The following is a 282,131-nucleotide window of genomic DNA, read 5'->3' as shown; positions in this document are numbered from 1 at the left end:
TGGTGGCTCTGCCTGATTAACAGGTGTCAGATGGGAGATGATATGGCGGCTGGATTAGGGGCTTTCCAGCCAATCTCCAAGTAAAATGATATTCTTGACTTTTCGATGTTGCAGTCGGTTGTCGTGGCTCCGTGGCAGGGTCTGTGTCTGGTACCTATGTGTGTGAAGTTGATGCATGCTTTCCCCAGCCCTCCATTTTTTCTGGCCTGGCCAAAACCTAGTGACCAAAGGAATTTCCAACCACTGCCTACATTCCTATGCTGTGGTGTAAGAGTGTTCTCTGGGACTGCGGGAGGTGTGTGTGTGTAAGTGATGTAAATGCCACTCGGCTGTTTCCTTCCCTAGTTCTGTCTTGAGTTATTCAGGTGTGAACATTTCCTGTAGGGCAGTCGATTGCTTGCTGAGTGCAGTGTCCTGTGTGCAACACACCCATGGGAGCTTAGCAGAGGGAAAGCGAGCTTGTTAATTAAAATGAGCTGAGCAGCAATTACTTGAGATAACATACCAGTAATGTGGGCCTGGGCTTGTCTTTTAACACAGCTATGTAACAACAATCCCACAGTGATGTGCACACATGGTGCAATTCTTTGCTGACTTGTCTCCCTGCACTGGTCTCTTTCCAGTCCCTGCTGGAGTCATGCCCCAGAAAGTTGTGTAGTCTAATGATTAGTGTGTGTTTAGGGGGGGAGGATCAGGACTCTTGCATTCCAGCCCCAGCTGTGTTACTGACCAAAGCGGGAGGAGGGTGGCAGTCAACCAGAAACCACTGTCTACAGGGCCCTACACACATTGTATGTGCCAATCTTCCCTGTTCAGCAGTGACTCTCATTTCCTGGCCAATCAGCTGTCTTTAAAACATTTCATTTTGTTTTGGCATGTCATGACGTCGTCCCCATGCCGAGTCGCGTTGCAATGTAGCGCTAACACCAAAATGTCTCCAGACATAGTTGGCAGCTAGAAATTCATATTAGGGCCCCTAGCGTGTGGGCCAGGAGCATGAAGATTGCTGCCCAGAGGAAGGGTATAACTGTAAAAGACCAACAGATCCTTGGGACGGCTCCCAGAACCTGTTTGGCCAAGCGCTGGGATGTAAAGATCCAAAGAACACACTTAGATTCCAGCCAAGTAGGTGCTATTTTACAAAAACTATTCAAGTGTTCAGTCATTGCAACACGTGCTTTTGAATTGCTATTGAATCCCACAGACAGATCCAGCAGTAACACCAAGAAACAAATCCCTGCCTGGCCTGCAGATAACAGCTCCTTTACCCCTTCACGGCACAGCAACAGATTGAGATTTGTGAGCAGGGCCCCGATCCTCTCACTGGATCTGTGCAGGCAGACCTGTACAACTGAGCACGTCTAGCTGCAGAATTGGAGGCCCTAATGATCACTAGCCATAAGGTGCCAATGAAATTCTGCCGCAGCCCTTTCAATGGGTCTTTTTCGCTTCAGTGGAGGTTCCTGACAACAATAAATTCTCCCCTAGAAAGTCCAGTTTTCATTACTGAAACCTTCAGAAGAGTGGCCCTGCTTCAGAGGGGGAGATTACCAGGGTTGACAAAGGCATTGTGGATTTAATGTCCCAGTCCTTGAACTAATGAGCAGAAATAGCTAGGGATATTTTCACTGGTGTCGTTAGCTGGATAAAGTCATGCACTCTATCCCAATCGATAATTATTGCTAGATTATATTTGCACATTTTACATTTTCTTTCACCAGGATATACTCCCTCCTCCCCCACCCAAACATTCCTCGCTTCACACTCACACACACCCAGACTTTGCCAGTTCTGTTAATTTAAAAATTGAAATCCAGATCCTTGGGTGAGAGGCAGAGGCAGAGTGGATGCTGGCTGTCATCCGTGTGTCATACATTCCTTCCCCCCCCCCCCCCCCCCCCGAAGACGCTACTTGCCTTTCTGCTACCTGCACGGCTTTTTAGTTCAGAGAATAAACTACGTGGGTTGGATTTTTTTTAAAACTTGTTTGCAAGTGATCTAAATGTGAGAACGTAGTGGAATAAATAAAGAAACCAATCCTAGGGATGTAAGTAAAAAAATTAATTTTGCTTTCTGGTCGCTTATGAGCCTATCTACTATGTCAGTTTCCCTCTATCCTTAATAAAATAAAAAGTACCATCATATTCTACCAGCGTGGCCCCAAACACTGTACTAAGGGTGGGCTGAGGAGTAGTGGTTTACTAGAGAATGCTGTGGGACTTTTATTAAAAAGTGGACTGTAAAGTTTTAATGTGCCCTTGGTTTCTATTGTGATTTTTAAAGGGGGACCTGAAAAGGAAAGAAAACAGTGGGGGTTTTTTTGCTGCTTCTTGCTTCTTTATGATGTAAATGGAAGGCCTGAAAGATTGCTGGTTTGGATTGCTTTGATATTTATTTAATTTATTTGGCTGTTCTTTGTTTACATTATAAATTCAGGTCTTGTCCAGCCTGTTTCTCCTAAGCAACTCTGTGGAAGACTAGAGAGTTTACGGGATTATGTAAGAAATTATGTAGATGTAACTTGTTTAAGAGGGGAAATTATTTCTAATGAGACTGTTTAAAATTGGTTTCATTTAACTCCCCATAACAAACAATTGGAAGAAAAGCTCTTTTATTAAAATTCCCCCTCTCTCTCTCGTACACGTTCTACCAGTCCTTTAACTAAGGGCTCAGAAAGTTCCCGATCCACAGGTCTGAATCCTCCAAGGAAGACCATTAGAAAATAAGCAGAGACCAGGTTTGACATTCCTTGTATTTAAGGTAAAAAGCAAGCAGGTAAATAACCTTTTTGAAGAGTTTAAAAACACGCATCCACACACACCCTTCCTTCCTGGGAAGAAAGTGCTCAAACCCATGTTTTCCCTCTAGGTCACTTTTAAAAGTAACTGGGCCTGCATGGAAATGGATACTTGCAAAACCCTACAAATTCCTAGGCTTGCCACCAACCCAGGTGGAAAACTAGTTCACAGCTTCATCCTGTAATTAGTTAATGTTTGTAAAGCACTTTAGAGATGAAGAAGCCTCACAGAAGTGCTGAGCAATAATAATGACAGGCTCATCTGGTCCCTCTCTTCCCCTTAATCAAGGGTAAATAAATACGGATTGTAGTGTTCAAGCTCCGAGGAAAACCTATGTCTGCAAGCTTAGGAGGAACCAACTGATTGGTACTAGCCCGAGGCCTTGTCTATACTAGCAACTTCCACAGGTATAGTTCATCCCCTGTGCAGCCCCCCCAGAGGAGTTGGCAGTGGAAACCATAATGTAGACAGGGTGTGACAAAGGTAATCTTAGGGGTGGATGATAGCAAAGTACTGATGAGACTCGGGCTTCGTTCACTCTGTAGCACCATAGGTCCAGGGATGGACATTGCTCTGAGAAGCCATGTAAAAGTGGAGTAACGCCACTGAAGTGAAGTGATTCTGGATTTACACCAGTGTGAAGGGGGAGTGTGTAATCCTGTGGGTGTGTCTGTATGTCTCTGGCCATCTGGCTACCAGTGCCCTGGCTTTAAAAGAATAAAACCAACGTGGCTCAAGCCTCCAACGCATGTTCTCCATTTGGGACTCAGAAGAAAGGTCCAGGCTTTTAAAAGCACAGTCGTCTCTGCTCTGGAAGCCGTGTTCTGCTGGCCTGGGTTGGGGCTGGTCAATGCTAGTTGTCTGGTTTGTGGAAGATCGCTCCAGGTCTCTGCCACCAACCAGGCCACCCTATTCAAAGATTTGAGTGGTAGAGACAGTGGTTGTACATCTTGTCTGAATGATGGTGCCTTTAGTTCCATGCCTGGGGTTTGGTATTGATTCAGGGGGGAGAACTTCAAGGACATTACTCTGCCTGACCTCACTCCCACTGGGATGGTGTCCACCCCTGTCCCCAGCTGCCCTGGCATAAGATGAGCGGATGGCACTGGTTCTGTTCTTCAGCAGCATTTCCGAGCCAGACTCAAACACCTCAGAATCTTTAACATACACCGTGATCAAATGGCAACAATGCCATGCATGGATGAAAGCAGGGGCAGTGCCTACTAAATGACTTCAATAGCAGCACTGGGGTTCTCCAGGCTGCTGTGGCCTGTAACTCCGGTCACTGACACATGAATAGCTTTAGGCTATATGACTGCCACAGCTTTCCATCTGGGGAGGAACTAACTCACTCTAATAGTTTGAAGCTGGGTACTTCTTGGTGCCCACCAATCGCTGTTTCTTCTGCTTGGTTAGACTGAACTTTAGAGAAGCCACTATTCCCCCCCCCCCCATTAAAAAAGAGGGGGGGGAATCATGTAACTGAGTCTCAGAGAACATGTATCCTGACTTACCACCAATTTTAGATTGGAGCGACTCTAGTGATGTCAGAGGAGTTACTCCTGATTTATGGTAATGAGACAAGAATCAGACACTGCAGATCCTAATTCATTCTTTAACGAATATGAAGCACTTTTTAAAATGTTGTTTAAAAAAGACCTCCCAACTCCTTCCAACAGAGGAAAGCAACTTTGTCATTTTAAAAAATTATCCCAAAAAACCCCTTAAGGAATGAATTTGTATTTTGATTTGGCTAGAAAACCATTTTCTCCTGATTGATCCTACTTAAAGTTGACTTCATATGAAGTTTTGAAAAAATTTCATCAGTAGTTTTCACCTGCTTAGGGAAAATGGAGCGAATGCATTGAAAGATGGAAAATGGATCAATTTTGCATTTAACAGCTCTAATTTACAACGAGGCATTTAGAGAGCATTTTTCTCTTAAAATAAATGCTATTTTCACCAGTGAGACTCGTTTTGAATATTTTTCTTGCATTTAAAATGAGGCATATTTCTTCAGCTGCTTGACTACTATTGCTTTCTGCTGTTATAGTATCGGCTTTATTCAATATTTAATTATCCTGTTTGTTGTAAATAAAGTCATTTAAAGATTGGTTTGCTGGTTGCAGGCTGCTTATTCTGTTCCTTACAAGGGCCACCAGATCTATCACTGAACTGAAATTAAATGGGAAACCCCAGAGGAGGTGTCAACGGGATACAAGGGAGAAATGGAATGAAAATGCCATCCACCAGGAGGAGAGAACTCGGCCAAGCCCATCTTTCCTGGGGCTCCCTCTTCTCTTCTCTTCTGGGGGAGAGACAAGCGTGCTTCGAACCAGGATGAAAATAACAAATATGGCCTTGTGCCTCCACCACTAGTCAACGGGAAGAGCATTTAGCCCTAGATGTTGTAAGGGAGACGGGTTTGGCAAGAGGATGAGGCTCAGGGACACTTTGACTTCTACTCCCAACTCCTCCACTGACTTGCTGGAAGTCCTTGAGTGATTCACTCCATCTCTCTGCCCCCATTTTACAATGGGGATGTTACCTCACAAGAGCATTGTGTCTCAATCCTTTAATGGCTGCCCCCTGCTTTGAGGTCCTTGGCTGAAAGTCACGCCACAAGGGTTGTTATTTGACTCGGGAGTTTCCCCCAGCTGCAATGTCACTGCTGAGATCATTTAAGGGAACTCATTTATTTGCTGTTCAGCCCACAAGGTGCCAGCCCCTTATGAAAAAGCCCTGCACAGTCCTGTGCAAATCTGACTGCACGATTTAGGCTGGTGGCGTTGCAGGCTTTAGCCCATTTGTGTAGAATACTGCAGTAGTTTTTCCTCACCCTGCATAACTTTATTATATGGAGGTAGTTATGCTAAAGAGCAGTTTGACTTTTGTGGGGCAACATTACTTGTGCTGCCTCTCAGGGGTTCTCTACCTGTTCAGTAATATGTTAGTAGAGGTCTTATTAAACCTGGTGACTCTCCCGGGGTCCAGCAGCATTTCCTTCCCCTTGAGAGATTTCGCTTCTGCAGCTGTGGTGGGGTGGAGGATTACCCCAGCAGGCCATGGATGCGAGTGCATTTCAGACGGCTAGCTACAGCTATGCTTTGTTCCCAGGGCTTGAGTTGTATTTGAAAAGCCAAAGGCACCACACATGAGCACCTATTCCACTCGCTCATGATCACTGGCAGCAGACACCTTGTCAGGACTAGCACCTGCTGTGATCTGTAGGTAGGGGTTTGGATCCTGCAACCCCATGGGGCAGAACTCACAGCCATCCCCTAGGCAATGACATGGTTGGTTTGCAGGCTCGGGGGGAGGGGACAGACTACTGCACAGGAGACATCTCCTCCCACTGCCATAGCAAATGCAGGGGCCTGCATTTCTGAGTCCTAGCGGGAAGAGGATGGGAGGTTTGAAATGGTGATCCCGTGGCAGACGTGCTCTGGCTTTCAAGGGTAGATGCAGCACCCACTGTTCTTGCATGTTTGGGAACTATAACCCCCCAAACCAGATCAAAGGGGCCTCTTATTAACAGAGCTCAGCATGCAAGCCCCATCAGCTGAAACCAGAGAACATGAGACTGGTAAAAGAAAACAATGTTTATTTTCAACCCTGTGCCATTGAAATAGGAACTGCCAATTCACAGCCACCTGTGAGCAAATGAGACTTACCTGCATAAAGAACTAGCCTGGTTTATGAAAACAAAGTCAAGCCTTCTCCACTGGGAACCACAACTGCACGGGGTGGCATATGGAGAGGGCTTGCTGGAGTGGGGCTCTCTCTCACCAGGACTGTTAGCTTTTTTTTTTTTTTTTTTTTTTTTTTTTTTGCATTTCCTTGGACAGTGCTTTTATATCTGTTTCACTTTCTAGGGGCCTGTACACACTATCACTTATGTCAGGATAACATATGTCACTCAGGGATGTGAATAAGCCACACCCCTGAGCAAGGTAAGTTACACCAACCTAAGTGCCAGTGTGGACAGCACTATGTCGGTGGAAGAGTGTCTCCTGCTGACATAGCTACCCGCCTCTCACAGAGGTGGTTTTATTACGCTGCCGGGAGAGCTCTCTCCTGTCGGCATAGAGCATCTTCACCAGATTCACTACATCAGTGCAGCTATAGCGATTCTAGTATAGACTAGCCCTCGCTTTGCGCCATTAGCCCAGTGCTGCTGGCTTTGTAACAACACCTGGGGAATCTAAACCCTAACCAAAAAATAGTTTCACTAATCACCTCTTTGAAGAGCATCATTAACTATTTCTAGCCATATCGTATGAACCCCTTGGGGTGACACAAGCTAAATGCTTGGCTTAAACCAAGACACCTGTTTTGTTTTTTTTTAAACTCCCCATTAGACCTTATGGCTATGTGGCATCAGAAACTGCCAACAAGGAGGCCTAATGCAAAATGCATTAACACTTAACCCTGGGAGCTTTGAACAGTTGCCCCAGAGGGAAAAGCTGTAACAGCCCTCCTTCCCTCCAGCCACCACGTGTATTTACTCACTGTGACACTGAGCCAGAAAGGCTTAAGCAACTTGCAGGCTACATGACCCAAATTCAATCTTTAAAGACATATTAGAAAAGTATATACATGGTATTGAGGGCCATTCCCTATAAATAGCTAACACAGCACCTTAGACAGACTAGAGCTGTGAAATGTAGACTTGTATTGTTAGAGAATTGGAAGAAGATAGCCCTTGTATTTGCTTGTGTTTAGCTGTATCTTGTTAGCAGTTTACAATGTAACCAGATGGTTCCTCTCTGTTACTATATGCTATTGATTCAGAGATCAAAAGGGGATATTAACATTTAGCTGAAACTTGGGTGTAATAATATTGTCTATATTTCTCTTTGAAGTTTGTAGTAAACGGTCTATGAATTGCTTAATGGATCATTACCTTATGCTGATGAATGCAACCAATTACCTGTGTATACATAGGAAATAGGCGGTTTTACTTCAAAGCCACAGTGTATTACCTATTCTTCACTCCCGGAATACCTGCTGTCAAGAGGCTATTGATAGCCTCCCAGAGATCTGTAAAAGAATTCTAGGGCCCTGAGCCGGTCATCTCAGATCTGCTGAAGCCTGAGTTGCAAGACCGAGGTCTCCAGCTCCAGTCTGCATTACCCTGCTAATTCTCATGGAAGAATTTGAACAAACTCTATATATGTATTGCTTATAACTTATGGAACTGACTCAAAGGACTTTTTGCAACTCGGCAGCTCACTATCTCTACTATGACACTGACCTAAGAACTTTATTCATGTCTGTATCTATAATGATCTTTTAACCAATTCTCTCATCTTAGTTTAGTTAATAAGAATTGGCTGAAAGCACGTATTTGGGTAAGATCTGAAATACACATTGACCTTGTGGGTAATGTGTCCAATCTCTTGGGACTGGTAGAACTATATATATGGTGAATAAGACGTTAAATAATGCTCACCATAGTGGAGATGGCTGTCTGGGTGGGAGCCCAAGGCTGGATTGCTTTAAATGAGCTGTGTTTTTGGCTTCTGGGTAATAAGCTATTGTAGAAGATGTATTGTTACTGGCTTGGAATCTAATTAATAGAATAACCACCAATTCTGGGGATCATCTGCCCCATTCTTTGCAGTTTGCCCTGATTGAGCAATCTCAGTATGGACATCATCATCATCATCCCCTCCCCCCTTCCCCCCCGGGTCACACTCATTTCTTATGTTTAAAAGAACTGATTTTTAAAGCTTTCCCTTGTCTTTTGCTTGGGGGAAAAACAGCATCAGAGCTCATGCTGGGTGCAGAGCTGCAGCAGTTAAAACAAAGGTAAAAGGAGTGAATTTGAGGGAAGAATCTGACTGACAGTACGGTTATTAGGTGCAAAAGAGCAGGGATGCGACTCCCAGCAGAGAGGCAGTGTGGAGATGAATCAAAGGGAAACAAGCTGATAGTGCCCACTGTATGTAGAAAGAAGCTGAGGTAAGCTACCAAGGCTGAGCGGCAGAGCTGGCAGTGTCACAGAGGGCAGAGTTATGATCCCTCATAGAGAAGTCAGAGATGGAAGAGATCAATTAGCTCCCCCACTCCATCTCCTGGCAACTGATGCAGGAACGCTCCGTCTAGCAGATGCTAGGTAGATATTAAGTCAGCAGGGCTTCCACAGCTCCATGGATGCTTTCTCTTTTATTCAACCTACATTTTACCCTTTCTTGATTTCATACCGACGCCTCCTTTCTTACCATTTGCTCATTTCAAGTCCTAGTAAGTAGTGATGTCCTCTCCCCTCTTAGATAGCATCTAGCCAACTATATTACGGGGATGCAAGGGAACAGATGGCAGTGACGTATCTGGTGATGGGTGTCAGGCTGCTGGATCTTATGTCAGGGCCCACATTATAGCTTGTGGCAAGTTATTTAATGCTGCCCTGTAGCACTTAAGAGCTGCTCCCCACAAACAAACTCTGGCTAACTGGCAAACAGCTGTGGACAATTCCCCTGCTTCACACAGAGGCAATGGAAGGGAGAAACCCAGGCAGCAGTAGCGTTGAGACCTACAGTACAATAGGGCTGAGCAGATAAGTCTGCAATTACACACAGGTTTGCCCTGTGATACAGCAGCTATGATTCTGGGCTGCATATGCAGAAGAATCACCCTAGCTGTCACAGGGCAGACCGCACATGGGTGCCTCGTTATTTGAAAGACGCAGACAAACAGTAGGGAGCTCAGAGGAGCAACAAGGAGGATGGGAGGCCTGAAGAAGCTGACTTAAGGGAAGACAGAACTAAACCAGCTAAAGCAAGACTGAAGCACAAACTAAAGGACGTCTCACTATCTATTCTCAATAGGCCATGGCAGGAGAGGAATTTAGCATGAGAGATAGGAGTGATGGTGAAGTTTAGGCTGAATGTCAGAGAAAACGTCTGCCCCAGGAAGCAAGATCTATTAGACTAAGGAATAATTTCCCCCTGAAGATATCTAAAAGTGACTGACAACCTAGTGAGTTTGCTGTAGGGAAAGAGCCCGCTCTGCCTGGGACACAGACCACATGTGTCGCATTAGATCTTTTCCATCTTTGTTCCCCGCTCAATGGTGATCCAGTAAATATTTATACTGGAATAGGCTTGCATTCATATATTCCACCAAAATCCCTTTCCATGGAAGTAAGAGACATGAATGTTTAATCATCTCCACTGAAGAGCACTGGCTTTAACAACTTATAATTGTTAGCAACAAGCAGTAGGAAGATTATACGTTCTTCAGAAGATGCATCTTAAAATGATGCTTCCAGGACACATGCAGCTTTATTGTTTCCATGTATATCTGTACCATTTTTACAGCCATGCACATCCAGGAAGGCTGCATATTTTGGTTAAGTCTGTATGACACGATGAAGGTGAGAGACCTATAATGGGAAGACAGTATGAAGGTCATTTGAGCAATTTGAATGTCTTCAGATGTTGGTGCACTTCTTCCTTGGGGTAGGGTCTGAGTGCAATGCAAGTAGCTATGTTCTCTGGCTGCTCTATCCACACTTTGTGATCGATGTTGTGTTGCTTCAGAGTGTCTGCTAGCGTTGTCAAGGCACCCTCATCCAGGGCCTAGAGAACAGGAGGGTGAAAAATTCACTGTGAGTGCAAAGTGAGATTCCCACAGGAAGCCAGCAGTAAAGACAGCCCTCATGCTGACTGATCAAAGCGTCCACCTCCATACTGCTCCTCCCCACACACGTAGACAATACTAACACTCCTTTCTAGTTACACACTATCCAAAGCATCTCAGAGCACTTCAGCTGTGTGTGCAAAATACATAGAGAAGAATTACCCACATGCAACTGAAATGCAGCCAGTTCTGGGATGGAATGTGGCAATCGTTGCTGGTACAGAATATTTCACAGCTTTTTAGGAATAGAAAAATAACTCTGCCACGGAAACTTCAAAGGGACACACACAAAGATAACCAGGATATAGTGGTAATCTGTAGATACCTAGAGATCATTAATGGAGGCAAGGCCTCCCATTTTATATATTGTCCAAAAAAAGTCCAATTCTTGAGGATAATTCAAGTCTGCAATTCTGTCTATTGGAAAGAAATCCTGTCACCAAAAAAATACCAGGAGTGATTGGCAGAATCCACTTTACTGTGATTCAAGGGGCAGCTCTGGACAATTACTGGAAAATGTCACCACAGGGCATGCAGTGATTAGTAATATGCCATGCTGGGGAGTGCATAGTAATTTACAGATCTCTGTCTGTGCCCTGACACGCTCAGAGTCTAAGGTGTGATCTATACTACAAAATAATCATGCAGTCCTAGCTGACATAGCTATGCTAGCAAATCCTGGGTGCTTCAGATGGTATAGCTAATATTGTTCAGGGCAGTCATTTAGCTATGCAGTAGAAAAACCTCCTCCAGTAAGCTTACACTGCATCGACACTAGGGGGTGCTGCCGGTACAGCTATTCCAAGAAAAAGATTAGTAGCATATGCAAGCCCTAAGTATGGCCTTTATATAGAATCAGATACTTAAATGGAGATGAATTTTGATCATATGCAGGGTTCCACCTAATGTCTAAGCTGGAGTGGGGAAGGAGCTCTCCCCATAAGCATGGACTCTGATGGAAGGTTTATTAGACAATCCAATCAACATGATTGGATTATCACACTAGATATCACACTATTGGCACAATATAAGCAGAGATGATTATTCAAGTGTCCAACATATTCAGAAGCGGGAAGTGATGAGTTGAAGTGGGCATCCGGGCCCTACAAGCGCCACACTCTGAGGGCCACCACAACTCCTATGCATAGCTGCTCACTAAACCCCTCAGACACTTTGCCCACAACCATTGTTCAGGGGTGCTACTTTTCTTCCCCACCACCACCACCTTCTTCAATCTGCTGAACTAGAAGCAAACACCAGGTACGTTCTGTTCATGCAGGGGAACGTTCAGCTGCTGCATGCGATGGACAGGGAAGCAGATTCCTTCCTGGGCGCTCACTCCACATATAGGATGGTAAGAAAAGGAAGCTGCTACCACACAGCACCACGCTGATCCATTTATTTCATGGAAGTGATGACTCAACCCAACAGACACAAACCCAGAGTCCTTCAGTTCTCTTCCCTCTAAATGGCCTCTGGCTTTTTCAAGTTTGGGAGCCATTTTTCCATCTGCATTTGTCTTTCTGCGAAAGGAACCTATGGCTACACACTCAGATGTTACTGGTAATGGCATTGCAAAGGAGCAGTTTAACACCACTCACATCTGTGCGCGGTAACTCCTTGGAAGCTGAATACAAATCTGTTTCATGGGCGATTCCTCCCATGCCCTCGCCCCCTGCCCATCTCATTGCCTTTGCAGCATCACCACCCAGATGTCACAGTGCTCTGTCAAACTTGAGCCACCATTCTTCCCTTGCAGCCCTCTTTCCCCCATCTCACTCTGTGGTGAGTATTCAGTCCTCTTCCATGTCACCCAGATTTGCATTAATACCTCTCTCCATCCATCTAGGCTCTTGCCAAACCTTTCTGCTTCTTCCTTTATAGCATGTCTCTTGGTTTCCCTCCTTCCCCTTTCTTTGATTTGTAGCCTCTTCCTTGCATTAGCCATCTAGTTTACAGCGGAAGTTTTGGGGCTAAGTTTCATTTTCCTGAATGTTTGCAAAGCATATATGGTACTGGATAATAAGCCTGTCATTGTAGGATAGCTCTCAAGGGTTGGTTTGTCATTCTAGGATGGCTGCAGAGTGCTGGGCTGACATTTTCTCTAGAACACTGAAAAACGTCCTACTGTGACATCAAATCATCTCATAACTCACGACTAACAAAATATTAGCGTGATCCTTCAGCAGTGGGTGTGAAAACCAAGACTTGAAGCCAGACAGGTACTAAGAGGAGCAATTTCACACAGATGTCTCACACACAACTGCAGATTGAACAATGAGCTTCCCCCATGTACTGCTGTGGTTGGGCCATACTAGAATACAGACAGAACTGCAGAAATGAAACCAATTCACTACACAGACAGCTCCCAAATAAGTGTCTCAAAGCTGCGATGTTAGTTTTGAGAAGTGCTATTGCCACCTACTGATCTTTCACTGCCAGTACCAAACCAAAACTCAGTTTTGGAAGCAAATGCAGCTGCTGAAATAGACATGAGAGGAGGAAGAGATGATGACTTATTACAACAGCCTGTAGGAACAATAGGGAAGGATACTTTTTAATAGTTATGGCTCAGACTCACAACTATGTTTTTCTTCTATATGAGGCTAGTTTATACGGAATGAGAGACTGATAGCACTAGCTAACACCAAGAATAACATAGACATGTATTCCACTTCTACTGCTAGGCTAACAATAAAACCGTGCCATCATACAGCACTTATTATGCCCATTTTACAGATGGAGAAATGAAGTAGAGAAAGGTCATAGAGGAAGTCTGTGGTCGAGCTGGGGGAACAGATCCCAGATTTCCTGACTCTCAGTCCCATGTTATAGTTACTGACCACACTGCCTTTGGTAGTGGCAACGATTGCTAAAAAAATGGATACTTTTTCCCTGAAGTATTCATGTTATGCTCATGCAGATGAACAGGTCAAGAGCTGGGAAGAGAGCATTAAGTAGGACCACTTGGATTTGAGAGAGAACATGGCATTGTGGGACTCATCCTATCTACACTGCAAGGCCATTCATGTGCAAGGCGTTTGAGAAATGTGTAGTGTCCCTGCCAGCTAGTCCACATAAACAACAGCCTCCTTCTATTGCCAAACAACAAAGCTATTTCATTACCTCAAGCAAGGTGCTAATGACTTGTGGCAGGGATTGTTACACATGTGAGCTAGCTGTTCAGACCCAGGAAAAGCATTATGCAGAAGTGTTGGATAGACACAGCTCTCTAATGTGATACCCTTACCCCCCAGTTTAGAAGTGAACAACACGTACCATCCTAGGGACAGATGGCATAGAAAGTCTGGTAGTGCAACGCCCCACTGGACAGCTACCTGACTATCAGATTTAACTGTCCTGACAATTGCTTCTCTCTTATGCCAATGGAGTTTCTTTAATCCAGCTGACAGCTAGGACTCAGACTCCACAAGTCATTTGAATTCCAGAGCGTCGTGGTCTGGAATCCGTAGTCTCCACGAGCACCTGAGAATTTGGACCAAGAACCTGCAGGATGCCCAGACGGTCTGGTTTTGCTCTGCTTGGCCTACTTTTCTGCAGCCCTACCAGCTTTTTGCCTTCCCCGAAGCACAAGCTGCCAAATGTCCCACTCCTTGAGAGTGCTGCAAATAAAGCCTGATGCTCTGCAGAGCCAACATCCACGCCAGGATGCTCTGCAGGACGTTCTCCGGGTTCACCCACATGAGGCGACTCAGGCTGCTTCGCACCTCCTCCTGGCAGGACACCCTTTTGGGGCTTGAAATACTCACCAGAGGAGCAGCACGTGCCCCCTCCCAGGGCTTTGCCCTCACCGGGAGGCATAAAGGTTCCTACAGGAAAACGCAGCCCCGACCTGCTGCCCGATGAAGCCCAGCCAGCAGCGCCCCAGGGTCTATCCCCTCCCCTCGCCTGCACACGAGTGCCCCAGCTCCGACAGCCTGCACAGACCGAGACCAGCCCCCCAGGGCTCCCACACCCTGGGCCTCCTGCTCCAGCCCCACCACGGGCCTCCTGCCACCTCACTCTCCACAGGCCTGGGCCTCCCCTACCTTGGGCCTCAGGGGGCCCCAGCCCCGCGCCCCACCACAGGGCGCCCCTCCCCCTCAGGGCGCCCCTCCCCCTCAGGGCGCTCCTGGCACCCCGCTCTCCCCAGCCCCCGCTCAGCTCCCTCGGCCCCCCCCCACATAGGCCCTCAGCGCCCCCCCGCCAGGCCGGGCCACGCTCACCTCCAGCACCACCGTTCTCATACTGCCCGCCTCGGCCAGGTAGGCCCCGGTGTCCGCGTGCCCGTAGTGCGCGTGCGTCGCCGCCAGGGCCGCGTGGCAGGCCTGAGCCACCAGGGCCCCCAGCGGCCAGAAGAGCGGCTCGCGCTGCAGGTCCCCCCGCAGCACCACGTACTGCACCAACCGCCGCCGGGCCGAGCCGCTGCCGGGCGCCGCCATCTTCGCGTACGGAAACCCGCCCTCTCCCGTCTTCCGCCGGGGAGAGCCGCGGAGCATGCCGGGAAAGGGGCACGGTGAGCGCCATCTTCCATCCTCGTGTACGGCATGCTGGGAAAAGGACGAAGGGCGCCGCCATCTTAGCGTACGGAAAAAAAAAACAATCCCTCCCTTCCTCCGGGGAGAGCCGCGGGGCATGCCGGGAAAGAGGCACGGTGAGCGCCATTTTCGGTCTCAACCTGTACGGCATGCTGGGAAAAGAAAGACAGGGCGCCGCCATCTTGTCGTACGAGTACCGGGGAACGAGAACCGCGGGGCATTGTGGGAAGAAACCCTGGGCTGGCCGGGCATCCTCTGACAGGAGGCGCCGCGGGGTATGCCGGGAAAGGCTGTAAAAGAACGTTGGCGTGACGTATATCGGCGGGGCGGGATTGGTGGGCTGGCTGGCGCGCGGGAGGTTTGACGTTTGAACGCGCCGGGACGGAGTCGGACCCGTTCCTGGTTTCCATGGTGCCCGCGGGTGAGCCAGTGTCCCCAGAGCGGCCCGGCCGCAGCCTCCCCCTCCCCGCAGGGAACGGAACCCAGGAGTCCTGCCCCTCCCCCTCCGCAGCCGGGAACAGAACCCAGGAGTCCTGCCCCTCCCCCTCCCCGTCCGGGAACGGAACCCAGGAGTCCTGCCCCTCCCCAGCCGGGAACAGAACCCAGGAGTGCTGCCCCTCCCCCTCCGCAGCCGGGAACAGAACCCAGGAGTCCTGCCCCTCCCCCTCCCCAGCCGGGAACGGACCCCAGGAGTGCTGCCCCTCCCCCTCCCCAGCCGGGAACAGAACCCAGGAGTGCTGCCCCTCCCCCTCCCCAGCCGGGAACGGAACCCAGGAGTCCTGCCCCTCCCCAGCCGGGAACAGAACCCAGGAGTGCTGCCCCTCCTCCTCCCCAGCCGGGAACAGAACCCAGGAGGCCTGCCCCTCCGCCGCCCCAGCCGGGAACGGAACCCAGGAGTCCTGCCCCTCCCCAGCCGGGAACAGAACCCAGGAGTGCTGCCCCTCCTCCTCCCCAGCCGGGAACGGAACCCAGGAGTCCTGCCCCTCCCCCTCCCCAGCCGGGAACGGAGCCCAGGGAGCCCAGCACCCCCCAGGGCAGCGCAGCGCTCAGGGGCCCGGCGCCCCGACAGCCCCTGGTTCTCCCAAGGTCACCCCCGTGGGGGCTGCCGGGCTGGGAGCTGTTTCCCTGCCCCGGGGGTTGGTGCAAGTGGCTGCTCTGCCTGTGCCCCTCCCCCCCCCCGCGCCCCTTCTCTGCCTGGGGCGCAGGAGGAGTCAATGGGCCGCCTCACGGACACGGACGGACATTGGTTGAGACCCGTGTGCACCTTCAGACATCAACTGGGTGTCTGTGCGCCTGCTAGTGCCCTGCACGCAGTGCCCATGGGGGGGCGTTAGTAGGAGCCGTGATCCCGGCCCCGGGTGCGGGGGTTTTCATGGCCGGGAAGCACTGCACCCTTTAGTAGACTACTCTGGATTGTAACCGAGCGATCTCTGCTTTTCAGCACCTGAACTCGGCCTGGCAAACCCCTCGTGCCTTGGCGGTGTAATTCCATGGCAATTCTGCCTGCCCCGAAGATCCTCCATCCCACACCGCACACTCTTGCTATTGCCTAAGAACTAGAGGTGGCAATGGAAGAGGCCATGGCTTACCTGAGAGGGGGTAAGTTGCTAGGGAACACAGTGCAGTTGCCTTCACCTTTTTTGTGGAGCCATGGCCTGCAGAAACTATGGACCTTAAATGTAAAGGGCTCTCCAGCTTGGTGAAAGTGATACTCTCCTCATTCAAAATCATTCCTTATGATCCATTTCTGCCATAATAGTAATATCTAGCTCTTGTGTAGCACTCTTCATCTGGAGATCTCCAAGTATGTTGCAAAGGAGATAAAGATCATTATCCTTATTTTACAGGAGGAGAATTGAGGCAGAGGTGTGATGTAATTAGCACAAAGTCTCCCAGTAGGTCTGGGAGCCTGTGTTTCCTGAGGTTCAGTTCAGGAACTTATAGGTTACAGGACTATCTACACCACATCACTGACTCAATGAGGGACAATCCACTATTATGGACATATCTACTCCCCATTAACCACATCCTATGTAACCTCTGCAATAATTGATGTTCCCAAATTACTGATCGCTCCCCCGCCCCCACAAATCAAATCCTTGACCCCTGTATCCAGGTCATTGCAGGTTATGTATTCCTTGCACTTGTTAAAACTTCTGACCAAACTCTGCCTCCTTCAATAATTTGTACGCTATACCTGGATGTCGAGCAACTCTGAATTGTTTGTACTTTTAAACATTACCTTTAATAAAAGTTATTAAATCCACTAGCCTACACTGCTCAAGAAATTAGCCAGCTAGCAATGGCTACATCCAGGAGCAATTCGGACTCAGTTGTGTATATATAATAAGACCAAAAAGCCTCTTAACTGTAGGTTATTTCTCTTTCCCCTATCCTTTGTAAGTATATCATGGTCAAGGTCTCTCTTCATGTATCTGTACTGTGCCTAGCACGGTCTATGTGCTTCTGTAATATAAATAGGCTTGACAGAATTCAATTTTATTTTTTCCAATTTCGACAATTAATATAGGTTTTTTATTATCAATTAGTATCACTTTTTATCTTTTGTTATGTAAACATTTACTGGAAATTAAGGGGGGTGGGGTAGGGCAGCACTGACAGGCGGGCTACCAAGGGGCCCAAGACACTGGGGTGCAAGAGAGGTTGTGGTCCTGGCCCAGAGGAACAGAGGATGGAGGAGGACTGCAAGGAGGATGATGAGCCTTGGGCCAAGGGGTGCTGCTGAACAGTTCCTGCCCGGGGATGGTTCCCACACTCCTGGCTAATGAGTGAGGCTGTGACAGCCGGGCTGCAGAAGATTCCCTGCATCAGCAACACCTGATCCCTACAGGTGCAAGGTGTGCAGAAGACTGCAGTCCTGGCAGGGCCGTGAAGAGGAGGATGAGCCCCCCAGCCATGGGGGAGACCACCCTGCTGCTGAATGCCGCTGGGCCTGGACCACAGCCTTGCCTTCCCTGCACCGTGTCCCTGCAAGGATTTGATGTCATCGGCCCTGAGGCTATGCTGGGAGCACTCTGCAGTCCCACTATCGGGAGTGAAGGAGCTGGGCTGGTGACACCTGATCCCTGCAGGCGCACAAGGGGAGGGAGGTGGGGAAAGGCTGCACTCCCTCTGACAATTACTGATTACTTTTTTCATTGATTTCAGTGTGTCAGCTGAAATAACTGACATCTATAGATTTTAAATCCTGCCCATGCTCAATATAAATAACTAATTGCAGACTGGGTTTATCTGTTTGTTCCTTTCCTGGAGGAGTCCTATCCCATCTGGAAAAGCTGGAAGCTGGTGCACAGAAACTAGCACTGAAGCAAGAAGAAACTCAACGGCAGCAGGAGAACTTGGCCCGGCTGAGAGCAAGAATCCAGGAGCTGAGACTCCAAAGAGATGAACTCAGGACCAAAGTGAACCTGCAGCAAGTTGGGGTAAGAATGAGGTGCTCATCACGTACAAGTGGCAGAAGGTCCCAGACCAGCTTCTGTCCTTCCAGATTGTGTGTTTGATGTATTTGTATTATTTTTGTAATGCAGCTAGCTGCTATTCTTTCCCTTCACTTTTTTAAAAAATAATTTCGTAATGCTGGCTTGCGAAAACCCAAGACTGAAGTCCTGTTTGCAGAGGAGGTGCAGCCCAGCCAGCACTGCCATGCCCTGCTACTTACAAAAAAGCTGTTGTGCCCTATCTTAGGATTTTTTTTCTTCTCCTGTCACAAAATAGTATTCCAAGCAGTCTGTCTTGTCCTGCTCTGAGCAGAGCAAATCCCCAGCCAGCCTTTATTCCGCGAATACTTGCTGTTTTGCTGATTTCTGAGCTTTCTCTCTTTCATCTCTTGTTTTTTGTAGCTCATCAGGCAGGAAGGAGCCACTGGCAGCAATGTAGAGCCCATCCAAGCAGCAGAGAGCAGATGGCAAGCTCTTTTAGAATGGAAAGTGGAAAATGCCAAGGCCATACTGCAAGCCTTTCATTTGACAGGTAAAGCCCTGAGATCAGTGCAAGCTCTGACTTGTGCCCTGCAGTCCATTGTCAGTCCCTGTATGTGGGGCTAGTAGGTCATTGATCCCAGCCACTGGTTTTATAGTGTTCTCATTTTGGAGGATGAACTTGATATGTAGCTGATTCTTTTCTATTAACAGTGCTTTTATTGTGTTTTGAAGTAACAGTCATTAAGAGTCTGGTGGTGCTATAAAAGACTAGAAAAATAACAACTGAGTTTGAAAGGGATTAATTCATCTGGGGTTAGTCTTCCTGGATTCTCCATCCACCACTAGAGGCCTCCAGGATACTTAGTTAACACACTGTCTTCTGAACAAATTCTCATTTGCTGAGCCTTCCCTAAGGGCAAGATATGTTTCTGGCTGTCTCTGTGACTTTCACCACAATTTCCAGTTTCTCTAGTTGGAAAGAGTGAAGTGTAATTAAACCAGTCTTGCGCCAATGCAGAAGAACTGATGAGGGGAGCAGTTCCCAACCTTTTCGGATGACTATGTATCTGTTTAATGAGTCTTGGACCTTGGCTATGCCAGCCAGAGCATCCTTGTTTCCTCCACTCAATTGTGCATTCTCTAACTCAACATTGAGCTCAAGCTACTCATGATTATAACGCTGATCCTGGGGTAGTCCAACCTCCATGGTATGCAGCTGTGTGGAAGGTGAGCAAAAACATACCAGGATCCAGCACCAAGGCTCAGTGGGAGAAGTTGGGAACCTAGAGTTCTGGTCACAAAATCCTGAACCCATTAGAAGGTTGAAGGGAGGGTTATAAAAAATGATTTCGGGGTTCATGCCTCTTAACTCTTCCAAATCCTTAATCCTCTGAGAAGCCCCATCCATTGACTGAATGTATGTAGTGTTTTCCATACGTAGATGGAACACAAATTTAGCAATCCATACCTCCTCAGCAAAGCTTCCTTATAATAGTGTTCTAGAATAGTGCTGAATAAAGACCCCTTTTTGTATCCAAGGGATTAGTGGGAAATTGACCAAACAAGGAGCTTGTTTCTGTATCAGCACTGCTTATGGAAGCACCTACCTGGATTCCTACTACTTGGACCTCCTCATACAGCAGCCCGTCCAGATTCGTCACCACTCTGTCCCCATCTTCATCCCCTTGGAGCAGATAGCCAAGAAGTACTTACAGACAGACATCAAACGCTTCCTGGCTATGTTGTCTGATCATCTGAATGCTTATGCTGGAAGGAAATACCAGGCAGATCAGTTACAGGTACTGATGCCCCCAACAACCACATTAATCTCTTTTTTACCCTTGTATGTACCAAAAGGGAGTTAAATGATATGGGAGGGTTCTCCACCCACTCCCCTAAATATGTGTGGGTAAAGTTACAGTAAATACGGGGTGGGAAGGACACAAGATTCTGTTGCTTGAGAACCAAGGATTTGTGAATTCTAATCCCATTTGTGACAGAAATACTAGCTATGCCCTTGAGTGGGCCATTTAAACATTGTACCTTGGTTTCTCCATCTGCAAAATGCGGAGTATTACAGGGTGGTAAAAGGGCTAATAAGTTAACATTGAAGCTCTTTGAAGACATGTGTTAAGCAAGTATTGCATTCCAGATACCTGTGGTGGGGAGAGGGAGAAAACACACAAACAATCATATATTTTGGTTAAACCTCAGAAACTGTGTTAGCCTGTAAATTTTCTAAAAGCCTGAGAGCATCAGAGTCTGCATGGTATTTTTATGCAACTGTGCAGAGAATTGTTTGTATTAGAATCTGCACAGGAAGCTGTTAAGCAGTAGATCCTACAAAGGTGCATTCAAAGTTCCAGTTTTAGATATTGCATTGCTAATTACAGCATGAAATATGAACTCACGTGATGATTGATTGAAATATGTCTTAAATATGTTGTCATGCTTCACTAAAATGTATACATTTGTTTTTAGAGTAAGGAAATTCCCAAAGCAAAAAACTTCATTAAAATGGAGTTCAGTTTTGAAATTAACACCTTAAAAAAAAAACCCAACTCATTTGAATATGGCTTTAGAAAAATAAACATCTGCAAGCCAGGAAACATGGAGTTAAGATTCCACAAACAACTTTAACTCTGTTCCACCCCCTATTCAACACACAGTCCATTTATATCCCTGAGGCTCTCAAACTTGTACCTCTTTTAGATTTCCAGTGTAAGCCCAGTATCCCCTGACTCTATAATATTTTCCCTTGTACCTTATGTCTTTGTTCTGTGTACAAGTTCCTCTCCGCATCCCACCTGCCTTCTATACTCAGCATTGCAACATTTTCATATTTTTTTGTCCACAAATGCTCTCCGCTATTAGCCATTCATTTGTAATTCTCAAAATCCAATCTGTCTTGTCCATGCTCTCTACTGACTACAAATGCCACAATCCTCATCTGTTACAGGGATGATATTCCACATGTCTTAAGATGTTTTGTGTAGTCTAAACTTCAGCTTTCCTGACTTCAAATAAAAATGTGTGCCAGCTCTGATGTTTTACAATATATTTCCAACCTTAAACGTATCAAACCTAAGTGTTTTTAAGATTTAGCCAAATGACATCTTCTTTGGAAAAATCTCAGGCCCACTCTCTGAGTTCAGTCCCTTTCATAGCTTAGTGTTTCTGTTTGTCTTCATCCCTACAGGATCATTTTTCAGCCTTTCTTGAAGGAACCTTGCAGAGAAACTCCTTGCATAATGTACTGGTCTTTAATTATGATGTGGAAACAGAAAGCAAGACCTTTCCATTCAGTGCAAAGCTGATTTATGGAGATCTCACCCGTAGTCTTCCAACTGAGGCCATTATTACGTGTAAAGGTAAAAGAAGGACTTCAGTGCTCATTCAGAGAGCATTTGTATGGGAGCAAGACCGGAGCAAAACAATCTGCATTGGGGATTTCGTAGTCTGTTTGGGGTCATATTATGATTGTTCACTATTTGAACTTCAGAACAAGAAAGAAACGAGCAGCTTAACTTGTTTCTTGAGCCCTGTGGAAAAGCAGATCATGTGACTCCTGCGTATCTGGGACTTTGCTCTGAAGAGGTGGTGGCCTCATGCTATAAACAGTTTACAGACTTGCTACAGCTCCCATTTTAGCAGTGCTGTCAGATTGTTCTGGATCTTTTAGGGGCATTGCTGGGTCTCAGGAATATGGGAAACCAGGACTGGAATGAGAGTGTGTGTGTGCAGGAGTGCACATACAAATAATCTCAGAAAGATACACGTTAATTTGTTACCTTGAAGAAATTGAAATAGCAAAAAAAATGTTAATGTTCATAGATTGTAAGGCCAGAAAGAACCATTGTGATCCTGTAATCTGATCTCCTGTGTAACACAGGCCATGGGATTTTCCTGAATTAATTCCTGCTTGAACTAGAGCAGATCTTTTTAGGAAAACATCCTATCTTGATTTATGAATTGCCCATGATGGAGAATCTGCCCCCATTTTGCTCTGGTCCCCACAGAACTATAAAAAGCTCTGTGCCAACCACATGGGCAAGATCAGCCTGTATTCTAACAGTTGGGGTACCTGCCACGTTACAACTCAGTCCCCTAAAACAGGAGATTTGGAGTGTAGAGTGGCTCAAAATGAATTCAGAAGGGTGTGCACTCTCAGCCATAGTTACAACTTGCTTGGGTCTCTCACTTATAGTCCACTGTGGTGAAGCCTTGGGATTGGGAAACTCTTCTCTCTGTGTGAGGAAGGAGGAAGAGCTTTCATTGTGAATAAGGTTTGATACAGTATGGTTTGATGGCATTGGCCTGTACGTTATACTAGAAAGTAGGTGGTGGCACAGGAAGAGACAGGCAGTGTAGTTATGATTCTCACCTGAAACATGAAGAGATAATATGAACTATAGTGACAGAAAGCTTTGTGCCTGGAGCCGTCTGCCTGTCCTCCCCCACCTTTTCAGGAAATCTGTCCTCCCTGCTCTGTACCATTATTGTTTGTTTATTTCTATTATCATAGTCTTGGACCAGGACCCTGCTGTGCTAGGGTCTGTAAAGACACAGCACAAAGAGACAGTCCCTGCCCCCAAAGAGCTTACAATCAAAGTACATGACAAGAAAACATGGATACAGACAGACCAATGGGAAAATGCAAGGAAATAATGAGACAATGTTGGTCAGCAGGCCACCATCTCCTGATATTGTAAAGCCTTTGAGATAGGGACCATGTCTTATCCAAATTTGCAATCGTATATATATTTTATAGTCCTGACCGTCATAATATGACCGTGCGTATCGTATTAGTCTCCCCATCAGTTTGCAATTGGCTGCCATGAATGTTAAGGGCTGGTCTCAGAAATTATCTAGCAGTTCATCTTCATCCAACCGGCTGTGAGGTTTGCAGTGTCCACCCGCCTGTTGGCTCTGACTCTGTTCTCTGTGGACTCTTTCCCAGTGCTCTTGTGCTGCAGACATACGTACAAGGAATAAGCAGAAGGCTTTATGTTTAAAAAGCAGCCAGTTTGTGAGCCCCCTGCTCCCTGTTTGTGCTTTGTAACAACATTTACCTCCTGTGGGTGCAGCGTGGGGCTAGTGGGTTAATGTGAGGCTTTGTGCAGCTTTCATATTGCCCCAGCAATCGTCTTGCAGAAGGGCCCTGCAACTGGGCTGACTGAATGGGGGGGCTCTGGCTCTAGATGGGGAGAGGAGCAACTGGAGTTAATCTTTGCCAGTTGCTGGGTGTCTGGAGGCCCGTCTGCCAAACAGCAGAGCTGGTGTGGAACCGAGGGCCCACGCTGCAGGCTGAACCCACCTTCAGTCTCCCTCAGGTTCTGCAGGCGGTAGAGGGGAAGCAGGAGTCTGATGGTCCTGAAGCCGTTTCTTCCCTTCCTCTCCCCCCACATCCAGCCCTCTGCAGATGAAGCTGTGGCTTTGCTCAGTAAGTTCAGCTACTCCAGCGCTGGGCTCTGGAATCAGAAAGAGACTCCTTCCTGGGCACTTCCCTGAGCCATGGCTATATCAATGCCAGGAAAAAGTGGGGCCTGGGGAGCCATTTCTACCCCTCCAGTGCTGAGAGAGTCACCCACTCAGAGCAGCTGCCTGTCAGGGGAGACGGAGTGAGGAAGGTGGGACAAAAGGGGAAGAGAGAGTAAAATGGAAGGGTGACCAATGAAACCAGAGAGGGCTTCAACACTTTCAGGGGCGGAGAGGTGGAGGAGAGAGAAATCAGAAGCAAGTAGCTTTATGGTAGGGACTATATCAAATTCCTTTGAGTTGCATTGATTTGCTGGTTTCTCTTTGGAGCAGGGGATGTTTCTGCCTCTCTGGTGGAGAAGACAGCAGCTCATTCAAACTTGTTCCGCCACACGGCTCTGCACAACGCCTTCGATTCCTTCAAAAGAGCAGCAGAAAGTCTGGATCAAATGGCATAAGCAGACAATACCTGTCCCCAGATCAAAGACACTTACTGTGCCTTCTGAACACGGCAAAGCTCCCTAGGAGGTTGCTACTGTGTAAATGCTTTTTAGATTGGACTGCAGGAAAACGCCCGGGGAACAACTAAACCGGTTCATAGTATTGAGAATAGCGGCCTTGATATGCTGCGAAAAGGCATCTACTTCTAGAGCTCCTCTTGCATATTGCTGAAGGGTAGCTGACAGACTAACAACATAGTTGCTACCATGGCTCCATGATACTTCACCAGACTGAACGGAAGACAGATGCAGGAAATCTCTCCCCACTGGAATGGGAAACCAGAGACTTTCAGAGCCATCAGGTAAACTTTATAAAAGTGTGACAAAACTTAGCCCTAGGGAAAGCTCAGGGAAGCAGTCCCAGGGCCTTGCCGTCTTTCCTGTATGCATGCAGCAGGTACCAAATGGTGTAGAATAGATCTAAGCTTCCTCTAGGTTACCTTGCAAATGGCATGTTTAGTTTTAGGCCTCATGCTGGGATTGCCAACGAGGTCTCCAATTCTGCAACCGGATTCATGCAGGACGACCGACCTTCGTGACTTCCGTAGGGCTGTGCACAGGTGCAGTGGGTCCTCCTTCATCGATCAGGGCTTCTGTTAGTAGTTAGTGCCAGTTGTGGAGTGGATTTTTGACATGAGCCTTGGGAGCTGGTCTAAAAGCTTGTCTGCACTGTACCATCGGTATGCACTAGAGTCAACTTTAAAGTGCACTAGAACTTAACCCCTTAAACCACTGCTTAGACAAGCCTGAAGATCCTCCAAGAAGGCCACTGAACCACCATCATGTAACAGCATTTGATTGCTTCCAATATCAGCTAAATGTAAATCAAGCGTGCATGCGCTGGTGTTAATATAACTGCAGTTAAATCATCAATGCATTAATAACAAAAACCCTTCAGAAAAAAATTAAACCTGACAACAGCTGTGAAAACTTGGCTTTTTCCTGCATTTACATATTGAGCTACCTTCTTTCTATCCTGGTGTAGATGAGACTTTTGGCTTCCTTTTTGCAAGTTCATTATTAATGGTACTTTCACTTTTTAACTTGCTACTAAATATGCCTCATGATTAAAACTGTAATAATCTTAAAAGGCTAATTTACTCTTCAATTCTGGTGGTGGGTGGTTATTTCACTCAAGCCTGATGAGTGATATTTGACTAGTACGTTTTTCTTCCCACATCTCACGCAACAGCCCAGTGCTGCAATGTTTGAGTTGCAAATGCTGCAGAGAAATGTTTGATTTCTTTTATTCTAGCAGAATTTTTAAAATGTTATAATAAAATCTAATTCTTGAAAATAGTTTAGGAGACCAAATTTAACCTGACCACCCCTTTAAATTGCAACCTGAAGTTCTGTGACTTGAGATTTATTTATTTTAACATAACTGCAGCATTTCTATGCGCCTGATGGACAGTTAATTTGTGGGGGTGCTAGTGAAGATTTATGAAAGAACTGAGCAAATTGTTGCAGAAATTCCCGCAAGTCGCTGTTGCATAATGTATAGCCTCTAACTATATCCTGGTATAAAAATGTCTTTGTTCATAACAGCCAGCATCCTCCATCGTTTTTAGAATGGTGAAAGGCATTTTCTTTCTTTGCCTGTTGCCATGCCATTCCTGTTCCCTCTGCTGCTACAGCGGCATTGGCATTTGCCTCTGCCCAGGTGTGCAGATTGTGTGTAGAGCTTTGACACAAGCGAATGCCATTTTATTTCTGCAGATCATACAGGAGCATATCTGTAGCGAGGAGGTAGGTAGGGGATATCCCTTCCTCTTGTGAGAATGAAATGACCTAACAATGTGTTATAAGGAAGACTAGCCCTCAAATCTACATTTGTAACCCTCAGCAGCTTCTTGTCTCAGGACACAGATAACATTGATCCTGTACAGATATTACAAATAATTATTTCCAAAGGATTTTTAGTTTTAGCTTCATGAAAACCTTCAATAGCGTGGGAGTAACAATTATTAAACTGAACCGTGTAATGTGTTAATTACAGAGAACGGAGGGACTGGGTTCCTGCTAAAGCCTGGTTGATTAACAGTGATCGCAGATAATTACTACGTGTGGCAAGATTCATCAAAAAAAGGAATTTACTGACCTTCTGTTGCAGAGAAATTAATGTTCAGAAACTGTGCCGGTATAAGAGCTGCATCTAAAGTCCTCTAGTCCATTGCTTAAAAATCCTTAGCCAGCGTGAGAGTGTTTCCTGTAGCCTATTTTCTGTTTTGTCTAATTGTAAATGACTCAAACAAAGCTTCACCCATTTCACACAGACCCATGGATCTCAGTGAGTTAATGGATCTCAGTGTTAACAAGCGTGCCTGAGAGCCTTAATTTCTTCCTGTTTCTCTTTATGTGACACTACAGAATCCTGGTGTTTATATTCAGTGTATAAATAATGAAAGGTATTATGGGCCGAGGAGTCCAGGAACATCCATACATGAGGTGGGAGTGACACTACAGAAACAAGAAGCCATTTGTCTTGCATGTGCATTTTTCTGTGACGCCGTCAGTTTGCACAGTTCTTGAGATAGCAACAGGCAGGAGAAGCAGCCAGTCAAACGCACCCCTCTCCCCCACTTAGTCTACAGGGCTCTCTGACCTATTAGCAGGAAGCCAGGGCTATCACTTAGAGGAAAGTGCAGAAAGCCTGATCTTGCAGGATCTCAGACAACCATCAGAGAACAGCAAGCAGCTGTAGAGAATGTAGGTCCTTGGGACCAGCAGGAAGGGTGCAGTGTAAGAGCCTGGATGGAGCACAAAGATGAGCCCCCCTCTCATGAGAAAAATACTGCTGGTGTCTCTTTGTGTATGTCTGCTGCATTAGACGCCCGTGGCTGGCCCGAGCGAGCTGACTGGGGCCTGAGCTAAGGGGCTGTTTAATTGCAGTGTAGACAGTTCGCAACCCGTGCTCGGGGACCCTCCCACCTCGCAAGGTCCTAGAGCCCAGACCCAAATGTCTACGCGGCAATTAAGTAGCCCAAGCCTGGAGAGCCTGAGTCAGCTGCCATGCGGGTCTTTGACTGCACTGTAGACATACCATAGGCGGCAGGGGTTACAGAGGCTGTTTGCATTGTTTCTAGCACTGAAGAGTGGACAGCAAGGGCCCTTCACCAGCACCGAGGAAGCCCTATAAAGTCAGTCTGCTCCTGAGCGTATTTGATTTGCATAGCACAGGGGCTTTCAAACTTCCCCTGGGGTGGGGGGGACTAAAGCTAAGAAACACTCCCATTGCCGTCACACCCCTCTGGCCTCCACGCAGATTACTTTGCCCTGTAAAGTCTCTGACTCGTCTAACAGGCTCCACAGCAATGAGTGTTTTCCCCCCTTGAAACATTAATTGCTCTTCCTTGTTTTGTTCCTCTCCCTCCCCTGCTCATGCTTCTGTGGGGCCTGTTCCCCTGCTCATCCTTGCCCCCTGTACAGATGTCCTTGCTCGGTGGTGCCCTTCTCCCAACATCCACTGCCCAGCCGCATGGTCCTCTGCTCCCCTTACGCCCTGGATCATGTTACTATGTTCCCTTTTCCCCTAGAGGTTCCTTGGGGGTAGCTGATTTCTGGTTTGTCTTCTTCGCAGTAGCCCCTTTGAGAGGGAGCTACACTCGTCCTGCCTTGTTCCAGTTGCTTTTACAGGCTCTTTTCAGTGGAGATGGCTGTAGAAGCTTCTGAGACCACAAAGGTGGTAGGACTGGGGCTATGTGACCAAGGCTCGCCAAGGCCTCTGCGATTTGGGCATCAGAGCAGGAACAATGGTCTTGAGCAGCTTTTTCCAACCTTTGTGAGTCACCCTCCTGCTTCAGTGTGGGGTGCAAACCTCAGTCCCAGAGGAAATCAATGTTTGCTTCTTCCCAAACGTGAATGGCTGATGGCTGGCTGGGGGGAGAGAAAGAGCAACGGTGGGCAAAGCCAAGTCTCTGCAAAGTTTGCTGGGCCTGTTTGATGTAAAGAGGGGAAAATAAAGTGGTGGGAGCCTGAAGAAGTGATCTGAGTGGGGGTGGGGGGGGGCTTGCTCTACCTATTTACACCTCTGCAAAGCATATGTAATCCCATGTTAGGCACTATCTAGCCCCCCATTACCAGAGTATCTAAGCACCTCACATACTTTATTTACCCTCACAGCCCCTCTTTGAGATCAGCCAGTGCTATATCCCTATTTCCCTGTTGGAGGAGGGATACCTAGTGAGACTAATGTCAATGGGAGCTGGGAGTCTAAATACCTTAGACCCAGAGCCTCTAAGTGACTTGCACAAACGCACACAAGGAGTCTGTGACAGAACAAAAACAAGGAGAGTCCTGTAACACTTTAAAGACTAACCAATTTAATTTCTGCAGGCAGAGGCTTTCGTGGGCTGCCACAGAACAGGGACTCGCACCCAGGTTTCCCAAGTCATAGGCAAGTGCTCTAACAGATAGACCGTCTGCCCTCTCCTTGCTCTGCTCTGGTAATGTATACATCCACTTTGCACAGCTGTAAGTGATGGTGCAAGGCAGTGGTTCACGAGGCCCCCCCCACTTTAATTATGACTTCATGGGCCTTGACTTCCTTAGGCCCAAAGTCAGACCTGGTGTAAATGGTCATCTCCCGCTGAGCTCAGCAAAGCTCCACCCACCTATACTAGGGTGATGAAATGTACACGTGGGTTCCACACTCCCAACAGTGGGCAAACTGTACAAGCCATGTCGCTTTTCTGCTTTTATTTAGCGTGCGATCAATGCCCCCTTCCTTTAAACTACTGCCACATTTGACCATGGGTGAGGCTGACGACAGTGAAACCCACATGGTCTCAGGTCCAGTGGATGAAGAAGAGAGATAGGAGTCGAGCCATCTGGATTTTATCTCCAGCTAAGTAAGGGTGGGGCAAGTCACTTCTGCCTGGTCTACACTACAAAATTAGGTCGGTTTATCTATGTTGCTCACCTGTGTGAATATCCACACCCCTGAGCAGGGTAGTTAAACTATTCTAGGTCCCCATGTAGCCGGTGCTAGGTCAACAAAAGAATTCTTCCAGTGACCTAGCTACCACTTCTCAGGGAGCTGGGTCACCTCCGCCCACAGGAGAATGTGCAGCTGTGCTGCTACAGCGCTTTATGTGTAGACAAGCCCTTGCACGCTCTTGAAAAGCCCAGGGCACCCAACCTGCATCTTTAGACCCCTAAATACCTTTAAAAAATAGGCCTCTTTGCCTTAGTTTCCCCATCTGGAAAAGGGATAATGATACTCCCCTCTGTGAAGTGCTCCACGATCTCCAGCTGAAAAGGTGTTACGTAAGTGCTAAGTTGTAGTACTGTCCCCTCGTAGTGCTACAGCTCAGAGAATGTGTTTACACTACAGGAGTGAAAATTCATGCTGGGACTTGTTTTCCCTTCCTTGCTGTGTTTGAGCGGAGCTCCTCACGGGGTAAGAACATGAGGTACTTGAACATCCAGCAGGACGGAACATGGAAGTGTTCAGAAAAAACTGGACACGTAATCACTGTCTTTTAAATTCAACTTGTTCTATTCAAGAAACTAGAGAAATAATGACACTGCCTTTATTTTCAAACAGCAAAGTGGATGAAGGCTTTAATAAAACAGTCTTGTTCTTTGCCAATATCTGGCAATCTCCTCCTTAAAGCGACAGCAAAGGTGACAACAGCAGAGAGCGGAGTGCAAGGCCGTATCGGAAAGAGAAATCCGCAAAGAGAATCTAACAGACACAATTAAAAATATAAATGTCAATCTGTATCTTTTTATATATATATTTATATATTTGAAATACACAACATTGGTTTTTAGTTTTTCATCTCCAAGTCAAAGGAAATATTGCACGCTCTCTGATCTCCTAGCTACGGTGGCTTAGGGCAAGGATGAGCATCGTATGAACTAACAGAAAACCCAAATGCTCCTGTTTTAACTCTCCTGGTGCACACCAGAGATTTTTCCTCTTACCACCCACCCTGAGTTTTTATCTCTTAGCAACAAGCACTAAGCGGAGGCTGGGTCTGTGGCACTAAATTAAATCCATGCCACCTGCCTCTCTCGATTACACTAACAGGGTACACAGGAGCTAACTGCAAGTGTGAGAGCTCCTGAAATGCTGCGTGAGGCTTCTGCCTTCCCAACATCCAGACCCACATCAACACGAGGCTGCCTGTGTGCATGTGTGTGAGCTGTAGGAGGATCAGATCGGTCTCTCCCCATCTCCCTTCTGCTAAGCAGTAGATGTGGAGCTGAAGTCAAGCAGACCCCTCTAAAGATAAACCTCCAGGAAAAAAGGATCAGGCCAGGGGTTGGTTTCTCTTAAATCTAGACACTGGGTTGAAAGATGTTCCTATCACTCTCGTTTCTAGCGCGCTGGGTACTCAAAGCCGCTGGCCTCGCCGGTGGGAGGCACTGGAGTCATTCGCTAGTGGGAGCCCAGCACCATCACGAGTTGTCGACCACCTGGTGCGGGAGAGTCACTGAGGAGCCGTTGATGAAAGAGCCCTGCTTCTCCCGGCCCTTCAGGAAGAAAGTCAGCAGCTCCCCTTTGCCTTTGACGTAGATGGCCCCCCGGCGCACGAAGCGGAAGCCGTACTCCTTCAGGATGAGATGGGTCTCCTCCACCACCTGCGCGGATGAGCAGATGCAGGGCAATGAGGCGCCAAGGCGGACGTGACAGCTCAGCTATGTTCACCGGGCAGTGCTGCTGCTGCTAAAGGCTGCCACTTCACTTCCTGCCCCTCAGCTTGACGGCTCCACCCCTGGGCATGAAACAACTACACAGCCCCTTTCAGAGCCAGCTGAGAGGTTCGGTGACTGTGTGGCAGAGCAGAGCCGGCGGCAGATCTCTGAGCGCCTGCCTCCTGCTCCCTCATTCCCAGCATTACACTTGGTATCTCTGCCTCTGCTTTCATGTCTCCCTATGTGCTGCTCCGCGCCACCGTGCCTTTCGCTCTGCCCAGCCTCTTCTCCCTCACTCTCCTTGTGCTCAGCTTGCTTCCTCTTTTTTGCACTGGCCCCTACACCTGGAACAGCCCCTCCCCATCAGTTAAACCAGGCTCTGTCAGTTAGCTCGCCTGTCTCCAGTGCTACATGCACTCACGCGTGCTCTGACACTTCACACCACCCTGTCTGTCAAACTTGTCTGCTGAGGGAAGGGGCAGCCCCTTCCTATGTGTCCATTGTTGCTACGGTTAAGGTTACCTAAGCGTTTCCATTCCAACCTCCTATTTTCACTAGTTCACAGCTTTCATCTTCTGGGCTGAAACTGGCTAGGCCTGGCGTTGCTGAGAGGGATGTGCTCAACCCACCTGGATGTTGCCCATCACGCCTGTTGACTCCATCCTGCTGGCCACGTTCACGGTGTTTCCCCAAATGTCGTAGTGTGGTTTGCGGGCGCCGATCACTCCCGCCAGCACCGCTCCCTTATTCATGCCTGCAAATCGTGCACGAGGACAACCTGACATTACTACGTGGGGCCTAGCACACGACCATGGTGCCAGCACAGGCTGCAACCACTTCAAGCTGATGGATTTAATTGACGGTTCTTTTTCCAAAGCAGCGTTCGGCTGAGGTGGCTGTGATGATCTCCAGCCCACATCTGCTCCCCGTCACCACGCTGCTGGCTCCCTACCCTTCGGCTGCACGCACTCAGCCCTAGCGCCACAGGGGAACTAGCAGCTCTCCCAGTACCCTTGCCCTGCTCATGGTGAGATTCCTGCCCACAACCAGCCCACCGCTGAGGGCTGCATCTTCCTGAATTCCTGCTCGCCCCTTCTAGTTAAGTGGTTTCTTTAAAAGAAATAAATTGAGTCTCACTGACAACTGCCACATGGCGTTTCCGGGGGCCGAGATCAGCTGTCAATGTTTCAGCAGCCAGATCTCGCTGTCCCCTGTACTGCACTCGGGCCATTGGGAAACGTGCTGATCGCTGCACTGCGGAACACTGTCTGCTCCTGGGAATAGCGGATTCCAAGCGGCTTTCTCCCCGTACGGCCAAGACTGGGTTTTGTATCAACTTGATATTGGAGACATGCTCTGGTGGGGCCTACACCCTGCCTGGCTCATTCCCAAGGCTGCTGCATTTCCTACTGCTAGGAATGACACCGCTTTGCGCTTTACCGCGTCACAGCTCTGTACAAACAAGTCGGCCTTACCCCACCCCCTAAACTATAGGTAAGTATGATCATCTCCCTACAGAGAAACCGCAGCTCCGAGAGGGAAAACAACTTGTCCACAGCCTCACAGCAAGTCACTCTCTGGGCTGGGATTAAAACTTGAGTGTCTCTGACTCCCAGATCCCTGCTCTAATCATGGGATAGCACGGCTGCCAGGATAACGCAGCAATCTATTCGAGGGCTGCATCGTCCAGGTCAGGACTTACGGAGACTCCGCGTGCTGACACAAGCCAGTCTGGGAGCGAGGGAGAGCCACATGGTCTGTCTATGCCCAGCAGCCACAGTAAAGCAGGGGTTCTCAAACGGGGGGTCAGGACCCCTCAAGGGGCCACAAGGTTATTATGGGGGGGGTGGCAAGCCGTCAGCCCCTGCACATGCCGTGCAGGGGTGACAGCCAGAGCCTTGCAGCTCTGGGTGGCCGGAAATTGTGGCTGCTGGCCGGGTGCTCTGGGGGCAGCGCCACCCCCGCAGCAGCAGCACAGAAGAAAGGGTGGCATGGGGGGAGGTCATCACAGCCTGAAATATTTTCAGAAGAAAAAGTTTGAAACCCCCCTGCAATAAAGCATCCTCTTTAAAGTCACTGTACCATGTCTCTGCTCCCCTGGGGGGTGGGGGGAATGGGACAAACGAAAGGCCCTGCCCTGAAGGAATGCACAGATGAAAGAAAACAAGACAGAGGTGTCAGTGACAGCCCAGTGCTCTGCAGGCAGAGATCCCTGCTCCCTGGGTGGGCTGGTCTAAGCATGCTGTGGTGCGGATACCCCCATTCAACCCTCCTCCGCACCCCCCCGCCCCCACATCCACACCCACCCACCCACAGTCAGCAGACTCCAGTCATTCCCCTGGAGCAGCACTTGCCTATTCGGAGCATGAAGTTGTTGAAGGACTGGTAGTTAATGTTCATCAGAGTCACTTTCATGGCTAAGGCGAAGTCGGCCAGATCGGCTAAGTGCTGCCAGCGCTCCTTGTCCGAGAGCTCCTCTTTCTGCAAGGGCAACACAAAGAAAAAGGGCAGAGGTTGAGAGAGAGGCTGGACAGCTGGCTGGGACCGTCCCATACCCCCCGCCTGTCCCATTCCCCGCTCTCCAGCCTGCCCCACCAAGCTCGAGGACTCCGAGGGCCCAGGTCACTTCCCTGGCATCCCTGCTGCTCGCCCGCCCTCCCTCCCTTCTGCTGCCCCTGCTGTACCTTTACGGTCGTGTTGTACCCATTGGTGTTTACATCGGGCGTCACTCCAGACGCAGCCATGTAGGTGCTGCCGATGGTTTTAATCTTGGTGATGCACCGGAACTGGGGCTCGTCCAGGAGCTGTGAGATACGGGAGACAAACCCATGAACGGGGGGGGATGGAAAACAGCTCGAAGGCAGATGGGGCCAGCCAGGTGGTGCGGCTACAGGGCCTGGTGTCAGGCCACTAGCAGCGATAGCGATTTAAAACAGAGACGTGGTGGCTGGTTAGCAGAAGCCCAGGCTCGTTTTACCGACTGATGCCCCTGGCCGCACACGTCTCTTGGAGAGGCCAAACCGCATCCTGCAGCCTGGGCGTGCTGCACTGGGCACAGTCACCCACACCTTCAATCTGGACCTGCGGCTCAACGCCACACATCCCCGCTGGGATCTGTAGTCCCCAGGGGGCTGAGACTCGGCTGGAGCTGGGCGGGGGGCAGCGAAAGGGACCGCCCAGCTGGACACAGCTGGCAATGGAAGGTTAGGCGGTGCTGGCTCAAAACTAGGGCTGCTGACAGCTGCACCCAGAGTCAGCCAAGAGCAGCGTCGGCGGGTGGGAGCTCAGCCTGGCCCGGAAGGCGCGTTGCATGCCAGCGGGTGGTCGGCGCTGCACGTCCAGGGCCCGCGTGCGACTGGCACGGGGGCTGGCGCCTGGGCTGGACTCACCGCGTCGAAGTCCGAGATGATCTCGTTGAGGAAGCGCAGGCACTCGATCCCGCCGTTGTTGATGCTCTCCTCCGTGTAGAAGTCAGCGAAGTTGGGGAGGGAGGCGAACATGACGCCGATTTCGTCGTACGACTGGCTGTACAGCTCCTGCGGGGCCGGGAGAGCAGGCCTGTTACGTGGGCCTGGAGGGCGCGCTGGCGTATTGCGCTATATTAGCTGTGCCCAGCTGAGACCACGTAGCCAACCCGCCGATTACTCCAGGGCAGCCCAAGCCTCCTCCTGGGCTCACTATTCCCGCACGATGCAAGTGCTTAAACCAGCATCCCCCGTAGCTCCAGCTCTCTCTCCACTGCAATTAAACAGCTGCGGGTGGCCCGGGCCAGCTGATTCGGGCACTTGGGCTGTTTCACTGTGGGCTGGGGTTGGAGCCTGGGCTCTGGGCCCCCCACAAGCAGGAGAGGGAGCCCAGAGCTCAAGTTGCAGCCTGAGCCGGACCAGCTACACTGCAATTAAGCAACCCCTTAGCACGCGCCCGAGTCAGCTGAGACTGGCCAGCCACGAGTGTTGAACAGTGTAGACAGACCCAAGGAGCCCTGTACAAAACTCCTCCCAGCCTGGTCACACTGTGAGACCCTCCCCTGGCTCCACTGCGCCACACACTCACCTACTCCTCGATTTCCGCCCCACCTAACCACTCATCAGCGCTTCCACAGCCCCTCTCCCAGGGGCCGGGCCGGGCGCAAGGGCTAGCGCAGCAGGTGTGATTCCCCAGGCACCCAGCCTGCCCCCAGACCATCTCTCATTGCCTGGGGGGGGGGGGGGGGGGGGGGGGCGCGTTTCACAGCTGGCTACACGGCAGCCCAGAGAAGTTCAGTTGTGCCCTTAAAAGCGACTCAGAAAATGGCATTGTCCCACTCAGCGCCGGAGGGGAGGGAGGGTTCAGCTCCGGCCCTTGGAAGCGCCTCCCCCCCCGCCAGGTCTCCTGGGGTGGGGGCTGGATTTGGTCTCATGGGGAGGAGAGCTGTAGAGAATGGGGTGGCGCTGACTTCACAGGCCAGGGCCAAGACGCCAGCCGCTCCCCTCGGTCTCCCTGTAGGATCCAGCGTTCTTCGATGGCACCTCCTCGCGCTCAGTCGTTATTGGATTTATCCTCCCAGCTCCCCAAAGCTCATCCCCGTTTTACAGACCTGAGGCACAGAGAGATTAAGGGACTTGCCCAAGGTCCCCCCCGCAACATCCGTGGCAGAGCTGGCTTTAGAACCCAGCTCTTCTGAGCTCTGGCGTTCGTCTACGCTGCGGCTGGGGGCGTGGGTGGACGCGCGCTGGACGGAGCAGGGTTAGCAGCCTGAGAACACGCCTAGGATCTCAGACGGGGCCATACTCAGGCAGGCAGCCGCCCACTCTGGCCACACTGATCTTTTTAGAGGCAGCGCGTCCATCTACCCGAACTGGGAATCGCAGCTCCTGGCTACCGGAGACATTCCCCTAGTCTGGTGCCCACTCCTTCCCCCGTCCAGAGCAGGGGCGGCTGGACAGCCGGCAGCCGTCACAGCCAGCTGCTGGGGCCGGCAGGCAGAGGTAGATGTGCAGGGGACGGGTCACAGCGTCTGGCTCTCCTGTCCTTACCTCATCCCGTTTCTTGGAGCCCAGGAAATGCCGGGCCACGTGTTCTGGCAACATATTGGTGACCAAGGCTTCATTCCAGCGCCTCATCTCGTACACCCGCTCCTTCTGGTCATGGACATCGATCTTCCACAGGAACAGCGTCCTGGCCAGCTTCTCCACCTGCAAAAAGGGGGAAGCGCCGCAGAGTCGGGCGGGGCCTGACAGCGCTTCAAACCCAGCGACCTCCCCAGCGGCTCACGGGGGCGCGAGGCTGGGGCGTGACCAGCTGTCGGTGACAGGGCCAGGAACGGAACACGCAAGATTCCCGCCACCTGGGTTTTGCCTGCTCTGACCACTCAACCCCGCTGCCTCTTGCTGCCCAGCCCCCTCTCCCCAGCGTGCGCTCTTGGCTGCGGTGATGCCGGAACTCCCGCACCAACAGGTGGGAGCTTTCCAGGTAAGCAGGTTACGGGGCTCCCTGGCTGCTGCGCAAAGACGGCCGTTCCAAGGGCCTTTCGCAGACTCCTCCGAAGACGGTCTCTGGCAGCGAGGTGCAAAACGGATGGATGTGGCTCCCCCTGGATCTTTGGGCCACGCCAGGGTCTGCACTAGAGGGCTCACTGGGCCACTCCAGGCTCCAGCAAGAAGGCAGGGGCACTGGAAGGGCATGTACCATTAGTGAAGGCCAGGAGAGGAAGGCAAGAGAGAGAGAGAACAAAGGGAGGGGGTGAGGGAAATGCAGGTACAGGGGGAACAAGGCGTGGGGGAGGGAAACCTTTGCAAACCCTTCCAGCTCAGCGCTGGGTTGCAGGGAGCTAGAGAAGGGCTGGGACCCAGTGAGGAAAGAGGAACCCCAGTGGGGAAGGGACGGCAGAGCGGGGCAGAGATGCAAGTGGCTAGGAAGGGGAAGCACGCGTGCAGGACAGATCCAGAACTGAGAGAGAGTCGGGGCTCCGCATGGGATGGGGTGCAAACACCCTCCGGAGGGGCGGTGCGCGGGAAATCGGCCCTGTGTCCCAGTGCCCTATTGGTCACTGTGCCCCGAGAACGCCAGGGATCCCCAGAGGTTGAGGATGGAAAAGCGGGAGGTGGGGGGGGAGCCAGGCACTCACGTGGCGAGAGAAGTAGTAGAAGCTGAGCATCATGATGAAGACCATCACCGTCATGGAGTATTTGGTGGGGACCAGGGAGGACCTGCCGGGGCAGAGAAGAGTGAGCCACGCTTGTCCCCACCACGGCTGGGTTGCCTCCCACGCCCGTACTAGCCAGCACCTCACCGTGCCAATGTCAGACTGCACCGGGGCTTTGAAGAACTTTTCAGGGGCTTCCCTCACTAGGTCCTGCTGGAAGGGTGCAGGAGCAGCCCCGGGAGAGGTCTGACAGGGACGACCCAAACAGCCTCGTGAGGAGAGGAGTTCTTGTCCCATTCTTGTCCCATCAGCGGGGAACAGCTGCCTTTGGACCAGCCGGGAACACCCAAGCGTTGCAGCCACCCCGCACAAAAGCAACTGAGCAGATGTGGCCGCACGTCTGCATTGGGGAGTAGGGGTTGTTTAGGGCGCGGCACGGGCAGACTAACTGGGAGAGAAGGGATGGGTCGGTGCAGAGGGGGAAAGGCTGGGCAGGAGGAAACGTCTCCCTGCCCTGAGCTGTGGAATCGTCTCCCCGGAGGAAGGGCTGGAACTGGACCCAGCCGGGAGCATAACACGGACCAGTCCTGCGCTGGTCCTGGAGAATGGCCGGTCCCTCTATGCCCTCCCCACCCCGATGCACCCAGTGCCCTTACGCGTTCGCCTTGAAGCGTCCCTGATCGTACTCGTCGAAGATCTGCCGCCAGGCGTAGATGTTGACCACTCCCACGGCCCCGGTGATCATCAGCATCAGGGTGAGCTTGACCATGTGGCTGACCTGCACCAGCATGATGGTGGCGATGAGGGCCAGCACGGCAATGTAGCTGTAATACTTGGGGTTCTGCACGCAGCCCCCCGCCAGCAGGGTCACCGCGGTCCTGTTGCTAGTGCTGGAGTAGTACTGCAGGCAGCTGAGCTGTGGGGCAGCAGAGCGGTAGGTCAGGACCGGGCAGCGGATTGCGACGCAGCAGTCGCTGGACTTGCCCAGGCAAACCCCTCTTCAAAGCCAGGGCCGAGGATCGGCGTTCAGAGCTCCCTGCCCGCATGCGATATGGACCGCAGCGGTGCAGGCGGCCCACTCTGCCCTGCCGCAAGCCCTGGGCTGGCGCGGTCAGAGACAGGAGCCGAGCTGCACGGCCCAGGCAGTCCCTCTCCTGCACGGCAGCCAGTTACCGCCAGAGGAGGCGGCTTCCCTTGCGATGTGGCTACCTGGGCCACTGTGGACTGGTCTCCTGCCTTCACAGGCCCCGGCACAGCTCTCCGAGGGGAAGGGCCTGTCGTTTTTACTGACCTGGGCTCGCTTTGAACCAGGAACCCAGAAAAGGCTCCGTTGCTGGTTACCAAATCCTGCTTAATTCAATAACCGGGGCCCAAAGGTGACAGGGACTGTCCGGGCCAGCCAGATGGTGCCACGGGAAACCCAGCCAAGCACTACAAACCCTTCCCCAGATAACCACCCCCCTGCAGACATCTGGGCATCTTCATCACCATTGGCAAGAGACAGAGGAGGACTAAGTCTCAGGCCTCAAGGCATGAGCTGAGAGGCAGCTGAAGAAAGGAAGTCGCATCGGAGATTGTGGCTAGATGCGAACTCGGGCCACTATGGAGAATCGTTAGCCCTTGGACAGCCCCGTTCCCTCCCTTTAGGACAGAGGTTCCCATGCGCTGCTCCGCTTGCTGCACCTGGGCTCTATTAAATGGAGGCATCTGAGCTGCCCTGCCCTGAAACATGCAGCTGCAGAGACAGGGACCTCGTCATGAGAGGATGCCGGGCTCTTAGGATGAAGGCAGAGCATTGCGTGCTGGGACTGTAGTCTCCATGGCTGCCCCCTTTCCAGGCAGAGGGCAGGGCTGTCTCAGGATGCAAGGTCCCTCGTGCTGAAGGACCTGAAGCCATTAGCTTTTTCAGATCACTTCAGCTGGTGTAAATGCAAACGGTTGTGCTCACAGCAGTGTAAATCAGGAGTCCCTCTGTCACACCCAATGGAGTGACACTGCCGTAGAAGGGCTGTTGGTGTCCGGCCCACTGACTTCGGGAGTCAGGACCTAAGGATTTGGTCCATTAATAACGCTGCTAAAAATATCTGGCTGCCGTCGATCTTTGCTACTTTCATTGAATGACCTGCAGGGCATGGTGCTCTGCACAATTACCGGCACACCCGCCACGGGAATGTCAGAACGGACATCCGCCGCCAGCCACGCAGAGCGGTTTATAAATAGACACGGTGGGCCAAGCCCAGCCCTGGCGTCATGCTACCCCACTGCGTGGAGATACACTGTGCAGTACTCAATAGTGCTCATGGGTATCTCGGGGCACCTTCTCCTGGAACAATCCTAGAAATGTGGGGCTGGAAGGGACCTCAACAAATCATCCAGTCCTGCCCTCTGTGCTGAGGCAGGACCAATTAAACCTAGACCACCCCTGACAGATGTTCGTCCAGCCTGGTCTTAAAAACCTCCAGTGACAGGGATTCCACATCTGCCTTGGAAACCTATTCCAGAGCTCGACTCTCCTTAGAAAGGTTTTCCGAACATCTAACCTAAATCGCCTTTGCTGCAGATTAAGTCCCTTACTTCTGGCCCTACCTCCAGTGGACATGGAGAGCTGACCACCTCCTCTTTAGAACAGCCCTTCACATAGTTGAAGACCTGTCATCATGCCCCTTTAGTCTTTTTTTTTTAAACATGCCCAGTTTTTTTAACTTTTCGTCAGAGGTCAGGTTTTCTAAACCTTCTATCAGATTTGTTGCTCTCCTCTGGACTGTCTCCAATTTGTCCACATCTTTCCTAAAGAATGGGCCACTATATACCAGCTGAAGCTCCCAAGGGTCGAGTACAGCAGGACAATTACTTCCCGCGTCTTACACACGACACTCCTGTTAACACACCCCAGAACGATATTAGCCTTTGCCTCACATTCAGCTTGTGACCCACTATAACCCCGTTCCTTTTCAGCCGTCCTACTGCCCAGCCAGCTTTCTCCGTTTTGTACCCGTGCGTTTGATTTGGGATGTCGACAGACTCTTCTTCCGAGGCGCCCGAGGGAGAGACCTCGCGTGCCGCTGTGAGGTGGCAGGGAAAATGGCGGCAGGGGGAAGGTTCTCACCATATCCACGATGTCGGCCATGGTGAGGATAAAGATGGCCGACATGGCCCACGTGTTCCGGGCCCATCGGGTCCTGTCGATCCAAGTGGAAAAGGCTACAAGCTTTTTGGGAAAGACCTATGAAGAGACGAGGTTTTTAACTATGTGAATCTCAGCCCGTCTGCCCAGATGATGGGGGGGGCCTTATAAGTACCCGGCACCAAGAATCTCAAAGTGCTTTGTCAACACCCATTTCAGTGGGAGTTCGAGGCCTACAGACCTTTGAATATGTGGGCCCAGTTGATGAACCCCCCAACACGCCATGGTGAGAGCAGTCCACGTTGCCATGAAGTATCCCCAGAACCTCATGTCTTCTGTCAGTCCCTGGGTGACACTGGGTGCCCCAGAATCTCAGCTTTCAATTCAAATAAAAAAGTGCCTTCTAAACCTCCCCTCCCCGTGAAGGAACCTTGCCAAACAGAGTGGTGCTGCCTTCCTAGTTCTGCAGCCAGCCTGAAACAACAGAGGTGTGAACTGCCTCCCCCCCCATTCACCTCAATGGGGTGTCGACCCCACAGCTGAGGGATGAGCCTTACAAGGGTGACATAGTTAACTATTTCAGCGCCGATCATGTTAGCAGAAAGGGAGCTACGCAGCGTTGTTGGATGTAGTGATGGATACTGGGCCAAAGAGAAACGGCTGGTCAAGGGGAGTAACTAAAGACACCAAACGTTTCAGTTCACCTCTGTTTTTGTAGGGACTGAGCCTTACAAATCCATGGTGACGAAGGACTTCTCAGCATATGCGGCACTAGAACTTTGACCCTCCTACTCCAAAAATTCCTCCCGCTATGACCAGAGCTAAAGGGGACTCTCCATTAGGTAGTAGCAATATGGGGCCTATGACACACAGTTGAGCAGGATTTCCACTGCTCAGCACCTCTCAGGAGCAGGTCCTCTCTCCTCTTACCCTGGGGAAAATGGCAGCCAGAGAGCAGAGAGTCAAGATGAGCAGCAGGATCTCTCCAATAACAAACGTCACATAATTGGCCACCAGCCTGCAGAGAGAGAGAGAGAGAGTCAAAAACCAGCACGGTGTGAAGTGATTCAAGTGCCGGTGCTGCCAGGCAGCCCAATGCAAAGGCCTGATTGGCAGCTTCATGCAGGACTCCCAGTGGGTTTTTCACAGCAATAGCAGATTGCGGAGCGCACACAACTCAGTTTTGCACCACGCATGAGAACTGCACCAAGAGACTGCAGCAAAACGGACACGGAGCTAGTATGTGTTGGTGGCATCCAGTAACTAGCCTGGTTACTCCTCCCGCTGACGTGGAAGAGGTCTTTGTGGTGGATGACTCTTGGGGGGACCCTCTACGACAGCAAGACAATAACAAAGCGCTAGCCCGGGGACTTGGGTTATGAGGGTTCAATTCCCAGCTCAGCCACAGGCTCGGTGTGACTTTGGGCCGGTCACGTGCTCCTCTGTGCCTCGGTTTCCCATCTGCACAATGGGGATAACAGCGCTGCCCTGCCTCACAGGGCTGTTGCACAGATATAACTACATGAAGGATTGTGAAGTGCTCAGAAGTTACAGGAACGGGGCCCGTATTAGTATCAGAGCGTGGGGAGAAGAGGGGTTGTTATTCCAACACACTTTTGAACTACGCTTCCTAAACATCCTTCCAACTCCTGTGCAAACTAGCTGGCTCTTCCGGCATCCCCACACCCAGCGGCAACCCGGATGGCAAGAAGCATTTGCAAAGCCCCAACAGTGGGCGTGGTTCTGTGCGCGAGGGGAGGCAAAAAGAAAGTCCCTGCTGGAAGGACCTTCCCGACAGTCCCAAAGATAAGATCTCCAGGGGGGCCGTAGCAAAGCCAGACGAGCCAGAGGCTTTTCACAGCAGGACGTGGTGGTTCAGCAGGGATTTCTGGACTTCAGCCCATTCGGAGAACCAGCCCTGTGCCAGCATGGCCCATGCATGTTCTAACCGGACGCTCCCATGGCAACCTGCTGGCACGGCATGGTCATTTGGGCCTGTCGATGCATTATTTGATTCCCCTTCCCCAGGGGTGTGGGCAGAGGCGATGGTCAATAGGACGTAGTAAGGACACGCCGCAGCGCTTTGCCCCCCCACCGCGCTCCGAGCTGGGGGTGGAGGGGCTCGCTCCGCGCCCAGAGCGCTGGACTCCTTCCTCCGGCGCAGGGGAGCTCAGCTCACCCAGCTGGAGGCCTGTGCTGGGGTACCCGCCCTGGCTGGCCAGCTGGACGTGCCCTGGCGGCTGCTCCCGGATCGTGTCCTGCACCCGGGCGGCTCGCGCACGGATGCCCAAGAACAGCCAGAGAGAAAAGTGGAAAACATGGGGTGGCCGAGGGCTCAGGGGACAGGGAGCTTTCCACACCCATGACATTCAAGACTGATGCCATTTGATGGCTGCTAAGTGGCCCCTGTGAAATGAGTTGGGGGGAGGTCATAGCCCAGTCCCTGAGGATCTGGGGTTCACATGGCATAGGGCCACCGCCACAGTCAGCGTCCCGGCTGGCAGCCTCAGCCCAGCGGGCAAGGATTCTGCAGGCCATGGCAGGAAACCTCCATGTATCCCAAGAACTGGTCCCTCTAGGTCAGAGCTGAGGATCTGGGGCAGCTTTGCCTGTGCTGTGCCTGCTCCATCTCCCTGCCAAGCCCACCTCCTGGGAGCCAGGCCTGCTCCCTGCCCGGCCCGCCCTTGGTTCCTGTGACCACTCAGGTGAATACGGCCACACGCAAGCAGGAGGAATCAACCAGCCCTCTGCAGGGACGCGTCTGGGAAGTGAACGCGCCTGGCCCATTCTATACCTCTGCACACGGCCCCCAGGCCAGCCCAGAGCCCCACTGGGCTAGGTGCTCCCCAGATCCGGTCCCTGCTCCTCGCCCAGATCGACCTGCTCACCAGGGGTCGATTAAGATCTCCACCAGGGCGGTGAAGAAGAGCACCACGCAGGAACAGCTGAAGGCGGCTCCGCTCTGCTTCTCCTTCTCCACGGAGTAGCGCGTCTCCATCTCCGGGTTGATGAAGCGCATGGACAGGCGGTACGTGTACTTCCCTTTCAGCCTGCCGGAGACACCACGAACCCGAGTGAGAGGCTGGAGGCCGTGGGCAACGGGGGAAAGGAGAGGGAGGGCCCCACGAAGCACTGCCATCGCCATGAGGAGAGAAACGAGGGTGTGGGAAGAGCATCCCAGGCGGGCGAGGGGGAGAGGATCCCGGGGAGGGGGTGAAGCATCCAGGAGGGAGGTAGAGGATTTGTGGGGGGGACAGAGGCTCTGGGGTTGAAGGGTACAGCCCCCACAGGGGGGAGGTAGAGGAACAGCACCTGCCATCAGTGGCACGCTTGCCTGGTGCTGCTTGAAGCAGACACCGCATGAGCCGGCCGCTGTTCCCAGGGCTCTGCTGGCCCAGCAGATACGCAGCATGCGTGCAGGGAGAGCGGGTCCTGTGCAGCTCAGTTCTCCTCCAGGCCGGGGAGGACACCACGGCAGGTTCGAGGTGGCTGGGCAGGTCCCAGCAGGGCTTTGCGGGGGTAAGCACCACGGGAGTCTCTGGAGGTTATTGGGGGGCAGGGTGATTTGCACCTATCTGCTCTCTGTCTCCAGCTGGGAGGGGCCGGGGCTGGGTCCCTCTAGCAGGGTTGCACGGGGGCGGGGGGCACCCCAGGACACGGAGGGGCTGGGGCCACTCACGCCTGCACAGTCTCCCTCTCCAGCAGGGCTTCGTTGAGCAGGTTGTTGAGCTCCTGCTCGTTCTGCGAGGCGTCGACGACTCTCTCGGCCAGGTCGCGCAGGCGCAGGCGCCGCCGGGGGTTGGGGAAGGAGGGGTTCACCACCTGGGGAGGAGGGGCGAGAGTCAGACGAAAGCACATCCCAGAAACGCAGCCCCAGAAGCCGGCCGTCTCCTCTTGAACGCAGCCGGGGAACTGAGGCCAGAACTTGGGCTGGTGTAAATGAGCCCTGCTCCACTGACTGCCATGTAGCTGTGCCCATTTCCACCCGCCAGGGAGCTGGCCCTTCCCTCCGGGTGTGCGAGGGTCACTGTGGCCCGTTCTGTTCAGACCCTGGTACAGAAGCACAAGCCTAATTACTCGCCCCTCTTCTCCTTGCACCCCAGAACGGGGGATGCCCCCAGCGCCTTCCAGGGCAGGACAGAATTCTACTGGGAGATCAAACCCCAGGGCAACAAATACCCGCCCGGCATGTTCCTCCTCCAAACTGCTGCTGCTCTAAATGACCGGGGGCGGCCCCGGGTTCCCCGAAGCACCCCTCCCCGCCCTTCCCTCGCCGCAGGGCGGCGCTCACCCTGGCGTCCAGCTCCTCCGCCTCGTCGGGCGTGGTGCAGGTGGTGTTTATGCTGCCGTTACACTCCTTGGTGTTGATCAGCAGCGGGGAGTTCCCGTGGGAGGAGGTCAGGGACAGCTTCTAAAACACAAAGGAGCAGACGGGAATTCAGCCACCGGGATCGGGGGCCGTAAGACAGGCAGCGACTCAGGCTCCAGCACTCTGCTTCCCGGCTTTGCAGCCCTGGCCTCACGCTAGCCCGCTGCCGGGGTGAAATGCACCCCCCAGGGGGATACGAGCAGGCTACCCATATGGGAATGAGGGAGAGGAAACAGGAAGGGTGGCCCAGGAACGGAGGGGGAAGGGGCGTCTCGGAGAGAAGAGGGTGAATGGAGCAGCGGGAGATGTTGGATGGTCATCAGGCAGTGGTAGGAGTTACGGACGAAGGGGACGGATTACGTCTCTTTAGGAAAGGGGCAGACGCCAGGTTGCGCTGGCTGCTCTCGGTCCTGCCATCTGGGAGCCACGCCACTTTCAAAGTCCGCCGAAGGTTTCAGAACCAGAGGCTCCAATGACTGGGGAGCCCAGAGGACCGAGGATGGAGTGAAGCAGGTGGGAGAAGGGCTGAAATGGAAACAGGCCCTGCACAAGTCGGAGACCTGAGAGCAGGGCAGGCCCCGGGAACGGGGGGTGGCCGTGGGTGAGAGGAAAGGCGCCAACGGAGGAGGAGGCTACTCACCACCCCATTGATCCCGTTCTTGAGGGGCTGCTTGGGCACCAGGATGAGGTACGTCACGATCCCCTTCGCCTTCAGGTAGTCGCACCTGGTCCCCCCCTCTCCTGGCTCCACCTCGAACTCCCCTTTCAAGCAGTCCATGGTGCACTGGGAGATGTGCACCCGCCTGCGGGCCGGGCGGAAGGAAGGAAGGAGGACATCGTTAAGGCCCCTGCTGCCTTCATGCCAGCCCCGGGCAGCGCTCAGCAGGTTTCGCAGAGGGTTTCCCCTGACCCCTTTTTGGTCGAGGAGTGACCTAGAGACGTCAGAGGCCCGGCTGGGAGAGCAGCGTCTGGGTAATTCCCCATCGGACCAGAGCCAAGCAATGGAGAGGAACAAAATATTTAAAACACCCCAGCGCAGCGACCCAGGAGAGCTCAGAGGTTCCTGCTGAGGTAGAAATCCTAGTCACAGAAGGGTTTTGCTTAGCAGTGTTACCAGGACCCCCGGGCAAAGCCCCGGCTGCTGGTCTCCGCCAAGGACCTCGCTTTTGAGGACCACTGATTCTGCCCCAGTAGCAGCTGGAGGGATCCACACAAAGACCCTCACCCTCTTCATCCACCGGGGAAGGAGGCAGGATTGAGTAACCCAAGAGAAGCCTGGGTGAGTCCCAGCAGGGACTGGGTTGAGCCGATCAAAGGCCCATGTCTTGGGGGGTGGAAGCGCAGCGGCCGATGCAGCTGAGCCGTCGGTGGCCGGGGCAGCGGAAGCGGACAGGGAGCCGGCGGAGGGGTCGGAGCACGGGGCTGGTGAGCTCACAGCATGTCCAGCGAAGGAGCCACGGCACTGCTTCCAACTCCCGCCCCGGGGTTGGTGGGGCGCAATCAGCAGGAACAAGGGCACGGAACATCCCCACCCCCTCACACCAGGGCGCCTATGTCAGCCCACCCCACCCTGCAGCCGACATCCCGATTTCCCCGGGACCCTCCCCAGTTATTTGCGACGAGGCCCACTTTTGCTCCAGCCACCAGGCCAGGAATCCAAATCCGGAGCCCGCGCAGGAGGGCGTTTCAAGCTGAGGTTTTCTCTGAGTCCCATCCAAGGCGTCTGACTGTCTGCGACGATTTCCCAGCGCCTTGGGGCGTTGGCTCCTTCTAAAAAGGCGATTCTGGTTATTAATAATCAATCCCCGGTATCTCCACCCAGGCAGATCCAGGGAGCGGCGGCTGACCCCAGCCGGAGCAGGCGGATTTGTTACCCTCGTGGCTTCCCAGCCGGCTGCACTTGGCTGCTCCCGGCCCCGAGGCCGTCATTTCTTAGCGGTGACAAGACCACGTGTGCTGCGCTGTATTTGCACTTCGCTAGGGTGCCCGGCAACAGAGGAAATGCTTCCGAAACAGGGTCACCATCCTTCGGGAGACCTCCCTGCCCTGCCGACCCCCCTGCTCCCTCCAGGCCCTTCTGTTACCACGAACCACCCCCAGCCACTCTGCTAGGAACAAACTCAGTGTGTGTGACTCCAATTGGCCCTGGGATGTCTGCCACATGGGAGCCTGGCTAGGTTATAAAGGTCACTTCTGGCTGCTCGGGGCTAGGCAGGCTGGGATTTCTGGCAGGTGTCTTGCTTCCCCGGCCTGTCCTCTTGACGGGATCCACCTTTCTGTCTCTGCCAGCTCCTGGCCCCACCCTCAGACCACACTGGAAGGCCAGGCACAGAGGGGGGAAGAACGTCCCCTGGGATATTTAACACTTAGAATCATAGAATCATAGAATATTAGAGTTGGCAGGGACCTCAGGAGGTCATCTAGTCCAACCCCCTGCTCAAAGCAGGACCAACCTCAGCTATATCATCCCAGCCAGGGCTTTGTCAAGCCTCAGCTTAAAAACCTCTAAAGATGGGGATTCCACCACCTCTCTAGGTAACCCATTCCAGTGCTTCACCACCCTCCTAGGGAAAAACTTTTTCCTAATGTCCAACCTAGACCTGCCTCACTGCAACTTGAGACCGTTGCTCCTAGTTCTGTCATCTGTCACCACTGAGAACAGCCTAGCTCCATCCTCCCTGGAACCCCCTTTCAGGTAGTTAAAGGCTGCTATCAAATCCCCCCTCACTCTTCTCTTCTGCAGACTAAACCAGCCCAGTTCCCTTAGCCTCTCCTCATAAGTCTTGTGCTCCAGCCCCCTAATCATTTTTGTTGCCCTCTGCTGGACTCTCTCCAACTTGTCCACATCCTTCCTGTAGTGGGGGTCCCAAAACTGGACACAACACTCCAAATGCGGCCTCACCAATGTCGAATAGAGGGGAATAATCACTTCCCGCGTCCTGCTGGCAATGCTCCTACTAATGCAGCCCAATATGCTATTAGCCTTCTTGGCAACCAGAGCACACTGCTGACTTATATCCAGCTTCTTGTTCACTGTAACCCCCAGGTCCTTTTCTGCAGAAAAGGACTTGACTGCACCAAAACCTTGCTAAGGTGTCATGGGAACCAATCCCGCGTTGGGCGGGAGATGGACTTCCTGGGACCCAAAAAGGCGAGGCCTGGCCAGATCCTAGACCCGGGGGAGCTGAGAGGATCAGGATTCTGCTCTTCTTGGCCGGGGTCCTGTTCCCACAGCATCCAGCGGGTTTGTTGTCACGGAGTTGAATGGGAGCAGGGTGAAGCCCGACCTCTGGGCAGCGCTAGGTGGGGTTATGAACCAAGAACAAGGGGAGGGGAGTGCAGCAGGTCCGAGACAGACGGTGCCCTTAGGGGCCTCACACACTTGCCCTCCCTCGGGGAAGCATCGGGGAAGCCAGGCGCCACAGGATGGCACCGGCATAACCTCGGCAGGAGGAGGGGTCCGCAAAGCGCTGCCCCCTCAGACAGCGCGGTTAGCAAGAGGGAAGCCACCACGCCAGAACCAGCCACATCACGGGGCCGGAGAAAGGGGAGACAAAGGACACGTTGAAGGCGAGTGTCGGGGTTAGCGGACGGAGATGGATGGACGCTCCTTCGATCTAACCACTGCCAAGTCTCAGCCTGGGCTGTACGTCTCTCAGGAGATACTCACCCGGGGATGCCACCGGCCTCCATCTTGTTAGCCACCGTGACGTCCGTGGACCACACGTCGTACTGCCAACGCTTCTGGCCCAGCACCCCGCCCAGCACCGTGCCGGTGTGCACGCCCACGCGCATGTCCACGTCCGTTTTGGTCTTCTCTCGCACGTAGCTTCAGGAGAGGCAGAGCAGGGGGGTCACACAGACAGGTCACTGAATCCACCTCTCAGCAGGCACTTCCCCGGCTGGCTGAGCCTCCCACCCACACCCAGTAGCATTCAGAGATACTGGGCCAGATCCAATCGGGAGAGACCCCCACCAAAGACACGAGAGTTACTCTGGATTGACGCCGGTCTAATGGAGCCTGGCCGCTGCTGTCAGGTTTACACATTCATGCGCAGACACGCTAGGGGCCAGATACTCCTCTGGTGTAAAGTTGCAGACCTCCCGTGACGCTAGTGGAGTTCCACCAGTTTGGCCGTGCTGCTTTTGCAGCAAGAAAGCTCCATTGATAGTTTGTCCTTCCTGGGTACCCTTCGCCCAGGGATCTCAAAGCGCTTTATGCACATTAATGAGCTACGCCTCACAACCCACCTTCCCTGGGAGGCGGGTATCGGGCAACGTGGTGAAAAACACCCACTTGACTTGAACGTCAAAGGAACATCGGCTCCAAGTCACTTCAGATGCTTTCGAACATGTTACCTGCCATTAATCCCATTTTACAGATGGGCACTTCCCCAGTGTCATGCAATGAGTTGGCAGGAGCGTCTGGACCGGAACCCAGCACTCCTGTCGTGTAGTCCTCTGCTCTAACCACTAGGCAAGATGCCCCTGGTGATCCTCATTCCTACTGCTGAAGTTGCAAGCCAGCTTTCATTACAACTCCCGCAATTAACTCTTGTTGAAAGCTGTCAACAAATCTCTCTTTTGGCTGAAATTTTCCATCCCTGCTCCCAGCTCACAGGTGAGTTTTGGAGGAAAAAAAATCTCTTCAGATGTTTTTTCAGTTATAGGATGGGGTAAAAAAATACAGCTTTTCCCACTTTAGGTATATATCTGGCCCCCATCCTGTCTGGGCCCTCCACTATCCTGTCTGGGCACCCAGCAATTTTCAATGTCTTTGTCCTCACAATACCCTTGTAAGGCAAGGCAGGGCTATTAACCCCATTGAACAGATGAGAAACTGAGGCACACAAAGGCTAAGTAACTTGCCCAAGGTCACACAGAGATGCTGTGGCAGAGCAGAGAACTGAATTCAGATCTCCCAAATCCAAGGCTAGCGCCCTAATCACTAGTTAGGTGGTCCTGAAGTGTCTGTACTGGGATTTTCAGCGGGTTTGGCCACCTACATCTAGGTGCCTTTGAAAATCCCATCTCGCAGTTACAGCAGTGTAAATGGCAGCTCTGTATAGTGCTACCGCTAGTTTCTTTGTGTATGTGCACATTCAAATTCAAAGCCGAGGTTGCTGCGCACTTGTCCAACGTCACAATACGAAAGCAAGGGGATTTTTAAAAATTAATTCTCGTTCCCCCCTCCCCTTCTTCCATCGTTTAAAAAACCAAACAGGGAAACCACATGCAACAAACTTTGTTGGTGCAAAATGAAGGCCGCACATCCCCACGCGCAGATGCGTACACTTCCAACGTCTGCTGTCGACACAGAGCAATGACAGCAGACAGCGCCACACACAGGCAGAGAAGAGGCGTGGTGGGCGGACACAAAGTCATGGCACAGAACAGGCTACAGAGGGCAGCCACGTGAGCGCTGGTCCTCTACCGAGAAGTGACAAGGCTGGGGAAGAGCTCCCGTGTCCTGAGAACAAAGAGCAAGGAATGAAGTGAGCGGCACTTACGATATGGCTTCCACCATGGCCAGTCCCATCATGATGGAGCAGACGGCGTGGTCCTCGCGGTAGTCGGGCAGCCCGCAGATACAGTAATAGCAATCGCCGAGGATCTTGATGCGCAGCTGGTGATATTTCTGAAAGAGGAAAGCACAACATGTCACCTCCACATGGTAGTGGTTGGGAGAGAGGCTCCAGTACGTAGATGACCCCCCACGAGGGCAGGATCCGAGCCCCTCCTCACAGCGGAGGGCCAGACGCCAGGTTGTGCTGGCTGCGCTCGGTCCTGCCTCGGACCAGAGCTCACTGGAACTCCGAGAAGGAGGGCAGGACTCGCTGTACTAGATATCAGCCCATGCAGGGTGGTACCTTGTCTCCAGCTGTGATCAGTACATAGCACCTCAGAGGAAGGAATAAACTCCCGCAACCCACCTGGCCAGAGAGAAAGCAGCAAACCCACCCAGCGGGCTGAGAGCAGGTGAGTCCCTGCCTACATCTCCGCGCTACCACCTTCTATGGTCTGCCAGCCTTTGGGTCTGCCAGCACTCCTGGGCCCCCTCCCCATCGCCACCACATCCCCTCTCCACGCCTTCTTCCACGCTGCCCCTGGGGCTGAGTTCTCTCCGCTCACGTACACCCAACTCCTTCCGTCTCCACCCTGATGGAAACGCCCCCGCCCCACCCTCTCCGCCTGGCAGTCCAGCTCCGTTCTGTGAATCTCCTGCCCTGTCTGCAATGTTGGTCTTGGCCTGCCCTTCTCCACCGTTTGGGAAAGGCACTGACCTGCCCCCATGCTGCGCTATGCACAGGCTGTGGGGGCAGATGTGCCCCCGGCCCGCACGGCTCTGACTCGATTCAGCTCATCACAGGGTTATGGTGGGCTGGCTTTAGTATGTTATGAAATAGCAGGGGCTGGGTGCTCACCATCTGTGGTGCTCTGGGCAACCTGCAGGAGAACTTCTGCTCCCAGTTAGAACCATAGAAGATGGAAGGGACCTCAGGAGGTATCTAGTCCCACCGCTTGCTCAAAGCAGAACCAACCCCAGCTAAATCATCCCACCCAGGGCTGTGTCAAACTGGACCTTAAAAACCTCTAAGGATGGCGATTCCACCACCTCCCTAGATTCCAGTGCTTCACCACCCGCCTAGGGAAAAACTTTTTCCTAATATCCAACCTAGACCTCCCCCCCTGCAACTTGAGACCATTGCTCCTTGTTCTGTCATCTGCCACCACCGAGAACAGCCTAGCTCCATCCTCCCTGGAACCCCCTTTCAGGTAGTTGAAGGCTGCTATCAAATCCCCCCTCACTCTTCTCTTCTGCAGACTAAACAAGACCAGTTCCCTCAGCCTCTCCTCATAAGTCTTGTGCTCCAGCCCCTTCATCATTTTTGTTGCCCTCTGCTGGACTCTCTCCAACTTCTCCACATCCTTTTTGTAGTTGGGGGGCCCAAAACTGGACACAATACTCCAGATGCGGCCTCACCAGTGCCGAATAGAGGGGAATAATCACTTCCCGTGACCTGCTGGCAATGCTGCTACTAATGCAGCCCAATATGCTATTAGCCTTCTTGGCAACCAGGGCACACTGCTGACTCATATCCAGCTTCTCATCCACTGTTACCCCCAGGTCCTTTTCTGCAGAACTGCTGCCTAGCCAGTTGCTCCCCAGTCTGCAGCTGTGCATGGGATTCTTCCGTCCTAGGTGCAGGACTCCACACTCGTCCTTGCTGACCACAGTTACCCCAGTGTAAATGGAAGTGTCACGCTGGATTCACAAAGGGAAGGGTGAAATTGGGTCTTTGTTTTTTCTCTCCCCAATGTCGCCCTCTCCCCCTTCCACCCTTCTTTCAGCCCTGCTTTCCTCCCTCTGCATTCCTCACTCTTCCTTTGTTACTGACTTCACCAGCTTTCCCTCCTCCTCTGTCTCTCTCATGTTCCCCCTTTCGCTCCCCTTCCCGGTAACTGACTCAGCATTCAGGCTGGGTTTGTCAGATAATCAAAACCTCTCTCCCTTTATGGTTAACGTGCCTTCCCCCTTCTCTCCTCCCCATTCTGCTGCTTGACATTCTTCACACCCACAGCGCTTTCCCATGCCGCAGCTAGCGCAGGGCTTGACCTGTGTCCAAAGACTCTCATCTCCAGGCCAGGCCAAAATTAACTCATTTTCCATTCACCTCCCTCTCCGGAGGAGAAGGGCAGCAGGCAGTTTTCCAGGCAGCCAGGCACAGCTCAGTGTTGCTGGGAAAACAGCCCCAGGGGGCCAGGAGCTCTAGGGGGCAGGTTCTCAGTTACACTCGGGGGTGCAGGAATGGAGGGACTCAGGTAGTTTTTAGCCAGCTCTGTATTCCCTGTGTTCTGGGGCCAGGAAGGGACCTGCCCAGCCCCTGGTGTAACTTAGAACAGCCTCAGGGCTGGCAGTCAGCTTCCCTGACCTCTAGGGAAGAGGGAACAGCCATGGAATCGTAGACGTGTACGACTGGAAGAGACCTTGAGAGGTCTCCTCGTCCAGCCCCTGCACTCAAGGCAGGACCAGGTATTATCTAGACCATCTCTCACAGGTGTTTGTCTAACCTGCTCTTCAAAATCTCCAGTGACGGAGATTCCACAACTCCCCAGGCAATTCGTTCCAGTGCTTAGCTACCCTGACAGTTAGGAAATGTTTCCTATTGTCTAATCTAAACGGTCTTTGCTGCAATTTAAGCCCATTGCTTCTTGTCCTGTCCTTAGAGGTTAACAAGAACAATGTTTCTCTCTCTTCCTTCTAACAACCTTTTATGGACTTGAAAACTGTTATCATGTTCCCCATCAGTCTTCTCTTCACCAGACTAAACAAACCCCATTTTTTAAACCTTCTCTCATAGGTCATGTTTTCTAGACCTTTCATCATTTTTGTTGCTCTTCTCTGGACTTTCTCCAGTTTGTCCACATCTTTCCTGAAACGTGGTGCCCAGAACTGGACACAATTCTCCAGCTGAGGCCTTATCAGCACAGAGGATAGAGTGGAAAATTACATCTTGTTTGCAACACTCCTGATAATACATCCCAGAAGGATGTTTGCTTTTTTTAAAACAGCCTGGCACTGTTAACTCATATTTAACTTGTGATCCCACTGTGATCCCCAGATCGCTTTCCGCAGTCATCCTTCCTGGGCAGCCTTTGCCCACTTTCTACGTGTGCAACTGATTGTTCCTTCCTAAGTTTGCATTTTCCTTATTGAATTTCATCCTATTTACTTCAGACCAGTTCTCCAGATGGTTTTGAATTTTAATCCTTTCCTCCAAAGCACTTGCAACCCCTCCCAGCTTGGGTACCCGTCCGCAAACTTTATAAGTGCACTCTCTGTGCCATTATCTAAATCATTGATGAAAATATTGAACAGAACCGGACCTAGAACTGATTCCTATGGGACCCAACCCGATATGCCCTTCCAGCTTGACTGTGAACCACTGACAACTACCTTATAGTAGCTCCATCTAGGTTGTATTTCCCTGGTTTGTTTATGAGAAGGTCATGCGGGACAGTATCAAAAGCCTTTCTAAAATCAAGATATATCACCTCTGCTGCTTCCCCTCTATCCACAGACTTGTCCCGCTGTTAAAGTAATCTATCAGGTTGGTTTGACAGGATTTGTTCTTGACAAATCCTTGCTGACTGTTACTTATCACCTTATTATCTTGTAGGTTCTTGCAAATTAATTGCCTAATTATTTGCTCCATTATCTTTCCAGGTACATTTGAAGTTAAGCTGACTGGTCTGTAATTCCCCTTTCTATAGACAGGCACGATATTTGCCCTTTTCCAGTCCTCTGGAATCTCTCCTGTGCTCCAGGACCTCTCAAAGATCATCGCTAATGGCTCAGATACCTCCTCATCCAGCTCCTTGAGTGCTCTTGGAGGTATTTCATCAGGCCCTGGTGACTTGAAGACATCTAACTTGTCTAAGTGCATTGTAACTTGTTCTTTCTCTATGTTAGCCTCTGACATTCACTATGTTAGACGTCCAATCGCTTCTATCCTTTTCTGGTGAAAACTGAAACAAAAAAGGTAATTTAGCACTTCTGCCATTTCCTCATTTTCTGTTATTCTTTTCCCCTCACTGAGTAACAGGCCTGCCCTGTCCTTGGTCTTCCTCTTGCTTCTAATGTATTTGTAGAATGTTTTCTTGTTACCCCTTATGTCTCTAGCTAGTTTAATCTCATTTTGTGCCTTGGCTTTTCTAATTTTGTCCTTACATACTTGTGCTATTTCTTTACATTCATCCTTGGTCATTTGTTCCAGTTTTCACTTTCTGTAGGACTCCTTGTTGAGTTTCAGATCATTGAAGATCTCCTGGTTAAGCCAAGGGGGTCTCTTGCCATGCTTCCTATCTTTCCTATGCAACGGGATAGTTTGCTCTTCCGCCTTTAACAATGTCTCCTTGAAAAACTGCCACCTCTCTTGAACTGCTTTTCCCCTTAGACTTGCCTCCCACGGGATCTTACCTACCACCTCCCTGCACAAGGTACCTGGTGCATTGCAATCTGGATCTGCTGGACCTTTATGCCGGCGTTGCACTGTGGGAGGAGACTCCCTCCACTGAAAGGCTCCTCAAGGAGCTTTGCCCACTCACTTTCAGGCTCCTTTTTGCGGTCGGTGCGGCGTTACTGAGGGTGAGGCCTGAGGCGTCTGGGGCACCCCAGGGAGGCATTTCTCCGCTGTGCAGGCAGGGCAGGGCAGCTCCTTACGCTCCCCTTGCGGCTGCTCCTCCAGGGACTGACCATTTCGCTGGTCTCAGTGCCGCAGTGACAGCCCGGGGGCCCCCCTGCTTATTCCCCAGACCGACAAAGCACAGGCAGCTGCGGTATCAACTCCTCCCTCCACTCGGCAGACCTCACCCTTTGTCCTGCAGGAGTCAGAGGGGAGTTCGGTCTCCAAGGCTCATTCAGCCCTTAGCCTTTACACGGAGGTTGCCACCAAAGGGGGCTAACGGCGTCCAGGGTGACGGCAGCTTTTGCCACGCAAACCCCTGGCCAGCGGGAACTAGGCTGAGACCCATCAAACTCATTACCTGTAAGGCAGCTAACACTCACTGCCAGCGTGGGCCCGATTTCAAACCCAGTGACCAGGAGGTCAAAGGCCTAGTTCTCCCTTCAAAAGCCTTGCATTTTGGTGAACCTCACTGCCTGGGGAGGGGCAGACGTGACCCCCTCTGCAGCTCAACAGCACGGCCCCTCCCGTGGGCAGGACAGGCTCTGCCACCATCGCATTCCCAGACCTTGCTGAGCCCGGGGGAGATTCGGGTAGTGGGCAAGGTCTGACCCCCTCCCCGTGGGGCTGCGCTTGCTGTGCTGCGTTGAGCCTGCGGGCCCCTCCCCCCAGAACCTGTTGTAAACCAGAGGCCCGGCGGGGGTGTACTCACCGCTGCCAGCTTGTCGAAGCGGGCGAAGAGCTCGTTCAGCAGCTTCACCAGCTCCTGGGCGCTGCAGGAGGAGGACAGCTGGGTGAAGCCAACGATGTCGGCAAAGAGGATGCTGGGAAAAGAAGAGCCAGAAAACATGAGTGGGTTTCGCAGACTCCAAGGCCAGAAGGGACCCGTGTGATCATCTCATCTGACCTCCCGCGTGGCTCGAATCATCCAGCTGGGATTCACCAATTGCCAGTGATGGAGAATCCACCACGACCCTTGGGAGACTGCTCCGGTGGTGACAACGGGACTGCTGCCCAGAGCCGGCCTCCACGCAGGAACAATGCAGAGACCTTCCCCGCTCCTCCTCTAGCCGTCCAGCTACCCACAGGGAGACTTGCCAACCTGGCAGTGGCAGGACCACTACAGTGGCCACTCAGGGGAATGCAGAGAAAGCCAGACTCAGAGGCAGCAGAGATGCTGAAGACCTAGTCGTTTTGAGGCAGTCCAGGGTAGGACTGTTCACTGCAGTTTATTCTCCAGGGTTTTCTTGCAGTGAAACGTCCCACCCTGTTCCCCTCATGCCAAGGGGTCTGGGAGCTTTCCCAGGAACATAAGAACTGCCCTTGTTGGATCAGACCAGGTCCACCTAGTCCATTATCCTCTCTCTGACAGTGCCCCCCACCAGCTGCTTCAGAGAAAGGTGCAAGAAACCCCACAGTGGATGATAATGGAATTACCTCCTCAGCAGGGGAATTTCTTCCTGATCCTTCTCACTTGGTGGTTTGGTGCATGTCCTGAAGCATGAGGGTTTATATGCCTGTTTACAGTTTTTTTCCCATCCTATCAAATGTGAGTTTTCTCGTTATCCTCAACAGTCTGGTCTTTTCTGGAATCCTACTAAGCTCATGTTCTCAGTGATACGTTACGGCAGTGAGTTCCACTGGTTAATTATGCATTGCATAGGAGAGCTAGCATTGAAGGCCCCTTCATTCTTGCATTACGACCGAGTGCCCAGCATACCTCCTCTACCCCATGGGTTATTTCATGTATGTAACAGGGTGGGCTGCCCCTTTAACGGCCAGGAGGCTTGGGGCCAGCCAGCCCTGTTCTGAGGCAGGGCCCCATTAAAAACAGGTTGGGGCCCGGTAGTTCTGCAAGGGCGGTGAGTGCCTGATGAACACCTGATTCCTAGAAAGCTGACAGCGCTCAGGGGAGGGAGGAGCGCTACAGGCAGCCGGCGGGCTCTGACGGCAGGCCCTGGAGTAGGGGGACTCCCAGGCGAAAAGCCTCTAGAAGGACTGGAGAAGGTCTGCCTGCAGGAGCAGGACTCTGGCAAAGTGGCTGGGTCAGGAAAAAGGCCCTGGTTTAGCTGAACTGTTTATTTTGGGATTTTGCTGAAGATTGTTGATGCCACCGACAAATGGAGCCTTGAGAGAAAGGGCCTGATACAGACTCTGGGAGTGATGATATCAGGACCCCTTGGGCAGGAGAGACCAGCCAGAAACCTCCAACATATTCCTCCTTACTCATCTCCTCTCCCAACCAAACCTCCCTAATCTTTCCCCTCACTCCTCACACAAAAGTCTGCCCAGGCTTCTAATAACGCTCGTGGCCCATCTCTGAATTCCCTCTGTTTCTACTCTGTCCTTCTGCAGAGGAGGCGACTGGAACCGGATGCCGTGCAGCAGGGAAGCATATCCATCCATTTACAGAATGGCATTAAGATAGCCTCAGTCTCATTCTTCATCCCACTCTCTGTGCAGCCTGACATCTCGTGTGCTTTGTGACAATGGGCACCGGACTTTGCGGAGCCCAGGTTTTTCCCCTGCAGGGTTACAATTAATTTAACCTCCAGAAATGCACACAGGTCATTCTTACTATTCCTTCCATTGTGCATATTTCATCACTGAACTGCGCGCAGACACGGCGACCGTGATAAACGCGATGTGTCACGTGGCGATCAACCCTCTGCCCACGGAGCAAGGCGCGTCCTTTACCTGACGTTCTCGTGGCGGTACATGTACATGGTGTTAAACTGCTGCATCTCCTTCTGGCTTGGGTCCTTCTTCATGTCCTTTAGCATCTCGTCTGCCACGTGCTTGGGCAGGATGGAAAGCATCAGCCGTTCCTGGGGGTGGAGGGAAGGGGAAGAGGATAATCAGAGCTCAGGGCAGACCACAGCAAAGCCCCGGAGGCTCAGCGAGTGCCACAGGAAGGATTCATTCAGACTTGTAGGCACATCGGAAAGCCAAAGGGAAACGGTTTCAATTACACAGTTGGCAGGGTTCATGCACTCACACGTGCTGAGCCTGCTTGTGACACGGGCCAGATGTGCCAGCCTGCTGTTGTGATAAAGACCCATAATAATAATACACCTCCTAGCTCTTATCTAGCACTTTTCAGCAGCAGCTATCAACGTGCTTTACAGAGGAGGTCAGCAGCATTATCCCCATTTCACACATGGAGAAACCGAGGCCCAGAACAGAGGAATGACTTGCCCAAGGAGAGCCCACAGGCTAGTGGCAGAGTCAGGAATAGACCCGAGATCTCCTGAGCCCCAGTGCAGTGCTCTGTCCACTAGAAAGCAGACCCCCACTGATGCAGCGAAAATGAGCAACGCAGCAGGAAGAGCGTGTGTTTGGGGGAACTGGACACAAACCAGGCTTCGCTGCTTAACATACAACAGCTTTTCCGTAAACTCACCTGCACAAGGCAGCATTCCCTGTCTGTCACTCCCACGCTGCCCCGCCCCTGCTGCTTTGCCCTCATGGTCCTTGCACTATTTGCTCCCCCCTCTGCACCTTCGGGCCAAACCCTGAAGTCCTGATTCAGCAGCTAGTCTGACCCCTCCCTCCCCCACTGGCTCCCGCTGAAGTGAATGGCAAAAGCCTCTCTTGACCTCACTGGGTCCACTCACTCCAGTGGGAATTTACCCTGAAGAAGGGGCCTCGGGTTTTGGCTCTCCGTGAAGAAAGGCCGTGCAGCGCCACGACTGCCCGCTCACTCACTGATACACCTCCAGCCAAACCGCTGCAAACGGGAATTCACATGAACATGGTGCGGTGCGCTGTCCCCCTCTAGCAGCTGGTTCATCTTCGTCCGCTGCTATCCCTAGCCCAACAAACTACGCCCGTTAGCTCAGCCAGTGGAAGTTCACCCTTTCGTGCAGGACACCCTGGATTCAGGCTATTCCTGGCCCGTGGCAACCTGGAGATTTTCCTGCCCTGTAACAAACCTCAGGCCGAGCCAGCTTTCTGGCTGCTTGTGTGTTGCCACATACATGCAAAGCTGCAGAAGCCAGGATCTGACCCAAGGTCTCTGCCCCAAAATCTCACACCCCAAGGACCCCATTACGAGGTGCGGTGTGAGAGGTTGCAGTCCCACTTCAATTCACCTCCCCTGGTCTGCTGGAAGTGAATTGAAGACACAGGCTCCTTTTATTTCAGGCTCATCGCCCGGCTGGACAAAGGGCCAGTGTGTTATCTCCCGAGCTGCATGCTGGTTTGGGGCCTGTTACGCAACGCCTTGCTGATCCTAGTATAAAAAGCCTCTTGACCGTACCCTCCCGCCCAGGGACACCGGATGCAGTTTCAAAGCCAGAATTCCCCTTGTGCTCTCTCACCCCAGGGTTGGAACTGCAAAGAATGCCAGACATGTGGGCAGGTTTACGTTTCAGCCACTAAGGGAACGATCTCTGACAGAATCTCTGACCTCGGGGCAGGCTATAGAAACACAGGAATTTCCATCACTGAATCGTGGAGGAAGCCAGAGGCTGGAAGAAGCTGGGTTTAGCCTCCGTCAGGCTGGGTTACAAGACACAGAGATTTGGCACTTTGGTGGGGGGGGGGAAGGGGAACCGTCATCGGATGATGAAGAATGGATTGTTTAGAGAGTTGTGGTTGGTCGATGGGGTGTTTTATGGCTCTGGTGCTGATCTCGTTTTACAGTAGCGTCTAAAGGCACCGGTCAGGGATCAAGGCCCCCCTGTGCTGGGCACGGCACACGCGTGGAATGAAAAGACAGTCCCTGCCCCCGAACGCTTGCAGTTCAATTTAAACCCTCAGAATTAGGAAGGATGGCTTCGTGGTAAGGGCATTAGGCTCAGAGCTCTGACACAGACTGACTGGGCGACCTCAAGGAGTCCCTGAGGGTATGTCTACCCTGGCTCTGTGGACTTGGTCTTTCCAAGCCTGGGCTTGAGCATCCGCACTGCACTGTACAGCTGGGTTTACAACCGTTGGACCTGGGTCTCACAGCCCTGATAACGTGTCCACGCTGCATGACACAGACGGGCTGCAACTCGAGCTGTGTCCATACTGCAGGAGGAGAGGGTTTGGACCTGAGTCACAGCAGGACTTGTGCAAACACAGCCCCCCCCGCAGGAGCCTAGGATCTGAGTCGTGAGCGCTTGCTGAGCCAAGTTAGACTGATGTATGTGTGGATGGAAGGGGGGCTTGGGCTCAAATCTGGATCAGAGCCTGGTCCTAGTGTGCAGTGTAGACACGCCCATTCTCTCTCCGTGCTTAAGTTACTCACCTGTAAAATGAGAACACTTCATTTCTCCCATGCTTTCTGTCTGATTATGGGACCTAGCACAATAGCTCCAAGCATGTATTTCTATTGGAGACTTCCGGGTACTGAGCCAAATATAGTCTCACCTGGGACGAATGTGGCCAACGCTGCAATGCTGGGCGCTCAGTCAATCAACCAGACTGACAAGAGAGGTTAGAACTGCTTGCGGCAACAGATCAGACCAGTGGCCCCTTCAGTAGGGATGGGTGGATTGTATAACTTGCTGCATCAGGGAAGAATAGAGAGATTCCAGAGGACTGGGAAAGGGGAAATCTAGTGCCCATCTATAGAAAGGGGAATCAGGACAACCCGGGGAATTACAGATCAGTCAGCTTAACTTCAAATTTACCTGGAAAGATAAGGGAGCAAATAATTAGGCGATTAATTTGCAAACAGTAACAGTCAGCATGGATTTGTCAAGAACAAATCATGTCAAACCAACCTGATAGCTTTCTTTGACAGGGGAAAGAAGCCTGGTGGATGCGGGGAAGTGGTAGATGTGGTAGATCTTGATTTTGGTAAAGCTTTTGATACTTTCTCGCATGATCTTCTCATAAACAAACCAGGGAAATACAACCTAGATGGAGCTACTATAAGGTGGGTGCATAACTGATTGGAAAACCGTTCAGAGAGAGTAGTTATCAATGGTTCACAGTAAAGCTGGAAGGGCCTATTGAGTGGGGTCCCGCAGGGATCAGTTCTGGATCTGGTTCTGTTCAATGTTTTCATCAATGATTTAGATAATGGCATAGAGAGTACACGTATAAAGTCTGCAGACGATACCAAGCGGGGAGGGGTGGCAAGTGCTTTGGAGGAGAGGATTACAATTCAGAATGATCTGGACAAACTGGAGAACTGGTCTGAAGTAAATAAGCTGAAATTCAATGAGGACAAAAGCAAAGTATCCACTTAGGAAGGAACAATCAGTTGCACACGTACACAATGGGAAATGACTGCCCAGGAAGGAGACCTGCGGAAAGGGATCTGGGGATCACAGTGAATCACAAACTAAATATGAGCCAACAGTGTTACGTTGTTGCAAAAACAGCAAACCTCATTCTGGGGTGTGTTAGCAGGAGTGTTGTAAACAAGACACGAGAAGTCATTCCTCCACGCTGATTAGGCCTCAGCTGGAGTATTGTGTCCAGTTCTGGGCGCCACATTTAAAGAAAGAGGTGGACAAATTGGAGAAAGTCCAGAGAAGAGCAACAAAAATGATTCAAGATCTAGAAAACATGACCTGTGAGGGAAGAGTTAAAAAATTGGGTTTGTTCAGTCTGGAGAAGAGAGGACTGAGCGGGGACATGAGAACAGTTTTCAAGTACATAAAAGGTTGTTACAAGGAGGAGGGAGAAATATTGTTCTCCTTAACCTCTGAGGATAGGACAAGAGGCAATGTGCTTCAACGGCAGCAAGGGCAGTTTAGGTTGGACATTAGGAACAACTTCGTAACTCTCAGGGTAGTTAAGAGTGGAATAATGACCTAAGGGGAGGTGGTGGAATCTCTGTCACTGGAGATATTTCAGAGCAGGTTGAACAGACGCCTGTCAAGGATGGTCTAGAACAGGGGTTCTCAAACTGGGGGTTGTGACTCCTCAGGGGGTCATGAAGTTATTATGGGGAGGTCGTGATCTGTCAGCCCCCTCGCATGCTCGTAAGGGTGGCCTGGCATGGGGGGGGGGGGGGGGGGTCATCACAGTCTGAACTATTTTCAAAGGGGTCCCAGCAAAAAAGTTTGTGAACCCCTGGTCTAGAATACACTGAGTCCTGCCGTGAGTGCAGTGGACTGGACTAGAAGAGCTCTCGAAGTCCCTTCCAGTCCTGCGATTCTATGATCACATGAGTATCAGCCACATTCTGCACCCCGCACCTCTGCCTGCTGATGCCAGTAGCTCTACCCATCCCACGCAGGGCCCAAGTATCATTTTTTCGGGCCCAGTACAAACTTGTCACACGGGCCCCCTCCCACACACGTAATGGGGGATTGCACCCTGGGCCGGGCCCCGTAGGGCCTCCTGGCCCCGCTAAAGTGTATCCTTTCCCCCCCCCATGTAGGAGCTCTGATCCCACCCATAGGCCCTTCAGCCGCATCTCCCCAGCAGAACAGGCTGGAAATTCAGATGACTGAAATCCTCACTGGAACTGCTCAGACCCAGCCCTGGCCAATCCAGGGACGGCTAACAGGAACACGACTGAAACGCGTAAGACATCAGAGCCTCTGCCATGTACAACTGCTACCAGGGACTCAACAGCCAGCACACCGGACACACGCTTGACTGTCAAGGATGTCGCCAAGCCCCTGGCGGACTGCGTGGCCAAGGCAATCTCTACAGGCAGCTAGTTCTTCGTGGTGCACAGGGAAATTTTTCACTGCAGGACACCGTGGGGCATTCAGCAGTTCAAAGCTCTACCTGCAGACACACACGCAGCCCAGGTCCTCAGCATGGACAATGCCTCCAGATCAGGCAGATTCACTTCCATCGTAGATGCTTGGAAACCAGCAATGTCAAACCATTTGGTCTCTCCTAGACCATCTTGCAGGAGCAACAACACAGCTGCTCCCTACAGTCCTTTGTCCCGTCCAGTTATAAATGCCCCCAGTAAGGGGGCTTCTACTACTTTCCTTTGGAGAAGATGCCAGCCCCTCATATTATTTGCATTCCAAAAACCCCCCAAATCAGGACTCTATTGTGCTAGGTGCTGTACAAATTCTTAGTGAGAGACAGTGCCTGCTCCAAAGAGCTAACTGTCTGAAGAGACAAAAGGTGGGAGAGGAAGTGACTTGCCCGACACCAGCAGCTAAGCTGGGAATAGAATCCATATGGCTCAGTTCCCACGCTAGTGACCTTGCCACTAGACCACACAGCCCGTCTGGATCAAGTCATGTTTGAAATCAGACTGTGACTCTACTGTGCGGGTCCTCGGAGATGCTTCACTCACCTTTGAATGCTGTAAATCACCATAAAAAAAAGTGACTTACAAACAGATTTCCTTCTGCGGAGACTCACACCCTGGAGACGTCAGGGACCAGACTGGACACGTGCCTGAACGCAGCTCCCGGCATCCAGTTTTGTAAGCCGGTCCTATTTTTTTTTCCCCCTTAAGGAGCTAATTTTAGCTGGAATTAGCGAATCTATTTCCAAACCAGGTTGACATTTGGGCGCGTGACATGTTGCATTCAGCCCAGTGACCCAAATACTCCGAGCAATTATTGCAGCCACAAGATGGCACCTGGTCAGACAAAGGGAGGGGGGGGGCCCAGGTGCTGTAGAAATGGGCATAGTGCAAATCCCAAAGACAGAAGCAAGCCTCCTCCTGCCATGACGTGGAGAGACCCCCTAGGGCCGGAAGGGGTGCTAGTTCTCCACACTCATTCAATCTGCGGCTTCTCTGCTTAGACAGCTCACAAGGGGACCAGCTGTGATGAGGGCTTGCCTGTTACAGAGACCTGTGCAATAGACACTGGCTTGAAAACATCCAGCCTGTTCCACCGCCACCCGATGGTAAGATATTTGGGTCACTATTACCTCGGGCAGGATTTGAACCCGAGTCCTAGGCACGAAAGCTCAGGCGCAACAGCCAGAGCCACTTGTTTCCCCGACACGGAGGAGCCTTGCTCTGCTTAGCACCTCCCTGTTATTTCTTAACTGTGTCTGGATCGTTGAATCACGGAGAAAATCATCCTCATTAAAACCTAAGCAGCAGAGAATGATCAAATTAGCCCCACTGCATCCTCCGCTACTCACTCCCAGCGAGCCACGCGCCCTGGCAAACAGCCCCGGAGTGAGCTCCCCTCGGGTGCGCCGCTCTTAGCCGCCTGGGTCATCGCGGCTCTCCGGGCCTCATGCTGCTCGCAGTCATCGCGACGCAGGGGCGGCGCAGCCCCCGCGCAGACAGTGGAATGACACCCATGGGTGCGAGGGCAGTCCAGCCCTTCCCGATCAAACCAATACGACTTTTCACACGGCACAATGTAAAGTCAGACATCTGGGAACAAAGATTGCAGGTCACGCTGACAGGAGGGGGTGGGGGGACTCCATCCCGGGGAACTGCGACTCTGAAAAAAGATTTGGGGGTCACGGCAGATAACAAGCTGAACGTGCACGCCCAGCGCGACGCTGTGGTCAAAAGTGCTAATGCAATCTTTAGACGCAGAAGCAGGGGAATGTGAAGTGGGAGGAGAGAAGTTCTTTTCCCTCTGTATCTGGCACTGCTGGAATCCTGGGTCCCGGTCTGCTGTCCGCCCTTCACAAAGGATGTTGGTAGATTGGAGAGGGGTCAGGGAAGAGCCCTGAGAGCGATTGAAGGATTAGAAAACCTGCCTTCGAGTGACAGTTTAACAAAGAGAAGATTTAGGGGTGACCGGATTCCGGTCTCTAAATACCTAGGAACACATATTGGATAATGTGTTCTGCAGTCTAGCTGGGAAAGGGATCGCTGGAAGCTGAAGCTCGACAGGCTCAGACTGGAAACAAGGTGAATATTTTGGAGAGTGAAAGTAATTAACCATTGGCACAACTGGCCAAGAGTTCTGGGGGCTTCTCCATCACCGGCCATTTTTAAAACCAGATTGGATGTTTTCCTAAAATTATTCTGGGGCAGGTCTCTGGCCTGAGTTATCCAGGCAGTCAGACTAGATGATCACCGTGGTGCCTTCTGGCCTGGGGATCTACGGAACATCAAGGTGCTGTGATGCGGTGGTTAAGGTGATTTAGGAGCAGGTGCTCAACTCAGTGCTGAGCCAATGGGCTAGGGTGCTGTCAGGAGGCTGTAGTGTAGGATAGGATCCCTTTAAATAGTGTGTGAGTCCTCTAGTCTCCCTCACTGTCTTCTGTATTTCAGAAACCACCCGAAGCAGCCAGAACAGCAGTGTGTGTCCGTGGCTAGGCCATGGGTGCTGCTGTGTTTGTAATCACAGCTGTCTGGACCCCTCTGTGCCAGTGGGGTTCCTTCCTATTTGATTTGTTGTGTAAAAAAGAGACGTTACATCTGCAGCCCAGCAGAGCTGAGAGCACGCAAAGGGCAATCCAATCTCATGCATCGGGCCAGAAGATGGTGGACTGGGGGGGGGAGGGTGGTCAGGAAGGAATTTCCCCTCTCCACCATGTTCAGCATGGGACATTATAAAGGGAGGGAAGGGGGAAATGGAAGGGGTTGGGCATTCTCTGAAGCATCCTCAGTGCATGAGGCAGGATACAGAACCAGCTGGCCTGATCCAGAACGGCAGTTTCTATCTGACTTCCTAGCCCTTTGCCATCCCCCTGCTTGGACACCATCTCACCTGTAAGACTGTGCCGCTGCTCCCTGGGGTGAGACGTCAAACTGCAGTCCCAGCCAATTGGGGCCATTAAATAAGCCAGGGAGCTTTTTGCAAGAATAAAGGTCTTAGTCCTGGTCAAATTCCAATGGGGGGACCATGGGCTGGTGCCCTAAAATCTTCCCTCCGGCTTCTGTTGGTTCTGGTTCTCCATTGCCTGGCCCTTTGTGCACGCACATGTGCGCCCGCGGAAAGTGAGTGCAAATAGCTACCAAGCCAGAATGGACTGCGCAGACTTCACACTCCTGCTCGCGTGTGAACAGCACAAGACAGTGGAGAACGAAGGCCAATGTTCTCCTTCTCTTCCTGTCCTAAACTGTTGCACCGTCTTATACGGTTGCTGGGTTGCCCTGCCGTGGCGGAGGGCTTGCGAAACATGGTGTGATCTTTGAATAAACCCTGCTACAGAAGAGTGAAGTATGGTTATTATATATGTATGATCACTAGGCCAAGATTTAGTGATATGCCCTGGTGACTCAAAGCAGTCATACAGCTGCAGAGTATTTGGATCATCCCAATGACTCTGTTCCTTTACCTCCCTGTCTCCTTATCACCCATCTCTTCTCATCAGTACCTGTGGATAGTCAGTGGAGGTATGTTGCGTGTTGATTTACAGCACGCTCTAGCAAACAGCTGGAGTAAACAGACGAATGATGTCATGCATGGATATTGTACATATATTTCTTCCTGGAAACTAAAGCTGGCTAAAAATAATGTAGTTATCTGTAAAACCAGACCAGCCGCGAGGCCATTAATTGTGACTTCTTCAAAGTAAAATTTACCAGCTGCAGAGCTGGATTTTTTTTTTTTTTAAAAGAAGCTGGGTAATTTTATTACCACTAATAAAATCTGCAGTTATGCAGAGCTGAGAGCACGCAAAGGACAATCCAATCTCATGCTTCAGGCTAGATGATGGTGAACTGGTGGGGTCAGGAAGGAATTTCCCCTCCCCACCAGGTACAGCATGGCACAACTAGCCAGGTGCATTATGGGGGAGAGGAGGAGGGGGAAGAGGAAGGGATTGGGTTTCCTCTGAAGCTTCCTCAGTGAACGAGGCAGGACATAGGACTAGCTGGACTATGGTTGGACCTAGAATGGCAGCTCCTATCTGACTTCCTAGGTCACTGCCTCTCCTCTGCTTGGAGACCCCCTCATCCATAAGAGCCAGATATTGAGACTGAGCCACGGCATGCTTTCAAAGTAAGGCAACTGGGTGCTTCCCAGCTCTGAAGAGGCTGCACAAGGTTAAACAAACAACAGCTCTCCCACCACCACTCTGCATTCTGCCGACCGCAGCGCCACAGTGGCTCTTAACCTCCCACATTGCAGGGTGTGCAGAGATTCATGCACTCCAAGCCAGAAGGAACTATTAGTCTGAACGCCTGCATAACCGAGGGCAGCGAATTTCCCCTAAATAATTCATGTTCAAACTAGAGCGTATCATTTAGAAAAACAGCCCATTGGGATTTTAAAATAGCCAGTCATAGGGAATCCACCAGGACCCTTGGTAAGTTGTCCCATTGGTTAATCTTCCCCACTGTTAAATGTGTGCACCTTCCAGTATGAATTTGTCTAGCTTTAACTTCCAGCCATTGGATCTTTTTATACCTTTGTCTGCTAGACTGAAGAGCCCCTCTATTCCCATATCTTTGTTCTCTGTGTGGGATCAAGTCACCCCCTAACCTTCTCTTTGTTAAGACAAATGGACTGAGCTCTTGGAGTCAATCACTATGACATGTTTTCCAATCCTTTAACCATTCCAACTTATCAACAGTCTTCTTGAACTGTGGACACCAGAACTGGACACGCTATTCCAGTTACCGGTCGCACCAGTGCCAAAGTCAGAGGTAATATATCCCAGTTGTGCCCAGTTTATCTCAGATCGCTTTGTGTCCGGGACCTGTCCTCTGCATTATGTACCACTCCCCCCATCTTTGTGTCATCTGCAAACTTTATTGGTGATGATTTTATGTTTTCTTCCAGATCCCTGCTAAACACAGCTCAGGGCCAAGAACCAGTCCCGGCAGGACCTAACTAAAACCTACTCGATGATTTCCCATGACAATTACATTTTGGGATGTTGAAAGGACATAGCCAGGGGACCTACAACTATGAAGCTCAACCAGCCAAAGTCATCCAGGAAGGGGGAGTTGCAGAGGTTGCTCATACTCCTGCAGCCAATAGGATTGTGTCTCCCTGCCTCCCCATCCATGTCATCTAGCACCAAACTCGTCTACTTGGGCTTTGGGCAAGAGGTGGGGTGTGACCAGAAATCAGGAGACTGCAAATCTTGGGGAGCGAACGGGTGCAGAACGATCGGCTTGGAAACATCTGGAAATGGGGCTGTGAGCTCCAGGCTGGGATTATGGGCAGCGCAGGATGGATGGATGACGGATGAGAGAGGAGGGGATGGGAGTTTTTATTTAAATCAGTCTCCTGGGTTGTCACCAACATGTTGGCCCACTAAAAGAGCCACGACATCCTCAAAATGACACTGGAGCTGTGAAGCCGCGCGGCGCAATCTGCGATTCTCTGGAGCAGGGCTATAGGCAAGGGAGTGCAATCTGGCAGGGACAGACGGGTTTTTTTCTCTCTGTATTAACGGGAGCAGCACCTGGTGCATTTCAACCCCCCTCCGTTCATTTCCTTTGGCTTCCTGTAATTTGCCTTGTATGTCAAATTTAGTCACTATGGCAACCCGTTTCCATGACAGCAAATGACAAACTTCTCTGCTTCCAGTTGCCCCTGTTGGTTTCCTATGTCGTGCAACAGAAAACACCCAGACAAGGGAAACAAACATCCCTGCATCCCCCAGGATTCGGGGGGAGCCTGCCTTCTTTCCTTCCCCTATTCAACAGCCACGCATGTGCTCCACCACACCTGGCTAGAGTAAGAGAGAATACTGGAGAATACTGGAGCAAGTCATGTCTGCTACCCCCCACCCCTCCATCTCCTGGGACCACAGACTTTCTGCATCCTAATCCTGAGAGGTGTCCTGGACCAGATTGGGCCAGAGAGAAAGACCTGGATTACATCACCACCTCCACCAGTTCTGGATAAACCCCAACCTCCTAGGATGAAACAGGATTGGGCCTTACCAACAACAACAGCTCCAGCTCATCTCAACTAACTTCTTCTCTTTTCCCCCAAAGGACGGTTATTACCAGCTGTGACACCCTCTAAGAGACTGTCCAACAACAGGCGGGGCGGGGGGTCCTTCTAAAATCTCTCTCCAGCTCAAGGGAACTAGGGATGTTATTAAAACACAAGCCCTATTTCATACTTTACATTTCACATGCTTGAACTGTTTTTAATTCTTGTCTGTATCTTCAATAAAAAGTTGACTGGATTTTCAACGGTGTGTTTGCCATGGTGCTAAGCAGGCTGAGGTCTTTGTATTCCAAACCCCGAACCTTGTCGAACACTGTTGAATGTTGGACAATGACTGGGTTATGTTAACATCATTGGCCCATTTATGCACTCTAAATCAATTCAACGGGACAAGACGTGAAATTTGGGCCCATCTCCAGGGTGTTTGGATCCAGCGCTCTGGCCAGAACCCCCCATCTCTAGAAATTAGAGCTGGAAAAAAGCCACTGAGTCACCAGGTCCATCTGTCTCATCATTCCCAACAGCATATTCCCCAGTGCCTTGTCCCATCTAGCTCTGTCTCCAAGAGATGGCTCTGAACTACCCTAGGACAAGGGGAGCTGTCATGGAAATGGCCCTTATGGTTCAATTAACACATTTCCCCTAGTGGGACAAATACTGGGAACATCCCTATCCCGCCATCGCACGCACAAGAGGTGAAATCGTGGCCCCACCAAAGTAAATGACAAAATTCCTGTTGACTTCGGTGGGGCCAGCATTTCACCCCAGATCTCCTTAGTTTGCAGGCTCTGACGTTTACTCAGTCCACATTTGGATGCCCCTATTACCTGTGGGTATAAATGAGAACACTGGGACAAAGAAACAAGGTTTTGTCTGTCAAGACAGCTGCAACGGGCACCAGATTTGCTTTCTGTAAGGACTGTAGGAGATCAGAGCAGGAAGAGCGAAAGGGGCTAGTTGATTTTGATAAGTCATTAGCACCAAACGAGAGCAGTAACACTTGGTGAGATGATGACCGGGGATACGACAGCCTTCTCTGGGTATTCAGAGAGTACAGATCATCTCTGTCCCTCTTCTGTGTGAGAGTGACTGACACAAAGGGGCATGGCTAAGTAGTGGGATGAAAGTGAGCAAAGGGAAATTGAGGATGAATTCTCATGAGGAAATCCTTCCCCGCCGTCAGACCGACAGGCTTAGTCTGTGGGACAGCCCCTCCAGAGGAATGGCAGAAATCCCATGATTTAGGGCATTTCATACGAGGCTGAAGGACTATAGGGAACAATTCTGCATTGGCTCCAGGCAGCTGGACGAAGATCTGTGAGAGTCATTGAAGGTGCTCAGCACTTCACAAGAAGCACTCAGCACCTTGCAGGACAGGGCCTTAGATGATCTAACAGGTCTCATCTGTCTCGAACGGAAATAATGAAGAGGACGGGTCACTGGCACAGTGCAACCCGGATCGCCAGATTAACTGGGCGCGAGCAAATGTGTTTTAATCTGGCTAAATGTAAACGTAGACATCTAGGAACAAAGAATGCAGGCCATGCTTACCACTTGGGGGACTCTCTCCTGGGAAGCGATGACTCGAAAAAGATTTAGTGGCTAATCAGCTGAAGATGAGCTCCCAGCGTGACACTCTGGCCGAAAAAGCTAATGTGACCCAAGGCTGAATAAACAGGGGAATTTTGAATAGGAGGAGAGAGGTTATTTGACCTCTCTCTTTGCCACTGGTGCAATCACTGCTGGAATACTGTTTCCAGTTCTGGTGTCCGCAATTTAAGAAGGATGTTGAGAGCTTTCAGAGGAGACCCACGAAGATAATGAAAGGGCACAAGGTTGCCAATTTTTGTTGGACGTATTCGTGGAGGTTTCATCACGTGACATAATTAGTAAAGATTAATCTTTAATTCCTGGAGACTGCAGTACAATCTTGGCGGGTTGGCGACCTTAATTAGAAAACACGCCTTAGAGCGATAGACTGAAGGAGCTCAATCTATTTAGCCCAGTAAAGAGCAGGTGAAGGGGTGACTAAGTATCTACATCAGGAGCAAATAGTTAGTCATGGGATCTTCGATCTCGCAGACAAAGGTCTAACACAATCCAATGGCTGGAAGTTGAAGCTAGACACATTCAGACTGGAACTAAGGCATACATTGTTGACAGTGAGGGTAATTACCCAGTGGAACAATTTACCAAAGACTGTGGTGGATTCTCCACCCCAGCCAATTTTTAAATCAGGATTGGATTGTTTTCTAAAGGATCTGCTCTAGGAATCATTCTCTGACCCGTGTGAGGCAGGAGCTCAGACAAGATGATCACAGAGGTCCCTTTCGGCCCTGGAATCTGTTAATCTAACCGGCGACTCCTTGCCCAGCGCTAGGGGATGAGGCTGGCCGCGGTTTGAGATCTGCGTGGTTCCAAGTGGAAAACCTCCCTGCTCCGGCGGGTTTGCAATTAAGCCCAAACTTGTCGGCTTCAAGCAAAGACTGGGGTGGACCTGCCTCTGCGCTTTGAAGTTCTGCAGCAGGCCCAAGACAGGGAGCATCTGTGCAGTCGGGAAGCTCAAAACGGTGGCTCGGAAGATACGACTGTCACAGGGGCAGCGCTTTATATCCTGCCAAAAACACGCAGGAGCCAGATACACATGAGGAAGGCCCTCTGCTCCGGGGCGGCTGCAGCCACTGATAGCCACCAGCTCCTACACCTGAAGGGGATGGCTTGATGGGCTGATTCAGGAGCACAGCTACATAGCCGGACAAGGCCCACTCAGCCCTGCCCCCTTCCAGAGCAGATACATCGAGCTCAATGTGCTGGACGTTGGGGGAGGAGGGGTTGAGAAAACTGAGGTCCCAGCAGCTCTGCAGGGGCATTAAATACTCCAAGCCATTTCTGGTAAGACACAGGGTTTGCCCCTGTGTCCTCAGCTTGTTTCCCTTTCCCACTGTTGTGCTGGTTGGCTGCTCCCTCCCACCCCAGAGCTGGCTGCATTTGAGTGGTAATGAGCAGGTATTTGCTCTCTTTCAGGCCATGGTGCAGGGTCAGGGCTGTGCTTCCAAACATAAAAAAAGACAGTCAGCTCTTTGGGGTAGGGATTATCTTTTTGTTCTGTGTTTATACAACACTGAGCAGGTCGGGGCCCTGATCTGTGCCTCAGGCGCCAAGACGTTACTGCAACTTAAATAACTATTAAAACATTCCTTTGCATGGCCTGACGTTGGCTCTTTTCAGGCAGCTGCCTGGGCTGAGCAGGGGGTCGCTGAGAGCGCAGGAGAGAGTCCCCCTGCTCTTTGTTCAGGTGTCCAGACCGGGAGCGGCCTGCATCAGCACAGAACTACAACTGCGAGGAAAGCCCTTACCCTCAAGTCCGTAGAGACTGAGCGTCACCTGCCGCTTTGACTAGCCGCGGGAAGGTTGAAAACGAGATGCGGGTCCTGTGCTCAATTTCCTGCTCTGCCACAAGAATCCCTGAGAGACTTTGTACAAGTGCCGCGATCTCTCTGTGCCTCAGTTTCCCATCTGTACTATGGGGATAATAGCCCTGCCCTGCCTCACAGGAATGTTGCAAGGATAAGTCGGTGCTCACATGCGATGGTAATGGGGCCACAGAACTAACTAGATACAAAGAGCCAGGCCTCCGCACTCTTATTGTCAGAAATAAAAGATCATGGAATGGAGGTTGTAGAAAGAATCACTTACACTAGAGCAGAGGTCCCCAAACTGTGGGGCGCCCCCGAGGGACACGGAGGAACATTCAGGGGGGTGCAGCAGGTCCTGGGCCAGCCCCCACGGGGGGCAGAGAGGGAGCGCCATCCAGCCCTGCTCTGCCCAGAGCTTTGCTCCGGCCCTGCCCCCCCCTCTCCCCCCCCGAGCCTGTGGGTCAGCCTCAGCCTCCAGTTATAGCCCCTAGCCCCCGCCTGGGCCCCTGGTCGCGGCACCCAGCCGCAATTTCAATGTCCGGCCACCAGCCACGGCCTTGGCACCCAGCCTCCAGGGCCCAACCTCGGCTCCCGGGGTCCAGCCGCTGCCCCGACCTTGATCCCACTCTCAGTCCCAGCTGGGGGAACGGACATGGACAGGGGGTGGGGTGGGGTGAGATAAAAAGTTTGGGAGGAGGAGCAGTGACAAGTCAGAGCACCACTGGCAACAGAGGGAAACCTCTCTGGTTTTTCCTGAAAAGTGCAGTGGGTCAGTTGGTGAACGATGGACCTTTATGGGGTATGGGCTGATTTAGGGGGCGGCAATCAGCTTGCATGCTGCCTAGGGAAACGGCAAACTTTTCCAAAGTTAAGGAATTCCCACCAACGGATTCCTGGTCTGGTGGGTTCTCCCTCCATCACTTGTACTCTTTACATCAAGAACAGACGTCTCTCAACTAGAAGTGACGGGCTCAGGCCAGGAATCAGGGGGGGAAGCTCATTAGCCTGTCTTCTGCAGGAGGTCAGACTAGATGATCTGAATGGTCTCTTCTGGCCTTAACGTCTATGAATCTGACCTTCCCCTCCAGCTCCCCTGGGCGGACTCGTTCGGATGACACGTCCCAAGATCTCTACTTTATTAATCTTCCCATGTCCATCTCAGAGCCTGCAGTTGTGTAATTAATCACGTGTATATTGCCTTTCAGTCTGATGACCCCAAAGCAGTTCACGGTCTGGCCGAACATTCATATAGATCATTGACCATAGGCCACTGAAATGCAGCCAACTCTGGGGTGAAGCGGAGAAGTGCTGTTCCTGTCCAAATGACAGCTAGCAAAGCATGTAGCAGCAAAGTCAGGTTTGTGGTCCATAATAAATAGTCACACAGACATCCTGCAGCATTCAATTCAAAACAGGGCATTCACAATACAAATTCCCCAGCGTTAACTCAGCTTTGCCACAAATACTGGACTCCAAAATCCACTGAAATCAATAGAAAGACTCACATTCATTTTAAAAGGTTTGGATCACACCCTCGCTTACCCTGGAGGCAGATGGAACTGCACGCATGCAACTGACAAGAATTTGGCCCACTGTATTTGTTTAACAATGATTACAGGACACAGGTCTTGATTTGATGCTAAGTGAAGTCCGTGGCAAAGTTCCCATTGACTTTAATGGGGCAGGATCAAATTCAGCTAATTGGGTATAAATCTGGAGTATCTGCGCTGAAATCAATGGCTCTTCCTGTTTAAGTCAGAGCAGAATTTGGCCCATTGGAAAGGAAAGAGACCTATTAGATCATTTCGTTTACCCAGCTCAGCACAAGATTGTTTCTTACAGTCTATTTGCCAGAATTTTGTCCCATTCAGTTTTAAAATGCCCCAAGTCCTGAGTATTTTCTCCACTCCCCTGGGGACAGACCATTCCTTGTAATCCCTGTTGAGATACTTTCCCCAGATATTCAAGCTAAATTGACATTTGCTTCATCCCATCCCATGATACTCTCTACCCTGTCACAGATGTGCAGAGCGGCAGAATGTATGTTGCTGTGGGAACCTTCCCTTTCCAGTTCTCCCTGACATCTGTGCATTTAAACTCCCACCCTGAATGCTCGATTACTGCTGCCGGCGGGAGAAGCTCGCATGTATTTTTTCCAAATGCTTACAAAACAAGCCGTGCAATGGTTATATAACACCAAGAGCAACGGCTGAGCTGATTCCATTTATGACCTGCCTTTTTGCATCATGCTTAATCCATCACCAAAGATATTGTCATCAGAGATCTGCCTTTGTCCCACATACCTGTAAGGCACCAGAGGAAAAGGTGGCTCTTGCTGACTCTTGGAGGAAAAAGAAATCTAATCTACCACAACAAAGCCTCCAGCACCTAGGATATCGCCGACATCACTACCTTGTGCACCGTGACCCATTGAGAACGGAATGGCATGAGGGGCTGCCAAGACTGGGCCCTTGTGACTTGACCAAAGGCAACCCAGAACAGATGGCAGTATAGGGCCTATCACACATAGTTGAGCAGTTCTAATTCCATCCAGTAGAGGGCAGCGGTTACACATAGACAGTAGCTGCTGCTTTACAATATCTAATCTATATTTCCAAAACACACAGCACTGCGGTTTGTAGGGAGTTTAGGGCGGACCTCTGACCTCAAGACATTCACCTGAATAAAATATCCATCCCAGGGCAGAACGGATCAAGGACAGAGGAACGTGCTGGTTCCAGTACTTGTAAATGGGATGTCCAGCACCAATGTGCATCTTTCCTAATGTCTTAGGGAGCCACTTCCAGGGAGCGTGTGGTGAGGCAATTAGTGAGAAACCCTTCAAGGCAGAGAGACAATGAAAAGAAAGAGAAACACGGCTGGAGAGGGAAACCAGAGGGGAAGGAGAGACGCAGATGAAAGGAAGGAAAGGGACAACTGAAAGTGAGAGAGACCTGGAAGGAGAGTGATTCACAATAAACAGGTCTCTGCAAACACTAACCATGCTCGATGAGTGTGGCATAAAACTTCTCCTGCAGGTTGTTTGAGCCTATTTCTTTCGTAATGCAGAAGCCATGAAGGCCGGTTTGGGCCAACGGACCTCAGAGACTCTCCTTGGCTGCATATTCGGCACTGGTGAGGCAGCATTTGGAGTATTGTGTCCAGTTTTGGGCCCCCCACTACAACAAGGACGTGGAGAAGTTAGAGAGAGTCCAGCGGAGGGCAACAGAAATGATGAGGGGGCTGGAGCACAAGACTTATGAGGAGAGGCTGAGGGAACTGGGCTTGTTCAGTCTACAGAAGAGAAGAATGAGGGGGGATTTGATAGCAGCCTTTAACTACCTGAAAGGGGGTTCTAGGGAGGATGGAGCTAGGCTGTTCTCAGTGGTGGCAGATGACAGAACTAGGAGCAATGGTCTCAAGTTGCAGTGAGGCAGGTCTAGGTTGAATATTAGGAAAAACGTTTTCCCCTAGGAGGGTGGTGAAGCACTGGAATGGGTTACCTGGGGAGGTGGTGGAATCCCCATCTTTAGAGGTTTTTAAGCTGAGGCTTGACAAAACCCTGGCTGGGATGATTTAGCTGAGGTTAGTCCTGCTCTGAGCAGGGGGTTGGACTAGATACCTCCTGAGGTCCCTGCCAACTCTGATTCTACGATTCTACATGCACAGACAGACTGTCAGCAGCAGCGACTGCACCTGGGACTGCACCATTCGGTTCTCAGCTGAAATGGAGGGCGCAGAGCCATTTATGAGCCCAACCAGAGATTACCCCAGAGATTCTTCTGGCTTGACGGCCACTTTGTGCCAGAAGACGCTTCCCCCGTGCAATCACCCAGAGATTCTTCCTGGAAACATGCCACCAGATATCCAACTAGTACAGCCAGCGAACCCCTCCCGGTCCCACCACCCTCCCCCCGCCCTTGGACTAGGATAGACATGACAGCTTTGCTCAGAGTCCTTGATCAAAGAGAAGGCTACTGGCATAGTTCTGTCACCCAGCCAGGGACCTAGATGGGTGCGTGTCTCTGCTGATCTTGAGAGCAGATTGCCGGCAGCACATTGGACAGATAATAGGAGGTGGAGAGAGAGAGAGAGACAGGCTCTAGATAAGGCGCTAAAATTAGCCCAGCTCATAATTGGACGTAGACAAGAGGAAGCACGGCTTTTAAACAGGTTTCTGTCGGCGAGATACCAGCTCTCCGCTAACAGCTCTTCGGTGAATGGACACAGCCGTAATTACACGCACACGGGCTGGAGCCCACAGAGACAAGGCCAGAGTCTCCTCTCACGCCTGTTTATGTTAGTGTTACTCCACAGACGTCTAGGGAGTTGTTCCCAATTGACAGCGAAAGAAGAATCAGGCCTGAAGGTCCCCTTCCCCCACTTCTCAGCTCTGCCACTGACTTGCGACGTGACCTTGGGCAAGCCGCTTGCCTGCTCCGTGCCTCAGTTTCCCCACCTGTACGATGGGGATAACGATACCTTCCTCCCAGGGGGCTGCGGGGTTTAATTTAGTTCGTAAAGCAGTCAGTCGTGAAGTGCTGGAGAAGCGTGAGCTGTTCTAGACTGGCCAACTGCTCGGCGATGTGCGGAATGATAAACACCGGGGACTCGGAAAGGACCCGCCTCGCTCAGATGCAAACAGGAGAGCATCACAGTTTGAGCACAGGAACCACCAGACTGGATAAGAGCCAGGGTCCATCTAGTCAGTGCTTAACACGGTCTGAAAAAAGTGTGTGTGCGGGAGGAGGGGTTTATCATAACCTGAGAGCAGCGCTTGATGTGCACCCCTCAATGGCTCGGCTCCATATTTCATGATGTTTTTTTCACTGGATCTGCGACCCCTTGCAATCCTGCCCTCTTTAAGCCCTCATCTATTCCAGTGTCCTGTCTCTGTCAGGGGCCAGCACGAGCTGCTTCAGAGGAAGAGGGAAGAAACCCTGCAGTCAGTAGATACGGGATAACCTGCCCCGAGGCAAAATTTCTTCCTAAGCCCATAGTTACAGGCCAGCTCTCGGTCTGAATGCTGGTCTCTGTTGGAAATCTAGAGCCTCTTGAACTCTGGTTTGCATCTCCTGCTCCATCCTTAATCCCATTCCCCAAACCTCTGTTTCCGCTGGGAAAGGCAAGCCAGAGTCTTTCAAACGGGAACAGGACAGTGCGACCATTCAGCACGCGGCCTGGGAACCCTGCCCACCGGACATTTGCCTTCTGCATGGCTAAAGGTTTTGCAATGCGAAGGAACAAGCCGGCAGCTGTATCCTCCCAGAGCTGTTCCCAGCCACCCCTGTAATGTCACGTCCATGTGGTTTATATCACATGGCTGGCGTGTGTGATTAATAATTATCCAGGAAAGCGGAGTGGACTTATCGCTGCATCTGGTTCTCAGGGAGATGAGATTTTCTGCTCTCAGTTGATAACCAATATTGTAGTGGAGTGGGAGAGGCAGAAGGGGACCCAGTGACTCATTCGAGGTCAGGCAGAATGGAATAATCAGCCCTGCCAAATTCACTGGGATTCTAGCTACTGGAACAAACCCCGAGGGCAGACGTGATTCACTCTGGTGCAAATCGTGGCTTTGCCCTGCTGCAGCTATCTGGATGTAGCAGCTAAAATCCCAGGGGACAACAGGCCTAACAGTAATCATAAATAAATATTAACAATCATACCGCCTAGTTCTTCGATAGCACTTTTAATCAGTAGGCTTTACAAAGAATGTCAGGATCATTATCCCCATTTTAGAGATGGGGAAACTAAGGCACAGAGACTTGCTCACGGACACCCAACAGCTCAGTGGCAGATCCAGGAAGAGAACCCAGGTCTCCAAGTCCCAGCGCAGTGTTCTACCCACTAGGCAACACTGTCTCCCGAACACACTTCAGATTCTCCTGGCTGCCTGTTCTCCGCTCTCGCTGCATGAATTCAGCCCTGGGACTGGAACACAAAGAGCTGGTGCACTCAGAGGCCCGTTAGAGAAGAAGGCAGCATAAGAACACAGGGCATGAAGCCAGGTCATAGAGACACACAGGCAGAGGCCAGCTCAGTCTCATTAAAGTCATGGGCACCACGGTAGGCTACAAAGCCAGGACAGCGTCCCAGATCTCAGCTTCGTTACCCCAGCTCCCGTTAGCCACCCCCACAAAACAGTCAGATTGGCCCAGGGCCGGGGGGCCGGGGAGAACGGACGTCCTCTCCCCAGAGCGGTCAGTCTTTGAGTGGTCAGATTCCTCATCTTTTGGTTCCTGCACTGGGCTTTGCACACTATTCCGCAAATGCACCTTGCTCCATATCTGCAGCCCCTGCTGCTAATCCAGTCCCAGCCCTCCCCCGTCCTCGCTCTGCCAGCGCTGCTCCCTCCCGACCAGAGGCATCCTCTGTTCTTATTGTTGTTTACTATTTGTATTGCAGCAGCACCAGGGAGCCCCAGTCGTGCACTAGGCTCTGGACACACACCAAACAAGGAGACGGTCCCTGCCCCAAAGAGCTTACACTCCTGGCCTCCCCCACGCACACAGCTCTGCCGACACCTCTCAATCCTGTCCCCGCTGCTACTCCGGGCCTAGGCTCCCCACGCGCAACTCTGCCGATACATCTGGAAGCACTGAAAGCAGCCGGGGCCACGATGCGAAAGGCACAGCCCTTGACCGGTGTCAGAATCCATCTCTCTGTGAACACTTCCCACGGGCGCCAGCTGAGCGGGGAGGGGGATGGAGGGCTGACCGTGCCCCGCATTTTCTCTCCCGGCCGCGCGAGATGCCAGGCCAGTGACACGCCCTCCGGCAGGAAGACACGAGCATTGGGCAGCAATCAGGGGGTGGGGATCTGCTCTTACCTGCTGCTGGCTTTGCTCCTCCAGGTTGAGTTTGACCTCAAGAGACTGCCGTGCTTCCAGGAAAGCCTTGCGGTGCTTGCGATCTGCCATGTAGTAGGACATGATGCCCACAGTGATGGTGCACAGGTAGATGGCGACATTGGACAGGATCTTCGGAGATAGAGAGAGAGAAAGGGGGGACGTCATCAGCGTGGAAGGAAAAGACAAGAGGGAGCTTGGCGGGGGGAGGGGGGGAAGATGGGGATATTGCTGTCCACAGCCAGATGGGACAGCCCCGTGGTTCACTTAGCCCACAATCACAGCGCCCACAGCGGGCTGGTGCAAGTAGTTTTCAGAGAAAGGAACCACCTCCATCGCCCCCTTGATTGCCCATAGGCACATAGGAATTGCCAGCCTGGATCAGACGCGAGGTCCATCTAGCCCAGTGTCCTGTCTCCCACCAGCTGCTTCAGAGGAAAGTGCAAGAAACCCACAATAGGCTGACGGGGGATAATTTGCCTCCCATAAAGTCTCACCCTCGCCCACAATAGGTAGAGACGGATTTAAGCCCTGACACGTGAGGCTTTATATCCCTCCTTACATTCTTTTTCCTTAGTATTTACCATTGTAACTCTGGATATTCTTGTTGCTCTTTTGAATCTTGTTCAGGGCTTCAACAACTTCATGTGGCCATGAGTTCCACAGTCTAACTCCCCATTGTGTGGGAAAGTGTTTCCGTTTATCAGTTTTCAATTTGCCCCCTTTCAATGCCATTGAACAGTCTACAGATTCATTCTGTAATAAACCCAGAATGCCCCAGGACTTCCTGGCTGCCACTACGCTGCACAGCACGGTCACTCAGAACTGCTTGGTGACAGCGCGTCGAGATCTCAGCTCCTCCTGCACCGCAACCTGAATTAAGAGAGAACCTCCTTGTAACTGCTAACAGTAGAGGGCCTATGACACACAGTTGTACAGCTCTGGCTCCAACTAGCAGAGGGGAGCGAAACACATATATTAAGCAGTTCATTAGGATGATATACCATGTGGAGGGGGCAAAGGTTCAGCATGCCATAGGCTTGCTACAACACTATGCAGTGGCAGTGTTAGGTAAGCCTCTGGGAAAATCAGGGGAGCACATCTTTGCTACTCTCTAGTACCGGTTGTTTTCCCCCTCCCTGCTAAGCAAGGTTCCTATGCAACTTCATATTTTTAGTGTGTGTAGGACAAACACACCGCACTGTCAGTCTGAAACTGCGTTAACTTCTTTAGCAGGATTTAAAAGTGACAGCCCGGACATGCCCACCGGTGGTGCTATATATAGATGTTAAATAAATGATCAACAATACCAAGGGCAGTGACGTGATCTTTTTATTATGTTCACCCTTGCCCTCCCCTCACTGTGTCCTGTGTTCATTTAGATTAGTTGCCTTTGCTTAGGGAGGGATGGTGTCTTTTACTTCTCTAAAATGTCACGCACATTCACAACGCTGTGTAAACAAAACCTGAGATGATGCTGATTTGTTAGTGACGTAAGCAAGGCCTGTTGGTGCTGTGTAAACTGAAGGGGATGGGCTTATAATTTTCAACATCAGATTTGAAATTCCTAGGCTCATTGGAACCACCGGTTCAAATCCCAGCAGCCCATCTTCAGCTGCTCCAGGTAAACACGCTGAGTCGTGCATGGTGGAGTAAAGGCCATTCAAAGCAAAGCTGCAAAACCTCTATTCTGGGCAGACATGGTACTTCATGGACGAAAGGTCCAACAGTGGCTATTAGCCAAGATGGTCAGGGACAAATCCCATAGCTCTGGGTGTCCCCAAACCACTGACTGCCGGAAGCCAGGACTGGACAATGGGGGATGGGCCACTCGATAATTGCCCCGTTCTGTTCATTCCCTCTGAAGCATCTGGCAGCGGCTGTTACCTGAAGACAGGATAGTGGGCAAGACGCACCGTGGGTCTGACCCAGTGTGGCTGTTCTGACTTTCTGTCGGAGCACTGTTATTTGTAACCCTGTAGTGCCTAAGAGATCTCGCCACGAACCAGGACCCTGCTGTGCTAGGCACTGTACAAACGCAGGCTGGCTCTGGTGCCCTTCCCTGCTGTGCTGGGCCTCGCTTGGCTGGACTGCATTACTCAGATCACATTGGTCCCTTCTGGTCTTGACATCTGCCAATCTTCCACTTCTCCTCTCATCTGTCCCTCAAAGCTAGGCCCCTGACTCCATATACAAATCCTGCTGTTTCCTCCTCCACCATCAAAGACCCAGCCCTTCCTCACTGACCTCCTCAACCCCGGCATCACCCCTTCCAGTCCATTCAAAACACGCCACTAAAGTTCTCTTCCTAGTCGGAGCACATCACAAACACGCTCCCTGCTCGGCCCCCTCCTGCCCTAGAAACACGCTTCAGCCTCGGTGTATTTGGGCCAGGGTGCAGTTATTCACTCAGCCAGAGCGCCGATTTACCGTCTAAATAGATCGGCCTCCATCTCAAACCAGGGACAGTGATTTTGGGTGCCCAACGCAAGACACCTTAAAGGGACCTGATTCTCAGGAAGAGCCGAGCACTCGCCCTTTGAAAAAGTCAGATCACTATAAGGTGTCTCAAGTTGGGTACGCGAAGCCACTAGTCACCTTGATCATTACTTATATCTGGGCAGCCTCCCATTAGCGAACACAGGGCCCGAAAAAGCCACTTCTGTATTACACACCAAGCCGATGCTCGCTCTGTTCTCTGTGCCAGCCTCACAGCCCTTTGGGTTGCCCTTGGGGAGAGACGTTCCAACTTCTCTTCATTAAAACTTGTTCAGGTGTTTTGGAAAAAGTCAGCAGGTCTGTAATCTCTAGGGGAGGCCCCGGGGGAATGGAACTTCTTGAACAGTTCTGCCACAGGCCACACGTTTTGCTGCGCTGAATGCAGAGGCGAGGGCCGGATCTAAGCAGATACAACCCCCTGGAAAGGTGTTGCACCCATTTACACTAGGTCCAGATACAAACCACTTTAGGCACAAATTCAGATCATACCCACTTCTATAGAGCTGGTCAAGCCAATAGAGAACATGCAGTTTATTGCCATTTGTTTCCAGTTTATTTGCACTCGTCATAATATAAGTGTCTCAAAAAGCACAAACCACTGGTAAGGAACCTATGATCTCGCAGCTGGCTGGCTTTCCCCGATCCTGGTGATTAATAATAATCCTACCCACGCCTCCAGCACCTTCCTTCACTGGATCTCCAAGCCCCGTCCAAACACTAAAGAAGTAAAATCCCTCGGCTTCTCCATGGGGTAGGAGAAGTAGAATCATCCCCGTGTTACAGTCGAGGAAGCAGATGCAGAGAGGAATTGACTTGCCCAGATCGGACTTAAGCTCAGATTGCCCAAGTCCCAGCGCCACGCTTTAACTCCAAGAGCAGCCCTGTGTAAGCACTGTGGATGACAGACGTGTCTGTGGGAGCCCCGTGCCTGGGAAGGGAAAAGCGCTGTTGTCGGATACGACAGGCTGACCTGTCGTGAGCGCTACAGCGAATGCGGGGGCCTCTCAGTGGGGCGGCAGGAACGCGTGGCCTGTGGGCACCGTGCTAAGATCACAGGTCACCACGAGCCCCACGAGCCCCGCATGGACACGTCGCCACATTCAAAACAACACTCAGTTCATTGCCCTTGGCACGTCTCCAGAGTCAGGAGCGAACCAGGGCTAGAAGAGCAGGGAGCGGCACCTCTGGAGTGCAGTGCTAACGTAAATCCTGGTACAATTTCTCCTGTCCCCACCCCTACAGCTGCTCAGAAGAACAGAGGTGATCGTCCCACCCCTCTTTACAGCCTCCCTCACCATCGCAGCCCTGGGCTAGGGCACGTGGAAGAGACACAGATAACAAGGATGAGTCATTTCAAGCACCAGAGATGGGGAAATTTCTTGTACAGTGATGGAACCTGTCCCTGCTTCTCCCTGTAGTGCCCAGGGAAAGCAAACACTCTGTGCCGGGCAGCCATGATTCTTAGGAAACCCTGCCAGCCCCTCACACATTATCCCCCCCTCACGCGTTCCTGGCAATTACTGTCAAGCCATAGGAATTAACACAGCGAATCAAAACAATGGCCCGGGAGTCCAGTTGCCTGTCTCCAACAATGGCTAATGTCTGGCACTCTCTTGCTGCAACGCCGTCCCACATGGACAAGGGAATTCCTAGCTATCAATCCGATAACGCCCTGAGCCCTGGGGACCGGTTCCCCTCCTCATTCGTCCTTGCTAGCCTCGCTGCACCCGCCTAGTGTCGTTCAGTGACGTGCTCAGCCCTCTTTCTGAAATGCACCGAGCGTCGCCTCTGCAAGGAAGAGAGTGTTGTGAAAGCCCAGCCCTCTCCAGCTGGTCAGACCCCTGGGAAGAGGTGAAGGCCCCGGCACTTTGCCGCGTCAAAGGAAAATCCACCCACACTTGCAAAACGCAGCCTCTGTGATGGGTCACGGGGGACTGGAAGTCACAGCAAGTTCTCGACAGCAGCCTTGCAGATTCCTAGGGAGGTGGGGGAATCTGCATCCTTAGAGGTGTTTAAGGCCTGGCTTGACAAAGCCCTGGCTGGGATGATTTAGTCGGGGTTGGTCCTGCTTTGAGCAGGGGGTTGGACTAGATACCTCCTGAGGTCCCTGCCAACCCTCATCTTCTATGACTGTATTTCTTCTTCCACCCTCAAACCGTTCCCAAGGGTCTCTGTTCATGTCACAATCTAGACCTACACCTCCATTGTGAAGCAGGGTCCAGATTATGGCACCTTTAAGGCTGCCAGAAGTTAGAACAGCCATCAGAGATGCTCTGCTCTACACCCTCCCTGCCCCAGAGCAGCCCATGACCCGGGAGGCACAAAGCCACCTTTGTCAAGCTGCGCTGCGCTCCTGGAGAGATGCCGCACAGAACCCGGGCCCCAGCCCCACACGTAATGCTCCGTCCATTCATTCAGCACCAGCCTCCGTGGTGTCCCTCCGCATCACCCGCCACTGGTGCAGGGCGGCCTTCTTCTCTGCCCCTGCCTCCTGCAGCAGCCTCTCCACACCTCTCTTGCCTCCGAGAGGAGACGCTCTGCACACATTTCAAACCAGCCGCACCTCAGACTCTTGCTCTCCCTGTTATTTATTGCTGCACACCTCGGGTGTGTCACCAGCCCAGAGGCCAAAAGCTAACAGCCCATTAACGAACACCCTGGCACGGCTCACTGCTATCGGAGCAGGGCTCATTAACTCTGAAGTGTGGTTCTGCTCTGAAGGGCACGGAAAAATAGTCCCTCCTCGCTCCCCAGATCTTGTTTCACAGTGTATCCTTCAGAGCCGTTGTCTTGGGTAGGTTTTTACTGCTTTCTTCTCCATTAACCCTACAGAACCAGCCCAGCACCAGGAGAGAGTTGGCGTCCGTTCCTTCTGCTGCCGCAACACAATTGCTCACGCAGGCTATGGCTACGCTTCCACGTTTGTCGGTATAACTTACATCTCTCAGGGGTGTGAAAAAACGACCTAAGTTACACCAACAGAAGCGCCAGTGTGGACAGAGCTTCTCCCACCCACACAGCTACTGCTGCTCGTTGGGGGTGGCTTAATTGAGTTGACGGGCGAGCTCTCTCCCATCAGCGTAGAGCAGCTACACGAGAGATCTTACAGCCGCACGGCTGCATCGGTACAGCTGTGCCACTGTAAGCTCTTCACTATAGAGGTGGCTTAAGTTCCAATCAGTTACACTTGTTCAAACGCATAGATGGCACCAAGGTCCCTGCGGGTTTTATTTGAAGAAATCAGAAGTAACTGAGGCTAGACTAGGGCTTAAAGGGAGTTATGTTACTTAACACATTCTAACTAGCGCATGCCTAGCACAGACAAGGAAGGCAGCATGTATTTTAATACATACTATGTTGAAGTTCCATGTCTAGACTCTTCAAATGTAGTTGCTTACACATTCCTACACCACACCTTTTATCCCAGCCTAGGCAAAGCGAGAGGGCGTAATTTAACCTGCAGAGCCTTTCTGGTAGGTGATGATGCAGGAGAAGTAAAGAACCCAGCTTGACACTCAGATCCCAGCGGGGGTTGGGAGAACTTGACATTTGGGAATAAAACTGTCTTCTGACTTTTAAAGGGAGCCCATTTGCTCTGGAGTTGCTGACACACAATAAACACTGAGCACCCCAACCGCGTCTCTGCAGCCTCGCTTTTCAGAACAGAGCCACACTTGAATAATTTTTTTAAAAGGGCAACGAAGAGGATTAGGAATATGGAACAGCTTCCATATGAGGAGAGAGGAAAAAGACTTTTCAGCTTGGAAAAGAGGCGACTACGTGGTCCTTAGACTAAGTGGTCCATAAAATCATGACTGCTGTGGAGAAAGTGAAGAAGGAAGTGTTATTTACCCCTTCACATAACACGAGAACCAGGAGTCAGCCAGTGAAATTAACAGGCAGCAGGTTTAAAACAAATAAAAGGAAGCATTTCTTCACACAACGCACAGTCAACTTGAGGAACTCATTGCCAGGGGTTGTTGTGCAGGCCAAAAGAATACCTGGCGCAAAAAAGAACTAGCTAAGTTTGTGGAGGACAGGTCCATCCATGGCTTTTAGCTAAGCTGGGCAGGGATGCAACCCCATCCTGTGGGTGTCCTAAGCCTCTAACAGCCAGAAGCTAGGAGTGGACCACTCGATAACTGCCCTTCTCTGTTCATTCCCTCTGAAGCATCTGTCACAAGACAGGACACTGAGCTAAATAGGCCATTGTTCTGACCCAGTCTGGCCATTCTTGTTTTATGTCCTTATTCCTTAGTACTCAGTTTCAAACACTGCTTTAGACACCCCGTTTCCCCTTCAATGAGCCCAGCTGCTCTCCCAACAGCCCTTCAAGTTCTGTTATAAATGCTACCCTGGGGCCACTGAGCCGCTCCCGATATAACACAGAGTCAAAAGCGGCAGAATGAGTCACAAACTTCTGCTGATGGTGCAGCCTGGCCCTTTAAGAGGAAGGAGATGTTTAAAAATTATCTTTGCCTTCAGCTCCCCTAAAAGCCGACCCTTTATCCCCTTCACTCTGCAGCCTGCCTTAATCATTGTCCATGACCTGGTCCCTTGGGCGTAGGGATATTGTGTGTGTTGGGGTGATTAGGTCTCAGCTCCTCACCCCAGGGAGCTGGCGCACAGTTGTGACAGCGTCAAGGCCGCCAATCGAAACATGGAGTTGTACAATCGGGCGAGTAATTGCCTGAGCACAGGACTATGAGCACCCAAGTCCTTGCCCCAGCTCTGCCACAGGCTCCCTCTGCGATCTTGGTCAAGTCACTTGATCACTCCATGCCTCAGTTTCCCCAGCTAGAATAGGGGACAAGTTACCTGTCTCCTTTCCAGGGGCGTCGTGAGGAATCAGGAGTTTGTGTGTGTCAAGCCCCGTAGAAATGCTGAGTGTTACTAGGTGCCATTAGCTTTACTAGGGCAGCTCCAGAGACTCAAGCACAAGTGGCCAATTAGTCAGGACAGCAGATTTACACATGCTCCCTTCCCCCATTCCGCCATACTCTCCATGCAGCAGCCTCTCCAGGGCTGGCTTTCTGCTCCCACCCCCACACAGCTGGCGTCTTTTCCCTCCTGGAAGAGGAAAGAAGAGTCCCTTCCAGGTTGAAGAAGGAAGTGAGCAGATCACGAAACCCAAGACTCCAGGCAAGCGAGGGCTCCTGCCAGCCCCCAGGCCAAAGGGGCTGCTAACGTGAAGAGAGGTTGGGGTGCGGAAAACAGGGTGTTTAAAGCAAGCAGCTTCCCTTCTCCAGGCTGGCGGCTGTTTCTCGGCTTTCCCCCCTGGACAGGCAACCCAGTCCCATCTTTAGCTGGGGCCCAGAGACAAGTCTAATTCTTCTGATTCCCCCTTCTGCCAGGGGAGAAGAACAAATGGATGCTCCTTGGCAAACCCAGGAGCGTCCATTCCCATGGCATCAGGAACTGCTCCCAAATCCTCCCTGGGCAGGAGAGGAAAGCAAAGGGCCAGAAGCACCCAGCCCTCCCGCACCCCACTTATTACAGATGACCCTTTATCACAGCACAGGCGAAGGTTCTTTTCTCCCGGCCTGGTGGTTAACACGCAGGCTTCCAGAACTCTGCTCTCCCCCTAGAGACAGGATTTCAACCTAGCTGGGTGCAGGCTAAGACACCGTGGCCACGTACAAACAAGACACCAGCAAGGACTGAACCCATGATCTTCAGCACCAGAAATAAACGTGCAGGCTACAGGAGATCTCCTTTGGCTATAAGTTGCAGGCTGCTACCTATGGTTGCTGGTACTGGGCACTTGAGGAGGTATGACCACTTGGCAGGCCAGCGTCTGCACAGTCCCGCTGCGAGGCAAGGCATGGCCATTATTTCCATGCCCGAGATGGGGAATAAGGCACAGAGGGGCGAAGCGTCTTGCCCAGGGTCATAAGAAGTACTTGTCAGAAGAGGGAATTGATCCTGGTTCTCCCAAGTCTCAGACTAGCAGCTCCCTGACCATCCTCTCTGCATACGTGTGCACACACCCCATCACAGTCCCAAACCAGCCCTCTGGGGCTGTGCTAAACCCTGCCTGCACCTGCCGTCACATGGCATTCCCAAGCACCCAGATGCCATTAGCACGTGATTGCTCTGACAGCACTCTGAGTGCATCCACATAGAACTGGAAACCCAGGCTCTGACCGAGGTTTGAGCCCAAACTCCCGCCCCGCCCCGCATCATCCACACACAAATCGGTCTGACTCAGGTCAGCAAGCACTCATGACCAAGATCCCCCCGGGTCTGAGCCCGACTCCTGCTGTGACTCAGGTCCACACTCTGTTGTTTTGCAGTGTGGACGCAGCCTGAGCTGCAGACCTGGCTCAGAAGGTCTGTGTAACACAGTATGGACACGCCAGCATGCCTGTCAGCCCGGGGTCCAGCAACTGTAAACCCAGGTTTGACAGTGCGGTGCGGACTCTCAAGGTTGGGCATGGAAACCGCGAGTCCACAAGTGTGGCTCCCCCAGACCTGGCTGTACAATGCAGCAGAGACGTGCCCTCCGGGGCTCCAACCAGGACTGGGCTTTGCCAAGTGCTGTCCAGAGCCGAGGACGATGCGGGCGAAGGGAAGAAGTCCAGGCTGACTCCGGGTGCCGTGCTGCAGTGGGGCTGGCGGCCAGGGGGAAACCAGACCCCAGGTGTAGCGGCAGGGCCCGAAGACAGGGCTAGAGAGTCGGTTTTCCCGCCAGTACCAAGGGCTGAGCAATGCAGCCAGGCGGGCAGGAGGGGATGGGGGATTCCCACGAACGGGAAACCCCTCAACACAGAGACTCCGAAGAGAGCAAGAGAGAAAGTTCTGGGGGTGGAGAGGGAGGGAGGGAGGAACACTGGCCACTTGCTATTTTTAACCACTTCCCAATGTTGTCATGACAACTAACTGTTCGAAGGAGGCTGTGTCTGCTCAGAAGGCCGCCTGGTCTCTGCAAACAACAGAGCAGCACAAAATCCACCTCTCCAGAGGAGCGTCTCACGTGCACTTATTATTATTCAGCATCTGAACCCAGAGACGCTCAGCCCAGTAATCAGCCGGCAGGCCCACTGAGCGGCAGTGAGCAGAGAGGCAGGCCCAGGGTGGGTTTGGTTGATGGAGTCCTTTCAGGAGGGAATTTCCCCCTTCCCCCTGTCAACCTTGCCTCAGCTCTGGGTTTCCTGCTTTGTCTCATGACAATGGCGCTACAATGATTAACATCAGCTGGGATCTGGCCCTTAGACTCCTCCTGTGTTGACCCTGCCTGTAAAATCAGGCTTGCAAAAAGTCCCATGCAACCCTTGCATTTGAGAAGGCCTTGCCCATCACACGTCCAGCCTGACACCGGGGGAGAATCATAGAATATTAGAGTTGGAAGGGACCTCAGGAGGTCATCTAGTCCAACCCCTTGCTCAAAGCAGGACTAACCTCAGCTATATCATCCCAACCAGGGCTTTGTCAAGCCTCAGCTTAAAAACCTCTAAGGATGGAGATTCCACCACCTCCCTAGGTAACCCATTCCAGTGCTTCACCACCCTCCTAGTAAAAAACTTTTTCCTAATGTCCAACCTAGACCTCCCGCCCTGCAACTTGAGACCGTTGCTCCTTGTTCTGTCATCTGCCACCACCGAGAACAGCCTAGCCCCATCCTCCCTGGAACCCCCTTTCAGGTAGTTAAAGGCCGCTATCCAATCCCCCCTCACTCTTCTCTTTTGCAGACTAAACAAGCCCAGTTCCCTCAGCCTCTCCTCATAAGTCCTGTGCTCCAGCCCCCTAATCATTTTTGTTGCCCTCCGCTGGACTCTCTCCAACTTGTCCACATCCTTTTTGTAGTGGGGGCCCCAAAACTGGACACAATATTCTAAATGCGGCCTCACCAATGCCGAATAGAGGGGAATAATCACTTCCCGTGACCTGCTGGCAATGCCCCTCCTAATGCAGCCCAATATGCCATTAGCCTTCTTGACAACCAGGGCACACTGCTGACTCATATCCAGCTTTTTATCCACCGTTACCCCCAGGTCCTTTTCTGCAGAGCTGCTGCCCAGCTCGTCGGTCCCCAGTCTATAGCTGTGCATGGGATTCTTCCTTCCTAAGTGGAGGACTCTGCACTTATCTTTGTTGAACCTCATTAGATTTCTTTTGGCCCAATCCTCCATTTTGTCTAGGTCACTCTGTATCCTATCCCTACCTTCCAGGGTATCTACCACTCCCCCCAGCTTAGTGTCGTCCGCAAACTTGCTGAGGGTGCAATCTACCCCATCCTCCAGATCATTAATAAAGCTGTTGAACAAAACTGGCCCCAGGACCGACCCCTGGGGAACTCCAAGGAGCTCCCTTTCCCTGTTACAGAAATTTCTTTTAATGGACGGAAAGCCTCACCAGACACAAGCCCCCGACTCAAATGAAGGGACTGACACACAGCGAGTGTCCCAGAGGAGATCGCTGAGATAGGTTTTCTCCCTGCGTACGAAGAGTGGCATTACTGAGCCCCGCTCTCGATCACGCCAAAGAGGAACGGAAGAACAAACAGTTTAAAAGCAAGCGGCCATCCTTCCACTGGACTTCGAATCTGGTTCTGGTCCTCTAGGAACTGGACCCAGACCACCCAATGGTGATTCCTGTCACTCACCACTGACTCGGGCTGGGCCTGGATTCAAAGCCGGGTCCAAGAGGCAGAAGGCTGTGACTCCTTATTAATCCCCCACCGCACCCCAAGAAGTTTTTCTTAGGGACATCTGGAACGGGGGGAGGAGGAGGAAGAGAAAGAGAGAGAGAACAGCAGCAGCAGCACAGAGAGAGCGTCTAGGTGGATTCAATGTTCTTCTGCCAACGACCTCCTGACAGAAAGCAGGGAGCAGAAGGAGCGAATGGAGAGCAGAACAGCTACACCCAGGGGGCAAGCAGATGCGCCAGCACTAGTGCTGGAGACAGAAGTACCTGGAGAAAGAGGGACACGTTCCAAGCCGAACTGCCATGGAAGGTTTTAGGACACATTAGCTTAATCCCTGCTAACACCTTGAATTCAGCCTCAGCGGGGTTGTTGCACTGCCTGTAGCTCAGGCGGCAGGAAATTCCCTGCAGAGGCTGCCCAGGGCTTCAGTTACTTAATGCTAAATGCAAACAATTAACTAGAGCCGGCACTAAAGAGAAAGGGAGGATAGACTAACACACAAACAACTCTCCAGCTGAGAGAGACAAGCAGGCGGAGAGAAAGAAACCCGGCTTAATAACCTCCATTTCCATCACCATCATAGCGTGGTGAGGACATATCGCTGCACAGAAGACATATCACAGCGCGACAGCCGTACAGCCCCTGCCCCAAAGTGACTGCAGCCTCCAGGCATCAACAGATACCATGGGCCAAATCCTCAGATGGTGTAAGCTGACCCCCAGAAGAGCTGATTTACACCACCTGAGGAACAGGGACAGAAAGTCTGTCCCGCCTACTTGGTTACTTACAACCCCGTTCCACACATGTTGTATGAGCCATGGGATCGGAGCCATCCGATCGGGACATAGTTACCATCCCGTCTACACTGCACCCCTGAACCACTTTATAACCAGCTTCCCCCAGCACTGTTGTTGAAGAGCTTGCAGCGGGCGGAGCAGGAGGCCAGAGCAGATTTATGGAGAGCTGTGAAAGTGAGGAGACACTTGTGACTGTAGAAGAAACTGGGAGCCCAGAAGAGAGAATCAAGGAGGGAGAGGATCTTAGAAGCAGCCTTTGGATCGGCTGGAAAGGATGAGGTCATAGAATTCGAGGACACCAGGGAGGTATTTATTATTTCTATGAAGGTAGCACACAGAGGACAGGGCCCCACTGTGCTAGGTGCTGCACAAACATATAACAAATAGGGAGGTTCTGACCTAAGAGCTGACATGGAGCTGCTGGCAAGAACTGCTGCATTTTGGCAGCAGGGAGGAAAAACTCAGGCCATTATTTGCTATCTTAGTTGCTTCACAGTAAGACATCTCAATGGGGGAGGGGGGGAGAGGAAATAACAGAAAATGTGGAAATGGCAGAAATTCTAAAAGACTCTTTTTGTTTCAGTTTTCACTAAAAAAGGTTAGAAGCGCTTGGACATCTAACATCGTGAATTGCCAATGAAAATGAGGTGGGATCAAAGGCTAACATAGGGAAAGAACAAGTTAGAAATTACTTGGACAAGTTAGATGTCTTCAAGTCACCAGGGCCTGATGAAATACCTCCTGGAATACTCAAGGAGTTGGCTGAGGAGATAGCTGAGCCATTAGCGATGATCTTCGAAAAGTCATGGAAGATGGGAGAGATTCCAGAGGACTAGAAAAAGGCAAATATAGTTCCAGTCTATAAAAAGGGAAGTAAGGACAACCCGGGGAATTACAGACCAGTCAGCTTAACTTCTGTACCCGGAAAGATAATGGAGCAAATCATTAAGCAATCAGTTTGCAAACACTTAGAAGATAATAAGGTGATAAGTAGCAGTCTGCATGGATTTGTCAAGAACAAATCCTGTCAAACCAATCTGATAGCTTTCTTTGACAGGGTAACAAGCCTGGTGGATTGGGGGGGGAAGCGGTAGATGTGGTATATCTGGACTTTAGTAAGGCTTTTAATACTGTCTCGCATGATCTTCTCATGCACAAACGAAGGAAATACAATCTAGACGGAGCTACTATAAGGTGGGTGCACAACTGGTTGGAAAACCGTTCAGAGAGTAAGCCTCAGTGGTTCACAGCCAAGCTGGATGGGAATATCGAGTGGGATCCCGCAGGGATTAGTTCTGGGTCCAGATCTGTTCAATATCTTCCTCAATGATTTAGCTAATGGCACAGAGAGTACACTTATAAAGTTTGCGGATGGTACCAAGCTGGGAGGGGTTACAAGTGCTTTGGAGGAGAGGATTAAAATTCAAAACCATCTGGACAAACTGGAGAACTGGTCTGAAGTAAATAGGCTGAAATTCAATACGGACAAATGCAAAGTACTCCGCTAGGAAGGAACAATCAGTTGCACACATACAAAATGGGCAATGACTCTTTAGGAAAGAGTACTGTGGAGGGGGATCTGGGGTCACAAGCTAAATGAGAGTCAACAATGTCACGCTATTGCAAAAACAGCAAACATCATTCTGGGATGTATTAGCAGGAGTGTTGTAAACAAGACACGAGAAGTCATTCTTCCGCTCTGCTCCGCGCTGATTAGGCCTCTGCTGGAGTATTGTGTCCAGTTCTGGGCTCCACATATCAGGAAAGATGTGGATAAATTGCAGAAAGTCCAGAGAACAGTAACAAAAACGATGAAAGATCTAGAAAACATGACCTATGAGGGAACACTGGAAAAATTGGGTTTGTTTAGTTTGGAGAAGAGAAGACGGGAGTGGGGGAGGAGGAAGAACGTGATAACAGTTTTCAAGTACATAAAAGGTTGTTATAAGGAGGAGGGAGAAAAATTGTTCTGAACCTCTGAAGAAACGACAAGAGGCAGTGGGCTTAAATTGCAGCAAGGGCAGTTCAGGTTGGACGTGAAGAAAAGCTTCCTGTCAGGGTGGTTAAGCACGGGAATAAATTGCCCAGGGTGGTTGTGGAATCTCTGTTGTTGGGGATGTTTAAGAGCAGGTTAGACAAACACCTGTCAGGGATGGTCTAGATAATGCTTGGTCCTGCCGTAAGTGCAGTGGACTGGGCTAAATGACCTCGCGAGGTCCCTTCCAGTCCTATGAGTCTATCTAAAATCCATATTTAGGCACCTAATTAAGTAGCCTGGGAACTGGGAGGGCTCAGCAAGCATGAGCCAAGGCCATGCTGACGTCTTGGGTCTGTGACAACATGTTTGAGAAGGGTGAACTTCTGCCCCCCCTCCGCAATTTATCTCAATTTGGAGGTTGACTCAAAAGCCTAATGGTGGCCATTCCAAAGCCAACATTGCTCATGATATTGCTGCTGATTATTTTAACAGACCCATCCCGCTCTTCTCGGGTTGTGACTGGAGCACTGCCACTCTGCCCCCGCCTTCCGATCTGACCACTGCGCAACACTGTCTCCCTGTCCCACCCTTCAAGTCCTCTGTGCATGCACTAGTCTCTGGGCCTGCCGCTCGAGGGTGACAACGCACACGTACACACTCAAAGGAGGCAGACCGTTCCAAGCTGATAGCGAGGAATGGAAGACGGCCCAAAGCCAGGAGAGCCCTATATGTCCCTCTGTTTATATTACAGGGACCTCCCATCAGAGAGGGACCAAGCTATTTGTCTTATAGAAGAGTCTCCGCCACCCACGCCCTTCGGTGAAACTGCCTCAGCCAAAACTCAAGCTTTTGTGAAGTTTGACTCACATTTTCTTTTCTCTCCCCCATTCTGTTTCATTCCCCAGGCTGCCCCAGGGCCACCCGGCTACTCTTGGGGCTACAAGCCCCAAGATAGCACGAAAGAGGCCAGGCTTACCATGTAAGGGCCCACGCTACCAGCAAGTGGCTCCCATGACAATTCGGACCCAAGACATTTGCAGAGCTTTTGACGTTCTCCTATCTACAGGACCTACCTGGTTGTCATAACGGAAGTATCTATTTATCCTCACAACCCCCCTGTGAGGCAGGGCCGGGCTATTATCCCCATAGTACAGTTGGGAAACTGAGGTACAGAAACAGTGGTTTGCACAAAGTCATCCAGGAAATCTGCGGCAGAGCAGAGAATTGAAACCAGGTCTCCAGCTCATGCCCAAACCACTGGGTTGTCCCCGCTTCCCGCTTTCTTATTGGAATCTGAACTCTGACCCGGGTGAGGTTCATCATTCAACAACCTCATTTTCAGCTTGATCAGGAGAACTTCTCGGCTTTGCTCGTTATAGCCTTCTAGCCTGGATTAGAACTGCTCCAGGGACACCCTATTAATAGCAACACCCTCCAGGAACCATACAAATGTCTATAATAATAAAGCATATGTTTATTTCTGGACATAATGTTCCTCTTTTCCAGAGTGCAGAGACTCAGGCATGCCGTGTTGCCAAGGTTTTCCTGGCCCTGTACGCTCTGTGCCACAGAAACGATTAACTCAGCACTGAAAGGATGGTGCTGGGGCGGAGGATTTGGTTTCAGTGGATGCCCTGGAACAGATCATCTCTTTGCCCGGGATTCATAGAAACTAATGAGAAGGGGAGGCCCATCGTGAACTCTCAGGCCTTCTCTTATCCTGGGAATTTGCTCTGATTCTGCCCCGCCGTATGGCTGAACCACCACTAGCCCAGGCAGAGTTGGCCACTCTTTCCTGGGTTTTGCATCAGTGCCATGCACCAAGGGGTGAGTTACACCAGTGCAAATAGCAGCTTTGACTATCTGCACAAGGAGTTTTCACTAGACAGGTGGTCACTGCTGGTAATCAGGGGAAATCCCCAGGGAAGGACAAGACCTTAAGCCTCACTGGTTTGGCCACTTATTCAGAGAGGTTGGAAATGGGAGGAGTGGGCAACTTGGCTACACCCACACCCCATCGACAGGCCTAGAGCCCTTCGGTAGAGGCTACTCGGTTACGGTGGCTCTGCTAGGACAGCCACTTTCCACAGGACAGTCAGAATCATAGAAGATGAGGGTTGGCAGGGACCTCAGGAGGTATCTAGTCCAACCTCCTGCTCACAGCAGGACCAACCCCAAATAAACCACCCAGCCAGGGCTTTGACAAGCCGGGCCTTAAAAACCTCTGAGGATGGAGATTCCACCACCTCCCTAGGTAACCCATTCCAGTGCTTCACCACCCTCCTAGGGAAAAAGTTATTCCTAATGTCCAACCTAGATCTTCCCCACTGCAACTTGAGACCATTGCTCCTTGTTCTGTCATCTGCCACCACTGAGAACAGCCTAGCTCCGTCCTAATCATGCCCATTTGGAGACCATAGTCTTGAAATCTCCTCAGGACACCACATGCCGAGGAGGGGCGAGTGCTGTGATGCCCTGAAGGCTGCAGGAGGATCCTGCGGTTTGGAGACAGGTCCCGTACGCGCCCATCACTGGTTCTGCCGCACACGCAGAGCCACACCCACAAGAGAGAACCAGAGAGAAGGGTGGAGCACGCCACCCATCCAACACAGCACTGCGAAACCCCGTGCAGAGCACAGCCCCCTCAGCGACACACACAGAGCTCAACATCCTTAGCGCACCACAGCCACGATGTAGAAGAACCCTACTCAAAGACGAGCGGGGCTCAAGAGGCCCCGCTAAACTTGATAAAGATAACATGCTGCCTACTGGATGAAAGAGAGTAAGTAACCCATCAACGAGCTGGATTACTGCAGAACTCTTCAAAAATCCAGCGCACAATCAGATACCTTACAACCGCTGCATGTGCTCAACACCGTCCGATTCTTCCCCGACACAGAGTCTGTGGGTACAAATTGGAAATAAAAGCCAGGTGACAAAGGGCCCACAGGAAAGTTGAGGAGGAAAGAGTCGCTCACGCGCAGGAGAGAGACTGACTCTGAAAGACACATTCTGCTTTGCAAAGGAGCTCTTGGAAATAGGCCGATGGCTCCTGCTAAGAGGCAAGGAAGGGAAATGGCGTGTGACTTGGGAAGAAAGAAAAGTGCTGCAGAAACAGACTCATCGCATGTGGCAGCCGGTATCAAACGGCCGGTGATACAAAACAGACACCTTAGGTAAGGGAAGGTTCTAGGCTTTGCACCGAAGTTGAGGGGGGAAGATCTTGTGACGAAGGCAACAGACTGGGGCTCCTGAGATCTGGGTCCCCAGCTCTGCCACAGATACCTGTATACCCTGGGCAAGTCACTTAATCTCGCCGACCCTCAGTTCTCTAGTTGTAAAATGGACATAATCGTCTCTTTTGTCTGTTAAGACTGCAGGCTTTGCGGGGCATGGACTGTTCCTTACTGTGTGTCTCCAGGGCTTGCACCGATAGACCCTGAATCTCAGCCAGGGTCTATATGTGCTAATAACAAATATGTATATTTTCAAGAGGCATTTTTTTTAATTGTCTCGAGGAGACGTTTGTAGGTCTGAAACAGCACATGCTCCGTCTGGTCCCCTCTTCGTACTGCAGTTCCTGAAGCATCCCCCCACCAGAAGCCCTGATTTATTATTTTGGCTGCATACATGGCATCCCATATAAACACTGAGCTATTCTGAGTCAGTCAAGTTCCTCAAGTGCAGGCCTACCCATGTCTACTTTGAAAGCCAAGCCTGCAGACGGGCACTGGATATACTGTGAACACTTATTGCATCATTTGCCGTCATGCCGATAAAGTCATTGGCTTTGAGGAGGGGAGAGAGAACTGTTTGGTCTAGTCTGCATCAGTCACTTTATACTCACCCAGTGCAGATTTCTGTTAGGGGGATGGAATCTGGCCAGACACAGACTTTAGAGGGGTGTAGGGGATTTAGTATAAAAGCTGCCCCCATAAGCAGATCCAAGGCAGTAAGAGAAGGGTGAATGCTATTGTTCCAATTGCCTGGCATTGTGTCTAAAACGTCTTAGGCCAAATTCCCCTCCTGATGTAAAAACCCCTTTGACTTCACTTATGTTTATAGGCATCTAATGGCCTTTAACCCACCACCTCTGTGCAGATCTTTCCTGGGCAAATGCTTGATGTACTGTATTGTATCTACCTCTTGGCAGCACTTGTCTAGATTGCCAGGCCAATAAAGAATTGCCGGGTTGAACTGTTAAACAGGTAACACCCTTGCATTATGGGGTTTTTTTAAAGTGGCAGCAATCTCAGACACGCTCACACCTTCTCACACCCTGCCTCTGCTCTGCTTCCAAAACTGCAGTCCCACTCCTGGATCTCTCTCACACAGCATCTCACATACACACCCCCGGGCCTGATTGTCCCCTCGGACATCCAAAGAGAACAGCAGCGCTAAAACTTCCGCGGAAAACCTGCAGCAAGAGGAAAGAGACCAACTGAGTGTAACTCACAATCAAAAGCCCCCTGGCAAACAGCTGAGGCCATTCAAGAAGAGGCAAAGCCCCTCCAAGGGCGGATGAGAAAAGCGTCATAGACATCAGAAGCAGGGACATGACTGGGTGGTGACTAAAGAAACAATAGAGATATAGACACAGGCTGTCTGTAAAGGTGCCTGACATGAGATCACAGGCTGTCACCGTGCTTTGAACTGTGTTTCAGTGCAGAGGAAGGGTGGGTACAGCACGGGGTTCTGTTCCTTCCTCTATCATTGACTCACTGCCTGGCATTGGGCAAGTCATGCAGCTCTTATTTTCCCACCTGGAAAACAGGGGTGATGATACTTACCCACCACTGTAAAGGGGGCTGAGCTCCTCACCTGAAAGGGAAAATATTACCCTTCACTCCCACATCAGCCTATCCCGATTAGTACTGTTGCACTGGGAGCCTGATCTTGCCGAAGACAATTGGAGCAGGATCTAGCCCACAGAAATCTCTACTCCTCCAACAGCTGCTCAAAGCCCACCGTCTGCTAAAAGCCAATGCAAAGCACTACAGAAGGGAAGCCGTTTGCAGTGCACAGTAGCAACAAGTTTCACTAGGCCTACACAGCGCAGAACTGTGCTGCGAGTTCTTGAGCCCCATCTCCTGGCACCGGACCTCGTAACTACTTATTTACACATATACAGAAGTGGGGCAATCACGTCACACTGTCCTTGGCCTAAATTTCAAGTGTCTAGTGAATTTGGGGGCCTCGGTTTCCAGGGGCCCAACCTGAGACCCCTTAAAAGGAGGCTGACTTTCACACGCCGGGTGCTCGGCACTTTCTGACACTCAGATCCCTCTACGGGGTCTCAGGCTCCGAAACCACCGGAGAGCGCGAAGCAGGCAGTGGCATGGAAGTCACTGCCGATCCCACTGCAAACAGCATTAGCAGGAACTGGCTCACCCAGGAGCCGGAGACCAGCCTAGGTTGGAGCATTACAACGATCACCCTAGAACAGATTGCTTACACGAGCCTCCCCTTTACAGAAACGGGTCGGGGTCACAGCCCGCTCCCAACCAGCATTTGCGAGTTGGAATAGCGGCCGCCCACTTTCCCGATGGAAGCCCCACTCTTGCGATGGATTAGAAGACGCTACCCCCTCCCCCCCTAGTGTGTGAGCTCCAACTCCTTTTGGGAGGGAGGGGAGGAATGCTGCCTGCTCTTCTTTATGGTGCGTACAATCGTTCTAGGGTATTGGTGTTTATATTTTCTTTAAGCTGGCCTGATACCCCATGCAGCCATTTGGAGGCCAAACAGTGCGAGAGCTGGGCATCTCCTGGCACGGCTGACATGGCCATCGCAATGGTTCAGGAAGAAGTGAGAACGCAAAGAAGGCACCCGACTGGGAGCGAGAGTTCGGACCCCAACTCAGCCACCAACACACTGTGCGGCCTTGGGCGAGTCACTTCCTTGCCCTGGGCCTCTGTTCCCCCAGGTGTAGAATGGGGAGACCGATACCACCCCGCTCTGTGACGTGCTTTGAGATCTTCGGATGATACATACTGTCCGTACACACATAAACCCGTACACGCCCCAGTGCCCCGGACTATTCACTCTGTCTCCGATGGCATCCTTAAAATACACAAGACCGCGATGGGTAGTTGCCTAGAGTTTCATGCACAGGGCACAGCGGGCAGCCAGGAGGCCTGGGGGAATTGTGTGATGCTGTACAGAATGGCTTGGCTACTGTTGCCAGAGGCTATTTTTGCTCTGGCAGCCACTAGGGATCAGGAGGAGGTTTCTGATACTCTGACCAACTGCTGGGGAGCCCCTCTTGGGGGTGGCCACCCCAGGCTCAAGAACGTCTGCTCGCCCGGAAACCAGACAGCCCCAAGGACAGAAACGCTGCCCCTTACCCCAGCCCGAGATGCACAGGGCTGGGCGCGTGTATACAGTACAGCCCTAGTGTTTAAATATCCCTAGATGGACCCAGGATCTGACCCAGTATTGCTGGCAATGCCGGCGGTGGTACATCCTCTTCTAGAGAAAAGCTTCCAGTCATGGCCCTCTTCAACGTAAGTACAGGAACCTGGAATGTGGGTGAGGGAAGCCTTCATTCGCCTTTGCCCATCCCTGTTCCCCATGAAACATCTCCCCAGCACCCACCGGTTCCCCAGCATTACAGGCTCACCAACCTCCTGCCCCAAGTAGGCCCCTTCCCACCAGCCGACCCCCGCCTCAGGACCCCGGCTCCCCTTACCTGCCGCAGCAAAGCCCCGCTGTTGAGGGAGTCCTGCTGCTGCTGGGCGATGGTGACCCCCAGCACCAGGGTGTGGATGCTGCAGGAGACGGCCGTGATGAGCACGATGGGCGTGAGGCGCAGGGGCAAGGTGATGAAGAAGGAGAAGACGAAGAAGGCCTGCCAGCCCACGGTGTCGCTGGCCTCGTGGAAGTGGGCAAAGTTGAGGCCCAGGTAGCAGAATATCTGGGCGGCGATGAGAATCCAGAGGACGTAGGGCACGAACTTGCGGGAGACGCGGTCCGGCAGGAGCCCATACTTGCATAGGACGAAGAGCAAGATCTGGGCGGCCAGGCCCACGGAGGCCACCAGGATGGTGGCCAGCTTGTCTGAGGTGTAGACCACGGCGCACATGACGATGACGTAGCAGTCGAAGAGGGCCGCGAAGACCACCAGCACCAAGAGGGTCTCATGGCGCTGCCGGCGGAAGTAAGTCTGGTAGAGGTTCTCCAGGGACTCGGGGGCGAAGGTGAGCCGCATGAAGCGCGGCAGGCAGAGGCATGAGCCTGAGTTCCTCACGGTCACCTCGTGGGTCCGGCCCCCATGCTCCGGGTCAGAAGGCAGGCTGACCGAGTAGTCAGCCGAGTACTCCGCCGAGTACTCCGGCTCGGAGAAGGCCCTGTTCCCGGGCATTCTGCCTGCCCACTTCTCCCAGCCAACCCTTGGAGAACTGGCCCTGCGGTTATGCCGATGGAGCTCTGGCTCCCATTTACCTCAGGGCGACCAACAAGCGAGGGCACGGAGGCATGAACAATGGCATCTCAGTGTCTGCCCCTCGGACCCACGCCCTCCCCAACCCGGACGTTGCAATCAGAAATCTGGGCTCCGAAAGTGCAGGGGAACCTGCTGATAGCCAACCGAGCCCGTCCTCTGCCTCTCAGCTGGCTGCTCTGTCACACCCCGGCCCTCACCACTTGCACCCCGCTGCCCCTTCCAAATGTCACCAGAAATAAAATGTAAATTAAAAGAAACCTTGGCTGGGCTCCAAACCAACAGAAGCACAAGCTGCAACTAGCAACTCCAACGACCCAGTTCCATCCAGCGTTTCCCGGAGGCTACAATGAAAACAGCTTTCAGAACACAAAGGACATATAAACATCTCCCTGCCTCCTCAGCAGAGAAGCCGGAGTCGGGGGCGTCTCTCCCCACTTCCCTCCCCAATTTTTTTTTCTTGGGTCTTCTCGGGACTGTCCGTCCCCAGCAACCATTTGCAAATTGAACCCCAGGAGGATGTTCTTCAATGCACTGGGGTCTCAGGTCCCCGAATCACACCTGCTCTCCCCCCTCCATGCGGGGGCAAAGGAATAAATAGCAGTGGCCGGCCATTCCATGCACTTGCCCTCCCTGCTGGTCTTTGATTCTCATCCAGCTGTTCACAGGAAGGGAGAAAGGTTCGTTTGTATCCAGACGTCGTCAACAAACAAAGGGGGAAGGACAGTCAGCAGAAGAGGCACTGATCTGTCAACCCTGCATGCTCCAAACTGTTGCTTTCAGCTTCCCCCATCAATCCAGGTAGCCTGTTCGCCCGGCCTTTGCGCTGGAGAAGGCCAGCTCTTCCCCCTCACCATCTCAGTACTGACGGGAGGGGGTACGGGGAAAAGCCTCTCGGCTCCTTCGGTTTAGGCCTCGTTGAAATTAAAGCAGGGCTGTGGGAAATGCTCGCCTGCTACCCTGGGGGAGGGCAGGTGTGAGCAGATCCTGGACGCCCCACAACGCTGCGAGCATCCCCTGCCAGTCACCCGTTTGCTCTGGCTTCTGTTTGCTGAGACCCCGTCCAGCCTGGAGGAGAAGACGGATGGATGGCGGAGTCCAAACTTCAACAGAGGGCTCTTTCAGTGCCCAGTGCCCCTCCTAGCAGAAACCCCCCTTCAGAGCCGGTCCTCTGCTCTGGATTCTCCTCTCATCCATCTTCAGCGTTTCTCTCATTGCAGATTCCTCCTCCGCTCCTACCAGCTGGTATCTGGGGAGGCAGATGCCGTGCATGCGTGTTTTTCCATCTCTCTCTCTTCTCCTCTGCTTTGTTTTTTTGTTTTGGTTTGTTTTTTTCTTTGGTGACAGTTCCCTTCTCTCCCTCTGAGCCCAGCTGGAGTGTGTGCACAGAGGTGGGTGGGTGGGAACCCTTCAAGCACAGACGCCCAGCAGAAAAATGAGGGAGGAGGGGGAATGGGCGTAGCTTAACATGATGGAAGAGAAAATCAAATCAAACAAGTGCATGGCTAGCGAACCGAGCACACGTGTGCAGCGTGCGTGCGCGCGCAGGTACACACACACACACATACACACACAGGGGCTCAGCTCCTGCTAGGGACCCCCCCCACCCCACACACACACACAAAGCCCAGAGCTTCCAACGACGGGCAGGAGGAAAGATGGGGCTGGAAAGGAAATCAGCGCTGCTCGGCTGATGCCAACTTCGTTATGCAACCTGGGGCTGGGCTGGGGAGGAGGAATACAGCAGCGAGGGGAGAGGAGAGGAGAAGGGAGCCCCTTTCTCCTGACCCCAGAAACTGGGGCCGGGGGGGGACGGATGGACCCTGGCTGCTGGCAGGATCCCTCCTGCCCAGGGGAAGATGGTTCGTGGCTCAAGCTGGGCTCGCTGCTCCCAGCCGGGCGGCTCTGGGGGAGGGAGGAGGAGGAGGAGGACGAAGCCGCCGGCTGCAGCGGGATGGGCGGCCGAGCCGGGGGAAGGCGGGCGGCTGCAGCGGAGCCGACTCGGCCGGCGGGGAAGCCCCTGGGGCTGGAGCGGATGCTGCAGGCGGGCGGGCGGGCCCCCCCCCGGCCCGCCCCGTTTCCCCGGGCCCCTGCCCCCGCCGGCCAGCCGCAAGCGGGGCGCTCCCAGGACGGGGCGCTGCCCCCCCGGATTTGCAAAGGGCTCCGGCCGCCTGGGGGGGAGGGGGGGGCGAGCACGCGTGTGGGGCCGGGCAGGACGGGACGTGGGGCTGCACCGTGGGGAGGGGCGAAGGGGGCCTTGGGTCCAAGGGGGGGGGGGGGGAGATGGCAGCTGGTAGGTGGCTGAGCTGGGTTGGGGGGGGGGGTTAGATGGGACAAACTCAGTGGGTGGGGGACGCTGGAGGTAAAGAAGTGGGGTGGGGGGAGCTGGGTTTGTGGGGGCGTCCAGGGGGGGCTGCTGGGGGAGTGGGGCTGGGGGGAGCGGGGCTGGGGGGAGCTGGGTTTGTGGGGGTGGCAGGGGGCTGGGACGGGGGGGGGGATGCGGTGGTGCTGCTGGGTGCAGGTAGCTGGGGGGGAAGCTGGGTTTGTGGGGGGGGGTGGAAGCACGGGGTGGATGGGAGTACCTGGGGGAGGGGCAGCCTGGGGCCAGTCCCCCCCTGCGCCCTCCTTTTCTCCCCCCGCTGCATGTTGCCCTGGCTACTCTTTCTCCACCCTGGTCCATGGAGAGAGCCACTTGCTCAGCCGGCACCCCAGTGTCCCCCGGCCCAGGGGCAGGCTGTGGCTGTAGCCCAGGGGCGTGGGAGACAGTCGGGAGCGAGTGGGAGGCAGGGGCAGGGTCATCATCTGAGCTGCCTGACCCTGGGCAGGGCTGGGGCCTCTCCTGTGACTCCCTTAACCTCCCTGCCTCTTTCCCTGTCTGTACAGGGGATGGGTTGTGACTCTTGCCCTGTGTACAACAATGTGAAGGGACCACACGGGCACAGCGGGGTCCAAATACCACTGGCTACTCACTGTGTACAACAAGGTGAGGCCTACTCACATATACACACTACGGCTCTGGCTGCATTCCAAACAGAAAACACAATGAGCGCCATTAGAGGGCTCACATCCTATTTAAAGGGAAACCGCCCAATTCTTACAGTACAGGGCCTAATACCTGCCTATTTCCTGGGGCAGTGTGAGTGGTTTGCAAAGAGCTGTGAAGAGAGAAGGCCCTATATTGTCACATCCACTGGTTCTCTCAGCCTGTCTCCACATAACGGATAGGGTTTTCCAGATGCAGTGTGTATCTTTGGGAGCTAGGGAGGATATGGGAGAACATGGATGGCTGAGCTGCCAGCATCTCCTCCCCTAACAAAGAGATACGGATACCATGTCGAAGCTCTTGTATGGGGCGGGGTGTGTTTGTACGGCACTTAAAAATGATAGGAAAAAATGCCTGTGAATCAACACACCACTGAGACCAAAATCTGTGAGCCAAATTAATCTCTGGAGTAACACCAAGGATTAATCTCTGTGTTAGCAAACACAGACATTCAAGCACAAGGCAAAATCAGCCTGTGGAACTTACTGCCACTGGAGACTAAGGCCAAGAACTTAGCAGAATTTAACACTAGCCCTCTATAAAGGCTTTCTGATGTGATAGCAAATCTCCACCGAATAGAATTGTGTGCATGCCTGACACACAAATTAACCCATGTGCAGCAGGGGCGCTCTTGGGGATAGATTTAATTTTTTAATAATTGTTTAAATTCTGAATTCTGTGCTGGTGAAAGATCCCAGCTCGCCAGCCCTTGGAAACGATACGGCGGCTACAACATGGGCAGTGCCAGTGCAGGCTACATCCATTAATGGGATCCGAGTCCCCTCGAACTTTCTGAGTTCTGTATTTGTCAAGTTTTATTGCTGTTTGCAAGTGCTGCTGCTCCCCCCCCCCCCAAGAAACCTCTTTATAAACCTAACAGTGATACAGCCTTTCTTCAAAGAAGGCACACAGCAGGCAAGCTAAGAATAAGAACCTGGAAGACTGTGTAACAGCGCCATCCGGTGACTCCCATCCTAACACCATGCCCATTCTCAGCTTGCTCCATCCATCTCAGTGGAGCTCAGAGCAACTTCGCCTATCATCTGCAATGACAGCCAGAAAGGTCCAAGTCCCAAACGGAAGAGAAATAAATGAATAAAGGTTTAACTATTTACCTATGTGTCACAGTTCAGGGCAACTGCACCTGTATTTCCTCTCAGGGGTCCAGCAAAGGCACCCCTAGTCGTTGCCTCTCTTGGGTGAAGTTCTCTCTCTCTTTTGAACAGGATATCTCCAGGCTGAACAGTTCTCTGCCTTCACTGTGTTATTCCCAGCAAAAGACAGACTGCTTCTCTTCAGAGACTAATAACTACACACACAGTTAAGCTACCACATAGCTCTTTCTATGCAAGCTTATTTATTCTTAAGGCAAAAGCATTACCGAGAAAACATATTAAAAACAATAAAAGAACCTACACACATGCTCATAAGTTTATCAGAGATCACGCCAACTCCGACATGGGCTCTTCAGTCCCTATAAAAGAACCTTTTCTATGGTCACAAGTGCAAAAAAACCTCAGCTCATGAAAGGTTTAGTCCAGCCTTTCACAGATCAGGGGTCTTTGATCTGGAGAAGCAGGTAATCAGCAGACAGTGGGTTTTTCTCCCCAGCGCAGTTTCCAGAGGCCTCCCAAGTACCTCCTAGGAAACCCACTGCACAGATATTGTCCCAAACAGTTCTTTGAAGTTCCTAACATTTCCCCAAGGTTTACGTCAGTCAGTCTCCTAGAAAAGTTGCATACAATTCTACAATAACACCTTAACAATTGAATTTTTAATTCAATGGATCCCAAAGGTATTAAACTTCATTCAATCAGGTTTAACTTAATTCTGAAAGGTTTGTTCAGGGTATTTCAGAAAATTGTCCTCCATCACCCTGTGTAGCTAGCGTTCGTCCGATTAGAGCGTCCCAAGTCACCATTCCCCAAATCTGTTTTATTTCCATTCATATCTCTTTGGAGAGTTTCCTTTCTCTTTTGTGCAGCCTCTAACTGCTCCATTCTTGCAACCTTGCATCTCTTGTTCCAGCAAATGAACCAGGAATTTAATCTTCTGCCATCCACGGGGAATGAGGAGACAGCCATCTCTTTCATTCCCTCCGCTGCATGACCAATTCCTTGAAAGGACATCTGGACAAGGCAGTGGCATTTCCCTGCTTGTCCCCAGGCCTGTGTGTGTCTGTGAACTCAGAACCTTATAGTTTCCCCAACCACCTGGCCAGGGCCCCTCAGGATTCCTAACTCTAAAGATCTGTTGGAGTAACGCAGGGACTGCCCTGACCACCAGTTTTCTCCCATACAAACAGTGGTGAAATAGATTTAATCATTGCCAGCAGATCCTTCCTGGTGGCATAACAGTTTCTCTTAGCAGCACTTTGACTTTTGCTGTAATAAGCCATCACCCTCATGTTCTCAGGCCTCCGCACTGCCGCCCTCAAACCATGAGCACAGCGGTTTTGAAACACAGGAGGGTTAAGACAGGAGTTTTGAACTCTGTATGGGCACATACCAAGTCAAATTTAGGTAACCACTGAAATGGTTTCCCTTTCTCACCCATCCCATGCAACCCTTTTGCAGTATTGGCAAACCCGGGAATGAACCTTGTATTCCTATTTTGGGTACTGAGAGGGGCAGGTCTAGGCTCACCCAAAACTAAAGACCCATCCCATCCACCGAGGGGGAGGAACCACTGAGCCCAGGCCACAACTGAGTCCCGAGCACAGAACCCCAGACAGTGCTCACTGATCCTCAAAGGAGTCCCACGAATCAGCGGACGCTGCCCAGACAAATTCTGCTGGGAAACATGATACAACAAGGGACCAGAAATGCCCCAGGGTCACAGAGCACCCCCTCCCCCTCCCACTCCAATCAAGCTTCCTTCTTCTGGTCCAGTGGATGGCCTTTGTGGCCAGCGCCAAGAGGAGGTTGATCAGGAGGTCTCACGACTTTGTGGAGCCACAGATGGGGTGTGCAAATACAAGGAGGTATAGGGAAAAATACAGCCAGGACCTCAGCAGGATCCTGATGCCCTCTGTGCAGATGTGTGCTTTCAACACAGAAGAGGCAGGCGTCAGGGAACTCCATCAACTGCACCGACCACACGCCCAAGCTCCTGGCTCCATGGAGGAGCCACCAAGTGAGATCTCCAGCAGGCCATGGGGCTAGAGTGGAATACCGGCTGGCCCAGCAGGGCTCGCTGCACTCCACAGGTGGCGCACACGAGAGCGAAGACGTGGATGGTATGGAGCATGAACGTGTAATGATGTTTGCAGGGTGTGCTTTGGAGATAGACTGAGGGGATGGCATTCAGCTAACTCAGGTGGTGTATCACAGCCATCTGGAGGGCTCACAGGGCAGAGGCCTGATAATGAGCTCTGGAGAGCCAGGGGTGAGGGAGCGCACCCTCCTGCAGGACCCGCTCAGACAAACAGGGTGCAAGATTATCCTCACATCCTAGAGCACAACGGAGGCAAGCAGAGTGGGCAAGCCAATGTGCTGGGCAAGTGCCACGAGGTCCAACCAGTTCCTCCACGGTGGTCCAGAAGGTCTCGGATTCTGGTGACGCCAGCCAGGCTCATCCTCCAGCACACAGAATCATAGAATCGTAGGGCTGGAAAGGACCTCGAGAGGTCATCTAGTCCACTCCCCTGCACTCACGGCAGGGCTAAGTACTATCTAGACCATCCCTGGCAGGTGTTTGTCTGACCTGCTCTTAAAAATGTCCAATGACGGAGATTCCACAACCTCCCCAGGCAATGTATTCCAGTGATTAACCACCCTGATAGCTAGGACGTTTTTCCTAATGTCCAACCTAAACCTCCCTGGCTGCAGTTTAAGTCCGTTACTTCTTGTCCTGTCCTCAGAGGTTAAGAACAATTTTTCTCCCTCCTCCTTGTAACAACCTGTTATGTACTTGAAAGCTGTTATCATGTCCCCGCTCAGTCCTCTCTTCTCCAGGCTAAACAAACCCAGTTCTGTCAGTCTTGCCTTCTAGGTCATGTTCTCTAGACCTTGCATCATTTTTGTTGCTCTTCTCTGGACTTTCTCCAATTTGTCCACATCTTTCCTGAAATGTGGCGCGCAGAACTGGACACAATACTCCAGCTGAGACCTAATCAGCGCGGAGCAGAGCAGAAGAATTACTACTCGTGTCTTGCTTACAACACTCCTGCTAATACATCCCAGAATGATGTTTGCTTTTTTTGCAACAGCATTACACTGTTGACTCATATTTAACTTGTGATCCATTATGATCCCCAGATCCCTTTCCGCAGTTCTCCTTGCTGGGCAGTCATTGCCCATTTTGTTCGTGTGCAACTGATTGTTCCTTCCTAAGTGGATACTTTGCATTTGTCTGTATTGCATTTCAGGCTATTTACCTCAGACCAATTCTCCAGTTTGTCCAGATCATTCTGAATTGTAATCCTATCGTTCAAAACACTTGCAATCCCTCCCAGCTTGGTATCGTCGGCAAACTTACTAAGTCCACTCTCTGTGCCTTTATCTAAATCACTGATGAAAATATTGAACAGAACCAGACCCAGAACTGATCCCTGTGGAACCCCACTCATTATGCCCTTCAGCGTGACTGTGAACCATTAATAACTACTCTCTGGGAATGGTTTTCTAACCAGTTTTGCACTCACCTTATAATAGCTCCATCTAGGTTGTATTTCCCTAGTTTGTTTAAAAGAAGGTCAAAAGCCTTACTATAGTCCAGATATACCACATCTACCACCTGCCCCCTATCCACAAGGCTTGTTATCCTGTCAAAGAAAGCTATCAGGTTGGTTTGACATGATTTGTTCTTGACAAATACATGCTGACTGTTACTTATTACCTTATTATCTTCTAGATGTTTGCAAATTGCTTGCTTAATGATTTGCTGCATTATCTTTCCAGGTGCTGAAGTTAAGCTGAGTGGTCTGTAATTCCCTGGGTTGTCCTTGTTTCCCTTTTTGTAGATGGGCCTTTTTCTAGTCCTCTGGAATCTCTCCTGTCTTTCAAGACTTTTCAAAGATAATCGCCAATAGCTCAGATATCTCCTCAGTCAGCTCCTTGAGTATTTTAGGATGCATTTCATCAGGCGCTGGTGACTTGAAGACATCTGACTTGTCCAAGTCATTTCTAACTTGTTTTTTCCCTATTTTAGCTTCTGATCCTGTCTCATTTTCACTGGCAGTTCACTACGGTAGATGTCCAATTGCCACCAACCTTCTTGGTGAAAACCAAAACAAAGAAATCATTTAGCACTCCTGCCATTTCCGCATTTTCTGTTATTCCCCGCCCACATTGAGTAACAGACCTGCCCTGTCCTTGGTCTTCCTCTTGCTTCTAATGTATTTGTAGAATGTTTTTTTGTTACCTTTTATGTCTCTAGCTATTTTAATCTCGTTTTGTGCCTTGGCCTTTCTAATTTTGTCCCTCCATGCTGGTGTTGTTTGTTTATATTCATCCTTTGTAATTTGACCTAGTTTCCACTTTTTCTATGACTCTTTTTTGACCTTTAGATCATTTATGATCTCCTGGTTAAGCCAGGGTGGTCTCTTGCCAGACTTCCTATCTTTCTTACGCAACAGGATAGTTTGCTCTTGTGCCCTTAATAATGTCTCTTTGAAAAACTGCCAACTGTCTTCAATTGTTTTTTCTCTTAGACTTGCTTCCCATGGGATCTTACCTACCAGCTCCGAGTTTGCTAAAGTCTGCCTTCTTGAAATCCATTGTCTTTATTTTGCTGTTCTCCCTCCGACCATTCCTTAGAATCATGAACTCTATCATTTTGTGATCGCTTTAACTCAAGCTGCCTTCCACTTTCAAATTCTCAACCAGCTCCTCCCTGTTGGTCAAAATCAAATCCAGAACAGCCTCTCCCCCGGAAGCTTTCTCCACCTTCTGAGATAAAAAATTGTCTCCCATACATTCCAAGAACTTGCCAGATAGTCTGTGCCCTGCTGTGTTATTTTCCCAGCAGATGTCTGGGTAGTTGAAGTCCCCCATCACCACCAAGTCCTGTGCTTTGGATGATTTTGTAAGTTGTTTAAAAAAAGCCTCATCCACCTCTTCTTCCTGGTTTGGTGGTGTGCAGTAAACCCCTACCATGACATCACCCTCATCTTTTATCCCTTTTATCCTTACCCAGAGACTTTCAAAACAAGTCTGTCTCCTATTTCCATCTTAACCCCAGTCTAAGTGTATACATTTTTAATATATAAGGCAACACCCCCTCCCTTTTTTCCTTGCCTGTCTCTCCTGAGCAAGCTGTGCCCTTCTATACCAATATTCCAGTCATGCGTATTATCCCACCCACTCTCTGTGATGCCAATTGTCATAGTTGTGTTTATTTACTAGCATCTCAAGTTCTTCCTGCTTATTCCCCAAACGTCTTGCATTCGTACACAAACATCTAAGATACTGATCTGATTCCCCCCCCTCTCCCTCCTCAGTTTTGTCCTGTCTCTGCCCTACCCCTGCTGTAACAGCCCCTGCACCTCCCAAATTCCAGCCCTTCTCCAGAGGGACTCCACTGCTTGCACACATAGATGGGTGTTCTGTAGCAGGGATTCTGCCCGGAGAGCCTCCCACTCAGTGGCCACTACAGAACTGGTTTCTGAGATGGGCTTCTAGGTCCTGAGGCAATCCTGGTAGATGACTGGCAGCTCAGAGGGGTCTCGGGGCAGACTTCTGGAGTAGAGGTAAAAGAGCTGCTGGTTGTATCAGAGTCCTTGGATGTGGTGGAGGAAGACATGCGCCTGCCCGCTCCATGCCAGACTACGAGCATGGTAAAGGAGTCTCTGTGGGGCCTGAAGGCAGAATGGGTGGGCCTGGCTGTCGATATAGACCAAGCCCTGTCCACCCTTCCCCAGGGGAAGGCTCAGAACACCCATAGACACCCAGTACTCCATTGGCCAGAAGAACTCCAGGGTGTTCCTCTGGAGGCTGGCCACGGGCCCAGGTGGTGGGCTGAGAACCAATGCCGGTGCACTGACAGGACTAGCTGGTTGATGATCAGAAAGGTAAATGCCAAGATAGGGGAAGGGGGAAGGGTTTGATGCTATACTGCTGGCCCTGATGCACCCCTTGACCAAAGGTGCTAGGCTCTGTAAGGGCCCGGTTGAGCTTGACCAGACACTCCACAGAGGTGCACAGCAGCTGGAGAATCCCAGGAAGTGGGGCCTGAAGCCAAATGCCCGCAGAGTGTCTATGTGATCCACCTTGTCAAATGCCTTCTCCTGGCCAAGGGACAGGAGGATGACTGATAGATAATCCTTACCCACTGGATGGAGACGTTCCCAGGTCCAATAATGTCAAAAATGGTCCGGCCTGGGACAGTGTAGGTCTGGTTGGGGTGGATCATGTCTGCCAGCACAGACGACAGTTGCATTGGGATGGCTTTAGCTATGATCTTATAGTCTGTGCTGAGTAGTGATACTGGCCATCAATTCTTCAGGTCATGGAAGCCCCCCCTTCTTCAGCAGCAGGGCAAGCCTGGCTCATCTATGTGATGGGGGCGGGGGCACCCCACTCTTGGCCCAGAGGATGGTGAGGTCCAGGCTGAGGATGTCCCAGAATGTGCAGTAAAACTCCATGGTCAGCCTGTCGATGCCCAAAGATTTATTGGTGGGCAACAAATGGAGAGTGAGAAGAAGTTCCAGCCAGCTTCAGTCATCTCCATTGACCGTAGAGAGTTCATCCCTCGCAAGGGTTGGCATCGGTCAGACGTGGGTAGAAAAGGTTGGCGTAGAAAGCCATCACCTTTCCCTGCCTTACCGGATCCGTAAGAGGGGTGCTGTCCTCTTCCAAGAGGCAGGTGATGTGCTTTTTGGCACTCCTCCAGGGCATAGAAGACCCATGAAGGAGCCTGAGGCACAATCGAACAAAAAGGCCCCAGCTCCAGTGATCATCAAGGGCTTGGAGTTCATCCCCCTTGTCCTGACACTCCCTGCAGAGGGATGGGTCCCCCAAACCTGCAGGGCAACAGCCAGGGCTCTGCTATTGGTACATGGTCCCCATCTGAGCATCCCACAGTCTTCAATGTATTTATCATCACAACACCCCTAGCAGGACAGAGCTATTATCCTCACATTGCAGAGGAGGAACTGAGGCTCAAAGGTCCCACAAGAAGTCTGTGGCTGAGCAGAAAATTGGATCCAGGTCTCCCAAATCCCAAGCCAGCACCCTAACCATTGGGCCATCTTTCCACACACCATTGATGCAACAGATTCACAGTCAGGGTCTGTGGCAAACTGGATCCAAATTCTGCAGCAACCCCGCATTTCTCCTACCACTCAGTGCAGACAGCTGGAGATTTTTCAGCCGATTCACTGACATTTTAAAAAGGGCAGGTTTTAATGCACTGAACATGAGCATGAATAGTAGGCTCAGGAATGCAGCCCCTGGAGTTATTCTGACTTTAAAACCCATATATTTTTATGCTGGCCTTACAGTTTCTATTTTGGTGCCCTGCAGATTTCTGTATTGACAACATATAGCTGCACTGCATAAACTGCATAACCTTTTGTAGCTGGGGCTTTTAGCACCTGAAGAGGTACCTGGAAAAGCACTGGAAGCAGTTAGGGAGAGCCGGATAAGCTTATTAGCTGGAGGTTTCTGCTAAAGTGAGTGGCAGTGAAACAGTTAACAAGGTGGCCTTTTACATTATCTTTAGGTTTCAGATAAGACGAATGGGACGGTTCACAACTCTTAGAGCTATTAGAGTTTCAGGCTGTGTGTGGACTCAGGCAGGCACCACTGCACTGGTTTATAGTTGGTTTGTTTCCAAGGTTTAATGAAAGCGTAGGCCTGGTCTACCCTAGAAAACTAGGTAAGCATAACCATGTTGCTCAGGGGTGTGAAAACCTCACAACTCTGAGCTGTGTTGTTAAGCTGATTTAAGTCCCCGTGTAGACAGTGCTGCTGCCTCTCGGGGAGGTGGATTACCTACGACGATGGCAGAATCCCTCCCTTCGGCATAGGTAGCATCTACACAGAAGTGCTACAGTGGCACAGCTATGCCTGTCTAGTCTTTTAAGTGTGGACACACCTTTAGTTGCTGGGGTACTTTTCTGTGGCAAAGGGAATGTAAAGGGTGGAAGATGTGCAAATTCTCTGGCCACAGAATCACTGAATACCTGTGGGCCTGCTAATAGCACTTAGCTTCTCTATGCAATTGGCCAACCAACTTCAATCCTAACCTATAGCCCCCCCAGCTCTTCCACTTCTGGTTCCTCTGCACAGCTCTGCTGATGTCCCTCAATCCTGACCTGCAGCTCTTCCTGCTACTCCAGTCCTAAATAAAGGCCTGCAAATATGCCAAGCCATATGGTGGAGGTTTTTATTCCAGGGACAGATGACGACTAGGGACCATGCTGAGATGCCCAAACTCATTTCACTTGTAACGCTTTACAATCAGCTTTGAACGTCATATCCCAAGGACTAATCCATGTCACAGCAAGGATCTTTCTAGCAGCTGGAAGAAGGTATGAAAAGACAGACAGTGATATCATCATTTGACTTCTGTCCCCCTGCAATCTCAACACCCGGAAGAACATCTGGAAGACAAGGACTTTGAACTGGAGAAGACTGGTCCCAGGCTGGAAGGGGGTCCAGTCTGTATATTGAGGAACCCTAAGCTGCTTGTATCATCTATCTGTTAGGGTGAGAAACTGTTTGATTCAAATCTTGCTTAGTCTGGTTAAGTTAGACGTTAGACCTGCAAATTTATTTTTATTTCTTAGGTAACCAACTTTGATCTCTATGCCTGCTACTTATAATCACTTAAACTCTGTCTTTCTGTAGTTAAATCTGTTTTATTTTTGACCTAAAACAGTGTGTGTTTGGTTGAAGTGCTTAGGGAATCTCAGCTCAGACTACATAGGCTAGTGATGTTCATTCCACACTGAGGGAGTGGTGAACTAAATTATGAGCATGAACTGCCCAGGGAGTCTTGAGCAGTGTAAGGGGGAGCAAGGCTGGGAAGAATGGGCTGACGCCTCTCTATTGACGGTTCATGAGTGGCTGGGAGATCATTCATGTAACTCAGTTGCATGTGTCCCTTCCTGTGGATGGCTGTGAAAGAGCCGCTCCTGTCAGAGGCTTGTAGCTTGATATTAGCATCACAGTGTGAGGGACAGCCCAGGCTGGTGGGCTGGAGGCTCAGTGGTCCCACAGGCCAGGGACCCCAACAAACACAGTCCTTAGGAGGGATTTTCTGAAGTTTTTAGTATTAGTCAACCTCTGCTCCCACGGAAGTCAAGAGGAACTTTACCACTGACTTCAAAAGGAACAGAAATAGGCCAATGCTATGTGCTTTACATATCATCTGTCATCTGGAGTATCTTCTTTGCAGAAAGAGTCCGATCAGAGGCAACCCACTGCCCTGAAAATGATTTCTGAGCAGCTGTTATTCAGTATAGATCAATGTGTTACGCCTCCAGCCTCCCACAGGGACAATGCAATTGGGACATTCGGTGTTTAGTTTCTTAGCAAATTGCATAAGTGTGTTATATAGAAAGGGTAATGACTCCTGTTAAAAAGCAGACCCTGATGCAACCTTGACCTTTATAATACTATTGTGTTTTTCAGCAAAACAATGCAATTGGTTTTACACCCTGTGGAGGGATGCACCAGATCCACAAACCCTCCTGTTCTCAACCACACTGCACCATGGAAGCAAATGTTGTGGCAGATATAGCTATATATCTGTTTCAATCACATTGTCTGTATACTATACCTTTAAAACTCTAGAAATGTACAGAGGCGGAACTGATGCTACAAAGGAGACCCGCAAACCCCATACTTTCTCATAGGACTTTAAGGGAAACAACAACAACAAATAAAAATAAGCTAAAATTAAAATTAGACCTGGGGTAAAGGGTCACTCTTTGATGGAAAAACCTAGCAGCTATCACACAGAATGACTCGTCGGGGCAAGCTATGGGCTTAGCCACCAACAGTATGCTGCCACTGACGCTCAGCGAGGTCTCATTCTCAGCTCATGCAACCACTGCCACTACTAAAAAGTCTGAATACCTACAAGAGATCAGCTCTCGGATAAAGAGCAGATGGCTCAAGATGAACCCAGGCAAGACCAAAATGATGCCAGGTGGAAAGGAGAAGCTTCCAAGAGCTGGCCAAGTCGCTGTCTCCACCTTCCACTGAAAGCTCACAGCGCCCATTGGTCAACGAGGTGGATGCCTCACAATCCTATTTGACTCCTGGCTAAGCTTGGATAATCAGGTAGCACTGGTTTTTTTAAAAATGCCTTCTTTACCTCCAGCTTGCTAGGAAACTTCATCCCCGATGAGGACCTGGCCCCGGGGATCCAGGCATTTGCACCTCCGGGTTGGATTATGGTATTTCTTTGCATCTAAATCTGAATGTGAAGATGATGCAGAGGGTCCCAGCTTTCTCCACTGTGAGCACATCAGGCCTGGGGCAGTGCTCAAGTTCCCCCAGCGGCTCCCAGTCAGCTTCTGATATGCCAGTTTAAGGTCTGAGTCCTCATTTTCAAAACAATTCATCGATCAAGCTCTAGCTACAATCAAAGACCAAATTTCCATCTATGAACCACCTGGGCAGCTGCGTTCCTCTAGGACAATGCAGATCCCACAGCCCAGGACAAAGCATTCTTTAGCGAGGGGATCCGGCTACGGAACAGCCGTCTAGAGGTCAGCAGGCCAATTCTGAATCTAACTGACCTGCATTGCAAAGCTTTCCTCTTTAAGAAAGGAACTCCACTCTGTGATGCTCATGAATCAAATATCCCGTTTAGTCCCAAACCCCTACCAACTCCATTCCCTCCCTCAAAAAGGAAGAAAGAATCCAAAAACCTACTCCAAGCAGAATTTTGACCTCCACTAAAAAGATGTGCAGGAGAGTTCATGAAGTCCACTCAGGGTTTCACTACTGATTTATGTGGAAGGGGCCCAGACATGCCAGTGATGGGCAGCAGTATAAAACACTAGGATAATGTTTGGAGACATATTATTCCTGTAGTTTTGTCAGGAGATTCAGGCCATAGATTATTAGGTGCAGGGGATTTCTTAATTTAGCCTCTCCCTAGCATAGAGACCTGTATTCAGAGACTTCCATTGCCCATTAAGCCAAGTTCACTATTAGGTTTTATTCTAGACCTAGCATTTATCCACATTAAACCTGGCAGGGTCAGCCCACCAGTGGAGCAGAAAAGAGGGGTGTTAGAAGTGATTCAAACTGCAATCAAACACAAACTGTAAAGAACTTTCTCACTCGATAAGTTACGGTGGGTAAGAGAAATACAATGCTGCTTTTGTTTTAAACTCGGTTTTACTTTATAAAAATACACAGCTTAAAAGTACAAGTCTCTAGACAAGACATGCATGTGCAGAGTCATTTCAATATTTCCAGTCAGTTCATGTAAACAAAAAAGTAGACATAAATTCAACCAATACAGTAAAGGTTATTTTTGTAAGAATAAAACAGTGCATTCACAGTTCATATACACAACACAAGGGGTAAGTAAGTGCATCCCTGAACAGCAGTAAACGTAGGAAGTCTTTCTGAACAACTATCTGCCATTAACAAGACTCTTCCTAGAAGCTGACCTTTATGGCTTGGAATTGCACCATCCAGCAGTAGAATTATTTATCCTTCCTTACTGGAAAATACACAGAGAACTAGGTTTGAAGCCAGAATCAAGTTGTTTCCTTAGCAAGGGAGATGAGTAGACCTCCAAAGAGCTTTCGTGGATTATAAAGACTCTTCGGGGCCGATCCTCAGCTAGGGAAAACTGACATAGCTCCACAAACTCCAATCCTGATTTAACACCAGCACAGGATCTGGCCCATAATATTTTAATTTGCTTTGGGAGGGAAGAAATTTTGCTACTTTAAAAATAAAGTTAACCTTAGAGAGTAATGTCTCAAATGATTATTTATATGCCTGAAGAGTAACAGCTGCTTTTCAGCAGATTTTTTTCCCTCATCCTCCCCTACAATCTAGCAATAGAAACATGGTGTAGATCAAAATAATTTAGTCTTATGAAATTCCTGAATTTCACAGCCAAACAAACAAACAAGTCAACTTTTAAATTGTTTTTGTCAGGGATGAGGTTAGAAAAGTTGTCTTGAAAGTGAGTGAAAAGGATGTCTTGAATTGCACCCACTGCATGAAACAATGGGTTTTAAAAACTGGAAACTCTGTTGCGGGGGGTGCAATTTGTCTTTAATTTGCTTTTATTTTCCATTGTTCAATACTTTCATAGCTTCTGGCCTCTGTCCCCTCCTGATTGTCCTGTTCTATCTGGCACACGTGGAAATGCAAGGGAGAAAGCTGATTAGCTGCTGCAGACCCTATGGGGAGCTCATAGCTTTGTTTCTGTGTGGTTCCAGCAAACATCATGGCTATAGTTTCTAAGGAAGAGTGCAATGGCTAAATTCTGAGCTTAAACTACTGACAGCGGCCTCGTAAGAACTAGATCACACCGTCAGGTGAACATCGACTAAATGAGATGCCCAGAAAGCAACACAATATGCAAGACAAAGAAAACAGCATGTGAAAATACAAAGAAACTGCACACGGGTTTATGGCAATTTTATCTTGCACGATATTCGCAATGGTAGAAGACTGAACATCTAATCTAACAGTTTAAGTAAGGGGAGAGACTTATTTGAAGTGAGAGAAAATACACCCACAAGCAAAGCCTACGCTCCAAGTAAAATGTGATACAGTGTCAAAGCTTAAAGTGCACAGGTGGATCACTATACAATGGGTGGTGCTCTCTCATTTTTGGCTTGGAAGTCTCACCCTGGACGTTTCGTAAGAGCTAAAGCATTCCCTTCACACTACCAGAAAATGAGTGCAATGGTATCACTCCCCTAGGAGAAGCCTGATGAGTTGATTACTATGCATTGTCTCAGAACCCCCATTTGCTCTGGTACCCCTAAGAAGCTGCATTACTTGCATGCAGATTTGCAGTGGAGGAATTTTAAAGGGAATGAACAAAATGTGCAAGACTTGGGTGCCAAAAGAAGGGGCTTGGTTTTCAGAGGTGCACTACAAAACCTGGGTCAGTATTTTCCTGAAAGGATTCCTCACTGTGTCAGTTTCCTCATCCTCTGTGCAATGGTGGGGAGGGGGCACGCTGTTCATCTGAACAATCTCCACCCCTCGGGACAGCTTGTGCCTATCGGGACTGCGTCAACACCAACTGCTTGTGGAGGGCCAGAGACACACATGTGAGGCGTAAGCAGCTGCAGAGCCTGTGTATTCCACCCTTCCAAGGTTATTTCAGTGAGCCAGAGAAAGCCCATGGTGGGAAATTCCAGGCTGTAACTGGGAGGGTGTGTTCCTGGTACTCGAGCAGCAATGCCGGAGCAGAGGGACATGGAGGATGACAGATGTTTCCTTGCACCCTTTCCTTCCTATGCAGGTGTAAGCACCATCTAATCCTTAGTCTTTCCTCAGGCACATCTCTCCCGTTGGGATTAGTATTTCCAGGGGAGAACGAAGTTGCTGCAGGCAGGCTCAGGGACACAGCAATAACTAAATCCGACTTTCCGAGCAGAACTATCTTTGACTTCTGCAGGCTCAGGATAGATGTAACAGCTTAGCACACGAGGAAAGATAGGATTGGCTCGTCCCTATGAAATAACAGTCTCAAGGGCCTTTCACAGCAGAGCCAAACAGGAGAGGGCCTGATCCTGAGAGAAGCAGAGCACTCTGTTCCCTACGAAGCCAGTCAGGGTGCTCAGCGTTTCAGGCCCGATCTGCTGAAACAGGAACCTGGAGCAAGCTCAGGCTGCGCCCTGGGGGAATATTTGCTTAAGTCAAATCTTAGGGTCTAGGACTCCTTGCTGCACTGTGCCCAGTCCTGCCATGCAGACAAGCAGCCCACAGGGGCGCGGCACTGGGTTTTAAACACCACCGTCCCTGGCTTCATCCCCACGGTGCTGTCTTAGTGAATTTGCTGTGCTTTTGGCATAGGCACAGAGAGCAAAGGCCTCTGCACTCAAGCCATGTTCAAGAAGCTGCATTCCTCTGCTCTGCCCTCCCGCCATCAGTGACGGTGCTTTCCTGGATGATCTGAGAAGGGTTCTCTCCCACCAGGGACAGTTCACTGCCCTTCCAAGTTCCATATCAGGCCCTTACTTAAAAAGGCTGGGAAAGGGGCTGGTTTATGCCCTGTTGTGGCTCAGAAGTCAACCCCTGATCCCACGTGTCTAACACAGAGCCAAGCAGATGCTGACATTCTCTGCTAGTTCAAAGGAATCAGGGACCATAAACTGAGTTTCCTTGAATCTCAGAGGCATTTGTAATGTAAACAGCTAATTCAAGTGCAAGGCAGCCGCCTCTGCTAGCAGCCTGCCTCTGAATCTAGAGCAAATACAGAGCATTCAGGCCACGGCCCATGGGAATTGTTTATGCCGGGTTAGCCCGGATTGATCTCGCTGTTTTCAGCATGGGGCCAACCAACCACAATGATGCACTAGAAACAAGCCCCTTGTACCCCTCTCAGGAGAAGCCTCAAGGGCCAGCAATGCCTAGCAGGGGAGACTTCATTCAAGAGGTCACGTGAAACAAGACTCGGAGCCAAATCCACTGGTGGCGAGAACCGAGGCAACACCATCTTCAGGGGTGCTGCACCTGCTTACGCCAACCGTGAATCTGGGCCTCAGACTCAGCCAGGAACCTCTTCAAGGCTGGCTGCACTGGACACAGTGCAGCTCCCTTGCTCAGTTCTCAACACAGAACGAAATGGGCACGGGGTGGAAACGCAGCTCTTGTTCCTATGTCAATTAGTGTAAGCAGGAGGAGGCCTCTAGCCTCCATTACTAAGACAGTAACGAGTGCTGGGGAGGGTTGCCCGGGCTCTCCAGGAACCATGGGCGTGGTGTCTGGCAGGGGTGGGGTTTCCGATTCTGTCTTCTATTTGATGTTTTTGAGAAGCGCCGTCCGCGCATTCACGACAGCTTTGAAGGCGTCCTCGCTGCCGGGCGCCACGCACTTGTCCGGATGGAGCAGTACTGCCAGCTTCCGATAGGCTTTGTTCACCTCGTCCCTATGAGACACGAGACAATCATCAGCAAGAGGACGACATCAGGAGTCCTTCCTTTATGTACTGCTCCCAGCTGTCATGTTAGGATGTACCCATCAGCCCTCACTACCTGGTTGGGAGACAGAGCACGGGTGGGGTGGCGGGGAGGGCAGTGAAGGTGCAGAGCTGTTCCCATTCTAACCTTCCCCACTCCCAGCTCTCTGCAGTCATAAATTTCTAAACCTTTCCCCTTTCAGGCTGAAATTTTCCAGGCTTTAACTGTGCCTGAAGGTAAATGATGATGATGGGAAACTAGAGGAAAAGCGAAGGGAAGTGGAAAGAAAAAATATATACTTTCCCCATTGCGAATACATTCTTCCCAACGGTTTGCAAACAGCTCTCCAACTCTGCAAGCTAAAGTTTGGCAAGGAAATGACCCTTCTGGAGGAGCAGCACATGGCTGTGTTGAGAAGGAGCTCCGGTTTGATTTAGGAGTTATGACCATTTCAGACTACACATGCAGAATGTGCAGATGTTTTTGTGCAAGTTCAGTCACCCCAGAGTAGGGGGCCAGTGCAGGCCCTGCTATTAAGTGGTGCACAGGAGGCCTTGGATCACGCCCTGTTTGCATACTGAAGAGAAGATACTGCGCTGTGTGTGTGTTGGAGGGGCGAGCGCACTAACTCAGCTTCATAGCAAAGTGCCTAGTCCCCGCACATCACAGCGGCCAGCTGATAGGGAGGAACTAGGCTTGTGGGAAGGGCTTCTGTGAAGGAAGTGAAGTGAGCAATTCCCTTACCCTGTTTCTCCTGGCCCTTCTAAGATTGGCGTGAGCCACCACCTTCCCCAGCTGCAGAGCCACTAATTTGTGAAGGGGGCGAAGGCTCCTGGCAGGTCCTGAACTCTGCCAAAGTAGAAGCAACTTGGAGGGGTCATTTGAAGCTTGAATGCATAGCGGTGCAGCCATAACGTTCTCTTCTTGGGCACAATAAATAACCCATTTTGCATTTTGATATAGCACCTTTCATTTGAGGATCTCAGAGTACTTTACAAACATCTGCTGAGCCTCCCAGCACCCTTCTGAGGTAGATATTCTGGGAGTTTCAGATAGCAATCTGAGACACAGAGATTAGTTGACCTGGCCAGGTCAGTCAGCAGAGCCAGGAACTCCAAATTTTTCAATCCCCTGCTCTAATCACTTGCACCACTCTGTAGGATGGGTACTAATGATCACTTCCGACCAGCAGTCAGTCATCTTTAGGAAGACAGGGGAACTCTTGCAGCTTTTGGGGGGGGAAAGCAAACAGAAATCTGCACAGAAAAAAGCACTGTGATTGCAAGTCCTTGCCTGCAACGTGTGTGGAGAAAACAGCAGCACAAAAACTTCCCTATAGCCAGAGAGCAAGGGAAAGATACTGCTTCACCTGCACAAATCCTAACATCTTTCCTGGAGATATCATAAGGGTTCCTGTCAGACGAGTGGACTGGGTAAAGCAGCACTGAGAAAGGACAATAGATTGTGCAGCTGGCAAGTGTACAGAGTTAAAAGGTTTTTATTTGTTAGAATGCTTTTCTCATTCATAGATCCAAAGCACTGACAATGGAGGCCAATATAATTAACCCCATTTTAACAGATGGGAAAACCATGGTACAGGGAGGTGAAGTGATTTGCCAAAGGTCACCCAGCAGGCCAATGGCAGAGCCTAGAATAGAAATCTGGTCTTCTGAGTCCCAATCCAGTCCCCTAGCCACTGGACCACACTGCCTTCTGGTTACATCACTTTGATCTGACATGGGCAAGTCAAGTGAAGCTGTATCTTTTGTTCACTGTCTCTCACCACCGCAACTGGGCAAGTCTAACTCAGCAGCAATGGCGGGAACAGCTTTGCTGGGTTTAGTGTTATAAAATGTAGCTGGTGCTGGGGATTTATATGACTGGACTTTGCACAGGTAAATCCACAATCTAGATGACCAGCATTACATCACCCCAGAGGAAAGTATGACAACAATACTTTGCACTTCTAAGAGGACAAGATGTATTCCTGCCAAGGATCTTGACGGGATTCACAAATGTCAGTGAAGCAAGGATTTAGATCCCTGTTTTACAGACATGGAAATGGAGGCAGAGAGAGAGATACCACTTTCCTTCTCTAGCTGGAAACTCTTACCAGCTTCCTTGTTAATTAAAGGACAGTAACGTCATTAATTCCAAATCACCGTGCCTTTATGGAAAATAAGTCGTCATGTAAACTCGTTATCATTTTTGATGAGATTACAAGTTCGGTTGATATGGTAACTGTTGACATAATACACTTAGGCTTCTGTAAGGCATTTGATTTAGTCCCACGTGACACTGGGATAAAAAAAGAGAGCACTATACCCCAAAATAAATATGTAGCCCATATTAAATGTATTAAAAACTAGCTGATAGATTGCAAAAAATGATTGTAAATGGGGAGTTGTCCTTTGAGGAAGGTGCTTTGAGTGGGTCCCACAGGGATCTGTTCTTGGCCCAATGCTGTTCACTATCTTTATCATTGATTTGCAAGAAACGGAGGTGGTATGACCTCTGATCACGCCATCAGCAAGACTGTTGTTGGCATACCGTGTCTAGTTCTGGTATTCACACATCAAAAGGGGATGATGAAAAATTGAAAAGGGTTCAGAAGAGAGCTACAAGAATGATATGACGTCTGGAAAATCTGACTTATAGTGAAAGACTTAAGAAACTCAATCTATTTAGTTTATCCAAGAGAAAGTTAAGATCACTTGATCATGGTCTATAAATATCTACATGGGGAAGAGACTTCTGATTGTAGATGACTCTTTAATTTAGCAGAAAAAGGTTAAGGGTTGGATCCAGTGTTTGGAAGTTCAAACTAAACAAATTCTGACTAGACATAAGGGGCAAATTTTTAACAGAAAGAGTAATTAACCATTGGAACAAATTCCCTATGCATGGGGTGGATTCTCCATCCCTTGAAGACTTTAAATGATGGCTGAGTGTCTTTCCAAAGACCTGCTCCAGCTCAAACAAAAGTTATGAGCTTGATGCAGAAATTACTGGGTGAGGTGCTGTGTTCTGCTGGGAGTCAGACTAGGTGACTGTACCAGTCCCTTCTGGCCTTAAAAATCTGTGACTTTACTAGCAGTTAATCAAAGACAACAGGGAGAACAGGGAGCGTCCTTTACCTCGTGGCTCCAGGTTTGACTCCCAACATGTCCCAGCTGTCCTTGCTGTTACGGATCCTCCGAATGGTGTCCGCCTGCTCTTTGGTGAAACCAACGCTCATGCTGGAGGTGGGGCGTTTCCCACCATTGTCGCACAGATCAACGATTGCAGAATAGAAGGTCTGCAAACACAAAGTGGAGTTAGCTGAAAGCCTCCCCCCTTTCTGAAAGGAAGCCAGCAGATCCACTTTATGTAGCTGCGAAACTAAGGCCACTGTAAATAAATTGAAACACTGGTTGTGACAAGGGCTTGCTAATTCTTGGCTCATCCACTCAAAGCTCTAAGAGCACAGACACGAGCCGCAGAACTTGACATACAAATAGTTCCTCCACAAGCAACACTGTAATAGACGTGCTCTGTTGCCTGCCACCCTTACATATGGTACATGGCCAGTAGTATGCTATGACATCTTGCAAAAAAGCCTCTTTTCTCTGTCAGCTATGGAACTATGTGCCTGAAGTCCTCGACGTACAACCAAATCAACTCTCACTCTGGATATCGCTGTTACTAAACAGGAGTTTTCCGAATGCAGAGCCGAAAAGTGGAATTTTTACCACAGTGCAGCTCGTATTATGAACAGTCAATAGATTTGATAGATCAAGGCAATTAACAAACATTCTATTGACAAAAGAAAGCTAGATGTGGGGCCTGCATCCTTTTCACGGCAGTTTCAAGTTACCTGGAACATCTCATTGACTCCTTCTCCTGTCTGTGCTGAAGTCTCAAAGTAAAGAAACCCCCGGCTTTCTGCCCACAGTCGCCCTTCGCTCTCATCCACGCAGCGGTGCTTGGTGCAGTCAATCTGAACCGAACAAAGTAGAGAAAAGGAATCAGGTGCAAGAACGCACCCCATATATCCAGGTACAGCTGTCACAACATAGCTACCTAAGATCCAGACAACTACAGCCCTCTAACACCTGTTCTAACATCTCACTGTAGTATCAAGGATGGACTTCCCAGAACAGCCTTGTGAGAAAACCTAAATTTTCTTGAGGGGTAGGAGAGGGAACTGAAATAGGTGACGGTTCTGAAATCATGAACAGAATCTGCATACAAGACACAAATCAGGGTGCTGGGTAAACCCAGCTAATAGTCATGCCTATTAGTGTGTAGTGCACAGATTAGCCTCTTAGCAAGTTCCAACATCCTCTTTGCACACTGAACTCATTCCCAGGGGCTCACAGCAGCTGCTGCTCAACACGCTGCAGCCAGGAATTCTTGACCCTTACCTTCTTCATAGCATGGTTTACCTTATTGGCACAGACAGTGAAGACAATGTTTTCCATGTTTCCATGAGGTCCAAGCTCCTGCTTCATCTCAGCCAGCCATGTATCCAGTGCATCAAATGACTCCTTCTGTCCAACATCATACACTAGGACAACACCCTGAGTGTCCTTGTAAAACTCATTACGCACCTACACGGAACAAAAGAGAGTGAGAATGAGTGCGATGGATGCCATCTTGGCTGACACTGGCGATAGAATCAGATAGACTCGCATCCTCTGTGAATCAGGCACAAAGGGAGATGCGTAATGCACTCCGACCAGTGGCTTGCACAAACACTTAACTATCTTAGTCTGTAAGCGCCTCAGGACATGGAATTTCATCTGTGCTGTAAAGCACCATACATGCACATCTATGGCTCTGGGTAAGAAACAAACAACATCAGCAATGTTATTTATGGCAGGGAAGGAACAAGGCATGCTCCATCAGCACCATATCGGGAGCCACCGCAGATTCCTGGGATGTAGTCAGCATGGACCCTGCTCCCTTTTGTGGCCTCAGGCAAGTCACTCAGGTCAACACTTTTGGAGTCCACTTATTTTGGGTTCCCAGGCCCAACTGGCCTAGGGCCCAATTTTCAGAAGCACCAAGCACCCACAACCTCAGCTACAGTCAGTGTAAATTATGGGTGCTTGGTATCTCTGAAAATGAGGCCCTAACTGATTTGCCCAAGGTCACACAGTGAGTCAGTGGCCCCACCAAGCTTAAAATTCAGGAATTCCTGGTCCTATGCTCCGTCCACTACACCCTGCTGCCTCAATTATACCATTACAGATTGGCAAGTGCTGGGTCGGTGACAGAGTTATGGATTTATTTAGATCTCCATCCATATTCACGCGATAGGCAATTTGGAAATGTTCTTCAGCAGCAATACTTATCAGTCTGCTCCATAGGAGTGAGCTCATCCATAGCACGTCGCTTGCACAGCACAACACTTTAACATGGGATACAGGAAATACAATTATAACCTCCGAAGCAGTCATTCTCTGCTGGGGTAAGGATTGCTGCAACTGTGCTGATCTATGCTTCCTACAGATCTTCTTTGCTACTTGCATCTCATCATCACTTACCTACTACTTACGGCCCTGCTAGTCTAGCTGTATTATCAGAAGTAATCTAGAATCACACTGAGATGGAACAGACTGAGTTAAACTCCTAACCACACTGCAGAGAAGAAACCCTTTCTCCCTTACCTCATAGAAGAAGGGGTGCCCAGCCATGTCGAAGATGTTCACTTTAATCTCCCGATCTCTAATTTGCACTCTGAAATGATAGATGAGAAACATTCAGAAGGGGTATGACGCTCACACAGCATCATGAAAGAGCTAACACCCTCCCAACAAGTTCCCATTTCATGGTGCCAGTTCTTCAGAGAGAAAGGGTCAAAATGTCACCAAATCAGCAAGTCCAAGGCATTTTTACTGCCCTAATTTAGCTTGATAAAATATACTAGGGGAAGCGGGGCCAAATAACTGTCATGCAGGGTAGCCAGTCAATGAAGGGGGGGGGCAAAAGCCATCCAGATCTCTTGCTCTCTTTCTGTTATCATTAGCTGGACAGGACCCCTCTCATCTTGATTTCTGTTACACACCAGAAAGGGAGCAAAGCATTGACAAGATATGATGACTCAGCCCTAAAATGGAGATACCTAATCAATAACATAACTCAAGCCCAAAAAACCCCAGTGACGTTACTATTTAAAAATCACTCAGAAGTCAACAGATGAAGATAAGGTCTTCATGGCCACTTTGAACATTCAGAATGTTTTATGATACACACTGAAGGCAATCAATAGCCACATTAAAGTACATGTAGGAATGTGTGATCATGTTATTTTGCTGTGACTTCTCCCCTAAAATCCCTCTAATGCTTACGTTTATATTAAAGTCACTCACTTCTGCTCTTTTCAATAAGTGCCAAATGCAACACCGATTGGTGAGCCCTACCTAGCATGTGTACAGCCACCATGGTACATGGGTTTTCACTTGCAATTGTTGCCCACCCTTAAAAGTAGCTAGAAAAGGTACTTACTTTGTGACGCCATAGTCGATGCCTATCGTCGCTAGGTATTTGGGAACAAACCTCTTTTCGCAGTACCGCTTTATGATACAGCTCTAAAAAAAAATTAACAGAAGCGAGTGTGAACATGCCCGCACCATATCACAGAGAAAGTTGTTTCACATGATTATTTATCACATTATTTGTACATAGCACCATAGGGATCCATGGCACTTTGCACAAGTGAAGACACTGTCGGGGGGACCCCTAATAAACAAATCAACCAAAATAAATAACCTTATTGTGAGCAGTGTTTTTATACCTCAAGAAGGGAGAAAAACAAGCGCCTCCATAAAGCCCACTAGGCTCTTTGCTAGTGCCAATCTATTTTTTATGGAAGGCGCTCAGATGCTATGGTGACGGGCGGCAGTGCAAAACCATGAGATAGAAAGAGTTGGCAATCTATCTGACTTGATACCTGAGGTGCTGGGGGATATGACACATAAGGGAGATGGAAGAAGGAATGCATCAGCTAAGGACACTGGGTTGCTTGGGTGTCACGGTAATGTGACGGGGTGTGCAAGCTGTTTGGTGTCCCTTGCAGGGGACCACACAACCTTGAGGCATCTCATCCAGTGACACCCCTAGGAGGAGGCCTTTAATCCAACTCACAGATCAAAGAGGTGCCCAGAGAGTTCTATTTGCTCTGCTTCTTGTGCTGCACCCTCAGTGCCTTAAACATTTGAAATACTAAGATCAGGCAAGTCATGCTCTTTGGGACCAACCGTAGCTTGGGTGCAGTAGACCCGGATGTTACAACAATCTAGCTGAGAAAGCAACAACAGTGAGTGCACTGCAGTCTTAGTGGTGTCACTAATTTAAAAAGACTAGATTTTTGTATCATTTAGTCAATGAAACTGACAGATCTTCACAACAGAATAGGTGTGGGGACAAAGGGACAAGGAAGGCAAAGTCAAAGGTAACACCTGGGTCACATTCCTCAAAGGAAGGTGCTACTGAGTGTAAAAGTGAACTCTCTAGTAGAGGCTCAGCCTGCCTTCTCCCTCTCTTTCTTTGAAGAGAGAAGCCAACCCTGCACATGCCAGATGTGCTCTCAGTCTCGGTAACACTACTTGTTCCACCCAGCAAGTCCAGGAAACCTCTCAGACGGAGGAAGGCAACTGGTGGGAAGCAACATTAAAACACAAAATGCAGTCCCTCAGGGACACCCAGCAAGAAACACGTTGTGGGTAGATGGCTGCTGGCCATAGCTCTGTCTCTAGATACTTCAGTACCAAGCACTGGGATGAGGAAAGATCAGTTGGCCAGCCACTGCCATGAAGCAACTACTCTTGATGCACACTTGTCTCTAAAGTAGAACCTGCCGTTGGCTCCATATACCACAGAGGCTCTGTGCTCTAAATTATTTTAGGGGGAGGGAAGGCTAAGAAAAGCCAAAGTGTGTGTAAAGAGAGGCTAGTTTTATGTGACAGTCATTAGGCAGGGGTCAAGACACACAGGATCCACTCCCAGCAGCACTACTCACTTGCTCTGTGATCCTCAGCATTGCCAAATTCACCCCAAGCCATCAAAACCCATGAGTTCTCTGGGGAGCCTGACTCATGAGTTTGGTTTTAAAAAATAATGAGATTTTAAGAGTTCTGCTTCTGTGCTTTTAAAGCCTTTATGAGTCACGTTTTCAAGTTTTTCCCTTCAATCCCGAAGACTCATAGATTCAGACTTTAAGGCCAGAAGGGACCATCTTGACCATCTAGTCTGAGTTCCTCCACAGAACCTCATCCACTCACTCCTGTATTAGACCCGTAATCTCTGGCTGAGTTACTGAAGTTCTCAAATCATGATTTAAACACTTCAAGTTACAGACAATCCACCATTCACTAGACTTTAAACCAGTCAGTGACCAGGGCCCCACGCTGCAAAGGAAGGCAAAAAAAACCCCAACTCCTAGGTCTCTGTCAATCTGACCAGGGGACAAATTCCTTCAGTTAGACCTTGAGCATGTCAGCAAGACCCACCAGCCAGACACCGGGGAAATAATTCACTGTAGTAACCCAGGGCCTTCCCCATCCAGTGTCCCGTCTGCAGCGAAAAAAGGCTGACGCTCAGGCTTTCACGTGGCTCCAGAAGCTGGGGATTTAGGAAAGACACCAAATACCACAAGACTCGGGCTATAAAACAAACCCCTCCCCCCAATCACACCAGGCTGGATGGTCCTGGACCATTCCCTTCCCCGCTTAGCGCCTCACCACGTCCACTAGCCGGGGTGAAGGGGGGATGGTACCGCTCCTGCTGGGGACGTGATGAGGACAAGGCAGCCCGTGGGGCGGGTTCTGCGGGACTTGGTGCTGGGCACCCCAGGGACACACAGTGGGGCCAGGACACCTGTACAGGGGTGTTGGCTCCAGCAGGTGGACCCGGCTCCCGGCCCACAAGCCAGCAGTGGGGGTGGGGGGTGTCACTAGAATGTGAGTCATGGGCCCTATACTGCTATCAGCCAAGGGAGAGTCCTCCAGGCTGGGGAGGGAGGGAAGATCAGGAGGCAGTCACGGGGGGAGGGGTGTCAGCATAAAGGAACAGCCCCGGGCCTTCTGGGCCAATGAAAGGACAGAGTCAGCATCCCACCCACTTACCCAGCAAATCGCCACTCAGCTCTCTCTCCCCCACGGGTGGGGTTTCTGCCAATGCTGGGCTCTGATTGGGTAATGGATTATCAGGTACCGCCTCCACCTGCCTACGACCAATTTAGGAGGGTTTCGATAGGCTCCTGGGCACGTCAGTCCAACTTCCCAACCAACCCGCTGCCTCCCTCCTGACAGAACGGGCTGCCAGGCATCCGATTGAACGGCCCACTTGTCAATCACTTCTCCGCGGCCAATCCCCTCTCGCTTCCCCGGCTCCGAGTCCTCCTCTCTCACCTTGCCCACCTCGGCGTTGCCCATGGAGATGACTTTGATCCTCAACGACTTGCGCGTTTCCTTCCGCTTCGGCAGATTCGTCTCCATCCCCGGCAGAGACGAATCTGCCCATAAACACACGCGGGAGGGGAGAGGGCGCGAGTGACTCAGGCAGCCTCCGTTCTGCAGCTGAGACGAGGCGACAGAAGCGCCTCGAGCCCAGCCCTCCCCATGCTGCTGCGGACGGGAGAGTCCCGCCTCCACTTCTCGCGCGGGCTAAGCTAGATCGCGCGAGATTTCGCGAGAGCATCCGTTGGAGCGGGACGTTGAGTTCTCGCGAGAGGGAGCGAGAGGAAGGGTGAAGCGGCCTCCATTTTTTGTTTCAATTTCAATAACTTTATTGACACTTGGCGTGTATGGCGAACAGTTGGGGGGAGGCTGTACTATTGCGTATAGCGGGGGGAGGGGTGAGAGCAGGGGGCTGGAGCCAGGACTCTTGGGTTCTCGTCTCTGCCTCAGGGCAGTGAGGTGCAGTGGTGAGAGCAGGGGGCTGGAGCCAGGACTCCTGGGTTCTCTTTTCTGCCCCAGGGCAGTGAGGTGCAGTGGTGAGAGCAGGGGGCTGGAGCCAGGACTCCTGGGTTCTCTTTTCTGCCCCAGGGCAGTGAGGTCCAGTGGTGAGAGCAGGGGGCTGGAGCCAGGACTCCTGGGTCCTATTCTCTGCCTCAGGGCAGTGAGGTGCAGTGGTGAGAGCAGGGGGCTGGAGCCAGGACTCCTGGGTTCTCTTTTCTGCCCCAGGGCAGTGAGGTGCAGTGGTGAGAGCAGGGGGCTGGAGCCAGGACTCCTGGGTTCTCTTTTCTGCCCCAGGGCAGTGAGGTGCAGTGGTGAGAGCAGGGGGCTGGAGCCAGGACTCCTGGGTTCTCTTTTCTGCCCCAGGGCAGTGAGGTGCAGTGGTGAGAGCAGGGGGCTGGAGCCAGGACTCCTGGGTTCTCTTCTCTGCCCCAGGCAGTGAGGTGCAGTGGTGAGAGCAGGGAGCTGGAGCCAGGACTCCTGGGTTCTAGTCCCAGCTCTGACATGGACCTGCCGTGAAACCGTGGGCAAATGACTTCCCAGAGCCCTGTTTTTCCATACATAAAACAGAGTGAGGGACACTCACCTGCCTCACAGGGTGAGAAGAGGCTAAACGGATATTTATGAAGCTGAGCTCATGGCAGAATTGGAGCCTTAGAGATCCTCGGCTGCAAAGAACTGGAAACAGACAAATAATCAGCACACTTGAGTAGCATTAAGAGGGTTAGGAGCAGCACTGAGTGGTCTGGGCAATACGTGTTTCCCATGCTGGGAGCTGGAGTGCTGCTATGCTGAGACTTGAACATGGGCCCAGCTCTTTTATTCTTCAAGGATTTTTTTTCTGTACCATTGTTCTTTTGAAAGGAAAAGATTATTATTCTCCTTGTGTCACTCAGTAAATTTCACATGAACTCTTTTCTGAAGACACATATGGCTGTGGAAATAGAATAAAACTCTCCCAGTACTTAACAGAGTCTTACAGACACAAAGCGTTTAGCTTCTTCAGTATTATTTTGCTGATCGTGACTCTCCCCTTTCCTGCTTCAGTGGCTGATGTCTCTGAACTGCTCTGCTCTTTTCAAGAAAAAAGCATTTATCAAGCTGAGATCTTGCAGTATATCAGCTACCGCAGGAAGGGAGGATTTTCCAACTTGTTCCCATGCACCCAGTTTGACTTAGACAAATTCTGGATGACTATCCCCTATTTCAGGAGTTTGGGGGGTGGGGGGGGTGTGTGTGTCAGATATAGGCAGAGCTGCCAGCAGTCCCAGACTGACCCAAACTATCCCAGATTTTGGAACGCCATCCATGCAGTTTCAATCCTGCCTGATAACCTGGAGGAAGGGTGGCATGAGATGCGTGGATAGCTGAAGATCTGCTGCTCTATCAACTTCTCTTTATACCTGCTGTTCTCAGTATAACCTCCAGGCATTTGCTTCCATTGACGTGGAGATGGATGGTGCAAGCACCTACTGCGGGCTGAGGAACCCATGCTTTATGAAGATAAAGAGGTCAGACCTCTTGTGTACGGCAAGTGTATGGCAGGCTGCCACCTCCACCCAACAGAGGCAGTCTTCCAACTTGACCAGGGAGGGGAATTAAGAAAGATTGGGTGAATGTGGGTGGCAGGATGGGAGTAAACATGGTTGAAATAATTACAGGACAGTTTTTCAGATGAACTGGGAACCTAGTGACTGCCTGATCCCTGGCTTATTTGAAAAAGTGCCACTTGAGAAATTGTGCAGATCTTGGCAGCTATATTGAAAGTGTGGTTTTCTATCCAAATACACTCACTATATACATGTAGTCGGTTTCCATGGCCAATGGTTGACTAAAAAAGATACTTATCAAGTGCAGACTTGCAGAAAAGCATGTTGCAATAACAACACTGTGGGCCCACACCCATCCTTTGAATTCTCTTTAGTGAGGTCTGTTGGTAAAGCAACAGCCTCAGAAGTTAGTGATAAACCTTCTGTGGCAGCTAGATAACTCTGTAAAAGGCTTCACTTTAGCCTCCATCACAGCTTGACCTTGTCCAGTGTGATCATTGTCTGGGGTGCTATTGGATGGGAACAGTCACAGACTCATGCCTTTGGGACCCTGGGGAAGGCAGACTCAGAACAGCTTGGGTGCGCAGTCATGAATAAAGGGGATAGAATCATAGAGTTGGAAGGGACCTCAGGAGGTCATCTAGTCCAACCCCCTGCTCAAAGCAGGACTAACCTCAGCTATATCATCCCAACCAGGGCTTTGTCAAGCCTCAGCTTAAAAACCTCTAAAGATGGAGATTCCACCACCTCCCTAGGTAACCCATTCCAGTGCTTCACCACCCTCCTAGGGAAAAACTTTTTCCTAATGTCCAATCTAGATCTCCCCCACTGCAACTTGAGACCGTTGCTCCTTGTTCTGTCATTTACGACCACTGAGAACAGCCTTGCTCTATCCTCCCTGGAACCCCCTTCAGATAGTTAAAGGCTGCTATCAAATCTCTCCTCACTCTTCTCTTCTGCAGACTAAACAAGCCCTAGATCCCTCAGCCTCTCCTCATAAGTCTTGTGCTCCAGCCCCCTAATCATTTCTGTTGCTCTCCGCTGGACTCTCTCCAATTTGTCCACATCCTTTTTGTAGTGGGGGGCCCAAAACTAGACACAATACTCCAAATGCTGCCTCCCCAGTATGGAATAGAGGGGAATAATCACTTCCCTCGATCCGCTGGCAATGCTCCTACTAATGTGGTCTGTCTCTGTAAACAGTGCCTCGAAGAGCATAAGTGTGAGTTTCTGTGGGCATGAGGAGAGGTGAACAAGCAGAAGGATGCTATATGCAGTTACTTTAAGCCTAGTACTTCCACTGTCCACATTAGCAATGGGTTTTACTGAATTCTTATAGTTCCTTGAATGCAACACAGAGGCAGAGATCTCACATAGATTGCGTTTATTAACGGCTGGTCAGCAGCTCCCCGAGGCAGTGTCTCTCCAGACAACCAGTATCATCTAGCACGATGCACTGGATTCCCAATAGTTTGGCCAGGTCCTTTCAATTACAGACTGTGTTTCCAGGTGTAGGATGGTTGTGGGTAATGTCTGACTGTCTTCTTTCCTCACGAACCAAAGGGAGAATTACATGTCCCGCTTCCCATATTAAAAGGCTCTTCCTTTTTATATTTAACCACCTTCTAGAGTGGGTGGAGGGTGTGCCTGTCTCAAATAAAAAACAAATAGGAGGTAGTGCAACCTAATGGTTAGTTCAGGATACTGAGACGATTCCTGGATTCTAATCTTGGCTCTGCTACTAACTTGCTGTGTGCCCTTGTGCAGCTCAATGCCTCAGTTGTTCCGTTTCCCCACTGGCTTTAATAACTCCTGTTTTGCAGAGCTGTGGTGAGGTTGCTGTTTATAAGAAGCTTTAAGATCCTCCAGTGAAAGGCGCTGTAGAAGGGCAGAGTATTTCTGCTCAGTAGCCAAAAGGTGAACATCACAGAGACAGGCTGGTCAAAGAGGGCAGGCTGCAGGCAAACAGGCAGTGAGGGAGGTGTTCATGAGCCGCCTTCTCAGCAAGTTCAATTGCTCTGAGTGATTGGAAGCTTTCCAGTCCTGTACGGGTTCAGCGGCTTTGTCAGTGCCCTTTGGCGCCGTGCTCCTGCCTGAACGGGGTAGAGAAGCAAGAGGGCAGCAGGACTAATGAAATCTGTGCTGCCAGGGAGGAAAAAAAATAGGCTGCTAAACTGCTGAGAGCCTGGGTCGGTGTAAACTGTAATATCAATTTATACTAAGATTAAACCACAAACCGGAGTTGACATCTGTGTGCACCGCCTGGGGTCACTGTAGCTCCACGTATGGCCACAGGATTGCTGTGCATCTCCAGCAAAGTTGTGAGTGTACCTTACTCTGACAAAACTCCCATTGGCTTCAGTGTAAAGGGTGCTTAATTAGGGACCAAAGAAAGCAGTCCTGGCATCAGGTGAACAGTGAGTAGAGATCATTAGGGGGCATTTACTGAACCCCTGAGGAAGAGCTGACTCTGCGCACAGCTGTCGAATAATCCATGAGATGTCTAATAGCACAATGGTTGTTCTAAAGCGTATGGGGGGGAGAGATGCGGTAGAGAAGCAGGCAGCAAGTCAGGAGTCATGTTTCTTATTACCAGTGATTTGCCGTGTGACCTGGGGCAAGTCTTTTAACCTCCGGTATGCCTCAGACTCACCGTTTGTAGAATGAGGTCGATAACACCGACTTTGAAAAGCACTTGGAGAGCGGTGGATGACAAGCAGTGGGAAATGCTAGATGGTGTTATTAAATAAATATTATTCCCCATTGAACATGTGGAGGAACTCAGGCAGACGAGTGAAGACACTTGCCCAAAGTTGCTCATGGAAACGATAAAGCAGAAACGAATCAGGTTGTGAGCAGATGCTACTCTCTGTGACACAGATGTGCCTTGGTGTTAGAGATGGGCCCGCGCCATGGAGTTCTGCTCCAGACTTTCCTACTTCTTGATCGGGGGTTCCAGCTCAGACCCATTATAGGGATGGGTTCAGACCAGGCAGCCTGGATCTGAACTTCCCTAACGTTCAGGTGGGTTGGTTCGGAGGTTTCAGTTTGGGTCAGTATTAGGACTCATTGAATTTAGCACTAAATAAATACTCTTAAGAGAAATAGAGTCCTTGGGGGCCAGTCTATTCTACTGAAAACAGGTTTATTTTACTCTTAGGAGGGGAGATTCCTGGTGGATGATACTGGTAAATACAATAATAACTGACACCTGTGTAGCACTTTTCATCCAAAAGTTCTCAAGGCTTTACAAGTTACGGGGCTGATTTGTGTTCTCACTCTGGTTTTACACAGATTCAGCAGAGTTCCCCTGATTGACACCAGTGTAAATGAGAAGAGAGTCCCTACATACGCCAGGGATCATTTCAGAGATCACTGAAAGTCAACCACCTCCATGGGACAAAGTACGCTGTTGTTGAGTGGTAACAATTTGAAGGGCCTCATTTTAATGGAGATGTTTAAATGCGTCATCGAAACATAAGGAAATCCTTCCTCCCGTGACGGGAGAGACTTTAAAAATCCTGTCTGAAAACTAATCTCAAATGGGGTCCCTGCCACAATGAGTGAGACTTGGCAGGTCAGAAGGCAGCATCCTTTAAAGAGCTACAGGAGAGAGAATGAGGAATATCTTATCCAACTGAAACGGATGGGGGAATGTAGGGAGTTGGAACATAATGAAGCAGATTAGAAGCCGAGAAGGAGACCCTGACACGTGGTCAAAGCAGTGCCTCCATATTTATTGCCTAGGCTATTACAGCCCTATTACATGGAGAGGACACTCCATCCTTGCTGGCACCATGGACATAACACAGAAGGTGGCAATTCTGGGTTATAAGCTCTCTCTTGGCTGGCGCAGAGGAGGGCGCCACGGGTCACCTTCGATGATGGGAGGAATCTTTGCGTTCCACTGGTCAGCCACTGCCCACCACAAAGCTGGGCAGCCCCCGGACAGTCAGGTGTTGACCCGCCACGGTTTGTCTGCCCCATGAGGTGCGTGGGGCTAGATCAAAAGTTGAAAGGCAGATGGAAATCTTGCACCTGGAAAAAATAAGAAACTAAGAACATTCCAGCTTGGAAGGTGGAATGTTAGGACCATGTGCCCGGGATTGACAGACGATGATGACCCACAATACTCAAGCCGCTTACAGAAGTCAGCTTTGATAAATTGTGAGCTGTAAAAACTCAGCGTTGACATTGCAGGATTTCAGGAAACAAGATTTTCAGAAGCTGCTTCTGTCCAAGAGGCCAATTATACCTTCTTTTGGCAGGGTAAAAGCGGTGAAGTAAATCGTCTGCATGGTGTCGGTTTTGCTGTGAGAAATAAGTGGATAAAGCTCCTAGAAACACCTATTGGGAAGTCAAAATGCATTATCTCATTTAAATTGCAGCTGATTATTGGCTTTGTGAGCATCATTAGTGCTTATGCACCAACACACAAATCTAGCCCCGAGGAGAAGGATACATTATACGACTCTTTGTATCAAGTCATCAAAAGAATACTATCCACTAAGCAACTTTTCCTCCTCAGTAACTTCAGTGCAAGAGTGGGCAGAGATAACAGCTCATGGCCAGATTGCCTAGGATATTTTGGCATTGGCAAAATGAATGAGAATGGCCAAGGACTTCTTGAATTCTGCATCCAAAACCAAATGTGTATTATGAATTCGTATTTCGCAGGGAAAGATTGCCACGAAGTGTCATGGTGACATCCACGATCAGGCCACTGGCCCCGACTAAACCATGTCATCGTCAGGAGGAAAGACCTCCCCTCAGTGCAGAACACTCCCACGTTTCACAAGGCTGATAGGGACACTGACCATTCTTTGATCATTAGCAAAGTGAAGATTACAGCCAAGAAACTATATAGACCAAAACCAGAATCAACTTTACTAACATCAAAAACCAGAGGAAATGCCAGGAGTTTGCTCAGTCTGAAGAAAACGAAGGAAGCTCTTGGCCACCTGTCAATAAGGTTGCCCCTCTTAAATTGCAAAGTGGTGAAATCATTACAGATAAAAGTAAGCAGTTGTCTCATTGGGTTGACCATTATTCAGAGCTATATGCACGAGAAAGGAACATCACCAGTAAATCACTGGATCAAATGCCAACTCTACAGGTCATGCCAGAGCTAGCTGCGGTGCCCACTGTAGAAGAGCGATCAAGTAGTGAGGAAAGGATGGCATCCCAGTGAAAATTCTTAAGTGCAGGAAAGAAAGCCTATTACCATATCTCTCTGAGTTGCTACTTAAATGCTGAAAAGAGGGTGAGGAGCCACCAGAAGTGCATGACGCAAATATCATCACTCTATAAAAACAAAGGCCAAAAGGGTGACTGTAACAACTACAGGGGTATCTCGCTACTAAGTACAGCTTTCGCAAAAGTCATCTTAGGGCGCCTACAACAGCTGGCGAATCGTGTCTACCTGAATCACCGTGCAGATTCATGGCTGGAAGATCAACTATAGACTTGATATTTTCTCTGTGTCAAGCAGAGGCGTAGCTATGCGTGGGCCGTGGCCCACCCACTTTGAAAGCTGGCCCACCCAATCTGTTGCTTCTGCTGCTGACATTCTGCTGCTTTCGGCCGGTGGCTACCCAAACTTTCCTACTTCCGGTCACGTGACCAGAAGCAGGAAGTAGCCCCGGGCCTGCCAGAAAATCACTTCTGGCTACGCCCCTGGTGTCAACTTCAATAAAAGTGCAGAGAGCAAAACTGACCATTGTACATGACCTTTTATGGACCTGACCAAAGCATTTGACACGGTCAGCAAAGCGGGTCTATTTGCAGTATTAGAAAGGATAGGATGTCCATCAACCTTGTTAAGTCTTATACATACATTTCATAACAACATGAGAGCAAATGTCCAGTGGGACGGATCTACTTCGGACAGCTTTGTGATGAAAAGCGGAGTGAAGCAAGGATGTGTTCTTGCCCCTACACTCTTTGGAATCTTCTTCTCGGTACTCCTGACCTGTGCGTTTAAGGATGTGAAAGATGGAGTGTATCTCCACACGAGATCGAATAGGAAACTCCTCAATCTCTCACGAGGTAAAGCAAAGACTAAAGTAAAAAGGTGCTAATCAGGGAACTTCTATTCGCTGATGCTGCCATTCTTACAGCCCACGATGGAGATCTACTACAAGAACTCATGGACCATCTTTCAAGCGCTTGTCAGGCATTTGCTCTCACCACCAGCATTAAGAAAACGGTTGTATTACGACAGGGGGTTCCACAAGATCCTTTAATCACCTTAAATGCAAACCAGGTAGAAGTAGTCAAACATTTAGCTATTTAGGTTGTACAGTGACTACTAACCTCTCACTGGAAGAAGAACTAAATGTTCGCATTGGAAAGGCTGCCACCACCTTTCGCAGACTAACTAAAAAAGCCTGGAACAGCTCAAAGCTTATTATCAAGACCAAAATGCTCGTGTATCCAGCTTGCGTCCTCAGCACTCTCAGGTACAGCGAGGAAACATGGACAACTTACGCGCATCAGGAGAAAAGGTTAAATAGTTTCCACTTATGCTGCTCATGCCATATACTCAGCATGAAACGGCAAGATAAAGTTACCAATGCAGAGGTTCTTCAGAGGGCAAATGTACCAAGTGTGACAGCTCTGCTCAAGCAAAGATGACTGCGCTGGCTGGGCCGTCTGAGCAGGTGGGAAGATGGAGGCACACCGAAGGTCATACTATATGGGGAGGTATTAGAGGAAACAAGGACAACAGGGCGTCACAAGCTTTGCTGTAAAGGCGCAAGCAAGATAGGAAGGAATTTGGAATTGATCCTGACCGATGGGAACGCTTGGCACGTGGTCGTAAATTGTGGCACCATTGTCTCCATCAGGGCATCAAAGTCCGTGACAGGAGCTGGCTCCGACAGCTTGAAGAGAAAAGAGCTTGTAGGGATCAAGCAGCTCCCAGCCCAGACACACACATTTGCAATAACTGCCAAAGGTTATGCAAATTTCGGATCGGACTGTTTAGTCACATGAGACGTTGCAAACCATCTACATCATAGGCTGCAATTTCCACCGTCTCTTGCAGGCGAAAGGCTGCCGATCACCAGTGGCGTACGGTTGGTCTCCGGCGCCCGGGGCCCGGTGCTGGCATTTGTGCCCCTCTGCTGGTGGGGGGCTGGCCGCAGAGCCTCCAGTAGCACGTGACCCTGCAGGGGCAGAGCGCAGTGGCCTCCAGTGCCCAGGGTGGTCCGTTCTGACCGCCCCCCCAACCCTGACACACTCACAGTGGCTAGCCAGGAGCTGCTCCGGCACTGGCCCCACACCCAAGGAGCATGGAAGCCACTCCCCCCTCCTAGCCCCGCCTCTTCCCCCCCCACCCGCCTCTCTCCTACATGGGCCCAGCACTCTGGCCAGGAGCCACTCCTGCCCCAAGCAGCGTGGTGGCTGCCTCCCCTTCTCCCCAGCCTCAGCCCTCTCCCATGTGGGCCCAGCCAGCACTCCCCGGCCCCCCAAGGCCAGTGCCCCCAGGTATGTCACTGCCAGTCACTCTCCAGGACCTCAGATAATGCCAAAGGGGAGTTTAGTGGCTCTCATCAGGACTGGAGTTGGAGCGAATTCTGGCAGGATTAATTCCTCCCTTTATCATGCCAAGCTGAGGCTTGTGCGGCTGACTTGTTTTGGAGGCCACCTCAAACTGAAACACACAGGGAAGTTTGTGGTGGAGCTGGGAAAAGGACACAGGTCTCCCAGCTCTTTGTCTGGGATTCAAGAAACTCACAGCAGACACCTGCAGCCTCGGTTGCTTTTCTGACTTCTCGTCTCACTGTTTTGTCTTAGAATAGAATAGAATATTAGAGTTGGAAGGGACCTCAGGAGGTCATCTAGTCCAACCCCCTGCTCAAAGCAGGACTAACTTCAGCTATATCATCCCAACCTCAACCTGTTCTGGCTTTCCACATCCCCTCTCCTTTAACTACTCTCTTTATCTGTGTCTCCCAGGATTACGTTTGCTTCATTTAAAAGAAAGTCTGAAGGATGATCTAATTATCCTCCATGCAGAAGTCAGGACCATAAAGCTGCAGAGCAGGTGGTGTGTGCCCAGAATCTTAGAGGCAGGACTGAGGCAGGAAAACGACTTGGCATTTAAAACTGCCACGTGCAGAGCTGGCTCAAGGTGTGGGCGAGAGGCAGAACCAAACAGGAGGGCAGCATTGCTGAGGGTTGATCGAGGTGCTGCAGGAAACCCCGAGCCAGCTGGTTAGGAGAGATGGGGAGTGTGACGCTTCAGTGCTGCCCTTTTAGGAAATATCCCTACAGACTCCAGACTCACTGGCTACAATTCTTGGTTTATTAAAAAGTTTCTGGACAAATTCAAAATGTCAGCCTGGCAGTTTGTAGTACCACAGGCTTAGGTCCCCATCTACACTATCCCACCGTCGTCATATAGTTCCAAAAGCCTGCACTGTGTAATGTAGTGACAGATGAGAAATCTTCAGTGACCAAAGTGCTATAATAATCACAAGAAATCTCTCCACCTGTTGAAAGCTCTGGTGCTTTCCTCATCCCAGTTATTTCCCAAGCACCACCTGACTAGTCAGCTAAGCCCAGTTACGGTTCAGATCTGTCCACTCCCACTTCCCCTCCAAGAAACTTGAGGCTTCCTGTGCCTGTTTCTCAAGAGCTGGTGTGTGTGTGTGTGTGAAATTAGGGGCTCATTCTTGTTCCCGCAGAAATCTGATGGCAAAACTTTTGCAAAGACTACAGTGCAAGGCAGAGGCTCTACGCTGGGAAGCCGCCTCTCTTTCTGCAGGAAGGGAGGCGCAATAGACAGATGGGAGAGGTGGATTTCTTGGTTTCTGGAGTCCCTCCTGCTGTATCTGTGGCAGCTGCTGGTGGCTATGGAAACAGCTGTGGGAGAGTGTCCTGTGGAGGCGGGGAGGGAGGAAGGAAGGAGCGGACAGATCAGGGAGGAACCTGTCTGACAAAGGAAGGAGCTGGGCCCCTTCCCACCCGGCCCATCCTCAGCCCTAAGCATTTCTCTCTGCTTGCCAGTCACCTGTTGGTCAGGGCTAATGATGATGTTATCATTCCAGGCTGCTGTCTTGCTGAAGATTCAAATCGCCTGAAAGAAAGCTGTGGGCTTTGCCACCCTGTTGCTGGTAAATGGGCCCCAGGGATCCCTGCTTCAATTCAGCCCAAAGTCACTGTTCTCTTTCCTCCCAGTGATGCTGTGCTTTGGGCAGGGCTTATTACTCACAGCTCCTGTTTAAAAAGGAAACTGCGCGTCTGTGGCTGTCTGCGTGACTTGGGAAAGAATGAGGCAGCCACCACACAGAGTAACTTAATTAAACCTTCCTTCTCTGCCTCTTCTTTGCTGCTGACTCTTCGAAGAGGGGCTCCCTTCCTGAAAAATCGTGGGGCATTGGCGCAACGGAGTCGGTGGCTTTTTTTTTTAGGAGTTGCAAGCTAGACTGCAGGGAGAGTGAGAGAGACACCCACCCACGGATTCCCTCCCTGAGTTGGCTGGACTGAACTTTGGGACTTCGCCACCAGCTTGCTGTGTGAATCCGGCTTTCCAGAGCAGCAATGACAGGTAGGGTGAGAGCTGCAGCTCCTTGCACTTAGTGGCAGCACATGGCAGGGGAGGTGGAAGAGGTGGGGAGGGAGGTGAAGGGAGAAAGGACTTAACCCCTTCTTTTGCTTGCCTGGCACCATAAGCCACAAGGAGGTGTTCTGGGAGGTGGCCTGGCAACTTCTTGGGGTTGCTCTCTCACGCTCAGTGACATTTGTCTGGTCTAGGCATGCGAGAAGCAATAAGATACCCCAGAGTTTTGCCTGACGCAGGCAGTACGGCAACTGCAGTCACCAAGTTTTCCCTGCCCTTTATCCCTCCAGCCCCAGAGCGTGGTGTGTCAGTAAAACATTGCTCTTAAGACCAGCAAATGCTGTGTGTCCTTTGTGGAGTGGCAAAAAATTCAGAGGTGAAGGTGTTAAAAGAAAAACCAAAGGAGTTTCCATCTGCAGTCTGGAAGAACAGTGTGTTTGCTGGGCAGGGGATTGTTGTCAGCACAGGTCCCTTGGTGTTAGATCTTATGCCAGTAAGAAAAGGAAAACATTGGACTATCAGGAAAAGCTGCTTCACTGTGAGCTGTGCTAAGCTGTGGAGCTGTGTCCCATGGGAATTGTTTGGCAATTCAGAGACCAGATTGGAGAGAACACAGGAGGACACACTGTGGTGCAGGGAGCAGCAGTGATCTGATGGGCCTTTCCCATCCCTGGCTCTGTAGGTTTTTAGCCGTGGTCTGTGGGGTGTTTGTGCAGGGACCGCACAGTCACAAGAAGTGGGGGAGTGGTTGTTCTGGGGGTGAGCCAGCCTAACATCAGCCCAGGTGTTCATTATTACCCAACTGAGGCTGGAAGACTTTGCTGTTCCCCAGACCTACTGGTGACCCTTGGGCCAGCCTGGGCCCATGTGTGGTTTTTCAGGGGAAACTCAAAATGAAACTGACGCGCTGAATGAAATTGACATGGAAACCGAAGCACATATTTGCAAGAGCCCTTGTGAAGCAACCCTGTGGAGTTTGCACAGCTGGGTCGCACTCTCAGCGCCAGACTCTCAGGGACTGTTCCTAGGCTTGGGGTTAAGGTGCCTTTAAATCATCTTTGCACTCTCTGTATTTTGGGGCTATGGAGGGCCCTAAGTTAGAGCCGATGGCAGGGCAATTCTAACTTTCCCTCTCCTTCCTGCAGCCCCATGCAAGCCTGGGAAGCAGAGAATTGCCAGAGTGCAGCGCGCTTCTGCCACACCTTGATTGCCCGCACAGCCATACTGGGGGGTTGATAGCAGGGCCAGTGACCAGGACGTGGGTGGGATTCTGGGCCATGCACTTCAGAACCAGGTGGTCAGTTCCATCCGTTTTAGGGCTTTCTTCAGTGCCCACTGCTATTGTATCTTAGCCCTGGTCACCTGCATAGCCAGGCTTGTAATGGACTTCAAAGAAAGCTCTGCTCGTCCCCCTGCTGTCTGTATTACAGTAGCACCTGGAGGCGTCAGCCAGGAGGAGGGCCCCGTTGTGCTAGGAGCAGTACGTATGTGTCTGTCCTAGTTAGATCGGCCTCCTGCTAAGGTGGGGAAGCTTGGTCAGAAGGGAAGGTCCTGCAGCGTGGTCTAAATGCCGTCAGTCTTTGGGTCATGCTGCTCTCTCCAGCAGCTCGCTCAGCAGCTGAGCCCCTGTGAGATCCTTTGTCTATGGCTGTCACACGCTTTGTCCTAGGCGTTGTGAGCTGCACTGTCCCAGAAGAGAGCAGTCACTGTGGATGGAGATGTGGTTGCTGGTGTAGCTGTTGATAGCTTTGAAAGTTGGGACCAAGGGCTTAAATTAGCGACAGAAGAGGACTGGGAAGGGGACACATTGGTGATGCTCTGAAGAAGGCCCGGTGTGCTGAGGAGATGGGGTACTATATTATGCATAAGCTGCATCCTCTATGTTGCTTCCACCTTCAGCCCCAGACAGCGTGATCATTATCCAGCTAGGAGGTGATAATAAAGAAGGAGATCACTGTAGCCAAGTCCTCCTCCAGGAAGAGCAAACTGGAGACAGAAGAAAGCATTTTTTCTCCCCTGTCTCTACCCAGTCATGGAGGCTGACTGCAGGGCTGTGGGGCAGATATCTTCAATGGAAGGGGGCCTGGTGTCTTCCAAGTCAGCATCACCTTGGCCTTGTTCAGTCCTGCAGTCTATGCAGGGAAGAATCTGAAAAGTCAGGATGGCTGTGTGACAAGTAGGCTGGTTGGCCAGCCTCTTACACGCCTGACCGTGTTAACACAGCTGCTCTTACAAGCAACAGATAAGACACAGTTATGCAAATCACAAACACCCCAGGGATCTGGGACTAGAATCTTGGCCATTGTTTCCAAAACACAGGCCTCTTGAACCAAAGAATATCTCTCCAACTGTTCCTAGAGGTAGGTCTATTATCCTGTCGGTGGGCTGGCCAGTGCTGGCTGACATTATGTACATGAACACCACCGTGTTACAGTACACGCTTATGTAAGACACTCTTTCAAATCAATCTAACGTAGAACCTCAGGGTTAAGAACACCCAGGAATGGAGGTTGTTCGTAACTCTGAAAACGTTTCACTCTCGACAAAATGTTCTGGTTGTTCTTTCAAAAGCGTACAACTGAACAGTGACTTAATACAGCTTTGAAACTTTACTGTGCCGGAGAAAAATGCTGCTTTTAACCATCTTAATTTAAATGAAACAAGCACACAGAAACAGTTTCCTTACCTTGTCAGATCTTTTTTTTTTATAAGCTTTCTTTTTCTTTTTTTAGTAGTTTACGTTTAACACAGCACCGTGCTTTATTTGCTTTTTTTTTTTTTTGGTCTCTGCTGCTCCTGATTGCGTATTTCCGGTTCCAAATGAGGTGTGTGGTTGACCATTCAGTTTGTAACTCTGAGGTTCTATTGTAGTTCAGAAACTGTAGTTAGGTTTCACATAATTTGAATTTTTAAAAATAATTTAGATGGATCATATCAATGATTATTTTAAGCATATTCTTCGGAGTTGATTGAGTTAAATTTTCACAGTTGTGCAAAATTATGGGTTTTAAGCTTTGTTTTAAATGTTTATTCATTTGAATTTTCACAGTTGCAAGAAATGATGGAGGGTGTCAGACAATAATTATTTAATGACAGCAGGTGATAAGATTTTAAAGTTTAAGCTTCAGAACTGTAAAAACACAAATTTGCCAAAACTACATGTCAAAATATACAAAATAAACATCCTTAAATCAAACTCTGAGTTCTCAAGCAACATTTTTCTTACTTTGCCTGTCTCTATATTTCAGTTGTTATCCAGGGAAATATTTTTTTGTTGGTTTGTATGGTGAAATCGATGTTTATTGACATTTACCAATAAAAATATAATTAAACCCTAACTGTGGTACTGAATGATGTGTGTGCATCTTCCTGCTGCTGGATGGAACTGGAACTGCTCAGCTGTGTGTCATAGGCCCTGTACTGTTTGAGATCAAGTGGTAGGGGCCTTTGCTTTTGAAGCAGGAGGATCTGAGTTCTGTTGCTGTGAAGTTCGTGGGTCTGACATTTCATGGAGTGGACTTACAGGATTAGGAGACACCATTTAGAAAGAGGGTTGGCCCACAGCTGGGTCTCAGGAACTCCTGAGGTCTAATCCCAGTCCTGCCACTGCTTTGTGGTTTTGGGCATGTTCCCTTGTTGTGTAAAATGGGGGGGTAACGATCAACTCCAAAGATGCCAAGAGGATCAATTAGCAACCGTGTCTCTGAGACATCATTGTGCTGGTTGGTTTGTGATAGCAGGAACATGCAAGGAATCTGGACGTTTGGGTGTGAAAGGGGCTGGCCTGGAGCCTTCTAACCAGATTGATCCAGGCAGGTGGGGCTTGTGAGGCATGGCAGGCAGTCCAACCAGGAGACGAGAACTCTGACTTCAAACTGAGACCGTCAGGCCTGGCCAGCTGGTTTGAAAAGTTGTGCCAATCACACAGGCTCGTTTTTCAGCGAGACGCAGGATATGTTGGCTAGAGCACAAGGGCTAGTAGTCACGGGACACAGAAGGGTCCACGAGGAAGATCCAGGAAAAGGTGGTTTGAGATGCTGAAGGAGAACGTGAAGAGGGTTGGAGTCAGCTCGGAAGATGCTCTTGATGGGAATTTGACACTCTGGAGACAAAGAACAAGAGCCACCAACCCGACTAAAACAGGCAAAGAAGACGGCAGAATGACACAGCAACAGCTGTACCAGAGCATCAGACAGATGTAGGGAGAGATGCCACCTTCACACTCCCCCGGCTCTTGGGTAGATATGCTGCTGAATACGCAGCAGCCTCTGCTGCTGTATGCTAGATCCGTCTACGACGAGGGCCGTGGGCCTGTCTGAGAAGGGCAAAGCGTCAGTCGCAGAACGCTGGCGCTATCATATTTGGGAATATGGTACCAAGCTAACAAGTATCATAAAGGCCCTGTTGGCTTATCCACGATGAGCATCAGTAGCTCAATATAATAGTCCAATAAAACATCCCTACTCGGTACATTGTGCTTATTTGCAAAAGCACTTTGCGACCCTCCTCTATGAATGAATCACTTCTCCATTATGCGCCATTGTGCGCTACTCCTGTTTTACTGAGGGGGAAGCGAAAGCACGGAGAAGTAATGTGACACCCTGAATTATACCTAGGCCAAATAACAAACGCAGGCAGCTTTACCTTGTCGGTATAATCATTATGACAGAGAGCCCTCCAGACCTCTTATGCCCTAAGCAAACCACTGGAGAGATACAGGCTTCCGCTAAAGCTATTGGACTGTATAATTCAACACATTCAGCTCCATGGCAGTGACGTCTGGGGCCCAGCTTTAACAGACAATATCTCCTTTGGGAACGAAGTCCCAGTAGAAACGCTCTGTCTACAGATCCGCAGACAGATTGTACAGGCACCCGGGAGCTCCAGCAGCAAAGGCATGGTTTCCCCCTGCCAGTCAGCACACAGCAAAGCTCACTCTTCTGCCAGGGCCAAAGCAAAAAACGCTCCAGCCATTGCAAAGCCCCGCAGGATGGAAAATGAAATCCAAAGGGCGGCACAGTCTGTTCCTACGTATCACCCCTTCCTGGCCTCGGCAACACTAGCGGCCCAGTCAGTAACACAAACACCCCCAACCCAAACCACCAACAAATTGCGGCAGGCCAACGCTTCACCCGCAAACAGGAGTCGCAAATCAATAGCAGCGAGAGGCTGAGCTGCCCTGATCCCTGCACAGAACTGCCACCCTTGCACACCAGCTCATCACAGTGAAGTGTGCAGAGTTGAGGCAGAGTTGCCAAACACAGAGCCAGTTGCTGCACAACGAGAGGTGGAAAGCAGAAGACAGAAAGCCCCGTTTAAACCCTCTAGACCAGCAACCGTGCAGCGAGTGTGACAGAGGAGCCTGAGGGAGAGAGGAACGTCTGACTCCTGTGTCTAATAAAAGAGGGAGCACCAGAGAGAGTTCCTCAGAGGCATCAGAAGTGATTCGTTATTTGTTAGTGGCGGATCAGGACCTCACTGTGCTAGGTGCTGTACAAACACAGAACAAAACTGCCCCTGCCCCGACGAGCTGCCAATCTAAGCGTGTGAGAAGAGACAAGAGAGAGCTGGGTGAGCACAAAGAAACAAGACACCCTTGGCCAGGATGAGGGGCCGTGTCTCAGCAGGCCAGCAGGCTGTTGCCCAAATGGTGGGAGGCGTTTCGCCAGGTAGTAGTAGTAAATGGTGCCGACGTGGAGGCTAGACGTGGCAGGGAGGGCACTGTCCTGCATAGCAACCTGCTCTCCGTCCCATTCCTGCTGTGGCTGTAAAGTTGCGGGGGGAAGTGTTGTGGTGCAGAGACACCCTGGGGGCTGATGTGATGACCTAACCTGGGGGTGGAAGGGTGAGTCCTTTGGGTGTGTATGGCGCCCAGGTCTGGCTTAGCAGCCTGAGGAGGGAAATGCACCAGCTCTGATCCCATTGCCCTGAGGTGGGATGGGCTTGGGTTGGTTTTCGGCGCCTTTTCAGCTCCAGGGAATGATTGTTTCATGGGATCATTTAAAAACACTTTCTTGGAGAAGACAAGCAGCTCCAGGAAAGGTGTGAATGCAAAATGCTCACCCAGGCCCCGGCGCAGTCGGGGAAGAGGTGTCATGCTGGCATCAGATGTGCAGCCTCCAGGACGCTTCCCTGCCGTTGGCAAGTCCCGAGGGCCCGTTTGCACGCTTAACGGGCTGTGCGCTGTCCCCTGCTTTCCCCTGACCACGCCTTGCTCGGACAGCTGCGTGCCAGAGGCTGGGCAGGGGCAGGTCTACTTTGCAGACAGGCTCTCTTCATCCAGGCTCCCCCCCCCCCCCCCCCAGCAGCCCCCCCAGAGGGCGCGGAGTGCTGGAGATGGCGGCATCTCAAGCAGCTTCTTCTCTGAACTGCCGGCCTTGGGCGGCACGTTTCTGAATTCAGAGCTGCACGAGGCGGCGCTCCACGGGGCTGGTTCCTTTGGAGGCTTGGGGCGTGGCCTTTCTCTTCCGGCCGCCCCGGCTTCTCTCATCTCTTCCCCCCCCCGACCTTCCCCGCAGAGCCTTCGGAAACCCTTTGTGGTGGAAGCTGGTGCTCCTGGAAGTGCGGGGCTAAGCGGAAAGGGCTGCAGCTGGGCAAGGTGCAGGCAGGCTGTGTGCAAGCGTCTCCACAGCTCTGGGCCTCCCAGTCCTGACCTGTAGCCCCAGTCCCCGGCTCCGGACCACATGCAGCTCTGCTGATGCTCCTCAGTCCCAACTGCAGCCCTCTGATATTCCCCCTTCCCCCAGCTCCGCCAATGCCTCTCAGTCCTGACCTGCAGCCCAGTCGTGAGCATCCTTCCACCCACAGTTCTACCAACATCCCTCCCTCCTGGCCCGCGGGGTCCCTGCTCTTCAGTCGCGGCAGACATGGACACACGTAGCAAATTATGCCCACCTGTGGGGTGGTGTTTGATGTGGACACAGGAGGGCCTGGAATGAGACCCAGCAAACTCATTTTCCGTAGAGACCTGCATTAGAATGGAACCTGACGCCTGCTGGGCAGCGCAGCCAAGCGAGCCCCACTGAAATCCCGGGCCATGCAGTGCAGAGCATCCATCTGGCAGGTGCCCTGTGTTCCCGGTGGGGCTCCCTGCTTCTCTTGCGTCCATTCCTGCAGCAGCAATCTGCTCCCTTCCACAGCCAGCATTTCCTCTCGGTAGCGAATGGTGGGGAGAAATTGGGGTTGCCTACTGGTATTCATTCAGCAGGCCAAAGCAATGCCCTTGTTACAAAGCGATGGCCTGTCACCACATTTCCCTCTCCAGCGCCAGGCTGAGACGTCAGCACATGGTGCATCTCAGCCTCCCATCACAACTGAGGCCCAAGATAAAGGAGCGGCTTTAATTGCCCTGCAGGCCAGGCTTACTGGTCAGGTTGTAATTAACTGGCTGATGCGTTTGTGCACCACTCCCCTCCAGTGGCCAGAGGCTTCTGCAAGATTATTACACTGATGGTTAAAGGCGATCACCACCCTCCTAGGGAAAACGTTTTTCCTAATGTCCAACCTAGACCCCCCGCTGCAACTTGAGACCATTGCTCCTTGTTCTGTCATCTGCCACCACTGAGAACAGCCTAGCTCCATCCTCCCTGGAACCCCCTTCCAGGTAGTTAAAGGCTGCTATCAAATCCCCCCTCATTCTTCTCTTCTGCAGACTAAACCAGCCTAGTTCCCTCAGCCTCTCCTCATAAGTCTTGTGCTCCAGCCCCTCATCATTTTTGTTGCCCTCCGCTGGACTCTCTCTGGTTTGTCCACATCCTTCCTGCAGTGGGGGGCCCAAAACTGGACACAATACTCCAAATGAGACCTCACCAGTGCTGAATAGAGGGAATAATCATTCCCTCAATCTGCTGGCAATGCTCCTACTAATGCAGCCCAATATGCTATTAGTCTTCTTGACAACCAGGGCACACTGCTGACTCATGTCCAGCTTCTTATCCACTGTAACCCCCAGGTTCATTTCTGCAGAATTGCTGCCTAGCCCGTCGGTCCCCAGTCTGTAGCTGTGCATGGGATTCTTCCATCCTAAGTGCAGGACTCTGCATTTGTCCTTGTTGAACATCATCAGATTTCTTTTGGCCCAATCCTCTAATTTGTCTAGGTCGCTCTTTATCCTATTCCTATCCTCCAGCGTATCTACCACTCCCCTCAGCTTAGTGTCATCTGCAAACTTGCCTCAGTTCAAGAGATAGGCAGAGGTTCTGGGGCCCAGGGGTACTGGGTTTTCTCCCCTGATGCTGCGTGCATGCCATGTATCTGACAGCTGTGATGTCTGGACCTGGGCAGATCCATAAACAGTAGAATGCCCCCATGAGTATCCAGGATCCCAGCTCACCCTGGGGTTGGTACTCGTCCTTCATAAACAGGCCTGCATGTTGTGCTAAAACTGTCACTAACTCAACCTAAGAAGGGATCAGCTCTTGCTAATATCTTGGCTCTCGGCAAATTTGTCCTCTTGATTTCACAGTTCTGTAAGACATTATCATTTCACATGCAGACGGACGGCACTTGTGGCGGTTCTAATTCCACATGCCCTGATTATGTCGCCATATCTTGCAGCGGCTAGGATAGCTTTTCCCCCCCCTCCGATGCTCTATAGCTGCTCTGAGCACGCTGCTCTCTGACTTATAAGATGTCTGCTTTGAGCAGGGGGTTGGACTAGATGACCTCCTGAGGTCCCTTCCAACTCTAATATTCTATGATTCTATGATCTCCCCATGTCAAGGCTTTTCAGTCATCCAGTGCCTAAGGTGCAGGACCAGAAATGGGAACAATGCGAAGTGTTTAACGTGAAATCTGCAGCTTGTCTCTGTATTCAGGCTAATTATGTTCTAAACAGACTGCTCCTTCGTGCCAGCTGACAAGCTGTTTAAAGCTGATGGGTACAGGCGCGTTTCAGGAATTGGATTGCTCAATGGTCCGCAGATTTCAGAGTTAGTGTTTCATCTGGAGAACAGTGAAGCTCCGGTGGGCAGTGCAGGCTGATTTCTTTTCTTTCTGCAGCAGAGTGTCCATCAGAAACCATTCTAGTGAGAAGACATTATTGTTATTTTAATTGACATTTTATAACAAATGTCGAAGACTAACTTAGTCTGTTGCACTTATCGGGGCACACCTGCTGTGTAACAGTGAATATACGTCTTCGCTTATGAGGAGTGACTTGCCATGCCAAATTAAAGAAGTGGGATCCTCTCTAGTAATATTTTACTTTTAGATCTTTTGTCTTAAAGCACCTTAAAGCACCACTAAAATGCAATCACCTCTGGGATAGAGCGTGGCACTGAGTACGGGGGGGACAAGTGTTGGAAGGGTGGATTTCTTTTCGCCATGGACATTAGGACAAATTCTCACTTATACAGAAACTGCCAAAGGGGCTCTGACAGATAGGGAAACCGAGGCACACAATTGCCCACACTCATGCAGCAAATCAGTGGTAGAGCCAGAAGCGGAAGCCAGGTCTTTTGACTCCCAGCTCACTGGATCACACCGCCTGCTGAAGTTCACGCTGGGCAACTGGCCACTTATTTTTTTTAAGGTTATACACACACTGTGAACAGTCAGACTTTCTATGAAAGCTCCACTGCAAATAGTTTATAAAGGGTTGGTAAATGACGACTAGATGTTATAAGCATGTTCGATGGTTATAAGCATATCAGTAAGAAGGTGTTATAAGAATAGCCATACGGGATCAGAGCAATGGTCTATCTAGCCCATTGTCCTGTCTTCTGACCCTCTGAGTCAAGATGACTGTTTCGTATTTGTCAAGTGTTCCTCTTTAGAACTTCCACACTGCATTAATTTCCCTTTAAAGTCAGTGACATGTAGGGCCTGTTGCCCTTTATGGTTCCAGGCTGATGGCTGCTCAGTAGAACGGGATAACGAAGCCCCCTCGGTAACGAGGATCTTTGTGTGGCTCAAACTGAGCTGCTCTCAGTCCCGGAGAATTTCTGTTTTCCAAAGTGATCGAAGATGCAAATTCATTCCAAAAGGGTGTTAATTAAAACCTTGAACATCTCTTGAGGACAGAGTCTGAGTCATCAGCAACGGCATAATTAGAATTGAAGAGCCTGGCTAAGCTCCGGGGCTTTTGCTGCTCGAGGGGAGTCTCGCGCGAAGGGCTTGGGAATCAGAACGTCTGCGTTCTAGTCCCAGCTCTGCTGGGGAGGCTTGGGCAAGTCAGGGTGCCGCTCCGTGCCTCAGTTTCTCCACTTGGAAAATGGGGCTGGCACTGCACTACCTCAGACAGGTGTAACTAACTGTAACTAGCCGCTCCCTGAGGGATGTCGGTAAAGCACTTGGAGAGACTGGGATGGGAGGGGCTTTAGAAGTACCATGTTTGCGCATTGAAAGGGTTAGAACCCCAGGGCCTGATGCTGGTCTTGGGTGTAAATTAGGAGTCGTTCTATTGAAATCAATGGGGCTACACTGGTGTAAGCGAGGGGAGCTGGGGACAGGGGTGCTCCCTTAACTGGAATTGTTCAGAGATGTAAAGGGAGCCAATGGCCTTTTCCAGAACGTCAAGTGACTAGGAGACCCTCCTGGAGATTCCCCCAGCAGCTGCTCTTCTGGGACTGTGGGGGGCAAGGCGTGTCCAGACACCCGGCAGCAATTCGGGGGAAGCTGTCGTGATTGTGACTCTTCCCCTTCAGTCCCTGCCTCCTCGTGCGGGGTCAGAGGCTGGAAGGGGGAGGAATTCATTCCCACACACAGCGCAACACCACAGATGAGCAGGCCGAGTGGAGGCCCCGCTCCTTCTGGTGTGACTCCACTCCGAGTTCCTCCCGATGTGCACCAGTGTGAACGAGAGGAGAATCAGGACTGGAATGTCACTGCGCACTGCCCCGGCATGGAGTGGAGAGCAGCTTCAGAACCCCAGTGCCAAAATGCAGGAGACTCTACGGTCTCAGTGGAAGAAGTAATTCCATTAGCTGGCCCTTGTAGTAGACTTTATCCTCTGCGATCGATTAGCCGCTAGAGGGGGAGAAAGACTTGCACACAACACGGGAGGAGTTACTTTTGCAGCCCACAGATTCATTCCCCAGCGGCCATGGGGATACGGATAAAGCAGAGAAACACCAGCACCTGAGGCATGATCACTGGAGCTGTACTGTCCTGGCCCAGTGTACACGCCCGGTAAGCGGGGTGCTGAGCCTGGCACCCACGAGTGAATGAACGTTACAGGGCAGGGGCTGATCTGCAGAGAAGAAGAGTTGTTCCTGTTCCAAGCTCTGGCGTGTCAGCCAAAAGGGAGATCCTTGTGTTTAGCTGTGGTTTTTGGATTGGGAGCGGGGGGATGGAAGCTGTTGTACTCCTGCTGTATGGAATCCTTTTGGGTCAGGGCCCCTTTTACCCTCTCACCTTCCATCCTATGCCTCTGTGTCTTTAAAAATTCAGCTCCGAGCCCCCTGGGCATTTCAAATCCTGAGTCCGGGGGATTTGGCATAGGCAAGGGCAAACCTCTGTGAATGTTAATGAAGCGCTAGGTGCTAGGCCCCGACCATGCTAGATGGATCATCATGATTTGCTTACTAAAGGCAATCACAGCTGGCAGATGGGATTAGGTTTTTTTTTTTTTTTAATCATTCCTTCTCTGTCCCTCCATCCATTATTTGTAAAGCTGCAGAGCTGGACGCCTCCCCGTTTAAGGTCACTAACTGCTGTTCTGAGCTTCCTGGCTGCGTGTGTTTAGATCCTGTCCGAGCTGTGGTTGGATTCAGGTCCGGCAGGTGATTGAGTCAAACAGGTCAGTCTGGGAAGATGGGGGTTGGGTGCGTAAATGAAACGAGATGCAAAGGGGATGGTCTTGAATGCGGAAACAGTGCATCTGTGGGTGTTTTTGCCCCAGGTTTCCTCTCGTTGTTGCCTGCTGTTCAGTCACCGTCCTCCACTCCAGAGCTGGCCGCGTTTCACTGGTGCTCTGTGAAAGACACTTTGGGGAATTTCCTGCCCCGAGTGTGTCTAGAATGGCCTGTTCTCTGGTTGGAGCTCACTGATGTGATCCCCTCCATTCCCTTTGTGTGTCCCTTTTAATTCCTCCCCGGAGATTCTGCGTGCGCGCTGGGCTGGTTTCTGGCAGCGTGAATGGTTTGACAGATGCTTCCCGAGTTAACAGTGCCGAGCGCTGGCAGGCCGCACCTCCTGAGAAGGAGCTCTGCTTTTCTGCGTTTACCTCTGACCCACCAAAGCAAAGATCTCTCTCTAAAACAGCCCTCGCCCCCTCCTCCCCAGCCCCTGCCTGGGAGCCTCTGCTGCTGTCTGCCCCCTTGCCGCGGCTTTTCATGTCTCTCTCTCCACAGACTGGCATTCAAAGCAGAGCCTAGAAATGACTCACCAGGAATGTGGACGGCTGTGGTGACCAAAGCGAAAAAAAGCACAATCCCTGGTTGCTTGCGCCCATCCCTCCAGCTGTCCAGTGTATTTGCTCCCCTCTGATTTCCTTCTGCCCTCTTCTCCATGGATACAGAGGGCCCTCTGGAAGTAGAAGCACCCAAAAGGTGGAGCCTCGCTCCTTAGGGTGCTCCCTGAGCATAGGGTACCTTGGGCGTGGGTCAGGGGGCTCTCCTGGTGGGGAGAATTCCTCCTTCCACCCCGTAGGAACCCAAACTCCCAGCCTGGTTGCTGCAGTTGGTGCAGTTCTTCCACCCCGTGCCCCATGGGTGGAAGGGATGGTCTAGATAATGCTTAGTCCTGCCGTGAGTGCAGGGGACTGGATTAGATGACCTCGCAGAGGATTCTGGATTTTATTTCCCTCAAGAATCTCATTTCTTACCCCTCTTGTTCTCCTCCGGCCTGGAAGCTCCTGTCCTGCCGGTCCTGTGATGGCTGGGGGGACCCAGTGATGGCGACTGGGCAGAGGGTAGAGAACTGGGGGTGTGGCCTATGAAACGAGACCAGTGTCTTGTACATGAGAGCGAGGCAAGTCAAACGTTCTGGGGGAAAGATCTGAGGGATGTCGGAGATAGGCATCTATTGGAGGCAGACCTGCGGGGTCAGGGGTGGGGTTGTTTTGTAAATTCTTGGTGAATGAGTGAAATAGCTTTCCATTTTTTGTTATCCGAGGGCATCAGGTTCATAGATCCCAAGGCCAGAAGGGACCATTGTGATCATCTAGTCCGACCGCCTGTATTACACAGGCCACAATAATTCCTGTCTGAGCTAGGTTAAAGTTTGAGCAAGTGGATTTTGTCCCTGGGCTGGCAAATATTCATGTCTGGAAAGCAAAGATGTAATGAATAGGCTATATCCCTTGGAATTGGCGCCAGGATGGTGCCTATGGAAATGTGTCCTTTGCTGACACACATTCAGATGGAGGGTGGCTTTCATCATGTCCAGGATATGATTTGCCACTGATCAAATCAACTCCAGAGAGCCTTGGAACAGGAAGATGCACATGGGCAAGTGAGATATTTGGACCATTTGCCATTACTGCCCTTTGGGCCATGCTTGACTGAGGATGCTGTCAAAGCAGCAGCGTCTTGCTATGGCCAGTGCTGTAATATTGCTTCCACGAGCACAGCTTTCAGGGGTGGCATCTCTGTGAAGCCACAGAAAACGACAGTGGTGTGTTCCCAAGGAGGTGTCATCTAGGGATTTCGGCACAGGACTGGAAGGTGGTATCCCTGGATTGTACTCGGAGCTGTGCTGCTGACTTGCTGTATGGCCTGTGACATCACTTAACCTCTCTGCCTCAATGTATCCCTTTGGGAAATGGGGCTAACGATACCTATCTGTTCTGCGGGTGACTTCTGTGAAGCTCTTTCAGAGGCGCTAGACAAGTGCAAAGTATTACTCTGCGAATAGTGTATTTGTCACTGATTTTGCATCCCTGCCCATCTTGGCTGATAGTCATTGATGGACCTGTCCTCCATGAACTTATCCAGTTCTTTTATGAACCCTCTTATAGTCTTGGCCTTCACAACATCCTCTGGCAAGGAGTTCCACAGCTTGACTGTGCGTTGTGTGAAGAAATACTTCCTTTTGTTCATTTAAAACCTGCTACCTGTTAATTTAATTGGGTGATCCCTAGTTCTTGTGTTATGAGAAGAAATAAATAGCTCTTCCTTATGTATTTTCTCCACACCAATCATGATTTTATAGACCTCTATCATCTCCCCCCTTAGTCGTCTCTTTTCCAAGCTGAAAAGACCCAGTCTTATTAATATCTCATCATATGGAAGCTTTTCCATGGCCCTCATCATTTTCGGTGTCCTCCTCTGTAACTTTTCCAATGCCCATGTGTCTTTTTTGAGATGGGGCAACCAGGAGGTCAGACTAAGCCAGCTAAGGTTTGCTTGGTGCTGCTTCAGTGCAGGGGGCTGGATTTGCTGACATCTCGAGGTTCCTTCCAGCCTTACATTTCTGTAATTCAATTGCTGTGTTCTGGAGGGGACACCGTGATGTCCTCAGTGATTTGATTGGGTGAGTATCTGTCCCAAATCTTGAGCCATTTGTATTCCATTTAATGCTGAGAACTCGGGAATTGATCTCACAGTGGAGGCACCGAGACCACGCTGGAGCAAACAATCCTGCGCCGGCCCTCAGGGCCTGGACAAGATGACGGGTCGTGTGTTTCCCTTGCTAACGTGTGACTTATCGTCCCGTGCTGTGTTGGCTTGCAATGAACGCGGGTGAACGGTGCATACAGCAAAGTGGGTAATACGACTGGCTCTAAGATTGCATCGTGAGTGATGAGGGACATACATCCATGTAGCACCTTCCACAAGGTGATCTCAACGGACTTTAGCATCCGTCAAGCCTCACAGCTTCCCTCTGAGGTAGGGAAATGATTGTCCTCATTTTAGAGGGATAAACTGAGACCCAGGGATTATTCGTATTACAGATCTCGCCTCTCCCTCCCCCTCTGTGATCAGGCCCCCACTGTGCTAGGTGCTGTCTGTTGAATAACAGCCAGTCGTTGCCCTGATGAATTTAAATAGACAAACTAGACACCGGGTGGGAGGGGAAAAAAGTACAGTCCCCGTTTTACAGATGAGTGCTTGAGACCAAAAGGGATGATTTAGTGACATAGCCTAGGTCACACCAGAAGCTTGTGGGAGGCGCAGGGACCGAACCTGGTTCTCTTCAGCTTGATCAAACGCCTTAAGCGCAAGAGCCTCCTTCTGACTTAGTTACTTGCCCATGTCCATGCCGTGAGTAGGTGGCTGAGCTGGGATGGGGCCCTCGTCTGTGCCTCCCAGCCCCAGATAGGGTTGTTCTCTCCACGTACGCCAAGGTAGCTCCATTGCTGGGAGCGGACTCGCTCCTGACTTCCGCTGCACGAAGAGCAGGATCGGATCTGGGACGCGTTGTCCGTGTCTCTGGGTGTAGCTACACGGCAAGCGTAGGATGTGATTGCTGCTCGTGGGGACTTACCCGAGCTAGCTTTAAGCTGGCTGGCTCGGGTACCAATCGTTGTGAAGTTCAGACTGGGTTACACAAGCCTGCCTGGCATCCTGCATAAATACACGGGCAGCTAGCCTGCGTGCCTGCAGCTTCACAGCTCCAATGCCCGAGGCTAGCTAGATTAAAGCTAGAGCCGGTGTATCTGTGCAAACTGCAGTCACACCCTGGGATTGCAGTATAGACACCCACTGCAGAGAGGAACCCATCCTGGATGTGTTATGAGTTACTTATCAGCTTCCAAGTCCATTAGCGGCTTGGAGCACTGAGCCAATGGAAGAGAGAACAGCCGTGCAGCTATTGGGATGAAAATAACCCCCTCGCTCTGTTCATCACACGAAGTAGCCGGTGCGGAGGCTGGAATCTGACTCATCCCAACACCTCCTGCGCTGTCATCTTCCCCGTAGCAGATCTCAGCATGGAATGCCAGGTGTCTGGTGCCGCTGTCTCAGATGCAGGGTGCTAATTAAACATGCTCCCCGGCCCTGCATAGTGCCGTGAGAGTGATGAGGGTGACCTGAAAGGTTTGGTTTGTTTCACACTTTTTTTTTTCCTGCTTGTCTTTTTACCTTGGAAATATCAGATAGTAAATCTTGTCTTCCCTGCTTTGGCCAGCGTGCTGCACTTCACTGAAGGGGTGTAGGCCTGCTTTCAGCCTTTAACAAAAAACATTTTTCTCCCAACTGTGTGCCAGTTGCTTGAGTTAAATTAGGTGCGTAAGAAATGCCATAAGGTGAGGCATAGCCCTTCTAAGTGGGTTGGGGAACAGGCTCCCCTATGCCCGGGGCAGCCTGCTTTCACAGCTGATGGGACTACCACCATGAGTTACGTGATGGGAGCTTGTGACTAGAAACCAGGCCTGCTCACTGACTGAATTCAGGGAGAGAGCTGGCTGTGAAGATGGCAAGGGGACAACTCTCAAAAGCTCCCAGGCAGAATGCAGCCCTGTTCTCCCTGCTTCTGCAAGTCATCTTTTCGAGTAGTCACTTCTCTTACTGGTTCTAAGTTTCTTGCCTTGTTCCGCTGCCTGCAAAAGAAGCACGTGGAGATGATTTGCCATGCGGTCAGGCCCTCCTCCAAATCTGGGTGCTCACTCCTCGCCATGTCCCAGAGAAGCGCTCTCTTCCTCTGCTTTACTCTTTGCACCGCCTCTGGTTTGGAACAGTGACCGGTTCTGCTGGGATCTGGGATGGGAAGAGAACAGAGAATGCAGATCCAGGAGAGAAATAGGTAGTAGAAACCTTTTCCATTGGCCCGTGGGAAGGGAAATGCTCATTGCTCAGGCAGGTGAAGGGGAGAGAATGGGGAAGTATGGCCTTGTGGCTAAAATACTGACCTGCAATTCAGGGGTCTATTCCCAGCTCTGCCATTAATATCCTGTGTAACCTCAGGCAAGTCACTTGATCTCCACGTGCCTCTAGTTCCCATTTGTAATAAGCAGTGCTTAATTTGTGATGAAAGAGGTGCTGGGGCTCCAGCACTTATTTGACTTTCATAACTGACGCAGCAAGCCCAGAGGTGCCAGGGCTACGAACTGCCAAACTCAGAGGTGCCAAGGCTCAGCCATAGCACGAATTAAGCCCTGGTAATAAGACTTTCCCTTTGCCTGGTCTGTGGTTAGTTTAGCTTGCAGACTCTGGGGCGAGTACTGTCTCTTCCTAGGCGTGTGTACAAATAATCAGGAGGCACGTGCTTCTTTGAGGACGCTCTTTATGGCCAAGTCCTTCCTTACCAAGATGCGGCAAAGGAGGAGACCTACTGTGGGAGCAGATCATCCCACATCAGCCTATCGTGCGGTTCCTCGCAGTTTCCTCGGAAGCAGCAGGTGCCGGCCACCGTGAGAGACGGACTCTGGGCTAGATGGACCCTGGCTCAGCTCCTCTCTTCCTAAACCACAGTGACCTACCTAGATAGCGGGAAAGTCTCCGGGAAGGGTCACCTTCTGGCGTGAAGAAAGGGGCCCTCTTTGCAGAGCCTGTGAACGCTCCAGAGGCAAGGGTTGGGGAGGGAAGGGGCCTAGTTCTGCACTGGAAGGGGGATGGGTTGGCTGAGCTCATATGACTTTTCTGTCTTTCGGTTCTGTGAGATCTAAATGCCGCAGGGGGCAGTGCGGATGGGGCCTGGCTGGCTTCCAGGGTAGTGAATGGGATGTGGCATCTCCCACCTGTTAGACAGGCCCAAGCTGGTGATGAAGGCCAGAGGGTGGCCTGTGTGGAAGGAGGCTGATGGGTCTCAGTCCAGTTCCCGCTGTGCAGGTATCCACAGCACAATACACAGAGGGCTCAGGTACCTGATGGGGCTGAGAGAGATTCACGCTCAGGAAATGCAGAGAGCAGAAGGACAAGCTCCTGCCCTTGCAGTGCTTCCCTGTCACATTGTGTCACCCTCTCGCTTGCCGGTGGCCATTACCTGAGTTTGACCTTGAGATGGCTGAGCTCCCGGCACAGCGGTCATGCCACAGCAGAGGGTCACGCTGCCCGGGAATTGCTGCAAAGTGACTCATTAAAGGGCCGTGGTCACCCAGGTTAGCTATTAAACCAGCCCCGAGTCCTGGGAATTAGGCCCTGTCCATGGCTCAGAACTAGTTCCAACGCTGCTCCTGCATTTAGATTTTATTTATTATTTCGGAGGGAAAAATCCCTGTGTGTGTGGCTGGATCGGTTAGGTGAGATCTGCTCCTGCTTTTCTGTCTGCCCAGCTCCTGGCTCAGCCTTGCCGAACCACGTTATAGCAACCGCCCCCTTCCCCCTGCTCCCCCTCTGCTCTTTTCCCCAGTCCAGACAAGGAAAATCAAGCTTGTGCCCTTTTTTATTTGCTGCTTTTTGATGGTCTGAAAAGACTCTTGGTAAAAACAATCAAATCTGGCTTGATTTGTTGATTTTTACACTAGAAATCTAGGTTCCGCCTGCCCCGTGAGGTCTGGTGAGGAAGAGAGTGCTCGTGCATTGGTGGCATCACAAGAGTGAGAAAGTGCGCGCTGATCTACCAAGAGAAGGGATTTTAGTCAGATTATTTCAAACTTTGGTTTTGCTAACACCTTTTCAGGTTCATCGATTCCAAGCCAGACAGGTCCACTGTAATCACCAAGCCTGACCCCCTGTATGACACAGGCTTGAGAACTCCCCCCAAATAATTCCCAGAGCAGATCTTTTAAGACAAACATCCAATTTTGATCTGAAAATTTCTAGTGCTGGAGAATCCACCACGCCCCTGGGTGAGTTGTTCCAGGGGTTAATTACCCTCTCTGTTAAAACTTTACACCTTATTTCCACTCTGAATTTGTCTAGCTGCAGCTTCCAGCTGTTGGATGGTTCTGTGTTCTTGTCTGCTAGATAGAAGAGCCCATTACCAAATATTTGTTTCCCATGGAGGCAGGGATCAAGTCACCCCTTAGCCTCCTCTGGCTCTGTCAAAGGAACTCATTGGGAAAGCTGAAGCATCTCTGCTTCTTCAGTTACGGTGCAGGAGTGCATGGCGCACATGCAAAGCTGGTGGGGGGGGGGGCTTGAACTGGCTCTGGAATCTGAGAGTTCCTAGGTTAAACCCCTCCGCCCCCAACCCTTTTGTTTAGAACTTGATCTCCAGACAATGCTGAACATCCATGCTCTGAAAACCCAGGCCCCTTTACAGTGACTCAAGCCGGGCACCTTCTGAAGACCTTGGCCGGCTGTAGCCAGGTGTTATGTCCTTACAAACACCGGCTGTTCCTGCTTGGTTGTTCCCAGCAGAATTGTAACGGCACCTTTAAAATGCAACCTCGACCAGCTTCTCTCTGCCCTTGGAGGGATGGGGGGGGGGGGGGGAAGGCAGTGGGCGGGGGGAGACAAATGGCGAGGAGGGGGGGGGGGGGAAGGAGAAGACACAGAAAGTAACTGGTAATTGTATACTGATGCCTTTCATAGTGTGAGGCAACACGAAATGAGAGGCTTGGGGGAGAGATCAAAAGGAAGTACAGAGAGAGAGGAAAAAAGAGCAAGGGAGAGGGCTGGATTCCTGATGAGACAGAATTAGAGGGTTACAGAATCAGATGAGAGGCAGCTGAAGAAATAAACAGTGGCTCTGGGAGGAAGGGAGCAAACAGCCAGGCAGGAGGCGAGGGAAGAAAGCCAGGATAACAGGAACCTGAAAGCCGGGAAATTAGAGCCGCCAGTGTTTTTGCACAGGAGGCAAACTGGGGCGGCAGAAATTTGTGCGGGTGCCGCCTGCAGCGTGAAGCCCTGGTCTCCGTGGAGGCAGGCGAGGGAGGCAGCTCCTTCTCCTGCAGCCGTTCTGCCCCAGCTGAAGGAGCAGCCCGGCGTGGAAGTCGCCTGATGGATTGCAGAGCGGCTGCGGACCATCACGTTTGCAACGGTAACGTATTGTCTGGGCGCAGCGGAACACATGGAGGCAGGCTGCGCGCTGAGCGAGGAAGGATGGGCAGGCGGCTAAGGCTGCGGGCTAGGCCTGGGGGAGGGGAGCTGGGTTCAATTCCTAGCCCTGCTGCGGCCTCCCTGGTGACCCTAGACAAGTCACTTAGGTTTACACTTAAACAGCTGCAGTGGGGCAGCTGGGCCGCTTTAGTGAGAATTTGTCTTGTCCACACAGTTAATCCACCTCCACCCTATGGGGTAGCTATGTCAGCGGCCTGTCAACATAGTGCTGCCTACACCAGGGGTTAGGTTGGTATAACTCTGTTGCTCAGAGGTGTGGAATTTCACCACCCCCCCCCCAGTGACCTACCCATGTAAGTTTGTAGAGTAGACCTAGCCCCAGTCTCTCTGCGCCTCAGTTTCCCATCTCTAAAATGGGAATAATAATCTCCCCTTTGTTTTGTCTGTTTAGATTGTAAACTCTTCAGGGCAGGGGCTAGCTCCTATTATGTTTCCATTGCACCTAGCATGATGGGGTCCTGGTCTCAGCAGAGGACTCTGGGCACCACTATAGTATAAATAAGAATAATGAAATTGCTGTGAATCCAACTTCCCTCTCCGCGCCTGGCTTACCCACCGAAGGAACAAATGAGGTCTTTTCCATTGTTCGATGTCGCCTTCTGCGGAACAGGGGGTAGTTTTATTACGTGCTCAGGGAAGGTCTGACCCGGCAGCACATGTGAGTGGCTATCTCCGGAGACACGAAAGTGGTGTCTAAATTTAGTTTGGCAGGAGCAGCAGCTATGTCTGGAAATCTGGCTTGCTGTACTTGGTGTCAACGGATCAAGTGTCCCACAGACCGAGGCTGTTTGCAAGGGGGTGGAGGGGGCCAGATACTAGAATAGGTGCAGCCCACTGGATCTCAGTCGTCAGAGTGTCCTGGCAGAGCCCACATGGACGTCCCATTCAGAATTCCTTGCATTCTTCCCCTCTCCCGGTTTGTGTTTTAATGAGTGTCCCCTGACAGGTTTGAATGTGGTTCCAGACTGTTTCCATGCTTGGGGATGGGGTACCACTCTGCAGTAGCCGAAATGGGTTTGTCTACCACTGTCCCGTGCTGGGGAGAGTGTCAGAAGGGCTTGCGTGTGCTTTTCTGCTCCTTGCATGGTGGAGCTGCTTCTGTAGCTCACCGGGGAAAAGCCTGGTAGGATGGAAGTTCACTCTCTGAAGCTTATCAGGGTCCGTCCGGCTACCGGCTGTTCTCGTGTATTTGGAGGCATTTGAAGGTGACGAGTCCCTGTAAATGCCAAGAATGGAGAGGGATTATTCAGTGTGAGCCACGATGTTATGGCAGAGAAGGCAGCATGGAGGCCAGGTTCCACGTGGCCACCGAGCGGGCGCTCGTCCTGACTTGCCGTGTGTGAGGCGCAGGGCTGCGTGCTGACCGGTCACGCCCACTGACGTCAGCGGAGTTCCTCAGCACGTGCAGGGGTGTCAGTGATTTCAGCATCGGGGCCCTGGAAGGAAAGGGAGCTAGTTAGGGGCACGAAGCACAGTGGTGGCGAGGCCTGAAACCGACCCGCTCCACCTTCCTTTAAATGTAATATCCTGGGGCGATAGGAGATGGTAGATGAAGGCCATGCAAGAAAACCATCAATTGATTTAAAAGAGCTGCCTGCAGGACGGGGTGTAATCCTGCAGCCTTGTGTTAGAACACGGGGTAAGGCTACGATTCTGTCATGGCAATCCTGGGTTCTGTGATTTTAAGAGAAGTCCGCGGCTTCTCCAGATTCTGCTTCAGGCCCAGGCAGCGGGGCCAGGGCTTTGGCTCCAGCCCAAGTTTAACAGGCAGTTGAAAAGCTTCTGTGTCGATGTCGTGAAAACCGCATCACTGGGTGTACGGACCCTTGATTTATGGCTTATTACCTGCGTCCGCTCCGTGACTTTCAATACAAATACCTGAGCCAAAATCGTAGCCTCAGACAGGGGTGCAGCCATTGGCTAAACAATACAAAGGAGCCTGGAGACTTTAGGGCAGGGGTGCGAGGGTGCCAGGACTGCAAAAGTGTATGTGTGTGGGTGGCGGGGGAGGAGAGCAACTAAAATGGGCCGAATTGGACGGGTGCTCTGACTTGCAATCCAAGGAACTAGCTTAGTCACGACACCACACACACTCCAGTTCAGCCCGGCCGCCCCTCTTCTCATCCCAGCAAGGAAGGAACTGTGCTGTTACAGCACCTGGCTCTGGTTGGGGGACAAGGGAGGGGACTGGGCCACCTGGATCCCTCCTTGTTGCACCCGGGCCAAGTTCGGGGCCCCAGCGGTGTGTGAAAGGGGCAGTGGCCATTGGGCACCACCCCGCTGCATTTCCAGCACCTACGGAGGGATGCCAAAGAGAGCCCTAGAGTGCCGGCCTGAAACAAAGTGATTATTGGCTTGCAATGTGATATGGTAGCCGAGAAAGTTAATGTGACTTTGGGCTTCATACCTGGGCTGTGTCCATATTAGGGCTTTATGGACCTATAATTCTCAATGGGTGCAGGGTCAATGGCAGACCGTGCAGTGTAGCTGGGTTGAAGGCTCATCAGGGTAAAAACACCTGAGCCTTAACCACACCAGAGCATCTCCCCCGGGGAATTATAGTGGAGAAAAGGCCATCGAGGCTGATGTTGTGGAGCAGGGACATGATGCTCCTTTCCTTGGTGGCCCTCGTGAGACTGCAGCTGGATTACTGCAGTCAGTTCTTGGCATTTCAAATGGTGCTTTGTCGATTTCAGACAAGAAAACCAGAGGGACAGACTGCTGGGGAAAGGTGAAAAGAACCGGACAGGTGGGAGAAGTGATGAGTACGTGGGAGAGAAGGGGAAGGATGATAACCAACTTACAAATGAACTGTTTAGAACTGTTTGCAGCTTGTTGTTGCCATGTCGGCCCCAGGATACCAGACAGCCAAGGTGGGGGAGGGAATATCTTTTATTGGACCAACTTCTGTTGGTGAGAGAGACCAGCTGTCGAGCCACACAGAGCTGCTTTTCAGATGTGGCCCCGGGACCCGGCAGCATGCAAAGCGTTAAAGATGAGCTGAACCTGTGATGGCTCTGCACGCCCATCAGAGAAAATGCTGCATAACCATCATCTACAAAGAGATGACCCAGCACTTAATTTACCGGAGCCTGCCTCTCTCTGCATTCAAGAAGCAGTTGTTTAACAATCCTGGCTGGGTGACAAACGGGTGAGAGGCGCTGAAGTATAGCAGGCCAGGAAATCAGCATTCAGTGGGTGCTGCATTGCCAACGGCCTCCCCGCAGCACTTTTCATGCCAGGGCTGTCGGGGATCAGAAACTCTGCCGTTGGAATGGGTTCGTCTCCAGAGGCTCCATACCGTTGAGTGCTCTTCGGAGGAGCAGTTTCATGAGCCGGGCCCTGGTGCAATGAGAAGGTCGACATCTGGGACACCTTTTGCTCCCTGCCCTTCGCCTCCAGCACCCCTCAAAGTTAGCATTGCAGATCCCAGCGGGGGCGTGCCCTCCCCAGCCAGTGTCTGCAGCCAGGAGACCTGCGCTTTAGTTCTGGCTCTGCCAGGGACCTGCTGCCTGGGGCAGGTCACATCCCCTCTCCGTGCTGCATTCCTCCCCTGCAGGTGGAAGATGGGGCTTTTGACGCCTCCTTTGTAAAGCACTAGGAGATCTTCGGATGAGAAGTACAGAGTCTCACGACTAATCAGAGCTACCCCTTATGTTTGCTGTGGTCTGCAGGCAGCCGGGACGCTCAGACTTTGACCAGCTGCACCTTGGTATTTGATTAGCACCTGAGCAGCCCTGTGGTGCCGAGCCCGACACCTGCCTGGGCTGCCGTGCAGCTGCTGCAAATCCCTGCCGACCACGCACGGGACACGCTGGCCAGGGCATGCCGGGAGCCGGGGCAGGACACAGCTACTGGCAAGGCGGGGCGGGCGTGGATGGAACAGCTCTGCAGGGCAGTGGCAACACAACGCCGCCGGCCAGAAGGACAGTGCGGGGGGAAAGCCCGGGGGATCCCCTGTGACCCGAGCAGGGGGCAGGCACGGGGGCTCCTGTGAAGGGGGCAGCCCAGGGGAGTGGAGGAGGGAGGGCAGGGCACGGGGACACTGAACTGCTCTGTGAATGAGGCAGCGCCGGGGAGTGCAGAGCACAGGACAGCCTCTTGGGAACGTGTGTGTGTGTGTGTGGGAGTGTGTAGGACGATGGTGTTTTAAATCCCCGTTTCTCAAGCGTGGTGTGGGGGCCCTGCAAAATCTACTAGCCCCAGGCCCACAGGAGAGTTAATCCAGCCATGCACATGAGAGGTGCCTCGTGTCGCTAACCTGCCCTGGGCGACGTGAGGAAGTAGCAGGCATCCCGGGGAGGGAGGAGCCATGGCTGGGCTACGCTGCAGCCCGGCGCAGCCTCGTGGACTTATTGAAGCATGGGCACGACTTAGGGCAGCCCTAAGGCCGGAGGCCCTCAGCAGCCCCGCGCTCTTGACTAAGCAAGGTGCAGAAGCCTCCTCTCTGGCCCAGCGGCGGTGCTGGGAGGAAGCAGGCCCAGCTGGCTCCTGAAACGAATGACGACCTGGTGCGGTGGCCGAGCTCCGTGCGGGTGGCGGGGCCGGCAGGGCACGGTTTGCTCTCTCTGCCTGTTTGCCTCTTTCTGTTTTCGGGGGCTCAGTTTCTCTGCTTCGCGTTTGGAAGCACAGCGCGTTCCTGGTCGTGCTTCCTCGGGCCAGCGCTCCCCCCCCCCCCCCCACTTTGTCCCAGGAGCTAGGAACACGCTGTCTTCAGGAGGGAAGAAGGGATCTGAGCTGGCCATTGGGCGGGTCCGTCTGCATTCAGTGCTGCCGCGGGCCCAAGCTGAGATTTCCTTCCCCTTTGCCAGGCTTTGGCTGCACATGGCTTCCGACGGCAGATGGCTTCTGTGCTACTTTTGGGCGTTTGGGGTGGCTACAGAGCCTGCCCCAGCACCACCAGGCCATGGGCCCATTCCCAGTGGGAGCTGCACCAGTCGAAGGGCCCTTCTTGGGCTGAGCCTTTTGCCCAAGGTCCTTTCTCTCCATCCAGTAGCTGCAGTCCAGGAAGGAACGAAAGTGCCAGATGGCTCATCTCAAAACAGGCAGCAGGGAGGAGGAGGACGTGGCACGATTAGATCCGCACTCCCTGGCTGCTGATGTTCATCTGCCGTTTGTCACTTGGCGTCTCAGCTCGGGAAACGCTGGCTAGATCCCAGGTGCTGCTGGAGGGTCAGGTGGCAGCGACAGCCGGGACGTGTCCCATTCATCTTGGGCCAAGAGGCTGCAGCCTTTCCTTTCAGATGTGGCTGGTGGGAATGATCCCCAGGAGGCTCGGTCCCCCATCCAAGCACTGACCCGGCCTAGCTCCACTTAGCTGATTAGATCTGACCAAAATATGGCCCGCGAGGTGGTGGTTGCATTTGCATCTCAAGCTAGGAAGCCGACAGCCAGGCATAAGACAAATGTGAACTCAGTGGTCGCATGATGATCATTAAATAGTTACATTACCACAGGGCCTAGAGGCCCCAATCAGGATCACGGGGAATTGTGCCAGGGGCTGTACAAACGTATAGGAACACAGGACCCCTGCCCCAAAGAGCTTACAGTCTCCAAAGACCATTGACACATGATGGGCAGTGAAACCGGCACAAGCGTTCCCGCCCGCTCCTTGCCACAACCAGCATTTGGTGCACTGGGTCACGGAGCAGCAGCAGCAGCCAGCAGTGCCCATAGCGTATATGGCGTGTTTCCTAGCCTGTCCTGGAATGTCCATCTCACTGGCCGTCAAACCATCAGCTCTTCCTCGGAGCATCAACGGTGAACGATTCCCTGGCACTCAGTGGGTTACAGGGACTGGTTCTGCTGCAGCTCCCTGAGGAGCGTCTTCCTCTCTTTCCTTGGGGAATGCAGGTGATGCTCAGAGAGGCTGGCTCAGTGAGGATAGGAAGACACAGAGACCAAATCCCGTACTACGTTCTCCAGCAAGGGGCAATCCGCTCACCCCTGGGAAATGTGTTGGTGTCTCCACTAGTTACCAGCCGTTTGGCAGCAAGGAAACAGGGCTAGAAGAAAGCGGCTCAGCTCCAAGATTCATTCGCTTTCCCTGTGTGGGTCCCACTGGCAGCTCCTGGGCCCGTGTCTGGGAGAGGTGCTGAGGACTCTGGCCGCCTGCCCGCGAGCTCCGCTTCCCGCCTGATAAGGGTCGCGAATGCCTGTTCCCCACCACCAGGGGCTCAGGTTTCACTTCTCCTGAGGACAGAGGGTAAATCAGTGCAGAGAGCTACGAGCTCTGGCTGCAGGTACATCTGTGGCGCCTTTGTTAGCTACCGCCAACCCACGTCATCATGGGGAGCAGATGTGGCTTAGCTGGGAGACGAGTGGACGTGGGAGCCAGGATCTGCTAATACCTCGCTGGGCAGGTCACCTGGCCGCTCTCTGCCGCAGTTTCCCCATCTTGCTTTTCTCAGAGTGGAGGGATTTCTTCTGCACCAGAGGGGGGTCCAGTCAGGAACCCCAGATTCAAATGCCTCCCAGCTTAGCTGATTCGGTTCCCAATTCCCTCGCGTAACCGGCTGAGATCTCACTCCATCCTTCCCCCGCCACCTAGTCATCTTCAAGTGTGCGCTGTCTAGGGACCTTATTTTCACTGGGTCGCAGTGCTTCTTCCTGACGCGCCACCTGCAAGCTAAGTGTCTTGCACTGGCTCTCCACACAAGGGGGAGCATCACTGTCTTATTGCTCCTGTTTTCTAGGCAGGGTGGAAGCACATTGTGGGGTGTGTGTGTCTTACCCTGTCTCTGCCTGCTCTGCCCCTGTTCTCTGGCTAAAGAATTTCAGTCATTTCTAGAATCTAGCCCTTTTTTTTTTGTTTTAAATATAGCAAACCTGCATTGGTCTTCCTTTGCTAACTCCCCTTCGTCACCCCTTCTGCTTCAGCCTCTGCCGTCACCTGAACAGCGACGCTCAGCGTTTTGGAGACTCGTGCAGCTCCCACGCAGTGGGACCATTAAAAATAGCCGCCGGTGAGGCACAAAAGGGCATGCTACCTTCTGCTGTCCCTGCAGTCTCTGCAACTCGCTAGCCAGCCTGGTTCCCAGAGCCGGGCTGCTGCGGACGTCATCAGCGATGTGCTGCACTAGGCACAAAGATCTCTTGGCAGGACAAGCTGTTGCAGCTCTTGTGGATGCGGGTTTTTTTAGGGGTGGGAGGCGGAGGGAGGAATTCAGCTCCAGACAAAACCCTGTGGGAAAGTTTGTGTGTTGGGGGTGGGATGTCGTCATCAGCGTTTGCCAGACTGGAGAAAGGATTTTTCAAACTTGTTATTGCCACCAAAGGAGAGTAATGATGATAATACTTAGTACCAAGGCCTGGATTTTCAAAAGGACATGGATCACATCTAGGCACCTATATGAATGGCTGGGTTTTCAGACAGACTCAGTGATAATCCCCTTTAGAAGAAAGCTGGCTCTCTGGATTTTTAGTCTGTTGTGGGGAGCAAACGGGAAGGCCAGGACGTGTGACTCTCTGGTCTAGCTCCTCTCAGCCAAGTTGCCACAGCTGGTTGTGGGCAGCCAGATATAGTAGTCAGAGCCAGAGTCTGCAGTCACAAGACAGGAGACAGCTGGGGCCGGCTACTGAGAGGTCAGAGGCAGGAGACAAACTGGAAATCAGAACAATGACTCGGGACCCAGTGTCAGGAAACAAACTGGAAATCAGAATCACAAGTCAGGAGCCAGGGGCAGAGGCAGGAGGCAAACTGGCGGTCAGGAACCACAAGTCAGATGCCTGGAGTCAAGTGGGGTTGGGAGACTGAAGAAAGCCAGAGCCCCTTGTTGAGACTGCTTCCGGGGCCTGCAGCTGCTGCTGGTTTAAGTAGGACCAGCCGGTGATCAGCTGCTTTGGGACTGGCCAATTGGATCTCGGGTGGAGCCTCACATTGGGGCTGGGCTTTATGGGTCCCCAGGTAAGCTGCTGCCGGCTAGTTGGATGGTTGGAACATGGCTGCTCCCATAAACCTTGTGGGCCCCGAGTTGAGACCCACAGGTCATGACATAAGTGCCTCCTCTTCTCACCAAGACACCCTTTGCTGAGGGCCGTGTGCAGCCCTGCACCCATGGTGAGCTACTGGCCTGGGCTGCATGGAGCAGGAGGGAGAGAATAGGATGAATGAAGAGGAAAGAGTCCTTATCAGAAGGTTACACTGCCCTGCCGGGCATTATTCTGCCTTATGGACTCCTGCATATTCAGCAATACTGAAGTGGCCAGCAGGGGATGCTGCCTTCAGCTGTGGAAAGATCTCTCTTACTTGCCCCTCCTTTCAGGAAGCCTCTGATATGGTGCTGGTAGGTGCCCAGTGCTATGAGCCTGATTTTTAAAGGTGCGGCTCCACCTCCAGCTCCTCGATGACTTCACCTGGACTGTGGGAGCTCAATAACTCAGACTTGTACAGGGTCTGGTTTTCACTCTAGCTAGGTTCTTGTATGGCCCTTGACTCCCTACTCCCTGAGCACCTCACTCTCATGCATGAGTTTTATCCCCATGTTACATATGGGGAATTGAGGCCCAGGGTAGGTTAAGTGACTTACCTAAGGTCACACAGGAAGTCTGTATCTGAGCCAGTAGCTGAGCCCAGGTGTCCTGCATCCTAGACTAGTGCCCGTCCATTAGATCACATTTCCAGTGAATGCTAAGTATGACTGTCTTTGACCTCGATATGCTGGGCCAGGCGTCCCAAGCTTTCTGGGGAAATGGGCCAGCTAAGGTTTGGACTGTACCAACCACCGTCAGCCGCCTCCTGTCTTGCCATGTGCGCTCTAACTTCTGGTGGGCAGCCTGTGCTTGCTGGACTGGCAGCAGAGCAACCTCAGCTCTGACTGCGAGGTCGTTAACAGCAGTAGCGCTCCAAGATTCAGCTTCACGTGGCGGTCAGGAGGGATCTTAAAGCGGTGGTGTGTTGCTAACACAAGTCTGGGAGCCACTTGTGTAACAGAGGGCGCCCGGGAGGCGGAGAAGGGCAGTGAAGGGGTTTTTCAGGAGGCAAGGGGGGAGCATCAGAAGATGAAGTTCTGCTCGGCTGTTCTTGGGAAGGGCTGTGCCTGAGCCACCTGGCCTGGGAAAGGAGAATCCCATCTATATGTATCTTTCCAGAACAGAACTCGGGGTCCGTGCCTGGCAGATCTGGAGATCAGCTGCTAAGCACGCAGAGGCTGTCCCTGCCGGCTGGACAAATAACGCTTTCTCCTGTTAAAACCCCCTGGAAAAAGGCTGGCTTTATTTCTTCTGCAGGGCGTGCTGGTTTATGGCCTGTCCTGGGAGGGAGAGATGGGAGTGATCTCTCAAGCCAGGGCAGGGTGGCTCCCTCCGGCTAGTACAAGACTGTGTTGTATGGACGGGGGAGATTTCTCGCCCACTATTTGTTCGGAGGGGCTCAGTCCTGGTGTGATAAATGCAGTGGCTCCCGGCAGCCAGCAGGGAAGTGGGGGCATTGTCTTGTTCTCGGGGGACGGAGTCAGAGTCCAGTCTGGGGTGTAGCAAAGTGCCAAGCAGGGAGTGGGGAGTGCTCTGTAGGCCATGCACAATTCAGAGCTCTGGTGCGTGGCCCGTAGCCGTCACCATGTAAATACAGCAACGAGGCAGGTGCAGATTCCAGTCCCAGGGGGTGCATTGCGTCCTGGGACCTGCACTGCCCACCCCTCTACTTCTAGGGTCCCCCCACGGCCGGAGCACCTGAGCTCCTCACAAACCTCAGAGCATTGATCTTCCCAGCCCTGGTTTCACAGAGAGGGAACTGAGGCCCGTACACCCCTCAGGCCAGCTTTGCAAGGGCGGGGCCCCACCGGAGGCGGCTGGGTGGTCAGACAGACCCAGCCCACCCAAAATGAGTGTCTCGGGGGCCGTGGCTGGGTGCTGAGTACTAGGACAGTCGGGTCCCGGCTGGGAGTGCTGGCTGGGCACTTGGCAAACCACAGGCAGGGACTTGGGCCGGGCTCATGTCAGGGTTGCAAGGCAGAGCTGGGATTTGAACCTAGCTCTCCTGCGCTCCCAGCCCTTCCTTCCTGGCTGGGGGGGACCTGGGCTGGCTCCATTTGACACCAGGCTGGTGCAGTCCTGGGCTGGGCACGGCTGGGCGAGCCTGGGGCTGTGTGTGGTGGTGGTGGTGGTGGTGGTGGTGGTGGGGGTGGGGGGGGCCAGGAGGGAGACAGACAGGGCCCCAGCATCATTTTTTGGGGGCCAGCACAAACTGTCCTCCCAGACAGACCCTCTCAGGAGCCAGGGAAAGTTCTTTTTCTCACGGTAACGGGGGGGGGGGGGGCTGCAGTCCTGGCCGGGCCCCCCAGGGCCCCTGTAAATTGTACCCTTCCCCCCATGTGGGGGCCCTGGAGACAGGCTGGTGCGAGGGGGGGGATGCTCTGCGGCTGGGGAGGATCCGGATTGACACCCCCGCTCCCGGCCCCGGCGGGGCGGGGAGGGGGGGAGCTGAAGCAGCCTCTGTCTGTCTGTCTGTCTCTCGCTGGCCGCTCCATCCATTCATGCCGCCTCCGCTCCGCCCACGCCCCGCCGCCGCTTTCCTGCCCGCTCGCCCGTGAAGCAGAGGAAGGCAGAGCCGGCGGCGGGCGAGGAGGAGCTGGAGCCATGTACGGTGAGAGCGGCGCGGAGCGGAGCGCGGCGGGGCCGGGGAGCTGCGGCGGGGACTCTTGGCCCGGAGCCGGGGCGTGAGACGGGCGCATCCTTCCCCCCCCCTTTACCCCTGCGGACCCGGCGCGGCTCTGGGACCCCCCGCTCCGGTTCTCCGCGGGCTGGACCCCGGCCCCCGCCCGCCCGGTGCATCGGGGCATGGCTCTGCCGGGTTCACACGAGCCGGGCCGGGGCTGCGATCACCCGGGCGCGCTGCGGTTTGCTGGGGAAACTCCGGCAGCGGAGGGGGGGGGGCGGCTTGGAAACCGCGGGCAGCCCGGCGGCCTCTTGCTCCGTGTAAACGCTTCTAGGGGGGTAGCTGGGACCCCGGGCTGGCCGGGTTCCCCGCCGCGGGCCGGGCTCTGGGGGAAAGCGCCCGTGGGGATGAGCCCCGAAGGGAGGTGATGTCCCGGGGACTGGCCCAGGACTCCGGTGTTCCCTCCCTGGGTGTCTGCTGCTGGTTTGTCCGGAGGCCCCCCTGGCTTCGCCGGTGGGTGCCTGGGTTTCTGTGAAGAGGGAGGTGGTGTCATCACCTGCCGGACGGGCTGAGCTTTCCCCACCTCCTCCTTCCTTGTTTCTGTCCATCAAAATTCTTTTCTGAGAGCTCTGGATGAAACCTGCCCCAGAAAGGGCCAGGCCGCGTCCTTGTGACCCCTGGATCCTGGCCCCCTGGATGGATTCCCACTGCAGGTCTCCACCGGGCTGGCCTGGCCCTGGGAGAAGCTGCACCAGCCGGTGGAAACGGACCCGGAGCTGCTGGTTAATTTGCTGAAGTTCTTGCAGCATTTCTCCATCCTCAGCTCTGCACCTGCCTCCCAGGGTGGCCTGAAGCTCCGACTCTGCCCAGAGCGGAAGCCTGTCAGCAGCTCTCCCAACTCCAGGGGGTTCTTGAGTGGCTGTTGGAGGGGCTGGGTCTTGTTGGATGTTGAGATATTCCTTCCCCACCTGTTCCCGGTGCCTGGACATTGGATCCGAATTGGGTTCTGAACTCTGCGGCTTCGGTGCGGAGTTATTTTCCCAGGCGCTTAAACGGGGGCCCTTAACTGTAGGCTGTAACTGTAGGAGCTCTGACTATGACCAGCAGCTATTGGGCAGAGCACCCACGATTCCTACTGGAGTCCGGGAGCTCCACCTGCCCAGCAACTTCAAAAAAATCAAACCAGAAGTTTTCATTTCCAGGCATAGTAGCCACAGAGATGGAGGGTTTCCAAACAGTCACACCTGAATACCATGTGGGACCTGCCCCTAGAGCTCAGGGACTGGAGGAGGCCCCAGCTTGCATGCCCAGACTTTCATGCTTGCTTGTCTAGCTTCTCTGTCCAATCCTATGACCTGTCCCTCTGAGATGGCCCCGTTGGCCAAGGCCGTGGCGCCGTGTGCCGTCTCAGCTCTTCAGTTCTGGAAAAAGCATTTAGCTTTTACCACACGCAGCATGCCTTACAGTTACTGCTGGGCTAATGCATTCTGCCCGTCGGAAAGCAGCTGCCCCAGGATTCTCAGTGTTGTTCTTTTTTTCCCCTCCTCCCCCCCTCCAGCCAGGGGCTAGTGGGAAAATTGCGAAGCCCCTGTGGGAGCCAAAAGGAGATTCTTGCCCACAACGCCTCGTACTGCACGATTCCCCAGATGTCACCACTTAAAATCCAGCCTGGAACCGCACTGGAAACCAATTTCCCAGCTGTTGCATGTCGCTGTTGGCTGGAAGCTATCCAGCCCCATAAATCTGTGAAGGACTGTGGGATCCTTCTGGCTGAAAGGTGGATTAGAAATGCAAGGGATTATTGGTGTCTTTTTAATCGTTTTACTGTTATCTTGGGTTATAGCAAGGATTAGATATTTCACTAGAGGTGGTCTGGTTTTTTTTCTCATGCACAAGACTAAGCTGTTTACCAAACTAGGCAGGGAATTCTCTCCCAGTGACCTTGGTGGTTTCCCTGCCTCTTTCTGGGATGTCAGTAAAGGTCAGATGGGCATTATCCACCCGTTGTTGTGAGGGGAGAGGTGACTTTCCTGTCTCCTAGGGTTGTGAAGTGTGGAGACATCAGGGCATAATTAGTGCTGAGTCAACTCCCACGGTGTTTGCTCGTCCTCTTCCTTCCTAAGGACGTGTGCTCTGATACCCAGCTGCTGCACTTCCCCTCTTCTGTTAGACACCATCCTCCTTAGGTGTGCTGAGGAGCCATACCTCTGTCCCCTCGCTGCTGCTGGACTAGGTGTGGCTGGCACGAGTTTGAGGCAGTGGGCACAGACGTTCGGCTGCTCTGTATTCAGCGATCTGGTCTCCTTTCGTTTTACAGCCTCCCATGACATTGCAACAACCAGCCTTAGAGGGGAAAACCCCCTTCTGTCACTGTCGGAATTGTCCACCCCGATAGTGGTGCCGGCGAAGCGACGCAGATGTACCCTAAGGGGACTAAAACACAAGGAAATGGCTTGTTTAGTTGTGGCTGTAGGGCTGAACAATCAGTGTAGTGTCTTCCCATCCTGTCTGCCCATCTGCCCCATTGCTCCAGTCTCTTTCTTCCGTGCCCATCACCATGGTCTTTGATCGCCAGCAGAAACTGCCACTGCCCCCGCTCGCGGAGCTGAAAAAAGAGAAGGTCCCTTCTTAAACACAAGAACAGCAAAGGCAAATCAGCCACTTTGATCACGGCTGGAACAAGTGACTGCCAGCCATATGGTGCGTCGGCTTCGTTTGTGCGTGCCTGTAATATTAGTTCATCTCCCCTAAATGCCACCCCCAGCTGAGAGTGAGTCATTGAGTCAGAGACAGCAGGCATATGATCATATGTTTTGCATGAAATCAGTAGCGCTGGATGGGACAAGTTGGGTCAGGGGTCGGGGAGAGCGGGATGCAAAGCCTGGCTTTATCGCCTAACCGCGATCTGTGAGTTATTTTGAAAGCAAGGCGCTGATTGTGCTGTCTTAAATCCGGCATGGTGTGGGCAGACGCTAGGCCAGCTTCCTTACAGAGCCCGTCAGTGCCTTTCGCCCCCCAGAGGTAATTAATACATTTGCTATTCCAATCTTATGCCTTGTCTAGAGCGGAGGCCACTGCTGTTCAGCTGGGTGATGTAAGACACTTGTTATGATACCTGAATCCACACACAACTCCCCTGGCTTTCAGCCCTCTGACAAGCTCTTGACACCTCATGGTTCCCTCAATACATTTGGGATGGACCCAGACTCAAGATTTGAACAAGCCTGGGCCAATTGATGATTTTTCATTGAAACAATGTGAAACTTGGGGGTTGCGGCTGAGACCTGGGTGTGTGTTTTGAATGAGGAACTCAAGGGATTTGAGCATGTGAATGGAACAACCCCAATCCTGGTTGTCATCAGCAGGATTTGAACCCTGGACTTTCATCACAGTGAAGCACACAGTGTCACTTGAGCTAAAGGAATAATTCCCTTAGCTGGCAGCAGTAGTAGACTGTTTTCCTCTATGTGGAGTAGACACTGGTGTGGGCAATACAACATAATTTTTATGTGACTTACGTGAACTTCTGCTAGTCAGGCTGGTTGGGTCCTGTGAGGCCACCAGACTTTTACCTGTTCCACATCAGTATTTACGCTTATGGATTCTCTAGTCTTTGTCTCATCTCTGGCACCTTCTGTCTGAGACTCTCAAATCACTTTTAAAAGCATCAGTAGATCAGTGCTCACAGCACTGTGTGTGCAAAAGAGGTTCCATTATCTTCTTTGTACAAATGGGGAAACTGAGGCACAGAGAGTTTAGGATGGTAACTTGCCCAAAGATGGGCAGGAAGGCTGTGCTGTGGCAGAGCCAGGGAATAGGCCAAAAATATCCTGCGACCCTGGTCTGTCCTTTAACATCTCCTTCAGGAGCAAATTCAGGCCTGTATCTCTGTTCAGAGTTCTCATGTCTGAACGGTTGCATTCTCGTTCAGGTATCTTTGTGCAGGCATCCAATAGTCCATAATCAGCGTTGTGGTTTGGCCTCGGAGAACACTTTGGGCATATCAGTGAAGCAGCATATTTATAGGAAAAGGCCTGTTCCTTTTTATAAACCCAGACAATATAGTGAAGATGTCCCATTAGAGAATCTTCTCCACCGGTTGGAGGAAGTGCCGATGCATCAGATTCTCTAAATCTGAAAGCACAGAACACTTCAGGAAGTGCAAACAAGCATGCAGCTCCCGGAGAGCTGCTTGGAAGATCACGTTTGCGTTTGATTGTGTTCTGGCTGGTGTTTCACAACTGGCCTGGATCGTGTAACACATCTCATGCCCACAAGCGATCCCCGCTGTGCACAAGTGGTTAGCGCCGTTGCAGTAGCGTTTGCTGTGAGTAAGGCTCCCCACTGAGACACCCTGCTCTGGGCCCCTGTGCCATTGGGCAGAAAGCACTGGCATTTCAGCTGCGCTGGTGCAATTGGTCCTCCCAGCACAGTCCCACAATGCCCTTGCCTTGCTGCCAGTGACTTCTCTGCTCACTGCACTCTAGGGCAGAGGAGAGGTTTGATTCTTAAAACATTTTACATATAAGTGCTTGTGTGTCTTAGGGAGACAACGGGAAAGGGCAGAGCATGGCAAGCTGTGCTGGGAAGGGGAACGGGGGGGTGTGAGGATGCGGTGCTCTGTGTACATCCAGAAGAGGATGGCTGGTGTGAACATTGCACTAGTGTGGCATGGTCAACCATACTGGTGAGGGTTGCAATGGAGCAATTCTCTGCTGTAGACAGAGCTTGGGGAAACAGAAATCCAATTGCAACATAGTTGGGTCCCAGCTCTGTTTACACATTCCTTCCTATTCCTGGGGTGCGAACAGGGCATAAGGTGTGACACTTGATTCTGTCCGCGTTAGACTTGTCTCCACTAGCAGATTCTGTTGTTAGCAGGTGCAGCTGTTAACAGTGGCTTGAGCGCTGTTGTAGATGGGGTTAACCGAACCGGGACAAAGGCGACTGAGAGCAGAACTGTGCGAGGTACAGGCCTACTTAGAGCTGGTGCTTGCAATTCTAATGTGGGTTGCTGGGCCAGCGGAGGCCGGGGTATTTGTTCTGTAGGAACTACCTGTGGAGCTGGCTGGCAAGCAGGAAAACTAATTCACAAAAATATTTGAAACATCGAAGCTATTTCCATTTTACAGGCTTGCAAAAGGACCCATTTCCATTTGGGGGGAAAAAAAATCCATGATGGCAGTTTTAAAAAAGCTTTTTCTTGAAAACCAGATTTGGGGGGACAAAAATATTGGGTAATTTTTGAAAATTATTAAAAGTCTTTTCCATTTTCAAACAAACAAACAACCCCCCCCCTGATAATATGGATGATATTTCGGTTTTACTTTTTGAAAAGGGTCTTTAACTTTTTTGTGTGTGAAGAATGGTGACCTTGCTCTGCAGCTACTCTCGGTGGGTTAGCCTGTAGTGTGATCTGACTACTGTGGTGTAGATGAAACCGTCCAGCCTTTTTTTCTGTACTGCATCTTTAAATTTCCAAGCGCTCGGCCTGTGTGCAGAGTCCAGCAGCTGTGTTGTTCCTGTAGTTGTTGCAGACTGTTGCAGAGGGGTTGCACACGTTGTGCTTGCTCTCGCGGAGACATTACTTTGGTTCCTTCTTGCTGTGGTTTCTTTTGAATCTAAAATAAATCTTTTGAGGCTGAAAATCTCTGAGGAAAAACAGTTACTGTAACCAGCGAGGAGGAAGGAAAAATCCTAGTGCCCCCGGTTATGCTGGAATCTTGCCATCTATATCTTACGTAGGATACAGAGACTATTGCATTGCTCCTTGCAGATTGGGACCCTTAGACCGTGGCTAGTACAGGGTTCGCAGTGTGGCCAGGGTTTTATTTGTTTGTACCGGTTAAGAGCACTGAGCAAAGCTTGGTCCATGCCCCAGAGGGACCAATAACCTAAAACGATGCCTTGTCCCCGTTCTAATGGGGACTTTTCAGTGTGACTCCCCGTTCCCAGCTCAATCCAGCGTTGCATTTCCTGCCATTTAAGCGCTTTGCTTCCTTCTGCCGTTTGTCGTGTCGTGAAACCACCCACCCATTAAGGAGCTTAACTTCCCGAGACCACTCTCTTGGCTTTGTAAATTTGCATCCCCCGTACGCCAGGCGCATACTGAAATCCTGCCAGTGCAAATCTCTGCCCTTGATGGGGAGTTCACCTTGTGTACAAAGGACGGTTCTGGTCTCAGTGCCTGAACCTGGTTGCCACCACACAATATGAGTTAGGTAACCCGGCTGTTATTTAATCTCTGTGTGCAGGGTGCTGTGTCAAAGCAGCCGGCTGGGCAGTTACATGCAGAGAACATAGGGCCAGATCTTTGGTGGGTGTAAACTGGCATAGCTTCATTGATGGATCTGTGCTGATTTACGCCTGCTGAGGATCCATCCTCTAGGAGAGATCAATCTCTAAAGCTGGATTTTAAAGAGCACCCGAGTGGTTTAGGAGCACAGGTCCTGTTGATTTATATTAACGGGTTGATCCGGATTGGTGCAGCGCCCATGGAAGACAATGAGAGCTGGGGGTGCTTAACGCCGCTTTGGATCATGGCCAGACTGAGCTTCAGACAGACCTGCCCCCAAGTGCCTCATGTTGAGAATTAACATCTCTTTAACCGAGTCCATCTGCATTGTGACAGCATGAAAGAGGGAAGAAAAGCAACGAGATCTGGGCCGATCCGGGAAGGATTTGGATTTGGGATTCATGAGCAGTTCTGACATATGGTCTGCTGTATTATTTCAGATCAGTGGTGCCCCAACTCCCCTGGTTGTGTCCCTCCCTTACCAGTCATGGAATCTGACCGCGTCCCTCCTCCATCCCTGCACCGTTGGCTCAGCACAGCAGTTCTGCTTTCAGCCCAAGCTGGGAGCAGAACTGGGGGTAGGCGTGGAGAGGAAAGGAGGGCACAGCTGGCCTGGGGCAGAGCGGGGAGTGGAGTTAAGGCTGGGGAGGTGAGGGGGTAGGAGTGGAGCCGCAGCCGGGGTCAGAAGCTGGCAGTGGGAACCGCGCCAAAGTGGGACTGGGTGGTGTTTGGGTCCTGACTGAATATTCTTCCATGCCCCCTAGGGGGTCATGCCCCAGTGTTTGGGGACTACTGATTTAGAGGGACTATCCAGGCTCAGAGTCAAAGGTGTGCACATGACTGTGAAAATGTTTCCGTATTAAACAAGGTTCGGGGTTTGGCCTAAAGACCCCGGTCTGCTTAGTCCCATGGTGAAAACACCACTAACCATCCTTTTTGCCTTTCATTAAAGATACAGAAACGAAGGAAAAACGGGGAAAGCATTTTAAACGTCAAGTGTTAACTAAAGAGACAGGGTGGGTGAGGATATATCTTTGATTGGCCCAATTTCTGCTGGTGAAAGAGAGAAGTTTTCAGCTTGTCTTTCCAGCTTGTCTCTTTACCCAACAGAAGTTGGTCCAATAAAAGATATTTCCTCACCCACCTCGTCTCTCTCTCAGAGCCTGGCAACAGCCTGACTCCAGCGCCACTGCAAACAAGTGTTCAATAAAGCTTTCCTTTTAGCACCCGGTGTTCCCTTTCCAGTTAGCTGAAGAGAATTTTCAGAAGGAAACTCCTGTCCCGTCCCATCTGATAGTTTTGTACATGAATGAACTGTCCTTTTTGGGGGAAAAGAGAAGAAATTAGTTGAGACGGGCTGGAGCTGTGGTTCTTGCTGTTGTCGTTAAAGTCCGAGCCTGTTTCCTAGAAGACAAAACAAGAGAAATGCACCCAAAAGGAGAGACCAGCGAACAGCAAACAAAGAAAATGCCGCTTCCATCTCTGGTTCTGACTTTTACTTGTAGCTGCCTGGCTGGTAAATCACAGGCCCTGCTGATCCGCCCCTCTGAGACCTGGCAAACTGGTACCAGCATCGGCCTCTTCTTTAAGCATTGCTTTTAACTGCCTCTCTGGTCAGAGGCTTACAGCAGTGCTGAAAAATATACAGCCTTGGCTGGCTAAGGCAGACTCTCACTAGAGAGAAGGAAAAAGGACACATTGGAGTGGCGGGAACAACAAAGTCTCCCATCCCAGATGGTATTCAGGATTTAGCTGGTGGACGTGGTGGTGGTGGTATCTGGTCTCTCTGGCCTGGTCTGGTCAGGAAACCTCTCAGGATCAGGAGGAAGAAGGCCCAGCGATGTCACAGTGGATCCTGGGTGCCCAGGAGACGTTGGGGGTGGCAGCATTTTTGTTCGGACTAATTCCGTCTTTGTCTTACTTGCTTACCTTTTCCCGGCAACATTTCTTATTGCTGTGACACCTTTATCCACTTTCCCTGGTTGAGCTCACAAGTGGGGTAAATCTGTAGGCCCAGTTATTACAGCAGGTCTCCTGTGCATGTTTTATATTGCGGATCAGACAAAGAGCAAAAAAAAAAAGTGGATGAAAATTCTATTTAACGTTAGGAGCAATTCAGCGAAGAGTTCTCACAACAGAAGGGCAAAGGGGGTTATTACGCAGAAAGCCAAGTTACAAACCATGTATCAAGTGTGTGTACCCTTCCTGTCTGGCATGTAACATACCGTATAATTCAGCTCTTTGTCTGTGCAGCTGGTGCAGCTGTTTCACAGTCCCCAAGAACCTTTTTCCTCCCCCACTCAGGCAGCTCAATAGAAAGCGTGTTTTTCTTCTCAACACAAACTGAGCTGCTAATAACAAGTCAAGGATAACAAGCAAAACCCCCTTATACTGAAGGCTTCTGGCGCTCAGAACAAATAAGGACACTTTCAAAGCCAGCGACAACGGATCCCTGTCTTTTTCAGCATCTTGGCTGTAACACGAAGATTTGCAGCCATGTCTGCTGTCCCGACATGTGCTCCTTGTGTCTGATGCTGCTGGGCTCTGTGGGGACTGAGCACGTTCAGCCTTTCAAAGTCAGGGATGTTGCTGTTCTGACGCCTGGGTTTGCAAATTCTGGCTGTGGTTGGGGGAGAACTCTGGGATCATTCAATGTGAAAGGTGCTGGAGAATCCCTGGAGAGGATATATGGCCTAGGGGGCAGGGCACTGGGCTGGGAGTCAGTAGAGCTAGGTTCTGTGCCCAGGTCTGTTGTGTGACTTTGGGCAAATCACTTCACCTCCCTGGGCCTCACTTTTTCCATCTGTAAAATGGAGATAGTGAAGATACCGGCTTTCCTTCGTGAAGTGCTTTAAGATGCACGAGTGAAAAGCACCTGATGAAAGCCAAGTTCTGTTAATTGTCACATTTTTATTATCGGTCTAGAGCACTTCACAGAGAACCACCCAAACTGATTATCTGCAGTGTCTATCAAAAGTGTCTCTAGCCCTCCTGTGGATTCCACTTAGGTAAAAAGCAGCAGGAACTGTCAAAGTAGCCAGGGCTTCGCTGTGTCTTTGGGGGCATATTGGATACCGGGCAGCTGCTGTTCTGAACGCCTGACATCCGTGCCGAGCCACGTCTACCACTCAACAGAGCTGTGCTTCCCGGTGAACTTCACTACGCGTGTCAAACCCCGTTGCATTCAAGTTTTGCTCTGGCAGCATCTCAGAGAAGAGAAGACTATGGACGGCAGGGGAAAGTCGGTGAACTTTTCAGTCTGTCCTGGGCCAGACTGGTCGGTTGGGAGTATTTCGCCGTAGCCCAGGGCCCGTGAACGGCGCATGGAATTGACGGGTGGGCCTGTGCTGCGGAATTCGGATCCGGGGTGTGAATGTCAAGCCCAAGTTTGGGCATATTTGCAATCCTGTTCAGCCCCTTATTGATACAGGAGTCAATGGCAACATTCAGCCCAGGTTCCAGGTCCATCCTGACCTCCTGCCCTGGCAACAGTTGGGGGGCTAGAGGTGCTGGCATGTCCCATCTCTAATGGAATTGTGAGGAAGGGGAGATTGTGGTGGTGTGATTTTTTTTTTTCCTTTCTCCTTCCCCTGAGTGGAGGGATGGTGCCCCCAGAGCAGACTCTGCATGAGCCACGCACTTATTTAATATTCGGGAACCCCCCATCTAGCTCTCCGTGATGGCACCGGACAAAAGGCTCTTTAGGATGGACTCCCCCACCGTTCTCTCCCAGCTGCACCGTATTCCCTTCCCACTTAGTTTAGGCCCATGGGCAGGGAGGTGCCACCCCTCTGCTGTGCAGCCAAGTCATTGCTCTGCTCTTCAATGCTTCATTTGCCACCCAACTGGCTTAAAAGGACCTGGCTTAAGTGGCGGATCAAAGCAGCCTTTGTGTCTCAAAGTTGGTGGTGATACAGCAATTCCAGCAACACGTCCCTGCTGCTGCATTTAACGTGGTGTCAACATCTCCATTGGACATCATGTTTGCAGGATTTACAACTAGGCTGTAAAATATTATGGCCCCACCCGGCCGTTGGCTTGCAATTCCTGGCATCACTGTGGTCCCTGGACCAACGGCTAATTTAAATTCCCAGTAGGTCTTCCACATCCGTCATGGAGCTAGTGATTCGCCTGTGCTTCCCTCTAGGCAGGACTTTGCTTTTCTATAGTGACTTACGTTTGTGGATACAAACCGTTAATAAATCAAGCTTTTGCAGCTCCCCCCGAAAGGAAGGTCATGGTTATTTCCACAGACAGGGAAGCAAAGGCACTGGGATTTTTTGCATGTGTTTATTATTATTAAATCAGCCTATTCTGAGCTGACTTGTGCAGAACTCAGAGGTTTTGAAGGATCAATTAATTTTTAACCTGCTGAGTCAGCCTGGCTGTACCATCTGTCTCTTCTCTCTACCCTCCGCCTCCTCTCATCTCTGTGCCTATTCTGTGCCATCCCACTATGCTTACAATGTCCTTTCTTGCTCCCGCTCCCCCCCGTGTTCTTTAGACTCGCTTCTTCTGCCATGTGTGCGCAAGGAGTAACTGACGCCACCAACAAATACAGCTCAGAATCCATTCTTCACTGGGCTTCCCATCTTCTCCATTTCACCTTCTGGACTGGAGGTTGTCAGGCCTGCATTTTGTGTTGGGTACAGCTCCACGCCCGCTAGAATCATAGAAGATGAGGGTTGGCGGGAACCTCAGGAGGTATCTAGTCCCACCCCCTGCTCAAAGCAGGACCAACCCCAACTAAATCATCCCAGCCAGGGCTGTGTCAAACTGGACCTTAAAAACCTCTAAAGATGGAGATTCCACCACCTCCCTAGGTAACCCATTCCAGTGCTTCATCACCCTCCTAGGGAAAAAGATTTTCCTAATATCCAACTTAGACCTCCCCCACTGCAACTTGAGACCGTTGCTCCTTGTTCTGTCATCTACCACCACTGAGAACAGCCTAGCCCCATCCTCCCTGGAACCCCCTTTCAGGTAGTTAAAGGCTGCTATCAAATCCCCCCTCATTCTTCTCTTCTGCAGACTAAACAAGCCCAGTTCCCTCAGCCTCTCCTCATAAGTCTTGTGCTCCAGCCCCCTCATCATTTTTGTTGCCCTCCGCTGGACTCTCTCCAACTTGTCCACATCCTTCCTGTAGTGGGGGGCCCAAAACTGGACACAATACTCCAAATGTGGCCTCCCCAGTGCCGAATAGAGGGGAATAATCACTTCCCGTGACCTGCTGGCAACGCTCCTCCTAATGCAGCCCAATATGCTATTAGCCTTCTTGGCAACCAGGGCACACTGCTGACTCATATCCAGCTTCTTGTCCTGTGTAACTCCCAGCTCCTTTTCTGCAGAAACAGTCAGCCCCTAAGGCATAATAAGCAATAATAATGCAGAGTCGTGCCAAGGATCACACAGACGGAATGAGTCAGTGGGACCTATATTCGAGCAGAACGTAGGGGGTGTAATTCTGTGGCATGAAACAGAGGAACATAGAGTATGTCTCCACCCTTGAATCAAGATATTGATGGGAATAAAATAGAAGGTATCGCCCCTTATGGAAGTGTCAGAGCTACTTGTATTAAGGGAATCTGGTTTGAATCTGGTGATTTAAAATTCCAACCAGATTCCTTTAATATAAGTAGCTCTGACACCTCCATAAGTGGCAATACACCACACCGATGTCCTCTAGAACGTCATAGGAATGAAACTAAAATTGGGTGCTATAGAAATTCAATAGGATTCTCTCTCTAATGTTACTTTACATATTTATAGGGCCAGATCTTCAACTTGCGTAAACTCCATGGAAGTAAAATGTATAGCAGCAGTTGAGGATGTGGTTCATTAAATTTAGTGTCTGTCTGTCCTGTTTATCAAATACGTATCTGAATATCTAGGGAACTCTCTCTCTTCTGTAGGACTTTTGGATCCAACTCCATAGCAGGGATATGATTTTCTGGGACATCCCATAGGATTTTTTCTATAATGGATTATTCATTCATTTGAAAAAAAAAACTGGCATTATTTCCCACTTTCCAAAGCCTTGTTCTTAATGAAGGACACCATCAGATTAGTGAAGCTTAGTGAGGAAGAAGGGGAAAGAATGTGATTTTTTAAAATCCAGGCTATCTTAAAAGGTCAAGGACGGTTAATTAGTGGCAGTGGATTGCCTTTAATTATGTAGTGCCAGTGGTTCTGAATACTGCCACCGCCTCTCCTCTGCCCTTTCCCTATGTGCATTGCAGTGAATCTATCCTCATAAAAAGCCATGGGTAATGTAATGAGTATTGTGCATCCAGCATGTAGACTGTAAATGAGCTATTTCAGTGAATGGGATGCTATAATAGTGAGATAATGATAACACCCAGCTCTGACGTAGACCTTCTCATCAGGTGATCGCCAAGTGCTGTACAAAGAGGTAATGTTTCCTATCCCCATTTTACAGATGGGGAAACCAAGGCACAGAGCAGGGAAGTGATTCAGCCAGCAGGCCACTGGCAGAGCCAGGTTTAGAATCCAGGTCTCCTGGGTCCCAAACACATGTTTTATCCGCTAGGCTACTTGGACTATTGCTTAGAGAGGGGTCCAATGCTCTGAGTGGTGAACTAGCTAGAAGTTCCTCAGTTCTAATGCCATCTCTGACACTGACTTGTTCTATAGCCAGGGGCAAGTCATTTAATCTCTCTGCCTCAGTTTCTCAGCTCTAAAATGGGGATAATACTGCAGGCTCAGTCCTGAAATCCTTTGACCAGGGAAAACTCCCTCAGAACTCTGGAGGAATTGTAGAATCCAGCTCTTAATTATCTCATGCCATGGGCTGTTCGGAGGCTTCTTTAATGTTTGCAATGCCCTTGGAAGATGAAAAAGCATGGGACGAGTGCTAGATATTATTAACAGAGGGCCTGGTGCCCCAGGGAGCCCAGATTCCAGTGGTCCACACAGGGGATGGGAGGATCAACCCCTTTCCACCGTGGAGCCACATCCAGCCTGAGTTCACACGGGGAGAAAAATCTCCGGTTTCCCATGAGAGGAATCAGGGGAGATGCACAAGGGCACACCAGGGAAAGGATCCATGTTATACAGCAATCACCAAAGCCAAACAATGACACATGGTTGAGACTGGAAACAGATTGTCCCTTGGAGAAATCCTAAATTGTGTCAGAATTATTTGGGAGGCTGTAGGCGACGGGCAAAGGAGGGCAGAAATCTGGCCTACCGTACAGAGGACATACTAACCTGGTACTGGACACATAACCCAATCCACTGCCCATTCCTCTCCATCCTAACCAGAACTGACCCAGCCCCTTTCAACCCAGCCCCAACCAGCACATTCAGCCCTATACATACCTTCCCATGACATTACACATTAACCCAGCTACATTCAACCCAGTGTGAACCAACTATCCCCAGTCAACTGCCTCCCCGTCCCAGCCCGAATGGACCCTCTCCTACCCATCACAAGTATGTGCCACACTCTGGAATCCAACTCAGCGTAACCTAACCCAGGTCGCAGGGCAACCAATGTGACCTCCCACCTCCCAGTGCCGCCCAAATCAACCTCATCCAGCTCGGGGCAACTCAACATCACAATCTTCTCCAGCCCGGGGCAACCCGGCCACGTCCCTTCCTGCGCGCTGCCCGGGTCAGCTAAACCTGTTTGCAGCTCGCAGGTCACCTCTGGGGGGTGGCAGGTGAGAACAGATTGCTGGGATGACTGCTGGAATTCTCCAGCCGTGCGAAGAGCAGCTTTTTTGCATGCAGCAGTATCCCAGGTTGTCTCTGGTCCATGATTAATGACGGTGCATCTGGAAGGAGCTCCTCCCCCCCCCCCCCCCCAACACAAAAGCAGTGAACAAAACCACCCAGTTTAGCAAATCCCTTCCGGCGGCTCCCACAGCGGAGCTGCCGGTGTGTGCTGTGCTGATGCCGCTCTCTGTCTGCTGACAGCAGAAATGAAAGAAGGTTTTTCTGCCCTTATAGAAACCCTGTTCCCTGACCCACTGCGAATGTGCCTCGTGCGGCTAGCCGGGGCCGCTTCTTACATCGCTATTCAAAGGGACAGGGAGGAAAAGGGACTCGGGCAGACAATGGGAAGGACAGAACTGTGCTGAGCCTCCGGGCAACGTCCCAGTGTGCCATGCCTCTTCATCTCCGTGGAGTGTCTCTTTAATTCCTCCTTTCCCTAAAGATGCAAAGAGCGCAGCTTGATCCCAAGGTCATTGAAGTCAATAGGAGCGTTTCCACTGATGTCAGCCAGCTTTTGGTCAGGCCCAGTTTGAAGAGGAAGCGTCTCCTTGGCACTTTACCCGTGGGAACCTGGGCTGGTAGCTCGTGCCAGGCCGAATTCTCAATCCCCTCCCACCCGTCTGAACACAGACTTTTCAGAATGGCCGTCGTGGGGCCAAACCCTGGATGGCGTTCAGCGCCTCGTAGGGTTAGGATCTTAGTTTACACATGTCAAGCTGTGTTGCTCCTGCACACCTCTTGGCTCGTTTAAACTTGTCTTTAGAGCTCCGGTTAAATCTTCAGCTGGGGGAAATCAGCACAGCTCCACCGACCTGAGTGAGAGCAGCAGACGATCTGGACCTAGCACCATTGTGTGTCCGTGCCGGGAGGAAGGGAAGCAATCCCACCCCTGCGGTGGATGAAGAAGATGCTCAAATGCTCGCCTGTCGCATTCTTGTTTTTTTTTTTTTTTTACAGTTTTTGAATTGGTGGCATCTGCCCTTACGAGCTGCTAAATAAAACCCCAGAGAAATATTCTCCAAACGGCCCGTCTATATTTAGCTTCGTGGCTCTTCTCAATGGATCACACATTTATGGTGGGGAAAGGCAATGCGGCGAACCCACAAAGTTGTTTACAGAATGTTTGTCTGATCAGCAGCTGCGGGGATAAAATTTACTGTCTCTCTGATGGAGCCTGCCAAATGCTTGTCAGTGGGTTTTTTTTCCCTGCTGCCCTGGGGCCCACTTTTGGGATCAATTGTTCTCTGCCCTCTGCTTTTTTGGCCTGGAGATCCTTGTCTCTATCTTTCATCCTACAGATAGATATATGGTGATCTCCTCCGCTGACACTAACGTTGCTCATGGAGCTGACTAGCAGAAGACACTCATTGGAAAGACATCACCCTTTCCCCACCCAGCCAGGGAGCTAAACTGCTAAGAAAGGCAAAAGAAAAGTAGGAAATAGACCAATGCATTGAGAGCTTTGTTTTTTATCTAAGACCCTCATCGAACACCTAAACTAGATTCTGCTAAGTGGATTGAGAGGAAGGCTCTCATTCAGCCTGGTTTAGATATGGCATTTATGGCAAGCGTTAGGGGAATGACCTCCATGGAATACTTGGTTTAATCAATGTTTTGCAGGTTTAATTGGATTTATTCCTAATTTGTTTCAGTGCCCTCATTTGGTGCATGGAGTTTACCTAGTGCTATTCCGGGTGGTGTTCGTACGGTGATGCTGATGAACTTGGGGAGGAGAGAGGCTAATGGAAATGAGCGCTAGGTCAAAGCACTGCTGGTCCAGCTGAGCGCTGTTGGATGGCCCGCAGGTGAAATGCTTGTGGGTCTGAGTATGGATCTCAGGAGACAGGGATGCCATCACAAAAGCCACTATCACAGCTCGTGCGAATTGCGCCCCCTTCTTGGCTGGATGTTTGGGGGCCATCTAGATTTTCTGTTTCGTCAGGGCGAACATCACGTCGCCTCTTGGTTTCATGCGCCTCACGCTGAGGGCCAGCCCGTCGGCTGGTGTAAATGGGCCTCGCTCTGGTGACCTCGATGGGGCAATGCTGACTTGCACCAATTTAGGATCTGGGCCCCGGGGACCTGCTCTGCAGGCAGAGTCGGTGGGAATTTTGCACACCGTCCCATGGCAGGCTAATCGCCCGTATTACAGTGCCGCGACCCCCCTGCAATGGGTGCACTAGAAATGCTAGAGGGTCTCTGCCTGTGGCATGCCCTAGGTTAGTCTCCTGTAATACGTTGGTCTAATTCTGGTGGTTCGGTTGAGCGTGCAGGCGCTGGGTGCGGGCCTGTGCTGTGTAGCGCTCAGGTGAGATGATCTGGGGAGCTCTCCCGGCCTTAATCTCTGTGACAGACCCACTCTACGGTACGGCCCCGAGGGGTGGAAGGAGCAGTGGCTCCCAAACCGTCTGAGAGGAGAGGAAGCAAGGTTCTCCAAGACCCCGGGAGCCCCTCTGCCTGAACGCCACGTGAGGAGGGATCTCCAGAGTGCCAGCTGAAGGGGGAACGTGGCCAGGGTAGAGCAGCTCTCTGGGGCATCCCGTATCCAACCCCCCAGGGACTTCCAGTAGGAGCTAATGGGAACTCATCACGATTGATTTGGGCAGTCCACTCACTCTGCCAGCGTGGCTATGGGGGGGCTATGGGAGGGCCATGCTGATAGCTGATCCCCTGGCCCGGATATCCCATTATCCTGAGCATTTCCCTGAGGGCCTTGGACATGTTCAGTCAGAGGGACGGGGCCCCCTGCTTGCCCTGTGGCCCCATGGTTCTCTGCCAGGGACTCTGCCAGCCGCCGCTGCGTCTCCATCAGAACATCCATGTGTTTTCCGCAGGTGGGAGTGATCCAGCGCTGTACGTGTGGGTCAGCTGCACTGCCTGGATGGGTGCGGCAGTGGGTCCCCAAGCCTCCGGACAGGGTTTATTTCACTCTCTAAATTATCCTCCGTGGATGGGTCTGACCGTCTCCACGGATGGGATCCCCCACCCCCTCCAGGCAGCCGGCTGCCGAGGGATAACGCTTTCCTCTCTGGAGACAGGCTTGTCATTTCCTGTTCTGCCCTGGCCATCTAGTGACACTAATTGGTCCCTGCCCACGTCAGACCATCCCTGCTTACGTCGCTGCGGGCTGTTACAGCGCCTCCTCCGTCACGTTTTCTCTCTGGGGACCGTGCTCCAGGCCTTTACCTTTTCCTCCGAGGACTTGCTTCCCAGCCCTGCTGTTGGTGATCATTCTCCGCTTTGCCTGCGTGGCTCCCGGAGCAGAACTCAGCACGGAGGTCTTACCTAGTGCCAAGTGGAGCAGGGAAATTGGCTTTGCTCGTTTCCCACCTGCTGCCCCTCTTACGTAACTCCTTAATGGAACCCAGCCTGGCCTCTGCGAGTGGAAACAAGCTGTGCTTCTCCATGTCTTCTGGGATGCAATGGCCCGGTCGCTGTCCTTCCCGGCCCCCACTGTGTATTTTCATCTGATTCCTTCCTTCCTTTGTGAGACACTTTTCATGAGCCTCATTGCATTCACTCCTCTTCTAGTGCGTCAGAGCCACGCAGTGCCGCATAGCCAGCGTTCAGAGCTGAATCTGGGCGAGTCTGGGCCTGAGGCTCGGGATTTTGAGACCCCGTCAGGCTGACGGGTTGGGTGAAGCAACACCAAAATTGCAGAAGCTGTTCTTCCCAGGCTTCGGCCCCAGGTGGCAGAAATCGGTGTGTGGTCACTTGTGGGATTTCTGCTGTTCTCATGAGCTTCCCGCCAGGCTGGAACTGGAAGACAGGCCCCTGCTGGTTTTGGACCTTGCCCTGTGTCTAAACTAACGGGGCAGGTTTGGGTGAGTGGAGCTGACCCTTGCACATGTCTGAAGTTCAAAGGGCTTCAGATCCGAGGGGAGGGCGGGTCCATCTCTTGTTTTAAGACCATCTTCCAAAGTCTTTGTCCTCTTCCCCAGCGTCTCACTTTGACAGGGGTCTCCTCTTCAGCTTTCAATTCCTTAATGGAAAATATTGATTAGCGCTGAGCCCAGGCAGGGACTCCTCATCTTAACACTTGCCGCTGAACCTTTTCCGTAGCCGTCATAGATGGGGTCCCTCTAACCTGCATCTCTCTGGTATCCTGGCGAATGCCTTGTGGACGATGACACTTCCTTGTGGTGCTGGTGGGGGACTGGAATCATGCCGGGCCGCATCTGTTCTGGGAATAATTAGAGGGTTTCAGTGTCTTGGAGGATATTAATGCAGCATCTTTGGCCGGCGCAAACTGCATTTTAAAAGCTAAAAACGGTCCTCAGCCGATGCGGCCTGCTCCAGATTAAGGGCCTGGTGATGTCCGGGACCACTGCTGTTTGGAGGCTCACCGCCGTCCTTGCCCAGATACACTTCTGTGGGGTGACTCTGTACTCTGTGTAGGAAGCTGGTAAGCTCCTGTAGTGGGATGTTGTGATTGAAGTAATAGGACCGGATACCCAGCTGGGGTCAATTGCCATAGTTCCATGGACGTTGGTGCAGCCCTGCTGATTTACACCAGGTCCCCGCAGAGGGCAGATTTGACTCGGATCCTGAAGTGGGCGGAAAGGCAGTGGCACTGTTTGAGTCGGGAGTGAAACAATTGTCCTTTTGTGTGGAGAAGCAGCATCCTCCACGTGCTGGAAGCTGGAGTCTCTGCGTCCGCGTCCTGCTGTGACAGGCCGCCTCGTTCACACTGGCCAATTTCTTCCTTTGCTCTAGAAACCAAGGATAGTTTTCTCCTGAACTGAGCCCTGGGACTTGCGCTTGGTCAACAACAGAGTTGGCTCATCACCAAACGGAGCTGCAGAGAGCAGTAAAGCACTGAGACTGATTTTAGAATCCGGAAATGTATTTAACAGGTTTATAATAAAGCAATAGCTCGTGTGGGCATCAAAGCAGCTAAATAAAGACTGCGATCCCAGGCAGTATAAGTTGGGGCTAAACGACAATAATTATCCTCTATTAGATCAATGTTCTTGGCACTAAAGCATCAAAGCAGAAGTTTCCTCTTACCTTAATTTGCCACTGATACAAACACAGACAGAACCGCCTGTTTTACAGCAATAACTGTGGGAAGTCACTTGCTGGTTTAAACTGGTGTCAATGGTGGATTCTGTCTTTAAACCATGATTTGAGGACTTCAGTAACTCAGCCAGAGGTTAGGGGCCTATTACAGGAGTGGATGGGCGAGGGTCTGTGGCCTGCGATGTGCCGGAGGTCAGAGTAGATGATCGTGATGGTCCCGTCTGGCCTTAAAGTCTACGAGTCTGAAAAATAACAACTGAATTTATCATAAGAGATGAATTCACCCGGGTTTAATTGAAACTACGCAGTGCCAGAAACAAATCCATAGAAGCCCCACCCACCACCAAAGCCCCGCCTGCAGAGCTCAGGTTACGTAGATGACGTAACCAGGACAAACGCTCATTGGCTGATTCCAGCCTAGAAGCAGGGCACTGTTTTGCCCGGCTTTATGAATAGCTTCTTGGGGGACGGGGGGCAACCAGCGATCACATCCGTAGATGGAGCCAAATCACCTCTGTCGCTGCCTCATTTTCACCAGTTGTAAAAAGGGGAAAACTCTTCTTGTATCTCCTTAAAGAATTTATGATCCTCAGATGCAAAGCCCTACGCAAGTGCAAAGCATTTGTGCTACTCCCCCTTTCCCAGGTTTGCACGTACCGTGTGAGCTGCTGGTGTGTCCGATGATCTGTGAGTGGAACATGCTGGTGCAAAGAGTGAGAGATGTTACATCGGTAGAATTCCCCATCTTGAAGAGCTCCAGAGGAAATAGGCAGGGAACTAAACCCGAGATTTTGGGGTTTTTGTGACCTAAGAGTTTGTGCTACGTGTGTTTGAATTGTGGTTCCCCAAAAGCAAATTTGGACTTCTCAGACACCGGTGGAAAAAGGTCTGGGGGATTGTCTCACCGTGGTCATTACGCATCTCAGAAACCACAGTGTGCTTTGCACTGGCCTCGGTCAGGACCAGGGTGGAATAGTAAAGGGGGGCTGCAGGTCAGGATTGTAATGCAATGACAGAACCAAGGCCGGCCTTAGACCAAATAACACGCCAGGCAAAGAGCGTCTTTGGCGTCCCCCTCCTTTTGTTGAACTTTTGAATACCGTATTTTGTATTGCATTTTTAGCCCACTTCATGGCTTTGGTGCCCGATTTGCGTGCATGAGGTAGCCCTGTCATGTAAGATGAAAAGCGTCACACGATAGGGAGAAATCATGCTAGGATCTGTAAATCTGTGTTTGTTTATGCCATACATAGGCAAATACAAAAACTGGTTTCCTCTAAGCTTATAGAACCTGAACAGAAATGTACTAACATGGAGCAAGTGAACCAGGATTGAATAGTGCCGCAGTAGATGACAGCCTTGGAATGTTAAGTGAAGAATGAAGCCACGGACGGAATACCGGAAACATTTTCATTCAAATGTTATTTTCCCTTTTGTCGCTACCAACAAAAACAGCACCCTGAGCCCGGTGCCCCCAAGCCCAGTACCCCAGGCAGTCACCTGCCCCTAAATCTGGCCCTGGGCAGGAGGGGGAGGACTGGAATAGCAGGGTGGAGCTCGAAGTCAGATTGAGATGCATCAGAAGAGCCTGGGGAATGGACCCAGGACTGGAATACAGAGGATAAGGGCGGATACTGTGGGTCAGGATTGAGGAGCTTGAGAAGAGCGGTGCGTGGGAAGCTTGCCCGCTGCTTCCCAGCTCTCTCTGTCCGTCCCTTCTTTGAACATTAAACTCCTCCAAACTGCAAAGAAATGCGTTTCATTTTCACTCCTGCAGTTTCTCGGCCGTTTTTAGGCTTCAGCACGGAACAGACAAAACGCCCGCCCCCTCAGAGCGACCGTGCAGCCTGTGTGAAACGCTGGCAGAACACATCAGCCTTGTGCAGAGGTTTCTGTGTTATACCAGCCCGGATCCTTCTGCTTTGCTGCCACCCGAGCTGGCTTGGTGACTCAGCACTTCTGCTCCAGACACCCAGTAAAAGCTCATTTCTTTCTTTCTTTAAGATATTGCTCACTGGCCTGGCCTCCCGGTGATGCTCCCGGGGCAGGCAGCGGTCATGCAGTCTAATTCAGCCCCTTGCCTGTGCTTTGGCAGGGGCACTTCTGTTTTGCAAGAAGCGCGCGTTAGACCATCAGACCTTGTATACCCGGGTAGCGGCCCAGGATGGCCTTATCTGGTTGGTCCGTTCTCTCTGCAGTGAATTCGTGTGGTGAGAGCCCCGCATTGTACTGGAAAATATTCCCAGCTGGCTGGAGGTACCTTTCTTAGTCCTTGCTTCAGGTTCATTTTATTTGTAGAAAAATGCCAATGCCTGAGATGCATGTAGGTTTTGTTGCTGCTGGACTAGACTCGGATCTTAGTTACATCGGTGTGCAGCTGGAGTAACGTGAGCGCCCTGCTCTCAGGAAGGGGAATCCCAGGTCAGGTAGGGCTTTCTAGGTCAAACCCAACATCTTATAACCCACAGACAGCCAGTGCAAATCAGAGAGTGCCGGTGTCACGGTCCCCTGGAGACATACCCCCCCTTAGGGCAGTGACTCAGAGTGAAAAGTGAGGGTGGCTGAGTCTCCAGTACCCCACCCCTTTTGTCCTGCCCCTACCTTACCAGGTAATAAGCATGATACAAAAACCTGAACTGAATAGAATCGCTTGTGGGATCGTAGCTTGGTTGACGTGGGGGCTGGGGGGAGAGACAGAGCCCCACAGTGGGAAGAGACGGGACCAGCTCTATTTTGGGAGACAGACCGAATAGACAAGGGGTCTCTTTAACGGAATCGGTGCCTGGAAGAAACTCTGAATGAAAACCTCCTCATACATGTTTCCCTTTCCATGGAACCCTTGGGTGTTTTCTAATCTTGAGGCAGCTTTTTGGGACTGATCCGGTTGTAAGGGCTGGCAGAATCCTACAGCCCATCCCATGTGGCTTAGGCGGAGGGCAAAATTCAACACCGTCATCAGAACAGGTGTCGCTCCGTTAATGTCCAAGGTGCCCCAGCTGCTTCTGCCAGCCATGAATTCAGTCCGTGGGCGGGAAATACAGCCAAGAAAAAGACCTTCCTTTTTCACTGGGAAAAGGTTGTTGTAAATAGACACCAGTGAGACCACGGGGTGGACAGCATGCTGACAAATCTTGGGCAGCTGCTTCCCAGAGGTGCCCGCTGGAGAACACAGCCTCCTGCTAAGGCATTGTGAGCCTGGTCCGGCCGACGGCTGACTGCGCTGGCTCTTGGTACAGAGTGACACAGGACGGAGATGGGCTGTCCTTGCTGTCTTTTGTTTATCGCGCATTGTTGCCCAAGGGCTAGAGATTTGCAGCCATCGCTCACAGCTTCACGATCCAGGCCAGGGAGATGGACGCCGCAAGTAAATCAGGTTTGGGGACAGGAAGGGGAGGCTTTTCATGCCTGCGGAGATGCTGCGTAATTAGCTGTGTCTCAGTCTCATACACTTGCGTGGGATTGTGCTGCGCATTGCTGCTGAGGCTGCGAAGTTCCTTTCATAGAGATTTCTCTGCCTCTTCTATGCAGAAGTTTCTGGTCGATTTTCTCTCCGCCCCCTGCCCCTCAGTGTGGGCGCTTGTGTTTCAGTTGTTGCTGATCCTCTGCTAACAAAGCACATCAGACAAAGCAGTTTCTCTGATTGTTTTGTGAAGGCCTGAAGCTTGGCTCACACGAAGCTCAAGTCCTGCTAGTGACCCTCCCCCCTCTGTCTGATCCATGACAATGGAAAACGTAAACTCTTCGTCTTGTTGTAATGAAAGGAGCGTGGGAATTGTCAGACTGGATCGCAGCAGAGGGTTGATCGAGACCCATGTCTCGTCTCCAGCAGCTTCAAAGGAAGGGCTAAAAAACCCCAAACCTTGTAGTGGAAATTTCCATTGTCCTTAGAGGAGGTTTCTTCCTAACCCCTCTCAGTTCATGACCTGAAGCATGAGGGTTTATATTAGGGCTCACTGTGAAAATTTTCCCTCAAAATTGTTTTTCAATGGAAAACTGGGGTTTCAACTAAACAAATTTTTTTTTGCAAAAAAGTCCTACTTTCTGCAGAAAATCTGACGTTTAATTGAAAAAGCAAAGAGCCAAAATGCTTAGTTTTTGGCCCAGAAATTCCACTTGGAAATGCTGCCAGGATGCCTCTTGGGAGTTGTAGTTTAGGTAGCTCATCCCCCCAATTTTCCCTATGGCTTGGGTCACCCAGCTGGATTACATCTGCCATAAGGCACTGCAGCCAGAGACTCCCACGATGCATCATGGCAGCGTAGCTAGAGGGCATGCCATGGTGTGTCATGGGAGATGTAGTCTGGCCAAGGAGTCCATTCCGTAGAGAAGCATGGGGACATGAGGCACCTGAACTACATCTCCCATAAGGCCTTGGGGTGACATTTCTGAATCAAAATGTTTGGGTTTTGGACAAAAAACTTAGTTTTCAGTTGAAAATTTTCATCAATAAACTGAAGTTTTCAGTAGGCAGGAAAATATTTGGCACACAGCTGTGGTTTATAGTCCTTATATTTTTTGGATCCTATCTAATGGGTCTGTGGAGTTTCTCTTTATTTATAAAATGAGCCTGAGTGATGTTGAGGATAGAGAAATATCTGTGTCCTCTAGTTCTGAAGTTACAGCAAAACCTGATCCAGGGACTTTTACAATAGGGCTAATGGCTGTTCCCATCCTTAGCTAGGAGGATATCCTCTAGAGCCCTGCAAATCTGCAGCTATTCACTTTATATCCGCAGACCATTTTTTGCCGATGGTGGGTCGGATGCGGATCTCAAAGGTGGGTAAGCAGCTGTCTGCAGCTCAGAGCCTTGGAGGCTGCTTCCCCGCCTTCAAGATCTGGAGGTGGGGGCTGGCCGATCAGCTGTTTGGTGGGGGTCCCGCGGAGCCAGTGACCACAGGGGCACCTACCCCAGTGAGCAGCCAATTCCAACGCAACAGCTGATAGGTGGTGGTGGGTGCGGTGCAGGTGGGAGTAGATGCCAAGCAGGGGATGCAGATTGGGAGTTGGATAGAGGTTGCTGCTCGCAGATGCAGGTTGGGTGCGGATCCACATTTTTGTATCTGTGCAGGGCGCATCATATCCAGGGAAGGCCCTGTGCATCATCTGCACCCGGAGGTGCACTAGTGACTTGAACGCAGAATTGGGAGCTAGTAATGCCTGAGTTCTGATCCCAGCTCTGCCACTGACTCGTCCAATGACCTTGGGCAAGTCACTTTCCCTCGGTTTCCCCATCTACAAAATGGGGATGAAGAGACGGACTTATCTCACAGGGGGCTTGTGAGGATTAATTAGTTAATGTCTGTGAAGCGTGTTGAACAAGCACTAGATAAATGCTAAACCTGATTATGCAGATGAGGCTCGGCCCTCTGGATTCTGGCAAGAGGCCAGTGCAGCCCCCCAATGGGATGTCCCCGGGATGAAAGAATAAAAGACACTCTGCCGTCCCCACATTGTGATGCTTCGGAGCCTGTGCGTTACCGGCAATGCAGGAAGCATCCACGTCTGTCCCAGCAGGAGGCAAGAAAACCGGGGGGGGGAGGGATGGGATTATAGCAATTGTCTTCCGGCTTTTAAGACCCGCTGTGAAATTTTGGACGTCTTTCGGCTCTGTGGGTTCACGCCGGAAGCCGGCCTGCTTTGTGGGGGGTGGGTGATGCTTGTAGAACTCATCAAATCCTCGGTGAAAAACCCCTGTTTCCGGGAGGGGCCTGCAGATACGGTGGGGAAATGCTGACCAGGGCTGTGTGTGGAATTTTATTCTATTTGGGATGCAAGCCTGTTCCTGTCCCCATGGTACCTGAACCCGAGGGGCGGTGGGGCACTCAGCACAGAAGGGAAGTTAAACGCACCCTGTTAGAGACCTTTTTCGGGGGAGGGGGTTACCTAATAATGACGGGGTGTGGTGATGGGGCTATGCGGGGAGCGTTTCAAGCTTGCCCTGTGTGCTGCCACGCTCTGTGCTGGCTGGGAAGGAGAGATGGTCCAAACATTAGGGCGCCAGCCTGGATTCTGGGAGGCCCCGATTCGATTCTCTTTGCTACCTCAGGTGTCCTTCGTGGGCCCTTGAGCCAGTCCTTTCCTTTCTCCGTGCTTCAGTTCCCGATGTGTAAAAGGGGGGGTGTTGCGAGGAGATCAGTGCACTCGAGATGGTGAGATGACTTGGGTGGTGGAGGCCAGGAGGTGGGATTTGGCGTGCAGAACGGTGTCATGAGCCTTATACTGCGAAGGGCGATTCCCTGGTCGCTCAAGCAGCAGGGACCTGGGATTTTGGAGCAGGAGGCGCTGAGTTCTCTCCCCCTGTTGCTCTGAAGTGCTGAGTGGCTGCGGCGTGCAGCTCGGTGACGTGGCGTCCTAGGGGGACGGGGGCTCATAGACGGTGGAACCCGAATGTGGCCCAGGTCTGCAGGGCCTGGGGAGTTGCTCTCTCTCCAGACACGTCCGTTTCCTAGGCGCCCACCTCAGCATCACGGGGCTGCCAACGTGCGCCGCTTTGGGAGGCTGTCCCATGCCCCGGCCTGAGGAATTCTGGCGGCACGGACTGCCGTGCGGCTGCCAGAGGCGGCTGGCAGTGACAACAGCCCCTCTCAGGGCCGGGAGCTCGCCAGAGCCGGCCCTGTGTGGCCAAGGCCTCGCCTTCCTGGCCCCCCAGTCATGAGGCATAATCTGGGTAAGGCGGCCCTCAGAGAGAGGGGGTGGAGAAGGAAGGATCCCTGGAGAGCAGCTGCCTCCCCTGTCAAGGAGGGTAGAGGAACCAGAGGGGAAGGAGAAGGGGGCCTGGAGCTTGCCTGGGAGGTGTGGGGCAGAAGCCAGAGTCTTTCTGGGAGGAGAGGCCTGCCTTGTACCAGGGGAAGGGGCTAGCAGTTGGGGTGGTAGCGGGAGCAGGAGCATGGGGTTGCTAGCGAAGGCCAGAGGGGGCCAGGTGTCGTGCCGCGGGGTGGGAGCACGGCCAGTACAGGCGACTCCACCCTTTGTCCGTCTGTGGCAGCTCCTCTGAGTCCCGCGCCTTTCACTGGGGCTCGGTCGTTCAGCTGGACCTGGAGAAGCCAGGATCCTGCCGGCTCGGCGGGCGGGTGGGTGCGCAGATCCCATGGGAACTTCTTGGGACCGTAGGGTGCTTGCCTGGCCGTTCCCCTGCTTTGCAGCACTCTGTGTGCCAGACTTGGCCTGCCTGACGCTCTCCTCCCTCGGTAGCTGCATACCGGCTGGTGGTGGGGGAAGTGATTCCTCTACAGGAATATAAGACAGTTCCTCCCTGCTTCGGCGGGAGCTGCTTGTGCCACGGGGTGAGAGAGGGGTCTGCTGCATCCCTGCCCCAGGGCTTCTTCCAGAGGGAGAACTGGCTTCATATGAGTTCAGGGCTGCATAGGAGAGGCAGGTGGGTAGCAATAGGCTCTGTCAGTGCATCCTGCACCTGGCTGCACCCCCTTATCAGGACAGCTCACTTTTGGGGGCTGCCTTGCGGAGAAGAAATTGCAGCCGCTTTGTTCTACTGCCAACCCATGGTGGGTTTTCCCCTGCGGGGAGGGGTCGCTAAGGGTCGAAGCTGAAAAGCGAGGCTGTAGAATCGGAGCTGAGTCGGGATCAGACTGCGAGCCCTTTGTTCCCTGGCCGGTGTCGATGTTATATGTGTGCGCAGTGCTTAACCCCGAGTCCCCTCCGGATCCCTCTGAGGAGCCCTCTCTGTGTTTCTGCCACCACAATCTGAATAATTAATAATAATAATAAGTAATGGATCTGCTTCGCTCTTAAAAGCAATTGAAAAAGGAGCTAAGTGAATCCCTGTGGGAGCCAGGGGCTGTGTCCATCCATCTGGGGTGTCCCAAGATCATGACCCCCCAGAGGAGGAGGGAGAGAATCTGTCACTCTTGTCAATTTCACTAACTTTCAATTTTTCCCCCCATGAATAGCTCCTCCCCCTCCCTCCCCCCCGCGCAGTGTTTGTACCTAGGCCATTCTCCCGTCCCCTCAGCAGGTTTGTAGGGCGTTGAACATTCGTCCTGGCGGCTGCTGTTCAATTAAAATCTTGTATTTCCAAAAGGAAGGACATGTCAGGTGACGGGGAAAGCATTAGACGTAATTATGCTGTTAATATTAATGGACTTGTTGATGCATCTGCCGCCCAGCCTCCTTCCCCAGGATGAATAGCAGCAGTGAATCAAGGATGCAGCTGGGCTGTTACTTAATGTCCTACTAGTTCCTCTCCCAGGGCTTGAGGGGGAGGGGGAGGGAAGGAATCTGAATTAGACCTAAACATACCCTGAAGTCACATTTATGGAGACAAGATAATACATGTTGAGACTGCGGGAGACGAAGGGGACCTAGACTTACAGAAAGAGACCTGGAGATTCTAGGCATGTGTATAGGAAGGACTCGTGTGAGAGGAGGTGTTTTAAAAGCCAGCTTTGTTTCTGGCGTAACACCATTGAAGTCGAAAGGCCGGATCCTCAGCAGGTGTAAATGGGCACAGCTCTGTAGGTAGCCCAGAGACTCTGACGGTGTCAGTGATGCATGTTGTCAATGCGGGGATGAGATAAATCCGCTAAAGAAGGTACTAACTCAGAGATCTGAGACAAAGGGGATTTATTAAGAGGCTTTAAGAGATCATAAGACACTAGTTTCGATGTGAATAGGAAACAAGAATTTATTAAGAGGCCAGATTAAAAGTACTCTGTATTGGAAAGAAAGAGAAATCGATAGCTCCATTTGGAGGAAGAAGCCAGAGAAAGGAAGCGAGCACCTGTAAGGAGATTGACAAAAATCAATGGTGGGAAAGACACCGAGGGACTCGTCGGAAGGGCGTATAAAAGTCCAAAGGGCAAAAGAACCACACTCAGTCATTCACCACTATCCAGGCACTGCTGCATGTGCATTTCACACAGCTGCGGCGGAGGGAGCTCTTTGAGTCTCGCCAGGGTTGGTCTTGTGGGCAGCAGTGGCTGTGGTTGGCGTGCGCTGTCATTCAGGGTGATGCTGCATTTCCTCCGAGGCGATGCATTCAGAAAGCGAGCAAACACATTTCAGGAAACAAAGCAAGCCCACGAAATCCGGAAGCACTGGAGCCAAAGGATGGCGTGAGGGGCATAGGACCTCATGCATTCCAGTGTGAACAGAAGTTAGCTCCCGTTAGCAGCCTGTTTCTAAAAACGAGGGGGGGATGAGGGTAAATCATATTGATCACTCACGTTTCAAACATTCCGAGCACTTTACAAAGTGTGTTTACATGCAGCCACTTCTGGGGATTGTGGGGGGGATGCAGCAGTTGCATAACACACAGCGCTACTTAAAAAACCAACTGTGTAGCGTATCCAGCAAAGGGAATTTTAGGTAGGCGAAAACACCCAATCTGTCATTCCAATAGCACCTTTTGTTCGAGGATCTCAAAGCACCTTGCAAATATGAATCTCTTGAGCCGCCGTTCAGCAGTGCAGACAGAGACACAGTAAAGTGACTTGACCAAGGGGGCACAACGAGGAGTCTCAGTGGCAGAGGTGGGAAAAGAACCCTCACGTGTTCAATCCCCCTGTGCTCCCAATAGACAACATGTGTTCGGGATAGCCAAGGAAATGTGAGTGGGCTGAATGATTTATTTCTTTCACTGCACCAAAACAGTGAGACACCATTGCACCACGGTCAATTGCTTTGCCATGAGGGATACAGCAAGACCCCGAGAACCTGGATATGGTACAGGGACAAATTTCTAGGGCCAGACTGATCCCTGTATCACTTGCCAATCATTTAGAAACAGAAAGAGCATGAGATTGTTGTCGTGTATGAGAAAGCAAAGCGAAACGTTGATGCTAGCCGGTGAATAGAGCCCAGCAAGTGTCTAAACCCCCTTCTCTGACGTGAACTTGCCGGAGGGAAACTCTTTCAAGTGATTTGCCCGTGGGGCTGTCTGTGCTATGAGACCCATTTGGAAACTTCAGCTGGTGTGGTGTGCAGCCTGCATTTGGGTCAGGGAGCATGCGATGCTCAGTCTCCGTCGTCTGCACCGACTTCCAGCCGGTTTGCAGCTGAAATTTAAGGCGCTGGCCAGGACCCTTTAAAGCTGTAGAAGATGGTGTGAGTCCTCGCTCTGCCGGTACCACTGCAGTGTTTGCTGTCAGGTGCTCAGGCTAATCAAATCCCCTTTTAAAATGGAGACGCGCTACTGGTCCTGTGGGACTTTCATCTCTGGAACGTGCACCGCCCTGGATCTGGTGGCCTCCCCAGCGTGCTGCCAGGGCTGTCTGCCTCCAAGGCTTAGGTGGCAGGGGTGGGGTGAGCTGGATTCCAGTGGGTGGAGTGGGGAGAATTCTGTCCCTGGGGGGCAGGACTGTCCCATGAGGATATAGAACCACTTGGATGGGTGTGCGTTCCTGTAAGGATACCGAACCCTTGGAGCACTAGGCGTTTGAGAAATGCAAGTGATTTAATGCTGTGGGTTGGCTGCTCCATTGCTGGCCCCAGGAATGCTTTTGCAGTGCGGTGTGACGGACGGTCAGGTCCTTGGGCACGTTCTGAGCTGGGCTGTGGGGTGAGAAAACACCCATCCAATAAAGGCAGCTTTGCCGGTGAAAACTGGCTGAGCTGACAATCTGGAATCTTACGTTCCCATCGCATCTTTCATCCGGACGGAATCCGTCTAGCGGCCTGCGTGGGGCGCTGTGACCCTTGTTCCTTAGTGCACGGCAACAGTTAAGGACAGGGAGTGGAGGATGAGATATTCTCTCCAGCTGAGACCGTTGGGGGCCATTTACAAAGACAGAGTGTCGTTCTCCGCCCTGGAATCTGATCAGGACACTGAAAGGGGCTGTGGGACCCGCAGTTCAGCATTCTGTCTTGTGCGCCTGAAATTGTCGTCCAGGTGGTTGATTAGTGCCAGGTGGGATCTTCTCGGACGTGTAGCCTACTTGCTAGAGAAGCAGACCGCGAGTCAGGGCTATGGGGCTACCTCTTCACCAGATCACTTTCTCTGTGCCTTACTTTCGCCATCTGTAAATCTTTGTCTGTCTGTCTTACTAGATCGGCACTCTAACCACTGGACCATCCTTCCTCTCTTAGTAATACCTACCGTCAGATGCGTTGTGACAATTCTGGAAAGCACCATATTGGTGCCACTCTTTACTTTGTTGGTTTTTGCCATCTGGATGCTTCCTCACTAGATCTGGACGGAGACCCCCTCCCCTCGCAAAAAAACCCAACCTCCTTCTGCCCCTCCCAAACTTCCATAGCTTTCCAAACAGCCGGCAGATTTCAACGTTTGGCTGCCCCGATATGGAGCAGATTGAGGATGGTGACTTAGAAGACAGAGATTCCATAGTCCGGTGCCAGTCTCCCCACCGCTATCTCACCTCTGGTCTGCGAGGTTTTGTGTGTGAACACATTGGTCTTTGTGGTTTTAAAATGTTCTTTGGTGACGCCTCCCGAGTCGCTGACGTGCTGCGGAAAGGATTAAATGTGTTCGTGTCGAGGTGTGGACATCTTCCGCCGGGAGGTCTTCCTCAATGTGCTGCAGGGCCCGCGTTCGCTTAGGTGTGTTCCTCATCTTGCTCTCTTGCACGCGACGTGTTTGGAGCGAGAGAAGGGGGAGGAGGCCACGTGTGTTGAGGCTGCGGGGCACCCGTTTTCTTTGCCGGGCAGGCGATACGCAATAACGGTGGACGCATCATCCCTGGCTCGGTGAGCTGAGCTGCATGTGCGTGACGACTATCGACCAGATAGAGAACATGGATTAGACCAAGAGAGAGACGTGTTTTGACCAGTGGCATGCCGTGGGTCTCCGGCGCCTGCGGGCCATACTTACATTGGTGCCCCCCTGTCGGCAGTGTCCCGCGGGGCGGGGTGTGTGTGTCTGCGGGCCTGTGTCCCATTCTCCCCTACTCCTCCCCCACCAGCGGCAGCGCCCCGTGGGGGGGTGTGTGTCTGTGTGCCTGTGTCCCGCTTTCCCCCACTTCCCCCCGTTGGTGTCAGCACCCCGTGGGGGGTGTTTGTGTGCCTGTGTCCTGCTCCCCCCCTCCGTCAGTGGCAGCAGTGGGGGATGTGTCTGCCAGCCCGTTTCCCACACTCCCCCCGCTGTGGGGGCAGCTGGGGCTGCCAGGTGGCAGCGGGTGGGCTGTGATGGGCTCTGGTCCCCGCGGCTCCCTCCTTGCACCCTGTGCAGGGGCAGAGGGGCCGGGAGGATGCCCTGGCTGGCTATGACATGGGGCAGCTCTTCTGCTGCGGGCCTGGCCAGTGCCCCTCACCAGGCTGATGCCCGGGGGCATGGCCCCCCCCGCCCACCCTCTCCCTACACCACTGGTTTTAATAGGCAGGCTGCAAAATCGAGGTTAGGTGGAGATGCATTATTATTCTTGTTTGTCTTTCCCTGTGCTAGGATCTTTTGGGGAGGGGGGCAGGAAAGGGGGGAATGAGTGATTAAAGTCTAGTCTCTTTCCCATGGTACAGCAGGAGGTCAGACGTCTTAAGCGAATTTGGTTTGTGGTCTCCCTATATGGTTTCTTGATTAGATTTTGTGGTCTCTTTAGCTGGTTCCTAATGGAGCACACAGCTCTGTGGGATGACCGAGCACAGTTTAACTGGACCTCAGTTAAGGAAATGCTGGCATGGGCGATCAATCTGGGGGAGGGTCCCTTTGGCGCTGGTGCATCAGTGAAACTGTAACAACTCACCTCTTTGAGAGACACTTGTGTCCACATGCCATGGGCACCTCTGGACAGTCAAGAATATATTATAGGGAAGAGTCCTACATTGGCAGGGAGAATGGAGAGAGGAAGGACTAGATGAAGTAATAGGTCCATCCCGTGTCTAGTTTCAATGGGTCGTATTCTGTTCCATCTGTCGCTGATTCTGTAATAGCAAGGGACCAACCAAACACCTCACCAACATTGGTGGGCAGCAGATGGCTTTTTTGCACGGGTGGGCACCTGTTGGATGAGGCTTCCTGGTACTAGGCCCAATGGTCCAGTGCGTCATCTCTTGCCCATCCATCATTTTGCGTAAATAATGACTGACGTAACCCTATGTCATTTCTTGCTCTGCTTCGTGTTGGGTGCATTTCCTTTTGTGGCTCTGGTAGTACGTCTGTAGGCAGGGAATTGCTGAATGAAGTCCTTGGTTTATGCTTTTTCTCTGCAAGTCACGGAGGGGATGCTCTTTGCGGAGAACACACCCAGGTTTTGATTTCACTTACACTTGTGACTCTGGAGTTGCCCCGTGGCTGTGTGATCTGCACAAGACTAATATGCAGCTCATGAGGGAGATTGCCTTGTGAGCGACATTCGCTGCAACCTTCCGTGCCGAACAACGTAAGAGGAGCTCAGGTTTCCCTGTCGCCACAGTCAGAATCTGAGCTGTGGACATCTGGGGATAACAAACATCTTTCCTTCTCCCGAGTCCCTCTGTAAAGTGTCCTCCTCTTGCAATGCAGAAACAAGGGCTAGAAATGACCTGTCTTGTCTATCCCGTGGGTGAGTGCAGAACTGCTCTCTGCAGTATGTATCTCAGTACTTTGTGCACTCTAGTTTAACTCTGTCAAGCGACAGGGTTGCGAGGTTACACGGTGAGTTGCACGTTAGACCCTGCTCAGTCCCTCTGGAGTGACCCCTCTGGTGACAGGCTTTGCTGCTCCCTCCCGTCTGGGTGGAACCACACAGCCCTACCGCTATTAGACCAGGGAGCTGAGCTGAGCTCTCCCTTGACCATTTGTGACAGACCATTTGTGTCTGGTGCCTGGGAGACGTTTTCCTCCAGAGTCCTGGGGCAGCAGCTGATCAAAGTGACTCCAAAGCAGGTTCTTTAAAAGGAAGTGTTATTTATTCACCCACAGGAACATAGCAATCAGGGGAAAGGGATCAACCAACAAAAGGTCTGTCTGTCTGTCTGGGGCTGACCTAAACTTCAGCCTTTCCTTGAAAGTGTTGGGTAAATTCCACTCAACCCAGGCACTTGACTCCTGACCCGGAGAGAGAGACTGCCCCTGCCGTGTTCTCCTAGTGTGTCTGTCAGACACGCATCTCCAGCCACTGCTGGTCACTGCTCTTCCACCCCCAACTCCTCTCTAGGCCAGGGTCTTTAATGGTTTGGTGTCCCTTTGATTCTAGGCTCAGGCCTGGGAAAATGTAATCTGCTATCCTGTTTGGAGCCAGGAAGGTGGGCATTTCCCAGTGAATGGCTCGCCCGTCATTCCCAGCATATTCTCTCTGGTTGGTCATTGTTTTGTTACCTTGCTATTTTCCCCCAGTAGCCTTCTTCGAGTTAACTCCATGCAGTCAGGCAGGATCGTATCCAGCAGGTAAATGGAAGGGCATATGATAGTCATACAACACAATACAGAGATCTCCCTCATACACTGTACGGTACTTCAGCATTTCCCTTGTCTACTCGGTCATGAAATTTTGCGGTAACGTTAATCTTTGTGATTCATCCCTTTGCGAGTACACATGGCCCCGAGCAGTCGCTGAGTAATGCTCTGATCTGAGCACATCATTGGCTTTTGACGAAGGATAAATAACGAGGAGGATCATAGCCCTGTTGCATTGCTGAGTAGCTTTTCCTTTCTTTTCCAGGTGTGTGCGGTTGCTGTGGTGCACTGCGTCCCCGTTACAAGAGACTGGTTGACAATATCTTTCCAGAGGATCCAGAGGTAAATGCGCTTCTTGTTTGACTTCAAGCGCAGTAACTTAACAGCCTGCCTGGCGGAAATAGTCCCAGAATGTTCATGTTTCTCCAGGGGTGTGGGATTGCAGGAATTCACTGTCATTCAGTGGTTTTCAACTGCATGCCAGGAAACGCCCGTGCAGAAGACGTGACATTGAAAGGCTCAGGGCCATATACGGAGGATTTCATTTTCTGTAATATACCCTTAATTTTTGTTAGAAGTGTTTTGTGTGAGTACCAGAACACCCAACCCCTATCACTTGAGCTGTACCGGCCTCTCTGGGTTTGTGTAGACTAGGGATTGTGGTCCTGTTTTAACTAGATTCGCCATCGGCTCGAGGTAATGACTACAGCTGTAAATGCTAGTCTAGACACTCCCCAAACGTTTGTTTCAAGGCACAGGTGTGCGTGTGTGTCCTGCCACAAACATTAGCTGGGTGTTTAGCTTCGTGTTTACAATCATGCTTGAGTTAGCCACAATCAGTCCTGCATCCGTAGCACCATTCATCCCAGAATTTTGAAGCACTGGACCCTAGCGACTTGTCTCAGATTCACCCAGTGGCAGAGCCGTGAACAGAAGGAACGTAGGACTCCTGGCTTCCAGGACTGTCCTAAACAGTAGGCAACAGAGCCGGGAATTCACATCACTGCCAAGTAAAAAGCACTTCACATTGGTTGCTTATTTCCCACATTTTGTCACCATTCTTTGGTTGACATCTGTTCCACCTTGTATTTAGCTGCGTCACTCGGAATATGTTTCGCAGCGTTGGAGAAGAGCCTGTTGTAAGCTCAAAAGCTTGTCTCTCTCCCCAACAGAAGTTGGTCCAATAAAACATATTACCTCCCCCGCTTTGTCTCTTTGACATCATAGTCATTTCAACGGCTGATGTCACAGGTGGATGGGTGAGGACATAAACAGGGAAGCAAGAGTGGCAGAAGCATCTCCAGAATCAAGACTCTTGTTTTCATGCTGAAGTCCTTGGCAATACAGAATAAGGGAGGAGGAATATTGAAAACATCTCACATGGGAACAGAATGATTTCTAAAGAAAACTGTTTTTCAAAGCTTTCCATGACACACAAGCAGATCTCTGGGATAATTACCTGCCCACTCAGTGAAAGTGTCAATCCCACAGCTCTCTTTGAAGATGCTGTCAACGTCCTGTTAAGAGATGTTTTTATCCCAACAATTTCGTACCCGGGTGTAATGAAGAACTAACTAGACCAGCTCCTTTAATACTTCACAGCATAATTTTGTCTTGAGGAACGGATGAAATTTTCTTTTCCCTAAAGAGATGTTCTGTTGCTGATGTCTATTAAATAGAGGCAAAATAAACACCATGGATGGGCAGGAGAACAAGGTGCAAATTAGCATCCTTTGTAGCTAAATGTGGCCACATACATGTGAATAGCACTAGGCACGAGTAGGAATTGAACCTGGGATGCATGGCTCATGGTCTCTTAACAGGACAGCGACAGAATCTTCAAAGAGAGCTCCCACCGAACAGGCAGGTAATTATCGCGGTCTGCTGATGCAACCCCAGCAGGTGTAAACTATACAAGGTACAAAGCCAAATCAGGCAGAGGGCTCCTTTAACTAAAGTGAGGTGAATTGAATGCTGATGCAGTCTGGCATGTAGTCAGCCCTGGAGGCAAAGGCCTCTGTTTATTTCCACCACGGGTATCACAACCACCAATTCCTCCCCAGTGTGTTTCACGAGCAACCCTGAGGACTTGCTGTGCAGGCTAGGCCCTAGCCCCTTCTCCGTGCCATCCCCTGGAAGCCGCTTTTTAAAAGGCAAAGGAGGTTGAACCCCGTGTGGGTTTTTTTTCCAGGATGGGCTCGTAAAAACCAACATGGAGAAGCTGACCTTCTATGCGCTGTCTGCACCGGAGAAGCTGGACCGCATCGGCGCGTACCTTTCCGAGAGGCTGATCAGAGATGTGGGCAGGCATCGATATGGGTAAGGGGTAGGGTGACGCTCTCTCTCAGTGAGTCTTACTGCATGTGCATAAAAAGTTAGTACCCAAAAGAAGGTCCAGGCAGAGACCGAATGAAGCTAATAGGATAAATCCATGCACTAAGCACTGAAATGTACAGAGGTTCTGGGGGACACCCAAACTACTGTGTTCTTGTTGCTTGGGTAGTTACACATATCACGTTACTCCTAGACGATGGTATCTTGTCACTCACAGACCTGGTGTTAGACCAGTAACTGCACTTCTGTGCTGTTCTCCCCTGCACCTACATCCGCATGGAGTTACACCGAGATCAGCCTCCCCATTCATCCATGCGTGCGGATTTCCAAAGCACCTCTCCCTATAACAGTGAGGTGCTGTCAGAGGCTTGTAACAGCTCCTGCTTAGCCAAAGTCATCCATAGCATCGAGGGGCAGGACGGCAAAACAACGCTTTGCCCACTTTAGCCATCGCTGATGGCTGCCCACCATTTCTAGATGACTGTGCTTGGACAGGCCTGAGGATTTTGTGGGTTGGTGGGTGATTTGTTGGTGGGTTGGTAACACCACAAGCGTAACTGACTCGTTTCACATAATAGGTGTCTGAGATCTTTAGAACCTTCTCTGACCCATCACTTTTAGCCCTGGTGATCAGTTTCTGTTAGTTACTTTTTCAAGACTCTTCTCAGGAAAAGGGCTACAGATATATATATATATATATATATATATATTTTAAATGAAAGCTGAGCTTCCTCTTATTTCTAGTTTATCCTGAATCATGTGGCCTTCATAGATTCCAAGGCCTGAAGGGAGCATTATGATCATCTAGTCTGACCTCCTGCGTAACACAGGCCAGAGAACCGCCCTGAATTAATCCCTGTTTGAATTATGTTTTAGAAAAACATACCATCCTGATTTAAAAAACACCCATGACCGAGAATCCCCCAGTTGTTGCAATGGTTAATTACCTTCACTGTTAAAAATTTGCACCTAATTTCTAGTCTGAAGCTTCAGCTTCCAGCCATTGGATCTGGTCATGCCTCTTTCTGTTAGATTGAAGAATCCTCTAGTATCAAATTTCTGTTCCCCACGTAGGTATTTTTAGACTTAACCTTCTCTTTGTTGAGATGAATAGGTTGAGCTCCTTGAGTCGATCTCTCTAAGGCATGTTCTAATCCTTTAATTGTTCATGGGGCCCAAAGTCTGACTCTGTTTCTGTCAGGCCTCTTCCGTCTGCCGTGTGCCTCTGTACAGATGGAGTTAAATCAGACCGTCCTTGCCCCTATGGTACATTCCTCATGAATCACATCAAGCCACACTGTCCCTTCACCTGTGCACTGCATATGTAAATAGTCCTCAAAAATCACTGCTTAATAAAGCCATAGGGATGGCTTCTCCATTTCCTGGCCCCTTGGGTAACCATTCACCGCTTTGCAAAGTGTGTGTGTACTGCTGCCACCAGCGTAAGGGAGGAGCTGGGATAGTATTTGTTGCTCCCATTATACTGGTATAAATGAGGAGGCAAAATACAAGGAAGAGGAGAAGACTTAGGCCCGTAATTTGGTTTTCACCTAACCCGTGTGTTAGCAGAAGGGTCGTAAGCAAGACACGAGAAGTAATACTTCCACTCCGCTCAGCACTGATAAGTCCTCAACTGGGGTTTTGTGTCCAGTTCTGGGCTCTGCTTCTGGAAAGATGTGGACAAATGGGAGAAAGTCCAGAGGAGAGCAACACACATGATGAAAGGTCTAGAAAACGTGACCTACCGCGGCAGATTGAAAACATTGGGTTTGTTTCGTCTGGAGGAGAGAAAACTGAGTGGGGAGGTGATAACAGTCTTCAAGTACGTAAAAGGCTGGTATAAAGAGAAGGGTGATAAGTTGTTCTCTTTAGCCACTGAGGACAGGAGAAGTAGCAATGGGCTTAAATTGCAGCAAGAAGGTTGGGCATTAGGAAAAACTTCCTTCTTGTCAGGGTAGTTAAGCACTGGAACAAATTATCCAGGGAGGTTGTGGAATCTCCGTCATTGGAGGCTTTTAAGGACAGGTTAGACAAACAGCTGCCAGGGCTGGTCTAGATAACACATAGTCCTGCTGTGAGTGCAGGGGACTGCACTAGATGACCTCTCGAGGTCCCTTCCAGACATACATTTCTATGGTTCTATGATTGTAAGATCCCTCCAGGTACCAATTATTACCTGTTACAGAGCTTGGATTAACTTCTCTTTCTGGAGCAATGTAGAATGGTGACCTATTTAAGGAAGAGAAACTGTATTTCATTTGTTCCCTTTATGTTAAAATGTTTTGGCTCAGCCAGTTGACTGGATTCTATATTCTCTTTCTCTGTTTTTATCTGTCTGTCTTTTGTGGAGTGCCATGACTGCGACTTCTGCTGTTTACCAAAGGGATATTTTTTGTAGCAGAATAGTTGCTAAAACTAGACAGCTGCTCTGATTAGAGATGCCAAGTGCTGGAAGAGTGCAGAAGGGGTAGCTCTTTGAAATAATGGCGAGATTAATTCTCTTTGTCTCAGGAACAAAGCCAAGGCTGAAAATGTGTCTTAACTTCATGCTGCAGTGTGAAGTTCAATTTGGCTTTCATCCTCTGGGGAAGAGGAGGCAGAAGCGCTCCTAAGGAATGAAACAGTTGAAAAACTTTCAAAGCCTGATACGCATCAGCCGTCATCAGGATTGACAAGACACCCCAAAGCTCTGCCTGATGTTATATACTGAAGTGGCTGCTAACAAGGCTCTGTGTGCTACACAGAAGAAAGATTTGAAAAGAGTTTGACATCTGATGGACACTGTTTCCCCCCCTCCACCCCGTTGTACAGGCATGGAATTGACTTGGTACATCAGTTCATTCCCTGCAGAAGTGCAGGATCTCAAGTCTTTCTCTAATCCCTGAAATCAAACTCAGGTCATCACAAATTGGAACTGACATGCTTCTGCAGACCAGCATCGTGCTGTGATCCAAACTCAAAAGCAATGAATTGCCAGTCCAGAATAAACAGCCCCAGGAGATCTGCAGAGCTGAGCTGGTGTTCGCTGACCTTCTGCCTTGGAAAATGAAGTTACAGTCTTTATTGCAGACACACTCTGCAATGGCTGGTCATGCTAGTAGCCCGGCGGGATGTCCGCTGTGATCCGAATGGCTTGCATGTGTATTTTCCTCAATAACTGTCTGGAAATTGCTTGCTGTTTTGAGCTCGCCTGCAAAAGAAGGCAGCAGGGGTAGGCCACGTGCCAGGTCTCCGTGAGCCACATTAGGCCTTCTGGGTTACCCCTGTGTCCCCGAAACAGACTTTCAAATACTGCAGTGTATGGTTCAGGACACCCTTTTTAAAATGCACATGGCTGGGCTCAGTTCTACTGCGTTCCACACCAGTGTGGATAGTAGTGACTTCAGTGGAGGTACTCTGGGCTAATACAGGGGTAAGTGAGACCAGAATCAGGCCTGGTACCAATGGGCACATACCATTACTCCAATGCTCCCTGATTCTTGTGGCCAGGGCACTAGCAGCAGAATCCACCCTTGGCTGCAGAATTCAGAGGCAACTGCATGAACTAAGCCTGGCACCCTTTTGGGAGTGCCCGACAGCAGGGGTGGGGGCGGGGGCAGGAGGGGGTTCTGTCTCTGTGGGGCAACTGGCTATCCACTGCAGTTTTCTCTTCCCTTCTTTCCCTGCCGGTACATGTCTGTAGGGATACCTGGGGCAGCATCTGTAGCTAGGTAACTGGTTTTGCATGTTGCTCCTGGTGCATTGTTCATTTACATCCCACCCTGTGGGGGCTTCTGGGGATGTCTCGTTAGCACAAAGGCGTCTCGGGCACGCTGCCGGCATTGCAGCTACGTCTCTTCTTGCAGACAGCGGGCTAAGATCTCGGCTGCTGATCGGCAGCGCTAGGCTGGCACTTGGCACCAGCGTGCAGACGGCTTTTTACCGCTGTGTAAATCTTTAGTGTTTCTGCAGATGGAAGGTTAAAGTCTGTTGGACAGGCCACTCATTTCTTCTGGTCCTGTGGGGGTCCCTGTCTTTCTGCTGTCTTTCTCCCGGGCATGTCTGGATGTTTCTACTCCAGGCAGTGCAATATAGTTCCTCCTTTCCTTTTACAAATGGCGTTGGTGCATTGAGGTGTTTAGCAACCTATCCACTCTGTCTCTTGCTGCTGAGGGTGCATTTTTTCTTCTGCATCATCTTAACATTCAGGCAGCGAGGTGACCCGTGCAAACAGACCCTCCAGCCGCAGATTATTTTCTGCTCAGACTAGAAAGCTTTCCCTGAAGATTGGCTTTCTTTGATGCTCTCAGTTTTTCCTCTCACAGAGGCGATACGGTCATTGTTGCATGTGGCCACGGCTGCCAAATCTAGGATTTTTAAGGCGCCAGGATGTGAAATGCATGTTAATTGTGTTCTTGTGTCCATGGTTGTCTTGGCTGCTCACTGGACCTCTTTGTGACCTGGTCTGTCGAGGTGGGACTTGCTAATCCCTCCTATGTCTTCCTTTCATGTGACCTGTTTCTAACTTTCAGTGAATAGGAATGGATTATTTTTGGTTTTTACCCTCTTCTCCTCTCTGAAAGCTAAAGTTAATCTGTGTTGAATGAAGAGAGCCTCTCTCTCTAATAATATTAATAGTGCCTTCATCCACAGATCCCGGATACTTTACAAACATTAATTAAGGTTTAGGACACCCCCGGGAGGCCGGTAAATATCACCCTTCCTCTTTGACTGGGTGGGGAGCTAAAGCACACAGAGGATAAAGGACCTTAATGATCCTATCCAGAGGGGTAACCATGTTAGTCTGTATACAGCAAAAACAACGAGAGTTCTGTAGCACCTTAAAGACTAACACATTTAATTTCTGCAGGCATAAGCTTTCATGCAACCCACTTCGTCAGATGCAAGCAATAGAAATCAGATAGGAGAACTACTTCAGATGTGGAGGCAATTATACCTCCAAGTCAGTGGCACAGGTATGGGCACCCGCATGGCCCCACAGTGTGCCAACATTTTTATGGCTGACCTAGAACACTGCTTCCTCTAGACTCGTCCCCAAGCACCTCTCCTTTACCGACGCTACATTGATGACATTTTCATCATCTGGACCCACGGGACAGAGTCCCTCAAAGAATTCCACCAGGATTTCAATAATTTCCACCCCACCATCAACCTCAGCCTGGACCGGTCCACACAAGAAATCCACTTCCTGGACACTACAATACAAATAAGGGATGGTCACATTAATACCACCCTATACCGAAAACCAACTGAGCGCAATACATACCTTCATGCCTCCAGCTTCCACCTGGACACATTACACGAGCCATTGTCTACAGCCAAGCCTTAAGATACAACCGGATTTGCTCCAATCCCGCAGACAGAGACAAACACCTACAGGATCTCCATAAAACCTTCTTAAAACTACAATACCCACCTGGGAAGGTGAAGAAACAAATTGACAGAGCCAGACGGGTACCCAGAAGTCACCTACTACTGGACAGACCCAACAAAGACAAGAACAGAACACCACTGGCCATCGCCTACAGCCCCCAGCTAAAATCTCTCCAACATATCATTAGGGATCTACAACCTACCCTAGCAGATGATCCCTCACTCGCTCAAGCCGTGGGAGGCAGGCCTATCCTTGCTTACAGACAGCCCCCCAGCCTGAAGCAGATACTCACCAGCAACCATACACCATACAGCAAGAACAGTAACACAGAAACCTATCCCTGCAACAAACCCCGTTGCCAACTCTGCCCGCACATCGACTCTAGTGACACCATCACAGTCCTAACCACATCAGCCACACCATCAGGAGCTCATTCACTTGCACATCCACTAATGTAATATATGCCATCATGTGCCAGCAATGCCCCTCTGCCATGTACATTGTCCAAACCGGACTGTCACTACGCAAAAGAATAAATGGACACAAATCAGACATAAATAATGGTAACATCCATAAACCAGTCGGAGAGCACTTCAGTCTCCCAGGACACTCTGTAGCTGACTTGAAAGTTGCCATACTTCTACAACAAAACTTCAAAAACAGACTTCAGTGAGAAACTGCAGAGAGAGGAACTCTTATGCAACCTTGACACAGTCAGTCTGGGTCTGAATAGGGACTTGGAATGGTTAGCTCATTACAAGAAGTAATTGTCACTGTTCACACATTCTCACCCTCTAATCAACAGTTGTGAAAAGGCCTCATCTACTCTAACTGAATGGACTTTGTTAGCACTTGCTCTCCCCATTGTTGTTCCTTACCCTTGGATGTATGTATATACCCCCTCTCTGATTTCTATTTCTTGCATCTGATGCAGTGGGTTACAGCCCACAAAAGCGTATGCCTGCAGAAATTAAATGTGTTAGTCTTTAAAGTGCTACAGGACTCTCGTTGTTTTTAATGATCATAGAATCCTAGAAGATGAGGGTTGGCAGGGACCTCAGGAGGTATCTAGTCCAACCCCCTGCTCAAAGCAGGACCAATCCCAACTAAATCATCCCAGCCAGGGCTTTGTCAAGCCGCAGCTTCAAAACCTCTAAAGATGGAGATTCCACCACCTCCCTAGGTAACCCATTCCAGGCTTCACCACCCTCCTAAGGAAAAACATTTTCCTAATATCCAACCTAGACCTCCCCCACTGCAACTTGAGACCGTTGCTCCTTGTTCTGTCATCTGCCACCACTGAGAACAGCCTAGCTCCATCTTCTAAATAAATTCTGATAGATTCTAAACCTAGTTAACTAATTAAACGAGCCATGAGGATTAGCTAAGCTAAACTTCTTTTTTCTAGCAACATCCAACGTAGCAAACAGCTTGGGAATGTACTTGTTAAATCACACTTATACTGAAAGGCACAGAGAGAGTCTTGAAGAATGATGCATTGCAAAGCCAAGTATTTAAGTTACTAACCAGTTGATCTACATTGTTCTGCAGACATAGCCACATCTTCATCCACATCATTTTCTCCCAATAAGCAGTTTTCATTATGATGTTTCATTCTTGCAACTAGGCCCTGCATCTCTTTGCACTGCTTACACTTGACACGGTTTCCTTTTTTACCCAGGGAAGGAATTTCTTCAACATATTCTCAGATAGGGTCTCTCTTCTGCCCAGAAGCCATGACAGTTTTTCTGTGGCAAAAGTGTGGGGGAATATGAAGCTGTGTGTGTAATGAATAATGTCTTCCTTTTTTCTTTCCACTCCACTCCACTGTTCCTTTCTACTCTGCCTCCGTCCTTTGTCTGTCTGTCTTTAAGACAGTCTTAACTAACTCCTCTGCCTGCTTGGCCCAGCTCCTCTACCACATAAGCACAGAACAACAACAATCCTGTCCAGCCTGTGTCTTTCTTTGCACATGTGACTTTAGTCTGCTGAGAAACAGAAACTGAAAGCCCAGAACGTTCAAGAAGCAAGAGCTGGTAATTCGGCTGGACAGACTAGAGCCATTAATCCATTTTTATGAGAATGTAAGTGTAGGTTTAGCATGTTTGTGATGAGATTTATTTGTAACTGTGATTTTTTTAAAGGAGAGAAAAATTTTGTATTTCTTTGATGATTTAAAAAAAAAAATAAAAAAAATCCGATTTAAATCAAATAAATCTGATTTTTTTTTAAAATCATTGATTTTTATCCACCCTGATTCTTTGAGGACCTGCTCCATGATTTTTCCAGGGATTGAGGTGAGGCTGACCAGTCTGTAGTTCCCTGGATCCCCCTTCTTCCCTTTTTTGAAGATGGGCACTAGATTTGTCTTTTTCCAATCGTCCGGGACCTCCCCCAATCACTGTGGGTTTTCAACATTAATGGGCAATGGCTCTGCATTCATATCAGCCAACTCCCTCAGCACCCTCGGATGCACTGCATCCGGCCCCATGGACCTGTGCATGTCCAGCCTTTCTAAATAGTCCTGAACCTGTTCTGTCAGCACTGAGGGCTGCTCACCGCCTCCCCATGCTCTGCTGCCCAGTGCAGTAGTCTGGGAGCTGACCTTGTGTGTGAAGACAGAGGCAAAAAAGGCATTGAGTACCTCAGCTTTCTCCACATCCTCCGTCACTAGGTTGCCTCCCCCATTCTGTAAGGGCCCCACATTTTCCTTGACCACCTTCTTGTTGCTAACATACCTGTAGAAACTCTTCTTGTTTCCCTTCACGTCTCTTGCTAGCTGCAACTTCAATTGTGCTTTGGCCTGCCTGATATCACTCCTGCATGTTCGAGCATGTTCCCTAGTCATCTGACCAAGCTTCCACTTGATCGTGTTTGTTACAGTCATGCTTGGGGACAAACGGAGACCAGGGCCTCGTTGTGCTAGGCGCTGTACAGACACAGGATAGGAGATAGTCTTTGCCCCTGAAGAGCTTGCAGTCTGAATTGAGAGGACAGACAAAAGGTAGGGCCAAGGGGCATAATTGATGATTGGAGTGATCAATATGACGGTGGCAAAGGGCATGTGCTTACCATGATTTTTGGGAGGTGGGTGGTTTGGGTTAGGAGGGGATGACCTAAGCAGCTAGGGAAGGGGGGTGAGGAAGGTGAGAGGGGGCAGGTGTGGGGTGAAGCAGCAGGGAAGAGACTATGAAGACTATGAAGACTTCTTTGCCCCATGCCTCGTTGCATGGGGGAAGGGGGCGCTGTGTGGGTCCCCCCTGTTCCGCCAGGGTCTGGTGGTTAATGCTCAGGGACCAGAGTCAGCCGCCCTGGGTGCTCTTCTTGAATCTGCCACGGGCTTTCCGTGTGACTGTGCCGTGCGTGTCCCAGGCTGGAAAATCAGCTCAGCGCTTCTCCGGCCGGCTCGGCCAAGCTGCTGCACCAATGGAGCATGGCTCGCCGGAGCCTGCAGCCTCCGCTGGCCTCAAAGGCGACCTAGTGCAGCGAACCCCGTAGCAAAGCCCTGCCTGTCTTGGTCGGCCAGGTCGCGGGCCACCAGGAGCAGGGGCAGTTCACCTTCTCGGGAGGCTTTGCTGCTCTGGGATCGTCTGTGTTCCTTCTGACGGAGCTAGCGGGGCCCCTGTGTCACTCTGCCCTATACGCCTAAGGAGCTCTACGGGGTTAACACCCTGCGTGCCAGGCCATTAGGCTTCTCCCAGCCACGCTCAGTGCAGGAGCAGCGCTGCCTGCGAGTCCCTGGGACCCTGGTCTCCTTCCCTAGGATATCAGTAACTCCCGTTCAAGTCAAGGGGAGGGGCTCCTGTCCGGCTGCTAGAGAAGAGGAAGGGTTGTCCCGTGGTTAGGGCTGGGGAGGCCTGGATTCAAGTCTCTGCTTTACCGCAGACTCGCTGTATGACCTCGGGCAAGTCATTTAGTTGCTCTGGGCCTCAGTCTCCCCATCTGTGCAATGGGGATAACATCCCTGCCCCGCGTCAGAGAAGCCATATGAGGACCATAGATAGAGAAGGGGGCTCCTAGAGACTAGTTTGGAGGTTGCACTGATCGTTTTCAAGCCCAAACTGCTTGGGAAGGTGCTGACTCGGGCAGACAGAAGATTGTTAATGCGTTGTTTTTGGTTTTTTTTAAACATGTTTTTAATTAAATCGGCGTCAGAGCACCTGATGCCAAACATCTGTTCGCTGAAGCCAGATGAGCTGTGCAAAGAGCCAAATAATTCTCATTACATGCTCGGTGGGGCAGGCAGTGTTCAAAATAACATCCTGCAGGGCCGGGCCGTGTACGAGAAAAGCAAGAGCCCCGACACCAGTGTCTGAGATGCTGTAATAACGCTGCTTGCTCACTGATTAGCCAACTAATTCTCCCAACAGCTCCAGGAGGGGAGCGTAGATGGGGAAACCAAAGCAGAGGGCTGATGGGACTTGCCCATGGCCACAGAGGGGGGGCTAGTGCTTGATCCATGACTGGAAATTACAAACGCTTGGCTCACCATTAGACTGTCTGCTGCCTGGGGCATGGGACTAGATCTGAGTGTCCCCCGCTTGCCTTCCCTGTACATAAACCTTTTCAGGGGGTCGACTGACTCTTTTGGTTGGGTCTTGGGATTTTAGCTGATTTCATTGGGGTGAATCAGCAGTCCGACAGGCATGTCTAGGAAGCCCAGTTCTGTTTGCCAGTCCCTGTTCCATCTGAAGACCTGTGTAACTGCAGCCGTATTGACTTTGATGGAGTTACGCTGATTTATGCCAGCCAAGGCTCTGACTCTGTATTGCTCGTACACTTTAAGTTGGGGAAGGGCAATAAATACATTTCTGGGGCAGCCCTCTCCTTCTCCGCGATGCAAGCTCCAAAGACTGCGTCGCCTGTCTGTCTGTCATACATAACTAGCCAAGCAGGGAAGTAATGCAGACACCAGGGCCTGCATGCACGGACAAGTCCTGAGCCGCATCCGAAAGCCAGATTCAATTTGTCTTGGAAACAAAATGTGACACAGAACAAATTCTGAAATTGAAACCTAATCAGGCAGCCTGCACGGCGGTGTGCCTCCAATAAAGATTCATATCCTGATGTTCAGAGTCTCTCCTTATGGTCTCATCTCTCTCGTTCAAACACAGGAGCATTAGAAAAGTGATTTAATAAGTGACCTTAAAGACCTGCTGTGACAACTCCCTGCGAACCGTCTGCCGAGATGCTGTTCTACTTTCCCATCGGGCGTTCCTCATTGGCTAAGCTCTCCGAGCTGAGGAGCACCTGCCACGCTCCTTGACGTCAGTGACTGGCAGGGGCCTGACCTGTGTGTGGCTGCGGTCACTGTAAGATGCCTGCTGTGGAATTCGCCCTCTCTCATGATCCGTCAGAGCGGTGGGTGGTGACCGGCAGTGCCAGGGAGGGGCGTTTTCCGGGGAATCAGGCCTGCACCGAGAGTTTTCTGGGGTGCGAGGGCAGCGTTACAGACGATTTCTACGACAGTGTACTTGACTCATTACAAAGCAGAGTGAGCTTTCTAACTGGGACGAGGCTAACGGCTAGCCTTTGGCTCAGATTAGACCTTTGTCGGCTAGATTTCCCACCCAAGACTGTTGTTGGAGAAGCCGTGGGACGAGTCCCTAGTTGCGTGACTAGCACGAGGCAGTTGTTTCCGGCTGCTCTTTGTCGGGAGGCTGCAAATGGTTTTTTCACCTCCAGCAAAAATCCAGCCGCCGGTGCATGCAGCTGCTCAGCTGGAGCAGGACTCTGAGCCATCACTGAGACTTCTGACTCCAACCAGCAGGGCTGTAACCCGGTGGCTTCTCCTGCCACTGTTATGCCCCCGCAGTCATTCCTGCCACACTGCTCTGCCTCCTGTCGCGGGGCTCAGGATCTTGGAAAAGACAAAAGACTCAGTGTCCGCATGGTCTGAGCTGTAAGAAGAAGCCATGCAGGAAGATCAAACCCTGAGGACTAGCATCGCCAACTTTAAATCAAGAACCTGTTGGATTGCTTTGGAAAGCACTGTTCAGAGCCTGTTCTGTTGCTGCTTTCTGGTGTTCTCTGGGCCTCGTGCGGCTGTTTTTATTACTAGAGAAATTAACATGTAAAGAGAATCCATCTATTGCTCTTCAGAGTAGCGCTTCCTGCTGCTTATTCCCCACCAGACATCATTGTAGCCTTCAGGTTGCACCATTGCAATTATTTCACCAGCAGCCTTCTGCAGAGTAATGGGCACTGGGAGCAGATTCACTCTTTTGGAAGCAAAAGTGGTGATTTAATACAAACTTCTCTAAATGCTATAGTACAGTACTGCAGTATTGCTCGGGTTAGAGCCTCAGCATGGCTCCGTTGTCAGCTGAGGAGTGGGCCCTGTACTCCTGTAGCATCCAAAGATCACACAGAAATATCAGTGAATTCAAACGGGGGGGTAGTATTGACAGATGGGGAAACTGAGGCATGGGGGAGGTGAAGTGACTTGCTCAAGGTTGCATGGTGAGTCCACGGTGGAGTTGGCAGTTGACCCAGCGGTTCTTAAGGCCCACTCCTGCCCTTTCCCCGGCTGTAATCACTAGGACTCATTCCCTACAAGGTGAGTTACTCATAGAATCAGAGCAGATGAGGGTTGGCAGGGACCTCAGGAGGTATCTAGTCCCACCCCCTGCTCAAAGCAGGACCAACCCCAACTAAACCATCCCAGCCAGGGCTTTGTCAAACCGGACCTTATAAACCTCTAAAGATGGAGATTCCACCACCTCCCTAGGTAACCCAGTCCAGTGCTTCACCACCCTCCTAGGGAAAAAGATTTTCCTAATGTCCAACCTAGACCTCCCCAACTGCAACTTGAGACCGTTGCTCCTTGTTCTGTCATCTGCCACCATTGAGAACAGCCTAGCTCCATCCTCTCTGGAACCCCCTTTCAGGTAGTTGAAGGCTGCTATCAAATCCCCCCTCATTCTTCTCTTAGTTTGCAGACTAAACAAGCCTAGTTCCTTCAGCCTCTCCTCATAAGTCTGGTGCTCCAGCCCCCTTGTCATTTTTGTTGCCCTCCGCTGGACTCTCTCCAATTTGTCCACATCCCTTTTGTAGTGGGGGATCCAAAACTGGACACAATACTCCAAATGTGGCCTCATCAGTGCCAAATAGAGGGAAATAATCACTTCCCGCGATCTGCTGGCAATGCTTCTGCTAATGCAGCCCAATATGCCGTTAGCCTTCTTGGCAACCAGGGCACACTGCTGACTCATATCCAGCTTCTTATCCACTGGAACCCCCAGGTCCTTTTCTGCAGAACTGCTGCCTAGCCCGTCAGTCCCCAGTCTGTAGCTGTGAATGGGATTCCTCTGTCCTAGGTGCAGGACTCTGCATCTGTCCTTGTTGAATCTCATCAGATTTCTTTTGGTCCAATTCTCTAATTTGTCTAGGTCACTCTGTATCCTATCCCTACCTTCCAGGGTATCTACCACGCCCCCCAGCTTAGTGTCAGCTGCAAACTTGCTGAGGGTGCAATCTACCCCATCCTCCAGATCATTAATGAAGACCTTGAACAAAACTCTTGCAATATGCCCTTTCCCTCAGGTACGTGTGCATTGCTATGGAAGCCTTGGACCAGCTGCTAATGGCTTGTCACTGCCAGAGCATCAACCTCTTCGTGGAGAGCTTCCTGAAGATGGTGGCGAAGCTGCTGGAGTCGGAGAAGCCCAACCTGCAGATCCTGGGGACAAATTCTGTAAGTAGCAGCCTGGCCAAGGCTCAGCCTTTCACTGTCTCTTTGCATGCACAGTGGTTGTCTTCTCCCCCCGCCACCCTCCTTGTTTAGGGCAGTCCTTTCCAGTGTCATGAGCTCCTGGTTCGAGGCTGCCTGTCCCAATACGCAGGGACCCAAGAGTGTGTCCACACACCAGCTTTTTCCCACTGCAGAGCCAGGTTCAAGCCTTGCTCAGATCACACCTGATAAAAGCTTCCATCCGTGTCTCAGCCTTCTTTAGCCACACCTCTGAACCACAGGGGGTGTCAGAGAGTCTGGTGCTGGGAGAGGCTCAGGCCTGGTGTGGCAGGGTGGAGGGCTGTGGGGGGGCAGAGCCCAGGACAGGAATAGCAGCCAGGCTGTTAGTCAGGGTTGAGGAACATCCCCAGAGCTGCACGTGGGTTGCCCAGGACTGAGAAAGCTGTGAAAGTCCCAATGGCTTCCCCCAAAACCTAGTGGGGGGAAGGGGGATATCTCATTCTGTGTCCTGGAGATCAGGTAAGTAGGGGAAGGGCACAGTCGGGGGGAGGAGACTGTGTGAAGTAAGAGGTGAGGGGCAGAGAAAAACAAGGGTGTGGGGTGAGACAGATGGGGAGGCAGAGAGAGGGAAGGGCAGATCCCGTCAGGAGGTGGGGGAGGAGGAGTAAAAGAGACAGGACGAGCTGAATGGGTGGGGGAGAGGGAAGAGAAGAGAATGGGAGAAGAGGGCGGGTGGGAGGAATAGGGGCGTGTGTGTGTGGGGGGGAAATAGGATGGGGAAAGACTGGAATTCGTAGCAGAGAGGGGGAATGGAGACATGGGCTGGAGCCGGTGAAAGCGGGAGGCGGATCGTGGGAGGTGAGCTGAATTTAGGGGACACAATGAATGAAGAGGGAGGGAAAGGGGCTGCCCTCATATGTATTTAGCATGTCCTCGTTCTGCAGGCACCTGAAACTCATGTGGCCCTTAGTGGGGCGGGGATGGGGTGAGTCCCTGCTCTCTGATGGCAGCCCCAGGGGGGATGGGGAGTCTGTCATTTCTGTTGCATTTTCACACTGCAAGGGGCATCTGTCCCAGCGGGGTTGGCGCGCTGGCAGAGGGGGAAGCGTGGAGCGAGAGAGACGGCGCCTGTTTGTGTTGGCGCTCAGTGGCGGGGATCGTGCAGTTTCAGAAAGGCCGAGGGGTCTCAAAGGGACATTTTCACTTAGGGCAAAATTTGCAAAAGTGGCCATTCTTTTGGGATGCCTCAGTTCTTAGGAGCTTCTCCTAAGCCACTAGGGCCCAATAATCAGAGGTGCCAGGCACCTACAGCTCCCAGTGCCTTCGCTTGGAGTTGCTCCATAGTGTTGCCAACCCAAGCATTCCAAATGAGGAGTCAGGTCCCCAGAAATCATGAGATCAAAAGAAAAAAACATTTTTGTCTCCGTTTCTCTTTGCCGTCTGGTCACGTTTTCAAGCTCTTCTCTGCGACCCTAAGGGCTAGAAACTTATATTAAAAAAGAAGAAGAAGAAGAAAGCAAGCTGAGAGTTTCACGAAATAACAGGACTCCAGGGGTTGGGGCTTTTAGGGGAAAAAACAGCAAATATGACCAGACTCGTGATGCAGTGCCCAGCGCCTCAAAAATCAGTCTCAAAGTGTCTAAATTTGGCACCCAAGAAATCCGTGACTAGACGTGGGCTCAGAAGTCAGATTTAGCTTAAAAACATGCTGGATACAGTGAAGTGAGACCGGTTAGTCTCCCTGGCTGATTCACATGGCGCTGGTCTCACTTCACTGTATCCAGCATGGTCCAGTGGATAAGATGCTGTGCTAGAACATTGGAGAGCTGGCCTCTGTTCCCAGCTCTGCGACAGATGCCCTCTGTGACCCCGGCCGAGTTAATTCTCTGTGCTTCCGTTTGCCCCCACTGTACAAGGGGGATGATAATACCCGCCTTGGATCCGGAAGAAGTTGCAGGGGCCAGAGCCTTGGTCCTCTTTCTCTGGGCCCTGCTTTCCAAGCTTAGTGGAGCCCTTTGCATGTGATGTCTCTGCTGAGGGGCTCTGCTGACTGTTGGTCTGTGTGGCCAGAGTCTGATCTTTCCTTGGAGAGGCCAGGATTGGTATCCCTTTACGTTACACTGTGACAGTCATCGGCAAATTCCAGGCTGGCTTTTCATGTCCCCGGTAATGAGCTCGGGCATCTGAGTCGTGCTGGGAAATTGTTCGCTCCATCTCACTTGGATCAAGGCTGAACTTGAATCCCAGAAGGGAGTTGCACAGAGCAGATTCTTAAGAGTAGCGTTTTAATTCAGTTCATAGACTTGCAGGGGACGGACACTCGGATGGCAAGCCCAGCTGCCAGGATCAGTACACCCCTCGTTGTCTCAGTGTGTTCTAGCCATTAGCAGGCATCCCAGCAGCAAAGCTGTTTCTTCCCATCCTAACCAGGATCGCCCAGCGCTGAGAGCTGAGAATCAGGACTCCTGGGTTCTTTTCCTTTCTTTCCTAGTGGCTTGCCCTGCCACCTTGGGCAGTCACTTCACCCCTCTTTGCCTCAGTTTCCCCCTCTGTAGAGCAGGGATCATCTCGTTGCTGAGCTTTGCGAAGCGTGTTGAGATCTTGGATGAACATCGAATGCTCACCGAGCACAATTTTGAGCCTCAGGCAAACTCAGTATGAATCGTGATGGGCTCATGTGCCGTTGGTGAGCAGAGAAAAGGGCTGAATTAGGCAGCGGATTCATTTGCAATGTATAATTTTGACCAGCGCGGGGATGTAACATTACCCCCATTCTACAGATGGGAAAACCAAGGCCCAGAGAGAATAAATGACTTCCACAAAACCACAGGGGCAGATGTCCTGATTCACAATCCCCTGCTCTCACTACTTCACTGCGCTGCCCCCAGCTGTGTAACTGCCTGTACGAGGCTCTTCACACGTGCGTTTGGTGGGATGATTAGACCAGTTTATGAGTTGCCTCATTTATCCGGAGCGCTAGGTTTATGTGGCCGTTAAGCTTCTGAAGACCCTGCGGACCTCTGGGAACTTGGCTTGATTGTTTCAGCATTGCCAGCTATAAATCTCCAGACAGCAGAGACACGCAGCTTTCCTCTGCTTTAGCCCAGGGGAGGTGGCTGACTCTGTTTTCCGCTCTCCTGTTCAAACTCTTGCAGATGCATCTCAAGGCTCCTGAGTTGAGACTTGGCTGCAGGAAGAGACAATCCTCCTGCTGAATGGGGGATCTTGGTTCTGGGTTACGGCCACCCTACCGACTGTCAGGCCGGATGGGCCTGTGTTGTGCTGTGCATCTTCCTCGCCGTGGAACAGAATGTTCCCAAGAGCAGCCTGGGTTATAAATACCATCACATCAAAACAAGGCAGAGTCCGCAGCTTTCACACCCTCTTCTTCAACGACGTTAATTGTTCCAAATTGAAAGAGACGGTACCTGCCACGGCGCATCCATCAGCGGAGCTATTAATCCACAGACACCAGAGAAGCAAGATCATCGACCGGCCGAGCTGAGTTAGCAGAACGCTGCCGTAGGCAGGCTCGAAGGGGCGCTGTGGCAATGTCTCCTGCGGTAACGACTCTGCTGTTCACCCGCTGCCCCCAGGTGCGGTGCTGCCCTTGATAGCTGCTTGGCTTGAAACTTCACGTTGGCACCAAGGATAGAATCCGTATTCTCTCGCTCATAAAGCGCATATCTGTTCAGAAGAATCTCCACTAGCTGTCTAAGGCCTATGACACACAGCTGAGGCGTTATGGGTCCATCCAGTAGCGTGCAATGATCTCTCCCACCCCCCACAGTTCATTCTGATGCACTGTAATACATAGCTCTCTATGAACAGTATGAACTCCCTCTGGGGAGTCATTCTGCAAGTGGGAAAACTGAGACGCAGAGAGATTAAGTGTTCTGCCTTAGGCTGCAGAAGGAGTCAGTGGCGGAGCTGGGATTAGAACTCAGACACTCCTGGCTCCCCGTCCCGTGCTTCAAGCACAAGGCAACACTACCTCCTTAAGCCAAAACTGGAACTTGCTGTCCCAACGCCCCCTAACCTTTTGGGGTTCCGACAAACCGGATACATGGATCCCACATCCCAGCCATGGCTCGGGGCCTGTCGTGTGCGTGGATGAGGCAAACCAAGTGGGGCTTGGAGGGAAAGGATGAGGTGACAGCTGTGCGTGTTTACTATGCAGTAACCTGCTGGGGTCCCAGCTGGGGCGATAAGAAAGCAGTGGGGGCAGCAATGAGCAGTGAGAGGAGACAGACATTTATTTCAGTTTGTAGCAGCAGCCACCCCCTCTCCTTGGCTGCCTGGTGATTTTCATCGGGAGTTGTTTTTTCACGCCGGCTCGCATCGGTGTGGGGGAGCAAGCGTTCAGCTTGCCGACGGCTGGGAGCTGACAGTCAGCGGCTGCTGGGCTCCAGCTGCTTCATTCCCGGGCTGTCACTCAGCTGATCCAAACCCTCCTCTGTGCTTGAGTCTCACGGACGCCAACGGGGAGCTCAGCAGAAGGAGATGCCGAAAAAACCCCCAAACCCCGGGTTGTGTCTCAGTCCAGTTCCCCTGCCAGAGGCAAGTGGGGTAAAGCGGGGACGGAGCAGCCTCGGATGAAGCGGCAGAGGTTCTGCGGCAGCGAGCGGGGCCCTGCCACAAGTCGCTCTGTGGAAGGGAGCTAAATTGGTCAGCCGCTGAGCTGCTTGGGGGGGAGAAAGCTGCGACGCTGTTGCCTTCTCAATGAGACGGAGGCCGTGGTAGGCTGGAGGCTGATCGTATTTGGGAAGTGTGGAACTGCTGCTCGAGTCCAGCCTATGTGCCCCCTTCCCTTCCGTTTATTTAAGGCTGGATTTCCAGAGTTCCCGTGGCAGGCGATTAATCTGGGAGAGTAAAAGGGAGCCGGAGATGCCAGCAAACGTGAGGATCATCCATCCAAAGGCACCACAAAAAATCGCTGGGCTTCAGGGAAATTCACTGCTGCTGAGCGGGGCTGGGTTGTCGTCCCAGCGGCCGGAAGGCGAGAGGCTGCTCTTGGTTATGCCGGTGCCGGTCTGAAGTTGCAGGCTCGGACGCTGCTCTCTGTTCCCCTCCTGTTAAACAGAATCCCTCCGTTAATGTTAATCTCAATCCCTGGGCCAGCAAGCCGGCCGCTTCTCGTGCGCCCCTCCCTGGCCTAGGGTGTCTCGGCAGCAGGGCAGCCTCAGTTTCCCCTTCTTCAGGGCAGATAAGAACTCCACACGGTCTCTTGTGGCTAACGCTACCACAGCCTGGGGCTGGCTTCCAGACCAAACCCTTCTCCTCTCCTGGTGCAACCTGGTGCCAGGGTGCCTCTGACCCGAGCAGCAAGGGGTGGGGAGAGGATCATTAAGCTGTCACCGCCCATTCATTCCTTGCCCGTTATTTCTCCAGCACTGCAGACCATATGCAATAAGTCACCAATCCGGACCATGAAGCAGGACAGCCTCGAGGAAGAATTGTCTAGTGGTTAGAGCAGAGGACTGAGGCTTACATGATGGGGGTTTTGTCACTGTCCCTGAATTGGAGCACAGGTTTGGTGCTTATGTCCCAAAATGCCTTAGGAATAACGATAGGTGCTGAGGATTTGGTTACTGATTTGTGGTCTTTCCCTGTATTTTTTCAATGATCAGTTGTGTGGCCGGCAATGGATTCGTAATAAATTATTCCATCTACATTCTGGTGTGACTAAAAGGGACCCTCTGCAGCCCATGCGTTACTTTGCAATCCAGAATTCAGAGAAATGCTCAGGAAAATTTCTGCGGAGAGCCTGCAGTGTGTTTGTGTTGAGAAATGGGTAACGGTTAATGAGACGCTTCCTCCCGTCTCTGCTAACGAGAAATCTGCCTTCAGGTATATGCTTAATTAAAGGATGTTTTTGAAAACAACCCTTCCCGTAATGGTGGAGGCGTGAGGATGCTGTTTATAGCAAGCCACTCTGAATCATGCCTGTGAAATCTCGCCTTAGAAATGTCTCCTCTTCGCTGAGTCACACGTTGCTAATCCCCAAGACTGACAATTCTCTCAGCCCCCCCGGGGGGTCTCATTCCACATCTGTCTCGGATGTGTCCCTGTCAGTGCGTCTAGCAGAGATGTGTGCAAGTCCTGTTATTGCTTTCGCCCTGATTCGGGGTTGAGATCTGAGAGCTTATACAGAAACGAGGCACAAACAGGTTACGGGCTCTGGCCCCAGTCTTCTGAAGACATCCATTTGCCCGTGCAGATTCTGCGCCCCGGGGGGACTCTGTAGTGTAGAAATTAGGCTTGGACACATGTGAAAACTCAAAGCTCCCCTGCCATCCACACACACACAGTCCTCTGTCATGGGCCTGCATTCCCCTCAGTACATGGGCTTGCTGGCCAGGGGCATACATACAGACCCATGTCCCAGCCTGCCCGCTTTTCAGTGAGGACAGAGCTGAAGCATGTGTTGTGGTGCTTGTGTTCTGTTAGTCCACCAGTGCTATCCCACAATTCCCAGGGCCTGTGTCCCCCAGCCCTTCTAGATCCCCACTTTCAACTCACCTCCTATGCGCTGGAAGCAACCTGCTGGTAGAAATGCAGCTGTGTGGCCGTTAACCCTTCCTTGCGCATGGACGGCTCAGCTTTACACGATGGCTCTGCGTAAGCAGGTCCCTTCTCTGGATTCGGAGGTTCTAAGGTTCCCGTGGGTTAGGGTGGGACACAACTTCCAATTGCATTTCTGCAAAAGATCTGGCACAAACCAACTTGGTTTAAAAACGTTCATGAAAAGAAATGGACTTTTTGATGGAACAGTTCAGCAGGGAATGAAACGAAAACTTCGCTTTCAAAGAACTGGAAAATGTTCATTTTGTTTAGAAACTTGCCGGTGGAAAAATATGAAAAGGTTGTGGCAATCGCACTGTTTTTGCTGAACACTTCCGTGAAGCTGACAAACTCAAATTTCAGTTGAGACATTTCATCCAGATCTAGTGTTGATATGGATTTAATTATGTTTAGCGTGGGGGTTTTCTTTAAGGCTCATTAGTGCTTCTAGCAAAGGTTGAACAGCAGAGACGTGTGTGAGTCCCGTTATTCATTTCGCCGTCTTTCTGGGCTGGCATCTGTGACATTGGCGCTCGGTGCTGTACATAAAGATTTGTGCATCAGGGAACTTACGGTGTCGTTCAGATGCATGCATGACACTTCCAACAGCTGTCATGTGTTGGGGGTGATAATGTGGTTTGAGGTGATGGAGGTGGAGGGGAAGGGGGAATGCTAACGTGGTTTCACAACATGGCCACCTTGTGAGATAGGGAAGGAACATTATCTCTGTATTACAGATGGGGAAGCTGACACAGAGTGGGGAAATGATCTGGGGAGCCATAGCAACTTAGCAACTCAGAATTAGAACCCAGGAGTCCTGGTGGCCACACCTACTCTAACTATGAATGTTTATTTAAAAACTCCTCGACATTCCTGGAACTTTTAATAATTTAAGGCATGCAAATTTCCAGTGTCTGTCAAAGCTGATGCTTTGGACTTTATGTACCTGCCTCTGGCTTCTCCTACTTTGGAGGACTTTTAAGTATGCGTGGCTGGCGCCAGAACCACTCTGAGTGCAGAGACACTGCAAGGTGTTTTCAGATGTGCTTCAATCTCCGTACAGCAGGGAAAGAGCATCATTAAAAACCACAGCTCCCTCTGTCCTCACAGTGGTTTGAGCCTGGGCCTCAGAGACAGTTAATTAGAAACTTGGACGCGGAGGACTGATAATGGGCAGCGGAGCCTTTCATCTACAGGTCACTAGCTCCAATCCATCTCAGGTCAGGAGATGCACAAAGCTATTCCGGTCTGATGGCTGTCTACTGGAGAGAAATATGCTGTTGGTCGTAGTCTAGTTCCTTATGGAGAGATGTTGCCAGCACAGTTTATGATGTGTTTTAAGCATTCGAAGCCCCCCCCCCCCCGTCCGATCCGGGTCCCATTGTGCTAGGCGCTGCATAAACGGACAGTGAGAGACAGTCTCTGCTTTCAGACAATGTACAGTCTGCAGTTGGCAGGCAGATCAGAGGGGGCCAAAGATCGAGTGGACTCTGAGGAATGTCCTCCTTCCCACTCTACAAATGCCAGACCAGCCGACACTGAAGGGCTGGGAAGTTTCGGAGTCGAGGGTCACAGTCACTGGAAACTAATTAAAATCAGTGTCTTCCATTGGGATAACTCTCTCCTTCCCTGGCGGGGCGATGGGTTCGAACATCCCTTAGCTGTTCTCTGCTTCCCATTTCTCTCACCCCCAGCCTTGTCCCAGGTCAGCATGTGGAAGTGCAGAGATAAGCTGGGCAAGCCGCTCCCTTCTGATGCAGCCTGTGTTATAAGCTCCGTTATATAACACCGCTGCTTTTCTTGGTAAATGGAGGAGTGGAGAGGTTGGAAATCGGTCCCTTTTTTCTGGGAACCGTTCCCAACGCGGCTGAGCCGGCTTGTTGGATCGCACAGAGCCAGCCTTTCGTTTCCCCCGTCGATCTGACATTTATTAATAGAGTCAAAATCGTGTGCAGATAGACTAATCAGTCACTGCGGCGTGAGCAATGATTGGAACGCAGCGGCTGAGCGTTGAGTGGCATAAATGATACAGATGGACGGTTTGGACACTGTTCCCCCAGCAGCCTCGCAGGACAGGCAAGCACAGAAAATAAAGCGAATAAAGTGTAGCCCCATCTGACTGGTGGGGAGAGAGAGGAATGCCTTTACATGCCCACTATAACTTTGAATGCATGATGATGGGCACCGTATTAGAAGCTATAGACCTGGCACATCTCTGAAGTATGTAGCATCCTCCCCATTTTGCAGATAAAGACATAAGAACGGCCAGACTGGGTCAGACCAACGGTCCATCTAACCCAGTCTCCTGTCTTCTGACAGTGGCCAGTGCCAGATGCTTCAGAGGGAATGAACAGAACAGGGCAATTTCGAGTGATCCGTCCTCTGTCGTCCACTCAAGCATCTGGCGTTTGGAGGTTTAAGGACACCCAGATCACGGACATGCATCCCTGACCGTCTTGGCTAATAGCCATTGATGGACCCAACCTCCATGTACTTATCTAGTTTTCTTTTGAATCCATTATACTTTTGGCCTTCACAACATCCCCTGGCAATGAGTTCCACAGGTTAACTGTGCTTTGTGTGAAGAAGTGTTTCCCTTTGTTTGTTTTAAACTTGCTGCCTGTTAATTTCTTTGGGTGGCCCCTGGTTCTTGTGTGATGTGAAGGGGTAAATAACACTTCCCTATTCACTTTCTCCCCACCAGTCATGATAAAACTTTAATGAAAGCAAGGGAGTCTGAAATAGAAGGGATGCATAACTGTCTCTTTCTGGCAGAGAGAGCGGGCCTCTGCAATCTTCTTTGCATTGCAAGCGGAAAGATGGCGGCTTGGAGTTGCAGAGCTGATGTGCAGGTTGGAATCTTTTCCCTCTCTGCTACTGAATCATTATAAAGGCTGCTGGAATCCATTTTAATAGGTCCCTTCAGTGTTCCCAGGCTGGACTTTAGCTCCTGGAATGAAGCATTTCTAAGAATCTTCTTCCATGAGCAGTAACTCCTCTCTGGACGTTTGCTGTGTTGCACTAGTAATTAGGACAGTTTTGGAACTAGCTTTAAATGCTTGGCTGTGGAATATCCTGGTCTGTCCAACGACACCATCCAAATGCAGCTGCTACTCACATAGCCCTTGTGATGCAGTAAAACTTGCACATGCTCTAGGGTCACACTCTGCAGTGTAGTATTAGCACAGGAATTGTCTGTTGGGTTATGGTAGTGCTTCTCTCTCCCTGGGGGTACGCAGAGGTCTCCCAGGGGGTACATCAACTCATCTAGATATTTGCCTGGTTTTACAACAGGCTACAAAAAAAGCAGTAGAAAAGTCAGTACAAACTAAAATTTCATACAGACGGTGACTTGTTTATGCTACTCTATCTACCATACACTGATACGAAAGCAAAATATTCTAATTGATTTATGTATAGTTATATGGTAAAAAGAAGAAAGTAAGCAATTGTTCAGTAACAGCGTGCTGTGACACTTTTGTGTTTTTATGTCTGGTTTTGTAAGCAAGTCGTTTTTAAGTGAGGTGAAACTTGGGCGTACACAAGGCAAATCAGACTCCTGAAAGAGGTGCAGTAGTCTGGAAAAGTTGAGATCCACTGGGCTACAGTACCCAAAATCTTACCAAGGCGTTGGCTGCGCCTGCATTTGGAGAATGGAAAAAATAAAGCATGGGGGATTATTAGCAAAAAAAATGTATAAGGGCTCTGCCTTTCCCTGGGGACAACAATAAATCCAACTTGTGTTCACAGTATGACAGCATTGGTACCTTTCTAAGATGTTTGTCTGAGGTTACAGTCAGGAAAGCAACGACCTTGTTCTCTTCAATGTAGCTATTCCCTGGGTGTTCAGGTTAGATGCCAGTTCTTGCAATTTTACTGTCAGTCTTGCGGTATTTGATGTTTTTCTGAAAGCTGCGGGCCCTGGAAAGAAATGATTACATGAGACGGTCGGCTAAGTCTCTAGCCCTCGTGTCTGCAGAGAAAAGCTTGAAAATGTGACGCTCAAAGACCAGATCTGTAGATCTGCTGACTTTACTGACACACGTTTTTACTCCGCTTAGCCCTGTGGAGCCGGTGCGGGTGAGAGAAAGCAATTTGGATTCTATCAGCAGCAGCAGCAGACTTGTCAGCTAAATTCTGCAGATTGAATCTGTGCTATTTATTGGTGGAGATGTTAAAAGCAGGAAGAATCCAGCTGGATTGCAGGTGCTTTGGAGGATAGATTTATAATTCAGAATGATCTGGACAAACTGGAGAACTGGTCTGAGGTAAATAGGCTGAAATTCAATACAGACAAATGCAAAGTATCCCCTTAGGAAGGAACAATCAGTTGCACACATACAAAATGGGCAATGACTGCCTAGGAAGGAGAACTGCGGAAAGGGATCTGGGGGTTACAGTGGATCACAAGTTAAATATGAATCAACAGTGTCATGCTGTTGCAAAAAAAGCGAACATGATTCTGGATGTATTAGCAGGAGTGTTGTAAGCAAGACACGAGTAGTAATTCTTCTGCTCTGCTCTGCGCTGATTAGGTCTCAGCTGGAGTATTGTGTCCAGTTCTGCGCGCCACATTTCAGGAAAGATGTGAACAAACTGGAGAAACTCCAGAGAAGAGCAACAAAAATGATGCAAGGTCTAGAGAACATGACCTGAGAGGCAAGACTGAAAGACTTGAATTTGTTTAGCCTGGAGAAGAGAAGACTGAGAGGGGATATGAGAACAGCTTTCAAGTACATAAAAGGTTGTTACAAGGAGGAGGGAGAAAAATTGTTCTCGTTAACCTCCGAGGACAGGACAAGAAGCAATGGGATTAAACTGCAGTAAGGGAGGTTTAGGTTGGACATTAGGAAAAACTTCCTAACTGTCAGGGTGGTTAATCACTGGAATAAATTGCCTGGGGAGGTTGTGGAATCTCCGTCATTGAAGATTTTTAAGAGCAGGTTAGACAAACACCTGTCAGGGATGATCTAGATATTTCTTAGTCCAGTGTTTCTCAACCTTTTAAGTAGCAAGTACCCCCTCACTTCTGAACATGTTAATAAATACCCAACACTCAATTTTCCACGGGATTTCATATTTACAGACTAATGGGAGCCGTATGGTGGAAGAAGGGCTGAGTATATAAGGCTGTGATAGGACAGATGTCAGATCTCGTGTGGGTAGGGTCATCACCTTTACACCAGGGGTGCACAACTCAAAGATGGGCCTGGGCTAGAGGTGATGTTGGCTGAAGCTAGGCGGCTTTGAGCGGCCTGCCAATGCTGGGGAATATAAAGCGCTGCGCCAAATTTTATGCCATAGATTTGAGAGGAGGAAAAGGTGAGAGAGAGACAGGAAAAGAGGGTAACTGGTAACATCTGGGGCTGTCATAGTTTCTGGGCATTGGGCTGTGAGCCAGGGAGGGGAGCTGCCACCTGGGCATGTTGCAGGTGGCTGCTGCCTGGCTGCCATCCCAGGAGGTGGGCGACTGCCACCCAATCCGAGCTGGGGCAGAGGAGGCTTCCGTGCCGGCTGGGACCCAGGGATGTGGGCAGGCGGCTGCTGCCTGTCTTCAAGCCAGGACACTGGAGGCTGCCCTCAGCTGCGAGCCCAGCTCGCGAGAAGCAGGAGGCTGCCACTGGGCTCCCACTTGGGAGCTGGGACCCGGCGGGAAGCGGGGGGCTGCTGCCCACCTCCCCCAGAAGCTAGCAGCTGCCGCTTGCCTCTCAGCTGGGAGCTGGGACCGGGTGAGAAGTGGGCGGCTGTAGCCTGGCTTCCCGGGACTGTGCCGGCTGCCACCCGCCTCCCAGCTGGGAGCTGTGACCGGGTGGGAAGTGAGTTACTGCCGTCCAGCTTCCCCAGAAGTCGGCAGCTGCTGCCTGCCTCCCCTTCACTCTGTTTTCCCCGGGTACCCACTGCCTGTGTGTCACAGGTTGAGAAACTATAACTTAGTCCTGCCATGGGGGGAGGTCCCTTCCAGCCCTATGGTTCTATTTTCAGAGTCTCATGGCAGCTCAGAACCCTTCCGAGGGCATGGAATGGCTCTATGCTATCTTTCCAGTGCCTGGAGCTACTGGGGTTGAAGCAGCCTCTGATGCAAATTAGAGCAGCCTCAGGGCTGCTCTAACTTGTCAGTGGAAAAGGTACCGCTCCCCCAGGCAGGATCACCAGAGCACATTACGCTCCCATCTGTAACAACCCTCTTCCAGTCGCCAGCCTGTCCCTCTACGGTGGGGGCTGGCTATCCAGCTCAAGTGTCTCCTACATTAGCGGTATCCTCAGCTGATGCCTTAACGCAGGTTTAAGTCCCCTTTGGAGGCCATAAACGTTATAACCGTCATAAAAGAGGGATTTTGATTATTTGCAGTGTTGTTGCAGCCGGACTGGTTCCCGGATATGAGCGAGACAGGGTGGGTGAGGTAATAACTTTTCTTGGACCAGCTTCTGCTGGTGAAAGAGACAAGCTTTCGAGCTACGCTGAGCTCTTCTTCAGGGCTGGAAAAGGTACCTGGAGCGCTACAGCGGGTGGAACAGATTCTTTAGCAAAAGTAGTTAACACATCTTCTGAGAGACCATTCAAGGTGAAGTGGCCGGTTAACACCTCTGCAGCCAATTGGACAAAAAAGGGGGGTTAGCGGATTACAATTTGTTTTAATAAGCCATAAAAGCAGCATCTTCATTTGGACTGTGATTTTTAGTGTCTAGCGAAGTTATGAATCCAAGTTCCCAGGCTCGTCCTTTGAAGGTGTGCAGGACAAGGCCTGCCCGGTCAGATACGGAGTGATCGCTTTGTGAAATGCGTTCGCCCACAGGTGACAGGTTGTTTTTGTCTTTTATCTTTTTCCTGCGCGAGTTCATTGGAGAGCACAGTGATTGTCTGGTTTCACCCACCACGTTGTTGTTGTGGCATTGAATGCACTGGATGAGGCATGCTACATGTTGCAATGGGCATCAATCGGACTCATGGATCTCGAACAGCGTGTTATGGGGAGTATTGATCATTGTAGCAATGGAGATATGTCTACAGGTTTTGCCTCTGTTGTCATGGTGCTGCTTGGAGTTGGTGTGACCGGCTCTGTGCGGAGTTTACTTCTGATGATGAGTTAGGGGAGGTTTATTAATCAATTTCCTCTCCCGCTCTCTCGCTTTCCTCCCTCTGGGCTGACTTGTGCTCTCATTCATTTCTCTTTTCCCAGTTTGTGAAGTTTGCGAACATTGAAGAGGACACCCCGTCCTACCACAGGAGCTATGACTTCTTTGTGTCACGCTTCAGCGAGATGTGTCACTCCAGCCACGACGACCTGGAGATCAGAACGAAGTGAGTACGGAATAAAAGACGTTAGCCCACTTCTGGCTAGCAAATGCATGAAACTTTTAATGCTCGTCTAACTGGTCAGGAAAATTAATCTGAATTAACTACAGGTGGGAATTTAAAGGGGATTCGTTAAACTGCATTAACTCCTGTGTGGATGCTCTTATCCAGAATTGAAGTGGCCTTAATTCGTTTTATCTTAATTCATCTGGAAGTGAATTAAATTAAACTGAATTAAGACCACTTTAATTGTGACTGAGAATATCCACACAGGTTTAATGCAGTTTAACTAATCCATTTTAAAAATTAATTTGGATTCATTTGCCTGAGTGTTGCCATGTAGACAAGCTGTTACCTGATGCTTTTCATCCTGGGATCACTGTGGAATGGAATCCAGTCCCTATCCAGACCATCCAGGTTTTTTAATTTGAAAATGACAATGTGGGGGCAGCAAAACTGTTCGAAGGAACCTACCGGGTTCTCCACAACTTTTTTCAAGAGACAGCTCTCTTGTGGAACTGAGGGTCCATCTACACTGATGGCGGCAAAGTTGCTGCCATCAGATCGACCTATCTGGATCAATGGAGCGGTCTGTGAAGACCCGCTCAGTCGATTCAGAAGTCGACGCTGGTAAACCACCCCGTCAAGTGGCGTAGCGCTGTGTCAGCGGGAACACGGTTCCCATCGGTGCAGTGCAGTGAAGACACCGCGCAGAAGGGAAACACTGCAGTCGATGGGAGTTACGCAAGCTACTCTGTGTAGCTCGCGTAACTCCCATCGACTGCCGCTGAGTGGCCCGGTAAGTGTAGACCAGGGCCGAGAGAGGCAGACATCGTGGGCTAACTCAGTGGTTAGGGCACTGGCTTCAAAATACGGACTTGAACCCAGATCTCCCTTGTCCCAGGGGAATGGGCCGCTCTGTCGGGCTTTTCCCTGTTCTGATGCCAAACGGGAAAGTTTCTGAACTCTTGAAAATATTCGCAGGACAGAAAAATAGTTTCCCACCCAGCTCTACTCACCTAACAGGGGAAGCCAGTTCTTTTGCCAATGGGCTGTTGGGTATAGAGGGTTCAAATTCACCCTGTAGGTAGGACCACTTCTCAGAGACCACCAGAACTCACTAGAGAGACATCAGAGAGTGCGGAGCCGGGGGGGACCCAGACGTTGCTCTTGGGAAACGTTGAGATCAGGGTTGAGGCACGTTGGTGGGAAGCGTGCACCTAGTGTGGGGCTGACCACAGGACTCGTTAGAGCCGCACTAACATCCACTAATGTGACCGTGTGCTTGATCATAATAGTTAAATACGGAAAATTGCATCTCTTCAGACATGAGTGTTCATGAGCAACTCGCTTTCCTGTGCTGCTGGGAAGACGTTTCCTCGGGAGGTTTAATTAAGACCAACACAGACAGATTAATGTTGTTTATGGTGATCTGGAGGCAGTGCATTTAAAAACAACTAGCACTTAAAATCACCACCTGTCCCTCCCCTGCAAAGCACTCCATGGCATGGCTGGCTGTCGTTCCGGGGTTCACTCAGGCCGGGGAGGGGTTCAGTCAACACCTGCCTTGCGGCCCTGGGTGCCTTAAGTGCCTTTACTGCCCAATTGCTCTTTTCAGGGGAACTCAACTACCCTGCCAGTCCGGAGTCCTCCCCCGCCGAACATCTTTCTGCAGCTCCCAGCCCCGCTCGCTGTCACACTCACAAAATATTGTCAAGTTCACTGCTCCTTTAAAGAGACAATTTCTCACACGATATAGTCAGCGTCCCACCTGAAGGATGGGTGATCCCCAGATGTTGGGAGTCATGGGGTTAAGACGGTCTAAAAAATGGGTAGCATTGTTTCATTTGTGTGACATTGGTTTTTTTTAACCCTTTCCTTTAGGATCCGGATGTCCGGCATAAAAGGCCTGCAGGGGGTGGTGAGGAAGACGGTTAACGATGAACTCCAAGCGAACATCTGGGACCCGCAGCACATGGACAAAATTGTGCCTTCGCTGCTCTTCAATTTACAGCACGCGGAGGAGGCTGAAAGGTGGGAGTTTGCTTTTCCTTTCCTGGTAGCGGGCGTAGAACTGCTGATTGCGTTAGAATTTCCCAGTGCTAGAGTCCAGAGTGCGAGAATAAACTCATTCAATTCCTGGAGTGCCCTCTCTCCTTGCTGGGTGAGAAATGAGCACTTGGCAGGCTGTCTGTTTTCGTTTGCAGTGTACACACTGAAACAGCTCCTCACCCGGCGTAAATCGGTGTCGGTCCAGTGATGTCAATGCAGCTACACTGAGGCCCATATTTCCAGCTATCGTCACAAAAAAGGGATGGCTAAAAGAGCAAAGTCATAACCTCACGTCCGCAAGCCCCCGTTCAGGCTTTCTGCATGCACCAGAAAGAGGCGAAAATATAAACAAATAAATAAAAAATAAAAAAGCCAGACATTTTGTTTCCGCTGCAGTAGAGCTGGGTGGTTTTTTTTTTGTTTTGTTTTGACAAATGGTAAATTCAGTGAAACATCCATTTTTCAGGGCTCCGAAACTGTTTGCAGATTTGGATCGAATCTGGTGAATTGTTTCCGCTGCAAAAAGAAAAGAAAAATGTATTTTTAAAAAAGCAAAACTTTTTTTCGACCATTTTAGAAACTAAAAATATTTTCATTTTTCATTTTGAAAGAATGGTTTTGTTTTGAAAGGGAGCCAGAAACCCTGAAAAAGCGTTACCCCCCACCTTGAAAATGAAACGAAACAAAAAACGGGGGGAAAAAATGTTTGTTTTTTTGTTTTGTTTTTTTTTTGTTCAACTTTTGATTGAACAAACTGAAAAAGTTTCTGTTGAAACCAAACCGAATTTTGTCCCCGGATCAGTGAATCACTCAGTGCCTTTCTCAAGTCCTGCAGATTGTTCTCAGGGTTCTGCCATGGGCTGGTTCCCTGTCCTCTGCATTGAAGCCTGCTACTAGCTCTCCGTTTTGTTTGTATTCGCTCAAGCTCACAATGTTTAATGGGCGTAACCGTTTGGGGTCTTGGGAAGTTTCCTTAAAACTCAACATGAGCTTTTGTCTGTGGTGGTTTCTCTCTGCAGGACAGAAATTGCTCGCTGGGGAAGGTCTTCGTTTTTTTGGTAGTGCTTCGAGGCCCTGTAGTGCTAGTTGCTGAAGAGATGCCTGGAAGGAAGGAGTCCCTTCCCAGCACAGCTTTCCGTCTAGAGACAAAGGCAGGGTTGTTATCCCCACCTTGCAGATGGGGACCGGCGGCACAGAGAGATGAAGTGAACGGTGCAGGGAAGCTTGAGGCGGAGTCAGGAACCCCATCTCCTGCATCCTAACCCAGGGCCTTTGCCACACAGTCTGTCTTTTCCTCTCAGCGTTTGCCTGTTGGCTCCGCTTGCTTTGCAGAGCTGTCAAGGGACAGGCGCAGACCTCTGCATCCACCAGATAAGATTCTCCGCTGCTTCTCCTCCCCGACTGCAACTTCAGAGCGGAGTAACTGCCCTGTAATCAGCCTGCCAGCTGTGACAGGAGATGAAGTAACACCCCTCTCTTTCCCTTCCCCGTCTTATGCCATGTCCTCCCCAGCCTGCTGAGTTTTCACAAGCAGACAGGTATTTTTAAGGGAAATTACTCAGACGATAGCTACGCTCATCTCTGGAAGCTTTCAAAGACTGGCGAGAAGGGGAAAGAAACATGCATGATTTCTGCCTGGTTGTTTTAAAGGTTAGGAAAGAGGCCAGCTCCATTTTTCTCAGCAATCAAGCGTTCAGGCTTAAAAATCATTTGTGCTCTTTGCATAAGTGAGGAGAGCAGATTCTGGCTCTGGGGCTTGATTTTCAAAGGAGTGCACAAAGCCCCATGTTTCCTAGGCAGATGGGCACTTTTGTTGTTTAAAACACTGCAGTCTTTTGGCTCTGGGTCTATCGCACTGTCCTCGAGTGGTTGGCTCCTAGAAAGAATAAAAGAACCTCCTAGACTATGCCTCTCATGTGCACGAAGCCCCGTGTCCGGTTCAGGTTAGAGCCCACGCCTGCCTTCTGACAACACACAAATCCGTCCGACTCGGGTCAGCACGCACTGAGGACCCGGACCCTAGGACCCGCGAGGGGTGCCGGTCGCTGCCCGAGTCCTGCGGTGACAGTAACAAGCCCTCTCATTTTGCAGTGTGGCCGCAGCTCAAACCGCAGACCCGAGCTAGGTGGTGGGCCCAGTGCGATACGGACGAGACACCTGGATCCAGCAATTGTAAACCCCGCGGCCCACAGACCCGGGGTTAGCGTGCAATGGAGACGTACCCCCGGTGCTCTCGGCCATGGGGTTAGCTGAAGTGGCTGCGGTTTGTGTGTTTAGGGCGACCAAGTGACATGAGTCCAGTTTCAGCACAGCAGGATCTCATTTGCGGGACATGGCAGGACACGGTGAAATGAAAAGAAATCAATCCCTTTGATGCACCCAAGAGAACTAATTTCACCCTGTAGCAAAATAGCCCGTTTTGGGAAGCGGTAGACCGTGAGAACCACACATTTAACGACATTCTACATTCTGTAGCCAGCTTCCTAGCTAGGTAATCAACCGTGCCCCACGCCCGGCCCCTGCCCCTTCTGCCCAAGGCCCCATCTTACCTGGCCCTGCCCTCTCCATGCCCCCCCGTGCTCACCCGCCAGCCAACCCCGAGCCCCCCGCAAGCTCCTCAAACCCAGAGCGGAGCAGCCTGGCCGGGCAGCCCCCGCCCACTCCGTATTTTACGAGACATTGTGTGGTCGTTGCGGGACACAGGACAAAGGATCTAATTGCGGGACTGTCCTGCAATTTGCAGGACGAGTTGGTCGCCCTGCGTGTGTTTGGATAGGGGTCCCAGCCTTGGCTCCCCAGGTGCGTGTGTTCAGTTTTTATCGTCCCCGCGGCTGTTCCCTGCAGCACGTGGCCAGTCTCCTACGGAGACATGCTCCAGCCCAAAGGTCCATCTTTCCTGCAAGGTCCGTCTTTCCAGTGAGCTGTGCGCTTTGCTGCCTCCTCGTCCCTGACTCACTAGCTGTCTGTCTACGCAGGGGTCTGCGCTGCACTCACCACCACGGCACCCGACTGCCCGACGTGTTTCTCAAAAATGATTCTTCTAACCTTCCTTCTCCGCCCCTGCCCCACCCCAGGGCGCTGGCTGTTTTTGCAGGGAAACCGAGGCAGGCTGGTGTGCGTTTTCAGCTCGTTCCCAAGGCTGTGAGGTCTCTCCTCAAATCTGATCTGAGCTCTGCTGTCATGGGCTCTGACCCCACTCACCCTCGTGGGCCCCGTCTGTCCATCCGCTACTGGCAGGTGGCTGTTGCAGGTGGTGGTTTGGAAGGAGAGGGTTTCTCAGGCAATCCGGGCCCACCCTGTACAGGGCTTCACCCTCCCAGCCGAGTCCTGGAGGAGCGTGGGGGGGGGACCGCGATCGCAGTGAGCTTTTGTGACTGAGTGATGGCTGCTGGGCTCTGAACCAATTGGAGCAGCCTCAGGGTTGGGCGGGGGCTTCATTTCCCAGGTACAATAAATGGCAGCGAGCTAGCCTGGCGGTCAGGAGCGGCCTCTGCATGGCCCCTGTCACTGGGATGGCCGAGCAGCGCGCAATCTGTATTGTATTTATCCTCACCACGCCCCATGGGGTCGGGCTGTGCTGTGATCCCCGCGTCACAGAGACTAAGCGACTTGCCAGCGTTGTGCAGGGAGGCGGCGGCGGCGGAGCAGGGATTTGAAAGCCGGGTCCCACACCTTCGTCTCGCACTAACCACTGTGCCATCCCACCTCCTGGACTCTGTGGCCGGCTCAGGGTCTGATGGGACTGGGTTAGGGTGACCAGATGTCCCAATTTTATAGGGACAGTCCTGATATTCGGGGATTTTTCTTATATAGGCACTTATCACCCCCCACCCCCTGTCCCAGTTTTTCTCACTTGCTATCTGGTCACCCTAGACCGGGTGTCTGTGGCAGCCATCGCTGTTTGGGTACAGCAGGAGCGTGGATCTTAGATTCCAGTATTCCCAGTTTGTTATTTACTCCCCAGGCTAAGGTTTGGGGCTGAGTGTATAAAGCATAAGCACCTCATTGTGGTGGGGAAGGGGAGAGTCAGAGCTCCCCCTCCTGGCCTATTACAGCCCAGCTCAAGTGCGGGAATAAACTAGGCACCTCTTCAACCTCCAACCAATTCACGCTTTTGCTTGGATCCCTAATTTGTTGCAAAAGGAGTAATTCCCCGCTGGCCGCCTTTGCGCGTGCCTCCATTCCACGGTACGGCTGAGCTCCTGCGCCGTGCGGGTAACCATGAGGATCTGTGTGGGTGGGAGCGGTGTGCGCGGCTGAGGTCCGATCCCTTCTGTTGCAGATCAGCTTTAGTATCAAAGGAGCCCAGGTTGTTCGGCAGGGTCATTGCACGGGGGCGGGGGATCCTTTCTTGGAGCACTGAAATGCAGCAGAGCAGAGCAGAGCCCGGCAGTTATAATCCGCGCCAAGGCTTCTGTGCCGCGGCCTACTTGGAAAGAGGCGTCACTAATGCAGCTGGAATTTAGGGAGGGCGGCACAGACTGCCCGTTCCAAAGTGCGGCTTTTATATTGCGGACGCCGGCGTCCTTGGTCACGGAGGGGTGGAAGCGCTGGAGTGCGGCAGTGCAAAGAAAACGAGGGCTCCGCCTGGAGCGACGGGAGACGAATGGTGTGTTCTCCGTTTCCTAGATCGCTGCTGCGCTGAGTGGTTATACGGGTGAGGCCTGATCTCTCTCTCTCTCTCTGTCTCTCAGCCGTTCTCCATCTCCCCTGCAAGCAACGGAAAAAGAGAAAGAGAGTCCGGCTGAACTGGCAGAAAGGTGTCTGCGGGAGTTACTGGGGCGAGCCGCTTACGGCAGCATTAAGAACGCCATCAGACCTGTTCTCATGTAAGTCACTTGATCAGCTGATTGTCCCTCCACTCTGCCCCGCCCTGTCTGCAGCTGTCCCGTGCTGGATGCCCTGGCTAGCTGCGTTCTCTCTTCCTGATCACCTTTCGTCCCAGAGCGGGAGCTTTTACACTATTTATAATGAGGAACAATAATGTTGCCATGAATTAGTTAGCGTCTCTTGGTATTTAATGGAATCGGAGCTACTCAGCTGTGTGTCATAAACCTTAGACTGCTCCTGGGTAGTGGAGATTCTCCTTTAGCTCAAGTGGCTGTGGGGCCCCGTGCTTCAGGATCAGGACGATCCAAGTTCCACCTCTGCTGCTGCTGTTCAGTTAGTGGCCACAGCACGGAGCAGAAGGACAGCTGTGGTGTCCTGGGCGCTGTGGATTTGTTACCGTACCTAGGGCCTCGCGCTTTTCCAAGCGCCGTATATGTGTTGGGGAATATCATCCTCCCAACAACTACCTCCTCTGGTGGGCAGGTAACTACTATCAGCCCTGATTTAGTGAGGAGGGAAACCAAGGCACAGAAAAGCTAACTGACCTGCCCATGGTTACAGAGGGATTGAATGGCAGAGCTGGCGTTGAGACCTGGGAGTTCCTGGCTCCTAGCCCTGTGTCGTACAGGAGCAATGTCAGTGAATATAGGCTGTTGACTACCCCCTGAAAGCGAGCAATGGGGAGGGGGCCTGGGAGAATGGCCGACAAATTAGCTCTTTACCGGGCTTGCTCCCTAGTTGGCAGTTTGCAATTCTACGTCGGCTCCTCCTTTCCTGATCTTTGCTCTTCCACCTTTTGCTCCCCGCTCTGACTGCGTCTGTGTCACCTGCCTCCCCCAGTGTTTGCCGTTCTCTGAGAGCCAAGGGAAGGAATGCCTTTGCTTGTCGAACCAGCAAGTCTGCAAGCCTCTGTAATTGCTAAATTCACTCTTCTCTCTCTTTTTTTTTTTCCTTTCCCTGAAGCCATCTAGACAACCACTCGCTCTGGGAGCCAAAGACATTTGCTATTCGCTGCTTTAAGATCATCATGTACTCCATTCAGGTGGGCCGCTGGAGAGATGGCATTTTGTGTCATTTCAGTGCTGTAATGAAGTGTGTGCGTGCATGCATGCCCCAATACTCTCTGCTAGAAGGAGTCCGAACTGCGCAACTGTGTGTCAGTGGCCCTATGCGGCTGACTGTTAAAGGAGGCTGGGGTGAAGGCCTGTGCTTTTGGAGGGGAAGGATCTGGGTTCTATCCCTGCTGTCGCTCTGAAAGCCTGAGTAACCAGTGTGTGCAGAGCTCGGGCAAGGATGGATGGGTTCATTGCACTTTCTGTAAAACAGTGTGGGTAATTCCCTGGAACTAATCTGTATGCATCAGCACAGAGGTTTACGATCCAATTGTTCTTTGCAAGCTAAACCAACATATAAATGTGGACCCCTTGCCCTTACAAAGATGCGGAGTCTTGTTACTGCCACGTTACAGATGGGGAAACTGAGGCACAGAGGGTAAGTGACTTGCTCAAGGCCATGCAGTGAGGATTGGTAGCCAGAACTCCTGATTCCCAGTCCTGTGTTCTAACCGCTAGGTCATGCTACTTCCATGATTTACCTGTGGCACTGGTGACTGATCCTAGACCTGTTATTCAGTCAGTGGGAATTTGCTGGAGTCAGGACTGCAGGATTTGGGAGCACAGTGAACCCGTGTCCTGTTGTCTTTTCCTCGCTGTTCCCCTCCCTTGTTCGTTATACACGCTCCTGGCACGGGGCAGTAAATAAGAATAGCCCCTCTGCTGGGCTGCGTGTCGGGATTCTGCCCTGCACGCCGGAGAAGGATTAAGAAGGTTGGCGCTCCCGTGAGGAATTCAGGCTGATGCAGCCAGAACACCTGGGTCGCTCATGCTGCCGTTAGTGCAGTGGTCCCAGCTGTGCAAGCCGGATTGGACCTGGCCCTCGTCAGAGAGCTGGCGCACATGGCGTTGCTAGCAGGAAGCATGCTTCCTGCTGGGATTCTGGCCAACACCTTGGAGTCAGCTTACAGAGCTCTTCCTTGTGCACCCACCCGACAGCTGGCCAGAATTTGGCCCCGAGATCCTTCTGTCTTGGACACCCTGGGCTCTGCAGATATAACAAGAAGTAAGGCTTTAGGTTAGGGGGTCCTACCCACAATTGCTCTATCAGGGGCAATTACCTGACTAGGAAATGGGCCAGGACACCCAGGCTAACAACCCCCTTCTGCAAGCCGATGAAACGCCACTCTAGAGGACATCGTGCGTGGGTGGGAGCCGGAATACAGTCTATCGCATCCTTGGGCTCGATTCTTTCCCGGTTTGTCAGTGGAAAGCAAGGTCCCGTCGAATTCGGTGGAACAGCAATACGGTGTAAAACCTTTCCCAGGGAGCCCTTGGGAGCTACACGTTTCCAGCTTGCTGCCTTCACATCGGTGCACGCACTGCCTGTCTCAGCAGAAAGAGAAAGGAGCCGCCCGAAGCTGACCACACACTGTGCAAACAGGAAAAAACAACACAGATCAAATTCTGCCCTGGGTCACTCTCCTGCAGTCCCCAGTGGCTTAGCAGGATGCTGCATGGGGATAAGTAAGGGGAGAATTTGGCCCTCATGTGTAGGATACTGGGAAGATACTGGAACAACTTGTTAAACAATCCATTTGTCAGCACCTGGAGAAGAATAGGGTAATAAGGAATAGCCAGCATGGATTTGTCAGGAACAAATCATGGCAAACCAACCGACTTTCCTTCTTTGACAGGGTCACCAGCGTAGTGGATGGGGGGGAAGCTGTAGATGTGATGTATCTTGATTTTAGTGCGGCTTTTTACACAGTCCCACAGGCCATTTTCATAAGTAAACGAGGGAAACGTGTTCTAGGGGAAGTTGCTGTAAGATGGGTCCACAACTGGTTGAAAGACCGTCCTCAAAGAGTAGTTGTTAACTGTCTTCAGAGATGGGAAGGGCTGACAGCGTTATCGGCAGCAAAGGAGATTTAGGTTAGATATTAGGGGGAAATGGTCTAACTCTACGGGTAGCTAAGATGTGGAGTAGGCTCCCGAGGGAGGTTGTGGAATCCGCATCGCTGGAAGTTTTTCAAAATAGGTTGGCCAAACACCTGTCAGGGATGGTCTGGGTTTATTTGATCCCTGTCACAGCACACAGGGCTGGATTTGATGACTTCTTGAGGTCCCTTCCAGCCCTGCATTTCTACAATTCTATGACTCTGGGTTTTTTCTTTCCCCTTTTGCTCTGAAGCCAGCCCCAGTAAAGTGATGCTGTTGGATTGAGTTAGACCTGAGATTTAGGTTTTGTTAGGAAACAGGGTTCTAGAAATCCTAAAGTCATTAGAAATGTTTCCATGATTTCTTTTTTTGAATCCCAGTAAAAATATAGTTCTGTCTGGATTGTCATGTCCCTTCCCTCCTTTTTCGTCACTTAGCTCATTTGCTTCTCACCCATCGTGTTGGTTATTTATCCTTTTTCCACTTTTCTCAGCTTGGGTAACTGAGAGGAAGGATGGCCTGGTGGTTAGGGCACCATCTGTGGAGACTAGGGTTCAATTCCATCTCTGCCACTGGTTGCCTGTGGGACCTTGGTCAAGTCACTTAGCCTCCCTGTGCCTTAGTTCCCCATCTGTACAATGGAGATCACAGCCCTGCTTTGCCTCAGAGCAGTGTTGTCAGGATAAATCCATTAGATATTACAGTGATGGGGCAATATAGGTACCTAAGATGTCAGTGTCATTTTTGTTTCTAGCTAATTCTGATTTATGGCTCTCTCCTGTCAGCTCAGCCCCTACTGTGCTTGGGGAATGCTGACATTAAAAAAAAAAGTCACCTGTTTTCATTGCATTTTTTATCTTGTGAACTGCACGACACCCGCACAATATTTAGGTTAGGTTTTATAAAACGTGTTTTGTACAAAATCTAAACGCTGGCTGAGAGTCACTCAACAGGGCCCTTTTGAAGGACACACAATCAATACATTCTTCTTTCACAAACACCCAGGATTCATCGTTTATTGGACCAAGTGCTGTTGGTGCTTTTGAGCTGCACAGAGCTCTTCTTCCAGTCTGGGAGAGATCCCCGAGTATCACAGCTAAATACACGGCCGAACAGCTAGTTCAGCATAAGGAGTTAGCACGTATTGTAAAGGACCAATGCGGAGGTCAGGACCACGGACAGCATTTTCCGGCCCCAGTCCCATCCCGCCTCTTCTGCACATGGCCCCGCCCACAGTCCACCCCTGCTCTGCCCCAGGCCCCGCCCCTCACCCGCTCAGTCTGCTTGCTGCGTCGTGGGGGGCGGGAAGGAGCGACACGGTGAGTGGCGGGGCCAGGCGGGGCTTGGGATGGAGCGGAGGTAGAGTGTGGGCGGGGCTGTGGGTGGAAGAGGCCCAGGCCCTTTTAAATTGTCCGGGTTGGCCTGGGGCCCCCGACTACCACAGTCATGGGTACTGTCCGCAGGGCATTACCTGCAGCAGCGACCTGGGGCCCTTTTAAATCACCTGGGCCTGGCCTGGGGCAAGGATACCACCTGGTGCATGCCTGGGAGAAATATTGATGGTGTCGACCGGGAACCCCAGGCCCTTTTAAATCCCCCAGACCCCTGGGCAATTGTCCCCTTGTTCCCCTCTGTTGGCAGGCTTGGTTAAGGCATCAAGTGAATCTCTGGGTCAGTGAAGGATTGTGCCCCACACAGGATATTCCCCCATGCCTCTATCCGTAAATATACTGGTGCGGTCTGTGGGAGCATGTCTCCCTCCACTGGCTGGACCCTGGCTCTTCCTTTCCCTTTGCTAAGATGCTCCCCTCGAGACCGAGTGGCAGAGGCCTGAGCTTTTGGCACTGAAGGTCCCTGGTTCTATCCTCTCAGGCGACCTGTCATGTCTGCAGCCATGCTAACGTGTACATGAAATTCTCAGCTGAATTCTTAAAGCAGAGGTAGATAGGTGCTGCTAGGAGTGATGCATTTATTACTCACAGGCGTTAAATTTATCTCAGGGCTTGTGGGATTGGCTACTTTGGGGTCCGAAGTCTTCTCTGGCTCCCCTTCCTTCTGCCATCAGTGGCGTTACACGGGCTGTACGCTGGCACAGAATTTGGCCTCGTATGGAAGATTCCACAAACATGGGCCAAGAGTTCAGTGCTGTATGTGTCCATTTTTAATGGCAACCACTCTACAGTCAGAAAAGGGTCTGTGCAGAAGTGATCCCACTCCCTGGATCTGCCACTTAGTTCCGCTGACTTCCTGGATGTTGCCCTTGCAGAGGTAACACTGCTAAGGTAGAGCAGGCTGGATTCTGCCCTTGCCTGGGTGTCATGAGCCAGTTGCCCTGGCATCTTTGGATTGCCGAAACAAGTCACTTAGGGGCCCAGTCTTGCACTCCCTGTGTGTGAAACTCTCATCGACTCCGGCAGGAGTTGTGAAAGCACTGTGATGTACCCCTCTGCAATCTGGACTGGTGTAGTGTTGTGTCACCCCAATCCCTCACTCTTGGAGCCTGTCCTGCACTTGCTCTGCTGTGTGACTCCCCACTCCTGGGTCAGCCCACGCACAGCCTACAGCAAGCGAGCTGCTCCTAACTCAGTGAGTGAGCGCCACTAGCCAGGCGCTCATGGGATTATGCAATGGTATGACCCCAGCCCCAGTCCCAGATGCAACCCTAGGAACTGCCGTCTTACAATGTTCAGTGCTGCCCACTGCAAGCTAATTGGTTTGTCACTTTATCAAAGAAATTGATATGCCCTTGCCTTGTTAATTCAAATGGAGTCTCTAACATACCTTAGACCACATGCACTGCTGTAGATAAAACAAACACATTTATTAAGTCCAGAAAAAATTAAGTGATTATAAATCAGAGGAAAGCAGGTCAGATTTGATCAAAAGTAAATAAAAGGAAAATGGTATTCTAAACTAAGCTTCAGAGGGGTAGCCGTGTTAGTCTGTTTTTAGCAAAACAGCGAGAGTTCTGTGGCACCTTAAAGACTTACAAATTTGTTTGGGCATAAACTTTCGTGGGCAGAAACCCACTTCATCGAATGCATGTCTTCATAAGACAAAGTGGGTTTCTGCCCACGAAAGCTTATGCCCAAATAAATTTGTTAGTCTTTAAGGTGCCACAGGGCGCTCGCTGTTTAAACTAAGCTTAACGCTTTCAGCAACCTTACAGTCTTAGATGATTCTCACCACAGGCTGGCTGGTCTGCCTCCAACCAGGCCCTCCCCACATGATCAATGCTTCAGTTGCTTGATGTTGTTTATAGATGGAGTGGAAGAGAGAGAGAACAGCAAAATGTCTCCCCTTTTCAACATGTTCCCTCTCCTTCCGCTGGAGCCTCGCTCCCCCCTCGTTCAGGGTCAGGTGACAAACAATGTCCTTGCATGGCTTCCTCCACTTGAATCAATGAGTATTCCCTTATCTGTGCTTAGGCTAGTCCATTGTTCCTGGAAGAGTTGGTTTGTTTTATGCATGCCTTAGCGAGGTGTGAACTACCCTCACTCTGTAGAGTTTTGCCTAGATCTGTCTCAAGCCATGAGACACACATTTGGGAATATTACATAGCGAAGCCTCATAACCATACACATGACATTGCAACAGACATATTATTATAACAATAATGTTCAAGTACTCCATGAGCATTCCAAAAACATCCTTCATGACGTACTTTGCATTAAACAATACACAACTACACTATAAGGGTGAACATGAATGACACACAGTCACACCATTAGGGTGCACATGGGGTGCAATGTGTCACATGCACACGTGGCTTTCAGGCGTGGGTCTTCTTCGGGGGCCAGTTCTATCCGAATCCAGAGAGCGCCCCAGGATGGCAAGCTGGGAAACGAGCTGCCATGGGGTCAAACAGCTGAGGTCGCTTGGCTCTAGGCAACAGAGCGGACTCCCAGATTGCATTCAGCATCCCTTGCCATGGGTCAGCACTGCTCACTCTCTGCTTTCTTTCCAGCCTCAGCATTCCCACTTAGTGATCCAACAGCTCCTGGGACACCTGGATGCCAACAGCAAGAGCGCAGCCACGGTGCGGGCTGGAATCGTGGAGGTCCTGTCAGAGGCAGCTGTCATAGCAGCCTCCGGATCAGTGGGTAAGCAAGGGGCCCGATCTAGTGAGCCTCAGATCATGGCTGTAGGTTGTCCCCATGCGAGCGGACGGGACCGAGACCTAGTCAGTCATTTTTATCCCCCCCCCCCACTCCTTTTTTCAGTGGGAGCTGAAAAGAAGCATGAGAGACTTGGTGTCTGGTGGGGAAGCAAGTGGAACAATTTTTTGAGGGGATCTTTAACATTTCCCCATTTGATTTGGTCTCGATTGACTTGTCTTCTGGTCAAGGGCAACTGGACGGGTCAAACTGGGTCAGCGCTGCTTCTGGGTCACCTGCTGGGGTCACTCCAGAGCTTGCCGCACGTTGCTGTCTTTCTCCTTCCCTCCAGTGGCAGAGCCTGCTTCTGCCTTTCCAGGGTCGAGATCCCTGCCCTTGCCAGTCTGGAGAGATTCCCTGCAGGCTGGTGCCCGCAGCAGTAATTGATCTGAGACGTACTGTGGAAGCTTGGTTCTCAGGAGCCGGAAATGTCAGCTCCGGGAGCTGTGGTGAAAGCCTTTGCCCAGCCCCGTCCGCTGTACTGTAGTGACTGTAAATGTTTTTGTCAGTGTCCTTTTGAGACCCATTAGACGAGAAGGGGCATTACAGACAGCAATTACCCAGCACGTTGCATGCTCCTGAAATGCCAGCTGGGGTTAATACCTCAGTCACCGGGAAGGAAATGAGAGGCAGACAGACACTTAGACAGCAGGCTGTTGGTTGTTGGTGCCTGCAGTGGTGTGTCATCAGTGAATGTTTCAGCCTGGCTCGCTGGCATCAGGGACACCAGTGCCCAGGAGGTGGTAGGTCAGAGGGCAGGAAGCAGCCAAGGGGAAGAATGGTTTGAATAAGTTTGTTCCGACTCCAGGTTGGAAAGAGGCTGCAATGCTCTGAGCGTGGCAGGGGGTGTGTTTGGAGAGGCGGACTCCCCGTCGAGGCTTTTACCCACCCCAGGCAGCAGCTGCACTCCCTCGAGCTGGGTGGGATGAGGAAGGCGCCCCTAATGTCGTCTGAGACCAGCTGGCTTCATGCATTTGTGGACTGGCTGGTTTGCCGGGGTGAGCTGAGAACATGCAGACTGGGATTATGGGCTTTACAGGAGAGCTGCTGGCGTTGGGACAGGGCAGCCGTCTGTGTATTCCCCTGTGCTCTGCATTCCTGCTTTGAGTGCTCCAATTGCAGAATCCCGAGGTGATTCTTACCTAATACCTAGCATTGACGGGGCATGGACTCAGGAGTCCTGTGCGCCGCACCCCGTGTAAACCCTACGGTCCTGGCAATCCTGACACCCAGCAGAACACAACCACAGGTCAACGAGCGCTGTCCCTTTATCGGACTCTCTTAAATCCCAGACTCCTGGGGCCTGTAGATTTCCCAGCTCTGAGCTAGGATGTCAGGCACCTCAGGACAGGAAGCATTGTCTAGTGTCTATTGCAGGGGACTGGGAGTTGAACTCCTAGGTTTCATTCCTGACTCTGGCACTGTCCCATTGTGTGACCTTGGGTAGGTTTCTTACCGGTCTGTGCCTCAGTTTCCCCATTTGCCAAAAGCAGCTAATGAGATCGGGTCAGTAAAACAGGGAGATGAGTGGGCAGGTGGAGGATTAGAGAGGGAGTTCACATAATCAGGATTCTACCATGCTTTGCTTTTGCATGCCTTTTCTGACTTCCCCTCCCCCCCATCTTTTCTGCGTCTTTCTTTCTTGACGGTTGTATTTATATTCCTTAAAAGAACGTGGTCCGGTGTATTCTGGCCATGGGTACATCAGAAACACACGAACCCTTGGAGAAGCAGGGTCGTGATTATTTGCATTGCAGTCGTGCACCAGAATCTCTCTGTGCTGGGCGCTTCCCAGACACAGTGAGAGACAGCCACAGCCCCAAAGAGCTGACCCTTGAAATAGGCAAGAGAAAGGGTGGGAGAGGAGAGGAAACTGGTGCACGGAGCAGTGACGTGATTTCCCCAAGATGGCGCAGCAGGAAGGTGACAGAGCTGGGAACAGAACCCACGTCTCCCGAGTCCCAGCATGTTCTGTGCCTCGAAGACTGGACACCTGTGCAAACAAGTGCATTTTAAGGCCCATCTCCACTACAAAACAGCCATGTTCTTGTCTGCAGGCAGTGTAGTTGTAGCTGTGTTGGTGCCAGGATATTAGAGAGACAGTGACCTGTAGATGAGCGCCGTGTTGCTTGAAGGCTTGTCTCTGTCGCCAGCAGAAGTTGGGCCAATAAAAGCTGTCTCTCTAGTATTCTAGTCTGTTTATTCTCAGCTGTTCTTCTATAGGATCTCACATCACCAGAGAATCTAACACAGCCCCCGCCCCGACGGCGCATCCCACGTGGTGTTTGTTCTGTTGCCCTCTCCCGAGAGGCAGCAGTGATTGCAGGGGGAGTCTCTTGCCTTGGGAGGGTTTTAAGGTTTTTTTGTTTATTTTTAACACCCACGTTGCTGTGTATTTGGGTTAGAGAGAGCCCCTTGGATTCAGAGCAGAAGGCAGTGAGGTGTGTGATGGTCTGGGGGAGTTCTCTGGAGCATGGAGATGTTAGGGAGTGCCCTAACTGTGTTATAACCCGGGTTTGTCTTGCCTGTGCTGGAGACATCAGGCTGTTGTAGTGATGTTGCCAAGCCGTGCTGGCCAGGACTTTCAAAGCTCTACATCTCTTCTCTGCAAAGTTTAGTGGTAAAATTCCCCCTTTGCTGGGAGCAGAGTTAGGCGAACGCTGAGCCCCTTGGAAAACCCCACCCACTCCCTCCGTCGGGGCCTTGCCTACATTCGAGTGTTTTCCAGGTCGCTGTTACCAGCCGTCTCTGTGGTAGCAACATAGGGAGCATTGCTGGCAGCTGTTGGTGTTCTCCGTCATTGAGGTCCATCTGATGCAATCAGGCTGGGCAAGGGGTGGCAGCTGCCAGGGTCCCGTCTCCCCTATCACCGCCCACGGTGGGAGTCAAACCTGTGATCGCAGATGTGGGCTGTATCAGGGGTGTCCCAGCCAGGAAGACCCCAGTGGCCAAATGCCTCTGTGAGTCCAGCTGGGTTTCAACAGGGCTTTAGCCCAGGTGGCTAACACATCAATAGCACCGTTGGGTCCTGTCCGTGCCGGCAGGTCCCAGACTGTGCTCTCAGGACTGATCCTTGGGGGCGGGATAGGGTTGGGTTGGTAGACGGCACTGTCCACCATGGCCGTGTATCTCTGTTGGGGGGCTGAGGAGTAGGGACCAGTAGCCTGGGATGTCCTTTTCTTGGCCAGCTGCGTCCTAGTGTGAGCGGCCCTCTCTGACGTACAGCGGGGCCGCATGTCCCGACGGGATCAGCAATGGTTTGGTCAGTGGGGTTTGCTGAATGGACACCATGGGGTGGCTGGGTTCAGTTCCTGGCTTTGCCATTGGCCCTGCTGGGTGATGTTGGGCAAGTCCCTTACCCTCTTTTTGCCTCGGTTTCCCCATCTTTAAAATGGGGTGAATGATACGACCCTGTACACTCTGTGAGAGCAAGGCGTTCTTTTCCTGATTTATGAATGCCTCTGCCCATGCTCTCTGCCCCTCTCAGGACCGACTGTGCTGGAAGTATTTAACACCCTGCTGAGGCAGCTCCGGCTGAGCATCGACTACGAGCTTACAGGCAGCTATGACTGTGGCGCCGTCAGCACCAAGATCATCAAGGAGCATGAAGAGAGGATGTTCCAAGAGGCCGTCATTAAGACCACAGGTACGCAGGGCACATGCCTCGGGCACATCGCCTCCTCCATTGGCTGGGGGGGGGCTACTCTGCTGAATACGGATGTGTTTGGATACGGGCTTTGAGTCACTTGCTGCTGCTGTTGGTCGGTTTGGACCAGGACAATCGGATCGCAGCAGAAACCAGATCCATAAAACAGGAACCCATCCAAATCACTCGTCATGCAGAGGCGCAAAATCTGCATTTCGTCAAGGAGGAGCCAGTCCGACAGGGGCGGTTCTAGTTCCAAGGCAGGATCTAATTGACTGATGTTCCCGCGTATTGAGTAAGATTCTTTCTAACATTTGGGAACATCAGGAAAATTTCATTCCAGCCTGACTAGTCAGTCTGCTCCGAAGCCCCCAGACTCCTGTTGACGTCAGTGGCTTGGGATCAGGCCCCATAGACAAAGGGGAAGTACAGCAGTGGCACTGGGAAATGGCTCAGGGAGAGTGACATTTGGGCCGTATAACCGAATGATCGTTACAAGCCGGGATGGCTGAAATCAGGTCCCTGTGGAGATCCTGAGCTTCGTTTTCCGAATCAGCTCTGTGGAAAACACAAACCTATGAGTTTCTCGTTCCTGTCACCCACTTCTTTACCCTGCCATTTATTTCACTTATGTCTCGTTTGTAAATTTCCCGGAGGGGTGAATTGGCGTCCCGTAGGACATTGATACTTTGGCAGACGTTTGGATCCTGTTTAGATCACAAGTGGCTGTGACTTGGATGGTTCGATCCTCTAGGTACCTGTTTTTCCACACTGCAGAAGCGGTAGGACAGGCCGATTGGAGGGGTGCACCATCGGGAGGGGCTGCGGTGCAGAACAGACACATTATTGGGAAGTGAATTGTCGTTAACTTGGAGGTACAGAGGAGTCGAGGAATAACCGTGCCACGTCTCTTGCAATGCGAGCCGCGTACCAGCAGAGGGCAGGAGCCACTCAAGAATTCCCAGACAAAGCCGCATCCCAGAGGCTGAACACGGGCACCTGCAAAGAAATTATTCCTGTCCTAGGCGGCGATTTCCCTCTGCTGTTGCGCTGCTTGAGAGCAGCGTAAAGTCATTCAGAATTTAGGCCAACAACCCAGCCCGGCAGTGGTGCAGGGGGTGGAAGAGGAAGACGAGACAATGGGCACGAACTAAACGGGAGATACCAGCCTCTCTGCAATTCTAGGCTTGTGCCGCAGCCTTTACGCGGCTGAAATAGACTCGTTTTGCCTCCAGGTGCCCCGGGGGGGTGGGGATGCTTCTGATCCAGGCCTGCTGGTCACAAGGGGCCCTCGTCTGAGCAGTGAATCCGAGGTGCAGCAGCAGGCGTCGCTCGTAGCCTGCAGGGCTCGACCATCTGCCCGAGCAGGCTTCGTTCTTGGTGCATCCGGGCCTGGTTCCCTTCACTTCTGCTGCCTGGGGGCGAGGGGATTAAGGTGGGGCCTTCCCACTGATTTTGGCCTTTTGAGTGACTGGCGGGTCCCGCTTGACGCCTGTCCGGACCAAATGCGAATCGCCTGCCGGGGACGACTCACCCAGCCTCTGCTACTCCCGTGAAATAAACCCCGCCCTTGAAAGCCGGGGTGCGTGGGGGAGAGGGCAGGAGAGGCCAGCCTGCTCCTCCCTCTGGCTGGAATTGAAGGAGGACGCTCTCTTGGTGCTGTTCGTTGGGTCCCCTTCACTAGGCGTGTCGGGGCGGGGGGAGATAAGCGGGCGTGCAGGGCTCAGTTCTGTCCCCCCCACACCCGCGTCTGCACGGGGCTACCGCCGAGGGCAGAGACGGGTTCGCAGTGGCAATGGGGGCTGTGCCTGTGTTCCCGCCTGCCTGTGGGGCTCGACTGTCTTGCATGCTCTTAGTGCTGTCTGTCTTCTCAGGTTCCTTTGCCAGCACCCTCCCCACCTATCAGCGGTCCGAGGTCATGCTCTTTATAATGAGCAAGGTCCCGCTGCCTTCTCTGCATCAGGCGCTAGACGCTGGGAAAGCTGGGTGAGGACAAGTTTACGTCTCTTCTCCCCCCGCCCCTCCTGCGGCAGGGGAACCTTTCGCAGGTGACACTCTGGATGCTGATACCGAATTGGGTTTGGTCCAGCAGGGATCCCTGGGGAATGTCCCCTGCCTCCTCTGGGACGCGCCCTATGCCAGAATCTAGATCGTATCCAGAACCGGTTTTCAGGACGGTCTTTGATTCTTGGGGCTGCTCCCCTGATTCATCATGCAGGAGAAGATGCCTTTCCCCTCTAGGTCCCAGGTTCAAATCCAGCCCCCGGTGGCTGTAGGGGGGCGTCCATCCAAGGCCTTTATAAAATGAATGGTGGGGCTCAGTCCAGCTCTTATTGGCTGGGTGTCCAAATCACAGAGCCGTTGCTGCAGCTGGTCCCCTTTGGAGCGGAGAGGCCAAGGAGTGAGTGGGCCATGGCCACTGACATCACCCCCGAGGTAGCCCATGACTTGGTGCATTGGTAGGGCTGCGGCCAGGGAATTTGCACTGCCATTTCCATGACTGGAGGACCGCAGTCTGCCGTGCTCTCCGCCTGCATTCACACCCCCCAACCCCTTTAAAAGCCTCTTCACAAAGCGCTAAGAGAGGCACGTGAATCCAGTGTGTCATGAGCAAAGGGTTTCCCCTTTTCCTTCTCACGCTTTGCTGTCTCTTCGGAATGTAGCTGCTGTATGTCACTGAGATCGTTAGCCCTGCAGGTTTCTTTATTTTTAGCCAGGGCAAGAGAGCTTTGGGTGACCAGTGCTTTAATCAGAATGGTCCGTCCAACCCAGTACCTGTCTTCAGAGGAATGAACAGAACAGGCAATTACTGAGTGATCCATTCCCTGTCGTCCACTCCCAGCTTCTGACAATCAGAAGCTAGAGACACCTAGAGTATGAGGTAGCGTCCCTGACCATTTTAGCTAATAGCCATTGTTGGACCTATACTCCACAAACTAGGACTTACCTAATTCATTTTGGGCCTTCACAACATCCCCTGGCAAGGAGTTCCACAGGTCAATTGTGCGTTGTGTGAAGAAGTCCTTCCTTTTGTTTGCTTTAAACCTGCTGCCTGTTAATTTAATGCTGCATCTCCATCCTTCCATGAAGATGTGGCCACAAGAGAATAGTAGCTTCATCAGAATTAGCCGCGTAGGTTTGATTAACTTTTCTGCTAGAGGCTGGAAGTGCACAGAGGGCCAGGCCCTCAAGCAGGAGATGGACCTGGGAATCCTGACTGGTATTCCCCACCCCGCCACTGACTTACTGAATGGCCTTGAGCAAGTCACTTATGGCTTGAAGTTCAGGGGTGGATGAGCACTCATACCCTGTCTCCACCCAGGGGGAATGACACTCCATCAGCTTGGAGATCAGAGACCACTCTCTGTCCCGACTGCGATTGCTTGAAATAACCCGCAGATTGTCACTGAATTCAAAGGGGTGCATCCATATAGGTTACACTTCCTAGTGTAAAGTCTGTGCTCTGATTTATGGGCCTGGCGCCTGTGGAAATAAAGAGGCTGAGTTTGGCCCTCAGAGCCTGGTGCTAGAAGTCTGTGATTCAGGTCCTAGAGAAGTCTGTCCTTTCCAGGAGGGAATATCTGTGTTGAGAGGGGGAGGCGTTACGACTTCAGATGACGACAGCTGGAGATAAAATGACGCCTCCCTAAGCCAGCTCACGAATTCAGCCTTGGCCAGTGACTTGAGCCGGGTCCAAGTAAACGTGAGAAAGGGAATAAAAGCCTGGGACGTGACCTGAATCCAGAGATCAGGCCAGAGTAGTGGCCGCTTGCTTTTGGTCACAAATGTTATTGCATCTGCTAGACGTCAGTCAGGCCCGGATAGCGCAGGAACCGGCTGGTCTTGTTTTATTGATGATTCTCCTAACTTGTGTTGGGACTTAACGAGAAGACTCTCTTCTTAAGGAAGCTAGAAGGTCGAAGCCAGGGAGAACAGATTGTAGATCTCTCGGTAGCTTTCCGGAGAGACGGGTTCCCATTCTGTTTCACTGTGTAAGTGGGCATGTCGGATCTTAAAGCACTACTGATAACTGTGCTATTTAATGGGGCGCCAGCCCATCCGCGCTAATGCCACAGCACAGAGAACAACATCCCCGCTCTTGAGTAGTCTGTGTGAAAAGCTTCTATCCTTGGTGAGTAGAATAATGCTATTTAGATGTGTGCTATGGAAGAATAAATAGGAGATTAAGAAGATTGTGGAGCAAAATAGAAGAAACGGCTATTTGGGGCCAGGATAATGGCAGCAAAGACTATAGACAGCAGGCAAAGAGGTGTGGAGCCTGGTGCTAGATTTGTACCACTACTAGTATGTTAGCACTTGTACTTGTGTGTACAGGGGTTCGTATGGACAGTCTCCTTTACGCCAGTGTAACTCCCTTGGCTTTGATGGAGTCACTTGTGCAAGATCAGAAAGAGGCCCCCTAATTTCAGTGGCATTATCTGGCTGTCCCGGCCGTGAGATCAGAATTTCGGCCATAGCCCCTTGCGGGTGGGAATCAGGCATCTCCGTGACCAGTAACGGTGACGGTGGACTGGAGTTACAGATGCCATTTCTCGCAGCTCCTCCTAGCTTCACCCCAGAGCGTTTTTAAATCTCACTGGAAGCTGCGGGAAAGATGCAGCTGCCTCCGTGCGTGGGTGTGAACTAGTGTTTTACACCGAGGGCTGCTCCTCCTCCCAGTAAAATCACAGCACACAATCGATCCGTGTGGCATGCTGCTTCCTGCAGCGCGACGCAGCCTCAGAGTTCAGAGGCAGACAGCCCGGAGAGAAGTGTTGTGAATGACGGAAGGGAGATAACATTTCCCTGCAGACTCCCCGTGACTTTCATTGACCCAGTGAGTATGGACTGAGTTAAAACTCAGCCTGTGTCTACACTGAAAACGCTGCCCAGCTGTAGCGCTTCCGTGTGGCCACTTGCGCCAGCGGCGGGCGGGGTTCTCCCGTCGCTCCAGTCAATCCACCTCCCCGAGAGGCGGTAGCTAGGTGACGAAGACCTGGCACTGCCTACCGGGGAAGGGTTAGGTCGGCTTAACCACATCCCTCAGGGGTGTGGATTTGTCACTCTCCTGAGAGATGTTGTGCTGGTGTCGGTTCCCAGTGGAGACTGGTCCCCTGTAGGGACCTCAGGATTTGTCGTATTTCCCTTGAAAAATGAAACGATTAAAATCTTGGTTTGTGCCTAGTTATGAGCAGAGATACTTTACACCCAAGTATCTAGTGCAAAGCGGGGTCGGTCGTGTTAGACTGGGACAACAAGAGTGAAGTGATGGCGGGATGAGGCCCACAATCTGGAGAGCTCCACTGGGAAATAACAGCGGGTGACGTGATTACAGTCTACAAAGAGTTGGAGGGTGTGACGGCTAAGGTGGCCCGCAGGGGGCGAGTAGGAGCCCAGGGTGTGACAGTAAGGAAGATGATGGCTATTGAGCAGTGTGATCTTTTCTGATTAGTGGTGGGGCCACTATTGCTGGACTGGCCCAGGGCCCTGGCAGATATCCCGTAGGAGCAGTTCTGCACGGGCCCTGGCAGGGGAAATAGACTTCTCCACCTCAGATCGCTTTGGGTTCCTGTCGGTCTCTTCCCCACAGAGTCCAACGTTCACCTTTGTCCCTTGCAGGGAGAATCGGAATCGACTGACTCAGATCATGCTGCTGAAATCCCTCCTTCAGGTACGAGCAGGCGTGGCTGCTTCCGGAGCGCCAGCCCCGAAGTGTCAGCACAGGGCCTGCCTTCCCCCAGGCCGGCTGGTGGGCGGGCGGGCACCTGCCGGTCCTCGGGAAGGTTTGAATGGCCGCGGTGTCTGATCGCCCATGTTCCAAAGCCAGCCCGCCACGCCCAGGGCTGGCTGGCTGGCTCACTGGCCATATCCTGCCGGGCCACATGGGTTGGATTTACAGTCCCTCTCTCTTGCTTTTTGAAGCCAGGGACCGCTGGGTAGGCTGGGGCGGCACCTGCGACCTGCGTGCTGGTATAGGGGCCACTGCCCATTAGCACTCCCCGGGCGGCCTGTCTCTGCGCCAACCTATCCCGGAGCCTGTCTGAGGCCGGCTGGAAGCTCTCTCTGCCCCGAGGCATTAAAATGGTGCTAGGGCATTCTGCAGGCGAGCGAGCCTCTTCCGCCCGGCCCCCTCGCTTTATTAAAGGGATGTTTTCCCACGGGCTAATATCATCCCCTCTGCTGTCCGTTCACCTCGTGCAACCTGCAGGTCTCCACCGGCTTCCAGTGCACGAACATGCTCACGGCCCTGCCCAGTTCTTTCCTGGACAGGCTGCTCTCAGCGGCGTTGATGGAAGATGCCGATCTGCGTCTCTTTGTCCTCGAGATACTGATCAGCTTCATTGACCGCCATGGGAACAGGCACAAGTTTTCAACCATCAGGTGCGTTGGCGTGTTTCTTGTCGAAGGTTTGTGGCTGGGCCCAGACTCTGGTTTTAACAGCAGGCACCTGTAGATGGGGGTAGCACGCAGGGTCCAAGGATAATCTTTTCGGGTCCAGTAGAAACTTGTAACACGGGTCCCCTCTCGCACACGTCCCACAATGCTTCATCCCAGACATACTATCTCATGAGCCATGGAACAGTTTTTCCTCATGGTAATGGAGGTTGCAGCCTGGGCCGGGCCCCCAGGGCCTCTGGGCCCTGGTAAAGTCTACCCTTTCCCCCCACCCCATGTGGAGGCCTTGGTAGCACGTACACACATTATAACAGGCATATACGCTCCCTTTAACGCACAGTTCCCTGAAACGAGTATAGTCATTTTTGCAAGAAAACACCAGTTTGAATGTTCATAAAGAAATGTCAAGAGGCATAATCGGGGGGTGTGATCCCAGGACTGGGAGCCAGGAGCTGCTGACTTCTCATCCTGCCAGGAACCCTGATTTCCTCGGGGATGCTGGGCATTAATCTTCCTGTGCCTCTGTTTCCTTTTCTGCAAAATGGGGGTGATACTGGCTGTCCTCACAGGCGCTGTTGTGAGGCTTGTTAATTAATGCCTGTAAAACCTGTTAAAGATGAAAAATAGCTAGTGTTCCTACTGCTCCCGTGTTCATGTCACAGAGCCGAGATGCCCAACGTAGTATTGCATTTCTTAGGAGTCAGAGGCCTGGTTTACACGGCAGGCGAAATTTGGCGGCAGTTGACGGGAGTGATGCAAGCTGCACTTTTTGGGGAGTTGGTTTTATTAGCTCGACTTCCGGATCGACGGAGCAGGTCTTCACTGCCGCCCAAGCTGCCGTCAGTGTAAGACATAACCTGACAGAACACGGAGAGAGGACGCTTCGTCAGGGAGTTTACAATTGGGATGAGGATGTTACATGCAAGTGAAGGAAGCCCAGGGGTGGGAATAGGACAGGGTTACGACAGATGACTAAGATCATAGACTAGCTGCATCTTTTACATCTCTTAATAGTTCAGCTTGATTTAAAAATACGCCATAGGCCTCCATCATCAGTTCATCCCAGGCTGGTTTACTCCTTTGAAGGTGGTCCTGAGGGTGTGGAGGAGGGAATTTGTATTCCACAAAGATGACTAAGGAAGGGCAGTTTTCGGCTGCCTACAATATTCCGCTGGATTTGTGTCAAGGGTTTCCCTTCCCTGTGTCTTTTTAATTGCAGCACGATCAACGACATCTCTGTCCTGAAGCTGAAGGTGGACAAGTGTTCCCGCCAGGATACAGTCTTCATGAAGAAGGTAGGCAGTGGGGTTTGTTTGATCACAGAAGCCAGCTGGCTGTTACGCTGGGTCGCTCTCACACACAATGCTGTGACGGGGATAAGGAATCTGGCCCAGTTCCCATGTCACATAGCAGCATGGCTGCGAAAAGAGGAAGAATCTCAATCCATCCGTGCCCCGGGGTGCCCTGTGAATATTTTTTCGCATTCCCGAACCACCCATTTTCCCCCCCGATGAGCTGATTTCCCCTCAGAATCCTTTGTTCTGTTTCAACCCTGGATGCCAAAAATGCTTTAGTAACTAGTAATATGTGCATTGTTGAGTGGTGTATAGTCAGAGGCAGCCTTTAAATTGGATGATTTCACAGCTACAAGTGATCTGAAGACGATCCTTTCTGCAGTGTCCTGCCCTGCACATTCCCCATCGCTGGCGAGTCAATGAGCCTGGTTCTGCCCACCCGTTCAATCACTGCAACTACTACAGAATCCCCAAAACCTGAAAATTCTTTCTAAGAGGTTCCATACATGCTTTCTGGTCATGGCTGTCCTGGTCGCCTGCTTTGTATAACAGGGTTTCTACTCCCTTTATATGTACATGGTTTTCTTTGCAACTAGACAAGCCAGTTAAAGTTTACAATGAAAGCTTAGGACTGAAGAAAACTTAGTAGATGACAGAACAAGAAGCAACGGTCTCAAGTTGCAGTGGGGGAGGTCTAGGTTGGACATTAGGAAAATCTTTTCCCCTAGGAGGGTGGTGAAGCACTGGAATGGGTTACCCAGGGAGGTGGTGGAATCTCCATCCTTAAAGGTTTTTAAGCTGCGGCTTGATACGGCCCTGGCTGGGATGATTTAATTGGGGGTTGGTCCTGCTTTGAGCAGGGGTTGGACTAGATACCTCCCGAGGTCCCTGCCAACCCTCATCTTTTAGGATTCTATGGTTCTATGAAAACTTATTCTGATCCCAAGACACGACCCACGCCGAGGCTGTGATTCTTCAGCTTGAGACGCACGGCTTCCAGCAGTAGGAGAACACGCTTCCCAGTCCCTGCCGATCTGCCCTGGCGGGTGGGGGAATAGGCAGAAAGGTATCTCGGCAGTTTGAGAGTCTCTGTCTCTTTAATGTAAATCTGCGCAGGGAGCTCCCTCGAGGAGCCCGGCTTTGGCGGGGAGTTTTTGTAAAGACGGCAGGGGAAATCTGGGGGTTTGTACTCGGGACACGCAGCCCGTGTTCGAGGGTAATACGAATGAACGTGAGCCCTGTCCCCAGTCCAGGATCACCTGGCCAGTTATTTGAGCTGTGGTAGAACATGTCTGCCTTTCTGTGTGCAGTGCCTAGCACACGGGAGCCTGGATCCTGACTAGGGGCCCATCACGAGCGACCAGAACACAACCAAACCTCGTGTGAAACATTTGATAAAGAGGCTAGAGGAAAGCCGGACAGCAAAGGACGAGCAGCCTCGTGCTCCAGCGCAGGACTGTGCTTGCGTCCCTTCAACGGGCCTTGTGTGCTTTCCCGACGGGGGCTGTTTTTCTGAATCAGGAGCCTGGCCCTGAGATGTGCTGAGCTGAGGGGGTCTCGGCAGCTCACAGCACCAGGTTCCATTGACAGAACTGTTCCCTCTTGAACGTCGGCGGGCCTGGAATCCGCCCTCGGCCACTCCTGGGCAAGGCCGAGTAACTGCAGCGGGAGCCGCGGGCAGAACGCAGCCAGGGTAGCGGTCGACTTAGAGTGCAGGGGCGAAAGGGCTGAGCTTGTGACGCACCCACCTGTGTGACTGGTGCGGTGCTAGGGGGCTCCCATAAAGCCTCTCTCCCAAGGGCCCCTATCCTCCCCCTGGCCCGGGCTCCGTTCACGCGGTGCCGCGTTCTCTCTCTCCGGCAGCACTCCCAGCAGCTCTACCGCCACATCTACCTGACGAGCAAGGAGGAGAGCAACGTGCAGCGTCACTACGAGGCGCTCTACGGCATGCTGGCGCTCATTAGCATCGAGCTGGCCAACGAAGAGGTGGTGGTGGACCTGATCCGCCTGGTCTTGGCAGTGCAGGTAGGATGGTTTGAGCAGGGCAGGGCCCCACGGTGCAGAAGGCTTCTCTCCCCACCCGCGCCCAGAGGGGATCCACACATGCACCCCCACAGAAGGGATGTCACAGCGGCGCGAGTTCTGCACTGGCAAGTGGGGGGAAAGGAATTTCCCGGGGCTGGGTTCTGGGCTCCGTTCCGTCGCTTGACGTAACGGGGTCTTACGCTGGTGCAGCGGAGAGCAGGCTGCGGCCGCCTGTCTGTAACGCGTCCCTCGCCCAGCTGTGCTGCTGAATCAGGGAGGGCCCCCAGCGCTCCTCCAGATTTGCACCCGTGCCCATGCGAGCCAGGCGCGGCTCAGCGCGTAGAGGTCGGTGCAGTTCACGTTGCAGGACAGCAGGGTGATGGGGGGAGGAAAGTTACAGCCGCACCTTCATTCTGCCCCCGTGGCCTGCACCTTCCCCCAGCTTACACCTGATCACCGTCAAGTTTCAAAGCTGAAGGAACATTTGCGAAATGTTTCTCTGACCTAGTTGCCCAGTCAAATACCAAATCGTCTCCTCTCTTTGCCTTTCCCCGCCATTAATCATCTACTCGTCTTTTATTCCTCTGCATCTGGGACCCAGCAGCCTCTGGGTGCCTTCAGGAAATGGAATAGATAGCAATGCAGAAAGGAACCAGTTAGTGCAACGTAGCCAGTCCACCCAGACTGGGAAATAAAACAGCCCTGCCCTGCCTCTCAGCTATCACACAGAACTGAGAGGGAACAAAGCCGCCTGGAAAGAAGATGTTCTGCAAATGCAGACAAACTTCGCCACCGCAGTCTTGTGATAGATCAGGTTCAGTGGAACCTCTGCTTACTAGGAGACACCGAAGGTGCCTGAAGGAGGGTGTTGTCCCGAGGTGAAGGGGTTAAAGGGACAGCCTAAATCGATGTGGCACGGAGACATCTCGGCATTTGCCTACAGGAGGCTAGCATTGAACTGGGGAAGCCCCTCTGTGGACTCTCCCCACTCCATTCACATGGTTATCCCATCCCTTTCGTAGGTTGCTGGCCTGTCTCCCCAGCCCAGGAAAGAACCAGCGTCACGCCTGAGTTTGTTTCAGGCCCTTAGCTTTATTTCTTCCATGTCAGACGAGTTCAGCACAGCAATCATCCCTTGCCCCCGAACCTGGGAGTCTTCTGTAGGGGGCTCTCTGTTCCCGTCAGGTTCCCACCCTACAGTCCTGAGAGTCGCCCTGCCACAGAAACCAGCTTCACTCCGGTCGCTCTCCGTCCCAACTGAGCCACTTGCTGGCTTGCACCCTTGCCTGACGGCTGGCTGGTCAGCCTCAGCTGGGAGGCAGCTCATCCATCACCGGCAACTCCCCTTTTTTTGGGTCCCAACCTCTGCCAGTTAGTTGGCTGCCTTCCCATCTGCCGGCCATCGCTCTGAGAACAAACTAACCACCTCCCAGCTCTGGCCCACGCCGACGTCTCTCTCCCTGTTCCCGGGCTGTGCAGGAGATCGCCCAGATCAACGAAGACAACCTGCCGGTGTACAACCGCTGTGCCCTCTACGCCCTGGGCGCCGCCTACCTGAATCTGATCAGCCAGCTGACAACGGTGCCCGCCTTCTGCCAGCACATCCATGAGGTCGGTGCAGATTTGCGCTGTGGGGCGCCGCTCTAAGGGGTCGGCAATTAACAGCAGGAAATCCGCCCCAGCGGGCAGTGCTTTACTGGCCCCCTCCCTGACCATCTCGGCGGGGAAGCCGAAGACGGTTCAGACGTGGGGACTGGGTTCCCCTCTCACTCTTGGGGGGTTGCTCCTGGGTAGGGTGGAGATAGGCCTGTTGAGGTGGCAAGGTGGGGAGAGGGGAATCTTGTGCTGCCTCTGCCCGGGCCGCGACTGTGCTGTGGACAGCTGGAGGATTGTTGTCTCCAGGGCCGGCTGTCCCCAGCACCAAACGGGCCTTGGTGAACAAGCATGAACGGCTGCAGCCGTGCTAAGCTGGATAACCTTGCCGCTTGGAGGACAAGCCACTGATGGGTTCTCTTCGCTCCCGGCTAGGTGCTGGAGATGAGACAGAAGGAGGCACCCTACCTGCTCCCAGAAGACGTGTTTGTGGAAAGGCCCCGGTAAGCACCTCGGCCGCGGAGGGCACTTGTGATCCGTCGCTTGGTCCGAGAGCAGCGGCTGAAATCCGGCCGCCCCTGCCAGAAATGTTGCCTGCAGCCATGTGACGACAAACGGGGCATGTTTAATGGCACTTAAGTGGTCCTTTTATAATTCTCTGCTTAGCAGCCTTTTGGGAGGGTGGGGTGTGTGTTAGACTTGCCAGAGGAGTTGAAGGAGGAAGCCTTGAAAAGAAGTTGTCAGTGAAAGGGTCATTTCCTGTCCCTTGGGCCCATCACTGAGTCAAGGGAACCTTCATTGGCTCCGTTCCCAGGTGCTGGCATCTCCTCCAGCGTGCAAAAATGCCGGGGGGCCTGGTTCGGTTCTGGCTCAGATCCGCGTGACTCTGCTGTCTCCGGTGTGGATCAGAGCAGGATCTGGCTCAGAGACTTCTGTGCCCGCCCGAACTGATCTGGCTGTCTGGGAAGGAGGTTAAGCAGTCACAATCCCACGTGTTCACCTGGGAACCCCGCAGGGGCCCGGGTAAGCCACACGCTGCAACGTGCCAGGGTCGTCACCTGTTTTCCTCCCTGTTCCATCGCGCAGGCTGACGAAGAGCCTCGATCATTTAGTGCCCGAGGTCTTCTTCCGACAGAGCAAGATCAGCGAGGTGCTGGGAGGCAGCGGCTATAACTCAGACCGGCTCAGCACGCCCTACATTCCCCAGCTGACAGGTACGGTAAGGAGCGTCCCTGCACGCTGCAGCCTTTTCTATCTGCGCCCTGCCCTGCACGAAGGGTGGGGCAGACACTAGCTTCCAAGGTTCCTGGGCCTTCCCTGAGCAAGCAACCCTTCCTCATGGACCCTGAGAACGCCAGGGGCTGCTGTCAGTTAAGGCACCTCACTCCCCTGGGTTCTCAGTCCTTGCTGTGCTGTTGACTCCCCGTGTGACCTTGGTCAACTCACTTAGCCTCTCTGCCTCAGTGCACTGGGGCCTGCCTCCGAGGGGGCCGTGCGCATGAGTACAGAGTGAGCAGCTCAGATACCATGGCAGTGGGGGCCAAATGTCTACCAGAGAGAGGAGTATGTTCCCTCTGCATCCTTCCCTCTTCTGAACTAGACAGCACCCTTCACCAATGCCTCCAGGTGTCCGGTCGTCCGTCGTCCCCCCTTCCCATCCTCCCCCCCCGCGCAGAGGGTGAGACTCTCTCCCCCTTCCTGACGGGTTGGCCCCTCCTGTTTTCCAGACGAAGACCGTCTGTCCAAGAGGAAGAGCATCGGGGAGACCATTTCTCTTCAGGTCGAAGTGGAGTCGAGGAACAGTCCCGAGAAAGAGGAGGTACCGTGGGCTGCCCCGTGCCGCCAGCTCTGGCCAGCCTGAGAACTGTCCTCGTCGTTGCACCAGCAGGAGGGGTGGTTTTTATGGCTCGCTAATGGTGGCTGGGCTAAGCAGCTCCTCGGCTGGTGCCCAGTGCCGTGCGCCGGCTGGACCGGCCGGGGGACGCTTGCTTGGGGCCGCCGTTTTCCTTAGGTCATCTAGTCTGAACCCAGAGGGAGGCAATTTTCTGCCTGGGAAGCTTTTCCTGCCCACGATTCCCTTAGCCCATTACTTCAACAACCTCTCGCAGCATCCAGAACGTTTCCCCCTCCCCCCGGGGGGTTTACACCTTTTAAACTTTGTGCAGACTGGTCCCAGCTCCCCCGCCGCAGGTGCTGCGCAGACAGCCCCTCTTGGATCTCCCTTCATCGTTTGCTTCCGCCGTGCCCCAGAGTGTTTTCCCCCTCCTCTCTGAGCTCTTTCTGCCTGGTTGAGATCTTGGCTAAGACACGCTCATATCCTCCCCTCCCGTCCTCCTCCCCACTTGCCTGACACGGGCAGTGGGTTTGACTCCGGATCGCACTCCAGATTGCACTTACTGAAGCCAACTTGTTAGTGTTTTCAGCTGCACTGAATGCACAGGATGTCTGGGAGCTAAAAACCCCTGAAAAACAAGCCAGAGTTTCCCCCCCTGTGCTGATCATTTCCATCTCCTGACCTGCCTCATCTCCCCGTAAGCTCCTCTTTTAACCGGATAATGCTACGTACACAAGCGCTGTGCAATTTTTTCATTCGTGGGCCCGGACGAGCCCTCTGGGGCTGCGGCTGGGGGCTGCAGGCCACGAGCGCTGGGGTGACGACTCACTCCTAAGGCGTTCAGCAGTGCGAGGTGAACCGGCATGCGTCTCACGCACGAGTTATGATAGCCTGGCTCCCCTCCTGGTGGCTGGGTAATTAAGGCTCGTGTCCCATCCTTGGGAGGAGGGGGGAGAGCTCCCACATGGCTGGTCTCGCTAGTGTTTCCCTTCCAAAAGTATGCTGGATTTGATGGCGTGACTCTCTTAAAACCACAGCTTGGGCAGCCATTTCTTGTGTATTCTTTTCCATAGACTTTGGGTCCGGGGCTCCCCACAGTGGCCTGGGCTCCCTGGGCAGCTCTTACCATGGCCTGGCTCTGGCTTCTGGCCTGGCCAGGGGGCGGGGCCTCAGGGGAAGAGGAGGAGCAGGGGGTGGAGCCTCATGGGGAAGAGGCGGAACAGGGGGTGGGGCCACAGGGGAAGAGGCGTAACAGGGGCGGGATCACAGAGGGGGTGGGGCTCCTGCATGTGTCCCGCTTTTGCCTTTTGAAAAGGTGGTCGCCCTAGTCAGTGCCTGCAGAGATTCATAGCGTTTAAGGCCAGGAGAAAACATTCAATGCTGACCTGTATGGCACAGGCCATTCTATTTCACCCAGTTACCCCCATCTTGAACCCAAAAAGTTATCCTAGCGCCTAGCGCTGACCCACACTGCTGCAGAAATCGATCCTCTGGGTTGACTGGACGCTAGAACCACAAGATCTGTCACTGAAATGAAATAGCCTTCTCCCCTTCCCTGTCTTCTGCTCTCCAAGACAAGCCACTGCGGCGCTCTAATCTTTGTTTTCTTCCTCTACCCCTAGAGAGCTCCGGCTGAAGAGATCACGTATGAAACGCTGAAGAAAGCGATTGGTAAGTAACCGAGCCGTCTTCTGGCGTTCCACAGAGGTTAAGGCCAGAGGGGACCATTAGATCATCTTGTCTGACCCTCTGTATGCCACAGGCCATACATGATCACCCAGATACTGCTCTGTTAAGCCCAAAGACTTCGGTTACCCTGCGCACAGAGGCAAGATCGAGCTTCGTTGGTCAAATTGTATGTGTGATCGGGGGGGGGGCCATAAAACTTCCCCTCTTTGTGGCGTTCTGCTCCATGAACACGACTGGAAACCTCAGGGTGGTTTTTAATTTACTGTTCGTAAAGTAAGGGGCTTCAGCGACTGGAATCAGTGCCAATTGCTCCCCGTGCCCATAACGCTGGAGAGCTGGCCAGCTAGTGGTCGGAGCACAGGACTGGGAGCCAGGAACCGCTCTGTTCTAGGCCTGGTGCAGCCACTGACTCCCTTTCTGGTCTTGGGCATGTTGCGTAAGCCAAAGTTTCCCCCCCCCCCCAAAGTGTCCTTTGACGTTGGGTGTGTCGGTATCTGGTTGCCCAGAATGAGACATGTGGGGCCTGATATTTCAGGAGCCCTGAGCACCCACAAATCCAAATACAGCGGCTGGGCAGCGTAGAGCTAGTGAGAACTCTTGATGCTCACTGCCTGGCATGCAGGGGTACACTGCTCTCTGGGTATTATCTGCACGCCGGAGCTCATAGCCGAGCCTGCGTTCCCCAGGGTACCACCCAGAGCTCTTTTCACCATTGCTTTGTGTCCCTCCCCCCCCCAAATGTGCTTTAGTAGACAGTGTCGCTGTGGAGGAGCAGGAGCGGGAGAGGAGGCGGCAGGTGGTGGAGAAGTTCCAGAAAGCTCCCTTTGAAGAAATTGCGGCTCACTGCGGCGCCCGGGTGAGTCTCTGCTTCCGGCATCTCACCTGCCGTCTCTGCCTTGCCGCGGAGACGCCGTAGGCTGGGAGGGTGTGACGGGCCTGTCCCATGGGTCATAAACACAAAGCACAGCACGCTGGCAAAGTGTGGATCATAACCCTGCTGGTGGCTGGTTTGCTAACAGATAACATCCTACTACTGTTACCCGCTAATGAAGTTGTCCCTGTAACTCAAGGGGTAGAGGCCTACGTTGTAGTGTGTTCCGAGTGCGATCCCTGCTTGCGACGCGTGGGAAAGGTTGTTGCGAAAGCCCAGGAAGCCACTCAGCTCTGTGGGACTGCTGGAATTAGGTGCACCTCTATGGGAGTGACTGATATTTAGACCTTCCTGCCATAAATACCCCAAAGTCCCTTGCGTGTGGCAGAGAAGGATCTCGTCAGCCACTGTGGAAATGCAGCAAGCGTGGGGGTGGAGCAGAGCAGTTCTCGAGCAGCGTACAGCAACGCCGTACTGCCCTTTAGGACAGGAAGTGGAGAAAGCCACCGCCAGCTGAAGCCAAAGGGCGGGGAGGGGAGGCAGAATGATCCAAGTCTGAATTTGGCCAGGACCCTCTGCCCTTGTGAAACACAGCAGGGAAACATTAACGACCTCTGTTGGTCTGGACTCCAGCTTCCAGTCCCGTACGGGATCTCCCAGCACCGCTCCCGCGTGTTTCAGTCCAGACTCACGAGGGAAACTTGCTACTCGCATCACAAGCGTGGCTCCCTGCTTTCCTTAGACGTCCCGTGAAGGTGCGCTGGGGACTCTGTGTTAAGGAGTCTGTCTTATTTCCCCCTGTTGTTGCCTGCCCTGATGCCTATGCTGGCGGGCTGCACCATGCATCCTGCCGTGCCCGCCCCAGTACACGGGCCCGAAGCGACGTGTCTGGGCTCTGCAATTGGAACAAGCCCTCCCCCCCCCGGCGCGAAGCCTCAGACTAATGGGAATTGTTCTTTGTTGCAGGCCTCGCTGCTGCAGAGCAAGCTCAACCAGATCTTTGAGATCACTATACGGTGAGCGTCAGACTCTCTGCGGAGAGGACTGTCTGGGGGGTGGGGGTTTTCGAGAGCCCGCTTTGCAGTTTCCCCGGGGGGGAGAGGCTCGTGACCTGCAATGGTGGGTGGCCTGGGCCCTGGGGCACGAGCCAGAGGTTGGGGAGAGATGCGCAGGGGCAGTCACGGCGTGGCCCGTTCTGGCGGTACCTGGCTGTATCAGAACAGATTGCTTCCAGCCTAACTCAGGACCGCAGCTGTGGCGTGGGAAGGTGCAGCGATCCCACCCGTGAGTGCAGGAAAGCCGGACGCGAAGGAGGAGAGGAAGGTCAGCCTCTCCATTGCATCAGGCATCCCCTGTGCTTCTGGTCTGCTTCTGACTGTTCTCTCCCAGGTTCCCAACTCCCCAAAGCTGTTGGAGTTTCCGCTGGGCTTTGGTCCCTGCAGGTCCCTTTGTCCTCTCCAGTTTGGCCCTGTCGTGGAATCGCTAGGTTGGATTTGTGCCTTCACGTCATCTGGTGATATGGCCTCCCCTTGGGACCAAGCAGCAGAGGGTCAATGTCTGGGTAACAAGGCGATAGGCTCCTGCGTTGGGAAGGGGAAAGCTCTTGCAGTCTTTACAGCAAGCACGCATTGGGCAGAACCGCTGGCTGGGCTGGGTCCTGTTTTTCAGGTTTGAAGTGTGGAAGTCCACCTGTAACTGCCCTCCTCTTTGTCTCTGACATTCCAGACCACCCCCGAGCCCATCCGGTACCATCACAGCCGCTTACGGCCAGCCCCAGAACCACTCCATCCCGGTGTACGAGATGAAGTTCCCAGATCTCTGCGTGTACTGAGAGCCCAAGCGCATGCCGAGAGAAGGCCAAGCCCTGATTCAACTGGAGCCAGGGAGGAAACACGCCTTCTGCATGAACGAAAATGAGTCTGTTGAGAAGAACTCAAAAACCCTATGGAAAAACTCCCTCTTGGAGGACTCTACAGCAATCTTCCTTGTCCCAGAGCGATGCGGACCGAGACCACCCCGCGATCTTTCAGCCCTTTCCACAAATTGAATGTACTTTTCTTTGCTACCCTATTTCTTCCCGGCTAGTTTCACCTCCAGGATTGACAATGCATGAGACTCGAGGACCTTCAGGAAGCCGTTCCAGAGCCGCGACTCCAGCAGCGAGAAGCTGGGCTTGGTGCAGGGGTTTTGGTTTAGTTTCCCTTTATAGAAGCGAGTTAGATTTTTGGAGGGTTAGATCTTTCTCCAGAGAGAGTGTGTTTAGCTGGCTGATGTTCCACTGCGTAAAGCAGCCCAATGTCAGTGACAGGTGTCACTCACGTTTATCTGCCTTCGGTCAGTTTCTTTCAGTTCTGTCTTAGCAAGGTGCTGCTGTCCAGACTTGAGGTCTATCTTTTAAAGCCAGAAGGGACCAATAGGGTCACCTATCCTGACTTCAGAACACAGGGCTCTAGGACTAAGTGTACCTGAACGTAGGACCCAAACTTGTCACAAAAGTGAATCTTCAGCAGTAGCTCTCCCCAACCAGACAGGCCGCCCAACCCAGGACATAACATGAGTTATCACACTTAGATGCATATTAAAAAAAAAGAAAAGAAAAGGGAGGGTGGAATTTTTTTTGTACCACAGGCTCCCATGCATCAGACGTGTATTTGCCTTTGTAGTAATGTTGATTTAAGAAGACAAAGGGGCTGAGTGAAAGACAGGTGCAATCAAGGCAAGTGGCCTTAACTTTTAGTTTCTCCCTGCAAGCTCTCAGTTGAAAGGGAAATGACTCTTGTAATGAGGATGGGGTAGATTGCACCCTCAGCAAGTTTGCAGATTACACTAACCTAGGGTGAGTGGAAGATACGCTGGATACAGAGTGACCTAGACAAATTGGAGGATTGGGCCATAGAAATCTGATGAGGTTCAAGAAGGACAAGTGCAGAGTCTTGCACTTAGGACAGAAGAATCCCATGCACTGCTACAGACTGGGGACCGACAGGCTAGGCAGTAGTTCTGCAGAAAAGGACCTGGGGGTTACAGTGGATAAGAAGCTGGATGTGAGTCAGCAGTGTGCCCTGGTTGCCAAGAAGGCTAACGGCACATTGGGCTGCTCTAGTAGGAGCATTGCCAGCAGATCGCGGGAAGTGATTATTCCCCTCTATTCGGCACTGGTGAGGCCTCATTTGGAGTATTGTGTCCAGTTTTGGGCCCCCCACTACAAAAAGGATGTGGAGAAGTTGGAGAGAGTCCAGTGGAGGACAACAAAAATGATGAGGGGGCTGGAGCACAGGACTTATGAGGAGAGGCTGAGGGAACTGGGCTTGTTTAGTCTGCAGAAGAGAAGAGTGAGGGGGGGATTTGATAGCAGCCTTTAACTACTTGAAAGGGGGTTGCAGGGAGGATGGAGCTAGGCTGTTCTCGGTGGTGGCAGATGACAGAACAAGGAGCAATGATCTCAAGTTGCAGGGCGGGAGGTCTAGGTTGGACGTTAGGAAAAAGTTTTTCCCTAGGCGGGTGGTGAAGCACTGGAATGGGTTACCTAGGGAGGTGGTGGAATCTCCATCTTTATAGGTTTTTAAGGCCCAGCTTGACAAAGCCCTGGCTGGGAGGATTTAGCTGAGGTTGGTCCTGCTTTGAGCAGTGGGTTGGATTAGATACTTCCTGAGGTCCCTTCCAACTCTATGATTCTATGATCAAGTCACCACTTAACCTTTGCGCTGTTAAGCTAAATAGATTGAGCTCCTGGAGTTTATCACTATAAGGCAGGTTTTCTAATCTTTTAATCATTCTCACAGCTCTTCTCTGAACCCTCTCCAAATTGTCAACATCTTTCTTGACTGGTGGGGACCAGCACTGGACATAGTATTCCAGTGGCGATCACACCAATGCTAAATACAGGGTAAAATAACCTCTCTACTTCTACTCAAAAGTCCCTTGTTTATGCCTCCAAGGATTGCATTCATCTTTTTGGCCACAGTGTTGCACTAGAAGCTCAGGTTCAACCAATTCTCCGTGACCTGACCCTCAAATCTTTTTCCAGAGTCGCTGCTTCCTGGATAGAGTCCCCCATCCTATAAGTAGCACCTGCATTCTTTGTTCCTTAGATGTAAATATCTACTGAGGCCTTGTCTACACAAACTTGCACCAGTTTTATTAAGCCATTTTAGTTTAATTGGTGCAGGCCGGGATTCAAGACCATCTCTTCTGTTGCTGCATTTCCCTTCAGCAGCAGAAAGTCAGAAGGTGGAGGAGAGAATTTGTTCTGGTGCTGTATGGCCCCAAATCCTGCCCTACGCACTTCTACCAGCTGGCATAGGATGGCCCGTAAGCAGTGGAACTGGGGGGGTTCTGCTATGCAGCTCACCGAGACTCTGCCTAAGCGGTCGAGGCCAGGACCCCTGGGAACTCATCTGCCTGAGCATGTGGGTGCCACTTGCAGGGTTGGAATCTAGCTAGTGGGTCTGTATTGCACAAATTTGGGGGGGTTTGTGAAATTTCCATTTGAAGTTTTTGATTCATTTTGGTAGGAAAAAAACACTCCCTTTTTTTCCTCCCCTTCCTGGGGATAACAAGTCAAAGTGTTATTTTGTGTTGTTTTCTCTACCCTAAAGGGAAAGAATGTCGAGAAGCGGAAAGTGGGGGGAAAAAAATTACAGATTTTGAGGCATGAAGGTGTTACTTTCCCTCACGTTTTCACTTCTGTTTTAACTTCTCCCCCTGGGCATTTTGGAGTGGGAAAGGGGCATGGCCAGAACGGGGGCATTTTCTCGCAGCTTTGAAAGGAAAAAGCTTCAGAGTTTTTTTCCAACGTTTTTTGTTTCGAATTTAAACCAAAAAAAAAAATTTTTTTTAAACAACATTTTCTTGAAAAATGTTGTTTGATGAACGTCCGTATTCCCAAGAAAAACCTTCAGCCCGCTCTGCTGGAATATGCTTCTCCCACTAGGATTATTTCCATTGAATGTAACCTTCTTCAGCAATGCGGTCTCACCTCCCGTCCTGTCCTTTCCGCTAACAGAGCGCTTTCCTTGTGCAAAAAATGTGAACAGAAATAAAATATTTTAATATTTTTTTCATTGCAAACATAAAAGCTAGCCGTGTGTTAAATAGGAAGCTAGGCTCATCCTTTACTGCAATGCTTTCTACTGCCCCACCATAATACCATGTGATCCCCTTCTCATTATTCGGAGAACCAACCCTTTTGGTCAAAGGGAAGGCTGTGTAGGTTTGGGACACAGTCTCCCTGTCTAGGCTGTGTTCTCCTGAGACTCAGCAGCAATTGCATGGATTCCATTTCTGAACCCCACTTCTCAGCCCTTGACCTACCGGATACCAGCTGGTGTCATTAGCCTTTTAGAAGTAGGCAGTAGTATCTCTGAGTTTTCGCCTAACACGTCCAGAATCCAGTGAAAGGAAAGGGTGTAGGGAAGGTATGGAAACACAGGGTTATGTCTTCAGTGACGGCGGCAAAGTCGGTGCCACCGAATCGATTCTTTCAGATCGATTGAGCGGAAGTGGAGACTGCTCAATCGATCTGGAAATGGACTGAATAATCCACCCCACACCAAAAGATCAGTGCTGCGTTGACGGGAAGGCATTTCCCATCGGCGCAGCTAATTAGAAGTTAGGAAGTCGATGGGAGATACACAAGCTACGTACAGTACCTTGCGTATCTCCCGTCTACTGCCTCTGAATTTTGCAGCATGTGTAGACCAGGCTGCAATCTCTGTACCTGTCTTTGTGGTTACAGCTCTGCTGGGGACAGAGGCAAAGAGAGCACAAGTATAAACAAGGATCAGGAGGCTGTTGGATTTTCTAGCAGTCTTATCTAAACTGGCTCTGAATAGGGTTAGACAAGGCAGTGGGTAAAATGTCCACAGTTGGTGTATACTAGTGCGATCGCTGATTGTGCAACAGTGGGAGATTTGAATTAAAACGCCAGTGGAGATACAGCCAGTGGAGATACAGGTCTACCCAAGGCAAACCAAATAAAGAGCTTCCTTCGCATTGAACTGCAAACATCTCATGTGTGGGGGTTACTTGCAATTGGTCAGTCTAAGTCACATGGTACTGCTTCTGTTTCCTGAGTGTGTAAGTGCACAAGCAAGCACACCCCAGTGCTAGGCTTCGTATGTGCAAATTTAAAATTTCATTCCTGCGAAGGTTCATGCTAGTAACGTGTGATCACTCAAATGCTCATGGAAAAATTCACCCGGCCAGCTCTGCCAGCAGTGTACAAACCCCAACGCTCTTTACTTGGGCACCTTCCCGTTAAGGGCAATGGATGGTCTGCCTCTATAAGGACTTTATGCTTTTGCCCATTCTTGGGCAAAAGTAACAGGAACATCCTTCAAAGGTGGGACAAACAGAGAGAGGACATTGGAGTAGGCGGACAGCGGGCTGATCCATTCTGTCAATTCCTGCATCGGCTTAACTAGCAGGGAGTGATTCTTGAACTATTTCTAAAAACTTGTGGGGTGGTGTCAGAGCTGAGACTGAAGGAACCCCCTTTTCCTCTGGTCTTGCCCGAAACCAGCAAACAAGCATGTCTTGTTTCAGCCCGTGTTGAGATGCTTCCACCCTCTCCTTGGAAATAGTTTCCTATATTTGCACTAAGAGATGAAGTTTGACACGTGATCTCCATCTGTAAATGTCTTCAGCTGTGCGTTGTGATTGCACGTCACGTTTAGACCGTGGGCGTATAGATACTGTACATAGATTATATATAAATATATTTATATGAACCTGGCATAGATGCATGGGCAAGTTTCCATTTCTGTGTTGCAGGAGCGTTAGATTATTTTTGTGTCAGTAACTAAGGGCAGGAAAAAGTTGTCTGAATTGCTAAAGGTCACATTTTGGTAAAGGGGTTTGTTGATATTTTCAAGTAAGTCATCTCTGCCCTTTTCAAATAAATGTTAATGTTGCCATGTTATGGTGCTTTGAGATTTTTCGTGATGGGAACGCATCGTTAAGAGCCAAGGATGTTTACTGCACCTAGACACCGACTTCATGGAGGCAATAGGAAAAGAAGTGATGGTTTGTTATTTTTCCCTTTGTGGGTGTGGGGAGGCAGGCCTGTGAAAGCTGGAGCTGAGCATAAACTGGATTTCTTGGAGCTGATTCTCCTCACTTACTCTAGATTTGCAACAGTGTCGCTCCACTCAAGTCAATGGGCCAGATCCTTAGCTGATGTAAACTGATTTCACTCCTTTGACGTCAGTAGAACGCTGCTGAGTTACCCCGGTTGAAGTTCTAGTCCAGGAGAGCAAATAAATGGAGAAACAGGCCCCTTTACATCTCTCTCAGATGTTCTTAAGAACATAAGAATGGCTGTATTGGGTCAGGCTAATGGTCCATCTAGCCCAGTGTCCTGTCTTCTGACAGTGGTCAATGCCACGTACTTCAGAGGGAATGAACAGAACAGGGCAATTACCTAGTGATCCATCCCCTGTCATCCACTGCCAGCTTCTGGCAGTTGGATATTTGGGGACACCCACAACATGGGGTTGCGTCCCTGACCATCTTGGCAAATAATCATTGCCGCCCCTATTCCCCATGAACTTACCTACTTCTTTTTTGAATCCAGTTATATGTCTAGCCTTCACAACATCCCCTGGCAGTGAGTTCCACAGGTTGACTGTGCGGTGTGAGAAGAAGTGCTTCCTTGTGTTTGTTTTAAACCTGTTGCCTGTTAATTTCATCGGGTGAGCCCTGGTTCTCGTGGTGTGTGAAGGAGTAAATAACACTTCCCTGTGCACTTCCTCCATCCAAACGCCTGCTGTGGGGAGGGGCCCTCAACCGCCTGGTTCCTTATAGAATCGCTGGCGTCGTTCTTGAGGGAAGCTGACCTGAGCAGGACAGCGGCAAGCCAAACCTCAGGACGGGACTGATAAAGGATCCTGTGCAGGAACCCTTTTGTTCACCCAGGCTCGGAGGTAAGAGCCAGGTCCAGGGACAGACTTTTGGGACCTTGAGTTGTACTTCTGAGTTCATTTGGTTTGATTGAGCCCAGCCCAGCTAAGGTGATGAGTGGGTGAGCAAGTGCCTGGAGTCTGTGAACAAGGGGCCTGACAGAGGATCAAGAACAGCTGTGCAGGGGCATCCGGCCGCAAGGGGCACACGGGGCAGCCAGCTTGTTTGCACATGATGAGTGGGTCCCCGACTCCAGAGGAAGCTGAACGATTGTGGGAGTCCCTAATTCCCAAAGGCTCTGAGTCCTGGCTCGCGCAGGGGTGGAGACATCCCAAGATAAACAGTCCTCGGGCCAGGCTTTCCCCTACCTCAGGGGAGCAGAAAAGGAGCTTGGATTGCAGAAAAGGACCTGGGGTAACAGGGGATAAGAAGCTGGATATGAGTCAGCAGTGTGCCCTGGTTGCCAAGAAGGCTAATAGCATAGTGGGCTTTGCATTAGGAGGGGCATTGCCAGCAGATCACGGGAAGTGATTATTCCCCTCTATTCGGCATTGGTGAGGCCTCATCTGATGTATTGTGTCCCGTTTTGGGCCCCCCACTACAGAAAGGATGTGGGCAAGTTGGAGAGAGTCCAGCGGAGGGCAACAAAAATGATGAGGGGGCTGGAGCACAAGACTTATGAGGAGAGGCTGAGGGAACTAGGCTTGTTTAGTCTGCAGAAGAGAAGAATGAGGGGGGATTTGATAGCAGCCTTCAGCTACCTGAAAGGGGGTTCCAGGGAGGATGGAGCTAGGCTGTTCTCGGTGGTGGCAGATGACAGAACAAGGAGCAATGGTCTCAAGTTGCAGTGGGGGAGGTCTAGGTTGGACGTTAGGAAAAACTTTTTCCCTAGGCGGCTGGTGAAGCACTGGAATGGGTTACCTGGGGAGGTGGTGGGATCTCCATCCTTAGAGGTTTTTAAGGCCTGGCTTGACACAGCCCTGGCTGGGATGATATAGCTGAGGTCAGTCCTGCTTTGAGCAGGGGTTGGACTAGATACCTCCTGAGGTCCCTGCCAACCCTATGATTCTCTGATTCTATGAAGCTGAGACCAACTCTCCCTCGCACCGCGCAATGAGCCAGTCTTAGCTGAGCCCTTCCCTTGCCCCAGACAAGGCTGTGCCACCTTTCGCCAGCTCGCTTTAGTCCATGGCCTTCTGTCCTCAACCTTGCTTCTGCTGAGGCCTGGAAGGGATCTAGCTTCCCCTAGGCCGCAGCCCCCTCTCTGCTCCTCTTCCACCCAATTTCTTCTTTCTTCCAGGTCATTAGAACTTCCAAGTCTCTCGGTTTCTGGCCGGCTGAGTTAAGCCTGGCACGAAGTGTGCACTCTCCATGCCCGCCTCCTTACAGAGAGGCAAGTAGCTAGTAGAGGAAACCGAGCCCGATTTCAGGTGGTCTGGAGAATTAGGCCTGACGGAGGTTGAGCATCCCATTGGATTGTGACCCAACTGGCCTCTTCTTTTCCCTTAGATTAGATAGATCCTGAGCCACTGATCTATGGTCTTCCTATGGGGCCTGATCCAAGACTAGACTTCCATTGACTTCAAAGGTCTTTAGACGAGGCCCATCGCCACAGGACGTAAAAAGCTGAACCTGCTCTCTCAAGAACGGCAGGCAATCAATCATCAAATCATAGACATGTCGGGCTGGAAGGGACCTCGAGAAGTCAAGTCCAGCCCCTGCGCTGTGGCAGGACCAAGTAAACCTAGAGCGTCCCCGGCAGGTGTCTGTCCAACTTGTTTTCAAAAGCTCTGAAGGAGGGGGACTGCACGACCTCGCTTGGAAGCCTATTCCAGAGCTCAGCTAAAATGTCAGCCACTTCCTTGGTATAACGCATCTTCTTCTTCCAGCATCAGGTCCCATCCTCTGGGTGGTACTTGCTGCAGGGCGGCACTTTGGCTGACGTGCTCTGACGTCCCCGGGAACAGTGCTGTGTTCTCCCACCACCCACGTCAGGGTGCTAGAAATCGTTTTTGGACCATCCCCTCTCTGAAAAGTGATCTGGCAGGCACAGATTGAGAGCTGTAGCCAAACCGTCATTATCACGGTTCTCCCTCGTGGGGGACCAGGGCCCCTGAGAACTGACATCCCTGGAAATATGTGCTTCTATGTAGTCAGCGTGCAGAAGGGGCCTTTTTCTGGTCGTGCTGCATACGTCACTGGAATATGAGCCAGCCTTGAGGACTGGAACCTCTTGACCATAGACCAGTTCTCCCCAGCTGGGAATTATTTGATGTCCACATAACGGCAATTCTCCGTTGTTGCACTTTATACAATATTCATTCATTCATTCATTGCACCCTTCCTATGTCACCCTCTAACCGTGGGGGCTGGAACTAGGGGTGGGGGGCCCTGGCTCGAAGTGATTTCCATCATTTACAGGGTTTACAGCGTGGGTCAATGGCTCTCAGCATCCCCACTGTGCAAATTGTCCCTGTTGTAATGCCCTTGTCAATCAGCTGGTGCTTCAAATGGGTCTCAGCTGCAGATTTAGAGACGCCACTAACCAGGGCGTGTTTCAGCAGACACACGTCAAAGCTGGATGTTCGTCGCTCTTCTCATCCTTCACCCCAGGCCCCGAGAGCTGTAAACTCATATCTTCAGCCCTTGAGAAATAAATATAGCAAGAGAACAGGCTATTGTATTTTGCCATGCGGGCGGCTGCACGGCTCCTCATTCAGATTCTCAGGGTTGCAATTAACCACCTTTGTGCTGGAAGAAATAGGCCCAGAGAGTCGAAGGGGTTAACGTGACCCTGTCACTCTACGACGTGAAATGATTAAACATGGTTGGGGATTTCGAGTGCAGAGATCTCAGCCATTTTAGTGCCAGCAACCGCCATTTATTATTCGAGGGGACGGTGACGTGTGATGAGCATTTGACCACCTGTTAGCAAAAGTGCTAATGGTGTCGGCCTGCGAGCCCCCGCTTATTACAACATCACGGCAGGCCGTCCTCAGCTGTACCCCGAAGGGAGGAACATGCATGGCTAGAAAGAAAATCTGAACAGGCTTTAGGGGCACTTCCTGCTCCTGGGGTTAGAACTATTCTGAACTCAAGAAACTCAGATCTGCCGCACCAGGTAGCAATGACTGAAGTAGTTTGGCCCAAAGGGCTGTCTGGTTTGGGGTTCTGTTCCTGATTTCCTCCTCCTCTTCTCTGGCTTCCTCCATCCTAGGATACAGGTATCCCATCCCCGTTATTACAACATGAATGTCTAAGACAACGGGGCCCTTGGACTGGCTCCTTTGTCCACCCCATTGACTTCAGCGGGGGCTGTACCTGCTGACATCAGAAAGTGGGCCAACATCTAGCTCTTCAGAGCAGGGTCCTCCTGCTCCTTGGTGTTGCGTAGGACGCCCGCGTCAGGTGGTCTTTGATCACCAAGGTGCGAGTGATGTCCCAGGTCAGGCTCATCCCACTTCCAAAACACACAGACGCAGCCCGGGCAAAGGCATCCGGCAGCACTGGGCAGCAATGGGAACGAGGAGGCGGCTGCCATTGAGGGGTTTCGGGGTGCAGCTAAGACAAGAGAGGTGGCGCGCCTGTCCAGCACCTCAGCACCCCAAATATCAGTGGCGCCAATTCCGATAGCTCTTGGAGGGGCAAATTCCACTCCCTGCCCCGGGAATAGGGACCCCGTTCTGCTCCCTGCTCGTCTCTCTTTCTCCCCACTGCAGGGAGTCTCCTGTTTCTTTTTTACCCACCCAGTGCATGAGCCCGGGCCTGCAGGAGTCACGTCTGCGGCAGATGCCCCAACACTCCGCGGGACAGGAACAGACTCCCTGGGTGCCGGGTCGCAGCGCCGTTTGGCCTGGCCACCCCTCCGCCTGGACGGAAGGGCGGCCGGGCCAAATCTGCACGGCATTGCTGCCCTGTGCACTAGTCTGCAAGGCCACTTACTGAAATTTGGCCCAGGTGCCCCTGCATCTGTACGGGGGGGGCGACCAGGTCAAAATTCAGGGGTGTTGCAGCCAGGCAGCGGAAGGAATGCGCTGGCAGCAGCTGTGCTGATTTAGCACAGGACCCCGGCTTAAAAGCAAGTTGGGCCATGCCCCCCTCCCCCGCCCCCCAGCTTTGTGGCCTATGGAACGCTGAAGAAGTTTTAAAACCTGGGGGGGGGGGGGGTGCCAGGGGACATTCACCCCTCCAGCCCCTCGGCTCCCCCCACTTGGTGCCGCTGTCAAGTGTCCTATTCTCTGCCAGTGTTTGCTGGACTCCCCTCCCGACGGAGGAGGGGCTGAGACTGGAAATTAAACAAGCCTTGCAAAACCACCAGGGAAATGTTACCGTAGGGCATAGGAAGCATCCCTGCATTCTTCTGCTGAGCGCATGTGCAATGTGCTGTAGGTGGCGTGTGATCAGGAGTCATTACTGAATTTGGCCTGCTGGTTGGAGCGTTAGTTTCCCCGTCTTGGGCCGGGTACTGACGCGGAGTGTGACGTGAACGCTGATCCACGGCCCCCATGCCCACATTGATCTCTGGGAGGTGGCTGGGCTGGATGGCTTAACAAAGCTTCGCCTTCTGTTGCCTTCTGGACCCAGTCCAGTCTCTCTTAAAACCCCTGGCAGGGGATGAGATTTGAGAGCTCTCCGCATATCACAGGCTGGGGACAAAACGATGCTCATTGAAACATTTACTCGGAAGCTTTGCAAGTGTCATAAACCCTCTGTTGCTGTTGCAAAGAGAAAGGTTGTGTGGTCTAGTGGCTGGAGCAAAGCCCTAGTCTCATCTCTGCCACTGACTCCCTGAATGACCTTGGTTTAGTCATTTTACTTGACTTTGCTTCTATTTTCCCCTTTGCAAGATGAGCGTTATATGGATTATTTGGGGTGCTGTGACGCTCAGGACAATTAGTGTGCAGGGCTTTGAGATCCTTCGATGGACCTTGCCATATAAGGTCAAGTCATTTGGTAATAATAATGCTTAAGAAATGACCTACCCCGTGTTGTCTGAACTCTGCCTCTCCCTTCCCTCGAGACAATGGCGTTTTTGGACGCCTTTTGAAAACACAGCCCTCCCCTGCTTGTCCACTCTGCTCTCTTATCGCATTGTCCTCTCCAACCCACCAACAACCACAACCCCAGGCACTCAGTCGTCCCCTACACGCACCTTCACCTCCACGCGTCCCTGACTCACGGCATCCTCTGCCCAGAGCAGGCTGGGAAACCATTAGCCCCTCCTCCAGCAGATCCCGCCTCAAGACCACGCCCACCGTGCCACCAGCAGGAAACTGCCCAATGAGCATAGCCAGGTAAGCCGCCAGTGGTGACCTCAGCTAGCTAGTCCATTAACTTGACCTTAGCATGGATGGACTCTAAACCATCAGTCTGTGCCCATCGCTGGCCCTTGTGATCCCTGCCTCCCTCATTCCTTGCACCCGCCAGTGTCTTCTCTGACTAGGCTATCAGCTGTCTGGGGAAGGGACTGGCTTCTACTCGGTTTCTATGGCACCTGGCACAAAGCAGCCCTGATCCTGTCTGGGGTCTCCAAGGGCCGGCAGGAGGCAATCGTTAAATAATTAATAAGAAAGCTACTTTCAGCCCCTGGCTTCTCTTCAAGGCTGTGCGGTCAGGCTGTAACGTTTTGCCTGCGTTCTTGATACAGGGCCGAGATACAGGAGCCTGCAGGACAGCCGTGCTGTGTTTCCCCATCAGTCACTACCAAGTGAAAGCCCAGCCTTCCTCTCCCTCCTGTGCTCCCTGAGTTTGAGCTAGACGGAGCCGAACCCTCTGACAGGCAGCTGCCGTGGAGATGTATCCTGGGTTCTTGCTGCAGAAGAGACATGGATAATTGATTTTAACGGACCAGATCGTCTCTTTTTACCGCAGGTGGTCAGGGAGGGAGCTGTGTTGTTTGCATCCTTGTAATGACATCAAGGCAGAAAGAGGGGCAGACCCTTGACTGGAGCGATCTCATCTGTGCACACACCGATGCTTTTCCTTGTCCCGCTAATCTATTTAGCAATCTGATCTCAACCTCACCATAGCAGCCCTGGGCCTGATTCTGATCCGACTCATGGCAGCATAAATCTGGAGTAGTCCTCCCTGGAGTGAATTTACACGGGGGTAAAGTCAGTGTCATTGAGATCAGGAGCAGGCAGGTCACGCTCAAGCTGATCTGACACACAGTTGATATACAGAAATTTCAGCATTGCAAGATGCTTCTTGAATCTCCGTAAAGGGAGAAATGGGATTAAAATAACGTCTCTCAGGCTGAGCCAGGGATGAGCTTTGGACCTTTAGGTAAGCAGAATGGTTCAGGACCCAACCCACGAAAGCATTTAAACCCCTACGTAAGCTGAAGGATGCGTGTAGCCCCATTGATTTTACAGATCAGGGCTTTCTCAATTTAAAAAAAAAAAATTATTTTCTTTTAGATTTAGCAAAAAAATCACAAAATCAAAAACAAAGCCAAATGGAGTCCCTGCCTGTCAATGTATGTTTTCAGCTTCACAGCCAAGAGGGCTAGGAACCTGGGGTTTTTTTGCTGAAGGGAGACACTCGGGTTCAGGAGAACAGTGTATAGCAAAGGGTGGAGCCTAAAGCAGATTCTGCAGCTGTGAGAACACGGGGGGGCCTACCTCTAGCTGCAGTCAGAGATTCCAGGGCCAGAAGGGACCATTGTGATCATGTAGTCCAGTGGTCCCCAAAATTTTCTTGTTGCCCCTCCCGTCCCCCTGGGAGCTGGGGTTAGGAGCCAGGGCTGGGGGCTGCTATGGCCGCAGCTGGGAGCAGAGCTGGGGCCAAAACAGGTGGGGCTGGAGCAGAGCTGGGGCCAGAGTGGCCTTGTGCCTGTCTAGTGGGGCGTGCCCCACAGTTTTGGGGACCATTGATTGTATAACACCGGCCAGAGAACTTCCCCCAAATAATTCCTAGAGCAGATGTTTGAGAAAAACAGCCAGTCTTGATTTAAAACTTGCTCATGATGGAGAATCCAGCACGACCCTTGGTAAATAGTTCCAATCGCTAATTACCCTGCTGTTACATTTTATACCTTAATTCCAATCTGAATTTAGCTACCTTCAATTTCCAGCCCTCGGATTGTGCTATTCCTTTGTCTGCAAGATTGAAGAGCTGGTCATCAAATATTCATTCCCCATGTCGGTTTTTATAAACTGTCATCGAGTCATCTCTTAAGTATGCTGGGATCATTCAGGTGCTGAGCTGCCATGGAGATGTAAGTTATGTCTCTGAAATACACTTTTTTCAGTCCGAGAGGATTATACTTTGATGAGCTGGACAGTTGCTTCCCTTCTGGGGACCATTTCGCCAAGGACACGATACACAGTTCAGACTGAAGAGTTAGTGGGAGAGAACATAGATTGAATTTCATGCGTCAGACCAATGAGTAATATCTTCATTATTTTTCACATAACTTTTTTAGTTCTCTTTTCTTTTATGTTAGTTTATTACATCCATTTCTTCCATGCCCAGCTCGGAATCTGC

General features: G+C 51.3%; 5 protein-coding genes and 1 long non-coding RNA gene across 14 annotated transcripts; 2 read left to right on the top strand and 4 right to left on the bottom strand.

The window, feature by feature from the left end:
- Window positions 1-9,230: 9,230 nt before the first annotated feature.
- On the bottom strand, window positions 9,231-15,044 carry PTRHD1 (peptidyl-tRNA hydrolase domain containing 1). The gene is made up of 2 exons (XM_067531300.1): window positions 14,672-15,044; window positions 9,231-10,384 (listed from the first exon to the last, which is right to left on the bottom strand). The coding sequence occupies exons 1-2, from the start codon at window positions 14,942-14,944 to the stop codon at window positions 10,214-10,216; spliced, it is 444 nt and encodes a 147-aa protein (XP_067387401.1). The 5' UTR covers window positions 14,945-15,044; the 3' UTR covers window positions 9,231-10,213.
- A 139-nt stretch (window positions 15,045-15,183) lies between these two features.
- CENPO (centromere protein O) lies at window positions 15,184-27,687 on the top strand. 3 transcript variants are annotated; one of them, XM_067531298.1, is made up of 8 exons: window positions 15,184-15,258; window positions 16,425-16,582; window positions 18,257-18,426; window positions 18,844-18,973; window positions 19,963-20,222; window positions 21,623-21,794; window positions 24,235-24,703; window positions 26,401-27,687. In XM_067531298.1, exons 2-7 carry the CDS (start codon window positions 16,552-16,554, stop codon window positions 24,357-24,359), a joined length of 888 nt encoding a protein of 295 aa, XP_067387399.1. In that variant the 5' UTR covers window positions 15,184-15,258; window positions 16,425-16,551; the 3' UTR covers window positions 24,360-24,703; window positions 26,401-27,687. The 3 variants fall into 3 exon arrangements, with proteins under 3 accessions (XP_067387399.1, XP_067387398.1, XP_067387400.1); XM_067531297.1 differs by lacking the exon at window positions 15,184-15,258 and adding an exon at window positions 15,271-15,404; XM_067531299.1 differs by lacking the exon at window positions 15,184-15,258 and adding an exon at window positions 16,014-16,069.
- A 2,216-nt stretch (window positions 27,688-29,903) lies between these two features.
- On the bottom strand, window positions 29,904-100,395 carry ADCY3 (adenylate cyclase 3). 3 transcript variants are annotated; one of them, XM_067531312.1, is made up of 22 exons: window positions 99,426-100,395; window positions 78,799-78,948; window positions 57,548-57,678; window positions 55,563-55,674; window positions 50,174-50,301; window positions 48,334-48,492; window positions 45,304-45,466; window positions 44,762-44,770; window positions 44,586-44,705; window positions 43,974-44,116; window positions 43,183-43,344; window positions 41,225-41,312; window positions 40,277-40,393; window positions 37,829-38,086; window positions 37,375-37,380; window positions 37,153-37,278; window positions 36,062-36,220; window positions 34,436-34,582; window positions 33,737-33,850; window positions 33,401-33,527; window positions 31,676-31,800; window positions 29,904-30,992 (listed from the first exon to the last, which is right to left on the bottom strand). In XM_067531312.1, the coding sequence occupies exons 1-22, from the start codon at window positions 100,095-100,097 to the stop codon at window positions 30,810-30,812; spliced, it is 3,399 nt and encodes a 1,132-aa protein (XP_067387413.1). In that variant the 5' UTR covers window positions 100,098-100,395; the 3' UTR covers window positions 29,904-30,809. The 3 variants fall into 3 exon arrangements, with proteins under 3 accessions (XP_067387413.1, XP_067387414.1, XP_067387412.1); XM_067531313.1 differs by having other exon boundaries at window positions 37,829-37,948; XM_067531311.1 differs by lacking the exons at window positions 37,375-37,380; window positions 44,762-44,770 and having other exon boundaries at window positions 33,731-33,850; window positions 37,153-37,234; window positions 37,827-38,086.
- Window positions 100,396-115,501: 15,106 nt separating this feature from the next.
- On the bottom strand, window positions 115,502-128,878 carry DNAJC27 (DnaJ heat shock protein family (Hsp40) member C27). The gene is made up of 7 exons (XM_067531301.1): window positions 128,680-128,878; window positions 125,777-125,859; window positions 124,939-125,008; window positions 123,712-123,876; window positions 123,141-123,263; window positions 122,422-122,582; window positions 115,502-119,253 (listed from the first exon to the last, which is right to left on the bottom strand). The coding sequence occupies exons 1-7, from the start codon at window positions 128,764-128,766 to the stop codon at window positions 119,121-119,123; spliced, it is 822 nt and encodes a 273-aa protein (XP_067387402.1). The 5' UTR covers window positions 128,767-128,878; the 3' UTR covers window positions 115,502-119,120.
- An 11,075-nt stretch (window positions 128,879-139,953) lies between these two features.
- EFR3B (EFR3 homolog B) lies at window positions 139,954-273,663 on the top strand. 5 transcript variants are annotated; one of them, XM_067531318.1, is made up of 23 exons: window positions 139,954-140,331; window positions 204,367-204,443; window positions 206,293-206,420; window positions 219,355-219,505; window positions 233,245-233,366; window positions 235,245-235,394; window positions 240,107-240,241; window positions 241,206-241,284; window positions 247,203-247,338; window positions 250,880-251,038; window positions 252,913-253,024; window positions 256,658-256,709; window positions 257,247-257,419; window positions 258,654-258,729; window positions 260,593-260,754; window positions 262,234-262,365; window positions 262,783-262,850; window positions 263,434-263,561; window positions 264,075-264,166; window positions 265,804-265,852; window positions 266,620-266,726; window positions 267,708-267,757; window positions 268,467-273,663. In XM_067531318.1, the coding sequence occupies exons 1-23, from the start codon at window positions 140,325-140,327 to the stop codon at window positions 268,570-268,572; spliced, it is 2,451 nt and encodes an 816-aa protein (XP_067387419.1). In that variant the 5' UTR covers window positions 139,954-140,324; the 3' UTR covers window positions 268,573-273,663. The 5 variants fall into 5 exon arrangements, with proteins under 5 accessions (XP_067387419.1, XP_067387417.1, XP_067387416.1 ...); XM_067531316.1 differs by lacking the exon at window positions 139,954-140,331 and adding an exon at window positions 160,009-160,089 and having other exon boundaries at window positions 266,623-266,726; XM_067531315.1 differs by lacking the exon at window positions 139,954-140,331 and adding an exon at window positions 160,009-160,089.
- Window positions 156,793-160,761, bottom strand: LOC137142085 (uncharacterized). The gene is made up of 3 exons (XR_010916847.1): window positions 160,726-160,761; window positions 157,904-158,038; window positions 156,793-156,923 (listed from the first exon to the last, which is right to left on the bottom strand). It is a non-coding gene; the product is annotated as an uncharacterized lncRNA (long non-coding RNA).
- Window positions 273,664-282,131: the final 8,468 nt, after the last annotated feature.

This window comes from Emydura macquarii, unplaced genomic scaffold (genome assembly GCF_026122565.2).
Source record: "Emydura macquarii macquarii isolate MOO-44397 ecotype Brisbane River unplaced genomic scaffold, CSIRO-AGI_Emac_v2 contig_3134, whole genome shotgun sequence".
NCBI classification, from domain to species: domain Eukaryota; kingdom Metazoa; phylum Chordata; order Testudines; family Chelidae; genus Emydura; species Emydura macquarii.
Note: the sequence above shows the minus strand (reverse complement) of the source record. Positions and strands in the feature narration are given on the sequence as shown.

Excerpts from the sequence above, each read along its gene's own strand:
- PTRHD1 (XM_067531300.1), bottom strand. The coding sequence starts at position 14,944 with ATGCTCCGCGGCTCTCCCCGGCGGAAGACGGGAGAGGGCGGGTTTCCG. Across the intron at positions 10,385-14,671 it reads TGAGAACGGTGGTGCTGGAG|GCCCTGGATGAGGGTGCCTT; the intron begins GTGAGCGTGGCC and ends CCTGTTCTCTAG.
- CENPO (XM_067531298.1), top strand. The coding sequence starts at position 16,552 with ATGGAAGAGGCCATGGCTTACCTGAGAGGGG. Across the intron at positions 18,974-19,962 it reads GCAAGCCTTTCATTTGACAG|GGATTAGTGGGAAATTGACC; the intron begins GTAAAGCCCTGA and ends TTTGTATCCAAG. Across the intron at positions 20,223-21,622 it reads ACCAGGCAGATCAGTTACAG|GATCATTTTTCAGCCTTTCT; the intron begins GTACTGATGCCC and ends TCATCCCTACAG.
- ADCY3 (XM_067531312.1), bottom strand. The coding sequence starts at position 100,097 with ATGCCCGGGAACAGGGCCTTCTCCGAGCCGGAGTACTCGGCGGAGTAC. Across the intron at positions 34,583-36,061 it reads GCTCCAAGAAACGGGATGAG|GAGCTGTACAGCCAGTCGTA; the intron begins GTAAGGACAGGA and ends CCGGCCCCGCAG. Across the intron at positions 33,528-33,736 it reads CCAATGGGTACAACACGACC|AAAGAGGAGCTCTCGGACAA; the intron begins GTAAAGGTACAG and ends TTGCCCTTGCAG.
- DNAJC27 (XM_067531301.1), bottom strand. The coding sequence starts at position 128,766 with ATGGAGACGAATCTGCCGAAGCGGAAGGAAACGCGCAAGTCGTTGAGG. Across the intron at positions 125,009-125,776 it reads ATCGACTATGGCGTCACAAA|AGTGCAAATTAGAGATCGGG; the intron begins GTAAGTACCTTT and ends CTATCATTTCAG. Across the intron at positions 123,877-124,938 it reads GGCACCCCTTCTTCTATGAG|GTGCGTAATGAGTTTTACAA; the intron begins GTAAGGGAGAAA and ends TGTTCCGTGTAG.
- EFR3B (XM_067531315.1), top strand. The coding sequence starts at position 160,050 with ATGGATTGCAGAGCGGCTGCGGACCATCACGTTTGCAACG. Across the intron at positions 262,366-262,782 it reads TCTGCCAGCACATCCATGAG|GTGCTGGAGATGAGACAGAA; the intron begins GTCGGTGCAGAT and ends GCTCCCGGCTAG. Across the intron at positions 263,562-264,074 it reads CTACATTCCCCAGCTGACAG|ACGAAGACCGTCTGTCCAAG; the intron begins GTACGGTAAGGA and ends CCTGTTTTCCAG.